The sequence below is a fragment of the Manis pentadactyla genome, chromosome 3 (genome assembly GCF_030020395.1).
Source record: "Manis pentadactyla isolate mManPen7 chromosome 3, mManPen7.hap1, whole genome shotgun sequence".
NCBI classification, from domain to species: Eukaryota; Metazoa; Chordata; class Mammalia; order Pholidota; family Manidae; genus Manis; species Manis pentadactyla.
Genome location: NC_080021.1, coordinates 71,236,245 through 71,462,885, shown reverse-complemented (window position 1 = coordinate 71,462,885; position 226,641 = coordinate 71,236,245). Strand labels below are relative to the sequence as shown.

Here is a 226,641-nt window from a genome sequence, read left to right as displayed (position 1 = left end):
TAACCAATTAGATAATAAATGAAAAGAATGATACAACATCACCATTTTGCAAGCCCTTAATGAGATCATGGATCTAAGCAATGATCAACAATAGTGTTAACATTATTACAAAAAAGAGAAACACATGTACATTATTTAGTTTCTGAAGGAAATGCACACCACCACCTATGATGTATTCTTGCCAAAAAAGTTGAACCTAAATCAGGGGAAGCCTTTATATCTACCAGTTTACAGAAAATAAAAGGAAACAGGAATTTGCGAAATGTCACCATAAGAATGCAATACATAGGAATGCAGCAAAATCCTGAGTGCAAGAAATTTCTACAGGACAAAAACTTGTTTCTGCACCAAAACAAAATGATAAAAAGGTGGATGTGGGGGTTGCTTATGTGGATTAAAATAGATTTCAGAGACAAACCTACCAAATGTAACATGTGGTTCTTTATAGATTTTTTTTTTGGTATCATTATTCTACAATTACATAAAGAACATTATTTTTACTAGGCGCCCCCCCTTCACCAAGTCCCCCCCACAAACCCCATTACAGTCACTATCCATCAGCATAGTAAGATGCTGCAGAATCCCTACTTGTCTTCTCTGTGTTGTACAGCACTCCCCGTGCACCCCCCCCACTACACGTGCTAATCATAATGCCCCCTTTCTTTTTCCCTGCCCTTATCCCTCCCTTCCCACACATCCTCCTCAGTCCCTTTCCCTTTGGTAACTGTTAGTCCATTCTTGGGTTCTGCGATTCTGCTGCTGTTTTGTTCCTTCAGTTTTTCTTTGTTCTTATACTTCACATAATGAGTGAAATCATTTGGTAATTGTCTCTCTCTGCCTGGCTTATTTCACTGAGCATAATACCCTCTAGCTCCATCCATGTTGTTGCAAATGGAAGGATTTGTTTTCTTCTTATGCCTGAATAATATTCCATTGTGTATATGTACCACATCTTTATCCATTCATCGACTGAAGAACACTTAGGTTGCTTCCATTTCTTGACTATTTTAAATAGTGCTGCAATAAACATAGGGGTGTATCTGTCTTTTTCAAACTGGGCTGCTGCATTCTTAGGGTAAATTCCTAGAAGTGGAATTCCTGGGTCAAATGGTATTTCTATTTTGAGCTTTTTGAGGAGCCTCCATACTGCTTTCCATAATGGTTGAACTAATTTACATTCCCACCAGCAGTGTAGGAGGGTTTCCCTTTCTCCACAACCTCGCCAACATTTGTTGTTGTTTCTTGTTTGGATGGTGGTGATCCTTACTGGTGTGAGGTGATATCTCATTGTGGTTTTAATTTACATTTCTCTGATGATTAGCGATGTGGAGCATCTTTTCATGTGTCTGTTGGCCATCTGAATTTCTTCTTTGGAGAACCATCTGTTCAGCAACTCTGCTCATTTTTTAATTGGATTATCTGCTTTTTATTTGTTGAGGTACGTGAGCTCTTTATATATTTTGGATGTCAACCCTTTATCGGATCTGTCATTTATGAATATATTCTCCCATACTGTAGGATACCTTTTTCTTCTATTGATGGTGTCCTTTGCTGTACAGAAGCTTTTCAGCTTGATATAGTCCCACTTGTTCATTTTTGCTTTTGTTTCCCTTGCCTGGGGAGACATGTTCATGAAGAAGTTGCTCATGTTTATGTCTAAGAGATTTTTGCCTATGTTTTTTTCTAAGAGTTTTATGGTTTCATGACTTACGTTCAGGTCTTTGATCCATTTCAAATTTATTTTTGTATATGGGGTTAGACAGTGATCCAGTTTCATTCTCTTACATGTAGCTGTCCAGTTTTGCCAGCACCATCTGTGGAAGAGACTGTCATTTCCCCATTGTATGTCTATGGCTCTTTATTGAATATTAATTGACCATATATGTTTGGGTTAATGTTTGGAGTCTCTAATCTGTTCCACTGGTCTGTGGCTCTGTTCTTGTGCCAGTACCAAATTGTCTTGATTACTGTGGCTTTGTAGTAGAGCTTGAAGTTGGGGAGCGAGATACCCCCCCACACTTTATTCTTCCTTCTCAGGATTGCTTTGGCTATTTGGGGTCTTTGGTGGTTCCATATGAATTTTTGAACTATTTGTTCCAGTTCCTTGAAAAATGCTGTTGGTAATTTGATAGGGATTGCATCAAATCTGTAGATTGCTTTGGGAAGGATGGCCATTATGATAATATTAATTCTTCCTCGCCAGGAGCATGGGATGAGTTTCCATTTGTTAGTGTCCTCTTTAATTTCTCTTAAAAGTGTCTTATAGTTTTCAGGGTGTAGGTCTTTCACTTCCTTGGTTAGGTTTATTCCTATGTATTTTATTCTTTTTGATGCAATTGTGAATGGAATTGTTTTCCTGATTTCTCTTTCTATTAGTTCATTGTTAGTGTATAGGAAAACCAAAGATTTCTGTGTGTTAATTTTGTATCCTGCAACTTTGCTGAATTCCGATATTAGTTCTAGTAGTTTTGGTGTGGAGTCTTTAGGGTTTTTTATGTACAATATCATGTCATCTGCAAATAGTGACAGTTTGAATTCTTCTTTACCAATCTGGATTCCTTGTATTTCTTTGTTTTGTGTAATTGCCATGGCTAGGACCTCCAGTACTATGTTGAATAACAGTGAGGAGAGTGGGCATCCCTGTCTTGTTCCCGATCTCAGAGGAAAACCTTTCAGCTTCTTGCTGTTAAGTATGATGTTGGCTGTGGTTTTATCATATATGGCCTTTATTATGCTGAGGTACTTGCCCTCTATACCCATTGTGTTGAGAGTTTTTATCATGAATGAATGTTGAATTTTGTCAGATGCTTTTTCAGCGTCTGTGGAGATGATCATGTGATTTTTGTCCTTTTTTTTTGTTTATATGGTGGATGATGTTTATGGATTTTCAAATGTTGTACCATCCTTGCATCCCTGGGATGATTCCCACTTGGTTGTGGTGTATGATCCTCTTGATGTATTTTTGGATTTGTTTTGCTAATATTTTGTTGAGTATTTTTGCATCTGCGTTCATCAGGGATATTGGTCTGTAGTTTTCTTTTTTTGTGTTGTCTTTGCCTGGTTTTGGTATTAGGGTGATGTTGGCATCATAGAATGAGTTTGGGAGTATTCCCTCCTCTTCTATTTTTTGGAAAACTTTAAGGAGAATGGGTATTGTCTTCTCTGTATGGCTGATAAAATTCCAAGGTAAATCCATCTGGCCCAGAGGTTTTGTTCTTGGGTAGTTTTTTGATTACCGCTTTAATTTTGTTGCTGGTAATTGGTTTGTTTTGATTTTCTGTTTCTTCCTTGGTCAGTCTTGGAAGGTTGTATTTTTCTAGGAAGTTGTCCATTTCTTCTAGGTTTTCCAGCTTGTTAGCATATAGGTTTTCATAGTGTTCTCTCATAATTCTTTGTATTTCTATGGGGTCCATCATGATTTTTTTTCCTTTCTCGTTTCTGATTCTGTTGATGTGTGTTGATTCTCTTTTTCTCTTAATAAGTCTGCCTAGGAGCTTATCTATTTTGTTTATTTTCTCAAAGAACCAGCTCTTGGTTTCATTGATTTTTTTCTATTGTTTTATTCTTCTCAATTTTATTTATTTCTTCTCTGATCTTTATTATGTCCCTCCTTCTGCTGATTTTAGGCCTCATTGGTTCTTCTTTTTCCAATTTTGATAATTGTGACATTAGACTATTCATTTGGGATTGTTCTTCCTTCTTATATATGCCTGGATTGCTATATACTTTCCTCTTAAGACTGCTTTCGCTGCGTCCCACAGAAATTGGGGCTTTGTGTTGTTGTCATTTGTTTCCATATATCGCTGGATCTCTATTTTAATTTGGTCATTGATCCATTGATTATTTAGGAGCATGTTGTTAAGCCTCCATGTGTTTATGAGCCTTTTTGCTTTCTTTGTACAATTTAATTTCTAGTTTTATACCTTTGTGGTATGAAAAGTTGGTTGGTAGGATTTCAGTCTTTTTGAATCTTTTGAGGTTCTTTTTGTGGCCTAGTATGTGGTCTATTCTGGGGAATGTTCCATGTGCACTTGAGAAGAATGTGTATCCTGTTGCTTTTGGATGTAGAGTTCTATAGATGTCTATTAGGTCCATCTGTTCTAGTGTGTTGTTCAGTGCCTCTGTGTTCTTACTTATTTTCTGTTTTGTGGATCTGTCCTTTGGAGTGAGTGGTGTGTTGAAGTCTCCTAAAATGAATGCATTGCATTCTATTTTCTCCTTTAATTCTGTTAGTATTTGTTTCACATATGCTGGTGCTCCTGTATTGGGTGCATATATGTTTATAATGGTTATATTCTCTTGTTGGACTGATCCCTTTATCATTATGTAATGTCCTTCTTTGTCTCTTGTTACTTTCTTTGTTTTGAAGTCTGTTTTGTCTGAAACTATTACTGCTACACCTGCTTTTTTCTCCCTGTTGTTTGTATGAGATATCTTTTTCCATCCCTTGACTTTTAGTCTGTGCATGTCTTTGGGTTTGAGGTGAGTCTCTTGTAAGCAGCATATAGATGGGTCTTGCTTTTTTATCCATTCTCTTACTCTGTGTCTTTTGATTGGTACATTCAGTCCATTTACACTTAGGGTGATTATTGAAAGATATGTAGTTATTGCCATTGCAGGCTTTAGGTTCATGGTTACCAAAGGTTCAAGGTTAGCTTCTTTATTATCTTACTGTCTAACTTAACTCACTTATTGAGCTATTATAAACACTGTCTGGTGATTCTTTATTTCTCTCCCTTCTTATCCCTCCTCCTCCATTCTTCATATGTTGGGTTTTTTGTTCTGTGCTCTTTTTTGTTTCCTTTGACTGCTTTTGTGGGTAGTTGATTTTATGTTTTGTCTTTGGTTAGTATTTGCTTGGTCTGCTTTCTTTGCTTTGATTTTATTTTCTCTGGTGACATCTATTTAGCCTTAGGAGTGCTTCCATCTAGAGCAGTCCCTCTAGAATACCCTGTGGAGGTGGTTTGTGGGAGGCAAGTTCCCTCAACTTTTGCTTGTCTGGGAATTGTTTAATCCCTCCTTCATATTTAAATGATAATTGTGCTGGATACAGTATTCTTTGTTCAAGGCCCTTGTGTTTCATTGCATTAAATATATCATGCCATTCACTTCTGGCCTGTAAGGTTTCTGTTGAGAAGTCTGATGATAGCCTGATGGGTTTTCCTTGGTAAGTGACCTTTTTTCTCTCTCTGGCTGCCTTTAGTACTCTGTCCTTGTCCTTGGTCTTTGCCATTTTAATTATTATGTGTCTTGGTGTTGTCCTCCTTGGGTCATTTCTGTTGGGAGTTCTGTGTACTTCGTGGTCTGAACGACTATTTCCTCCCCCAATTTGGGGATGTTTTCAGCAATTATTTCTTCAAATACACTTTCTATCCCTTTTTCTCCCTCTTCTTCTTCTGGTACCCCTATAATGCGGATATTGTTCCGTTTGGATTCGTCACACAATTCTCTTAATATTCTTTCTTTTGTGGAGAACCTTTTATCTCTCTCTGTATCAGCTCTGTGCATTCCTGTTCTCTGATTTCTATTCCATTAATGGCCTCTTGCACCTCATCCAGTCTGCTCTTAAGTCCTTCCAGAGATTGTTTCATTTCTGTAATCTCCCTGCAGACTTCATCCCTTAGCTCTTGCATATTTCTCTGATGATCCTTTAGCATGGTTATGACCTTTATTTTGAATTCTTTTTGGGGAGATTGGCTAGGTCTATCTCCCCAGCTCTCTCTCAGGGGTTGTCTGGACTATTTTGAACTGGACTAAGTTCTTCTGCCTTTTCATGGTGATAGAGGTAGCTGTAGGCCGGTAGCACGTGTGTCAGCTGGGAGAACAATGTGCTTTCCTGCTTGCTGATCGCTTTGCCCTTATCCGCTGACTTTGTCGATTACCCACACTCCTGGAGCAGCTTCTGGGTTAATTCCCTAAGCTGCTGTGGGTGGGGTCTCCGTCAGACTAGCGCCGAGCCCTGCAGGGAGTGGCAGGCGCACGGGGTGCGCTCTTCCGCAAAAGTGGCACCCCTGCCAGCAAGCTGTGTGCTGACAGTGGCCTTTGGGTCTGGCCCGGGCAGCTGTGCGCTGGGCTGAGCATCTGCTGGGGTGCAGCTGCTCCTTGCCTGCTCCTCCACTGTCGCCGCCGGCTCCCACGGGCCGCTCCCAGGCCCCTCTGGCGCCGCCGTGGGCTCACGCGGGCCTCTCCCGGGCCCCTCCAGCACCACCACTGCTGGCGCATGCAGGCCACTCCCAGGCTGCTCAGCGGCCACTGCCACAGGCACGCACAGGCCACTCCTGGTCCCCTCTGGTGCTGCCGCTGCAGCCTCACACGGGTCACTCCTGGCCCCTTGGCACCGCCACCGCCATTGCATGCAGGCTGCTCCTGTTCCGTTAGGTCGCCACTGCCGTGGACTCACACAAGCTGCTCCCGGCCCCCTCCAACGCCCCCACTGCGGGCTCATGCATACCGCTCTGTCACTGCCACTGCTGGCCCACACAGGCTGGTCCCGGGCCGTTCAGGTGCCGCCGCCACAAGCTCATGCAGGCCGCTCTATCGCCGCCGCCACTGCCAGCCCACATGGGCTGGCTCTGGGCCGCTCGGCCTCCACTGCTGTGGGTTCATGCAGGCAGCTCCTGAGCCCCTCTGGCACCGCCCCACCTGGCATGCACTGCCGCTCTCCCACTACGGGGTCGGTGTGTCGGGGTCGATGCCAGTTGGGGGAACAACTGGCAGGCTGCTTATCACCGTGAGGGGCTTCAGAGCTGCGCTGCTACCCAGGGGGTTAGGTCGCCTAGAGTTCCCCAGCTTCCCAGGTGCTGGGGTGTGTGTGTTGGGATGACTTGGTCCAGCTGTGAGGTCCCTGTCCCTTTAAGACTTGCAAAAAGCACTAACTTTTCTTTTGTCTCAGGGGTGCCGGTTGCAGTGACCTGCCCGCGGGTTTGCTTTTCTGTATCTCTAATAACTAGCATGCCATGCACCATGTGTCTGTGCTCCTGGTGTGGGTTTCTAGAGCTGTTTGTTTAGCAGTCCTGGGCTTTCACTCCCTCCCCGCTCCAACTCCTTTCTTCCCACCAGGGTCTGGGATAGGGAGGCATTCAGGTATTGCTGGGCCACGGCTCATATCTTACCCCCTTCGTGTGATGCTGAGTTCTCGCAGATGTAGATGTAGCCTGGCTGTTGTACTGTATCTACTGGTGTCTCTTAGGAATAGTTGTATCTGTGGTATTTTCAAAAATATATATGTTTTTGGGAGGACATTTCCACTGAACTACTCATGCCACCATCTTGGCTCCTCCCCCCCTTTAGATTTTGATGCAAAGAAACCAAATGTAAAAAAATAAATGAGACAACTTGGTAAATTTGAGCACTGAATTGATATAGAAACACTGTTTTAGGCCTGATAATTGTATTACAGTTATATTTTTAGAGTCTCCTTATCTTTTAGTGAAATATTTATGGTTGAAATGACACGCCTGGGATTACCTTCAAAAGAATATAAAAGTTTGCTTGTATGTGGCCCCAGGTTCATTCTTTCCTCAGCACCCCCACCCTCAAAAAAAAAAGAGGCCTGGCAAGTCTGTAGATGAAACCAGTACCTATAAGTTACTGATTGTTGAAACTGTATGATGGATGGATGCATGAAGATTCATTGTACTATGCCTTTTACTTCTGTGTATGTTTGGCATTTCAATAATTACAATTTTCAAAATAAAACATAAAAACATAACAGAGCTCTGCAGGTCAGGGTCTAAACTGAGGCTCATTAACAGGAAGAAATGCTACAATATCTGGAAGGCAGTGATCATTTGACCTATTTGGGTATACTTCAGACACTTTGTACACTGGTCTGAGAAAAATAAAATACAGTCAACCCTTGAACAACATGGGGACTAAGGGAGCCAATGAAGTCGAAAATTGGCACATAACTTTTGGTACCCCCAAAACCTAATTACTGATGGCCTACTGTTGACCTGAGCCTTACCAATAACATAAGCAATTAACACATATTTTGTATATATTATATACTGTATTTTAAAAGTAAACTAAAGTTTTTTTTCTAATTGTTGCAAATCTCCAAAAGTTTTTCCACTATAGTTAATGAAAATAATCTACATATAAATGGACCTAAGCAGTTCAAAACCCATGTTGTTCAAGAAGGGTCAACTGTTGTTTCAAGGCTCAAAACCACCAAATACTATACCCAGCAGTGTATGACATAAAGTCAAAACATTTCTTCATTGGACACCATTGTAAAAACATTCATTTGCACTGAGATTTACATGACTGAAACAGATTTAAACATTTTTCTCTCCCAACAATATTTGCCTTTAGTAATGATCAGAGCTTTGAAGCCAGTGGGCCTGAACTATTAGGCATTAACCTGCATCCTTGAACTTTCACCTCATGTTGCCTCCAGGCTGTCCTGTAGCTGAACCTCTTCCAGCCACATCCAGCCTCTCCTTGTATCAAAGCTCCCCTCACAGGAGCCCCTCACTGTCCTACCCAGTGGTCTTTTGCCAGCTTTGATTTCCTTGATTCTAACTCAGGACCTCTTGAGGCCCATTTCAGTGTGTTGTATTTTCTGTAGACAGGCAATCAGAGCTGGAGGAAAAAAAGCAGTACTAGAGATAAAGGGCCTCAGTTTCTAGAGAAGATATGTATAAGGCTTGGAGATTATTCAGCCTATCTCACCAAATGGTATTGTCATTAAACCTAGTATGACGGACACGTTTGAACATTGATTTTTTTCCCTAGTTTACTAACCACTTGCTCCCAACCACAAGAGCTGACTGTATGTTCTTCATGGCTATTATTTATCAGGCCCTTGTGATAAACCAGGCATTGCCCTTCACATTTTACAAATGTTACACAATCAGTCTTCAGGGCTACCCTTTGAGGTGGCTATTTTCCCCACTGTGCAAGTCAGACCCAGGGAGGCTGACTGGCTTGCCAGAGGCCACACAGCTGGCAAGTGGCAGAGGCATATTTTGAATGTGATCTCTCTGACTTGGAAGCCCATATTCTTTCTACAACAGGGTTTAGCCTAACTACCATATGAACAAATGGGAATCTGACCTTCGTTAAATCTCTACAAGGAAGCTGGCGCACAACTGGCCTTGGTCACCTTCTTATCGCTTAAAATATATGTAATAACAAGTAAACCTCTTTGCCTAAATAATGGTATTATAATCCTTTAATTTCCTGTTAAGAGTCTGGAGGCAGAGAAAAGTCAAGGGACTTTTTCTAGGCTGCACATTAAGTAAGAGAGACCTCTGATTCTTTCTTCTCTCTTCAATAAATACTCCAACTATCAGATTAAGTTTCAGTTATTCTGAATTCCACCAAGAAAGCTGAGCCATTAATTTGGGTAAAGAACTCTAGGATCAGATTCACTAAAAAGAAAAATATATTCTAAAATCCCCAAATGGATTGCCCTGTCACCTTCTACATTAATTTCCAAACTTAGCTATGCAGAACAATTACCCAAGATTCTGGGAAGGGGTCTGGGCATACATGTATTTTTAAACAAGCTGCAAAGTGAAATTTAAGAACTGTCAATCTTGTGGAGGAGAGAAATCATATGTTATCCATTGCTTCCTAACAAATCACTCCAAGACTTAGCATATTAACACAATAACCATTTCTCTCATCATTTTTGTGTGGCTTAGCTGGGTCTCTCTGGCTCAGGGTCTGCCACAAGGCTGCAATCAGGGAGTCAGCAAATTCAACACTCAATTGGGAAAGATGAGCAGAGAGAGGGCTTCAGTTCCTTGCTGGCTGTTGACAGATGCCTTGCTCAGTGTCCCGCTGCAGTGGCTTCTCCAGAGGGCACCTCACAATGTGGCAGATGGCTTTTCTCTCAGAGTGTGTGAAGGAGAGACCAAGAGAAAGCAAGCAAGATGGAAGCCACAATTTTTTTGTAACCTAATCTTGAAAATGAAATCCCATCATACTTGCTGTAATCTGTTCATTAGGATGAAGTCATTAAATCCAACCCACCATCAGGGAGAGGAGATTACACAAAGGTGTGACCATCAGGAGACAGGTGTCATTGGGAGCCATTTTAGAGGCAGCTTATCACTGAGATGTAAACAAAGAACTAAGAAAGTGGTAATATATTTTCTAGCTCTGTCCACTAAGAGAGGCTAGATTCAATGACACCCCAGTATCAACATGTACACCAGTGCCTAGATACTAGTTTCTAAATACCATTCCAGGACTCCCTGGGAAAATGGTTAACTCTGATTCTGGGGCAGGAAAAATACAGGATCAGCCTGCAGCCCCTTGAAATTCAAGAGAAAAGATGATCAAAAACCAATAGGGACATTGGAATCAACCTAAAAAGCTAAAGGGGAAACAATTTGAACAATAAAATAAAAATCCTAAAACATAAAACAAAGTGTAAAATAGGTATACATGACTATTTACAAGTGATTGAATATTAAATACATGGGTAGGGGACCAATCTTCCTTAGAGAAGAACTCTAAATAATTTATGTAGATATTCTGTTCCAGGCATTGAAGTTTAATCTCCTATTCCTCTTGAGGCTGGATGGGATTTAGTGACTTGCTTCCAAAGTAAAGAATATGGAAAGAAAGGGGAAAATTACAGCTCTGCAGTGGAGAAACTTGCAAACATTACCATGGGCCCTTCTGGAGTTTGGGAATAGTGTACCAATGTTGGCTCCTTAGGTTTATAAAAGTATCATAGTCATGTGAGGCGTTAGCATTAGGGGAAGTACAAAATACATGACCACATTCCTTAAAAACTATTATGGTCATGTCAAGGTTATGAGAAACAAGGAGAGACTAAGAAATTGTAAAAGACCATAGGAGTCTGAGGAGATATGATGACTAAATGCAAAGTGGCATCTGTGACTGGATCCTGGAACAAAAAGGACATTAGTAAAACCTAAATCAAGTCTAGAGTTTAGTAAATAGTAATGTACCAATGTTGGCTGCTTAGGTTTGCAAATGCACCATAGTAATGTTAAGATGTTTTATTTATCTATGTATTTTGTTAATTTTTTTTGTTAAGATGTTTTTATTGGAGGAAACGATGAGGATAACAGAAACTTCTTTACTATCTTTGCAACTTTTCTGTAAATCTAAAATTATTCCAATACAGAGACAGCCACCAATCACTTATCACAGAAGTGGCCCATGTTCAGCTCACTGTCTTCCCCTCACCCAACTCCCCCAAATGCCCAGGGCTACTCCAGGATACCTCATGCAGACAAGTGTGAAGGAAGGGAACTTGGAATGAAAGACAGGTCTTAACCAATCCCCATTTGAGGGGTGCTTTAAGACATTGTAGGGATCAAGGGCAGGCTGCCCCAAGGTGTGCCATTGTGACATGCAGAGTATTTTGAGCTGCTAACCATCAAGGCCCAAAAGACTCATAAAAAACTTTGACCTCCTACTCCCCAACTGCATAAAAAGACTTTAGATGGAGGAGCTACTCTAGGAGGAGAAGTATCACCCTAGATAACTATATTATAGTGTGAACTGGGTGTCGTAGACAGGGAAGGATGTGGCTAAGTCTGTTAAAATTCCTCTTTGTGCCCCCTCATTGCTTCTGTGTGGCCCAGCAAATATTTGTTTATCAAACATTTACTCTTTTCATATTCCTGTGAATTACTTGCCTTTTCCTTTTAAGTCTCAGACCACCTATCTCCTCGGTGGTTCACAATCAGATACATACCTCATTTTCCCTGTCTTTTGAACCCATGTCTATGGCTTCCCCATAAGTACATAATTAAACCTTGACTTTTACACCTGTTAATCTGTCTCATGTCAATTTCATTCTTAGACCAGCTAGAAGAACCTCGGGATAGAGGAAATTTCTTTCTCCCAATAACATCTTCCTTTAAAAGAGTAGAAAACAACAATGACCATATGAACTCAGTTCTAAGATCCCACCTTGGGTCTTGGAAGGGGCTGGTGCAAGTCATGGGGCCTAGGCACACGCTTCATCAGTTTCTCAATAAATTCACCCTACAAAGATCTCAGAAGAAACAAGTGCACTTTGGCCAGAAACGTTGCTACTCTCTCATCAATCCTCAGCCTAAGCACTCCCTCCTCCAGGATGTGTTGCCTGAGCCCCCCACCAGTTTAGGCAGGTCTCCCAGGATCCCTCCATGCCTCCATTATGACACTTGGCTACATACCTTAAGTTTTTGCGTTTCTACCTCCCTGTTAGCAGATAGGCTCACTGAGGGTGTGGTTCAAGGCATTAAAAAATCTTTGTACTGTCATAGTGGACACCCAAAAAGCCCTTGTTGAGTAAATGAATTAATGCACTTTCTTTAGGAAGGAAACGCTTGCCAGGCAGAAGCCTAGGCACCAGGGGTAAGAACACCAGAGTTCTGGTTCCTGTCCAGTGACCTCTGTTATCAATTACAGTGGGAGGGTAAAAAAACAGCCAATCAGCAACAACCTCTTCAGACGCCATACAGAAATACCGACAGGTTTTTACCTCTACATGTGAATCTTTTATGGGGGTCTGTGCACGTTACCATGCTGACTATATTGTTAGCTCTAAGTGTAAGGATGTAAAAATAATGACATGATTATTTGAAATCCAGAGTCTCCTAGCATATTCAACTATTAAAAAGCACGTGTCTCAATGAATCAGGCTAAACTGAAGCTGGAACTAAATATAGTAAAGTAAAATCCTCACCCATCAGGAACTTTTTACACCCCGCACCCTCACTCCCCCTACACAGAAACACGCCCCGGATATGAGATATGAACTCCGCTTAGGCAGATGTGCCAGGTGAACACAAGTCCCTACACGCGTGGGTTAAACGGCCAACTTAGGTTACCAAGGGCTTAAGACTCACAGCGTCTTTCAAGGTAACAGACACCAGGGGCTACATTAAAAATGTGGGTTTTCCTACACACCTAGAGCAGGTTTGCTAACAATGTACTTCCCAGGAGAGAACAGTGAACACACAAAGCGAATTTCACTCAACAATGCACGCCCCTCGGGGAACCCTGCGCATGCGCACACTGCGAAACAGAGCAGCCGGCTCGTGGAGCTATAGCTTTGCTTTCCGCTCCAGACGCTCAGTGCCCGCCTCCGGGCCGGAGGGAGCATATGATTGGTCAGTCTGGCCCCGGCTCGGAGATTTAGTGATTGACAGCAACGCCCAGAGACAGGCAAGCTGGAATCCTGAGTAGCGGCTGAAGTTATCTGCGGCCGCGCGGCCGAGGTAAGTAAGGGTAGAGCTTCGGGAAAGCGGTTGGCTTGGGGCTGAGGAGGCGACCCTTGGCCTGAAGGCGCTGGGAAGCTCTGATACCAGTCAGGGTGGGAGGCTGAAGGAGTCCCGTTCGGGCAAGTGGGACGCCGGTTGGGTGTCTGCGCCGCGGCTGAAGAGAGGCGGAGACGTTCTCGGGCAGCCGGGCTGCTGAGGGCCCTGCTGGGGCCGGGGCTGCGGCGGAGCAGAGGGCAGCCCTGAAAGCTGGGACTCACCCACCCAGCCACGCGTCTACCCCACGTCTCTCCCCACCTGCCCAATGGTTCTCCTCCCCAGCCGCAGTTCGTGCGTAGGCCGCTAGGCGGCGATTTCCTTGGGTGTCTAACGCTTCAGGACTGGGCGGGCCGGCCCCGCGGATCAGTCACCCGGAATCCGGAAGGAGGAGCACCCTGCCTGGGAGGTTTAACCAGCCTCTCGTAAGCTTTTGCCTTCCAGGACTTCCCAGTGTACCTTTCTCACCGTGACAAGGATTTGCTGTAAGCCCCAAAGAAAAGGTTGACAGTTCATTTAAAAATACATTTCATTACGGAAAACTTTATAAACTGCAAAGGTCGAAAGGATGGTATAAAGAACTCGGTGTACCCATTACCTGACTTCAACTAATCAACGTTTAGCCAGGCTCGCTCGCCTCTCCGAGTTATTTTGAAGTAAATCCCAGACATACCACTTCAACTCTTACATATTCCTACGGCTTTGTCATCATCAGTAATCATACTTACTTTCCAATCATTTGCTTTCTAGAGGGGTTGAGTAAAATAAGGCACACTTTGAGGTGTGGACAGTGCAAATTTAGTTTGCGATACAAGAATGTGGGAAGTTCTCCCACGGAGCAGTTTCACTACCCTGTGTTCAGCTTTTCAAAATTTCTGAAAACAAGGGTACCAAACAATCTAGTTTTGGCAGTAGTGACACTGCTTTTAAACAGTAATAATAGTATTGTTCATTTTTGTTTATAGAGTTCTTGGTATGTATAAAGCACCGTGAAATTGTTCCCATCTATTAGTTAATTTAATTTTACAACAGCCTTGTGGAGCAGGTAGACCATTTTACAGATGAGGCAAAAAGAGGTCTAGAGAGGTTAAGCAATTTGCCTGAGGTCATATTGATTCATGGGGTTGGGGGAGCCTGGGATTAGGGGTGCTAACCCTTGTCAGTTCAAAGTTCTTGCTCTTTTAACCATAATTGAATGTTCTAAGAATTGTAGAGTAAATATAATTGCTGTGACTTATTTCTATTAAGCTGAAAATCCATAATGGAAAAAACAGCTGGAAATTTATAGTGTAAAAGTAATAAAAATATTTTTGTTTCTTTGAAACAGTAGAAGGTTAACACAATTGAGTTTAAAGTTATGGCAAAATGTATGAAGATCATAAATACAAGTGCTGAAATTTTATTCTATAGTATATGGCCAGTTAAAGGGGAGAGGAAAATGCAAAAAAATACACATCAATGAATAGTCTCTACCTTCTTGAGCACTTAGCCTATACTGGCTATTTACACGGAAAACTTTAATCTGTATTTCCTCATCTTCCCAATCTTATGCTATTTCTAAAACAGCATCTTTATCCAAACAGTGTTAGAGGAGTAAGGAACTAGAGACAGACAGCTGGGCTTATTCAGAGGACAGCAAAGAAGACTTCTTGTTAAATTGGAGTTTAGGATCCCTGTTGTAGGAGTAATTCAGAAGTAAGGTTAGACTCATGTGAAGGAACTTGAGTGCCAGCTTGAGTTTGCACAAAGAAGTGATCCGATTATGGCCATCTCATAGGAGGATGTGAGGGGCTGCTTCACCTATGATGTGGAAAGATGAGTGGGTTGACCTGGTGAAGAATATAAAGGAAGTAGATGTAGGTAACTGAATTTATGGATGTAAGGAAAGGAATGAAGAGACAAATAGCATGAAAAAAGTGTGGTTTTGAACTGCTAGTAAACTTCAGGTTCACAGGTTTGTTTTCCTGTGGCAGCTTTATAAAAAAAAATTGATGAGTGAATAATTTCAATGAAGCATAGTTGGCATACAATATTAGTTTTGAGTGTACAACATAGTATCTACATTTATATACATTGCACAGTGATCATCACAATAAGTCTAGTTACCATCTGTTACCATACAAAGTTATTTTAATATTATTGGCTATATCTCTGTACTTTACATCCCTGTGACTTACTTATTTTATAACTGGAAGTTTGTACCTCTTAATCCCCTTTGCCTATTACACCCACTGTCTCCCCTCTGAGAGAGAACCTGGCAACCACTAGTTTGTTTTCTGTATCTGTGAGTCTGTTTCTATTTTGTTCTGTTTGTTTTGTATTTTAGATTCCACAGTATTTGTCTTTCTCAACCTGACTTACTTCACATAGCATAATGCCTTATAGGTCCATGCATGTCACAAATGGCAAGATTTCATTCTTTTTTATGGGTCAGTAATATTTCATTACAATATACCACATCTTTATGCATTTGCCTATTGATGGAGACTTAGGGGGCTTCTGTATCTTGGCTATTGTAAATAATGCTTCAATAAACATAGGGATGCACATCTTTTCAAATAGTGTTTTCATTTTCTTCAGATAAAAGTAATCCTGGATGTGTGGTATTTCTATTTTTAGTTTTTTGATGAACCTCCATACTGCATTCCATAGTGGCTACACCAATTAACATTCCCAACAGTCTTACACAAGAGTTCCCTTTTCTCAGCATCCTCTCTAAAACTTGTTATTTCTTTTTTTGTTGTTGTTACTAGCCATTCTGACAGGTGAGAGGTGATATTGTGGTTTTGATTTGCATTTCCATGATGTTTAGTGATGTTGAGCTAATCATGTATTGTTTGGCCATTTGTCTTTGGTAAAATGTCTATTCAGGTCCTTTGCCCACTTTTTAATTGGATTTTGTTGTTGTTGAATTGTATGAGTTCTTTATATATTTTGGGTATTAACTCCTATCAGATATGTTATTTGCCAATATTTTTGCCCATTCAGTAAGTTGCCTTTTTTGTTTTATTGATGGTTTCCTTCCCAGTGCAAAAACTTTTTAGTTTGATGTAATCTCACTTTATTATTTTTGCTTTTGTTGCCCTTTGCCTGAGAAGACACATCAAAAAAAGAAGAAAAAAAGTACTGCCAAGACTGATGTCCAAGAGTTTACTGCCTGTGTTTTCTTTTAGGAGTTTATGGTTTCAGGTCTTATATTTCGGTCTTCAATCCATTTTGAGTTTATTTTTGTATGTGATGTGTAAGAAAGTGGTCTGGTTTCATTCTTTTGCATGTAGATGTCCAGTTTTCCCAATACCATTTATTGAAGAGACATCTTTTCCACATTGTATATTCTTGCCTTCTTGTAGACTGATTTGACCATAGAAGTGTGGGTTCATTTCTGGTTCTCTATTTTGCTTTATTGATCAGTGTGTCTGTGTTTATGTCAGTGTCATATTTTTTTGGTTACTATAGCTTTGTAGCATAGTTTGAAATCAGGGCATGTAATACCTCCAGCTTTGTTCTTTCTCAAAGTTGCAAAAATTTTATTGACTCTTCAAGGTCTTTTGTGTTTCCATACAAATTTTAAGATTATTCTAGTTTTGTGGAAATGCCATTGGTATTTTGATAAGGATTGCATTGAATCTGTAGGTTGCTTTGAGTAGTATGGACATGTTAACAATGTTAATTCTTCTCTCAGTACAACATATTTTTCCATTGATTTGCTATCTTCAATTGCTTTTATCAGTGTTTTATAATTTTCAGAATATAGGTCTTTCACCTCCTCCATTAAATTTATTCTTAGGTATTTTATTCTTTTTGGTGCAATTGTAAATGGGATTATTTTCTTAATTTTCCTTTCTGATAGTCTGTTATTAGTGTATGGAAATGCAGCCCATTTCTGTATATTAGTTTTGTGCCCTGCAACTTCACTGAATTTTTTCATTAGTTTTAATAGTTTTTGGTGAAGTCTTTAGGTTTTTCTATATGTAGTATTATATCATCTGCAAATACAGGCATACCTTGTTTTTATTGCACTGTGCTTTGTTGTGTTTTGCAGATATTGCATTTTTTTTACAAATAGAATGTTTGTGAAATATATTTCACCACTGTTTCTATGCTTTATTGTTTTTAAAACAACCACATATATATGTTAGTTTGCGACTTTTTTCATTTAGCCATCCTTTCATGTATAACTTTTTGCTTTAATGACCATAACCTTGGAATGGGTGTGTTGAATTTAAGTGCTTTTCCAATTGATGTACATTTAGTGTGCCTCTAGATTTTCTCTTTAAGTCTAGTACTTAGTAAACACTTTTACCAGCTTTTAAAAACTAAACATCTTTGTTTACAAAAGTATAATTTACTGAGTTTTTCCACTAAAGCAGTTTTTATACACATAATATGCAGGAGATAGTAATTATTACAGTTTATCAAAATCACCTTTATGGTGAGTTTTCATCACTTTACTGGACCCAAGGATAGCACTTTTAGCAAAAAAGTATTGATTTCAAGTAATCAGTGTGTTCGTTTCTGCTCATGTTCAGGATAACTTATGATATTTGATCAATACTTTCAAAAGATTATTTTTAAATTGATGCCCAAACTTAATTTGTTTGGGATTAAGTACATGGGAATGCTTAAAATAAAAATAAGGAAATATATACTTATGTTATTCACTGTGGGGTTATATTTCAGAGATCCTCACATGAAAATGGTACACCTTTAGTTCAAATGGAAATGTAAAACTACCTTTAAACTCTCTTCTATCATACAGAGAGAATATCGATCTCTCAAAATACTACAGAAGACATCCTTCAGAAGTTTAGTAGACCCATTAACTTGAAATAATTTTCATCAAGTTTTAACAAGCTAATTAGACTTCTTAGACTTATTATTTAAAGTTTTTATATTTTGTGGAAATGTAGTATAGGTCATGAGATTTATTCATTTGTGGACTGAAAAAAAATGGCGCTTATTGTATGTCAGATTGCTAGGCATTGGGAATATAGCAGTGTACTTAATTTTGTGTGAAAGGTATAGAATATTCTAAATTATTGCTAGTAAATTATAACCCAGAAGTTGAACACTATCTCATTGTATAGAATACTAAAGAGTAACTTAAAGCTCGATTAGACTGATGTGCAGTATAGCGGTGGTCATAGACTTGAATTTGAAGTTGAATTTTCAGAAAGTAGGATGGTGCATTGACAAAGATTGTTGACAGCTTTTCATTGCGACTGGTAATGACATTTTTTAAGAAACAAAAGAACATCCGTCTACTGTACTGTATCTTAAAAGAAGGGGCGTTTTTATACCAAAAGGTAAGGACATACTCTCAAAATAAAGGGCAGTAACTTTCAATTGAATTAGTTTTTGTTTTTACACTTCATAGCCCTTATTATTTTTCTTTTACATCGTTTGACACTAAAATGTAGAAGAGTCATTTGGGATGCACTGATATGATTTAATACTACTCTAATCTCAGTATTCTGAGAACAAGAAACCTTTTTCTAATAATTTAGTCAATTGCATAACTAAAAATGTTCTAATATAGATCTTAGACTCCCCCAAGCCCTGCTTTAAAATGGTCATACTGCTCTCATATTGTAAAGATAATTAAATGGCCATTTCCCTGAATAGTTCCCAAAGCCTTATGAAATTAAGCCCCTCTGTACTGTTGTAGCTTTTTAAAGTTTTGGGCATTTTAAATTTAATGACAGTTTTGTTATTACTGCCAACAGGGTTATTGTGAAACTATTTACTGCTAATAACTTTTTTATTAGAACTATCTCAAAAACATATATACTGCATTTGGGTAAAAGCAATATTTTGTGTTATCTTTGATTTTGGTTGCTGTAAACTTAAATTGGTCTAACCATACACTATTAGAAAAGAAAGTCTGTTTTCAAAGTTTATCTATTTCTCATTTGGTCTTGGTTTTCTCTTCTGCTGCCCTGCCAACCACCCCTCCCCACAAAGAGTAATTTGTTATTTCTTATTATCTGTGTTAGATTAGACTAGACCGTATAAACCTATACATCAACATAAAACTCAAGAGTTACATATATTCAAACAGAACATAGGGATCAAAATGCAGCCTGATTCTTAACCATCTTTTTTAAAACCTTTTTTGTTTTGAAGTACAATGCAGAAAGTATAACTCAGAAAAATGCACAAACATAAATATACAGCTCAATAAATGATGACAAAGCAAACACCCATGTAATGACCACCCAGGTTAAGAAATAGAAAGTTGTCCGCACACTAGAAAGGTCCTTTATAGTCTCTTCCAACTATTTATTCATCTCCTTCCAGTGGTAACTAACCACCATTGTAACTTACATTGCAGCTTTGTTTTGCCCTTTATAATTTTCTTAATGCCTTGAGGATCTGTATGGATGACCTCTTTTTCATTCCTGTACTGTGTGCCCTCTCTTTCTCCCTAGGTGCCATTGTGATGAATAAGATAGTTTTTACTCTTAAGGTAATTAAAATGCTGTGGATGAGGTTAGCAGTTTAGGTATAGTTTAATGTGCTATGTAGGAGAATACATCACAGGGCTGCTATAATCCTGGTTGATCAAGAAAAACCACTAGAAAAAGGTGATAGCTAAACTCAAACAAAAGATTAGCTTGGCATCGGGGACCAGTATGGAGGTGGAATACCGAATAAATGAAAAGTCCAGAGACCATGTTGAATTATTAGAGTTACTTATAAGACTGGATCAAAGAGTAGAGTGTGAAAGATACAGAGGATAGGAAAGAACAGGGATCAGATCATAAAGGACCTTCTTTGGTATTGAGAATGGATAAATAGGGGAGTGTAAAACTGGGAGAGAGGGATGCAAATAGTCTAGTTCATAGATTTTTATAGTAGTACAGAACTGATTGTAGAAATTGAAAAAGAAGGAATAACTGACATCATGGGTGCCATATTCTGAGGTAGGGAACATGTGAGCAACAGATTTAGGAGGAAAGTTAAGTTCAATTTTGGATTTCTTTGGTTTGAAAGCAGATGGGAGATACCAGAAAATGGCGTGTGATTGAGTTAACAGGGGTGAGGAAAGAGAATTTATTTAGTAAGTGGTGGAGCTGATGCAATGACCTGTGAGTTGACGGGGTGTAAACCTGAGCACTTAGCTGAAAGGAGAGACAGGAGAACAGGAGACAGAATAGTTGTGGACACAGAAGGTGTGTGGCATGCGGAGTGGCAGGATGTAGAGGGATTTCCTGTGAGATGACTTTACTGCTTGAAGTAGGATGCTTGGTCATTTTCAGAGAAATGATGGAGGAAGAGTTGGAGAGATTTGGGTAACCTGAAGAATGCTTGAAATAGCTGCCCTGAAGAATGGAAGTGTGGGAAGAGTAAGCAAGTAAGATTTTCTTAGAATGCTGGGCAGCAGTGAGGGCCCAGTTGAGATAAGAGGTAGTACATTTGTAGCATTATCAAAATATGAGGTTTGGTAATTTTTCTGCAGCCCAGTTGTAGGAAATGTAGACTGGTGGATTCATTAAGTTCTAGCTTGTAGAATAAACAAAATAGTAAGACAATTAGTTGAAAATACTAAACAGCAGTAGTTCAAGTGATTTTTGGCTGCATGGAGTAGAAGGGAATGAAGATGGCAGGGATTGATTAGGTTGTTGAGAACTGCAAGGAAGGACACCGAAGGTCTCTGTGTGCTCGAAGAGTAGGTCAGAGGAGTACATGAGTGAAAGCTAAAAGGTGAGTTTTTTTTTTAACTTTTAGATTTTGTTCTTAGATCAAAAGTAAAATATGCTTTATTGCACTGGCTGAACGGTACAAACCATACAGAGGAAGCTTTACTTCTGCCCACTGTGGCCAGTTTTAATAGTTTGATGTCTGTCTTTCTATAAAAAGGCTAAGGGTTTTGTTTTTGTCTTACAGAAATGAAATCATGCTTAATATTATTCTTCCTGTATCATGTATATACTGTCAAGTCTTTACAGAGACTATTACTTGCTTTCAGGAGAAGCATATTTTGTAATATGAGCCTACTATAATTTAATGAAGTTGTTTATTGGTAAGCATTTAAAGTTGATCCCTGTTTTGTGAGTAGAAAAAGCACTGCAGAAAATATCTTTATACATGGGTCTTTATGTATAATGCTTTTATTTCTGTGAGAGAAATTCCTGAAAGTTTCATGACTTGGTCAATGGCTATGTGTGTTTTTAAACTTTTATTTGAAGCATACTGTACCTTAAGAAGAGTATGTAAGAGAACATCTTGATGAGTTTTCACAAAGTAAACATACCCATAGACATCTGTCTATGTCAAGAAATAGAATATTGCCGTCACCCTCAGAAATACCTCTCAGGCCTCCTACAGTCACTAATCTGTGCCTCCAATGATTTAAAAAAAACAAAAACAAAAAACTCCTATGATTAGCTTATTTTAGTTTTGTCTATCTTAGACATTTATAAAAATGGACTTAAACAGTACTCTGTTGCATGAATCATCTCTGTGAATATTAAAATCACCTTCACAGGCAAGAATATAAGGTACTGATTTACTAGTTATGATTTACTAGTGCTAATGAAGCCAAAGCACACAATTCTGTTTAGGTGGGGACTTGGAGTAGAGACGACTCAGCTAACATAGTGGAATGCTAGGGAATGTCCTAAGTGTCCTTAAGTCAATCCTGATGAGGGGCAGAGAGTGGTAAAGCAGTGCTCCCAAAGGAGAGCTCTCTTTTAGTGAAGGTATAATTTACGCACAGCAAAATTCACCACATTTCTCTTTGGATACAATCATGTAATTACCACCATAGTCAAGATGCAGGACAGTGCTATGTCCCCAAATTTCCCTTGTACTTCTTTGTAGTTAACCCTCCCTCCACTGCCTGCCCCTGGTGACCATTGATCTTTTAATTTGTCCCTTTACTTTTGCCTTTGAGTAAGAGTTTTTAAAAGAGTTTAGAGAAGTAATTGGTTGGAAACAGCCTAGATATGAGGTGTGTGAGAAGCAAGCAAGAACCCTTCGATAAGGCTCTGAAGCAGCGTTCCGAAGGGGAGAGCCAAGTTGCCGTTCAGGAAGGGAGGGCATGTTTAACTTCAAACCAGGTTCCAGAGAGTACAGTGAAGTTTGGGGGAAATGCTAGCTGTAGGAGGCAACCACTATGTGACCTGTCTTCTGTGTCTTTTTTAACAAGGACCATTCCCTTTCTTGAAGACCCCCGCCCTTTTATTTATTTATTTATTTATAGATTTTTTGTTGACACCTCTCTTATTTTCCTACTACCTACCTCTTTGATCATTTTTTCACAGTGGCTTTTAATTATCTCCACTTGTTTCTCAAGTATTTCTTGACTTTTGTATCCTGGCTTCTTCTCTTCTTCTCTGTGAGTTGGTTCATTGACTCCTTTTGCTCAGCCAGTGCTTCTTAATCTATGGGGACTTGGCCCAGACTTGCTGAACATCTCCTCTTGACAAAATAATTTAAAAATATTTTTTTTTAAAGTTCAAAAAGCAAGCAAAGGATACAAAATAATCAATCAAAATGCCCCCAAAACATATGAAGAACACACTAGAATTGCTAAAATTAAAAAGACAACAATATCAGATATTGACAAAGATTGTAGAACAACTGGAGCTCTCTTACTTATTGTGGGAGTATAATCGGAACAACAAACTTGGAAAAGGCTAGTTTCTATTCAAGTTGTAGCTATATGTCTATATTTATCTGTGCACATCTTCTTCAAATTACAATGGAGTACACCCCCATAAAACTCACTGTAAGTTGAAAATATCCTAAGTCAAAAATGCATTTAATACACGTGACCTACCAAACATCATAGCCCAGCTTACCTTAAATGTGTTGTGAACAATTGTTAACCTGCAGTTGGGCAAAGTCGTCTAACACAAAGCCCCTTTTTTAAGTAAAGTGTTGAGTATCTCATGTGATTTATTGATAATTTTCTGAAAGTGAAAAATAGAATGGCTGTATGGGTACAGAATGGTTGTAAGCTTGAAAGTGTATTAGTTATTTACCCTTGTGATTGCATGGCTGACTGGGAGCTGCAGCTTGTTGCAGCTGCTCAGCATCACAAGAGAGTATTGTTTGCAGTTCTCTAGCCCAGGAAAAGATGACAGTTCAAAATCTGAAGTACAGTTTCTACTGAATGTGTATCACTTTCACACCATCGTAAAGTTGAAAAAGTTTTAAGTTGAACCATCATAAGTTGGGGACTGTCTGTAATTATTTCTTATGATCTTATGATCTTACTCCTAGGTATACACTCAAATGAGTTCTTAATGTGTACCTTACTATACTCAGCAAGAATTATTTTCTCAATTGTATTTGTAATAGCTAAGAAATAGAAGGAACCCAAATGTTCATGAACAGTAAATTGAGTGACTAAATTGTGCTGTAGTGCCACAGTGAAATATCACACAGCACTGAAAAAGAACTGTGATTCTCACAAAAATGTGAATTAATCTCACAATATTAAGTGAAAGAAGTCAAACACAGAATACATACAGCAGGCAAAACTAATAAATGCTTGTAAAAGTTAGAATAATGGTTAGATAGGTGAGGCATAGATATTGACAGGGTAGAAGCCCAAGGGAGCTTTTGGGGTTCTGGAAATGTTTTATATCTTGATATGGATGGTGGTTACACAGGTTTATACATACATTAAAATTTGCAAGCCGGACACTTAAAATTTGTGTGCTTTTCTGTGTAAGATTTTCAAATCCTATGTAAAACCATCCTTTTTCTTTGACTAGATTTTTGGTCAGTTATTTCTCTCTCAGAATATTCAATCTTACAAGCAATAACAGACATTGGTAACATTAAAATGTATCTGTTTCACCAAAGTTCTGTTCTTGACCATTTCATAGTAATCAAAAAATTATATAATTCTGCCCATGTTAGAACTGTATTTCACACTTAATCTGTCAATAAGGCCTGGCTCCTTTCAGTTCCCATGTTTCATCCAGTATCTGGCATATTTGTGGCACCTTTATCCTCCCACCCACCATTCTCTGTAATTGTTCATAAAGTTCCTCTCAAAGTGTAGACTACAGACTTTGATGAGATGAGTTTACATCAGAATGTAAATAAAATATATCACTACACTGTTTTGTTTTTTGTTTTTTTCAAGCAAGACTGCCTTGATGAGGAAGCAGTGCATTCATTTATAGTCTGGTGCAAATTCCAAGTCTCTTTGGAGACCAGCATTTTCAGTGAACTGGTTTACACCATACAAGTTAATGTTTTAAATCTGTCAGATGTACTGTGTATTGATGGGGAGAGGGTGAGTGGCAGGCATTATCGTGCCAGTGTGTGTGAAAGGACTTTGGGTCTTTATTTTTTATCTTCTAGCATCTGAATGATTGTTCCATATTTCTGGAATTCCTTTTTGATTTTTGGTGGGAGGTAAAATCTGCTTGTAAGTATAGTCAGTCAGATTTGACCAAGCTACTCAGGAGCCAGTGAGAGAGGAAAGTGGAAACTGTTCTGTTGGGGGCAGCAGCTACGGTTGCAATGGTGTCTTACCAGGACCAATTCTGCTCCAGTTTTGGATGTCCTTCCTGGACAATCATAAGATTGTTATCTACTAGCTATCTTTTCATAGATGTATTTTCTGCTTAAATTAGCCAGAATAGGTTTTTGTTGCTTCCAACTAAGAACTCTGACTGGAAAAAAAATTACTAAAAAAAATGTGCTATTTTTTCAGATTTGATCACAAGCAAAATTTGTTTTCTCTTAAGTAAATTTATACACACAGTTTTAAAATGTTTTAGACTATATTTACTTTGTTAGACATTTTTTAGACAGTAAAGATTCTAAGTAATAATTTCATTTTAGTGTTTGCATTTAAATTTTTCAGGCTTTATGGACCATGTGCTGCTACGTATGCCTGAAGTACTTGAAATGCATGTTTGGAGAGACTTTGCCATCTAAATGCTTGGCTGGATTAAGCGCCTAATTAGGATGGTTTTTCAACAGGTTGGAGTAAGCATGCAATCGGTGAGCAATCAATCTCATTTTTAAAATCCAGATGTTTATATGTTTTAAGAATTTTTTCTGAGAAAGTGAAATGTATCTGTATATGATTAACATTTTGAATTCAGTATATTTATGTACTATTTAAATCATAGAATGAATCTTTACCTAGCATAACAAGTAAGGGAGTAACTTTCTGTTATACTGAAAACTTACCAATATTCATTTGACTGTTAAAAGTGCAATGTATTTGTTATAAAATGCTATAAAATTGCTATAAAAGCACAATCTCTATATATAGAGATAGAGATAGATATCATTAAATGACTAACACTTCACAACTCTGAATGTATTTGTTATAAAATGCTATAAAATTGCTGTAAAAGCACAATCTCTATAGAGAGAGATGGAGATAGATATCATTAAATGACTAACACTTCACAACTCTGAATGTTGTAGAACTATTATCATTGAATGCTGTTAATAGTGTGGTTTATCACACAACTCTTTAAGTCATATCTCCTAAAATACAACAACTACAGACAGGAAGAAAAATATTAGTAAAATATAGTTATTCAATGCCAAAAATGTCAGTTCTGATTTTGACATTTTTAAAAGTATTTTCTAATAATACATAATATTTTTCCAGATCCAATGTAAAGTTATTAATTGTGCCAAGCATATTTTGTGGAATATTTTTTTTAATTTTCAAATCAAATGTTTTGTTATTGGTGATGTGACATTAAATTTTATTTATTAAAAATATAGGCAGTTTACGTAATTTGAATATGGGTATAATTTTTAATGTACTATCTTTACTCTTGTTTTTATTTTGAGTGTATTCATATCTTGTTAAGACAAACTTCAACTTTGAATCCCCCACCCCTCCAAAGTAAAATCTGTTGTTTTTGGGATAAAAAGCAAAGGACCAAATAAAATTACCCTTTTCATAGCTGCAAAGTTTTGAGATTATTAGCTTGAGGATAAGCAACAGGAAAATGATTTGTGAAGTTAGTATAATAGTATTTTCGTCTTTTTCAGTTACATCTTCCTATGTTTTGGACTTACTATATTTTATCTACTTAAAAAGAAAAAGTGCAGGCTTTGAGATCAGGGTTTTAGTTTTGTCCCTAGAACAGCTGGCAATGATTAGCTTTTTATATTCTTCCTGTACACATCAGCACCACCTTAATAGCTACCACTGGTTGGTTTACTATGCCCAGGTCTTGTTCATATATTATATATGTTCACTAGAACCACAGTTTCTTTTTTACAATGAGGAACCTGAGATTCGGAGTGTTAGACTGACTTGACCAAAGCTTGAACTGTAATAGGAACCCAACTGTGATTCCAAAATCCTTCCTCTTTTTAATGTACTTTGCTATTTCTTGTAATAGAAAGAGAGGAAGGCTTAATATTTATTAAAGACATTTATATATAAATACTTTCACTCAGTTAACACTCAGGCTCATGAAGTAGATACTGTCCATATTTTACAGATGATGAAAGAGAAGCACAGAGATGAATAATTTGGCCAGTTTTATACAGGCAGTAAATGGTAGAGCCTCCCTTTAAAGCCAGGCCTACATGCTGCCATATTTTCTCTTCACTGCCGTCTGTTTTGCCTCAACATTTGTTTGAATTTAAAACTGCATACTCATATCTGTCCAAACTTTCTCCTGTTATTATATATATGTCTTTAAGCAAAAGTGTTTTCAAACTAGAGAAATTAAGAGTAATATGAAACTAATGTGATCCTGATTAAACTCAGTATTTTATGTTGAAGAAAGTTATAGCAAATATCTAATTTGTATTAGTATTGTATTTCCAATAATTCTTGAGAACTGTACCCTTGTTGGCCTTTTGTGCCTTGATGGAAGACTGCAAATGTCGATGGGAGTTCTGAGTAAGGAAGAAGAGAACTGACGGAAGCGTTTTCTTCAGTTGGGGGTTTGGGGGTTTATCTCTCTTTCTCTATCCCTTTCTCCCCAACACAGTTTTTATTTTCCACTGGCTTCCTTGGAATTAAGAATTTATACTTTGTTGGGAACTAGACTCCCTGAATTCTTGGTTAATGGTATGAACCTCCTTCCCAGAGAAATGTTGTGTATACATGCAATTTTGCATGTAATTTCAGGGATATGAAAATCCCAGAAGAATCTTTGCATTACTATTGCATAGCTTATCTTGAGAAAAATATACTTCTTTAGAATTGAATCTATACTTTTTCCTGCTAAATGGTGTCTCAGGTAGTAATATAGATGAAGCCAATCTGTAACAATGAATTACCTCATAGAGCTTGAGTGCAGACAGATGCCAGCTTCAGATGCCAGCCTCACATTCAGCACTTCTGCAGTAGCATTTCATAATGTTAAAAAAGAACAAATTTCTTTCCTGTTGTCATCCTCCTCCTTGCTGTCATCACTTTCAAACACTGTTGCTAAATGTTGTTGACTGTCATTACAAGACACAGACATGCAAACACACATACCACACACACAGACTAATTATTATATTATTTATCAGTAGTTCTTATAAATAAAGCAGAGTTTCTGTTTAATAATAATCTTTAGCATTATTACTTAATTATTTCTTAATGTAACTCAATTCTTATTTCTTAATGAAATCGAATTATCTAGTAATTGCAGTTTTCTCCTTGCCCTCTCTCTTACATCTGAAAAACTACTAATGACAGTTTATCTTTAAGAGTAGACTTCCCTTCTCCAAAAAGTGTACTGACAAGACACAGTTCAGCCACCAGTTTGGGTAGGAGGTGCACTTGGGCCACACAGCTTCCCAGTGCACAGATGGTGACTTTTCAGTACCATCTGTTCACTATTTCTTCACAGCCATTTACAATTTCTTCCCCTCCATGAGGGCTGCATAGAAAAAATGAAGTAAGACCTAGTTTTAGAGTTCCTGGAAGTTAGCTGCTCTTTCCCCTCACTTTTTTCTACAATCCATTAAAGGTTATGACTCTTATTCTTTCTAAATATTCCAGTCATTAGTTTACATAGACCCTTGCTTCGTATTTCTTGGTGCTAAGTGCTCCGCAGTTCATAAGTAACAGAAGAACGTTATGTTAGTCTACTGTGTATACTTGAAAAAAAAGGATATAAAGCAGTCTGTTCTTTGACTTCCTTTAACTTTGTATAAGAAACCTAAATAGTCTTCATTCCTTATAAGTAAAAGCTGAATCTTTGGCTGCCTTCTCTTGTAAAAGGCACCTGGTATTCTTTCCTTCTGATACTAAACAGATGGGAAGATAATAGTTGAAACTTAGCCTTGAAGCATGCATAGTGAGGAATGCAAAAGCTGGCACCAATGCTAGTTTCTGACCTTGACAAATCCTTTCTAAATTTTTCTTTCTGAGCTTTTTGTTTTATTTATCTACAGTTAAGATCTTTACTTACTGGAGATTCACTCTAGACTGTGTAGCTGTCACGTTGTGATGCATAGTGTTGCACTACTTCTACATCATAGGAGAGTTTTGACTTTGACTAAATACAAGACTCAAGAAGAGAATTGACTGAATGGTATAATTATTGTTGCCCTATGGATTTATTTTTAAAAGAGTAAGACCTATTAACATGTTTGAGGTAAAAAGTTTGCTTAAATACTGTTTTAGAATTACTTGCTCATTTTCTTGTTTTTCCCTGGTCTTCTTTGTTAAATTTGTAAAACTGTGATACTTCCCATTTTCCTCTAGGCAGATGTTTTTCCTTCTTTTAGTCCTCATATGTTATTAATACTATTTGTGTGATAATCCTTTGTATGATTATTGGTGTGAATGATTTGCATTCCTGAGCTACAGGTAATTCTCTTCTAAGCTTCACAGTAACTTTGCCTCTTAAATTATTTTGTTTAATATTCATATTTCAAATATTGTCTATCTATTGACCAGTTTTCCAATCTGTACTATCCTTTTTATTTGTATTTCCAAAACAAGAGCTAGAGTTTCTATTGGTTATAATAGTATAACCAACTATTATATGTTGGTTATAGTACTTCCTGTAACTCTGCCATTTAACAGTCAGTGAAACTTTGAACATATAGATAATGAAAATTATGTACAAGCTGAGGCAGATGCCAGAGGTATTAAACATACTCACATGATCCTCACTGACTCATATTGTTATTGCTAAATTGGGTTTGTTTGCTAACATCTAAGAAGTCAAATTGCTTCTTTGCTTATTTTACAAGTTGTGTGTGCTTTTAGAATGGTCTAAAGGTCTGGTTTGGGTTGTGTGTTGGAGCCACTGCTATTTACCATAACATATATTGCTTGGCTCTACTGTTTATGTTAGGGTAATTCCATTCTTTAAATTAGAATGGCCATAGAGTAAAAAGGGCCATTGCCTATTGCTCAGAATACGTACTAGCTGATTTAATATTATTTGTTTAGTTTTAGGATATAATTGAATTTTAATGTTTAATGATTTAAGTATAATAGTCATACCATTCTCATTCTTTTCTTTTAAAATTGCTTTTAATAGCATACCACCTCTCTTTGCCTCTTCTGTCTAGGCTTACAAGTGTAGCACTCATGGATAGTTTTTCTCTTTAAGGAAAAATCATATACTTGGGGAGAAGCTTCAAGGTACAATTTGCAATGATTTAACATCCTACATGTGTGTTTTTTTGTTTGCTTCTTTTTGCTTTAGAGGTTTGTGTTTGTTTTTGCTTTAAGTATAACATAATGTTCTGTGTGTTTTACTATTTCATCTGAGAAACTCTGTTCATTAGGGCCACCAGTAGCCCATTTTGTTAGTACATTTGTGTCAATTAGGAAAAGGCACCTTTCCTCTGAGGACAAGGCCTCACAACAAGGTGCAGTGCAATTGGACTTCAGCCTCCACTCACCAGTGGCCAGGTGTTCTTGTGTAGCAAACAAATTGCATCCCCTGCATGATACAAATTCAGATTCTGAATTTTGTACTGAGTTAGATTTGTTCTAAAAAGTCCATTTTAACAAAAGTAGTTCAGTTTTTAAAAATTTTATGTGTATATAAAGTTCTAAAACTAAAAATATAGCAGAGGAGGTAAAATGGTATTTCCTTTGCAGAAGAATATGAAAACCTAAAGGAAAAAGTTAGTTTTTATTCCAAATATAGTATTATTTTACAACTCGTAGTTTTTCTTCCATATTTCTCATATAGTGCCTTACATTAAGCTTTGTTGCATTAATAATAACCAGCTATGTATATTTTCATTTTTAATTGAGAAATATTAGCTAATTTCCCATAACTCTTAGAGCATTTTGATTCCATAATTAATATATCAGCATATCATGCAATTCATTGTTCAATGCTTTGTATTAATGATTCTTTAAATTTTGTAATTAAACCTTTGGTTTTCCCTACTTCCTCAGGTACTTTGGTCTGGGAAGCCCTATGGTTCATCTCGAAGTATTGTAAGGAAAATTGGTACTAATTTATCCTTGATCCAGTGTCGAAGAGTTCGATTTCAGGTACTAAATTTTATAAATTTCAAAATTTTATATTAATGTGTGCATTAGAAATATAAATAGGAGAGCTTTAAAAATATTTTGTAAACCTTTCTCCCCTATTGATGCCACTCACTATATATAAAATAAAAGAGGATAAAACCACAGTAAAGTCTTTCTAATTTTAGTTCCTCTGAAGTTATTATTCGAACTCTTTAAGACATTGATCCTCTTAAGATACATATTCAAAGATTTAGATGCATGTAACAAGCCAAGCAGTTGTTAATTCCCAGGTGACTTTGAACATAAGCCTTATAATACTTAAGGAGGCATCAAGTATCACAATTATTTTCTTTAGTTATTACACTTTCCTCTTTGGACAGTCACTCTGTTACCTATATTTTTAGATGTCTCTGTGGGTGCCATGTAAGTTGCTTTCTCCAACCTTGGTTTAAAGTTTAGTACTAATTACAGGAACCCTTTCCTTGGCAATGACTATGTCAAGACAAAGAGGTAATTGTGGTTCTCTGAATGAAGTGATAGTTAAACCCTGAATTAATTTTGAATGCTCAGGTCTTTGTATTCTCTTCTAGCACCAAATCAGGAGCAACTCTACTCTTCGCTTGGAGATAAATTGTTATTTTCTCAATTTGGGCTTTTGTTCCTTATAGCTGTTTAGTGTTAGACATGTATTAATCAGGTAGCTTTGTTCTTGTTTTCCAGTAATTCTCTACAGTAATATGACAAAACCTTTCAATTTATCACTTAAGATTATAAAATTCAGCAGGTACCTATACCAGTTTTAAAGAATACATAAGCATGTGAAATGTGAAGATGTATTTAACACATAATTCAAAATCTCAAAAGTACTCCTTGTGAGCTTATTTGTTATAATGTCTTACCCATAAAGCATTCCTTCTGATAGGTAGAGGTAAAAATCTGTTCCTGGTTACTGGTAGAAATTAGCATTTGTAATAAGGGTCATTGACTAATTAGGTGTGCTTATAATCCTGCTTGCAGATTGACTGGCAAAGCCTTTGTGCATCAATCTAGAATCACCAGATTGGAACTTTCCAACAAGTAATTTTTATCAAACTGTAGGCTTAAAACAATAATCAAAATGGAGAAATCTTTTATAGTAATTCTCTGAAGCACAATTTCTGAGAATTCAGGTCGTGTAAACACAAACAGCTGACTGCTTTATTTGTCAACGTCCTTCAGAAAGCTATTGGGTTAACTAAGGCTTAATAACTTCTTTCCTGATCGCTCAGTTCCATTAAAATTTTCTTTTTATCAATTTATCTACTTATCTATCCTAGTTGAAGGAGAACTTGCTTCAGTATTTGTGTTCATGCTAGAAACATGTAAAAGGACTTGGAGATAATCTAGCATTTCTGGTAGCAAACCAAATTTACCTTGATAGTCAGTCAGTGAGACAAAGTACTAGAGCCAAATACATTTCTTGGAAGGATTCTGTTTCTCAGTGTAATTAGACACTTAAAAGTATGAGCAGAGTAAGAATGTTAGATTTACTACAGGAACTATATTTGAAGAGAGAAGGATTACCATGAGGAGAGAAATAAGTTAAGAGAAATATTGGTGACCTACTTAATAATGTAGTGGAAGACAGAAAACATTTTGTTTATACTGAGATTTTTTACTTCCAGACAGTTTGACAGCATACTGAGGCTTTCCAAATAATACTAGAGTATTTTACATGCTACTATTACTTAGATATTTATTTTATTTTATTTTTTATTAAGGGATCACTGATATACACTCTTACGAACCACATGAAAAACACTGTCATTACTACATTCACGCCTATTATCAAGTCCCCCCATACCCCATTGAAGTCACTGTCCATCAGCATAGTAAGATACCACAGAGTCACTACTTGTCTTCTCAATGGTACACTGTCTTCCCAATGACCCCCCACATATAACACGTGTATCAATCATAATACCCTTCAATCCCCTTCTCCCTCCCTCCCCTTTGGTAACTGCTAGTCCCTTCTTGGAGTCTGTGAGTCTGCTGCTGTTTTGTTCCTTCAGTTTTGCTTTGTCATACTCAACAAATGAGGAAAACCATTTGGTGTGGAGGCCAGCTCCGCAATCCAGCTGAACTTGAACATGAGAGGGGTGAATGAGAGATTAAGAAAACATAGAAATAAATATAAAAAAGACATATAAATGAAAGTTGGGATCAGGACTGGCCGCTTGTGGCCCAACAGTGGCACAGTTTTATTTTTGAGCACAGTTTATATACAGGCTCATAATGATATCATTTTTGGGCTGATCTCATATCTGGTGATCTCAGTTCTGGTGACATCTCTTTTGGATCTGGTTATTTCACTTAGAGCCCTCCACAATTTGGTACTTGTCTTTCTCCACCTAGCTTATTTCACTGAGAGTAATACCCTCTAGCTCCTTCCATGCTGTTGCAAATGGTAGGATTTGTTTTCTTCTTATGGCTGAATAATATTCCATTGTATATATGTACCACATCTTCTTTATCCATTCATCTACTGATGGACACTTAGGTTGCTTCCATATCTTGGCTATTGTAAATAGTGCTGCAATAAACATAGGGGTGCATATGTCTTTTTGAATCTGAGCTCTTGTTTCCTTTGGGTAAATCCATAGGAATGGAATTCCCAGGTCAAATGGTATTTCTATTTTTAGTTTTTTGAGGAACCTCCATATTGCTTTCCACAATGGTTGAACTAATTTATATTCCCACCAACAGTATAGGAGGGCTCCCCTTTCTTCACATCCTAGCCAGCATTTTGTTGTTGTCTTTTTGATGCTGGCCATCCTAACTGGTGTGAGGTGATATCTCATTGTGGTTTTAATTTGTACTTCCCTGATAATTAGTGATGTGGAGCATCTTTTCATCTGCATATTGGCCATTTGAATTTCTTCTTTGGAGAATTGTCTGTTCATATCCTCTGCCCATTCTTTAATTGGGTTATTTACTGTTTGGGTGTTGAGGTGTGTGAGTTCTTTATATATATTGGATGTTAACCACTTGTCGGCTATGTCGTTTAAAAATATATTCTCCCATACTGTAGTATGTCTTTTTGTTCTGCTGGTGCTGTCCTTTGCTTTACAGAAGGTTTTTGGCTTGATGTAGTCCCATTTATTCATTTTTGCTTTTGTTTCCCTTGTCCGAGGAGATGCATTCAGGAAAAAGTTGCTCATGTTTATATTCAAAAGATTTTTGCCTCTGTTTTATTCTAAGAGTTTTATGCTTTCATGACTTACATGCAGGTCTTTGATTCATTGTGAGTTTACTTTTGTGTATGGGGTTAGACATTCTCTTACATGTAGCTGTCCAGTTTTGCTAACACCAGTTGTTGAAGAGGCTGTCAATTCCCCTTTGTGTATCCACAGCTCCTTTATTGTATATTAATGGACCATATATGCTTGGGTTTATATTTGGGCTCTATATTTTGTTCCATTGATCTATGGGTCTGTTCTTGTGCCTATAACACAATTGTCTTGATTACTTTGACTTTGTAGTAGAGCTTGAAGTCTGGGAGCATAATTCCCCCAGTTTTATTCTTCCTTCACAAAATTGCTTTGACTATTTGGGGTCTTTTGTGGTTCCATATTAATTTTAGAACAATTTACTCTAGTTCATTGAAGAATGCCAATGGGATTTTGATAGGGATTGCATTGAATCTGTAGATTGCTTTAGGCCAGGTGGCTATTTTGACATTAATTCTTCCTATCCATGAGCACGGGATGTATTTCCATTTATTGGTGTCATCTTTAATTTCTCTCATGAGTGTCTTGTAGTTTTCAGGGTATAGATCTTTCAACTCGTTGGTTAGTTTTATTCCTAAGTGTTTTATTCTTTTTGATGCAATTGTGAATAGAATTGTTTTCCTGATTTCTCTTTCTGCTACTTCATTGTTCGTGTATAGGCATGCAACACATTTCTGTGTATAAATTTTGTGTTCTGCAACTTTGATGAATTCAGTTATTAGTGTAGTAGTTTTGGAGTGGACTCTTTAGAGTTTTTATGTACAATATCATGTCATCTGCAAGCAGTGACAGTTTAATATTTTCCATACCAGTCTCTGGATGCCTTTTATTTCTTTTTTGTTGACTGATAGCCATGGCTAGGTTCTCGAGTACTACGTTGAATAAAAGTGGAGAGAGTGGGCATCCTTGTCTTCTTCCTGATCTTAAATGAAAAGCTTTCAGCTTCTTACTGTTCAGTATAATGTTGGCTGTGGGTTTTCATATATGGACTTTATTATGTTGAGGTACTTGTTGAGAGTTTTTATCATGAATAGATGTTGACTTTTGTCAAATGCTTTTTCAGCATCTATGGAGATGATCATGTGGTTTTTATCCTTTTTGTTAATGTGGTGGATGATGTTGATGGATTTTCGAATGGTGTACCATCGTTGCATCCCTGGAATAAATCCTGCTTGATCATGATGGATGATCTTTTTGATGTAGTTTTGAATTTGGTTTGCTGATATTTTGTTGAGTATTTTTGCATCTATGTTCATCAGGGATATTGGTCTGTAATTTTCTTTTTTTCTGGTGTCTTTCCTGGTTTTAGTATTAGAGTGATGTTGGCCTTATAGAATGAGTTTGGAAGTACTCCTTCCTCTTCTACTCTTTGGAAAACTTTAAGGAGGATGGGTATTAGGTCTTCACTAAATGTTTGATAAAATTCAGTGGTGAAGCAGTCTGGTCCAGGAGTTTTGTTCTTAGGTAGTTTTCTGATTACCAATTCAATTTTGTTGCTGGTAATTGGTTTTTCAGATTTTCTTTTTCTTCCTTGACCAGTCTAACAAGGTTGTATTTTTCTAGAAAGTTGTACATTTCTTCTAGGTTATTCAGTTTTTTAGTATATAATTTTTCATAGTATTCTCTCATAATTTTTGTATTTCTGTGGTGTCTGCAGTGATTTTTCTTTTCTTGTTTCTGATTCTGTTTGTGTTTGTAGACTCTCTTTTTTTCTTGATAAGTCTGGCTAGGGGTTTATCTTTTTTGTTTATTTTCTCAAAGAACCAACTCCTGCTGTCACCGATTCTTTCTTTCTATTGTTATATTATTCTCAATTTTATTTATTTCTGCACTAATCTTTATTATGTCCCTTCTTCTACTGACTTTGGGCCTTATTTGTTGTTCTTTTTTCTAGTTTCGTTAATTGTGAATTTAGACTATTCATATGGGATTGTTCTTCTTTCCTTGGGAAAGCCTTTATTGCAATATACTTTCCTCTTAGCTCAGCCATCACTGCGTCCCACAAATTTTGCGGTGTTGAGTTATTGTTGTCATTTGTCTCCATATATGGCTTGATCTCTCTTTTTATTTGGTCATTGATCCATTGATTATTTAGGAGCCTGTTGTTAAACCTCCATGTGTTTGTGGACTTTTTTGTTTTCTTTGCATAATTTATTTCTAGTTTCTACCTTTGTGGTCTGAGAATCTGGCTGGTACAATTTCATTTCTTTTGAATTTACTGAGGCTCCTTTTGTGGCCTAGTATATGATCTATTCTTGAAAATGTTCCATATGCACTTGAGAAGAATGTGTATCCTGCTGCCTTTGGGTGGACAGTTCTATAGATGTCTGTTAGGTCCATCTTTTCTAATGTGTTGTTCAGTGCTTCTGTCTCCCTACTTATTTTCTGTCTGGTTGATCTGTCCTTTGCAGTGAGTAGTGTGTTGAAGTCTCCTAAAATGAATGCATTGCATTCTATTTACTCCTTTAATTCTGTTAGAATTTGTTTCACATGTATAGGTGCTCCTGTGTTAGGTGCATTGGTATTTATAATGGTTATATCCTCTTGTTGGACTGATCCCTTTATTATTATGTAATGTCCTTCTTTGTCTTGTGTTACTTTCTTTGGTTTGAAATCTATTTTGTCTGATACAAGTACTCCAGCTCTTGCTTTTATCTCCCTATTAGTTGCATGAAATATCTTTTCCATCCCTTTACTTTTAGTCTGTGTATGTCTTTGGGTTTGAAGAGAGTCTCTTGTAGGCAGCATATAGACGGGTCTTGTTTTTTTATCCATTTAGTGACTCTGTGTCTTTTGATTGGTGCATTCAGTCCATTTACATTTAGGGTAATTATTGATAGGCTTGTAGTTATTTCCATTGCAGGCTTTAGATTTGTGGTTACCAAAGTTTCAAGGGTAGCTTCTTTACTATCTAGCAGCCTAAGTTAACTCACTTAGTATGCTGTTACAAACACAATCTAAAGGTTCTTTTTTTTTTTTCCCCTCCTTTTTCTTCCTCCTCCATTCTTTATATATTAGGTATTATACTCTGTGCTCTTTGTCTATCCCTTGACTTACTTTGGGGGTAGTTGATTTAATGTTGCATTTGCTTAGGAATTAATTGGTCTACTTTCTTTACTGTGGCTTCATTTTCTCTGGTGACAGCTATTTAGTCTTAGAAACACTTCCATCTATAGCAGTCCCTCCAAAATACACCTCCAAAAAAAAACCATAGAGACGGTTTGTGGGAGGTTAATTCTTTCAATTTTTGCTTATCTGGAAATTGTTTAATCCCTCCTTCAAATGTAAATGATAATCTTGCTGGATATAGTGTTCTTGGTTCAATGCCCTTCTGCTTCACTGCATTAAATATATCATGCCATTTCCTTCTGGCCTGTAAGGTTTCTGCTGAGAAGTCTCATGATAGCCTGATGGGTTTTCCTTTGTATGTAATATTTTTTTCTCTCTCTGGCTGCTTTTAATACGTGTTCTTATCCTTTATCTTTGCCATTTTAATTATTGTATGTCTTGGTGGAGTTTTTCTTGGATCCCTTGTGTTGGGAGATCTGTGTACCTCCATGGCCTGAGAGGCTATCTCCTTCCCCAGATTGGGGAAGTTTCAGCAATTACCTCCCCAAAGACACTTTCTATCCCCTTTTCTCTCTCTTCTTCTTCTGGTACCCCTTTAATGCAAATTTGCTCCGTTTGGTTTGGTCACACAGTTCTTTCAATGTTGTATCATTCCTAGAGATCCTTTTTCTCTCTGCCTCAGCCTCTTTGTATTCCTGTTCTCAAATTTCTGTTTCACTTACCATCTCCTCTACTTCATCTAATCTGTTTTTAAAACCTCCATTATTTTGGATTCTTTATTTTTCAAAATTTCTCACTCTTGAATTCCTCCCTGAGGTCTTGAATATGTTTCTGTAGCTCTGTGAGGATATTTATGATTTTTATTTTGAAATCTTTTTCAGGAAGATTGGTGAGTTCAGTTTCATTTGACCCTGTTTCTGGTGTTTGTGGGATTTTAGTTTGAACCAGGTTCCTTTGGTGATTTATATTTGTAGGTTGTACCCTCTAGTGCCCAGAAGCTCTGCTCTGGGAGCTGCTCAACCCATGGAGCAATGGAGGGGGGGTCTCAGGCATGCGGCACTGGTGCCTGCTGGGAGAAAAGAGCTCTTTCTGCCTCCTAGCTGCAGTCCCTGCCTTTACTGCCAGGGCCAGTGAGTCAAGCACACAGGGAGCATTCTCTGTACTTTGCACTTGTAGCTGCTGTAGGCTGGGCTGCCCTCTGGCTGGCCTGGCCCAATGGTGGGGGCAGCTAGTTTGCAAGCCAGTGCCGGCCTGGCAGAAGGAGCAGCAGGTGGGGTGCCTCGTAGTTGCATTTCCAGCCAGGGGAATGGAGTGCCTGAAACTCCTGAATGTTCCCAACCTGCTAGACTGAGTATGCTGGGAAAATTTTGTCCATCTGTCCTTTCTCCTGAGCAGGAAGCTCTGTGCAGTCCATGCCCCTTTAGCAGCTCTCTAGCTGTTTGGAAGTCTCTCAGCGTGCCTGCCTTTTTTTTGTTCTAGAGCAGCCTGTTGTTGGTGTCTGTTCCCCATAAGTTGCTGGAATCTCAGTCTGTCCAAGTAATTGCCTGTCTTAGCTTTCCAACCCCACTATTCTCCAGAGCACCATATAATGTAGGTTCATGCTCTCAGAGCAGATCTCCAGGGCTGGGTTTTCAGCAGTACTAGGCCTCCACCCCCTCTCTGCTCCATTTCTCTTCCTCCTGCTGGTGAGCTGTGATGGGACAAAGGCTTGTGTCCCTCTGGTTCCTGGCTTTGGTACTTTAACATTTTCTGTGAGGTCTGCCTTGTTCCCCAGATGTAGGCTGTCTGCCACAGTCTTCTTTCCTATAGCTCTTTCAGGATTAGGTCTATTTGCTATATTTTCATATTATATGTGATTTTAGGAAGAGGTCTCTGTCTCACCTCTCAGGCTACCATATTTAAGCCAAATCGCTACTTAGATATTTTTAATCTATTATTATTCCTCTGTATCCTCTTTTTTTTTTTACTACATGAGAAATATAAAAAAATGTGGTCATCAAAAAATATGAAGGATACGTTTTAGAGTAATAAAATTGAAAATGCAGTTTTTCTGTTTTCTGGCTCATTTGGTGCTTGATTGATATGGAATGTATTTGGATTGTTAGGAGTCCAGTGGGAGTTAATACTGCTATAGAAAGTCTGGAACTAGTGATCCAGAGGTGGACCTCGGGAGGGTAGACACCACTATAGGGCCATAGGCATGAGACAAACGTCAAAATGGATTAAACCTGTGACTGTGGCATTCATGAGTCAGTTCAGAAACAGGAGTTGGGTAGTCAGAATCAGTCCCTCCATTGTCCTGACTTCAGTGTCTTTGGAGAATCTGTCTAAAACTTAGTTTAGTATTTTCTTTATTTCCTCTGCTACTTTCACTTCTATTCCTTTTCTAGTATTCATGCTCATAGGCAACTCCTCAAGTCTGTCACCCCCAGTTTCACCTCTGAACTCTTAAGCCTCAGTATGTTCTTTCTAGATCACACCATCTTTTCACTGTTATCCACTGATCCATAAATCTTCAAACAGGTAAAACTCATATAAATGAAAGGCAAGACAGGCACATTACTTTGTGTTTTGAGGATTTTACCGAGTAATCCAAGTGAAGCCTGTGTATAATAGCTACTGCATAGTAAGTCAATAGTGACAGTGTACTAGTGGTGGTGATTATGTTATTATTGCTGCGTACAGTTGAATAGAAAATTAACTTACTTGGTATTCACGTAATCCAACTACGTGATTTTACAAGTTGGATTTCTGTATATTTTTAGGGCAACAAATCAGAATACTGATCAGTATTTATTTATACCTTCGCCTAGTTAATGGGTACAGTGAATGTTGAGTTGGAAATAAAGTGAGGTAAAAAATGTTTAAAAAGCACGTGAAAGCATTCAGTGTGTCTTTGCTGTGTCATTGGAAGACCTGCCTATAACCCCATAGGCTTTATTGGCTTTCCCTGTACTTCATTTCGAGAGTGCTAGAAATGAGTTGGATACTTGACCTTCAAAACAGGATCTGTAGACCCTTCCCTTCAGTTACTTTAATTGAAGAAAAATAAACTTTCCCTGGCACTTTAATATCTTTCAGATATGTAGATTTCAGCCTCGAGTCACATTTCTTATATTTGTCTATGGTGGCCGCCTTGGAGGTAGGAAGCCAGAATGAAGTCAAAGTGGATAAATAGGGTCTTCTTTTTCTCTTAGTTCTTATACTAGATTCATGAAACCAAAAGGAAATTCAGATTGTAGAGGAACTTGCAAAACCATTGAGCTCTGGGAGATTGGGAGGAACGGGGTGCTGAGTTTTTGATTTGCAGTGGATCTCAACCCTGGTTACATATTTAAATCACCAGGAACTTAAAAAAATATAATACCTGTACTCAGTCCCCACCCTCCAAGGTAGTTTTATATGTCCACCTTCCTTACAAAAATATTTTCAGTGCTTTTTAAGAATATAGGTCCATTCAAGGCTTACTAAATATGAATTTCATACATTTGTTTTTAAAAATCTCTTCAGGAGTTTCTTATGCAGCTGAGGTTGAGGACTTCAGGCACAGATTATGTTCTAGTATTTTGCTAACTAAAGTTTTTTTTAAAACATTAACAATTTATCTATTAATTGGAATGGTATAAGTTAAAGAAAAGCATGAATGTAAGAGCACCTTATTATGGTAAGAAATGCCAACTTGAAAAACTTAGGCAAAAAAGAAAAAAGATGCGGACTACTACAGCTACCAGACTGGGCGGATGAGGACCGGGTGGTGTGGTATAGCAGTTTGAACCCCAGCTCTGTAACTGACCTAGACTACCTTTTTCCCTGTGCAGCCCACCCCTGGCTTTTTTTCTTGGCTTGCTGGGAGTGATTGTTGGGATTGGTGGAGGAGGGAATGTTCAGTAACCAAACAAGTAACAAAGGAGATTCTCACTAAGGTTTACATAGTGTGACTAAATCTGGAAGTACAACAGCCACTTGTCACTGCCCATCTTTATATAGCAAATAAACTTAAAACCTATACATTACGCTAGGTGCTTTTGGTCAGTAGTGAACCAGATGTGATCTCTACCCTTACTGGAATGTGACTCAGTGGGAGAGATTTTACACAAATAAATATGCTAATAAACGTGCAATTACAACTGTACTAAATCCTTTAAAGGAAATCTAGTTTTTGGTTGTCTGTCTGGGAAGGCCTGTCTGGAGGGATGAGAATTAAGGATTAGAAAGAGCCAGCCTGTCAAGAGCTGAGAGCAGGATGGAGCAGGTGGTGTTGTAGGCATAGAGAACAGTACATGCAGAGGTCCAAGGTAATACACACGTTACTGTTGGGGGAACGAGGGCAAGGCCTGTGTGTCAGAACTAGTAGGAGGGAGATATAGTGTAGCAGGGTGGTCTGGTATCTGAGCCATCTGAAGATAAATACCTGGATTAATACAAAATAACCGATACACTCAACACTTTTCCAGTTACTATTTGATATTCCGGACTGTGCTACTATGTGATGTCATACCTTATGTGGTGTCCATTTCTTAGTATCTATAAAATGGTTGTTAAGTGTAAACAAATACAAATATTATGTCTTATAAATTCAGTAGTTTGGTATAGTTATTTTGAAGCCTCTAAATAACTCTTTGTGACACTTTATTCATTCCCAGTAATTGACTTCTTAAAGACTTGTTTCTCCATGGAGATACTTGCTCCTTAGCTCTGGGTCACACATTTCTCTCCCTCTTGTCTCTCTGGTCCCTTTCCTTCTCCCTGTTCCTCCTCACTCCCACTTCAACCTCTCCCCCATTCTAGGCATGTGGTGGATAGAAAGCTTTAGAAAATGGCCACATTACTCAAACAATATTTGACTTAGTGTTCTTTACACAGATACATTGCTTGACCTATTGGTGTCACTGTGTCATTATATTAAAATACAGAAATTCTGATTTCAGTTTTTCTTATTATGGAAGGAATTGGTAGAAAAAGAGAAAAATCTGTAAGTAAAAAAACTATAAGTAAAAATTAAAAATCTGTAAGTAAAAAAGATTATTATTTTACTGTGTTGCTTTTAAGAATACATGTTTGCATTTAGCTATAAACAAATGGTAGTAAAATAGACTTCAGTATATTTGCTCTTATATCCTTTTTGGTGAGAAACTGCCTAGTTCGTGGTACAAGTGTATTAATTTTATGAAGAGTCACAAGAGGACAGTGTTAGCTCTCCTAATATTTTATTCTGTTTCAACTTTTGTACAAGTTTTGTATGTTTCTTTGGTGCATTTTATTAAATGAATCAATTTCTGTGGTACAGTTTTACATTATCACAATATATTATATAAAGTTTAGCAAAGTTGTTGAAGTGTAGCTGAACTTTGAATAAATTGTGTCAAATGTTGAAGTGAAAGTCTTAAAGTCAATAAAAATAGAATACTACCACTGAATTTTTGCTTTGATTGAACTGCTTTTCATATTTTCTTAAAGGAATTTGCATGATTATAAACCAATAAGCACTAAATTAATTTTAAATTTTATAGTGCCCTTGATTTTGAAAAAAAAATTCTGTTCTCTTCATTGTTTTGTTCTTCCCTACTAAGAGTAGCTGTGGTAGGACAGGACCTTGCTGGACCCTTCAGTAAGTTTGGCCTTTTCTTTTTCAAACTTCCCATCAGTCATCCATGCATGTCACTAGTGGCATCTAAATCATACCTCTGAGAATTTCATACTGTCAGTCCCATTGCCTGCACTGACTTCACCTTAACTGGTACTTAACTAAGTGAATTTCCTTTCCTTTCCATGCTTATGTTACTTATTGCACATGTCAGCAACAATTGAGATGGTCTTTATAATGAAAGAAGACTACTGTTTTTTCAGTTTTACTTTGTCTTTTGAATGAGTTTGTTTTCTCCAAGGACTTTGTTAGGCTTTTTTACTGGCATAGATCACTGTTATCATGTAGATGATGTGACTTAAATATTAAAACTATTATATAGTATAATTAAAGATCAAGTAATATTTTTATTTGGGGCAGGATGTCATTTAGAAATGATAGCATCATCAATTCTGGAATAATTTTGATGGTATTATTAACATTTTTATCTCATTGAGTGCATATTATAGACATGGTATTTCAGTGATGAAATATAATTAGTTCTTAGTATGGTTGCAAACTGAGTCCATGGAAAAAAATTTTTTTAAGTTTGTGTAAAAAACATTTCATGCTTAGTATGTGAAGTATTACAGATGTAAAATTGAGAAATATTGTTTGATCTTTAATTATATTCTAAAATACTTGAAAAGCTTCCACAAAATGGGTTGACTTATATATATATATTTTTTAATTTTTTGACTTTTATATTTTTTACTATTTATTTTTAGAGAAGTATCATTTTGCTTCCTCTTATAAACAAAAGTATATAGGATGAAAACAGCAGTTATGGAACTTATGGGAAAGTAAGACATCTAGTCAAAGGTAGATTTTATTTGTCTTAAACATACTAACTTCCTACCAAGTAGTAACTGTATTTGGAACAAAATTTGTTTCTAAACAAAGAGTTTTAATCAGATTGATCTTCATGAACTAGCACTTTAGGAAGACACAATCAGATTTTACTTTTATGATCTCTCACTTATACAAACAGCCCATTAAGTACTATTCCTTCTAGGAGCTTCCGCAGGGCTCGGGGACCTTCCTCTTCAAGGATCTCCACACAACCTACCTAGAATCTCCCTATTACAATGTTAGGGCAAAATTAATATGCCATTCTTTCTTCAGTAATGGATAGAGACAGAGCATTACCAGATTTCTCAGGCTGTTGAGATTAGATGTGATGCCCAGTTCAGTCATGTTATTTAAGTTGTATAAGATACACATTTATACGCTCCCCATCTCTGGAGCAAGCCGGCATTTCCTCCTTGAGTGTGTACTTTGTTTAACTAAATTACTGTGCTGCTTACCTCTGGAGCATGTGTGCACTGCACCCTCCTTGAGTGTGTACTTTGCCTTATTAAAGTACTCTTTTGGCTTGTTAAAAAAAAAAAGATACCCATTTACTGAATATCCGATTATTCATTGACTTATTCTGAAACCTGTAAGGGAGAAGTACAAATAACTTCTTTATTATTTTTATTTTTTGATCATATTACTTGACAATGTACTTGCTGAAGCTTGTACCTTTTTTCTCTTCTGTCCTCAATTATTCCACTACATGCTTTAAAACATTGGTATTCCAAGAGCCTTTTTCATTTTAGTTCCCTTATTAGTTTTTATAACTTTTTTCTTTGCTTATAATTAGATTCTTAAATCTCTACTCTTTTAATACAACTTGTTTTCTTTCTTGCCTTTATTCCCATCCTTCCCAAAAGCCACAATTAAGGCATTTTAAATACTTGTTCTGAGTATATTATTATTAAAATGTAATTTTTCTAGTGCTTCTTTAAATTGATGTTAGATAATTTTGATATAAGAATGGATGCACTTACCAGCAGCTTATATGTTCAGTTAAAATTTTATTCATAACTGAAGATATTTAGAATTTTAAACTGTATTAGTATTAATGTGTTTACATGGTATATTTTCTTTTGAGGAAGAAGCATTATTTAAATATAGCTTACAAAAGCTTGAACTGACAGTGATAGTATTTAAAAAGTTCAAACAAAGCATGGGTTTTGTTATAATACGGTAGAACCTTTCTGATAAATATGTTGATAAGTAAATTTCTTTGGCCTTTTAACTCTTTTCTTCAATTAAAAAGTCTGCATTTTCTTTTTTATTTAAGCCTCTACCTTTAAGGAAGTATTATATTAATCTTTATTATAACTTCATAAATTATTACTCATTGGCTATCTGACCTTAGGCATTATATTTAAAACTTAAATTTAATTGAATTAAATTAACTTCACATTTTTTCAAGGTAAATTTCAGAACTTGCATGCTTTTTCTTTGCTGTGTTTATTTCAAAATATTCTTTTCCTTATCTAAGGTTAGCTAGAATGTTCTGTTTCGCTATTTGTATTTTTTCTTCTTTAATATGATTAGTACTTATTTTTAAAAATCAAGAGATTTAGGAATTTTTTAAAAATGCATTTTCAGCATTATAACAGCATATCTATATACTATCCATTTAAATATATACCCAAATTTAGCAAAATTGATCACTTGCTTGTTCTTGTTTCTATGTTTTTTTTAAACTAAATCTGTTCAGAAAAAATTGATTTCTAATGCTTAAAAACTTTTGTAATGTTTTAGGATAAATGGAGTGTTTTTTTTTATTCAATTTTAAAAATTGAATAAAGTTAAATTGTAATTCAGAGACTGTCATACACTATTCGGCAACAGTATGACAAAACTAATGGTTCCTTTCGTGAGAACCTTCAATGGAAATGTTACAAACTGCTCATGTGTCTGTAATACCAGAGTTGATTTTCCTTAGGTGATTAGAAAGTTTTATTCTAACATTTTTGTGCCAGATGAAGAACTTTCTCTATTTGTAACTTATAGATTACCAGTCCTACAACAGAATGGAGCCCCAGCCACCCAGGAGAGGATGCAGTGGCCTCTTTTGCTGATGTTGCGTGGGTAGTTAAAGAAAAAGGAGAGTGTTCAACAAGACGAAGGTGAGTCTGGAAGTCTGTCAGAGCTGAATTGCAATATTTATTATTTTAAATAATTAGCAATATTTCCTTCTAATAGCCTAATTTATTTAGTTTTATTTTTTTAATGGATATACAATCTTACATTAGTTTCAAGTATACAGCACAGTGGTTCAGTAGTTACTATATTATTAAATCCTCCCCCCACTAGTACAGCTACTATCTGTCAACATAGAAAGATGTTATAGAATCATTAGTTATATTCTCCATGCTGTACTATAATCCCCAAGATCAGGCTAAATTATGATTAAGAATTTTTGTGCCCCTTTATCCCCCTCAGACTCCCTACCTACCCACCCTAACCCTTCCCCCATGGTAACCACCAGTCCCTTCTCAGTGTCTGTGATTCTGCTGTTTGTTCATTCTGTTTTCCTTTGTATTTATATTCCAGAAGTAAGTGAAATCTTATGGCATTTGTCTTTCTCTCCCTGGCTTATTTCACTGAGCATAATACCCTCTAGATTCATCCATGTTGTTGCAAATATCAGGATTTCTTTCTTTCTTTTTATGGCTGAATAATATTCTCTTATGTATATGTACCACATCTTCTTTATCCATTCATCTGTTAGTGGACACTTAGGTTGCTTCCATTTCTTGGCTGTTGTAAATAGTGCTGTGATAAACACAGGGGTGCATATATCTTTCCAAATCAGGGATTTTGTGGGTTTTTTTGGGTAAATTTCTAGAAGTGAAATTACTGGGTCAAATGGTATTTATTTAATAGCTGAATTTGATCTCTAGTAACCCACTTGGTTGTTTTTCTGGCATAGTCTTCTTTTCTGCTAGTATTTATAAAGTTCCTAGAGTCATATAACTGACCTGATGAATTACAGAATTCCTTCCCCTCATGAGTTTACATTCTAACATGAGAGACCAGAAAGAAGTATCATAAATATGTTAGATAAGCAGAGTAATTAAATGGTTTTATTGGGGCAAAGGAATCAATGAGGGTCATATTACAAAATTAGTGTAATCATTGGAGAAATGTTTCCTAAAAATTGTGAGTCAGGATGAGTTTTGATTCAAAAGAAACAATGTGTAAGAGTTAGAGAGGCGCTTCCATTTATTTGAAAGAGCCTAAATAAATTATCGACTTCAATAATGCTTCTATCTAATAAGCAGTTATTCAGTATATTATTCAACTCTTCATTCTTAGTTTAGGTGTCAAGGTTATGGAGATAAAATAAAACACAGCCCCAACTTTCTAGGAATACTTAGTTTGCTAGAGGAGATTAAAAAAGGAAATCAATAATACTGACTCTGTAGGGTCTACTAAGTAAATAGACAAGTCCACTGTAGGATGAGAGGTTTAGCAAGGCTTCTCAGAGTAGGGGAAGCCAGAGGGGAGTGATAAGGGTCAAGAGGGGCTAATCAGATAGGAAGGCTGTACTTGAGGAAAAGTGAACAATATGTTTAAAGGTACTGAATAGGAGTTAACATGGCTTATTTAGGAAAGTCCAAAATGGCTCAGTGGAGTTAGAGAGTCACAGAGAATGGTAAGCTACAGGAGATGGATATGGAAAGAAAGTATGTCAAGGTTTAAAGGTAATGTATGTTAGGATAAGAAATTCAGACTTCTTCCTGAAAGCAATGTAGAGACATGGAAGAAATTTATTGTCATAATAATATTAATCAAATTTGTGTTTGAGTTAAGTTTCCCTGTAAACAGAATGAAGAATATAAGGGAGCTAGCCAGGAAATAGGCCAAATAAGAGGTGATAAGAGTGTGACTAAGGAAATCGACAGATTCATGGAAGAGAGGGACAAAGTCAGGAGATACTCAGTAGTATTGAAAAGACTTAGGAACTTTTTAGATATTGGAGTTGAGAAAGGAAGAGTCTAGGATAACTCTCAGGTTTCTGGCTGGGTTAATTACGAGAATAATGGAACATTTCATCGGAATATAGGAAAACTTTTTGTTTTGGTAGGTGGGAATTGGAGGAGGTAGTCCAATGTAGAATATGTTGTGTTTGAGTTTTCCTATGTGACAGTGACATTGCTCTTCAGTTTATGTAGCTAGATACTGATAAAGAATGCTTGTACTTCAGCATGTAGATAGAATGGCTAATAGATCCAGTGCTGAAGGAGTACATATAAGACATGAAGAGCATTTCTACCCTGGATAAAGCTAACATTTGGGAATGAATCAGGATAAAAAAGAAAGAGAAAGAGAGGAACTACCCTCACCCCTCCAAGGAGCAGCTCTAGAGGCAGGAGAACCGTCAGAGGCTGGAGAGTTTCATGAAAGAGGAGTGAACTAGTCATTAAGTGTTCAGTACTTAAGAGGCTGAGTAAACCAAGAACTAGCAATTTTTGTTTCACAGTTGGAAGATTATTATTGATTTTAGCAGGAATAATTTCATTTGAGTGGTATTAGCTGCATAAAATAAGAGTTATGTAATCCAAGATCAAATAAGACATTTGATTTAAATGACAAGTAGGATGGAGGACATAGCAGTAGGTGACCAAAAACCAGGTATTGCAGAACTAGCAGGTAAAGAGTGTTTCTTTGTTTTAAGATGTTTGTTTTATTTGTTTAATTAAACTTTTTATTTGAGATAATTGTGGATTCTTCACATATAGTTGTAAGAAATAATACAGAAACATTTCCAGTACTGTTTGCCCAGTTTTCTCTAATGCTAACATCCTGCTAAACCATGGTACAGTGTTAACATCCAGGATATTGACACTGGTAAAGTCAAGATGCAGAACATTTCTGTACCACAAGTATCCTTGTGCTGCCCTGTTGTGCCATCCCTACCACCCCTCACCCCACCCCACTTCCTTTCCAGCTCCAACCGCTCCCAATCAGTTTTCTCTTTTCACTATTTTGTCATTTCAAGAATGTCATATAAGTTGATTCATACATATACTTTTTGGGACTGGCTCTGTTTTCACTAAGCATAATTCTCTAGTGATTCATCCAGATTGTTATTTATATCAATGGTCTGTTTCTTTTTAGTACTGAGTGGTATTCCTTGGTATGGATGGACAACATTTTGTTTAACCAAGCACTAGTTGATGGAAATATGGATTGACTCCAGTTTTTGGCTCTTATGGATAAAGTTGCTATAAACCTCTGTGCATAGGATTTTGAGTGAATGTATGTTTTCATTTCTCTGGGATGAATGCCCAGGGAGTGTAATTGCTGGGTCATATGAGTCATAAGATAGTTGCATGCTTAGTTTTTAAAAAACTGACAAACGTTTTTCAGGAGTGGCTGCACCACTTTACATTCCCACCAGCAATGTGTGGATCATTGAGCCTTTCTACAGTTTCACCAACATTTGGTGTTGTCACTCTTTGTTTTTCCCTTTTTTTTTTTGCCATTCTAATAGCTGTGTAGTGATATTTCATTGTGGTTTTAATTTGTGTTTCTTTAGTAGCTAATGTTGAGCATTTTTTTTCATGTGCTTATTTTCCATCTTTATATCTTTTTTGGGTGAAATATCTCTTCATGTCTTTTTCCCATTTTCTAATTGGCTTTTTTTTCAAGTGTTCTTTATGTATTCTAGATAAGAGTCCTTGTCAGATAGGTGCAGAGTCACTAGAGAATTATGCTTAGTGAAAACAGAGCCAGTCCCAAAAAGTATATGTATGAATCAACTTATATGACATTCTTGAAATGACAAAATAGTGAAAAGAGAAAACTGATTGGGAGGAGTTGGAGCTGGAAAGGAAGTGGGGCGGGGTGGGGGGTGGTAGGGACGGCACAACAGGGCAGCACAAGGATACTTGTGGTACAGAAATGTTCTGCATCTTGACTTTATGTCCCCTCACATAAAATGGGACAGTTAAAGGCTTCTTTTTTCATTTATTATGGATCGTGCTTTTGTTGTCAGAGTAAAAATTCTGTAAAGTTAGAGCTGGAGCCTACAGGTCTCCTCTTTTTGTTTTTTGGGGTTTTTTTTTAATTTTATAGTTGTTTTACATTTGTGTAATCCTTTTTCTGGTTTGATGTCAGGGTAAAACTAACTTCATAAAATGAATTGGAAATTGTCCTTTTCTGTTTTCTGAAGAGATTGTGCAAAACTGGTGTTAACTATGAGTCCAGTTTGTTTAATAAAGTTATGGGACTGTTTTATTAATTTCATGTTAATCATTTGTGCTTTGCAAGGAATCAGTCCATTTCATCTAAGTGGTCAGATTTATGTATGTAGAACTGTTGTAGTTTTTCCTTACTGTCTTTTTGATGTCTACAAGATCTGTAGTGATATACCCTGTTTCATTGCTAACAATAGTGATTTCTGTCTTCTCCTTTTTTTTTTTAAAGATTTGTCAATTTTATTAGTCTTTTCAAAGAACCAGCACTTGCCTTGATTTTTCTCTTGTTTTTCTGTTTTTTCAGCTTACTGTTCTCCTATTTTTCTTCTTTCTGCTCTGTGTTTTGTTTTGCTGTTCTTTTTCTAGGATCTTGTATTACCAATTTGAGACTTTATCCTTTTTTCTAATATGGTAGTCTCCCCCTTATCCTTATCTCACATCATCACAAGAAGGGTGAGTACAGTACAGTAAAATATTTTGAGAGGAGACCACATTCACATAACTTTATTGCAATATAATTGTTATATTTTATTATTACTGTTCTTAATCTCATACTGTGTCTAATTTATAAATGAAACCTTATCATAGGTATGTGTGTATAGGAAAAAATATGGTATGTATAGGGTTCAGTATTATCAATATTCAGGCTTTCCCTTGTAACATATGTCCTGCAGATAAGGGGGGACTACTGTACAAGCATTTTGTGCTATAAATATCCCTTTAAAAACTGTTGTAGCTGCATCCCACAAGTTTTGGTATGTTGTATTGATTGATATATTTTGATCCCATTCATATATTTTTTAGTTTCCCTTGAGACATCTTTTTTGACCCAAGATGATTTAGAAGTTTGTTTTCAAATATTTAGAAATTTGCTATATTTTTCTGTTGTTGAGTTTTCGTTTAGGTCTGTTGTCAGAGAACACACTGTATATTCCCATTATTTTATATTTGTTGAGTTATTGTTTAATGGTCCAGGATATGTGCCACTTCACTTTATTTTCTGTGGGTACTTAAAAAAAGTGTATTCTGTTGTTGTAAGTGGAATGTCTATAAATGTCAAATAGATCCTGTTTGTTGGTGGTTTTGTTAAATTCTCCTTGAACTCTTCCTTATTTTCATTTTGTTCTAACAGTTCTTGAAAAATGTGTGTTCAGGTCTTCAAATGTATTTGTGAATTTGTGTATTCATTCTGTTCTATCAGTTTTTGCTTTACATATTTTGGAGGACTGCTGTTTGATGAATACACATTTAGAATCGCTATGTCTTTTATCGTTTTACTATTATATAATGTCCCTCTTAATCCCTGATCAGTTTCTTTCCTCTTAAGGATACTTTATTTAATATTAATATAGTCACGACTGTTTTCTTTTGTTGTATGTTTATATATCTTTTTTCTATTCTTTTACTTTCACCCTGCCTATATCATTACATTTATTTATTTATTTGTTTATTTATTTACTTATTAAATTTTTGGGGTCATCCATATTTGATGTCTGGTTTTGGTTTTTGTGCTTTTATATTTGTTTTTATTTCTTGAAATTTTCTTAATTCTACACAAAAATTCCAGAAACAGCATTTCTTTTAGTTTGGATAAATCCTGCCTCTCTATTCTAATTCTTAGTAGCCCTCTATTCTGAAGGATGGCCAAACAGATTGGTTCTGAGAATGAATTATTTGTTGACTGTCTTATAAAACACATCTGTGGGAAAAGGATTGTTTCTACTCTTAAAGGAAGGGATTTGTCAGAATTTTCATAAAATCTAAGCATTTTCCACACCCAGGAATATTACACAGCAGCTCTTTTGTTGCTGTGTTTTGTTCTCAAGCTTCTGTAAATGTCACCTCTCTCCATGTCTTTGAGAAGACATGATCATTTTGGAACTTTTTCTTCGTCTTCTAAAAATCCACATTTAAACTTCCACATTTCCCACAATTGCTTTGTTTGAGCCCATAGCCATCAACACTATTTCATATAGGGAAATGTAGAATCTGTATAATTAAAGTTATAAAAATACTACACACATAAAATACAGATGATCTGACACTGTTACTTAACATATTTTGCTAAAGGACCTAAACGTTTTTTCTTTTGCTGGTATGTTGGTTTTCAAGATTAATGAGTGCTTTGTACTTAATTTTTAGTAGCTGAAAAAAAGGTTAAAATTGATCTGTAGGAGTTAATGGGGAGATATAGAAGCTTAATTCTCTTTTTTAACATTGTAGTTGCTGTTGAATATTCATTTTCTCTTACAATTTACTTTGGATAGAAGATTTTTAAAGAAAGTAAGCTATTCAAACATGTAGTTGATTTCTTAATCAAATTTTCATATTTCAATTCTGAATGTTGAAGAGTAAAAAATGTTCATGGGATTTGAAGATTGGCGTAGGTGAATGGCAACATTTTTAAATTTGTAAGCACTTATTATTTTTGGATCTCATGATGTGTAGGAGAATTTTAGGGAGGATAAACTCTACTAAAGTGAGCCATAGTTGTTGAATAATAATCATTTTTTGTTTAATAGCCCTAGAGATTGTTAAATCCAAAATTTAACTTTATTTGCTGTTGTTACATACACTTCCTGAAATCTCTGCACTCATACATAGGATGAAAACAAACAATGATCCTCACTTCCACCCACAGACATGAATACAGAATATATTCATTCTTTTGGGTGTGTTTTGATGCACAAAGCAAAATTAATCTTTCATGAAAAATGGAAGGTGGTGGGAATAGAAATGAGTCTTCACTCGCAGGTTCTGTGTTTCTCCCTTCTACTCCCTTCCACTTCTGTCCCAGTGCCCCTCACCCCTGATGTCCATGGCAGTGGTGTCCATCCTTCATCCTCAGAACACTCGACTGCTGATCGCTGTCTGACTCTGAACTGTCTCCATTACTATTACTTTTCCTTCTTTCTCCGCTGTTTTAATTCTACATCTACTTGAGATTTATTTATTTTACCCAGTTCATGTTTTAAACACTAGAATTCTATCATTACCACTGTCCTGCCCTCCAGCAGTTTCCCAAGTTCTTTCAAGAAAGTTAAATAAAAAAAATCATTATTGTCTTCAGTTTTATTAAAAACATGAAATGTTATTAAAATTATAGCAGAGGAAGCATATTGGGAATATTGGACATTATCCTGATATTAAATACAATTACTCTATGCTAATATCCCTCCCCAAAACCTTAATTCAATAGATTGACTAATTTCTATCTACTTGTAACATAGTATATTCACTAAAGCATAGAGCTAGCTGTTTAACAGAATTACTTGACCTGCCCTATGACAGGTAGGTACCAGTCAGAATTTAGCCTGTTATATCAACAAAAAGCCACAGTGATTTTTTTCCCAAAATTTTAATGTCTCATTACAATTATTTTCTTCAATACAGGTTGAGTAGAGCACATGCCATCTAATCTGTAACTTACATAACATATAATTTTTCAAAGAACATATTATAAAATATCTAATAAAGCATTCATACTGTTCCTTATAGAAGTTTTTACCTCTGTTTAATTTTCAGTACTTTTATATAAATTTCATCACCTGTTTTTTCCCAGTGTGGGGCTAAGAAAGGGAATGGTAATTGGAGATTTCCAAGCCAAACATACTTCCCTGTTCCACAAACAATCCAAATCAAATAAAATTAATAAAGTTAGTATTATTAAAGTTGGTTGCTAGGTAAGCTAGGGTTAGGTAACAACAGAGATTTATCCTCCAGATATTTTTGTGTAATAATTTATTAAGCAAAATAGGTCAAAAACAATTTGCAGACACCCCCCATGTATAATAGTTTAATTAGCAGGGCATAACCAAAATTAGATATGAAGAAAAACACCTTGATTCAGTGAATACCAAAAGCTAAAGGTCCAAGAATTCTCCCATTCAAAACACAATATAGAATGAAGAATTACCACAGCTCTCAAGCAAAAATAAATAATACCAATATCCAGTTAGAGGAGAACTAAAATAGAATTTAATGTTGGTGAATATTATAACAGGACTAAGTTTGACATGTGACAGGGACATCCAAAATAATGGTGACTTGAACAGAGTGGAAGTTCATTTTTCCCTCAAGGTAGTTTATTTTTCTCTGAAATCAAAAACATCCAGAGTAGCTGGTGCTCTGCCATGCTTAGCATTGGTGTCCGTGCCCAGGTTAGCTGCTGGCCCTCTGTGCCTCTCAAAGCCAGTCATCACCTTGCAGTCAGGCTCTCAAGGAGGCAAAGGCAGTGGGGCTGAGGGGAAACACTTTCTGGAGGTGTCATCTGCCTTTAAGCAGCCTACCTCAGTTGCTTACTAACATTCTGCCTACATTTTATTAGCCAAAACTGTCTCATGACCACAGGAAACAGGGAAACTGGGATGTTAATTAACTTGATTGTGGTGATTATTTACAAAAGTAAGTGCATATCAAATAATCATGTATACCTTAAGTATATACAATACTTAATTGTCAGTTATATCTCAGAAAAGCTAGAAGAAAAGAAGAATAGCTTAGAGGCCAGGAGAACCTAATTGTAGAAAACAGGAAATGGGTAAGTATATAAATTAACAGTTGAAAAGAAATCTGGATTTTATTCTCAACCTCAAAAGAATTGTTTGCTGGTATGCAGCTGTACACATTTAAAAACTTTTTTGTTTTACACCCAAGTGAAAATGAGACATTGGTCTATCTAGTTTTCTCTTTTTCAGTTTCTGATGCTTGGTCCCTTACTGTTATAATGTCTTGCAATTTAATGTGTTCTATCATACACAGAAGGCACATTGAAATGCAGAAGCCGAGACCCTGGAGAAGGGCTAATGGATTACTGTTTTGATTTTGTTGTCAAATACAACCAGTAGTTAGTTTGCCATTTTTCAGAGCATTAAAAAGTTTCTTCACCTTAGCTCAAACAAACATGAACTAGCAAAAACATTGTTGGACTCTGTCATGTCTCCTGGCAGTGTTGACTTGTGCATGTCATATGCAGATTGAGTGCTGGCCTCAATAAACCCAGCATGGAAGGTAGCTACATCAGGTTGACAGGTGCTTTGTAGTTTGAGATTTACAGGAAGGGATTTATAAGGTCAGATGTGGTTCTCAGATGTTCTGTTCTGATTAATTGGCAACGATGATTTTACATACGCCATTACACAGCCCCTGACAGCCACCTTCTGTCTTAATTGCAGGACAGAGGTCAGGTCAAGGCAGCCCCTTCCGGATGACCTTCCTTTCTTCGAGAAGCTCCCAGGCAGGCAGTTTTCCTTACCAAACCTGAGTCCAGAAGAGCCTCAACTAAAGACTCCGACACTAGCCAATGAGGAAGCACTGCAGAAGATCTGTGCTCTTGAGAATGAACTTGCTGCTCTTAGAGCTCAGATTGCCAAAATCGTGACCCTGCAAGAACAGCAAAATCTCATTGCAGGTCTGTAAGTCCTACATTTGTTTTAACCATAAAACTAAGTTAGAGGAGAGCAGCACTTTTAACATTTGTTTGCAAGTAACAGCCATTGGGGTTGTCAGAAAATCCAGGGTCAGGACTCCTTGCAGCCCAGACAGGACCTACGTGTGTAAGTGGTGGTTTGTGCTGTCAGAGAAGATGAGTCAGTGTATTTGGAAAACACTGAAATTCATACAGTAAGTTGTGGCTCATGTGAGTCCCATGGGAAACTCAGTTGTATATGAGGATAACACCAATCACATCAGACACGAGGCAGTATCAAAACAGCCCTGCCAGGGTTGAGTGCTCTTTACTTGCATGCGTGTTCTGGATTTCTGCCTCCCTTTCATTTTCTAAAATGGGGACAATAGCACTTGTGTTATGGAGTTATTGTGGGAGTAAATGTGATTATTTAAAATGCTTTCAGCACATAGTAGCTACTTAATGGTCATTTTCTCTTCCCCAGAATAGAAACTGGATTCAGGTCTTCTGACTCCTGGTCTAATACTGTTGCTTTTATTAGTGTGGCATTGTCACCTGGGAGGAGAAACCACAGCCTTGAAATCCTAGCCCATTAATCTGCTGGCAAGTCATGGTTGTTTTTCCTAGTGTTGTTCCTGAGTCCTGGTTGGGCTAAAGGACGGGACGGTTACTCTGCCTCTGAACCACTTTACTTGTTCTTCTGGAGTTCACTGTAATCGTCCATGGAAACCTAATCCCACCTGGGTCTGGCCGAGCTGGACAGAGGGCACGTGCACTCCCAGTGCCCAGTGCCTGGAGTCGTCAGTGTTGAACTTCTTAAAAACCAAAAATCCTGCCCTTTTTCTTCTTTTAACTTTAAATTGCATTTCTGTTTTGCTTTACCTCCCTCTTCTGGCAGACTAAGAAAATGCTGTAAATAGTAATTTGGGGATTTATGTTAGATGTTCTCTCTTTACAGTCTCAGTCCCATGAGTAAACTCTTTTGCATGAAGTTCCCCCTAATCACTGTATTTCACCTAACGAACACCTCTCTAACCTCTATCTGGTGAATTTTTTTAGGTCGTTAATAGCTATTTTAACTTGTAGTTACTTCTTGTTTTGGCAGTTAAATATAATGCTTTTTTTCTTCCAGAAATTTGTTCAAGAATAAATGGAAAACTTTTCTTTCAAGTGCATCCTGGTCAGTACAGGCCTTTAATGTTTAATAAGTCCATTTTAGGCATATTTACATGGAGTTATTGTGGGAGTAAATGTGATTATTTAAAATGCCTTCAGCACATAAATATGCCTACCGCATAAACATGCCTAAAATGAACCATCAATTTATCAAGTTTTTTCAAATGGTTATTATAGTACTAAATTATCAAACTGTTATGTAGAGTGTTTATGCAATTCAGACTGCTTTATATTCCATCTAAAAGAACCTACAAACTGCAACAGTCAGACCTGAATATTTGATAACACAAAAACGCCACTGTTATTAAGTTAATGGAACCTCTCCATCTGGAGAGTTTGGGATTAAGTGATAAAAGTGAGTGAAATTCAGGCATTTAGATTCTAAGCAAGTAACTAAAACTTCCTTTCTGCTTACATAACTGAGATTCTTTTTAGGAATATTGTTTTCAGGGATATAAAAGTCCGTCACACAATTTTGCTTTTAAAAATATTTTATTTGCCTATTACCATTGGATTAAATTGATATTTCCTTATTTCTGTAGGTGATTTAGATTCTACAACTTCTGTTACCACAGCACCACCCCCTCCACCGCCCCCTCCGCCGCCCCTCCCTCTGCCAGGGCCCCACCCAAGTGTGTCTGCTATTGACCTGATTAGAGAGCGGAGAGAGAAAAAGGCCTGTGCTGGGAAGACTTTGGTGGAGAACAATCCAAAGAAACCTGATATGCCAAATATGCTAGACATACTTAAAGATATGAACAGTGTAAAACTTCGGTCAGTAAAAAGGTGAGGATATTTACTTTCCTTTTCACTTCCCATTTTTTTATGTCTTGTAAAACAAAATACTAAGCTTCTTGAGAACTTTGTTTTATAACATGACTACCATGAATAGTTCTAAGTTTCTAATTTAAAAAGATGGGCTCTAGTGGCTCCTAAGTTAACTAACATTAACTGCATTCAATGTTAAATGCAAAATAAACATTCCCAGTTTACTTTTTGCTTATCCCCATCACATTTAAAGCCCTTTCATTTAGTCCTGAGTAAAGCTGTCATGTGCTCTGTGGTACTCACCAGGCTTACAGAGGAGAAGAGAACTGTAATTGCCCTGAAGGAGAACATAATCAGTGCTGTTGATGTGAAGCGAGGGGCTGGTCATTGGGTACCTTTTATACTCTTAGAGCTTTTAATCCATCTCACTGCTATCAGTGTTTGTCAGTATCTTTATTGAGTATCTCTGATGCTAGAGAAGTGCTGTCAGGCATGGACAGGCACAGAAAGTACTTCCTTAAGGGATGCCAGCATATTGAAATGTCCCCTTGGTTCCTGTTTATTTCTCTAAGGACAGAACAAGATATAAAGCCCAAACCAGCAGATGCTACCGATCCTGCTGCCGTCATAGCAGAGGCTCTGAAAAAGAAATTTGCTTACCGGTATCGAAGTGATAGCCAAGGTGAAGTTGAAAAAGGAATTCCAAAGTCTGAGTCCGAGGCCACCTCAGAAACAGTGCCGGTGAGTGTTAGGTCACTCTGTACAGCATTGCTGAGCACCTGCATTTTACCAAACTTTGCAAGATGCGGAAGGACATGCTACAGAATTTAGTCCCTACCTGCAAGTAGATTACTTATACAAGAGCATAAAGAAGGAAGTGAAAGTTAATCCTTGGTTTTACTTCTTAGTATCTCTAATGTTAAATTTTCCATGATGTGTTTTATTTATATTTAAGCATAATGAAGTTCATGAAATTCATTATAATAAAACACTTACCTTAGGACAATATGTATGTTGTGATATAGACACTGAAAGAAGCATCATTTTCTCTTAGGGCCCCTGTGAAAGTTTTCTGAAAGGGGTGAGATTTGGCCTGAGTCTTGCAGGATGTGTGCCATGTCACAGGTGGGGATGGAGCAGATTCCACACAAGCTCTCAGATATTAACTATTCAGGTTACAAAGATGGGGGCTGTGTGCTTACCTAGTCTTAGAAAGGCAGTATCTTTAAAATCACTCTTTAGACATTGAAATTTTGTACTTCCTTCTTTTACTAAGAGAAGTAAATTGGACTAAGCCAGGGTTTTGCTTTGATGATTGTAGTTTTCTAGGAACTAATAGTTTCCTCTTTGCCTTTGGTTCTGTTGATATGTTGTGTTTATAACAATATGTTGATTCATCACGTTTTTAACATATTATCTAGATAGCTGCATGGTTTTTCATAGGACATACCCAGCCCTTTGATCTATGATTGGGAACAGGGCATATCAGTACTGTTAAGTTAACCAATATCTTTAATACTTTTTGTTTGTTTTTTCTTTTCTAGTTTGGGCCACACATGTTGAAGTCTACAGGAAAAATGAAGGCTTTAATTGAAAATGTTTCAACTTTCTAATAGATATTGGGTTAAGAAAGACTATGCTGGTCCAGCTGTTGGTTTGTTAGGGCTGTTTGGTCAGTAGAAATAAATACAATTTAATAAATACATGAATTTAATATTCAGTGGTCCCCTTTATCTGAGGATTAAGCAGTAACAAAAGCACTCTAAGTTTGTATTTGCATTTATAAGGAAGTCAGTTCTGTTCTGAAATTTTCCATAATATGTTTTCTGACATGTTTTTAATATGGTGCCAGGGTGTTTAGGCTTCCAGTCTCAAAAACAATTTTATAGATTGCAGAACAAGGACAGGACATTTGTAGATGTTTTTAAATCTTAACACTAATTTATCTGTACAAATGTTTTATATGCACGAATTTGGACCTAAAACAGTGTATGTAAAATTCAGCAGTGACAGCAGTGAGGGTACTGTTCCCATCATTTGTTTCAGTGACTGTTTACTGTTTGCTGCTGGGATGGCTGGCAGAACCCAGTTGTTGGAGTGAAGTATTTGATGGAATCTTTGCCTTGAATAGAACTTCGATCTTAAGATTTTCTCTCACATATTCTTGAGATGGTGTTTTGAGTGGGAGCCAGATGTTTCCTGCTCAAATTCCATAATACTTCCCTTTAAATGGAAGTCAAGGACCATGAAAGCTGCTTTTACTTCATTGCCAGTGAGAGGAAGTGAGGAAAAAACCAGTTTTCAAACAGTGAGGAGTCAGGTTATGGAACTAAATGTCTTTAAAGTAAAAACCAGAATGTGCCACCTTCCTTTCCTTTCAGTTTAATAAATGGCATAGTAAAGATGACTTGTGGCTAAGTTAATATTTCTGGAAATGTTAGCATAATGGAGTTAAAAAATTTTTAATATTGGTCAACTACAGTAGTAGCTTTATAATGAAACATTGGACAGGCAAAAGAATTTCCTCTACGTTGTTTTTCATTGTTCAGAATGCTGGTCTGTTGGATTATGTTATGTGACATAGTCCTTAGGTGTTACTAGAAAATGGAGAACTGCCTTTCTCGTCAGGGCTGAAGAAATTGTTTTAAGTGATTGTTTTTAAATGCTTGGTAAATTTTCATGATTTTATTTCTGTTAAATAACACTCAGCTATAGTTAATGCCAGAATTTCCTACCATGAGTATTTGGATTATTTAAATATAGCTAAAAAAAACCTTGTACTTTCAGGGAGGCTAGGAGATGAGATTAGACATTCACTTTTAAGTTATTGAAAATATGTGTGATGGTCTAAATATTAGAATATAGTAGCCAAGGTAGTTTATATGGTTTGGTTATTCAGCTTAAATTTGAATTGGCTTATTTCACATGTTAATGTACATTGTTCCTGATTTATATGGTTTAGAAATTCTGCCTTTAAAAGAAAGAAAATTCACCTTACATATTTTTGACCTCTTAAATTTGTTACCAGTATTGAATTTTGGCCAGTGCTCCAATATAAGGAAGCCACTGTTCTGAAATAAAGCAAACTTTTATTTTCCTTGGACCATAATGCCTATATATGTATGTGGTTTTTTTAACAATAGGTAATATTCTTTTATATTGTCCGTAACTTTAGGGTAATTTGCTTTCTGCATTTTGCTTAAATTATATCGCATCTTATTTACCTTTCTTTTTTATTTTAAAACTTAATATTGTTAGTATTACATGGGTGTTTTTTGAAAATCTATTTACCCTTTTGCATTCTGATAAAACCAGAAGCAGATCATGCATTTTTTTTTTTAACAACACAGTTCTCTTCTCTAAAGAGATTTCAACATTAAAAGAGAAGAAAGGCAGTCACTTGGGAGGAGTTTCTCCTCATGATTCTCACACCTATAATATTTTGCCTATATGATTTTGGCTATTCCAGGGACTCACTATATACCCTCAGTGAGTATGAGTCAGAGAGCACTGGACTTGGAGCTATACAAGATCTGAGTATGTGCTTCTGGTCAAGTCACACCTCTGTTTTTAAAATGAGAATAATGCTTGGTTAAAAAAAAATGTTTTTGGATTAAATGAAATACTGATTTTGAACAAATTCTATGAGTGTTTTAGACTGCTGAGTAAGTTTTTACTTACATCATTTTACATGAGATCACTGTAGTTTCCAGTAGACTGATTTCTTCTAGAACATGTGGTCCCCTGGCACTTGAAAAAGATATCATCCTTTGAATTTACTTTCATGGCCATGGGGTTGAATAGTAGGATTTACAGTCTTTAGTTCTAGTTGTCTGTTCAGTCACAGGCCCTTCTGTAAAAGAATGCTGTCCTCTTAATGTGAGGGAGGTCCATGATGGCACCACAGGAAGAACCTGAACTGAACCCCTCCCACATACAAACCAAATCTAAACCTACATACAGAGCAATTCCTCCTGACAAAGAACCAAGGGCTGAGTGAACAGCTTCTGCACAGTGCAACAGACCACAGAAAAAACAGCAGATGGAGAGATGGAGACAAAGTAATGGTGGGAACCCCACCCCCAGTATGGAGGGAGACATGCAGTAGACAGGGGTACCACTGAGGGACACACATGAAGATTCACTTCACCTGCACAGTGGAAAAAAGACCCTGTGGTTTAAAGGGCAACTAGACTCAGTGAACAGAGCCAGTTTACAAATTAGAGTACCTGCCAAATGGCAGGGGAGCTGCTGGAATTCTCTCTTGGATTGGAGGTGCTGGTGAGCAGCATTGTTACTTTTCCTTCTCTCCTCACCACACATTCTAGTTCAGATTGGAACAGGGTCTGGATGTACCAAGGCAGCCACTGCACCCATGCCCAAATGTGCCCACCTGGGATCTGGAGTCCTACCAGAGTGGCACCCTCACAGCACTCAACAGGACACCCCTACACCCATGCTCACCTGGCCTCCAGCCAACTAGAGCCACCAGGTGCGCATGGTCTATCCCGGGGCCATTGCTTCAACTGAGAGGGGTATCTCTTTCACCTAATTCATAGAAACAACACAAACAAAATGAGACAGAGGAATATGCCTCAAAGGAGAGAACAAAACTTCAGAAAAAAAAAGTGAAATGGAGTTAAGCAGTCTACCTGGTAAGAGTTCGAAGTAATGTTTATAAAGGTACTCACTGGACTTAAGAATGAATGAACTCAGGGAGAATATCAACAAAGAGAAAAAAAAAATCAGAATTAAAGTATTGAAGAATATAATGAATGAAATGGAAAAGACATTACAGGGGATCAACAGCAGATTAGAGGATATAGAAGATCAGCAATCTGTAAGAATAATGAAAAGTACTCAGGCTGAACAGCAAAAAAAAAGTAATAATAATAATAATAATAATGAAGAAATGAGAATAGGTTAAGGGGCCTCTAGGAAAACATCAAATACTAACATTTGCATTACAGGAGTCCAAGAAGGAGAGAGAAAGAAAGGGATGGAAAACTTATTTGAACAAATAAGATCTGTAAACTTCCTTAACCTGGAGAAAGAAACAAACATTTATGTTTAGGAGTCACAGAGAGCCTCAAACAAGATGAACCCAATGAGCTCCACACCAAGACATAGTAATAAAATGCCAAAGATTAAAGGTAATCTTAAACAACAGAAAAGCAACTAGTTATGTCCAAGGAAACCCAATAAGACTATTAGCTAATTTTTCAGCAGGAACAGGCCAGAAGGGAGTGGCATGATACATTAAAAGTGCTCAAATGAGAACCTACAACCAAAAATACTCTACCTAGTAAAGTTACTTAGAATTGAAGGAGAGTTTCACAGATAATCAAGTTAAAGGAGTTCACCACCATTAAACAGGCCTTATGAGACATTAAAGGGACTTCTTTAAGAGAAAAAGAAAAAGTCACAACTGGAGGAAAATTACGGAAGGAAAAATCTCACTGGCAAAAGCAAACATAGTAAAGGTAGTAGGATTAATCACTTAAAAGCTAGTATGAAGGTTAGAAGATAAAAATAGTAAAACATATCTAAAGAGAACACTCAATAAAAAGTAAATGTGACATATATAAGACATTTGAGGAAGGGGATTAAAAATGTAGTACTGTTAAGATTTGTTTGGACTTAAGTGACCATCAACTTAACATAGACTGTTATAAAAACAGGATGTCATATAAACTTCATAACCAAAAAAACCTTATAGATACATGAAAAGGTAAAGAGAAAGGAATCTAAATATAATACTAAAGTCATGCACAAGGGAAAAGAGCAAAAGATGAAAGGATCAGAGAAAAATGACAAAGCCACCAGAATTAACTAAATGGCAATAAATACTACTTATGAATAATTAAATGTAAATGGACTAAAAAAAATGCTCCAATCAAGATAGGGTGACTGAATCGATTAAAAAAAAAAGACCCATCTATATGCTGCCTACAAGAGACTCCAGACCTCATGACATGCTAAGGCTGAAGGTGAAGGGATGGAAAAATACTCCATGCAAATGGAAATGAAAAAGAGCTGGAGTAGCAGGATTTATATAAGACAAAACAGACTTTAAAACAAAGACTAATGAGACAGAGGAAATTACATAATGATAAAGGGTTCAGCCCAGCAATAAAACAAGTGTAAATATCTATGCCCCCCAACAGAGGAACATCTAAATATATAAAGCAACTACTGCCAGCATAAAGGGAAAAATTGATAGCAATACAATAATAGTAGGGGACTCTAACACCCCATTTATACCAATAGATAAATTAGACATAAAATCAGTAAGGCAACAGCTTTAAATGACACATTAGACCACATGGACTTGAGACACACACAAACATACAGCATTCCAACCAAAAAACAGCAGAATACACATTACAAGTTCAGATGAAACATTTTCCAGGATAAGTTACATGTTAGACAATAAAACAAGTCTCAGTAAATTTAAGAAGACTGAAATCATATCAAGCATTTTTTTCTGACCACAAGGGTATATAACTTGAAATCAGTTACAAGAAAAAAACTGGAAAAACCACAAAGTTGAGGCTAAACAATATCACTAACCAACTAATGGGTTAAGAAAGAAATCAAGAAATAAAAAAATAATGAGACAAATGAAAATAGAAGCATAACAGTTCAAAATCTTCAGGATACAGCTAATGCAGTTCTAAGAGGCTGATAGTGATTCAGGCCTACGTCAAACAAAAAATCTCATCTAATCTTATATCAAAAGGAATTAGAAAAAGAAAAAACAAAGCCCAGAGTTAATAAAAGGAAAGAAATAATAAAGATCAGATGGAAATAAATGAAATAGGAACTAACAACAATACAAAAGAATAAAGTAAGAGCTGAGTCTTTGAAAAAATAATTGACAAACCTTTAGCTAGGCTCATCAGGAAAAAAAAGACTCAAAAATCAGAAATGAAAGAGGATACAATTGATCCCATAGAAACACAATTATAAGAGATGACTGTAAATTACATGCCATTGGACAACATAGAAAAAAATAAATTCCTAGAAACATGCAATCTTCTAAGATTGAACCCAAAGAGAGAAAATCTGAACAGACCAATTACTAGTAACAAGAATTGGTAATAACAACAACCTCTCAAAACAAAATTCCAGAACCAGATGGATTCACAGGTTAATTCTGCCAAACATTTACAGAAGAGTAAATACGTATCCTTAAACTATTCCAGAAAGTTGAAGAGGAAGGGATGCTTCCAAATTCATTTTGTGAGGCCAGTACCATCCTGATACCAAACCCAGAAAAAGGCACTACAAAAAAAAAAAGTTACTAATAACCTGGTGAGTATGGATGCAAAAATCCTCAACAAAATATTAGTAAACTGGATTCAAAAATACATTAAAAGGATCATTCACCACAATCAAGGGGGATTTATTCCAGGAATGCAGGGATGGTTCGATATCTGCAGATCAATGTGATATACCACATTAACAAAAGGATGGATAAAATGTATGATTATCTCAGTAGACGCAGAAAGAACATTTGACAAAATTCAACATCCATTCATGCTAAAAACTCTCAACAAGTGGGCATAGAAGAAACATACCTTAACATAATAAAGGCCAATATGACAAATCCACAGCTAACATCATACTTGATGGTGAGAAGCTGAAAGCTTCAGTGTGATACCTAACAAAACACAAATAGCATTTTTTACAGAACTAGAGCTAATAGTCCTCAAATTTGTAATTTGTATGGAACCAAAAAAGATCCTGAATGGCCAGTGCAATCTTGAGATAAAAAAAAAAACAGAGCTGGAGGTTATCACGCGCCTGGATTTTGAAACTATACTACAAATCTATAGTAATTGAAATAATATGACACTGGCACAAAAATAGGTCAGTGGAACAGAGTAGAGAGCCCAGAAATAAACCCATACATATATTAATATATGACAAAGGAGGTGAGACTATACAATAGGGAAAAGAGTATCTTCAGTAGATGGTGCTGGGAAACTGAACAGCTTCATGCAAAGTAATGAAACTAGACCACTGTCTTATTCTTTACATACACACAAAAAAACCCTCAAAATGAACTGAAGACCTGAAACGATAAAACTCTAAAGAAAACAGGGAAGCAAACTCTTGAACACTGGCATTGGCAATTTTTTTCTAGATGTTTCTCCAGGCAAGGGAAGCAAAAGCAAAAATAAACAGGTGGGACTATATCAAACTAAAAAGCTGTGTGTAGCAAAGGAAACCATCAACAAAATGAAAAGACAACCTTCCAAATGGGAGAATATATTTGCAAATGATGTATCAGATAAGGGGTTAATATCCAAAGTATATAAAGAACTCATACAACTCAACACCAAAAAAACCCAATGATTAGAAAATGGGCAGAGGACCTGAACATTTTTCCAAAAAAGGCATACAGATGGCCAACAGACACATAAAAAGATGCTTAACATCACTAATCAGGGAAATAAAAATCCAAACAACAATGAGACATCACCTCACACCAGTCAGAATGGCTAGTATCCAAAAGATAAGGAATGATAGGTGTTGGTGAGAATGTGGAGAAAAAGGAACCAACCCATTGGTGAGAATGTAAGATGGTACAGCCACTATGGAAAACAGTATGGAAGTTCCTCAAAAAATTAAAATGGGAAATACCATACAACCCAATAAATCCATGTTGGGTATTTGCCTGAAGAAAACAAAATCACTAATTGAAAAGATATCTGCACTCCTATTTACTGCAGCACTATTTACAATAGCTAAGATGTGGAAGCAATTTTAAATGTCCACTGATAGATGAACAGATAAAGGATAAATACAATGAAGTATTAATCATAAAAAAAGAAATCTTACCATTTGTGACAAAATGGATGGACCTAGAGCGCTCAGTGAAGTAAAATACGTATGATACCACTTTTATGTGGAATCTAAAGTAAAACAAATGAACAAATAAAACATACTCAAATACAAACAACAAATTGGCGGTTGCCATAGGGGAGGATGGTGGGGGAATGGGCAGTGGGAGGATGGGTGAATAAGGGTGAGCTTCCTATTGTAGTCACAGGGACACAAAGTATAGGGAATATAGTCATTAACATTGTAATAACTTTGCATGGTGACAGATGGTAACTACACTTAACTGTGGTGAACATTTCATAATGTATGTAATTGTTAAATCACTATTGTACACCTGGAAATAATATTGTATATCAATAATAAATAATTCCCATGAGTCTGTGTCTCAGTGGTGAAGAAGACATAACATGAGGTAATAAATACTTTGGAAAAACCATCCTAATAACTTCTCCAAAATAGAAGTTCCTCTGTGGGTTAAAATCTGGCAGGAAGAAATTTAAACTTCTAGGAATTAGCCTAATAAAGTTAGCTCTGGGATCACCAGGTGTAATAAGACACTTGGTTTTAGGACAGAATATCATTAACAGGCCTGTTACTGTCACAATATTTCTCATGAGACTTCAGCCATTTCTGAGTCCTCTTTCCCCTTCACATCCAAGAGATTAACATTTCTTAAAGTTGTTTTTCCTTGTGGACCTTGTAAGCAGGCTAGCTCTTTACCGGTACTAGTGCAACCATTTGAGAATGGAGAGGATAATAAAAATAGCATAACCAAGTAAGGATCCAGAAATCTTGTATGATCCCCTTGGGATTGCTGTTTTAGTCCACTTCATATGGGCTAGAAGCCATATTCCTACAGCTGGAGCTTCACAAACTTTTCTCATCTGACAGATTCTCCAGCCTCTTCTAAGGGTCAGAGTACTCCTTCCCTAAAGTCAGATTAGAACCTGAGTGTAATTTCAATATTCCCAGGAAGGTAAATGAGATTACCCAAATAGTGTCCCCCATTCCACACCAAACAGCTATGGCTATTACAGGGCAGTCCCTCACAACTGCTTTCTTCTGAGCTGGAGAAGACTTAGTGTGGGGGTGAAAGGCCAAACTCTCCATAACCAGAGGTATGAAAAGCCTTCTGTTAATGTTGCCTAATCCATCCTTTTTGTTGTCCAGTCATGCTTTTTATCAAAAGTTTGATGAGAACTAAAGTGTAGTGGGGAGGTCATTCTGTAATACTAGTGTTAGCAACAAGGGTAGAGAAGTTACATCAACACAGATCTTGGAGATAACATACTCTTTAAGCAACTCTAAGGCAAATTGCCTAACATCTGAACTTCTGCCTTCCCTTCTGCAAGGGGGAACACCTGGTTATGTAGACTAGTCTGTGACCAAGGACAAAGCCTTGCTAGGTTGGCCCAATGAGATTCTCCTTCAGGAATCTGAACCTCAAGAGAGAGGGCATTTGATATCCAGAGCTCAAATAAGGATGTCATGAGGTACAAATGTATCTGTGAGCAGTTCATACAAAACAGATTCTAAGGAAACTACTTAGGCCATTGATTCAGCACTTAACTATGTGTCAATCCATTATTTTAATAGACATTTTGTAGCTTAGGCAGCCACTCAACAGATCAGGTAGCTTGCCCAAAGATCCAAACCCAGGTCTAGCCACGAGGACCATACTTTTAGAAACTATACATTATACTGCCTTGCTAAGCAGACACTGCCAGAGAAGAGACAGGGAAAGAAAGTGGAGCAGGAGTGTGGGAGAAAGCAGCAGATGCAGCAAGAAGCTACATCTCAGAATGTTCAGACCCCAGGGTCTGCTTCCTACAGCCTTCACGAGGATATGTCTCCACTATCATGAACATGAACCCCATGAAAAGCCCCCAGTTAACCTGAAGGAATTTGAATCTCTGTTTGCTATAATGGAAAAAGCTCACTCCTATTTCGTGATGATTCTTAGATGGAAATTCATAAGTTTTGTTCTCTGCAAATGTTCAACTAGGAACTTTAAACATGTTTTCTGGTACTTCCTTCAGAAAGTTTGGATATGTAACTTTTATAAATTTCAGCTAATACAAAGAAACAGGATTATTATGCAGCTTCGTGATTATAGGTCACAGCTCAACAGTAAAGAAACTCTTAAAACTTACACACAAAAAAAACTCAAATAAATGCATAGCTTAAAGATAAATGTAATACATGATGAAATTTCTTAACAAAGACTATTGATGGGACTAGTGGAAAGTTGCAGGAGACCAGTAAGTCACTGTGCTTCTGTTTTAAATTATGGCCAGAAAGAAGTCTAATATTAAAAATGGGTTGTTTCTCCTTTTCTCACTATTCTATCAGACTTCAAGATAGGTTTTGGGATGACTTAGAAAATATAGGTGTAAAAGTAAAAGTTGTGATTTAGAAAAGTTGTATTTTACTATAAAAGTATATTGAACATCTAAAGACTATATTTTAGAATCAAATTTGAAGGCTAAATGATTTTACCAGTCATGGATATTAACAATAAAATTCGATAATTACTAGACATGGTGTCCTTTTTTCATCATTAACCAAACCAAACCATTCATTCTCCTAAACAGTTCAACACTTCGCTGTCATTCTGTGTAATAGAGAAACCTGCTGGGTTAAATGAGAAACACTTTTCATACATCCTTTTGTGACCCAAACATTTTGAGAACAGAGACCATGTTTTATAATCTTTGATACTTTTATTTATTTATTTTTTTTTATTTTTTATTTTTTTTTTTAGATAATTATTTTTTATTGAAGGGTAGTTGACACACAGTATTACATTACATTAGTTTCAGGTGTACAACACAGTGATTCAACATTTATATACATGATAATTCTAAGTACCAGCTATCACCATACCAAGTTGTTACAATATTTTGACTATATTCCTTATGCTATACATTACATCCCGGTTGCTTATTTATTTTACAATTGGAAGTGTGTACTTTTTCTTGGTTGTTGTTGTTAGGGCATCTCTCATATTTATTGATCAAATGGTTGTTAACAACAATAAAATTCTGTATAGGGGAGTCAATGCTCAATGCACAATCATTAATCCACCCCAAGCCTAATTTTCGTCAGTCTCCAATCTTCTGAAGCATAACGAACAAGTTCTTACATGGAGAACAAATTCTTACATAGTGAATAAGTTACATGGTGAACAGTACAAGGGCAGCCATCACAGAAACTTTTGGTTTTGCTCATGCATTATGAACTATAAACAGTTCAAATATGAATACACATTTGATTTTTATACTTGATTTATATGTGGATACCACATTTCTCTCTTTATTATTTTTAATAAGATGCTGAAGTGGTAGGTAGATACAACATAAAGGTAGAAAACATAGTTTAGTGTTGTAAGAGAGCAAATGTAGATGATCAGGTGTGTGCCTGTAGACTATGTGTTAATCCAAGCTAGACAAGGGCAATAAAACATCCACATATGCAGAAGATTTCTCTCAGAACAGGGGGGGTGAGGTTCTAAGCCTCACCTCTGTTGATCCCCAATTTCTCACCTGATGACCCCCCTGCGACTGTGCCTGTCTTAGGTTGTTCCTCCCTTGAGGAATCTTACCCGTCTCTGGCTAACCAGTCATCTTCCGGGGCCATACAGGGAAATGTTAAGTTGGTAAGTGAGAGAGAAGCCTTATTGTTTGAAATGGTTAGCTTTTTATTTCTTTGCATATTTATGCCCTGTGGCTTCTATGCCCAGCATTTGTCTTGAGGTATCTTTACCACTTGGAGGAGTTACGATACTCGGTAAATTTGATATGAGGCACGAATTCTATTTAAGAATTCATTGTAATTAGGAAGAAAGAAGAAAAGCTATAGAAGTAGCAGGCGGGAGAAAACATGGGAAGATTGATTATTTCTTTGACATATCTTCTTGTAGAGTAACTTCAGCATGTATAGATTTTAAGCTACTACTTAAATTGTGCACACACATTAACATAATAGGAGTATAGTTACATAACCAAAGCATACCTGTAATTACCAGCCATCTCCAGTGAAACCAAGAAAACCAGTTAGGCACCCTAGGCATTTGTGAAAACTTATCAATGATATGATGGTTATTATCTAACTGAATTTGAGTAGTTTGAGAAAAATCAGACAAATTAAAACAACCCATTCCTGGGCACTGTTCACATCCCATATGTTCTTTTAACAGTAAATAGTCTGTAGTTGTAAGATTTTGGAGCGCTACAATTTGCACTTCTCCTAATTCTTGGTTGAGTTCCAACAGTATAGATCCAGTCAAATTTGTTGTTTTACTGTATGCACAGGCCAGCTTAGATATCTCCTTCATTCCCATGGCAAGTCCAGGAGCTGGTGGGATGAGTGCATCTACAGCTGTAGCAGTGCGTGGATCTTTGTTGGGGTTTTTTGATGATCATCTTCTGGCATGAGTCTTCCCGAGAGTGCTGATGTTGGAAGTTCTCTTTCATATCGTTTCTTAGTTCATTTTCGGGGTAGCCAAATTAGGCTTTGATCCTCTGTATAAACACAAACAGACCCTTTGCCTACACTTTTATATGTCCTTTATATCATTGTGTAGAACTCATTAGAGGTCACCACATAGGAACTGCATTTTTTTTTTTAATCATTAATCTACACTTACATGACGAATACTTTGTTTACTAGGCTCTCCCCTATACCAGGTCCCCCCTATATACCCCTTTACAGTCACTGTCCATCAGCGTAGCAACCTGTTGTAGAATCACTACTTGTCTTCTCTGTGTTGTACAGCCCTCCCCTTTCTCCCACCCCGCTATGGATGCTAATCTTAATACCCCCCTACTTCTCCCCCCTTATCCCTCCCTACCCACCCATCCTCCCCAGTCCCTTTCCCTTTGGTACCTGTTAGTCCATTCTTGAGTTCTGTGATTCTGCTGCTGTTTTGTTCCTTCAGTTTTTCCTTTGTTCTTATATTCCACAGATGAGTGAAATCATTTGGTATTTCTCTTTCTCTGCTTGGCTTGTTTCACTGAGCAAAATACCCTCCAGCTCCATCCATGTTGCTGCAAATGGTTGGATTTGCCCTTTTCTTATGGCTGAGTAGTATTCCATTGTGTATATGTACCACATCTTCTTTATCCATTCATCTATCGATGGACATTTAGGTTGCTTCCAATTCTTGGCTATTGTAAATAGTGCTGCGATAAACATAGGGGTGCACTGATCTTTCTCATACTTGATTGCTGCATTCTTAGGGTAAATTCCTAGGAGTGCAATTCCTGGGTCAAATGGTAAGTCTGTTTTGAGCATTTTGATGTACCTCCATACTGCTTTCCACAATGGTTGAACAAGTTTACATTCCCACCAGCAGTGTAGGAGGGTTCCCCTTTCTCCACAGCCTCGCCAACATTTGTTGTTGTTTGTCTTTTGGATGGCAGCCATCCTTACTGGTGTGAGGTGATACCTCATTGTAGTTTTAATTTGCATTTCTCTGATAATTAGCGATGTGGAGCATCTTTTCATGTGTCTGTTGGCCATCTGTATTTCTTTTTTGGAGAACCGTCTGTTCAGTTCCTTTGCCCATTTTTTAATTGGGTTATTTGTTTTTTGTTTGTTGAGGCGTGTGAGCTCTTTATATATTCTGGACGTCAAGCCTTTATCGGATGTGTCATTTTCAAAGATATTCTCCCATACTGTAGGGTTTCTTTTTGTTCTATTGATGGTGTCTTTTGCTGTACAGAAGCTTTTCAGCTTAATATAGTCCCACTTGTTCATTTTTGCTGTTGTTTTCCTTGCCCGGGGAGATATGTTCAAGAAGAGGTCACTCATGTTTATGTCTAAGAGGTTTGTGCCTATGTTTTCTTCCAAGAGTTTAATGGTTTCATGACTTACATTCAGGTCTTTGATCCATTTTGAGTTTACTTTTGTATATGGGGTTAGACGATGGTCCAGTTTCATTCTCCTACATGTAGCTGTCCAGTTTTGCCAGCACCATCTGTTGAAGAGACTGTCATTTCGCCATTGTATGTCCATGGCTCCTTTATCAAATATTAATTGACCATATATGTCTGAGTTAATGTCTGGATTCTCTAGTCTGTTCCATTGGTCTGTGGCTCTGTTCTTGTGCCAGTACCAAATTGTCTTGATTACTATGGCTTTATAATAGAGCTTGAAGTTGGGGAGTGAGATCCCCCCTACTTTATTCTTCTTTCTCAGGATTGCTTTGGCTATTCGGGGTCTTTGGTGTTTCCATATGAATTTTTGAATTATTTGATCCAGTTCATTGAAGAATGTTGCTGGTAGTTTCATAGGGATTGCATCAAATCTGTATATTGCTTTGGGCAGGATGGCCATTTTGACGATATTAATTCTTCCTAGCCATGAGCATGGGATGCGTTTCCATCTGTTAGTGTCCCCTTTAATTTCTTTTAAGAGTGACTTGTAGTTTTCAGAATATAAGTCTTTCACTTCTTTGGTTAGGTTTATTCCTAGGTATTTTATTTTTTTTGATGCAATTGTGAATGGAGTTGTTTTCCTGATTTCTCTTTCTGTTGGTTCATTGTTGGTATATAGGAAAGCCACAGATTTCTGTGTGTTGATTTTGTATCCTGCAACTTTGCTGTATTCCGATATCAGTTCTAGTAGTTCTGGGGTGGAGTCTTTAGGGTTTTTTATGTACAGTATCATGTCATCTGCAAATAGTGACAGTTTGACTTCTTCTTTGCCAATCTGGATTCCTTGTATTTTTTTGTTTTGTCTGATTGCCGTGGCTAGGACCTCTAGTACAATGTTAAATAACAGTGGGGAGAGTGGGCATCCCTGTCTAGCTCCCGATCTCAGCGGAAATGCTTTCAGCTTCTCGCTATTCAATATAATGTTGGCTGTGGGTTTTTCATAGATGGCCTTTATTATGTTGAGGTACTTGCCCTCTATTCCCATTTTGCTGAGAGTTTTTATCATGAATGGATGTTGAACTTTGTCAAATGCTTTTTCAGCATCTATGGAGATGATCATGTGGTTTTTGTCTTTCTTTTTGTTGATGTGGTGGATGATATTGATGGACTTTCGAATGTTGTGCCATCCTTGCATCCCTGGGATGAATCCCACTTGGTCATGGTGTACGATGGTTTTGATGTATTTTTGAATTCGGTTTGCTAAAATTTTGTTGAGTATTTTTGCGTCTACGTTCATCAGGGATATTGGTCTATAGTTTTCTTTTTTGGTGGTGTCTTTGCCTGGTTTTGGTATTAGGGTGATGTTAGCTTCATAGAATGAGTTTGGGAGTATCCCCTCCTCTTCTATTTCTTGGAAAACTTTAAGGAGAATGGGTATTATGTCTTCCCTGTATGTCTGATAAAATTCCGAGGTAAATCCATCTGGCCCGGGGGTTTTGTTCTTTGGTAGTTTTTTGATTACCGCTTCAATTTCGTTGCTGGTAATTGGTCTGTTTAGATTTTCTGTTTCTTTTTGGGTCAGTCTTGGAAGGTTGTATTTTTCTAGGAAGTTGTCCATTTCTCCTAGGTTTCCCAGCTTGTTAGCATATAGGTTTTCATAGTAGTCTCTAATAATTCTTTGTATTTCTGCGGGATCTGTTGTGATTTTTCCTTTCTCGTTTCTGATACTGTTGATTTGTGTTGACTCTCTTTTCCTCTTAATAAGTCTGGCTAGAGGCTTATCTATTTTGTTTATTTTCTCGAAGAACCAGCTCTTGGTTTCATTGATTTTTGCTATTGTTTTATTCTTCTCAATTTTATTTATTTCTTCTCTGATCTTTATTATGTCCCTCCTTCTGCTGACCTTAGGTCTCATTTGTTCTTCTTTTTCCAATTTTGATAGTTGTGACATTAGACCGTTCATTTGGGATTGCTCTTCCTTTTTTAAATATGCTTGGAGTGCTATATACTTTCCTCTTAAGACTGCTTTTGCTGCGTCCCACAGAAGTTGGGGCTTAGTGTTGTTGTTGTCATTTGTTTCCATATATTGCTGGATCTCCATTTTGATTTGGTCATTGATCCATTGATTATTTAGGAGCGTGTTGTTTAGCCTCCATGTGTTTGTGAGCCTTTTTGCTTTCTTTGAACAGTTTATTTCTAGTTTAATGCCTTTGTGGTCTGAAAAGTTGGTTGGTAGGATTTCAATCTTTTGGAATTTACTGAGGCTCTTTTTGTGTCCTAGTATGTGGTCTATTCTGGGGAATGTTCCATGTGCACTTGAGAAGAACGTGTATCCTGTTGCTTTTGGATGTAGAGTTCTGTAGATGTCTATTAGGTCCATCTGTTCTAGTGTGTTGTTCAGTGCCTCTGTGTCCTTACTTATTTTCTGTCTGGTGGATCTGTCCTTTGGAGTGAGTGGTGTGTTGAAGTCTCCTAGAATGAATGCGTTGCATTCTATTTCCTCCTTTAGTTCTGTTTATATTTGTTTCAGGTATGTTGGTGCTCCTGTATTGGGTGCATATATATTTATAATGGTTATATCCTCTTGATGGACTGAGCCCTTTATCATTATGTAATGTCCTTCTTTGTCTTTTGTTACTTTCTTTATTTTGAAGTCTGTTTTGTCTGATACCAGAATTGCAACACCTGCTTTCTTCTCTCTGTTGTTTGCTTGAAATATCTTTTTCCATCCCTTGACTTTAAGTCTGTGCGCGTCTTTGGGTTTGAGGTGAGTCTCTTGTAAGCAGCATATGGATGGATCTTGCTTTTTTATCCATTCTATTACTCTGTGTCTTTTGATTGGTGCATTCAGTCCATTTACATTTAGGGTGATTATTGAAAGGTATGAATTTATTGCCATTGCAGGCTTTAAGTTTGTGGTTACCAAAGGTTTAGGGTTAGCTTCTTTACTGTCTTACTGTCTAACTTAACTCGCTTGTTGAGCTATTATAAACACAATCTGATGATTCTTTATTTCTCTCCCTTCTTATTCCTCCTCCTCCCTTCTTCATATGTTGGGTGTTTTGTTGTGTGCTCTTTTTAGGAGTGCTCCCATCTAGAGCAGTCCCTGTAGGATGCCCTGTAGAGGTGGTTTGTGGGAGGCAAATTCCCTCAACTTTTGCTTGTCTGGGAATTGTTTAATCCCTCCTTCATATTTAAATGATATTCGTGCTGGATACAGTAGTCTCGGTTCGAGGCCCTTCTGTTTCATTGCATTAAGTATATCATGCCATTCTCTTCTGGCCTGTAGGGTTTCTGTTGAGAAGTCTGATGATAGCCTGATGGGTTTTCCTTTGTAGGTAACCTTTTTTTTCTCTCTGGCTGCTTGTAATACTTTGTCCTTGTCTTTGATCTTTGCCATTTTAATTATTATGTGTCTTGGTGTTGCCCTCCTTGGATCCCTTGTCATGGGAGTTCTGTGTACCTCTGTGGTCTGAGAGGCCATTTCTTCCCCTAGTTTGGGGAAATTTTCAGCAATTATTTCTTCAAAGACATTTTCTATCCCCTTTTCTCTCTCTACTTCTTCTGGAATGCCTATGATTCTTATATTATTTCTTTTATATTGATCACTCAGCTCTCTTAAAATTCTTTCATTCCTGGAGATCCTTTTATCTCTCTCTGCATCAGCTTCTCTGCGTTCCTGTTCTCTGTTTTCTAGTCCATTAATGGTCTCTTGCATCTCGTCCATTCTGTTTTGAAGTCCTTCCAGAGCTTGTTTTATTTCTGAATTCTCCTTCCTTAGTTCTTGCATATTTCTCTGCAAGTCCATCAGCATGGTTATGACTTTTGTTTTGAATTCTTTTTCAGGTAGACTGGCTAAATCTATCTCCCCAGATTCCTTCTCAGGGGAAGATGTAGCAGATGCCGAAGCTGTCTGGGTTAGTCTTGTCTGAATCATATTTTTTTGCCTTTTCATGTTGACAGGTGCTATTGACTGTCAGCTGGGAGGGCCAAAATTTTCACTTACTACTGGCCTTTCTTTACTGGGGCAACTGCGACCCCTAGTGGCTTGTGTTGGGTAATTGCGTGTAGAGTGGGTCTTTGTGTCTTGCCTGGCCGGAAGGGAGAAATTTCCCTTTCTGTGGGCGGAATTTGTCTCAGGCTGCTTCTCTGCTTTCGCAGCGCCCGGTGGGGTGATGGATGGGGGGGCTGCTTGACTGTTTGCCTCCGTGAGGGGTCTCAGAGCTGTTGCCCAGGGGGTTAGTGCACCCGGTTTTCCCTGTAATTTCCAGCTGCTGTACTGTGACCTGGGTTTTTTCCGTCAAGCTGTTAAGTCCCTGTCCCTTTAAGACTTTCAAAAAGCCCCCGCTTTTCTTTGTCACAGGGGCATCAGCTTCAGCACCCGCTCTGAGGTCTTACCCCCTGTTCTCCCAGTATCCAGGGCCCCCTGGGCATATACTGTGTCTGCGCTCTGGCCCGGATGGCTGGGGCTGGGTGTTCGGCAGTCCTGGGCTCCGTCTCCCTCCCGCTCTGCCTATTGTTCTCCCGCCGGGAGCTGGGGGGAGGGGCGCTCGGGTCCCGCAGGGCCGGGGCTTGTATCTTACCCCTTTCACCAGTCGCTGGGTTCTCGCTGGTGTAGCTGCAGTCTGGCCACTGTCCTGCGTCTTCTGGTCTCTCTTTTAGGGCTAGTTGTGTTTGTTGTATTTTCAAAAGTATATATGTTTTTGGGAGGAGATTCCCACTGTCCTACTCACGCCGCCATGTTGGCTCCGCCTCTCAAAGCCACAGATTTCTGTGTGTTGATTTTGTATTCTGCAGCTTTGCTGTATTCCGATATCAGTTCTAGTAGTTCTGGGGTGGAGTCTTTAGGGTTTTTTATGTACAGTATCATGTCATCTGCAAATAGTGACAGTTTGACTTCTTCTTTGCCAATCTGGATTCCTTGTATTTTTTTGTTTTGTCTGATTGCCGTGGCTAGGACCTCTAGTACAATGTTAAATAACAGTGGGGAGAGTGGGCATCCCTGTCTAGCTCCCGATCTCAGCGGAAATGCTTTCAGCTTCTCGCTATTCAATATAATGTTGGCTGTGGGTTTTTCATAGATGGCCTTTATTATGTTGAGGTACTTGCCCTCTATTCCCATTTTGCTGAGAGTTTTTATCATGAATGGATGTTGAACTTTGTCAAATGCTTTTTCAGCATCTATGGAGATGATCATGTGGTTTTTGTCTTTCTTTTTGTTGATGTGGTGGATGATATTGATGGACTTTCGAATGTTGTGCCATCCTTGCATCCCTGGGATGAATCCCACTTGGTCATGGTGTACGATGGTTTTGATGTATTTTTGAATTCGGTTTGCTAAAATTTTGTTGAGTATTTTTGCGTCTACGTTCATCAGGGATATTGGTCTATAGTTTTCTTTTTTGGTGGTGTCTTTGCCTGGTTTTGGTATTAGGGTGATGTTAGCTTCATAGAATGAGTTTGGGAGTATCCCCTCCTCTTCTATTTCTTGGAAAACTTTAAGGAGAATGGGTATTATGTCTTCCCTGTATGTCTGATAAAATTCCGAGGTAAATCCATCTGGCCCGGGGGTTTTGTTCTTTGGTAGTTTTTTGATTACCGCTTCAATTTCGTTGCTGGTAATTGGTCTGTTTAGATTTTCTGTTTCTTTTTGGGTCAGTCTTGGAAGGTTGTATTTTTCTAGGAAGTTGTCCATTTCTCCTAGGTTTCCCAGCTTGTTAGCATATAGGTTTTCATAGTAGTCTCTAATAATTCTTTGTATTTCTGCGGGATCTGTTGTGATTTTTCCTTTCTCGTTTCTGATACTGTTGATTTGTGTTGACTCTCTTTTCCTCTTAATAAGTCTGGCTAGAGGCTTATCTATTTTGTTTATTTTCTCGAAGAACCAGCTCTTGGTTTCATTGATTTTTGCTATTGTTTTATTCTTCTCAATTTTATTTATTTCTTCTCTGATCTTTATTATGTCCCTCCTTCTGCTGACCTTAGGTCTCATTTGTTCTTCTTTTTCCAATTTTGATAGTTGTGACATTAGACCGTTCATTTGGGATTGCTCTTCCTTTTTTAAATATGCTTGGAGTGCTATATACTTTCCTCTTAAGACTGCTTTTGCTGCGTCCCACAGAAGTTGGGGCTTAGTGTTGTTGTTGTCATTTGTTTCCATATATTGCTGGATCTCCATTTTGATTTGGTCATTGATCCATTGATTATTTAGGAGCGTGTTGTTTAGCCTCCATGTGTTTGTGAGCCTTTTTGCTTTCTTTGAACAGTTTATTTCTAGTTTAATGCCTTTGTGGTCTGAAAAGTTGGTTGGTAGGATTTCAATCTTTTGGAATTTACTGAGGCTCTTTTTGTGTCCTAGTATGTGGTCTATTCTGGAGAATGTTCCATGTGCACTTGAGAAGAACGTGTATCCTGTTGCTTTTGGATGTAGAGTTCTGTAGATGTCTATTAGGTCCATCTGTTCTAGTGTGTTGTTCAGTGCCTCTGTGTCCTTACTTATTTTCTGTCTGGTGGATCTGTCCTTTGGAGTGAGTGGTGTGTTGAAGTCTCCTAGAATGAATGCGTTGCATTCTATTTCCTCCTTTAGTTCTGTTTATATTTGTTTCAGGTATGTTGGTGCTCCTGTATTGGGTGCATATATATTTATAATGGTTATATCCTCTTGATGGACTGAGCCCTTTATCATTATGTAATGTCCTTCTTTGTCTTTTGTTACTTTCTTTATTTTGAAGTCTGTTTTGTCTGATACCAGAATTGCAACACCTGCTTTCTTCTCTCTGTTGTTTGCTTGAAATATCTTTTTCCATCCCTTGACTTTAAGTCTGTGCGCGTCTTTGGGTTTGAGGTGAGTCTCTTGTAAGCAGCATATGGATGGATCTTGCTTTTTTATCCATTCTATTACTCTGTGTCTTTTGATTGGTGCATTCAGTCCATTTACATTTAGGGTGATTATTGAAAGGTATGAATTTATTGCCATTGCAGGCTTTAAGTTTGTGGTTACCAAAGGTTTAGGGTTAGCTTCTTTACTGTCTTACTGTCTAACTTAACTCGCTTGTTGAGCTATTATAAACACAATCTGATGATTCTTTATTTCTCTCCCTTCTTATTCCTCCTCCTCCCTTCTTCATATGTTGGGTGTTTTGTTGTGTGCTCTTTTTAGGAGTGCTCCCATCTAGAGCAGTCCCTGTAGGATGCCCTGTAGAGGTGGTTTGTGGGAGGCAAATTCCCTCAACTTTTGCTTGTCTGGGAATTGTTTAATCCCTCCTTCATATTTAAATGATATTCGTGCTGGATACAGTAGTCTCGGTTCGAGGCCCTTCTGTTTCATTGCATTAAGTATATCATGCCATTCTCTTCTGGCCTGTAGGGTTTCTGTTGAGAAGTCTGATGATAGCCTGATGGGTTTTCCTTTGTAGGTAACCTTTTTTTTCTCTCTGGCTGCTTGTAATACTTTGTCCTTGTCTTTGATCTTTGCCATTTTAATTATTATGTGTCTTGGTGTTGCCCTCCTTGGATCCCTTGTCATGGGAGTTCTGTGTACCTCTGTGGTCTGAGAGGCCATTTCTTCCCCTAGTTTGGGGAAATTTTCAGCAATTATTTCTTCAAAGACATTTTCTATCCCCTTTTCTCTCTCTACTTCTTCTGGAATGCCTATGATTCTTATATTATTTCTTTTATATTGATCACTCAGCTCTCTTAAAATTCTTTCATTCCTGGAGATCCTTTTATCTCTCTCTGCATCAGCTTCTCTGCGTTCCTGTTCTCTGTTTTCTAGTCCATTAATGGTCTCTTGCATCTTGTCCATTCTGTTTTGAAGTCCTTCCAGAGCTTGTTTTATTTCTGAATTCTCCTTCCTTAGTTCTTGCATATTTCTCTGCAAGTCCATCAGCATGGTTATGACTTTTGTTTTGAATTCTTTTTCAGGTAGACTGGCTAAATCTATCTCCCCAGATTCCTTCTCAGGGGAAGATGTAGCAGATGCCGAAGCTGTCTGGGTTAGTCTTGTCTGAATCATATTTTTTTGCCTTTTCATGTTGACAGGTGCTATTGACTGTCAGCTGGGAGGGCCAAAATTTTCACTTACTACTGGCCTTTCTTTACTGGGGCAACTGCGACCCCTAGTGGCTTGTGTTGGGTAATTGCGTGTAGAGTGGGTCTTTGTGTCTTGCCTGGCCGGAAGGGAGAAATTTCCCTTTCTGTGGGCGGAATTTGTCTCAGGCTGCTTCTCTGCTTTCGCAGCGCCCGGTGGGGTGATGGATGGGGGGGCTGCTTGACTGTTTGCCTCCGTGAGGGGTCTCAGAGCTGTTGCCCAGGGGGTTAGTGCACCCGGTTTTCCCTGTAATTTCCAGCTGCTGTACTGTGACCTGGGTTTTTTCCGTCAAGCTGTTAAGTCCCTGTCCCTTTAAGACTTTCAAAAAGCCCCCGCTTTTCTTTGTCACAGGGGCATCAGCTTCAGCACCCGCTCTGAGGTCTTACCCCCTGTTCTCCCAGTATCCAGGGCCCCCTGGGCATATACTGTGTCTGCGCTCTGGCCCGGATGGCTGGGGCTGGGTGTTCGGCAGTCCTGGGCTCCGTCTCCCTCCCGCTCTGCCTATTGTTCTCCCGCCGGGAGCTGGGGGGAGGGGCGCTCGGGTCCCGCAGGGCCGGGGCTTGTATCTTACCCCTTTCACCAGTCGCTGGGTTCTCGCTGGTGTAGCTGCAGTCTGGCCACTGTCCTGCGTCTTCTGGTCTCTCTTTTAGGGCTAGTTGTGTTTGTTGTATTTTCAAAAGTATGTATGTTTTTGGGAGGAGATTCCCACTGTCCTACTCACGCCGCCATGTTGGCTCCGCCTCTCAAAGCCACAGATTTCTGTGTGTTGATTTTGTATTCTGCAGCTTTGCTGTATTCCGATATCAGTTCTAGTAGTTCTGGGGTGGAGTCTTTAGGGTTTTTTATGTACAGTATCATGTCATCTGCAAATAGTGACAGTTTGACTTCTTCTTTGCCAATCTGGATTCCTTGTATTTTTTTGTTTTGTCTGATTGCCGTGGCTAGGACCTCTAGTACAATGTTAAATAACAGTGGGGAGAGTGGGCATCCCTGTCTAGCTCCCGATCTCAGCGGAAATGCTTTCAGCTTCTCGCTATTCAATATAATGTTGGCTGTGGGTTTTTCATAGATGGCCTTTATTATGTTGAGGTACTTGCCCTCTATTCCCATTTTGCTGAGAGTTTTTATCATGAATGGATGTTGAACTTTGTCAAATGCTTTTTCAGCATCTATGGAGATGATCATGTGGTTTTTGTCTTTCTTTTTGTTGATGTGGTGGATGATATTGATGGACTTTCGAATGTTGTGCCATCCTTGCATCCCTGGGATGAATCCCACTTGGTCATGGTGTACGATGGTTTTGATGTATTTTTGAATTCGGTTTGCTAAAATTTTGTTGAGTATTTTTGCGTCTACGTTCATCAGGGATATTGGTCTATAGTTTTCTTTTTTGGTGGTGTCTTTGCCTGGTTTTGGTATTAGGGTGATGTTAGCTTCATAGAATGAGTTTGGGAGTATCCCCTCCTCTTCTATTTCTTGGAAAACTTTAAGGAGAATGGGTATTATGTCTTCCCTGTATGTCTGATAAAATTCCGAGGTAAATCCATCTGGCCCGGGGGTTTTGTTCTTTGGTAGTTTTTTGATTACCGCTTCAATTTCGTTGCTGGTAATTGGTCTGTTTAGATTTTCTGTTTCTTTTTGGGTCAGTCTTGGAAGGTTGTATTTTTCTAGGAAGTTGTCCATTTCTCCTAGGTTTCCCAGCTTGTTAGCATATAGGTTTTCATAGTAGTCTCTAATAATTCTTTGTATTTCTGCGGGATCTGTTGTGATTTTTCCTTTCTCGTTTCTGATACTGTTGATTTGTGTTGACTCTCTTTTCCTCTTAATAAGTCTGGCTAGAGGCTTATCTATTTTGTTTATTTTCTCGAAGAACCAGCTCTTGGTTTCATTGATTTTTGCTATTGTTTTATTCTTCTCAATTTTATTTATTTCTTCTCTGATCTTTATTATGTCCCTCCTTCTGCTGACCTTAGGTCTCATTTGTTCTTCTTTTTCCAATTTTGATAGTTGTGACATTAGACCGTTCATTTGGGATTGCTCTTCCTTTTTTAAATATGCTTGGAGTGCTATATACTTTCCTCTTAAGACTGCTTTTGCTGCGTCCCACAGAAGTTGGGGCTTAGTGTTGTTGTTGTCATTTGTTTCCATATATTGCTGGATCTCCATTTTGATTTGGTCATTGATCCATTGATTATTTAGGAGCGTGTTGTTTAGCCTCCATGTGTTTGTGAGCCTTTTTGCTTTCTTTGAACAGTTTATTTCTAGTTTAATGCCTTTGTGGTCTGAAAAGTTGGTTGGTAGGATTTCAATCTTTTGGAATTTACTGAGGCTCTTTTTGTGTCCTAGTATGTGGTCTATTCTGGAGAATGTTCCATGTGCACTTGAGAAGAACGTGTATCCTGTTGCTTTTGGATGTAGAGTTCTGTAGATGTCTATTAGGTCCATCTGTTCTAGTGTGTTGTTCAGTGCCTCTGTGTCCTTACTTATTTTCTGTCTGGTGGATCTGTCCTTTGGAGTGAGTGGTGTGTTGAAGTCTCCTAGAATGAATGCGTTGCATTCTATTTCCTCCTTTAGTTCTGTTTATATTTGTTTCAGGTATGTTGGTGCTCCTGTATTGGGTGCATATATATTTATAATGGTTATATCCTCTTGATGGACTGAGCCCTTTATCATTATGTAATGTCCTTCTTTGTCTTTTGTTACTTTCTTTATTTTGAAGTCTGTTTTGTCTGATACCAGAATTGCAACACCTGCTTTCTTCTCTCTGTTGTTTGCTTGAAATATCTTTTTCCATCCCTTGACTTTAAGTCTGTGCGCGTCTTTGGGTTTGAGGTGAGTCTCTTGTAAGCAGCATATGGATGGATCTTGCTTTTTTATCCATTCTATTACTCTGTGTCTTTTGATTGGTGCATTCAGTCCATTTACATTTAGGGTGATTATTGAAAGGTATGAATTTATTGCCATTGCAGGCTTTAAGTTTGTGGTTACCAAAGGTTTAGGGTTAGCTTCTTTACTGTCTTACTGTCTAACTTAACTCGCTTGTTGAGCTATTATAAACACAATCTGATGATTCTTTATTTCTCTCCCTTCTTATTCCTCCTCCTCCCTTCTTCATATGTTGGGTGTTTTGTTGTGTGCTCTTTTTAGGAGTGCTCCCATCTAGAGCAGTCCCTGTAGGATGCCCTGTAGAGGTGGTTTGTGGGAGGCAAATTCCCTCAACTTTTGCTTGTCTGGGAATTGTTTAATCCCTCCTTCATATTTAAATGATATTCGTGCTGGATACAGTAGTCTCGGTTCGAGGCCCTTCTGTTTCATTGCATTAAGTATATCATGCCATTCTCTTCTGGCCTGTAGGGTTTCTGTTGAGAAGTCTGATGATAGCCTGATGGGTTTTCCTTTGTAGGTAACCTTTTTTTTCTCTCTGGCTGCTTGTAATACTTTGTCCTTGTCTTTGATCTTTGCCATTTTAATTATTATGTGTCTTGGTGTTGCCCTCCTTGGATCCCTTGTCATGGGAGTTCTGTGTACCTCTGTGGTCTGAGAGGCCATTTCTTCCCCTAGTTTGGGGAAATTTTCAGCAATTATTTCTTCAAAGACATTTTCTATCCCCTTTTCTCTCTCTACTTCTTCTGGAATGCCTATGATTCTTATATTATTTCTTTTATATTGATCACTCAGCTCTCTTAAAATTCTTTCATTCCTGGAGATCCTTTTATCTCTCTCTGCATCAGCTTCTCTGCGTTCCTGTTCTCTGTTTTCTAGTCCATTAATGGTCTCTTGCATCTCGTCCATTCTGTTTTGAAGTCCTTCCAGAGCTTGTTTTATTTCTGAATTCTCCTTCCTTAGTTCTTGCATATTTCTCTGCAAGTCCATCAGCATGGTTATGACTTTTGTTTTGAATTCTTTTTCAGGTAGACTGGCTAAATCTATCTCCCCAGATTCCTTCTCAGGGGAAGATGTAGCAGATGCCGAAGCTGTCTGGGTTAGTCTTGTCTGAATCATATTTTTTTGCCTTTTCATGTTGACAGGTGCTATTGACTGTCAGCTGGGAGGGCCAAAATTTTCACTTACTACTGGCCTTTCTTTACTGGGGCAACTGCGACCCCTAGTGGCTTGTGTTGGGTAATTGCGTGTAGAGTGGGTCTTTGTGTCTTGCCTGGCCGGAAGGGAGAAATTTCCCTTTCTGTGGGCGGAATTTGTCTCAGGCTGCTTCTCTGCTTTCGCAGCGCCCGGTGGGGTGATGGATGGGGGGGCTGCTTGACTGTTTGCCTCCGTGAGGGGTCTCAGAGCTGTTGCCCAGGGGGTTAGTGCACCCGGTTTTCCCTGTAATTTCCAGCTGCTGTACTGTGACCTGGGTTTTTTCCGTCAAGCTGTTAAGTCCCTGTCCCTTTAAGACTTTCAAAAAGCCCCCGCTTTTCTTTGTCACAGGGGCATCAGCTTCAGCACCCGCTCTGAGGTCTTACCCCCTGTTCTCCCAGTATCCAGGGCCCCCTGGGCATATACTGTGTCTGCGCTCTGGCCCGGATGGCTGGGGCTGGGTGTTCGGCAGTCCTGGGCTCCGTCTCCCTCCCGCTCTGCCTATTGTTCTCCCGCCGGGAGCTGGGGGGAGGGGCGCTCGGGTCCCGCAGGGCCGGGGCTTGTATCTTACCCCTTTCACCAGTCGCTGGGTTCTCGCTGGTGTAGCTGCAGTCTGGCCACTGTCCTGCGTCTTCTGGTCTCTCTTTTAGGGCTAGTTGTGTTTGTTGTATTTTCAAAAGTATATATGTTTTTGGGAGGAGATTCCCACTGTCCTACTCACGCCGCCATGTTGGCTCCGCCTCTCAAAGCCACAGATTTCTGTGTGTTGATTTTGTATTCTGCAGCTTTGCTGTATTCCGATATCAGTTCTAGTAGTTCTGGGGTGGAGTCTTTAGGGTTTTTTATGTACAGTATCATGTCATCTGCAAATAGTGACAGTTTGACTTCTTCTTTGCCAATCTGGATTCCTTGTATTTTTTTGTTTTGTCTGATTGCCGTGGCTAGGACCTCTAGTACAATGTTAAATAACAGTGGGGAGAGTGGGCATCCCTGTCTAGCTCCCGATCTCAGCGGAAATGCTTTCAGCTTCTCGCTATTCAATATAATGTTGGCTGTGGGTTTTTCATAGATGGCCTTTATTATGTTGAGGTACTTGCCCTCTATTCCCATTTTGCTGAGAGTTTTTATCATGAATGGATGTTGAACTTTGTCAAATGCTTTTTCAGCATCTATGGAGATGATCATGTGGTTTTTGTCTTTCTTTTTGTTGATGTGGTGGATGATATTGATGGACTTTCGAATGTTGTGCCATCCTTGCATCCCTGGGATGAATCCCACTTGGTCATGGTGTACGATGGTTTTGATGTATTTTTGAATTCGGTTTGCTAAAATTTTGTTGAGTATTTTTGCGTCTACGTTCATCAGGGATATTGGTCTATAGTTTTCTTTTTTGGTGGTGTCTTTGCCTGGTTTTGGTATTAGGGTGATGTTAGCTTCATAGAATGAGTTTGGGAGTATCCCCTCCTCTTCTATTTCTTGGAAAACTTTAAGGAGAATGGGTATTATGTCTTCCCTGTATGTCTGATAAAATTCCAAGGTAAATCCATCTGGCCCGGGGGTTTTGTTCTTTGGTAGTTTTTTGATTACCGCTTCAATTTCGTTGCTGGTAATTGGTCTGTTTAGATTTTCTGTTTCTTTTTGGGTCAGTCTTGGAAGGTTGTATTTTTCTAGGAAGTTGTCCATTTCTCCTAGGTTTCCCAGCTTGTTAGCATATAGGTTTTCATAGTAGTCTCTAATAATTCTTTGTATTTCTGCGGGATCTGTTGTGATTTTTCCTTTCTCGTTTCTGATACTGTTGATTTGTGTTGACTCTCTTTTCCTCTTAATAAGTCTGGCTAGAGGCTTATCTATTTTGTTTATTTTCTCGAAGAACCAGCTCTTGGTTTCATTGATTTTTGCTATTGTTTTATTCTTCTCAATTTTATTTATTTCTTCTCTGATCTTTATTATGTCCCTCCTTCTGCTGACCTTAGGCCTCATTTGTTCTTCTTTTTCCAATTTTGATAGTTGTGACATTAGACCATTCATTTGGGATTGCTCTTCCTTTTTTAAATATGCTTGGAGTGCTATATACTTTCCTCTTAAGACTGCTTTTGCTGCGTCCCACAGAAGTTGGGGCTTAGTGTTGTTGTTGTCATTTGTTTCCATATATTGCTGGATCTCCATTTTGATTTGGTCATTGATCCATTGATTATTTAGGAGCGTGTTGTTTAGCCTCCATGTGTTTGTGAGCCTTTTTGCTTTCTTTGAACAGTTTATTTCTAGTTTAATGCCTTTGTGGTCTGAAAAGTTGGTTGGTAGGATTTCAATCTTTTGGAATTTACTGAGGCTCTTTTTGTGTCCTAGTATGTGGTCTATTCTGGAGAATGTTCCATGAGCACTTGAGAAGAACGTGTATCCTGTTGCTTTTGGATGTAGAGTTCTGTAGATGTCTATTAGGTCCATCTGTTCTAGTGTGTTGTTCAGTGCCTCTGTGTCCTTACTTATTTTCTGTCTGGTGGATCTGTCCTTTGGAGTGAGTGGTGTGTTGAAGTCTCCTAGAATGAATGCATTGCATTCTATTTCCTCCTTTAGTTCTGTTAATATTTGTTTCAGGTATGTTGGTGCTCCTGTATTGGGTGCATATATATTTATAATGGTTATATCCTCTTGATGGACTGAGCCCTTTATCATTATGTAATGTCCTTCTTTGTCTTTTGTTACTTTCTTTATTTTGAAGTCTGTTTTGTCTGATACCAGAATTGCAACACCTGCTTTCTTCTCTCTGTTGTTTGCTTGAAATATCTTTTTCCATCCCTTGACTTTAAGTCTGTGCGCGTCTTTGGGTTTGAGGTGAGTCTCTTGTAAGCAGCATATGGATGGATCTTGCTTTTTTATCCATTCTATTACTCTGTGTCTTTTGATTGGTGCATTCAGTCCATTTACATTTAGGGTGATTATTGAAAGGTATGAATTTATTGCCATTGCAGGCTTTAAGTTTGTGGTTACCAAAGGTTTAGGGTTAGCTTCTTTACTGTCTTACTGTCTAACTTAACTCGCTTGTTGAGCTATTATAAACACAATCTGATGATTCTTTATTTCTCTCCCTTCTTATTCCTCCTCCTCCCTTCTTCATATGTTGGGTGTTTTGTTGTGTGCTCTTTTTAGGAGTGCTCCCATCTAGAGCAGTCCCTGTAGGATGCCCTGTAGAGGTGGTTTGTGGGAGGCAAATTCCCTCAACTTTTGCTTGTCTGGGAATTGTTTAATCCCTCCTTCATATTTAAATGATATTCGTGCTAGATACAGTAGTCTCGGTTCGAGGCCCTTCTGTTTCATTGCATTAAGTATATCATGCCATTCTCTTCTGGCCTGTAGGGTTTCTGTTGAGAAGTCTGATGATAGCCTGATGGGTTTTCCTTTGTAGGTAACCTTTTTTTTCTCTCTGGCTGCTTGTAATACTTTGTCCTTGTCTTTGATCTTTGCCATTTTAATTATTATGTGTCTTGGTGTTGCCCTCTTTGGATCCCTTGTCATGGGAGTTCTGTGTACCTCTGTGGTCTGAGAGGCCATTTCTTCCCCTAGTTTGGGGAAATTTTCAGCAATTATTTCTTCAAAGACATTTTCTATCCCCTTTTCTCTCTCTACTTCTTCTGGAATGCCTATGATTCTTATATTATTTCTTTTATATTGATCACTCAGCTCTCTTAAAATTCTTTCATTCCTGGAGATCCTTTTATCTCTCTCTGCATCAGCTTCTCTGCGTTCCTGTTCTCTGTTTTCTAGTCCATTAATGGTCTCTTGCATCTCGTCCATTCTGTTTTGAAGTCCTTCCAGAGCTTGTTTTATTTCTGAATTCTCCTTCCTTAGTTCTTGCATATTTCTCTGCAAGTCCATCAGCATGGTTATGACTTTTGTTTTGAATTCTTTTTCAGGTAGACTGGCTAAATCTATCTCCCCAGATTCCTTCTCAGGGGAAGATGTAGCAGATGCTGAAGCTGTCTGGGTTAGTCTTGTCTGGATCATATTTTTTTGCCTTTTCATGTTGACAGGTTCTATTGACTGTCAGCTGGGAGGGCCAAAATTTTCACTTGCTACTGGCCTTTCTTTACTGGGGCAACTGCGACCCCTAGTGGCTTGTGTTGGGTAATTGCGTGTAGAGTGGGTCTTTGTGTCTTGCCTGGCCGGGAGGGAGAAATTTCCCTTTCTGTGGGCGGAATTTGTCTCAGGCTGCTTCTCTGCTTTCGCAGCGCCCGGTGGGGTGATGGATGGGGGGGCTGCTTGACTGTTTGCCTCCGTGAGGGGTCTCAGAGCTGTTGCCCAGGGGGTTAGTGCACCCGGTTTTCCCTGTAATTTCCAGCTGCTGTACTGTGACCTGGGTTTTTTCCGTCAAGCTGTTAAGTCCCTGTCCCTTTAAGACTTTCAAAAAGCCCCCGCTTTTCTTTGTCACAGGGGCATCAGCTTCAGCACCCGCTCAGAGGTCTTACTCCCTGTTCTCCCAGTATCCAGGGCCCCCTGGGCATGCACTGTGTCTGCGCTCTGGCCCGGATGGCTGGGGCTGGGTGTTCGGCAGTCCTGGGCTCCGTCTCCCTCCCGCTCTGCCTATTGTTCTCCCGCCGGGAGCTGGGGGGAGGGGCGCTCGGGTCCCGCCGGGCCGGGGCTTGTATCTTACCCCTTTCACCAGTCGCTGGGTTCTCGCTGGTGTAGCTGCAGTCTGGCCACTGTCCTGCGTCTTCTGGTCTCTCTTTTAGGGCTAGTTGTGTTTGTTGTATTTTCAAAAGTATATATGTTTTTGGGAGGAGATTCCCACTGTCCTACTCACGCCGCCATGTTGGCTCCGCCTCTCAAAGCCACAGATTTCTGTGTGTTGATTTTGTATTCTGCAGCTTTGCTGTATTCCGATATCAGTTCTAGTAGTTCTGGGGTGGAGTCTTTAGGGTTTTTTATGTACAGTATCATGTCATCTGCAAATAGTGACAGTTTGACTTCTTCTTTGCCAATCTGGATTCCTTGTATTTTTTTGTTTTGTCTGATTGCCGTGGCTAGGACCTCTAGTACAATGTTAAATAACAGTGGGGAGAGTGGGCATCCCTGTCTAGCTCCCGATCTCAGCGGAAATGCTTTCAGCTTCTCGCTATTCAATATAATGTTGGCTGTGGGTTTTTCATAGATGGCCTTTATTATGTTGAGGTACTTGCCCTCTATTCCCATTTTGCTGAGAGTTTTTATCATGAATGGATGTTGAACTTTGTCAAATGCTTTTTCAGCATCTATGGAGATGATCATGTGGTTTTTGTCTTTCTTTTTGTTGATGTGGTGGATGATATTGATGGACTTTCGAATGTTGTGCCATCCTTGCATCCCTGGGATGAATCCCACTTGGTCATGGTGTACGATGGTTTTGATGTATTTTTGAATTCGGTTTGCTAAAATTTTGTTGAGTATTTTTGCGTCTACGTTCATCAGGGATATTGGTCTATAGTTTTCTTTTTTGGTGGTGTCTTTGCCTGGTTTTGGTATTAGGGTGATGTTAGCTTCATAGAATGAGTTTGGGAGTATCCCCTCCTCTTCTATTTCTTGGAAAACTTTAAGGAGAATGGGTATTATGTCTTCCCTGTATGTCTGATAAAATTCCGAGGTAAATCCATCTGGCCCGGGGGTTTTGTTCTTTGGTAGTTTTTTGATTACCGCTTCAATTTCGTTGCTGGTAATTGGTCTGTTTAGATTTTCTGTTTCTTTTTGGGTCAGTCTTGGAAGGTTGTATTTTTCTAGGAAGTTGTCCATTTCTCCTAGGTTTCCCAGCTTGTTAGCATATAGGTTTTCATAGTAGTCTCTAATAATTCTTTGTATTTCTGCGGGATCTGTTGTGATTTTTCCTTTCTCGTTTCTGATACTGTTGATTTGTGTTGACTCTCTTTTCCTCTTAATAAGTCTGGCTAGAGGCTTATCTATTTTGTTTATTTTCTCGAAGAACCAGCTCTTGGTTTCATTGATTTTTGCTATTGTTTTATTCTTCTCAATTTTATTTATTTCTTCTCTGATCTTTATTATGTCCCTCCTTCTGCTGACCTTAGGCCTCATTTGTTCTTCTTTTTCCAATTTTGATAGTTGTGACATTAGACCATTCATTTGGGATTGCTCTTCCTTTTTTAAATATGCTTGGAGTGCTATATACTTTCCTCTTAAGACTGCTTTTGCTGCGTCCCACAGAAGTTGGGGCTTAGTGTTGTTGTTGTCATTTGTTTCCATATATTGCTGGATCTCCATTTTGATTTGGTCATTGATCCATTGATTATTTAGGAGCGTGTTGTTTAGCCTCCATGTGTTTGTGAGCCTTTTTGCTTTCTTTGAACAGTTTATTTCTAGTTTAATGCCTTTGTGGTCTGAAAAGTTGGTTGGTAGGATTTCAATCTTTTGGAATTTACTGAGGCTCTTTTTGTGTCCTAGTATGTGGTCTATTCTGGAGAATGTTCCATGAGCACTTGAGAAGAATGTGTATCCTGTTGCTTTTGGATGTAGAGTTCTGTAGATGTCTATTAGGTCCATCTGTTCTAGTGTGTTGTTCAGTGCCTCTGTGTCCTTACTTATTTTCTGTCTGGTGGATCTGTCCTTTGGAGTGAGTGGTGTGTTGAAGTCTCCTAGAATGAATGCATTGCATTCTATTTCCTCCTTTAGTTCTGTTAATATTTGTTTCAGGTATGTTGGTGCTCCTGTATTGGGTGCATATATATTTATAATGGTTATATCCTCTTGATGGACTGAGCCCTTTATCATTATGTAATGTCCTTCTTTGTCTTTTGTTACTTTCTTTATTTTGAAGTCTGTTTTGTCTGATACCAGAATTGCAACACCTGCTTTCTTCTCTCTGTTGTTTGCTTGAAATATCTTTTTCCATCCCTTGACTTTAAGTCTGTGCGCGTCTTTGGGTTTGAGGTGAGTCTCTTGTAAGCAGCATATGGATGGATCTTGCTTTTTTATCCATTCTATTACTCTGTGTCTTTTGATTGGTGCATTCAGTCCATTTACATTTAGGGTGATTATTGAAAGGTATGAATTTATTGCCATTGCAGGCTTTAAGTTTGTGGTTACCAAAGGTTTAGGGTTAGCTTCTTTACTGTCTTACTGTCTAACTTAACTCGCTTGTTGAGCTATTATAAACACAATCTGATGATTCTTTATTTCTCTCCCTTCTTATTCCTCCTCCTCCCTTCTTCATATGTTGGGTGTTTTGTTGTGTGCTCTTTTTAGGAGTGCTCCCATCTAGAGCAGTCCCTGTAGGATGCCCTGTAGAGGTGGTTTGTGGGAGGCAAATTCCCTCAACTTTTGCTTGTCTGGGAATTGTTTAATCCCTCCTTCATATTTAAATGATATTCGTGCTGGATACAGTAGTCTCGGTTCGAGGCCCTTCTGTTTCATTGCATTAAGTATATCATGCCATTCTCTTCTGGCCTGTAGGGTTTCTGTTGAGAAGTCTGATGATAGCCTGATGGGTTTTCCTTTGTAGGTAACCTTTTTTTTCTCTCTGGCTGCTTGTAATACTTTGTCCTTGTCTTTGATCTTTGCCATTTTAATTATTATGTGTCTTGGTGTTGCCCTCCTTGGATCCCTTGTCATGGGAGTTCTGTGTACCTCTGTGGTCTGAGAGGCCATTTCTTCCCCTAGTTTGGGGAAATTTTCAGCAATTATTTCTTCAAAGACATTTTCTATCCCCTTTTCTCTCTCTACTTCTTCTGGAATGCCTATGATTCTTATATTATTTCTTTTATATTGATCACTCAGCTCTCTTAAAATTCTTTCATTCCTGGAGATCCTTTTATCTCTCTCTGCATCAGCTTCTCTGCGTTCCTGTTCTCTGTTTTCTAGTCCATTAATGGTCTCTTGCATCTCGTCCATTCTGTTTTGAAGTCCTTCCAGAGCTTGTTTTATTTCTGAATTCTCCTTCCTTAGTTCTTGCATATTTCTCTGCAAGTCCATCAGCATGGTTATGACTTTTGTTTTGAATTCTTTTTCAGGTAGACTGGCTAAATCTATCTCCCCAGATTCCTTCTCAGGGGAAGATGTAGCAGATGCTGAAGCTGTCTGGGTTAGTCTTGTCTGGATCATATTTTTTTGCCTTTTCATGTTGACAGGTGCTATTGACTGTCAGCTGGGAGGGCCAAAATTTTCACTTGCTACTGGCCTTTCTTTACTGGGGCAACTGCGACCCCTAGTGGCTTGTGTTGGGTAATTGCGTGTAGAGTGGGTCTTTGTGTCTTGCCTGGCCGGAAGGGAGAAATTTCCCTTTCTGTGGGCGGAATTTGTCTCAGGCTGCTTCTCTGCTTTCGCAGCGCCCGGTGGGGTGATGGATGGGGGGGCTGCTTGACTGTTTGCCTCCGTGAGGGGTCTCAGAGCTGTTGCCCAGGGGGTTAGTGCACCCGGTTTTCCCTGTAATTTCCAGCTGCTGTACTGTGACCTGGGTTTTTTCCGTCAAGCTGTTAAGTCCCTGTCCCTTTAAGACTTTCAAAAAGCCCCCGCTTTTCTTTGTCACAGGGGCATCAGCTTCAGCACCCGCTCAGAGGTCTTACTCCCTGTTCTCCCAGTATCCAGGGCCCCCTGGGCATGCACTGTGTCTGCGCTCTGGCCCGGATGGCTGGGGCTGGGTGTTCGGCAGTCCTGGGCTCCGTCTCCCTCCCGCTCTGCCTATTGTTCTCCCGCCGGGAGCTGGGGGGAGGGGCGCTCGGGTCCCGCCGGGCCGGGGCTTGTATCTTACCCCTTTCACCAGTCGCTGGGTTCTCGCTGGTGTAGCTGCAGTCTGGCCACTGTCCTGCGTCTTCTGGTCTCTCTTTTAGGGCTAGTTGTGTTTGTTGTATTTTCAAAAGTATATATGTTTTTGGGAGGAGATTCCCACTGTCCTACTCACGCCGCCATGTTGGCTCCGCCTCCTCTTTGATACTTTTATTACATCCAGTGCAATGCTCTACACATAGAGGAACTTGGATATTGCTTACCACATGACTTCAGCACAGACTACTTTCAATATAATTTAATGAGACTGATAGCTAAAAAGGAAACACATAAATACCAAATTAATTTGTTCAACAAACATTTATTGATGGCCCAATTTATGTTAGCCACATGATAAGCACAAGAGACAAGAAGATGGAGGAGACCTACTATGTGCCCCTCAGCTCACCCCCAAATAGTGGTCATTCCACCCATGGACTACAGACCCTTGCGGGCCTTCCAGAAGACAGAGGTTGTCTACAGATCCTTAGCAAACAAGGAATGATTCAGCTAAGTTCTGCACATGTCTATACAACTATGTATTTCAAGTATCTGCTGATTGCCATAGTGATTAATATGCACATTTAAAAACATTACTGAATTTATATTCCCTATTGATCACTGTATACTTTCCTAAGCAGGAGATACTGACTGGCAGGGAACTTAAACAAAATATTTATACATTAATAAAGTACACATGGAAACAGTAAACCTTTGATGTGAAAACCTTTTTAAAGTTTTAAGAAAATTGAAAGCTTTAAGAGTCAAGAAAGCATTTTGGAAAAATGAGACTGTTGTAGGAATCTTCAAAGAATTACTAGCACCTCTTACCTGTACCTTAGGTACAAATGTATTTCCCAGGTTTACAAAGGACATAAAATATGTACTACTTTTATACAAAGAGGATCATTATAAACCATTACCTTTACACAGTACAAATATTGACCAGGAACCAGATTTGTCTTTTCCATTAAGCTAAGGCTTGCCAAAATTTTCTCACCTAGGACCTTTACCCAAGAGCAGAGGAGGGGCCCCCACTACTGGAGCATTGGGAAGCTACATGCACAACAATTCTTTTAAGTCTTCTGTTTTATCTTAAAAATTCATGTGAGCTTTGCATTCTGTTCCATATTTAATTACTTATTTTCAATGTGATCTTCTAAATTATTAAACTGTTTCCTCAAATTTTTCTAGAAACCAATGTTAAGCAGCAGGGCTATAGATGATGATTCCCACATATATGTAACAAACACAGCTTTTCAATGGGTTTATTTTATGTGTGGGCAGGAAATGGGAGCAACACTCATGTATCTCCCCCAAGAATGGAAATAAGAAGATAACCCTTTGAATATCAAACAATAAGAAACATACCACGGATCAGAACAGAAGTAAGCAGTCATACACAGGCAGATGGCACCAGGCAGGCTCAAGTGCGACAGGGCTGGAGGTATTGATAAATCTACTGGATGTGCCCATAAGAAGCTGAAGTGGAGAAGCAACTACTGGCAGAGAATCTCTAGCACTGTCCAGGGGAAGAGAGTACCCTGGTCCACAAACAAATATGAGCAGGTCTATCCCCTCAGGGAGAAGGATGCATGAGGCAACTTGTTTCCCTGGCTCAGAATCCATGCTCACCAAGTAACTGGCTGGTCATAATCTGACTTCCCAAGAAGATTTGCCTAAAGGAAGAGAATGATTGATTGTTATATTTCTCATTGTAAATTAAAATACTAACACTTTTTAAAAAACACCAGTTACTGTGGGGTTGGTTAATGTGAGTTTGCTGTGAGATAGTTCTTTCCATGTGATGACACACTAGATCTGTGAGCTTGTAAAGATCCTTGTAACATCAGGCTCTGGATATATCAAACTTGCCAAGGTGATGCCTCCTCATGTAAGTGGCCAGATGATCTTCTCCAGGTAACACTCAGCCACACCATCAAACTTCTGTACTTACATTGTCCTATATAGTAGCCACTAGCCACATATGGATATTCAGACCTGAAATGTGGCACCAAATAGAGATGTGCTGCTACATGCAAAATATGTACCAGATTCCAAAGATTTTGTACCAACCAAATAATGTAAAATATCTCAGTAACTGCTTTTTATAATGACTGCATATTGAAATGATAAGATATATTAGAAATATTGGAATAAATGTTATTAAAATGAATTCCATATGGTTCTTTTTTCTTTTTTGAATGTGGCTAATAAAAAAACTGAAAATCACTTATGTGGCTGGCATTTTATTTCTACTGGACATCATCCTTCTAAGCAAATGACTATGTTTGGTTTTAAACTTTGCACTCTACCCCTTCTAATGAATTTGACTTGGGAAGATACAGGAGAGGTCCAGTGGTATCTTTCTTACATTGATATCAATCAAGTAGAATTAAATGGCCATTTCTTATTACTTCACTTTAAAAAAGCCAGTACAACTAGGACTTCAGTACTTGCAAGAGGCCATGTCTTAGGCGGTTCCCAACTGTGGAGTCACGGAGCCTGGGCTCACAGCTGATCTCTGCTGTGTCTAAGTCAGGACTCTGAGCAAACTGCATAACCAGGGCCTCAGCCTGCTCACTCGTGAGGTGCAGGAATAGCAGCTACCAGCCCACAGGACTGTGCCTGAACCCAGCTCTGCCTGAATAAATATCTGATGAGTGAATGTCACAACCAAGAAGCTAAATCTCTGATTTTCTAGTAATTCAGCATTATGAGTTCCAAAGGTTTGAGTTTTAAGGTAAATATCAAAGATAAAAATGTGAAAAGATAAGTTTTTATTCATCAAAATTAACAGCAACAGGCACATATTAAAATGAGTATGGCAAAGCCTTGTACAAATGGCTTTACACTCAAGCTTTCTCCCAAGAAAATGGCTGTTGCAACGAACTGTAAACATAATTAATAAACAGTCTTTTACAGTAACAAGGGAAATACAATTGAACTAAAAGAAAGCACCGGTTTCTCTTAAAACTAGATTACAGTTGTGCTTACTATACATAAAACAATTTAAAACAAATTACAAAAGTGGAATGTTTTAAGTTTAAAATTAGTCCTTAGAATTTGTCTTAGAAAACATCTATTCACATCAAAAGGTCCCCATTAAAGGGTAACGTTTCATCAAAGGGAGGGACAAGAAAACAATGCACTTTTTTCAAATTAAAACAAGAAGTTTGGTCACTTAGCTTTGTGCATAGTTTAAGGCAACTGGAGCAATCTGTTACAGCTTACCTCCCTTCCCAAGTGTGGCTGCTCATTATATCATATTCTAAAATAATAAATAAAAGCTTACATTTCAGATGCTTTCTCAAATGGATAAATATAACACATGCACAGTCATACATGCACAAACATGCACGCAAACACACACCCATACGTTCACACACAACATACCTCTCACTCACTGCAGTGAAATGGACTTTAGTACCCTTGCTCTGAAGGACACACTTCCCCATCCCACTTTATTTCAAATTGGCAAGTACCCTGAGCTGATTATGGTGTTCTAAACATTCCACCTTTTTCTTGCATGTGCAGGTCAAGTGTACAGTAGTGAAAACAACATGCAATGTCTTCACTGCAGAATCATAATACAGCTAGGACACTGGCATTCTTCCCCTCCCATCCCAAATCAAAACTACCAAGAGTTAAAAAAAAGTTGCATTGCCGAACAGCACTGGAGTGAAAGCCTGGTGGTACGCTATGAGAAATGCTCAGTTTTCAGGGCAGGACATACAACTACAGCAAATGGGAGGCTTTGGTGGCATCCAAAGAAGAAAAAAGGCAAACCAGGGACAAGAGCTGCAGTTTAAGGTTTGATCTGTTAAATTCCTAGTGGTTCCTTCACAATCATGCCTCAAGGCAAATGGAGAACCAGTATTTCAGAGCTGATTTGTAAACATCAAGTCTTGCAGGAGGCAGCAGAGGCTGGGCACTTCACATTTCCATTTTCTCAGAGAGAACTTAGTGGGAGGTACAGATACACACTGTCGCATCAGACTGGTTAAATTCCGAGAGATTTCTGTTGAAAGACTCAGTTCAATTTTCAGGGTTTGAAGAACAAATGTTTTGAAAAACACGTGGCACACCCCAAAACTTCCTTTGTTACTCCTTTAAGGATTCGCTCCCGCTGGGCTTTGCATATTCAAGGTTTCGCAGGACAGCCAGGTGCATATTGCTTTATGTTCAGGTCTCATAATTAAAAAGTGGGTTCCAATGATCCAACAGAGGAAATCTTGGAAATAAATAATGCTGGCATCATTCACTTGGAAACCTTGGCAGTTAAGACCCCATTTCACAGTTCTAAAAAACCTCCAGGAGGCAGTTTGTCTCACTGATTCTGGGGGTTATGATAACCGATTTTCCTGAGGTAATAATTGGGCGTTCAACTGCTCAAATGCAGCATCCGTGTCCTCACCACGGGACTGCTCTCTTTGCAGCCCCTTCCAACTGGCTTTATTCAGCCCCATGTGTCCTAGCATTGTTTGGGACAGCCTGGTATTGGAAAACCTGGCCCATTCTGTGAATAAAGGCTCCACTAGGTAAGTCATAAAACCTTGAGAAAATAAGAGAAAAAAGGCATTAATGCACATTCTGAAACTTTATCTTGAAAACATTTACACAGTGCTGCTTACTCTCAAGTCTATTCCAGTTACTACCAAAACCACCTTACTTTTCAAAAGAGCCGTGTGTGTGTGTGTGTGTGTGTGTGTGTGTGTGTGTGTGTGTGTGTGTGTGTGTGTGTGTGTGTGTGTGTGTAATGTATCTTTACTGAAGAATCTATTAAGCAATTCAATGGAACTTCAGGGAAAGGTGAACTGACGAACATCTCAAGTCCTTTCTGATGATTCCTCTCATTCCATATCCTCCTGTTCATGCAAACACAGCAGCCCTGCCAGCCCCCAGGAGAGCAGGCATGACACAATCCCGGGGACAGCTGCCATGAGACAGCGGAGGCCATGAGGCACATCCTCCAGGTCGGTGGGGGTCCAGGATGACTGTGGGGGTGGGGGGTGCTGCTGGGGGTTCGCAGGGCTATCCCCTCGGGGTTAGGAATCTGAACACCCAGTCACTGTATGAGGGCCATTATGTTTACTTATTTGTTTTAGTGATGGCCATTTCACTTAACTCAAAATTTAGAAAGCCAAAACTCCTAACAAAAGTTATGAGTCTAAAAAGCACAGAGAAGGAGATTAAACAAAGTGAACAGTAAAGTGCACCCAGGGTCCTACTTTATGAATAGCTCATATGATTGATTCCCCCTTAATTCACACTCAGAAGGGAAACTGAGGAGTTTTGGGGTTATCGCCATCTACGGGCTCTGTAACTCAAATGTGCACATTGTGTCTGATTTAATACTACACAGAGATGAAAAGGTGCCTCCTGGAAAAATACCTTCTCTATCAAATCACATGTATCAGGAGAAACAAATAACATTCTCTTCCTCAACTTCTGATCCGATAAGGACAGGGAGAATGTACATTCAAATTCTATCATTGCTTGTGAAACAGTGCTTTAATTTTCTTCATCTCTGAAAATTTCTTTTCAGCAAACACCATGTGGACTACAAACAACATAGGTTCCTTTTAGCCAAGAACAAAAAAGTCTCACCAGAATTAAAGCAATTAGAACCCACTACTTTTAATTAGAAAAGTCATATATGGTCTGGTGGTTGAATTTTTTTAAGTGTACAAATCACAACATCTGAAATAGTAGTTATGACACTGGAAATAAGGATGTCTCATTTCTCCCATTCCCTCCACACACAGTAACTGAGAACCTACTATGTGCCAGGCACTGTTCTAGAGTGGTCAGGGTTACAGCAGGAAAGAGACACATGTCTGTTCTGGTGAGGAGAAAGGCAGCAAACTAGAGCAACGTCATTACTGCGATGAGAACACAGCAGCTTCCTGGCAGCCATCCTGACGCCACTGCACCACCAGCCACCCAGAGCCCTATCTCTTTTAGACCACAGCTAAGTCAGGGGCAGGTGGAACTCTGTACCCAAATGCAGAACCCTATTCCTGGAGGTTTTACATGAGCCATCGTATTTGATTCTCCCATTGTTCCAACTGGTTTGGAACTTTTGGATGCTGCTTCTAACGTCCAACAAATGAGCTGTCACTTCTGGCCCTGTATTAACCTAAATTTCCTTTAGGTCTTACGTACCTAAGAAGAATGGACACCATGGACATAACCTTGTTTATGCCCTCTCTGAGGGCAGGACCCTGTTTATCAGTCACCTGTGAATCTACTTGGCTATACTAGCCCACAGTCCCCTATCTTATCCCCACAGATGCCCCAGGACACCTGTCACATGTCTTACTCTTACCCAGTAAATGGTATTTTCTTGTTCGACAAAACTAGGATTCCTAGCAAAGAAGGAAACTGTATTAAACGTGACTTCTACTTACTGACCTGGCTTCAAGTAATCATTACTTAGCATAGTATTTATTCTAACAGTCACATCATTTACCCCAGAAATAGAATCTGTCCAAGCTCCACTTTACCTGGGATTTAACGTCAGAAAGATGAATGTCTGCTAAGCGTATAGACTGGACAAACTATCTGGAGAAGAGGGTACCGGCAGTACTTGTCTCATAGGGTGGCTGTGAGAGACCAGCAGATGTCAACCACCATCACCACTTACCTTGTCCTCTGAAAACCAATCTAGAACTGTCCACCCTGACAGATCTATAGACAGAGATGAACAGTTTAAGGGCTCTAGCTTCTTTCCCCTTTTAAAAATCACAATTTGGAGGTTCCCTCATCAATCCAGGGGGCAATTCACTCAGCAAACAGTTATGGTAGCTACGGTGAGGTTACTACCCATTCGCCTATCTCTGATTCAATTCCCTTTGCCCCTGTGTCAGCTATTCATTTGCATTTGGAGATTGTTTTACGTAACTGTCTTCTCATCACCCCAAAGGAAAGACATCCTTGGTCTCACCTCCCCAGAACCCCTGGCCAGCCTGCACACCTCTGCCGCCCGGCACCCCCGCCTGGGCCTCACTCCTCTTCTCCACCTTCACCTCTGCAGTCAAATAGTTACTAGTCACTGGCTTCCACATGGGGATCCTTTGCAATGTCAGATTTACATTTCTGAATTTCTGACCTTACAGCACAGTGCTCTATTCAGAATCTTATGCCACAGTATTATGCTATCTTCAGAATTTCTAGAAGCTTTATCTTTCTAAAGTTTGTGCACACATTTCACTGTTCAACTTAATCTGTAAAGTTCCTCCTTGATACCAACTACCAAATCACGTTCTTCCTTCAATCCCTTGCTGAGTTGCCTCCCTGCCTCATCCTAGTTCATGCTCAACAAACCCCCAGTGCTAGGCAATCATGCTCTGTTCTTCTGCCCAAGCTGCATCTACTTCAGCCATGGCACATTTCTCTATGCTCTCTACCATGTCTCCGGCTCACTCAGCAAATAGTTCTCAAGTGCAGAGCTAGGCCCCGAGACACACCACCAAAGGCAGGATGAGGACCTGGGGGCTGTGAGAGATACAACTCTAGGGCTTTGGAAGCCGGGAACAGGAGTGATGGACCTGCTGGAGCAGGGGACAGTTCAGCTGGACCTTTAGGAAAAAGGAATTTATTAGGTAGACGGGGAGGACTGGCAGAGCAGAGAGGGCAGGGGCATCGTGGCTTGGGGACACACTGTAGAGTCCCAAGATGTGGGAGGTAAATGAGGGGAAAGGTCTGGGGGAGAAGAGTGAGGGACACCTCCAGGGCAGATTACAACAGGCCTGAACAGGTGTCCAAACCATGAGGCAGCGATAAAAGAGAAAAGTAAGCAGTAGTGAAGATTGGTCTTCACTTTATCATCCAACTCCATGGTCACCTTCTTCACTTTAACATGGCAGTCCAAGAATTATGCCAAAGGAGCTACTACAGGGCAAATAACGTATTCTTCCAGTTTAGAACAGAAACAAAATTATTGCTACCTACTCTGCAAACATTATGCTTTTTACAACATAAGATCAAATGACAGTAAATTATAAGGCCCCAAAAATGGAAAAGCAAGGGGTAAAGTTTCCTAAATTATTTAAAAAATAGAAATGGGCACACTTTTAATATTTTACACTTCAAAATGTATATCCTCTTTTTGATAAAATTAAAAGCAGAGGCATTTTTCTAACCAGCTATATCTAAGTATGTATAGTTACCAATCTGGATGTTGGCAATAGATTCAGTCTGACGATCACAAAGTGGACTCACAACCAAATGATACTTTTTTTCTATATCTCCTAGAAATTAAAAAATGAGACAGAATTATTAATATGGAACATACCTATTAGTTACATATATAATTAAAGCCTTTATTAGACCTGTAAAAAACATAACATACTTAATCCTCATGAGATGGCTTCTAAATCAGTTTAAAATTTTTTAAATAATTCACACACATAAGGGCTGCCCAGCTAATAATCCTATTTTAAATGCTGGAGGTGGAAAACTTTTATTAGATGTTACCCCAAGACTGTAATTCTGTCAGCATTATTATAAAAGGAAGGTGCATGAAATAAAGATCTTTAGTTCCTAGCTTTAAATCACAAAAAGTGTCTTACATATTCATGTGGCCATACCCTCTACATGTGATATGGATGGTGCAAGGTCAGAGAAATCTTTCTGTAAAGCAAAATTTCCAACCTGATCTATGTCTATAAATCTAGAAAAGAGAACTATTAATTTTCAAAGCAGGTGTTCAATTTTATGTTAATGATTATAAAGATCAAGCATCTACTTCTAGACTCTTGGGAACATCTGGGTTATTTTACATACATGATGTTTAAAAATGAGCTGAACAGATTAATTATCACTCAATACTGTAACTTGCCTTGATGGAAGAATTCCTCTGTTACTTTTTCACTCCACTGTTTGCTTAATTTCCAGGTCCGACATGGGTTACAAATATCAGCACATTTCAAAGCCATCTAGTAAACGGAATATTACAATTGTTTAAGAAAAAAAAGAACTCTCCATTTTACTTAATTTAAATATACTCTAAATAGTTAAGAAAAGACCACCTTAAAAAAAGACAAAATTATAACAGAAAATTATCTTTTATATTAATTCTATGATGCTACTAGATCTACCAATCATTTTTGCAGAAATGCTATAAGACTGCTAACCTAATTACACATGCTTGATAATAAATACTGCAGAGCCAAGCATAAGGACTGGATTAACCAAAAAGCTACAAATACAGCATCCAATTCTCTCTTACTTTTTAGAGGTGAGAACTTTTTAAAATAAAATGCTGTTTCTTGATTGGTACCCTAATCTTGCAAAAATTGTTCTTGTTAGGAATTTCAAGTATGAAAAATACAAAAATAGTGGTGCTTTCCTAGGGAGCAGATTCGCCTTCTGGAAAGTGTTGTACTAATGGAAGGAAATTCTACTCTTCCTCAAGATTTAACCACTCTGAAAACTACACTATTACAGTTCATTTTTTTATTCTAATATTCATGTAATCCACCATAGAAATAGAACCTTTCCAAGTCCATTTTACCTGTAAAACCAAATGCCTATTTCTGGTGTCTTCCAGGTGTAAGTCACCTCTATCCAAATGGGACCTAAACAACGACAGATATTCATTTTGGCGACTGATGTCTGTGGCTAATATCAAAGCACCTATCTGAGTCTCCATTTGTTGCCTGGAAGTAGAGAAATATAAAGAGAAAATAGAAGACTTTCAATTAAATAGTTACTTCTTGATTTTTTTTCCTTAAACTTTACTCAGAAAGCTTTGCAGAGCTCTAAGATACTCTAATTGCCATTCAAGGTTTACCGTATTGCAAAAAATGAATTTTAAAGAATGCATCAAAAAAACTATTAAATAATCAAAACTAAACCAATAGGGTTTCAGGAAAATACCAATATGCAAACATTCCAAAAAGAGTGCTTTTATTTTGCCTGCCAAGGTGCAAGTATTCGCCTAAAAAACAAAAAATCTGTCAAGATTGGTATATTCAAGATAATTCTTTCTTAGGATGTGCTGAGGGTAAATAACTTTGGTTTCTTTTTTGGTGACTGATTTCTGAAAGGCAGAGAAAAGGTTCAAGAGGAGGAAGAACAGCCCATTCAGCAGCTGACTCCTGTACACATCTTGACTGAACTGCCTGATTAAATACTAATGAAATTCCACCAAACAATTTCATAAAGTTCAGATTCAACTGTGTTTTCAGGATCAAATTTGAGAATCAGTTATCTGTATGAATATCCAAATTTTCTGGAAGGGAAAAGGTAACATGTTAATACAAATAACGGATACAGTATATGACTTTAAAACCTCTTAAGTCAAGTAACAAGAGAAACTTGAAAAAAGTTCCTGACTTTTGTTCCAATGGGCTATTGCAAACATTACATAATGATCAGTAAATAGTTGTCCACAGATTAAAGGGCTCACAATACTGAATATTAAAATAAACTCTAAGTGGAGAAAAAAAAGAATGCTATTACGTAGTGTTCCTTATTTCCAGTTTTTATTTGTATTAAGTCTAAGAAGTCAACAGGTTCAAATGCAAAACATGATTAAAAGGGGAAAAATAAAGCAAACATTTTTAACCTGCCTTAATCAAGAAAAAGATAATTTATAATATATATACAAACACTGTATAATTTAAGCAATTTTTATATTTGTACTACAGCAAGAAACAATTTTACTTACTTACCAGAAGTATTGTCATAACTCCAAATGGTATCCATGAATAAAGATTAAAAAAAATAAATAATAAAGTCCAGCTTTTTTCTTATGGTCATTATACAGAACACTTAACTTTTTTATAAGGATGTTTAAAATTATGAAAGAGAAAAAGGAAAGAACAATGCTAGCAACTTAAATTTTAATACCCAAACATATTTTTATGCCTCACTTTTTTTCTAGGATTAGATGGTTGTTAATAGCCACTTACATGGTTTTTTTTAAGTGCAGCCTCTCAGTGAGGCACCAATGAAAGCTTCTCCTTGTGGACCCGTGAAATGAGATTTTGTTAACTGCCATTATATTGGGCTCATTTACATTAACACTTTTTATTAGCTTTCAAATGGCCTAATTAACAGTAAATGATCTCTTCTAAGAAATTAGTATTTTGTTTTTCCATCATCTTTTTATCCTATAGCTCCAGAAGTGACTCCAGAACTGTGTGACTGAGGATATGAAGAATTCTTTCACTCCTTATCAGCTTAGAAAACTTCCTGAAACAAATTTTAATAAATCTACTTATTATATAGATGTTTACTTTCTGTCCCATTTACCTTTACACCTAGAGCTTAAGGTTTTATTCAAATGAGCATAAAATGGAAATATGTGATACTAGTTATATAAGTTAGCAGTAAACTAGGGCTGAGCTGTTATATATTTGAAGTAAATTTATAGTACTCAAATCTATGGAATAATCTCTCATAAAAACTCACTAAAAACTACTACTGACTATACTGTAGGGTAGGTTTAAATTACTAAAACTTTGATACAAATCCATAAAATAATTTACCCTCTATGACAAAAACTGAAAACTGTGGAAAGCCTGAATGTAACAACAGAATTAAAACTTACAAAATTGGCTTGTCAACTTAATTTTCATAGCTCTTAAAATTAAAATTGTTTTACTCCAACCTACCTGCTTTCTAATGGCAAATGTGAGAATAAATCGGACTCTCTCAATAATCCCACTGCAGATCTCCAATGGTGATTTTCCAGTACTGAGGTATTCTATGACAAAGGGCATATCTGAGTTACTTATTAAGTCTCTTTCCGAAATAAAGACTTATCTGTAAGCGATATTAATCTTGGAAAAATGCTAACATTCATTGAAAATTCATGTACTACTTTCACTTCTTTAAAACGTGAAACATTTTCTAAAATGCAAGAGAATTAAATTTCAATGATAAAATTGCACTAACCTTGTATAAAGTTGCCAAGTAATGGTTAGTTTTAATAAGGAAAGGTTGGTTAACACCTGGATGATCCAGATCATGAGTGGCAGCTGCAATTAAGCTCAGCAAGACATCCCAAGGAGTTACAGAATTGGCAAGCTAAAGTGCGACAGAAGAAGAACTAATTGCAGACATATTGGAAAACAATTTTGTACCATTACAAGATTTTTGAATTAGCCCCTTCATGATTTTCAAGTAGTTCGTTAAGGTCACCAAGCACCTGCCAGTTGGTGGTCTCCTCATGGCTCTGGGGGCAGGTGTGAGAACAGTGCCCCTGCCCACATGGGTTTCACAAAGCTCATCCTGATGCTGTTTCATTTTAAACAGACTTAATTAAGATGTCAGCTAAAGTATAAAGTGTCTTTTTAAGAAATAATGTTTTAAAACAACAAACACAGGTTTGTATATTTTTATTACTGTAGCCACTATGAGGAAAGACCTATGAGGTTTTAAAAAAATTTTTACCACAGTAAAAACACTTCATATGAGATTTACCCTCTTAACAGATTTTTAAGTGTACAGTACAGAAGATCTGTAGCTGAGGGTGTTTATGTACCAACAAATTGTTTACTGGATTTCAATTAAGAATTAAAATGCAAAGTTATTTCCGAAGTCCTAATGTTTAAGGAAGCTGTTGAGAAATCATGAGACACAGCCTATCCCAAGTCTGTAATAAAATCCACTCCTAACAGATGGAGATATTCAGAACAATATATACAATGAGTTCGGGTCAGAAAAAGCAATCACATAAACAATTAAAAATTTATTCTCAATAATAATTATTAATCTTGATACAATAATCACAATAAATCAGTTTATTACCTGACTGAAACTTTCAATGATAAAGCATGATCACCTTGCGTATATCACCTACTTTTCATGAACCACCTCTCACTTCCTGGCCAACTCCTGTTCATCTTCTCAGGCCCAACACCACTAACTGCCAGCCTCCCCACCTGTTCTCTGCCTCCAGCACCTTCCCCAGCAAAGGGCTGATTTGGGTTCCTACAGCACTTCCATGTCCTGCCATAATAACAGCAGGCAGAGCTCACTTTTACTGAGGTTTACATCAGGGTGATGCTCTCTGAACATGTATGATCCTGTGCCCAGTAGTAGAAAATTTTGAGCCTCTACCACCAGTGTAAGTGTACTAACTCTTAGGTTATGATACTGAATTTACATCACACATGTGAAGCAAAAATGAAAATTGAAAAATACAGGATAAAAAATAAATTTAGATTCAAATTCTAGTATTTCCTTTCTATGCCACAATAAATCTTTTTCTATTCCCACTGTCAAGTTCATGTTAGTCTGAAAAAAATTCACTCTCCAAAGGTTTCAATCCCCTGGAGAGCTGGAAGATGTGTGAAGGCCGAAAATGTTTGTTATATATTATTTACTTCCATGTTATCTGTAATTGGTATATAGAGAAGTTCAATGAATGAAGACTAGGTGGTGAAGAAAATGATTTCCTCATGAGGATGGATATGCAAATACATTTTTAAAAAGACAGATTTTTAAAGCACTGCTTACTAATCAAGATGAACAGAGGACATGCTATATGGGTCATCCCAGAGGACATATAAATGTGTGGACATGGCTGTAGATATGTTATGAATGAGTAATTAATTAAGCAATATGCAAAGGTGTTACATTCTTATGATAACTGAAACAGAAGTGGCAGAAGCATAGCCATGTACCATTCTGGGAGGATACAATAATTAGATTTAGTAAAAACAAGTAATGGCTGACCACACATGACATCAAACAATCTGAGGTAGATTAAAGAGTTAACCATTAAACACAGAAATGTGAAAAGAAGCACCTGAATTTTTTTAAAGTTCTGTGAAGTGAAAGCAAGTTCTAAGTTTGAAAGCAAATTACACATGCAAAATGATTCAATAAAAATGTAACATTTCTGCTTGTAAAAAATCTTTGGTCAGAAAGAAAACTTTATGAGCTTTATAAAAAAGAAATGAGCTCTTAAATATATCATAAGATATAAAAATTGAAAGCAGATTTTCTTGCTAAATACTATACTTAAGCCTTTCTTTTTATGATTCCCTCTGCACCCGGATTTTTTTATGGCTGACTCCTCTAATACTCACTTTCTGTTATGTGGTTATTCCTGGCCACTCTATGTAAGGTTGTAAACTCTTGCCATCCACCCAGCCACTCTCCAGCACATTACTCTATTCACTTCGTAGCAGTAATTAGCACAGTGTATGTCAAAATTCTATTTATCTAGATTGCATATTCAAGATGGCGGCATGAGAGGTGAGACAGAGAACTCCTCCCAAAACCACATATAATACAAAAATATAGTTAATACAACTAATCCTAAAAGAGAAACAGGAAAGAAGGCTGCACCAGACTGCATACACCTGGAGAACAGAGCAGACCTCATTGAACAGGGTAATGTACTAAAGCCATGATCCGGCAGGACCCAAGCCCTTCACCCACCCCAGCTCACCAGCGAGAGGAAGAGAAACAGAGCAGGGAGCAGGTGGAAGCCTAGGATGGCTGAACACCCAGCTCTGGAAATCTGCTTTGGGAGCACAAACCTACATTGCATGGTACTCTGGAGATTAGTGGAGTTGGAAAGCTGAGACAGGTGGAATACTTTGAGAGACTGAGATTCCAGCCTTTTGTGGAGGACAGGGATCCACATCTGGCCACTCTGGGACAAAGGAAAGATGGGCAGTCTGAGAGCCTTCCTAGCAGCTAGAGGGCTGCTGAAGGGGTGGGGTTTGCACAGAGCTTGCTGCGAGGGAGAAGAGATAGGTGGACAAGGTTGTCTGGGCATGCCCTGCCCAGCAGGTTGTGAACTTTGAAGAGCTTCAGGCACACCATCCCTCCGGCTGGCTACTCAGCTCCAAGGCACCCCCTGTGATACACAGCCTGCTGCGCCTTCCTCCTGGCCTCCTGGCACAGACTTGCAAACCGGCAGTCCCTGCCCTGGCATCAGGCTAGCCAGAAGGAGGCCCCACCTATGGCAGCTACAGACTCAAAGCGAACAGGCTTACACATGTTTCCTAGGTCCACTGGTTCTGACAGTGGAGACAGGCACTGCAGCTAGGAAGCAGGAAATAGCTCTTTCCTCCCAGGCACCAGTGCTGCTCCCCTGCAATCCCTGACATCACTCCAGGGGCTAAGGAGCTCCAGAGACTAGAGCTTCTGGGTACTGGAGGGCACCACATACAAATATGAAACATCAAAGGAGTCTGGTTCAAACAAAAATCTCAGAAACACCATAAAAAGGGCCAAATGAAACTGAACTCACCAATCTTCCTGAAAGAGAGTTCAAAATAAAAATCATAAATATGCTCATGGAGGAACAGAAAAATATTCAAGAACTCAGGGACGAATTTAGGACTGAGATTCAATCACTAAGAAATTCCATATCTGAAATGAAACATACAATGGAGGGATTTAAAAGTACATTAGATGTATAGAAGAGATGGTAAATGTAATAGAAATTAGAGAAGAGGAATACAAAGAAGCTGAGACACAGAGAGAAAAAGGATTTTTAAGAATGAAAGAATATTGAGAGAACTGTGTGACCAATCCAAACGGAACAGTATTCACATTATAGGGATACCAGAATAAGAAGAGAGACGAAAAGGGATAGAAAGTGTCACTGAGGAGGTAATTGCTGAAAACTTCCCCAGTCTGGGGAAGGAGATAATCCCTCAGGCCATGGAGGTGCACAGATCTCCCAACACAAGGGACCCAAGGAAGACAAAACCAAGATTAATTAATATAATAATTAAAACGGCAAAGATCAAGGATAAGGACATACTTTTAAAAGCAGCTAGAGAATGAAAAAAGATCATGTACAAAGGAAAACCCATCAGGCTATCATCAGACTTCTCAACAATCTTACAGGCCAGAAGAGAGTGGCATGATATACTTAATGCAATGAAGCAGAAGGGCCTTGAACCAAGAATACTCTACCCAGCAAGATTATCATTTAAATTTGAAGGAGGGATTAAACAATTTTCAGATAAGCAAAAGCTGAGAGAATTTACCTCCCACAAACCAACTCTACAGTGCATTTTGGAGGGACTGCTATAGATGGAAGTATACCTAAGGCTAAATAGCTGTCACCAGGGGAAATAAAGCCACAGAAAAGAAAGTAGAACAATTAATTACTAAGCAGATGCAAAATCAAATCAACTACCCTCAAAGTCAATGAAGGGATAGACAAACAGTACAGACTAATACATAAAGAATGGAGGAGGAAGAAAAAGAAAAAAAACAACCTTAAGGTTGTGTTTATAATAGCATACTGAGTTAAATTAGACTGTTAGATAGACTTACCCTTGAACCTTTGGTAACCACGAGTCTAAAGCCTGCCTATCTATAATCACCCTAAATGTAAATGGTCTGAATGCACCAATCAATAGACACAGAGTCACTGAATGGATAAAAAAATAAGATCCGTCAATATGCTGCCTACAAGATACTCACTTTAAACCCCAAGACATACACATACTGAAAGTAAAGGGATGGAAAAAGATATTTCATGCAACAAATAGGGAGAAAAAAGCAGGAGTTGCAGTACTTGTATCAGACAAAATAGATTTCAAAACAAAGAAAGTTAACAAGAGACAAAGAAGGACATTACATAAAGATCAAGGGGTCAGTCCAACAAGAGGATATAACTATTATAAATATCTATATACCCAACACAGGATCACCTACATATGTGAAACAAATACTAAAGAATTAAAGGGGAAAACAGAATGCAATGCATTCATTTTAGGAAACTTCAACACACCACTCACTCCAAAGGACAGATCAACCAGACAGAAAATAAGTAAGGAGACATAGGCACTGAACAACATTTTAGAACAGATGGGCCTAATGGAGATCTACAGAACACTTTCTTCAAAAGCAACGGAATACACATTCTTCTCAAGTGCACATGGAACATTTTCAAGAATAGATCATATACTAGGCCACAAAAAGAACCTCAGTAAATTCAAAAAGATTGAATTTGGTCAATCTTCTCAGACCACAAAGGTATAAAACTAGAAACAAAATAACACCAAGAAAACGAAAAAGCCCCAAAACACATGGAGGCTTAATAACATGCTCCTACTCAATCAGTGGATCAATGACCAAATAAAAACAAAGACCAAGCAATATATGGAGATAACTGACAAAACAATTCAACACTGCAAAATCTGTGGATAGCAGCGAAGGTGGTGCTAAGAAGGAAGTACATTGCAATACAGGCCTACAGCAGGAAAGAAGAACAATCCCATATGAACAGTCTAAACTCACAATTAATGAAACTAGAAAAAGAAGAACAAATGAGGCCCAAAGTTGGTAGAAGGAGGGACATACTAAAGATTAGAGGTTAAATAAATAAAATCAAGAAGAATAAAATAGGAAGAATCAATGAAAGCAAGAGCTGGTTCTTCCAGAAAATAAACAAAATAGATAAACCCCTAGCCAGACTTATCAAGAAAAAAGGAGAGTCTACACACATAAACAGAATCAGAAATGAGAAAGGAAAAATCACTACAGACACCACAGAAATACAAAGAATTATTAGAGAATACTATGAAAAATTACATGCTAACTGGATAACCTAGAAGAAATGCACAACTTTCTAGAAAAATACAACCTTCCAAGGCTGACCCAGAAAGAAACAGAAAATCTGAACAGACCAATTTCCAGCAATTAAACTGAATTGGTAATCAAAAAATTACCTAAGGACAAAACTCCTGGACCAGATGGTTTCACTGATGAATTTTATCAAACATTTAGTGAAGACCTAATACCCATCCTCCTTAAAGTTTCCAAAAAGTAGAAGAGGAAGAAATACTTCTAAACTCATTCTATAAGGCCAACATCACTCTAATACCAAAACCAGGAAAGGCACTAGAAAAAAGAAAATCAGAGACCAATATCCTTGATGAACATAGATGCAAAAATACTCAACAAAATATTAGCAAATCGAGTTCAAAAATACAACAAAAAGATCATCCATTATGGTCAAGTATTATTTATTCCAGGGATGCAGAGATGATACAACATTCAAAAACCCATCAACTTCATCTACCACATCAACAAAAAGGACAAAAATCACATGATCATCACATATGTTGAAAAAGCATTCGACAAAATTCAACATCCATTCATGATAAAAACTCTCCACAAAATGGGTATACAGGGGAAGTACCTCAACATAATAAAGGCCATATACGACAAACCCACAGTTAACATCATACTTAACAGCAAGAAGCTGAAAACTTTTCCTTTAAGATTGGGAACAAGACAAGGATGCCCACTCTCCTGCTTTTATTCAACATAGTTCTGGAGGTCATAGCCATGGCAATCAGACAACACAAAGAAATAAAAGGCATCCAGATTGGCAAGGTAGAAGTTAAACTGTCCCTATTTGTAGATGACATGATATTGTACAAAAAAACCCTAAAGAATCTACTCCTAAACTACTAGATCTAGTATCTGAATTCAGCAAATTTGTAGGACATAAAATTAATACACAGAAATCTGTGGCATTCCTATACACTAACGATGAACTAGCAGAAAGAGAAATCAAGAAAACAATTCCATTCAATTGCATCAAAAAGAATAAAATACCTAGGAATAAACCTGACCAAGGAAGTGAAGACCTTTACTCTGAAAACTACAAGACACTCATGAGAGAAATTAAAGAAGATACCAATAAATGGAAACACATCCCGTGCTCATGGATTTGAAGAATTAATATTGTCAAAATGGCCATCCTGCCTAAAGCAATCTACAGATTCAATGTAATCGCTATCAATACCAACAGCATTCTTCAATGAACTAGAGCAAATACTTTTAAACTTCATATGGAACCACAATAGACCCCAAATAGCCAAAGCAATCCTGAGAAGGAAGAATAAAGCTGGGGGGATTATACTCCCTGACTTTAAGCTCTACTACAAAGCCATAGTAATCAAAACAATTTGGTATTGGCATAAGAACAGACCCACAGACCAATGGAACAGACTAGAGAGCCCAGATATAAACCCAAGCATATACGGTCAATTAATATATGATAAAGGAGCTATAGATATACAATGGGGAAATGACAGCCTCTTTAATAACTGATGTTGGCAAAACTGGACAGCTACATGCAAGAGAATGAAACTGGATTATTGTCTAACCCCATACACAAAAGTAAACTTGAAATGGATCAAAGACCTGAATGTAAGTCATGAAACCATAAAACTCTCAGAAGAAAGCATAGGCAAAAATCTCTTAAATATAAACATAAGCAACTTCTTCCTGAAGGCATCTCCTCAGGCATGGGAAACAAAATGAAAAATGAACAAATTGAACTACATCATGCTAAAATGCTTCTGTACAGCAAACGACACCATCAGCAGAACAAAAAGGCATCCTACAGTATGGGAGAATGTATTTGTAAATAACATATATGACAGAGAGTTAACATCCAAAATATATAAAGAACTCACACACCTCAACACCCAAAAAGCAAATAACCCAATTAAAAAATGGGCAGAGGATATTAACAGACATTTCTCCATAGAAGAAATTCAGATGGCCAACAGGCACATGAAAAGATGCTCCACACAGCTAATTATCAGGGAAATGCAAATTAAAACCACAATGAAATATCATCTCACACCAGTTAGGATGGCCAACACAGAAAAGACTAGGAGCAACAAATGCTGGCAAGGATGTGGAGAAAGGGGAACCCTCCTACACTGCTGTGCAAATGTAAACTAGTTCAACCATTGTGGAAAGCAGTATGGAGGTTCCTCAAAAAACTCAAAATAGAAATACCATTTGATCCAGGAATTCCACTTCTAGGTATTTACCTAAGAATGTAGGATCCCAGTTTCAAAAAGACATATGCATCCTTACGTTTATCACAGCATTATTTACAATAACCAAGAAATGGAAGCAACCTAAGTGAACAGTAGATGAGTGGATAAAGAAGATGTGGTACATATACACAATGGAATATTATTTAGCCATAAGAAGAAAACAAATCCTGTCACTTGCAACAACATGGATGGAGCTAGAGGGTCTTATGCTCAGTGAAATAAGCCAGGCGGAGAAAGACAAGTACCAAATGATTTCACTCATCTGTGGAGTATAAGAACAAAGCAAAAACTGAAGGAACAAAACAGCAGCAGACTCACAGAACCCAAGAATGGACTAACAGTTACCAAAGGGAAAGGGACTGGGGAGGGTGGATAGGATGGGAGGGAGAAGGGGATTAAGGGCCAATATGACTAATACATGTAAGGTAGCGGGAGGCACGAGGAAAGCAGTATAGCACAGAGAAGAAAAGTAGTGAGTCTAGAGCATCTTATTACATTGATGGACAGTGACTCTAATGGGGTATGTGGTGGGGACCTGATAATAGGGGGAATCTAGTAACCACAATGTTGCCCAGGTGATTTTATATTATTTTGATACCCCCCAAAAAATTCTATTTATCTGTTCATTTAATGATTGTCCCTCCACAGGGATGTAAACCTTTTGAAGGCTGGGACATTTCCTGTCTGGTTTCCTAGCATCAGGAAAATGAACTGAATTAATGAATGAAAACACTTGAAAATATGATTGCATGCCAAGGCCTAGGAAATAAAAGAGATATAATCAACATTTTTTTTTTTAGAATTCACTTTTAAAACTTTGAGTGACTCTATTTTAAATGTAAACTATGTCAGGAAGAAGGGAATTGTTGCACTTTAGGGCACAGTGATCTTATCTATATACTTAACTGAAGATTTGACTAAGAGTTTTCAAGTAAGAATTATCAGAGCTGCACAGGCAAAAAACATTTAAAATAAGAAGTATCAGAGTTATGTAGGCAGAGACTTTAACATTAGTATTGCCAGAACTACATGGGGAGACCACGTTTGTATTTGTTTTCAACCACGGCGCTCCTCGCTCTGTCCTCTCTGCCCTGATCTTCTGGCCCTGCCTAGTGGCCCCAACATACCCCAGCTTCCTGGCCCCCGGCTTCTGGCTGGGTGTGGCCATGGGAGATGGGAGGGGAGGAGCCTTCATAGATGTGTGGACTAGATTAACCTCCTCTGCATTCCACAGAATATGGCATTGTGTCCGTCATCCAATTTACTTGGCTGTATGATGATTACTTATCAATTATTTCCCAAAGATTCTCAAACAGAGGCTTCAGGCTTGGCCCAGAGTTTTTTAACGCTTAACTTAAAAATTGGGCCACTTGGGAGTATGCATTTGTCAAAACTGTACACATAAAATGTATGCATTTTATTATTGCGTATGTGATACCACAATAAAGTGGTTTTTTAAAAACAAGTTTTGATATATATATATATTTACTTGACTTTAAAAAGTTTTTATATATCTATATATATTAATTGGAGTATTTTCACATATTCCACAATCTCTTGACAAATGAGAAGACTGGCAACTACAGGGCTTTATTCTCAAAGTTGGCATCGACTAGCACAAACTGGGTGAGTCAGCCTCCTTTCCCTCCTAACATTTAGCTGGCACTCAGATCCCAGGGGAGAAGAGTTTATAAGTGGGCTAAGAGCAGGCAGATGTAATTTTAGAACCTCCCAGGGTAGGAAACATCTGGGGGCAAACATGGTTTTCATTATCACCTACTGCTGATGATGTATGTCCAGCCCTGTTTCTCCCCTATACTTCAGACCTTAACCAACTCTGACACCTCCGTTTGCATATTGCACAAATGCATGTCACTCCACACAGCCAAGATGGAACTCATCGACTTGACCAGACCTACCCAAATACGTGCTCCTTTTTTCTACACTTCCTCTCAGCTGCCCACGGCTGTCTGCATCAGGGCCTCTCCTGGTTTCAATCCCCCAAGAGCATTCAGACACTACAGCCTAGTCACTCTTCCTGGGAGACCTTACAAACCGTCCCCCTCTCTCCTTCCCCGAGGCTGTCGCCCAGCTAGGCCACACACTCTTCCATGGAGCACCAACACAGCTCCCGACAAGCACTCACGGTGCTGGTCTCATCTGACTTCTTTCACTGGTATAGCTTTCTCAGGTCTTCTGCTTCCCTCCCGCGGCTTCCTATCCGTCACTGAACAGACTAGCACTGCCCCTGCCCCGCAGAGCTCAGGAGCAGCTCAGGGGAGTGAACATGGCCCTGGAGGCCTCACATGATCTGGGCCCTGCCCAGACCCCTGCAGCCTGCCTCCACCATCACCTGGGTCCAGTGCTGCCCAAGTACAGCCACAGTTGGGAACCTGATCCAGCTGGATCTCATTTTCGTGAAGGATTCTTCTGATTTTTGAGTCAAATCACTAACTTAAAGTACTTCAAAGTTCATCAAAGGAATTTTCTTAGGATTTTCACCTACTGTAAACATCCACATCTTACCTTAGGTTCCTTTAGGTAACAGTGCATGGCCTGAGTAACATCTGCAGCGTGGACTGCATTGTGGTAAGGGTTTTGACTATGGTAATCTTCTTGAATCATAACTGCATCAAAGAAAAAAGACCCTAAATTTAATTGTAGAACCTCTAGGAGTGGGAAGCATGTAGAAATACAAAAACTGTGATAATTATCAGTTCTCCACTTACTTTTTCATGTGGTTACCATCTAATTGTTAAGATTCAGAATGATGACAATCACCTTTAGCTCACATGTACCACTTTGTCTCCTGGCTTGTTTGAAACTTTTTAAATAAGGTGTTCATGTTAAAATTACAGTTGTTCTCTTTTTCTGTTTCATTGTGCCAAACTCCTCTGACTCATAAATTTAAAAACAGTTTCTCTTTTTTAACAAAAACAGTACAATTCATTCAACAAATGTTTATTGTGCCAGATACTCTTCTAGGTACTAGAAATTCATCAGTAAGCAAAAATCTCTACGAAGCTCCAAGATACTATGATGTTGGGTGTATGATAGTGACCTCAGGAGTGCGTCACCAGTGGGGTCAGTTTCAGATCTGGATTTAGTTCTTCAGTGGTAGGGATGGGTCTTCTGTTAATCCTGACTTCTTTGCTCAGTGTCTGTTACGCTATCATGAACAGCAGATTAGGACTCAGGGGAAGCCTGCTGCCCTCAACCTGCACTGCAGACCCTACAGCCTAACACTCTAGTCCAGTGGCCTCCAAGTGAAGTGTGCCTCTAGTGGCCTCCCAGTGAAGTGCACCAGCCCCACCAAGAGGTGAGCTACAACTTGCTGGTCAGAGGGAAACATCATTCAAATTCTGTATTTATCTTGATTGCATCCTTTAAATTAAATGCTCTTGTTAATATCTATTTTTGTGTTTTATAATTTATATATTAGTACAGTGTTACAATCATGTAATTTATAAATAAATATGCATTAAAAGTTTCTCATAAGTCCTAAGTAATAAATTTATCTTAGTCTGGTACTTGAGAGGAAAGAAAATATCTTCTTCCTTAAAAAAATAACAAAGAATCTCCATAGTGCTGGGTTTTTTTCTTTACATATTTCCTTATTTAGTGAACAACTTCACCTTCCTTTCCTAGCAGAGGAGTATTAATACAGGATGCTGTACATTTAAATATATTCAAAATAATCTTTAAAGTTTACTGTCAAGAGATTTCTGGGATTGGAAAAAGAGGAGATGGGACCTAACTGCAATGTACCAGATCTTCTTAAGTTTTAGCCTACAAAAATTTAGGAAAGTTCAGAAACTGGGGCATCTTTGTCAGAAAGCTGTGGCTGATGAAGAGACTGACTGTGACACTGTCCCCATTTCTTTATCAGGCCATCAACAGCTTTGAGTCTTCTGGCTTCCAGCCAAGAGGTGCATGGCTGTGGCAGAGGTGAAGGTGGGCCAGTGCTGAGCCCGGGCTCCAGGGTTCTGGGCAAGGCAGCTCTCCCCAGGAAGCTGCTTGCCACTCTTAGAACAAGTTCAGGTTGTTGTAAAATAAATACATACTTTTCTTTTTTATTTTTAATGTGAATCTATTAAGGTGACAAATTCCTTTGCTTCCTTTTAATTTAATAGGAGACCATGTAGAGCTGAGCCAGGTCATGCCCAGTGTCCAAGCTGAGTCCCCAGCCAACACCCACAGAGCCACCATGCATCTCATCTACTGTCATCTTCAGGTGCCTAAGTGAGCTCAGCCAGACCAGAAGCAGCATTCAACATCCCCAAAGACTCAGGAGCTAAGTAAATGCATGTCATTTAAGATACGAGATTTGGGATGGTTTGTTTTAGAGAAACAGCTCACTGATATAACTGATACAAATTGAAACAAGTTCTTGTATAAATTTTATTACTGTTAAATGGGTTAGGTAAATCACTTACCTAAAAATCTACGAAGTTTCATCATATCTAAATGGAAGTACTCAATTAATCCATGAAGACTAAATAAATGAAAGGTTAAACTTACTAGACTATTTCCTAAAATGAAAGAAGAAGAAGATATCAGTAGGAAATACAGGTTAATGTAATTGATTGTGCTTCTAAATATGGCTTTTGAATAGAAAACATGGAGAGTACTAATTCTTACTTTTTGTTTATCTAAAATTTACATCTTATTTTACCAGTTATGAACTTTAAATATTCCATGTTTTCCATTCTAAGGAAAAATGCTTTTGCTTCATTTTCCCACAAGCAGGTAATAGAAGATAAACATTTTGAATAGATTAATTTTAAAAAATCAAAATAATTAGAATTGTTAGAAAACTTTGGGAATTGTCCCACACTGAGTAAGTTTAATTCAGTTTCCCAAAGCATCTGAAACATGGCTACCCATGGCTTCCTCCTATCCCATCTTGCTTTTAACTGAATGGGATGTCCCACAGCAAACTGCTTTGGCTGCAGCCTTGCTAGGAGAAGGCTGCATTTATTGTTAGACACAGAGCTAGGAGGAGCAATCAATGACCTCATCAAGATAAAAACCTAGGCTCAACCTCTGGCCTCTCCCATACTTGCAGCAGAAAATCTATGAGTTGGGGATGTGGGGAAGTCACAAAACTAGATAGAATCCTATGACTATAAATTTGTGGAAAAACACTATCCAGCAATCTTATTACTGTTTTTCTAGTGAAATAGTTTTCACCTTTTAAAATGCCTATGTTCAAGCCTTCTCTTCTCAAACTTTTGAGGTAATTCTTATCCATCCCCTCACTCTCAGGATTCATACTTTCAGAAAAAACACAGCCCTCAAGTTACCCTTTCTTTCAAAAGCCAATCCCTTCACCCAACACAGCTTTTCAGGGACCTTCCTTGGGCCATCAGATGCGTTTACCAATGTCCTTCCCCTCCATCCCACTGAATCACAATATCCCTCCTTCACTCCCTATATTGTCCCAACAAGTCTCAGCACTCAGATGTGTTCTAGGATTCCTTATCTTTGAAACAAGACAGAATCTCCGACTCTCTTGGCCCCCTCTGGTTGTCACCCTCTCTGTTCCCCTACATGCCTGAGTTTTCTGAAAGAGCCACTACATGCACTGAACTTTCATTCCTTTGTCACTGACAAGTGTTGTCACACCAAGTATAGAAATTTAATTTGGATACAGCACCACTTTTATAACATTTAGTTTTTCCTTCCAAGATAGAACTCTGTTTTTTTGTGCCTTCTATTTTATGATATTTCTCAGTTTTGTAGATTTCCTCTGTAGGACACTTATGTCACATTATTTTAACAATTAAGTATATGTTTTAAAGGAGTATAAGCTAATAAATTACTGCCTGTACTTGGATAATAACATAAATATGATTCTAGTGATCTCTAAAGAAATCTATGATTTTTACAAAATGTATAAAAGATCTCATTAGTTCCACACTGAAAATTTATTGTAATAGTATTTATGAAGTATTATAAAGGACTATTAGTCTAAACACATTATCTAAAACTGCCTAAAAAAATGTCAACAAGAGCCCATGACTGAAGAAAAAAATACATAGGAACATTTGCATGAGCAACACTGGAGAAGATGTGGCAGGCCAAAAAAGATTACAAAAAGTACCTGACAGATCACCTTTGGGGAATGAAAAAAATTTCAGATCTTTTTCTTTTTAAAAGAAATTTAATGTTAAAATTCATTCAAATTCTGATAATATTTTATAGGTACAAACATAAACCCACACAGTCTGGAACCATTTATGATGAAGTGAACTCTGTTTCTGTTATTACTGCTGTAATGATCAACTTTTCATTAGGTACACAAATTGGTATTTCAGAATGTATATTCAAACAAACAATCCAATTTTTATAAACGGACAGAGGACCTGAATAGACTTTTTTCCAAAGAAGAAAATAGATGTTCAACAGGCACATGAAAAGATGCTCAGCATCACTAATCATCAGGAGATGCAAATCACAACCACAATGAGACATCACCTCACACCTTTTAGAATAGAAATAACAAGTGATGGAGAGAATGTGGAGAAAAGGGAACCCTCGTATTCTGTTGGTAGGAATGCAAATTGGCATAGCCACTATGGAAAACAGTATGGAGGTTCCTTAAGAAACTAAAAATAGAAATATCCTATGACCCAGCAATTCCATTTCTGGGTATATATCCAAAGAAAACAAAAACAACAAATCAAAACATAAATGCATCCTCAGGTTTATTACAGCATTACTTACAATAGCCAAGATATGGAAGCAAGTTAAGTGACCATCAATGGATAAAGAAGATGTGGTATTCATATACAATGAATATTACTCAGCCATTAAAAAAAAAGAAATCTGGCCATTTGTGACATGGATAGACCTAGAAGGTATTGTGCTAAGTGAAATAAGTCAGGGAAAGGCAAATACTGCATGATTTCACTTTTATGTGGAATCTAAAAACAAAACAAATGAACAAACAAAACAAAACACACTCATAAATACAGAGAACAAAGAGGTGGCTGCCAGAGGGAGGGGGGTTGAAGGGATGGGAGAAACATGATAAGGTCATTAAGAGGTACAAACTTGCAGTTACAAAATAAATCATGGGGATATGAAGTACAGCATAGGGAATACAGTCAATAAAATTTTAATAACTTTGTGGGGTGACGGAATAGACTTATGGTGATGATTTTGTAATGTATATAAATGTTGAAGCATTATGTTGTACACCTGAAAAAAATACAATATGTCAACTGTATATGTATTTCAGTCTGCATATTTAGTTTACATAGAGTTCTCCCAAGATTGTTTTCTAATCCTAATGAAACAAATCACCAATTTCTTGGTTTATAAGTTTTAAGAAAGCTGCAATCTAATGGTTAAGCATCCTCTTCTGGAATTCAGGCAAACTGCAGCAAGAAACACATGTATTGTCCTCCACCAAGAACTTTAAAGGATCTGACAAGAAAGGAATCTATCAAAGTGCACTCTCCATATCAAATTGAAAAACTGCATGTAAAATCTTTTCTCATTTTTAGTTCATAATATACCAACTATTTTTAAACCAGTATATAAGAATACAAGTCAATGAAAGATTTTAAAAGAAGTGATACTTAGTTGATACATTAAATAAGAATAGGCACAGAAGAACTTATTTTTATGAAAATGGAAACAAACACTTTCCTGGAAAAGAAAATTGTATCCACAGAAAAGCTACCCTCATAAAAACAATTAAAAATAGTCCTGCCAAATGTGCAGTGGCCCTTGACAATTTTTAGAATGTGATTTTAGATGGGAGCTAGCAGGATTAGGCTGCTGCTGGAACTCAGGCCTGGCACTGAGGGCCCTCCCATGCCAGGCAGCTCCCAGGGCGACAAGCCACATCTTGCTATCTCATATAACCTAAGTCTCATTCCTGGAAAAGGATTATCAAATATATCCCACCAGATAAGAACTACTCTCTTTCATGCAGTGAACAAGGTAGGGAACATTTGATTTGATGGGATTACTGAGTTTGGCCTCCTCCCTCCCCTCCCCACAGTAGCAACTGGGAAAATACCAGTGTAAGAAATAAAGAAAACACTGGATCAATAAGCAAAAAGGGAAAACTATACACGTGGCTACCATGTACATGCACCACCCAGAATACATTTCAGACTACAGTTTTGAAAGGAAAGCAGTTCTAATTAAATAGTGCTCATTAAAGGAATTTTCTTCGCCCATTTGATTCCTGATAATATCTCTTCGTATATAGAATTCCTGTAACTTTTGGGTGGCTGCAGTTAACAGAATACATCTCTCACTATCTATAAAGCCATAGGTGGATAGTTAATTGTGTGTGGCCTCTACTAACCCCTAAGCCTTCACCCCTAAGAAATGACCTCAGTCATGTTCTCTACAAAAAAGAACGAGGTGATTCAAGGGAAACAAAAGTGCTAATAAAGTAACTAATGTAGACCAGTGGTTACTTCTGTCCATCCTCCACACCGTTAACCACCAAGCTTCCTGAGTAGGCAGGATACGTACTTTTTAAAAAACAAAATTCAAAGAATTATCAACTACATCAATGAGTGACAAGTGCCCAGGGTAGACTAAAACAGGCTAGGAGCTGTTAAGTTTATACAAAGCTAATTAAAAGTTGAAGGTGTGAAGGGTGGCCTTGTTTTATCTATATTTAACTAAACAACTAAAATAGTACTTGAGTTATGAAAGGAGAGTTTCCCAGATCTAGAAGAAGGTGAGCCACCTGATATTTCACTACCCATATTTTCAAAAGGGGGAGGCTGAAGGGAAGAACAACTGTGTAAATGATACTGGAGCCTTTGCTCTGTGGACAGGCCAAAGGGGGACAACACTTAATCACCAAAGGGCAAAGGGGAGGGAAGAGAAACAGGAAAGGGGAAAAACACAAAGGCAGGGAAGTGGGAGGGATGCTTTGCTGACATGGGAAACTTCACCATCTTTACAATTCTGCCTCAAACTGGATCAGGCCAGGTAACCTTCTGTCAACAGTGGGTGGACAAAGAGAAGGTGGTTACAAAGGTATTTTTACTATGCATAGCCTATAGCTTAGGGGAAATAACATGATACTAAAAAGTAAGACACACATTGATTCTCAAGATTCTCAAGTTGTATTTGCTTGTCCATTTTTCCTATTTGGCTTTCTTACAAAAGGAGCTTCATACCAAAGTAAAATAAGGGGGGGAAAAGTGATTTAATATTACAGCGCTGAACCAAATATTTATTTCACTCTAAACAATCACAACTGACAACCTTTCAGAGTACTTTCCACTCTGCCTCACTTACTAAAAAGATATTTAGACAAAAACAAAAGAGGCAAAGTCTAGTTGAACTACATGTACCACTAATTTTAATTTTACCCTAAATAAAAACTCCCATATAATACTGAATATCAACTGTATTTCAATTGAAGAAAAGTTTAAATAAATAAATTTTTAAAAACTGATGCCCAAAGAGAATCCTGTTCTTTCCCCCAAAGCAAGTAAGGAAACGTGGAAACCTCCCCCCACCAAGCAAAACAGAACTCAGGAGGGAGTAAACAGATTAGAATTACCTTTTTTTCAAATCATTCTATGCTCTGTAGATTATGATAAGCCCCTGAAAAAGCTACAAGCTTCCCCCAGGCCCAGCTCGGAGAAGCAGTGCCAGAGGAAACCACTGTTGCTGGTCCTAATGTGCCGTGCTCCCCAGGGTGCAGGGAAAGAAATGCCAGAGAACCACAAAGCTGGAAGGAAGGGTGTCTCTCAAAAGGTTATTTATCTACCACCTATCTGTGGCTATCAAAGCTGGAACACAATAGCAGAAGATGTCACTGTAAATGGCCACAATCCAAGAGAAACCAAAAAAAAAAAAAAAAAAATCTAGAACATAATGAGATAATAATGTTCACATTGGGTTATTAATAATAATAAGATCATTAATGAGGGATGGCCAAGCGATGATTATGATCACTTCTGTTTACTGTTAAGAGGAACGATCAAAAAACAAAATTATGAGGCTGATTCTCTAGACTTAGCCAGCAGAGGGCTCATCACCTAATGACTGACAGCAACAATGCAGCAGTGTCTGTACCATTAATGCAGGAATCTAGAGAACACATTAATTTGAGGAAGTCAAAGTCTTCACTTACCATTTGTTAGTCTATCAAATAGAAAGATATCAAAATTCCAATTTCCAACTTTTTCCAGCATACACTGAAATGAAAACCAAATATTCCTATAGTCATTTAATTTCAGTAATATTCTCTGTCTTTTATATAGTCCATAGAGAAGTTAATGAAAATGGAAAGTGATTGATTTTCTTTATGAATGTTAAGTATCATTCTCCTTTTAATCATGACCTTTCCTTGGCTCCAAAAAAAATGTCCAACTCCATTTGAAATACCAAATATCATTTTGTTTTACAATTAATGAATGTACAGGTTAAGGTTAGGGTTTCTTTAAACTAATTATATATGCCCACGAACTTTCAAGAATTCTAAAATAATTTTAACACTAAGTAAGTGTGACATAAACATTTCATGGTCTAGAAATGAGATGTTAAAAATCTAGTGAAAATAAGTTATAATAGGTGAGTACTTACTATACTCACTATTCACATCAGTGCTACTAAGTTGGCATTGTTTTCAATTCTCATTTACAGATGGTGAAATAGACAAGAAGTAATAACTTGCTTAGCTAGAAAGTAATAGAGCTGGGGTTTTAAATTAGGTGGTCTGATTCAGGAATCCATGTACCTAACATCTATACTATACTATGCTTAATTTATTTGTTGCTCATTTTCTTAAAAAACACCCCCAACTTATGGTTATTTATTTATATTTGTTAGATATCTTTATAAAATAATAAATAGTATTTACTACATTCATTTTTAGGTTGGTATTTCAACCAACCAAATAATCACGACTCTGGAAACCAAGCAGATTACATTTTTACACCATATGTTCATAACCTGAAAATGTTGTGGACTTAATTTTTAAGAAAAAAATTTTTATTTTGTATTCAAAAGTTCACTGTTGTATATAATTATGAATAAATCAACATAAGCAATACTAATGTATTAATAGTATATTATGCCTGTGACTATCATATCTGTAATTATAGTAGAGATTAATTATGATAGTACTGACAGCCAATCATACACAGATCAATATGCTCATTCTAAATAACAGAACTTGTGAAGTTTTTAAAATTTAAAGAAAGCATGAACACTTTCATTAATTTATCAAACAGGAAAGCAATTTTTACTTTAACATAACTATAAAAAAGTTAACCAGAAATGTAACCATAAAGCTCTATTTATACTAACTTACAAAATGTTGCCTGTAAATATGAAGTCAAAGAATAATTTTTAAAATGTCAGAAACATAAGATAATTAAAAATACTCATTTGGCCAAAAACAAGCTCACCTAAACCTCACCTTCATTAAGACATTTCTTTTGACCTTATATAAAAAATAATGCTCACAATCACCACATTTAACTTAAAAATGTTGAAATCCTCAAAATATCTTACTAATGCAAGAAATTATGAAAAATCATTTGACTGAAAGTCATGAGACCTAACTTCCTGTTCTGGGTTTACTGATAACCAGTTGGGTGAGCTCAAACAAGTCCCTTATACTCTTTAGGCCATAGTTTCCTTATCCACAGAAGACAGAAATGAGATCAGACAATCCACAATATTCTTCCCAGCATTAAGATTCTGTGTGACCTTATAGTTTAATGTTCTGCTGATCTAGTGGTTATTTAATGTAAATAACAAATGAAAACATCTTTATTGTTTTAGTTACTTCAGAAATTTCCCTTGCTCTGTAATACCTAATCACAAAGTGGATGGCTGCTCTAAAGGAAAAACCTGAAAAATCAACTGATTTTTTGCATACCAAAAAAAAAACCAGATTCTATAAATCTGTACCATATAGGGAAAAAAGGCTTCATTAAACTTAAAAAAAATTAATGTTTTCTTGAAAAAGCTATACACACCTTGGCTTGTCCATTATAATCATCATCTAAAATGTTTAGAGAATTTGAAACAGTAGTACCACGAAAAAAGCGTGAAGATCTAAGATACCGCTGGAAACTTAGCAACCTTCTGATATTCCTTGCAGACACTGAAACTTCAATTTCAGATTGAGCTGAAATAAAAGAAGTAAAAGGTAAGTATAGCAAGTCAAAACTGTGCACATACTATCTTTGCAATACCCCTTCTAGTTGTATACAAATATTTTTAAAAATTAAAGAAACCACATTTCCAAGAGAGAAATTATTTGTATTTTCAATTTAAAAAACTAAGAATCAAAGGGTAAATGGCCAATTTTGACAGCATCTACAAAGCTAATGAGGAGTGTGGCTGGAGTAATAATAGTCAGTGTCTTTTAACTCTCAAGAATTATCAGCTCACTCTATTGATTCAATACACTACATAAACATTAAGGAGCAGAGAAAACAAAATATAGTTTCAAACTACCCTTCATATTGAGAAACCAGGTCCCAACTGAGCATATGAGACTAACAATTACACAAATAAAACATTTCAAATCCTAATGAGATATTACTTCAAATATTTCCTTAAGACAGTTTTATTCAGAGGAAAAGGAGATGGAGTGGATAAAGTAGTTCATGTTCTCTAAGAATTCTAAATGATAGGGGACAAAAATTCTAGAAAAGCTGTGGTTCCACGCTGAAGGACATGTTCTCTTTCATTAAGTCTAACAGCCACTCCCCGACCCTGTGGTGTTATATTCTAACTGAAGTTTCCTTAAGCACCAAATGAAATAGTAGACTTGAGTTAAAAGCTATCTTGGGAAAATACATATCTTTAAATTCTAGAATTGAACTAAATTCAGCGAAATCTTCACAATATAAAACACATGAAAATGAAGACTTAGGATCAACAAATCATCACTCAGCCTAACTTCAACTAACTTAAAATCACCAGATAGCAGGTAATCAAACATATTCTCTGCTGCAGGTCCAGTCACAAATTTCTCTATGAACCTCTATTACCCTGTATTTTCTTATCTATAAAACAATGGCAATAATATCTAATTTAAAGGGGGCTAAATTAAATGAGATAATGTTTAGATGAGTCAGACATAGAGTAGGTATTAAATAAATGGTTGCAATGTGGGTAATAAAATTGATGTTAATGCCACTGCTTGGAGGTATGCTTCTAGGTAATCATCCTAAGTTCCAAATCTGTTCATGTTGCTCAAATAAAAGTACTCATTGGTTCCCCATCATCTTAAAATGAACTCCATCTCCTTAGCCTGGAAGAAAAGGCTTTATGTTCTAGGTTTTGGCTCTCTCTGGGCTTGACTCAGGTGTCAGCTTTCCTGGGAGGCAGACACACACTCCCCATCTAGGAGAGACAGGGTGCGGCACCTCCTTTGGGTTCTCAAAGCTCCTTGTGAAGACATCTATCAGACGACTTCTAATACTGTATTATAATTGTTTATTTATCTTTCTCCTTCGACGACAAATGATGGCCTCCAATATAAGTACCAACGATTTTTTTCATTTCATTTCTGTGTAACAAAGCCTAATGATAGTTCCAGGTAGGTATGTGTAAAACATGTAGAATAAATGGTGAAAAATATCTTGAATAAATGCATACTTTTTTGAAATAGATGATACATTTTTTTTTGAGAGGGCATCTCTCATATTTATTGATCAAATGGTTGTTAACAACAATAAAATTCTGTATAGGGGACTCAATGCACAATCATTAATAAACCCCAAGCCTAATTCTCAACAGTCTCCAATCTTCTGAAGCATAACGAACAAGTTCTTACATGGTGAACAAGTTCTTACATAGTGAATAAGTTCTTACATGGTGAACAGTGCAAGGGCAGTCATATCACAGAAACTTTTGGTTTTGATCACGCAGAAATAGATGATTCATTTTGAGGTCCCCATATACTCACATAAAGCAGAAATAAAATAATGCACACTGCTATGTGTTCTCCTTCCCTCAATTTTCATTCAAGGGGGTCTAAGATAGAAACAACTGTGGAGGTAAATTTCTGATCTCGATCAATGTAACTTACATTACAAAGAATTGAAACCAAAATGGTAAAACTATCATCAAGTGATTATGTTTAAACCAGAATTAGTTATGCTTGAGAAAATCAGGGTGGACTGACTTCTGTGAAAGCAATGTTCCAAGTGCTTTGCAAAAAGTATTTCATTTAACCTTCAACAATCTCAAAAGATAAATATTATCCTCCACTTTACACGTGAAAACACTGAATCTACAAGAGATGAAACTGCCCAAGTTCAGTAAAGCCTGACAACTGGGTTTTAAAATACAGATGTGTTTACAAAGGCCGTGTCCACACTATTATTCATAAAATTTTTTATTATCTTTATATTGTTTATTATAAAAACTATGTAAACATTATTCAAAATTGTCTTTACTTAATGAAAGTATATACAAAAAAGAAACAGTTGGAAAAAGCTTATATATACTAATATAAGTACTGTAAACCTTCTAGTCTATTTCTAGAAAGAGTGGATCTGGACAGAATGGAATGGAATGAATATATATTTAATTAATACAATACTAGCACTACCACCTCTGCATTTATATGGCACTTTACAGTTTTACAAAGGCACATTCACATCAGCTACCCTATTTAGTAATCACAACGATCCAGTGAAGATGGCAAGATTATCATCCCTATTTTATAAACGTAACCTTAGGAACCAAAGTAGATATGCAGTACAATTAGTGCATTAGAGCCAAGGCACTTGGCAATGGTGCAATATACATGTATTCTATTCATTATGGAAAAGTAACCTAAAAGAATGCCTTCATGAGCATTCCCTTCATATTACATCACACACAAAAGGTAATGATTTTATCACTGGCAAATGCATTGCATAGTGTGTGTGCACACATGTATACACCAATAGTAGGATCACTGCTTTCAGATTATGTGTGCAAACTAATGCATCCTTGAGATAAAGTTGAAAATTTCTTTGACAGGATAAATATATAAGGTCCAAAAACTGAATAACCTTCATTTGAGGGGAAACCCCAACAACTCAATCTACCATGCTAAGTCCCTATATCAACACAGCAAGATTCACAAGGCCAGTGGTTAAGAGCCGGCACTGTCTGGGAGCCAGAGCCTCATCCACGAGATCATGCTTGTGCTTCCTTCCTGCATTACTCCTATTTTCTGGGTGACTTCTGACAAGTCACATTCTCTCAGTGTCTCATTTTCCTTAACTGAAAAGAACTAAACATAATTCATGTCTTCTTCCTGTTTCACAGAGCCTTCAAGTTGGGACTCATTATCAAGAGTTTCACTTTGACCATATTAAACTGAGAATGAGTATTAGACACTGACTCAAGGGGAAAAGCTCACTCATCATAGAAGCTCAATGCCTTCCAGCAAGCCTAGTCCCATAAATATCCTACACAACAGGTAGGAAACAGACCTTTACTTAATGACAGGACCAGCCTTCACTGATCACTGATTATTTCAGACAACCTAAGAAAGGAGAGAGGACCTGTCTAGATGAAACAGCAAATCATTCAGATAAAAATGTTTTCTTCACCTAAAAGTCCTGAGAAAGATATATATAAGAAGATTATATTCTGAAAGGGACTGAAAAATCCCATGAGGGATCAAATATTTTTTCTGCCTCTTTGTTCTTTCTCCTTCTGGGACTCTTATGATTCACATTCTGGTATTCATGATGACCCCCACCAGTCTCTCCAGCTCTGTCCATTTTCTTCCTTCTTTTTTCATTCTGCTGATCAGTCTGGATAATTTCAATATTCTTACATTCAAGTTCGGTGATCCTTTCTTCTGCCTGCCCACATTTGCTACTGAATCCCTCCAGTGAAAATTTCATTTCAGTTAATGTACTTTTCAACTTCAGAATTTGTCTGGTTCAATTTATAATTTCTATCTACTGAGATTCTGATTTTGTTCACACACTTCCCTGGTTTCCTTTAATACTTTATCCATGGTTTCCTTTAGCTCTTTGAGCATTTAAGACAGTTGATTTAACATCTGCAACGAGCAATTCCAATGTCTGGGGTTCCTCTGGGACGGTTTCTGCTAAGTTTTTTTTTTTATTTTCTTGGTATTTACAGGCCATACTTAATCTTTGTTTTTTGTATGTTTTATAGATTTTTTTTTAATTGAGAATTGATGTTCACAGTATTGCACTGGGGTAAAAATCTAATCTCTCACTTCTCCAAGACTATTTATTTTTGCGTATTGTAGGCTGGAGCCATCTCTTTGTGACTTTTCCAAACTATTTTTGACTTTGCATGTCTATTTGCCTTAGTTTATTCCTGTTGTGTGTGGTCACTGAAGTTCCTGTTCCATTATCTCTATAAGGCTGCCAGCCACCTAACCTAGATTTCCATAAAGTCTGGTTCCAAAGGTGTGGGGTTGGGGGAGGAAAGGTACAGAGTCTTTAAATCTCCTGGTAGATGCTTGTTGTGTGAAACCTCAACAGACAAAAGGGCTGGAACCAAGGCAAATGTCTGTGCCCTTCCCTCAGGGATATGCTAGGCTGGCTTCAATGTGCAACTCTAAACTTTTGGGGGACAGGGTTCCTACTGCTCACCCTAGCTTCAGCAAGCCGTCCAGGAACATGGGCCAGTATCCCCAGAGGCAGAAGAGCTGAGGAACAGGGATGATCACCGGTTCTCACATGCTGCCCAAGTGCGGAAGACCCGCAGCTTCTCCCTCCCTCAAATACCCCCTGGCTGTTGTTAGTCAGAGCCCAAGAGTCCTAAAATAGTTGATTCTGGTCTTTGATTTTCCAGTTTAGTGGTTGTTATGATAGAGAGACCAACCACCTAGAGCTTCCTACGGTGGTATTTTGAGTGATATCTACCCCTTTTCTTTAGAGGTGTGTTTTTCCTGGTCCTTTCTGGGAATAGCTGCCTTAAACCTTCTCTTCTGTTCAACCTAGATTTGAGAATGGGGAGGAATTACATGGGAGGGCTTACCTATCTAGAAACGCCCACTGTTAACAGCTTGACACTCTATTCTGTCACGAATTATTTTCTATATGCATATGTATATATATAGTTTTTTTTTAAGTTCAAGACAGTTCACAGTATTTTTTCTTTTTTTTAACTTAGAAATTCACAAACATCTTTTCAAGTCAATAAATACACTCATAGGTGCCATTGTTTTTACTAGCCATGTATCATTCTCAGGTATGAGATTATTGTAATTTACTTAATCTTTTTGCTGTTGGGCTGTTTTTCTTACAAACAATTTTGTGATAAACATTCTCACAACTAAATCTTTGCTTGCATCCTAACTGATTCCCTTAGGATATGCCCTCAGATGTAGAACAAGCACACAGGAGCACATTTCAATGGCTTGTGAAACACACTGCCAAACAAACTGGAGAATAAATTTTATAAAAGAAAATTAGAGAGATTTCCAAAACTGTCCTAGAATAGCTTCCAAAATATGATCTAAGAAAAGGGATCAGTAACTGTAAATCAAAGATGAAGCATGATGAGACCACTTTAAGATGGCAATTTTTAGTTTCTTCAGGTTTGCTGGTCTCCCAATCCTTGCCCCCTCCCCCTGATACATACACACTGATTTCCTTATAATGATTAAAAGTAAAAATTTTATAATGAAACAAGCAAGTAGAGGCCACTATAGAGAAGAAAGGATATCAAGGTGACATGGTAGTATCATTTAGGAATATATAAAAGAGGGTACACAGGGAACTGGGAACAGTAAAGAGTAACTATGAGAACTAGTACTTTCATTCAAACAGTTACTAAAAAAGCTCACTTTCTGACCATATTATATAAAATCTGACCCTATTATCAATGTTCCCATGAGCTCATTCTGTAACAAGAGGCACGCCATTATTTATTTCATAGTATAATATATAATAGGTTAAAACTGACTGTATTAAAGCCCAATCCACCAAGCTATTTATTTTAAGTCCCAGACTTGTTGTAGTTTACATGGTTACCTACATTCCAATCCAGCTTAGAAAGTCAACAGGCTCAGTGAATTAATCAAGTCACTATTAAAGAGCTGTTGGCTCTGCTGGTGCTCTTCTAAAATATCACATTACCTCCCCATGTGACCATGAGCACACTCACCAGCGTCCACCAAAATGAAACGGCACTGTTACTTAATGATGATGGGAATTAATTAGCTTCTCTGCACCAAAGAATGAGACATGGGATAGCAGGCAAATTTTGAGGCAATGTTTTTTCTCTTGTTTTTCCCTAATAATAGGAAGTAGATAGGCAATAGGTTAAGGAAACAAAAGGGCTGGAGAGTCAACATATCTTGAGCGTAGTACTCCCAGCTCTCCACAGTCTCTTCTCTGCCAACCAAATGGTATGGGAAAAGATGCCACTGATATTTAGTTATTAGACAGAAGAGGTTTTTAACAGAAAAGTCTTTTGGATCTTTAGACTTGACAACTGCTTGCTTTAATGATCCACAAGAGGGAGCCCTAAAGTCACTAGATCTGCCACCTTAAAACTATAAAAACCATTTAGATGCATATAATCTCCTTAGAGATTTTTTTGTTGTTGTTGTTTTTATAAAGTTTTAACCCTAGTGTAGGACAAGGTCATGCTGGATGATAACTGAATAAAAAATGTGAAGACATTCTGTATTGTAACTTCACCTTTCTTTAATTTTCCTCAAAAAACAAAAACAAAAAATCACCACCAACAACAAACAGGAGCTATGTCCAAAAACCTACTGCTAATAATGAATGATGACTTTTATCCACATCCATAGAATAAGTTTTCTTGGAAAATTTGTACATTTAGCATGCATAGATGAACGGAGGAAAAATCAAGTATTTAGAGCACTGGTCTTTAGTAAAGAAGCATGTGCTGGTATGGAGAGCAGAGGGGATAAAGACATGAGCTTTGGAGTTACCACACCTGAGTGTGAACCCCAGCTCTGCCACTTTTACTAGTTTTGTCACATTCGAAAGTTATTCAAAGTCTCTAAACCTCAGTTTCCTCACTGTAAAACAGGCCTCATAAGACTGTTACAAAAATTAAATGAGATAATATGTGTAGTATGTCTTTTGAGGCAAAGAACAGACACTTAATGGGTATAGATATTATAGATGGTAATTTTTTTAAAAGTTGAAGTATAATTGACATAACATATTAGTTTCAGGTTCAAATATTTTTAAACACATGACTTCACACTATTTTAATAAAACTAGATTTATTCTTTATGACATCTTGAAGATCAAACTTTTATGTACTGTAGAAATAAATGTATGCATTCAAAATATTTTAAAATACTACATACAATCTCACTACTTTAAAATGAATATAGTCCAAGCTTTATTACAAATCAAAGAAATAAATGAACTACTCATAATGTAAAATGAGATCAACGTTAACATGAGAATAAACTGTATAACCAAAACTCTTTCCCTTAAGCAATTCTTATAATCATAGTTTGCAGAATTCAATGTTCACTTTGACAGAATTTGATAAAATAGTCAATACAAAACCCTCTTAAAAGCTTACTCTTACTATTGCTATGGATTAGGCATTTCCACCCTTCGAAGATGGGATGTGTGCCTTGTTGGATCCCTCTTATGCTAAACTCAGGACTTGAGCATAGCTCCTATTCACACAACCTTACTTCCCTTGTTACTGAGTTGAGAAAAAAGGAAAAGAAAATACACAAATCCCTATGTGTAACATACAAAATCAGGCCGGAAGTTAAATCTCCAATTTCCACAATTCTCCAAAGCACAAGTTGAATTAAACTATCATTAAACTGTATTAACATTAAGGTCCATCCATATCAGTTTCCTAATTTATGCTATGAAGTTAGAGAGGATTTTTAGGAGACAGAAAATTCGATTCTTTCAATTTGGGACAAAGAAGAAACAAAAATCAGTGGTTTTTAAACATAGGCATTTTATAATCACTGGAAACTAGGTAAGTTTTTAAAAAGACACACATAAGGGACAGAATGCTGTTTCTTAAATCAGTTCAATACAGCAGTGCTCACCTCTGCAATGCAGGGGGATTGCTATAAAAACACGGTAGGAGCACTTGCGATGAACAAGCCAGGGGAAAGGGACATGAGACTGGGGCTCCCTGTGACAGCTCCATGAGCTACTGCAGAAGCATTTTTTTTTTAAACAACCAGATATGATTTCAAGACAAACGAATGATTGGAAACTAAAATTTAATAGAAACTCCAGACAAAATATGATCTTAGTCTACAATACCACAGCTATAAGCAGAGGTCAGCATGCTCACATCTGAATGAAAGACTAAATTACAAGTGATGGATAGTCACTTTGGCAGATCAAACAATGGCTGAAAAAAATATGCTTGTAAATGGTAAAGTGATGACTAGGCATAGTACAGTATGAAAGATAATACAAAAAACACTATGACAAAGAAAAAGTCATGGCTAAGGGAAATGTCAAGTAACAACTTTTATGCTTAAAGTGAAGAAGTGGTAAAATCTTCCAAAAATAATACAAGCTACCCTTGTCAGTGGGAGTTACTATATATAAAAGATGGAGATACTCTATGACAATAAAGCCAGTATGATACAGACTTTTAAGCTCAAAATACACATAGAAACAGATATTCTTTCTGATCATATAACTAAGTATGAAACAAGTGTCCAAGTCTAATGGCCCTGGTGAGAAGACAGGAAACAACCTCAAATCAAATGCAAATAATATCTAAGGGAAATTTGGGGGAGTTTTGTATGTTGTCACAGTGGGTCATTATAATGAAGACAACATTAAATGTCTGATTCAACAGGAAGGTGGCAATCAGCCTGAGTCTGGTTAACAGTTAATAAAGATTATAACTTAAAAACTACAAATGGGACCTATAAAATTTAACTCATAGAAGATATACAGTTTTAGCCAATTTGATGTGACATGACTATACAGCTGACCCTGGAACAATGTGGGGATTAAGGGTGTTGCCCCCACTCCCCACACAGTCGAAAATCCAAGTATAACTGACTCACCCCACATTTAACTATTAACAGCCTAACACTGACCAGAAGACTTGCCAATAACATAGTCAATTGGCACATATTTTCTATGTTATATGTATTATATACTGTATTCTTATAGTAAAGTAAGCTAGAGAAAATTATTTCAAATTGTTTCAAATTTCTAAAAACTTTTCTAATACATTTATTGAAAAAAAAATCTACGTGTAAGTGGATCTGGGCAGTCACACCCATGTGGTTCAATGGTCAACTGTATTCAATCTTTATTAGGAGCCAGAGGGTGCCCAAAGACCAGGAACAAAAAGATCAGTAAGATTAAAAGCCCAAATTAACTCCCCAGGCAAGGGAAACAAAAGCAAAAATGAACAAGTGGGACTATATCAAACTAAAAAGCTTCTTCAGCAAAGGATACCATCAGTAGAACAAAAAGACATCCTACATGTTTTGTTGCCCTTGTCTAGCTTGGATTAATACTTAGTCTACAGGCACACACCTGATCATCTACATTTGCCCTCTTACAGCACTAAACTATGTTTTCTACCTTTATCTTGCATCTACCTACCACTAGCATTTTATTAAAAATAATAATAATAATAACAGTAATAATAAGGGAGAAATGTGGGATTCACATATAAATCAAGTATAAAAATCAAACGAATACTCATATTTGACCTGATTGTTCATAGTTCATAATGTGTGATCAAAACCGAAAGTTTCTGTGATGACTGCCCTTGCACTGTTCACCATGTAAAAACTTACTCACTATGTAAGAATTTGTTCACCATGTAAGAACTTGTTCGTTATGCTTCAGAAGATTGGAGACTGTTGAGAATTAGGCTTGGGGTTGATTAATGATTATGCATTGAGACCCCTATACAGAATTTTATTGTTGTTAACAACCATTTGATCAATAAATGAGAGATGCCCTCTCAAAAAAAAAAAAAAACGCTTAGTCCTAAATTATTTTCTCTAGGCACAGAACTTTATCCAGAGGCATTTCACTTCAGCCCAGTTAAAGTACTTTCACCAAATATAAATTTTACATCTAGAAAAATATAAAGGAAGATAAAATGCTGAAAAACGTAATGCAACCCAAATCTAGTAACTTGGACTATCTGCTTTTTTTTTTACTACCATAATCAATACTTAATTGTCCTTTTAATGCTTAATTTACACTAGTGGCGCTATGCGACAAAAACTGTCAATTGTACACATACGTGAGCCATTATTACAGCTATAAATACCTTTTAAAGATATACTCATTCCCATTCAAACTTCAGCTTAATACTTAATGTACTCAGTTTATACTAATTGTTTTACATATGTTCTGAATGTAGCCACCTAACTGGTTCGTCTTGGGTGTCCCAGTTTGTCTTTTGTAATCTACTCTTTTAAAACCTATAATGTAGTTGTTATTTAACTTCTGGTGTCATACACCCCTCAGAGGAGTTAATAAAAATGTTGAACTCTTTAAAAAAAAAAAAACATCCTACAGTATGGAACAATATATTCATAAATGACAGATCCGATAAAGGGTTGACATCCAAAATATATAAAGAGCTCACACACCTCAACAAACAAAAAGCAAATAATTCAATAAAAAAATGGGCACAGGATCTGAACAGACACTTCTCCAAAGAAGAAATTCAGATGGCCAACAGACACATGAAAAGATGCTCCACATTGCTAATTATCAGGGAAATACAAATTAAAACCACAATGAGATATCTCCTCACAACATCCAAAAGACAAACAACAACAAATGTTGGCGAGGATGTGGAGAAAGGGGAACCCTCCTACACTGCTGGTGGGAATGTAAACTAGTTCAACCATTGTGGAAAGCAGTATGGAGGTTCCTCAAAATGCTCAAAATAGAAATACCATTTGACCCAGGAATTCCACTCTTAGGAATTTACCCTAAGAATGCAGCAGCCCAGTTTGAAAAAGACAGATGCACCCCTATGTTTATCACAGCACTATTTACAATAGCCAAGAAATGGAAGCAACGTAAGTGTCCATCAGTAGATGAATGGATAAAGAAGATGTGGTACATATACACAATGGAATATTATTCAGTCAAGAAGAAAACAAATCCTACCATTTGCAACAACATGGATGGAGCTAGAGGGTATTATGGTCAGTGAAATAAGCCAGGCGGAGAAAGACAAGTATCAAATGATTTCACTCATCTGTAGAGTATAACAACAAAGAAAAAACTGAAGTAACAAAATAGCAGCAGACTCACAGAACCCAAGAATGGACTAACAGTTAACAAAGGGAAAGGGACTAGGGAGGATGGGTGGGAAGGGAGGGATAAGGGAGAAAACAGGGCATTATGATTAGCACATGTAATGTACGGGGTTGGGGACATGGGGAAGGCAGTATATACAGAGAAGACAAGTAATTATTCTATAGCATCTTACTAAGCTGATGGACAGTGACTGTAATGGGGTATGTGGGGGGCACTTGATAACAGCGGGAGTCTAGTAACCATAATGTTGTTCAAGTAATTGTACATTAACGATATCAAAACAAAAAAGCCCAAGTTAAGAGTTTGTAACTACAATGTAAAATATCCTGAAAGGTTTAGTATGGGGCAAAATGAATTAAAAGCTCAAGATAATGGGTAAAATACATTTACATGGAACAGAATATTACCATGTGCCAGGAGTAAAAAGGAAAAAACTGCATATGTGTGGACATAGAAAAAAAAACTGTAGAGAAACATATCCCTCATATTACATCTTGTCTGACGCTGGCAGAGAGAACATACCTCCCAGTCTGGACAACATAAATCAGCTTTGGTGAAAAGAAGTAACTGTCCCTCTGGCAGCATCCATTACTATTTAATAATCATGCCAGAAGCTTTCAAAAGAACACATCAGATTTTTCCAAGTGCACACAGAAGTAGAATTATAATCCTTTTATGCTTAAAGATTTTATTTGTTATTAAGAAGCTAAAAATAATGTGTAACTAAAAATGATTTATTAAATTTAGAAATGTGCAATTTAGAACGAGATGAATTTTGACAAAAAAGTTAATATGGAATTAATCTCATCAAACCCAATTAATTTAAGACTCAAAATATTGTATTTGGAGACCAGGTATGTGACCAATTGAACACAGAAAAATATCTGTAGGAATATTTGGGACTTTTAACCCAGCCTACTGAAAGTAAGCTGACTTAACTCAAAAGGAGGCAACTGTAACCAGGGAGTCTCCTCATTGTCTCCACTGAGTTGAAAGAAAGCAGAAACGAGACAGCCTGCTGAGAAGCTGTCACTTTAAGGAATGATGCTCAGGAGCAAAGGCACCCACGTACAAGTTCTGGGGCACCTTTCAGTTTAAACCACTCTACTGTCAGTCTAATAACTCTGTCAGTCTCTTTTCCTAATCAAGCAACTTCTCTCTCCCCACGATCTTTCCTTCTCGATTTGTTAGTGCTATATACTGCTCATCATCATTAGATGCCTCAAACTTAGAACTTTCATACCGTAAGGTTAAGACACTAAATAGGTTAAAATTACTTGAACAAAGGCCATCAAGAATAAGTTTATTAAATGCTAGAGGACCAGAAATTTGTACCTTAGTGGGATTAATTCCCAGATAGGGCAGGTCTGAGGATTAGGGATCTCTTAAGAACAGGATGAAAGCTGAAATTTCTCGATGGGTCTCACAGAAGTGTTAATGCCACATTTCAGTTGTAATATTTGTCAGAAATTAATCATTTGCCTATATAAAAACTGGACCATTAAGTTTGACCAAACCCTTAAAAAAAGGTATATAAAATGATTATACACTTAGAAGAGCTAGCTACTTGATCTGCTGGTAATCCTATAGCCCTCACCATTACAGGATTTCATGAACAGCTTTGGGGCACAGACAAGGGGCAAAGAGGTTAAGTAAGAAGCATCAATCTTAGCTTCTTGTTGCCTATGATTAGCATACTGTGAATATTTATGGATTACTTCTAACATTTTTTCAAATACATGACCAGAAACTGTGCTTCCTGTTCAATATGCAATCATCACATGACTTCTTCGGGTTGAATAAAAATTTCTGACTAATATAAGTGCCTGATATTTTAGCAGTATCTTTAATGAGCTACAAGATCTTCCAAATTTCTTAATAAACAAAGCCACTCATACAGTTTCTGCTGATATGTTCTACTTAAACTGCAAAATGAAGCACATCCAGAGAAGAAATATTAGTTTGAAACAATACTCAACTCAAAGAAATGTTTCTGGTCATCCTAAAATAATGTAACAATAACTTTCTTAGGTGAAAAATCCTTTTCTCAAACTTATATGCTATGTAAATATCTTTGCTATATATTACCTTTTGTGCTATAATATCAAAAATAGTTAAGAAGAAACAAAAGTAAAAGAACAAATAAATGCTTCAGACAGTCTCTTTGGTGAGAGATGATACCTGGGAACATTTTTTTATTTCTTCTCCCAGAGAACCAAGATAACACCTGATAAATTCACAAAGAAATCAGCATGAACAGTTCACTAAAAGCATCCGAGGGGGAAAAAAAGTAGCTGGTTGGAATGAAAGCTTCTGCATGATCTATCCATTTCAGGAAAGATTTAACTTAAAAATTAGAGTAGGATTTATTGACTAAAGACAAATCACTGTAACAAAGTTGTCAGACTAATCCTGACTACAGATTTATATCAGATCTGGGAAATGCTTCTTGGCAAAGAGTATTCAAGATTATCAAAATCTTGCCACCCTCTAGAACCATGAATACAGTTAAGTTCAAACATCTTCTCAAAGTTTGAACTCTCTCAGTTCTTACTTAATAAACAACCACAGAAATGGCATAATACATTAATTAATTATGTATTACATAAATTAACAAATGTGTAATCTGAAATACAAACCTATGATATTTACTAAATGCATAGTTTAACTACCATACTTTCAAAACTTCCTGTTTGGAGATCGTTTCAAAATACAAATATAAAATACAAAAAGTTGCAAAACTAAAAATAGTGCAAAGAATAAATACCATTTATCACATACCCTCTACTCTATTTGCCATTGTTAACATTTATTCTATTTGCTTTGTCGTTTGCATACGATGTATATTTATCTGATTCTTTTTCTGAACATTTGATGGTAGGTTATAAACATTCTGGTCTTTTGCCCCTAAATACTTCAGTGAATAACACCACAATTTAACATACTTTCTTATTATAAACAAGACCAAAGTGAGCTTTTTTGTACATACTTAACATTTACATATGATAATTCCCTTTGCATACCTTTCTACTGGTGAAATCAAAAAGAAAAAAATTGCTTAAAACTCTTGGTGACCCCTGCCCAACTGCCCCCTAGAACGTTTGTAACAATGTGAACTTTGGTCATCAGCACCTTGGCTGACAGCATAACTTCTAAAATTTGATAGGAATTCATTTGTTTAATAGTGAGGGTGAACACTTCTGTATTGAATGTATTTCTGTGCTCAAATGGCTTTCTTATTTTGCCACTTCACACCTTTTTAGAAACTGAAGACTCAAAAGGGAGATCTTCCTGCATGATAAGGCCTATAGTAAATCCTACTGTGAAGATAAGTTTATAGGTATTAAAAGAATAAGGATTTATAATACAATCAAAATGACAAAAGACTCAAAGCAGAAAAACTTGTGGAATTTATATTAATAAAATTATTGTTAAGTCCTGTCTTTTAACTTTGGAGACTGGGATTATTTCTTCACTGGCTCACTATCTTGAGGAGAATGCATCTTGATATTGTAAACCCAAACACAGTTTTATAATAAACTGTATAACATAAAAATCTTAAAAGCTCAGTATTTCCATGAGATATCTAACTTTCAGGTAAATTTAGTAAAGATAATTATGTGCAATGTGGAGAAAAATCATAATCCTGAAATTAGTTACAACTATTCCAGCACCTAAATAAACATCACTAGCACCTCACAATTACAACACATAGAAGAAATATAAAATTATTGAAAAATAAGTTCTAAAAAATATACTAATGGTATACTCCAAGTCTTTATGTTGATAATGCATTTTCCCCTATATTTTAAACTTCCCCACTCTTTAGAAAGACCCAGCCTTGAGTACAGAGTAGAGAAGAGACTGCAGGAAAGAAATCCTAAAAGCAAAGACAACTGTTGAGAGAACACCAGACTGACCCCAGACAACGGAGGCAAAGGCATGAATTAAGCCAGATAAGAGATATGGGGGGTAGTGAGGAGAGAAGTATGACAGCTAATTTTGGTATAATGCAGACTGGATTTAATCAATAAAAGAGCAGAAAGATAAAAGAATTTTACAACAGGAAAATTAATAGTCAGTGAAGGTAACACCAAAGTGACGCGCAGACAAGGAGGGCTGAGGAGCTGCAGGCAGACAGAATTCCAGCTTAGATGGATTCCGTGTCCCTACTGAGAACTGTGCCATCAGAACATCTAGAAACTATTTTAACTTCAGCACGCAAGGTTTAATGTCACTGTGGGAAAAACATCTTATTTTTAATTACATACAAGGGAGACGGGGCACAGCACCAGTGCTCAAGTGCTCAGTCCCCCAGAAGGTTTAGCCCATCATGCAGAGCTGCTTCAGCACAGGTGCCTCTGAGAGTGTGAGGAAGGGAAGGCCTGCAGACGGCTCACAGGAGGCTTTGATCTCAGCGGGGGCCTGTGCTCTCTCTGATTACATTACACTTCACAAAACATGCGAGATTGAAATTTCTTCTTTTGAGGATTCTGAACAGTGTGATAAACAGAACTTAACTATGCCAGTAAGAATGAATGATTAACTTTATTCCCTATTTTAAAAAAGTTCTCCAAATTATATTTGGTTTACAGAGATATCCCTGTTTTGTAGTAACTAAAGGACAAGTTATACAATGACAGCCAAATTCCAACTATATCCTACAGTCTTGGACATTTGTGATCTTTGATAAACAATCCTCACGATCGGGTCCAAAGGAGACTCTTCCATTCCTAAAGCGGAGCTGCCTGCACTGCTCCAAGAAGGCATACTGTGTATGTGCCACACCGGCAGACCAGGACGAAAGGGTACGCTCAAACCCGATCTGACATCCTCAAGCCTGGGACTGCTTCATGTTCTTTTGACCACTCTTTGTCATGAAGTTAAAATTTTTTTACCCAACCTGAGCATCTTCATCTCTTAGAAGGAATATTTCATCCATTTACCTTTATTATTATCATCAATAACTTTGGTTTTACTTCACTCATTTTGTCCTTTAGATTTTGTATTATTTGCTCCGGGTTTCATAACTACTTAGAAGGTATCAATTCTAATTCCATTAGAGATTACTTCCAACAATTTAACCATTTCCAACTGCCCCCCTTCCAACAAAAAAGTCACACTACATCCCCTATTTAAAACTCCAGCACCTTATATCAATTATATTTTTCAAATCCTATGTTTCATTAAATTCAGTAAATGACAAGGGGTATATTAGAAACTCCTAATACAACTGAGTTTTTCTTTATAATAATGTCAATATTTATTAGAACTTTTACTGATATTCTTAGTCATGGCCAATCTTATATACTACAATATTTACATACAACTTTATTTAAAATTTTCAGTGAGTAATAATTTACATGAATCAAAATTCAAAAGGGTCAACAAGAGAAGTTTCTCCCTCATGTCCTCAAAACACCCAGTGTCCCTCCTGGATACAATCAATGTTACCAATTTCTAATGCCCATTACAGAAAAAAGACTACATATTGAAAAATCCTTGATTCCCCTGAAACAAACCAACTAAGGCTGGAATATTATTCTTTTATGCTGTTGGATTTATTTTTGCTACTACTTTTTTCAAAGATTTTTTTGCAGACATTTACAGAAGGAGTATAATACTTGTTTCTTAAAAGTTATATTTGAACCCATCAGCAGAACAAAAAGGCATCCTACAGTATGGGAGAATATATTTGTAAACGACATATATGACAAAGGGCTAATATCTAAAATATATTAAGAACTCACATGCCTCAACAACTAAAAAGCAAATAACCCAATTAAAAAATGGGCAGAGGTAGGGTGCCTAACTGGTTTTCTTGGTTTCACTGGAGATGGCTGGTAATTATAGGTCTGCTTTGGTTATGTAGCTGTATTCCTATTATGTTAATGTGTGTATGCAATTTAATTAGTAGTTTAAAACCTATACATGCTTATGTTACTCTACAAGAAGATAGGTCAAAGAAATAATCAATCTTCCCATGTTTTCTTCCATCTACTTCTATAGCTTTTCTTCTTCCTTCCTAATTACAACCCTTAAGTAGAATTCGTGCCTCATAACGAAATTACCGAGTATCATAATTCTTCCAAGTGGTAAAGATATCTCAAGACAAATGCTGGGCATAAAAGCCACAGGGCATAAATCTGCAAAGAAGTAAAAAGCTAACCTTTTCAAACAATATTGCTTCTCTCTCACTTACCAACTTTACATTTCCCTGTATGGCCCAGAAGATGACTGGTCAGCCAGAGAAGGGTAAGATTCCTCAAGGGAGGAACAACCTAAGACAAGCACAGTCCATGCAGGGAGGCCATCAGGTGAGAAATTGGGGATCAACAGAGGTGAGGCTTAGAACCTCAACCCCTCTATTTTGAGAGAAATCTGCATCCGTGGATGTTTTGTTGCCCTTGTCTAGCTTGGATTAATACTTAGTCTATAGGCACACACCTGATCATCTACATTTGCCCTCTTACAGCACTAAACTATGTTTTCTACCTTTATCTTGCATCTACCTACCACTTCAGCATTTTATTAAAAAAAAAATAATAATAATAATAATAATAATAAGGGAGAAATGTGGGATTCACATACAAATCAAGTATAAAAATCAAATTAATAATCATATTTGACGATTGTTTATAGTGAATGATGCGTGATCAAAACCGAAAGTTTCTGTGATATGACTGCCCTTGCACTATTTACCATGTAAGAACTTATTCACTATCTAAGAACTTGTCACCATGTAAGAACTTGTTCGTTATGCTTCAGAAGATTGGAGACTGTTGAGAAATAGGCTTGGGGTTGATTAATGACTGTGCATTGAGTCCCCTATACAGAATTTTATTGTTTTTAACAACCATTTGATCAATAAATATGAGAGATGCCCTCTCAAAAAAAAAAAAAAAATGGGCAGAGGATATGAACAGACACTTCTCCAAAGAAGAAATTCAGATGGCCAATATGCACATGAACAGATGATGCTCCACATCGCTAATCATTAGAGAAATGCAAATTAAAACCACAATGAGGTATCACCTCATACCAGTTAGGATGGTCAGCTTCGAAAAGGCTAAGAACAACAAATGCTGCTGAGGATGTGGAAAAGGGGAACCCTCCTACACTGCTGGTGGGAATGTAAACTAGTTCAACCACTGTGGAAAGCAGTATGGAGGCTCCTCAAAAAACTAAAAATAGATATACCATTTGACCCAGGAATTCCACTCCTAGGAATTTACCCAAAGAATACAACTTCTCAGATTCAAAAAGACATACGCACCCCTATGTTTACTGCAGCACTATTTACAATAGCCAAGATATGGAAGCAACCTAAGTGTCCATCAGTAAATGAATGGATAAAGAAGATGGGGTACATATACACAATAGAATATTATTCAGCTATAAGAATGAAACAAATTCTACTATTTGCAACAACATAGATGGAGCTAGAGGGTATTTTGCTCAGTGAAATGACAAACACAAGTACCAAATGATTTCTCTCATTTGTGAAGTATAATAATGAAGCAAAACTGAAGGAACAAAACAGCAACAGACTCACAGACTCCAAGAAGGGACTAGCGGTTACCGAAGGGGAGGGAGGGGGAAAGTGTGTAGGGAGGGAGGGAAATGGGGATTGAGGGGTATTATGATTAGTACACATGGTGTGGGGGGAATCATGGGGAAGACAGTGTAGCACAGAGAAGACAAGTCGTGACTGCGGCATCTTACTACACTGATGGAGTGACTGCAGTGGGGTAAGGCGGGGACTCGATAATATGGGTGAATGTAGTAACCATATTGTTTTTCATGTGAAACCTTTATAAGAGTATATATCAATAATATCTTAATAAAACATTGTATAAAAAAGTTATATTTTCACTAAAATAACTTTGAATGATTCCATTTTGTAATCTGAAAGAATTTAAAGAGCTTTGAAACTAATTTTCAGTCTTTTCAAGAGCCTAAAGAATTTGCCCCTAAAATCTGCAGACCTCACACTTTTAGAGGTAAACCTTGTACAACTTTCTCTAACATGCTGATTCTTGGAACTCCTTTACACTCTTAAAATTATTGACTGCACCAAAGAACTTTATCTTATGTGAGCTGTAGCTATTGATATTGACCATAACAGAAATTAAAACAAACTTTTCACATACTTACTTATTATTTCACTTAAAAATAATATAATAGGACTTCCAGTTTTTAGACCAGCATAGGAACTTGGAAGCCACCACTCTGTCCTAACTATTAACAAAAAGCTGAACAGACTGAAAAATTAACAACTCTTCTAGGATGCATATGAGAGATGAGGACACGGCAAACCACTGTCCTCAAGACTGGAGAGACCAATAGGTGAACAGGAAGAACTGACTGGACTAGAGACTCACAAATGAAAACCTCATGGGGAAGTAGAGCCAGGCTAGGCCAACCTGGACTATAATTGATGAATTTCTGGAGGATTTGTGTGCACAACTCTGAGAGTTAAAGGATTCAGGGAAACCCAGTTTTGGGGGTGCCCAAAAATTTTATGAGGTTTACTTCCAGGAGCTGCACCAGGTTCCCAAAGCAAATGTCTGCTAAAACTCACACAAGAAGAAAAAGACAATCTGAGTAAGCGTGTAGCTACTAAAGAAATTGAATCAATACTTAATAACCTTCTAAAACAGAAAACATCAGGCTCAAATGGGTTCACTGGTGAGTTCTACCTAACATTTAAGGAAGAAATACTAATACTCTACAATCTCTTTGAGAGGATAGAAGCAGAGGGAGTATTTCCTGATTCACTCTATAACGTTGGCATTACTCTAATACCAAAACCAGGCACAGATATTATAAGACAACTACAGACCAGTATCTCTAACGCACACTGATGCAAAAATCCTCAACAAAATATTAGCACATCAAATCCAAAAAGGTATAAAAAGAATTGTGTACTATGTATGACCAAGTGGGATTTATCCCACTTATTTTATGCAAGGCTGGTTCAACATTTAAAAATCAATTAATGTAATCCTTCACATCAACAGACTAAAAAACATCACATAATCATATCAATAGATGCAGAAAAAGCATTTGACAAATTCCTTTCATGATAAAAACTCAGTAAACTAGGAATACAGGGATCTCTCTCAACTTTAATAAAGAATATCTAAAAAATCCCCACAGCTGCCATACTTCATGGGTGAGAAATCTGAAACTTTCCCACTAAGATTAGGTACAAGCCAAGGATGTCCCCTCTCACCACTCCTTTCAACATCAGACTGGAAGCCCTCATGAATGCAATAAGACAAGAAGGCAAATAAAAGGTAGACAGATTGGGAAGAAAGAAATAGAACTTTCTTTGTTCACAGATAACATGGTAATCAACATAGAAAACAATAAACAAACGAAAAGAATAAACAAACTCCTGGAATTAATAAGGAGTTATACCAAGGTTGCAGGAAACAGGTTAATATAGAGAAGTCCATTGCTTTCCTATATATCAGTGATATAAAATGGAATGTGAAATTAAAAACACAGTACCATTTACATAACCACATCCAAAAATGAAATATACTTAAGTACAATTCTAATAAAATATGTACAAAATCTATGATGAAAACTATAAAACTCAGGTGAAAGAAACACAGAAAGAAGAACTAAATAAATGAGGAGATATTCCATGTTTGTGGTAGGAAGATTCAGTATTGTCAAAATGTCAGTTCTTCCCAAATTCACTATAATTTCAATGCAATTCCAATCAAAACTCCAGTAAATTATGGATGCCAACAAACTGACTTTAACATTTATATGGAGAGGCAGAAGACCCATAATAGCCAAGACAATATTGTAGGAGAACAAGTTGGAGGACTGACACTACCTAGCTTCAAAACTTATTATAATCAGAAATCAAGGAATCAAGGAATAATATAGGAATCAAGACAATGTAATATTGGCAAAAGAATTGACACAAAGAGGTCAACAGAACAAATTAGCCCAGAAATAAATCTACATAAATACAGCCAACAGATCCTTACAGTGTTTTTAATTTAGGTATGATTAACTAAAGGTGTCCATCTCCCCTCCTAGACACCAGGCTCAGTGAGGACAGATAAACTAGCTTACTTGTTTTTCCCTTGAACATAATCTGTATTTAATCACTATTTGCTGAAATAGTGATACACATAAAATAGATGAGGAAATGAAGACCCAAAAAGGTAAAGTGATCTGCCTTTTGTGTGTAGTAATTTCTCTCTCTCGAGCTGTATCAACCATAAAAGATAACTAGGGTCCCAGTCAGCCATAGCCAAACATTTCCGCCAAACACTTTATAGCCAGCTCACCTTTGACAAAGGAGCAAAGGCAATAGTCTCTTCAACAAATGATGCTGAAACCACTGGACATCCACATGTAAATATTACACTGTTCTACAAAAATAACTCAAAATGGATCATAGACCTAAATATAAAATACGAAACTATAAAACTCCTAGAAGATAGCACCTAAGAAAATCTAGATAACCTTGGGTATAGAGATGCCTTTCTAGAAATAACACTGAAAACATGATCCATGAAAGAAATTGGTAATGTGGACTTCATTAAAATAAAAAAATTTCTGCTCTACAAAAGACAATGTCAAGAGAATGAGAACACAAGCCACAGAATGAGAGAAAATATTTGAAAAAGACACATCTGATAAAGGACTCTTATTCAAAGTGCATGAAGAACTCTTAAAATTCAACAGTATGGAACAAACAACTCAATTAAAAAATGGGCTAAAAATTGTCTATTAAAAAAACACAAACTTCAACAGAAGATAGATAGATGGCAACTAAGCATATGAAAAGATGCTCCATGGGAAAATGCAAATTAAAACTACAATGAGATACCACTGCACACTTAATAGAATGGCTAAAATCCAAAACACAGACATCATCAAATGATGATGAGAATGTAGAGCAACAGGAATTCTCATTAATTGCTGGCAAGATTAAAAAATGGTACAGATACTTTGGAAGACAGTTTGGCAGTTTCTTACAAAACTAAACATACTTTTACCATATGACTCAGCAACTGTGCTCCTTGGTATTTACCCAAAGGAGCTGAAAACAACATTCACACAAAAACATTCACATGGATGTTTGTAGCAACTTAATCATAAGTGCCAAAACATGGAAGCAACCAAGATGTCCTTCAGTAGATAAACAGATAAACTATGGTACATCCAGACAATGGAATATAATTCAGTTCTAAAAGAAGTGAGCTATCAAGTCATGAAAAGACAAGGAGTAACTTGAAGTGCATATTACTTGGTGAATGAATCCAATCTGAAAAGGCTATGTACTATATGAGTCCAACTATATGACATTCTGGAAAAGGCAAAGCTGTGAAGAGATTAAAAATACCAGTACTTGCCTGAAGTTGGTGGGCAAAGGGATGAACAGGTGGAGCACAAAGGATTTTTAGAGCAATTAAAATACTCAAATGGTGTATAGACCATTATAATAATGGATATGTCATTATATATTGGTCCAAACCCCCAGAACGTACACCAAGGGTAAATCCTAATATAAACTATGGACGTTAGATAATTAAGATGTGTCAGTGTAGGTTCATCAATTGTAACAACTGTACCACATTGGTTAGTCATGACAGTAGAGGAGGCTCCACATGTGTGATACAGTGGGTGTGTGGGAACTCTCTGTACCCTCCTTTTAATTTTGCTCTGAACCTGAAACTCCTCTAAAAAAACAGTCTTTAAAACATAGCACAACAGGGGTGGAGCCAGGATGGTGGTATGAGTAGAACAGTGGGAATCTCCTCCCAAAAACATATGTATTTTTGAAAATACAACAAATACAACCATCCCTAAAAGAGAGACCGAAGATACAGGACAACAGCCAGACTACATCCACACCCGCGAGAACCCAGTGCCTCACAAAGGGGGTAAGATACAAGCCTCGGCCTGGCGGGACCTGAGCGCCCCCTCACCCCAGCTCCCGGCGGGAGGAGAGGAATCGGAGCGGGGACAGAGAGGGAGCCCAGGGCTGCTAAATAACCAGCCCTAGCCATCCGCAACAGAGCGCAAACACAGGGCGTGCTTGGGGTGCTGGAAACTAGGGAAACAGCACAGTAAGACCTGTGAGTGGGTCCCGCAGTAAGCCCCGCTGGGACAAAGAAAAGTGAGTGCTTTTTCAAAGTCTTAAAGGGACAGAGACCCCACCGCTGGATGAAAGCGTCCCGGGACACTTAGCCCAGCAGCTGGGAATCCCGGGGAACTCCGGGCACCCTAAACCCCAGGGCAGTAGCTCTGAGATCCCTCACGGTGATAAACAGCCCCCGGACCATTACCCCTCCGGGGCCCGCCGTAGCAGAGCAGCAGCCTGAGGCTGGTCACGCCCACAGCAAGGGAGCTTCCTCCATAGCGGCCACGCAAGAGACAGAGACCCAGACTATGTGGAACTGCCCAACACAAGCTGCTAGGGGTCGCCGTTGTCCCAGTAAAGAAAGGCCAGGAGCAAGTGGAAAGGATCTTGGCTCTCCCAGCTGACAGACGAGTCAACAGCATACCACTGCATCTATCAACATGAAAAGGCAAAAAAATTTTGATCCAGACCAGGCTAACCCAGACATCTTCCACATCCTCTCCTGAGAAGGAATCTGGGGAGGTAGATTTAACCAATCTTCCTGGAAAAGAATTCAAAACAAAAGTCATAACCATGCTGATGGACTTGCAGAGAAATATGCAAGAAGGAAGGAGGGAGAATACAGAAATAAAACAATCTCTAGGAGGACTTCAAAGCAGAATGGACGAGATGCAAGAGACCATTAATGGACTAGAAATCAGAGAAAAGGAACGCAAAGAAGTTGATGCAGAGAAAGATAAAAGGATCACCAGGAATGAAAGAATATTAAGAGAACTGTGTGACCAATCTAAATGGAACAATATTCACATCATAGGTGTACCAGCAGGAGAGAGAAAAAGGGATAGAAAGTGTCTTTGAAGAAATAATTCCTGAAAACGTCCCAAAACTAGGGGAGGAAATGGCCTCTCAGACCACACAAGCACACAGAACTCCCATGACAAGGGACCCAAGGAGGGCAACACCAAGACACATAATAATTAAAATAGCAAAGATCAAAGACAAGGACAGAGTATTAAAGGCAGCCAGAGAGAAAAAATAGGGCACCTACGAAGGAAAACCCATCAGGCTATCATCAGACTTCTCAACAGAAACCTTACAGGCCAGAAGATATATTTAATGCAATGAAACGGAAGAGCCTTGAACCAAGAATACTGTATCCAGCACAATTATCATTTAAATATGAAGGAGGGATTAAACAATTCCCAGACAGCAAAAGTTGAGGGAATTTACCTCCCACAAACCACCTCTACAGGGTATCTTAGAGGGACTGCTCTAGATGGGAACACTCCTAAAAAGCGCACAGAACAAAACACCCAACATATTAAGAATGGAGGAGGAGGAATAAGAAGGGAGAGAAATAAAGAATCATCAGACCGTGTTTACAATAGGTCAATAAGCGAGTTAAGTTAGACAGTAAGATAGTAAAGAAGCTAACCTTGAACCTTTGGTAACAACAAACTTAAAGCCTTTAATGGCAATAAGTACATATCTTTCAATAAATACCCTAAATGCAAATGGACTGAATGCACCAATCAAGAGACACAGGGTAATAGAATGCATAAAAAAGCAAGACCCATCTATACGCTGCTTACAGGAGACTCACCTGAAACCCAAAGACATGCACAGATTAAAAGTCAAGGGATGGAAAAAGATATTTCATGCAAACAACAGGGAGAAAAACACATGTGTTGCAGTACTAGTATCAGACAAAATAGACTTCAAAACAAAGAAAGTAACAAGAGATAAAGAAGGACATTACACAATGATAAAGGGCTCAGTCCAACAAGAGGATATAACCATTATAAATATATATGCACCCAATACAGGAGCATCAACATATGTGAAACACATACTAACAGAATTAAAGGAGGAAATAGAATGCAATGCATTCATTTTGAGAGACTTTAACACACCACTCACTCCAAAAGACAGATCCACCAGACAGAAAATAAGTAAGGACACAGAGTCACTGAACAACACACTAGAACAGAGGGACCTAACAGACATCTGTAGAACTCTACATCCAAAAGCAACAGGATATACATTCTTCTCAAGTGCACATGGAACATTCTCGAGAATAGACCACATACTAGCCCACAAAGAGAGCCTCAGTAAATTCAAAAAGACTTAAATTCTACCAACCAACTTTTCATACCACAAAGGTATAAAACTAGAAATAAATTGTACAGAGAAAGCAAAAAGGCTCACAAACACATGGAGGCTTAACAACATGCTCCTAAATAATCAATGGATCAATGACCAAATTAAAATGGAGATCCAGCAATATATGGAAACAAATGACAACAACAACACAAAGCCCCAATTTCTGTGGAACGCAGCAAAAGCAGTCTTAAGAGGAAAGTATACAGCAATCCAGGCATATTTAAAGAAGGAAGAACAATCCCAAATGAATAGTCTAATGTCACAATTATCAAAATTAGAAAAAGAAGAACTAAGGTCAGCAGAAGGAGGAACATAATAAAGATCAGAGAGGAAATGAGTAAAATTGAGAAGAATAAAACAATAGAAAAAAATCAATGAAACCAAGAGCTGGCTCTTCGAGAGAATAAACAAAATAGATTAAGCCTCTAGCCAGACTTATTAAGAGAAAAAGAGAATCAACACACATCAACAGAATCAGAAATGAGAAAGGAAACATCATGACGGACCCCACAGAAATACAAAGAATTATTAGAGACTACTATGAAAACCTATATGCTAACAAGCTCGGAAACCTAGGAGAAATGGACAACTTCGTAGAAAAATACAACCTTCCAAGACTGACCCAGAAAGAAACAGAAATCTAAACAGACCTATTACCAGCAATGAAACTGAAGTGGTAATCAAAAAACTACCCAAGAACAAAACCCCTGGGCGAGATGCACTTTCCTTGGAATTTTATCAGAAATACAGGGAAGACATAATACCCATTCTCAGTAAAGTTTTCCAAAAAATAGAAGAGGAGGGAATACTCCCAAACTCATTCTATGTAGCCAACATCACCCTAACACCAAAACCAGGCAAAGACCCCACCAAAAAAGAAAATTACAGACCAATATCCCTGATGAATGTAGATCCAAAAATCCTCAATAAAATATTAGCAAACCGAATTCAAAAATATATCAGAAGGATCATACACCATGACCAAGTGGGATTCATCCCAGGGATGCAAGGATGGTACAACATTCAAAGGTCTATCAACATCATCCACCACATCAACAAAAAGAAAGACAAAAACCACATGATCATCTCCATAGATGCTGAAAAAGCATTTGACAAAATTCAACATCCATTCATGATAAAAACTCTCAGCAAAATGGGTATAGAGGGCAAGTACCTCAACATAATAAAGGCCATATATGATAAACCCACAGCCAACATCATACTGAACAGCGAGAAGCTGAAAGCTTTTCCTCTGAGATTGGGAACAAGACAGGGAGGCCCACTCTCCCCACTGTTATTTAACATAGTACTGGAGGTCCTAGCCATGGAAATCAGACAAAACAAAGAAATACAAGGAATCCAGATTCGTAAAGAAGAAGTTAAACTGTCACTACTTGCAGATGACATGATATTGTACATAAAAAACCCTAAAGACTCCACTCCAAAACAACTAAAACTGTTATCGGAATACAGCAAAGTTGCAGGATACAAAATTAACACACAGAAATCTGTGGCTTTCCTATATACTAACAATGAACAATAGAAAGAGAAATCAGGAAAACAATTCCATTCACAATTGCATCAAAAAGAATAAAACACCTAGGAATAAACCTAACCAAAGAAGTGAAAGACCTATACCCTGAAAACTACAAGTCACTCTTAAGAGAAATTAAAGGGGACACTAATAAATGGAAACTCACCCCATGCTCATGGCTAGGAAGAATTAAATTCGTCAAAATGGCCATCCTGCCCAACGCAATATACAGATTTGATGCAATCCACATCAAATTACCAGCAACATTCTTCAACGAACTGGAACAAATAATTCAGAAAATTCATATGGAAACACCAAAGACCCCAAATAGCCAAAGCAATCCTGAGAAAGAAGAATAAAGTAGGGGGGATCTCACTCCTCAAATTCAGGCTCTACTACAAAGCCATAGTAATCAAGACAATTTGGTACTGGTACAAGTACAGAGCCACAGACCAGTGGAACAGATTAGAGACTCCAGACATTAACCCAGACATATATGGTCAATTAATATTTGATAAAGGAGCCATGGACATACAATGGCAAAATGACAGTCTCTTCAACAGGTGGTGCTGGCAAAACTGGACAGCTACATGTAGGAGAATGAAACTGGACCATTGTCTAACCCCATATATAAAAGTAAACTCAAAATGGATCAAAGACCTGAATGTAAGCCATGAAACCATTAAACTCTTGGAAGAAAACAGGCAAAAACCTCTTAGACATAAACATGAGTGACCTCTTCTTGAACATATCTCCCCGGGCAAGGAAAACAACAGCAAAAATGAACAAGTGGGACTATATTAAACTGAAAAGCTTCTGTACAGCAAAAGACACCATCAATAGAACAAAAAGGAACCCTACAGTATGGGAGAATATATTTGTAAATGACAGATCCGATAAAGGCTTGACGTCCAGAATATATAAAGAGCTCACACACCTCAACAAACAAAAAACAAATAATCCAATTAAAAAATGGGCAGAGGAACTGAACAGACAGTTCTCCAAAAAAGAAATTCAGATGGCCAACAGACACATGTAAAGATGCTCCACATCGGTAATCATCAGAGAAATGCAAATTAAAACCACAATGAGGTATCACCTCACACCAGTAAGGATGGCTGCCATCCAAAAGACAAACAACATCAAATGTTGGCGAGGTTGTGGAGAAAGGGGAACCCTCCTACACTGCTGGTGGGAATGTAAATTAGTTACAACCATTGTGGAAAGCAGTATGGAGGTTCCTCAAAATGCTCAAAATTGACTTACCATTTGACCCAGGAATACCACTCCTAGGAATTTACCCTAGGAACGCAGCACTCAAGTTTGAAAAAGACAGATGTACCCCTATGTTTTTTGCAGCACTATTTACAATAGCCAAGAGTTGGAAGCAACCTAAGTGTCCATCAGTAGATGATTGGATAAAGAAGATGTGGTACATATACACAATGGAGTATTACTCAGGCATAAGAAGAAAACAAATCCTACCATTTGCAACAACATGGATGGAGCTAGAGGGTATTATGCTCAGTCAAATAAGCCAAGCGGAGAAAGAGAAATGCCAAATGATTTCACTCATCTGTGGAGTATAAGAACAAAGGAAAAACTGAAGGAACAAAACAGCAGCAGAATCACAGAACCCAAGAATGGACTAACAGGTACCAAAGGGAAAGGGACTGGGGAGGATGGGTGGGTAGGGAGGGATAAGGGGGGGAAGAAGAAAGGGGGTATTATGATTAGCATGCATTATGGGGGGGGGGGAGAAAGGGGAGGGCTGTTCAACACAGAGAAGACAAGTAGTGATTCTATAACATTTTGCTATGCTGAAGGACAGTGACTGTAAAGGGGTTTGTGGGGGGGACCCGGTATAGGGGAGAGCGTAGTAAACTTAATATTCTTCATGTAATTGTAGATTAATGATAAAAAAAAAAAAAGTAAAGAAAAGGGGGATTACTCCCTGATAGGATAAAACTAACTGTATATCAACGATTAAAGCATGCTTTAAATATCCTTAATTTTGATCATTTAAAGGGTGTCAGATGATCAGCTATGAAAGTACATTTTTCTGATAATATTCCTTTCTCTTAAAAAAAAAAAAAAAGCAGTTCCTGTGTGGTGATCTCCAAAAAGTTCTTCACAATGATATAAAGGGCATATCAAAGTGTGGGCAAAGGGTCTGTTTGTGTTTATACAGAGGATCAAAGCCTAATTTGGCTACCCAGAAAACGAATTAAGATACAATATGAAGAAGAACTTCCAACATCAACATTCTCTGGAAGAGTCATTCCAGAAGATGAACATCAAAAAACTTCAACAAAGATCCTGGCGCTGTTGCAGTTGTAGCTGCATTCATCCCACCGGTTCCTGGACTTGCCATGGGAATGAGGAAGGAGATATCTAAGCTGGCCTGTGCATACAGTAAAACAACAAATTTGACTGGATCTATACTGTTGGAACTCAACCAAGAATTAGGAGAAGTGCAAGTTGCAGCGCTCCAAAATCTTGCGACTACAGACTATCTACTGCTCAAAGAACATATGGGATGTGAACAGTTCCCAGGAATGTCTTATTTTGATTTGCCTGATTTTTCTCAAACTATTCAAATTCAGTTAGACAATATCCATCATATCATTGATAAGTTTTCACAAATGCCTAGGGTGCCTAACTGGTTTTTTTAGTTTCACTGGAGATGGCTGGTAATTGTAGGTCTGCTTTGGTTATGTAGCTGTATTCCTATTATGTTAATGTGTGTATGCAATTTAATTAGTAGTTTAAAACCTATACATGCTTATGTTACTCTACAAGAAGATATGTCAAAGAAATAATCAATCTTCCCATGTTTTCTTCCGTCTGCTACTTCTATAGCTTTTCTTCTTCCTTCCTAATTACAACCCTTAAGTAGAATTCGTGCCTCATAACGAAATTACCGAGTATCATAATTCTTCCAAGTGGTAAAGATATCTCAAGACAAATGCTGGGCATAAAAGCCACAGGGCATAAATCTGCAAAGAAGTAAAAAGCTAACCTTTTCAAACAATATTGCTTCTCTCTCACTTACCAACTTTACATTTCCCTGTATGGCCCCAGAAGATGACTGGTTAGCCAGAGATGGGTAAGATTCCTCAAGGGAGGAACAACCTAAGACAGGCACAGTCCATGCAGGGGGGCCATCAGGTGAGAAATTGGGGATCAACAGAGGTGAGGCTTAGAACCTCACCCCCCCGTTTTGAGAGAAATCTTCTGCATCTGTGGATGTTTTGTTTCCCTTGTCTAGCTTGGATTAATACTTAGTCTATAGGCACACACCTGATCATCTACATTTGCCCTCTTACAGCACTAAACTATGTTTTCTACCTTTATCTTGCATCTACCTACCACTTCAGCATTTTATTTAAAAAAATAATAATAATAATAACAATAATAATAAGGGAGAAATGTGGGATTCACATATAAATCAAGTATAAAAATCAAATGAATATTCATATTTGACCTGATTGTTCATAGTTCATAATGTGTGATCAAAATTGAAAGTTTCTGTGATGACTGCCCTTGCACTGTTCACCATGTAAGAACTTATTCACTATATAAGAATTTGTTCACCATGTAAGAACTTGTTCGTTATGCTTCAGAAGATTGGAGACTGTTGAGAACTAGGCTTGGGGTTGATTAATGATTGTGCACTGAGTCCCCTATACAGAATTTTATTGTTGTTAACAACCATTTCATCAATAAATATGAAAGAGGCCCTCCCCCCCCCAAAAAAAATAGGTAAAATGTATTAAAAAAACAATCCACTGTCCTAAACAAAAAATAAAAGTAATGAGAAGAATGTACTGTTTTACATTTTACAAATTTCTTTAATTTCAGGAGATATAATTTGTCTATATTATAGCCTCTGAAGAACACTATACCTATGTGAGAGAATGAGAGTGAAAAAGGTAAATGATGTCTTAATATTATAATGGAAATAGTTTTAACTTCATGGACCTCCAAACAGGTTTTGAGGAACACAGACAACACTTTGAATGTTGCTAGTTTAGTTTATCTATCTTTTCTGTATTGGGTTTTGATAAGTCGTAATTTTCAAGAAAACCATCTGGATCAAACAACTGGTTCAAATATATTTTGGAGTCAGGCAAAGTAGTCTATTTTTATTCTTTAATTTCCTTCATATCCGTGAGGTTCCCCCATTATCTTTTCAGTATTCATCTTTGCTCAATTTAATCCACAGCAGTTATTGTAAAGAACTAGCTCTTAGATTATTTTTTATTTAGTTATTTGTATCTTAGTTTTCTAACTCATTAGTTTCTGTTTCTTATTTTTACTAATTGATATCCACTTTTTCTTCAGTGTACTTGGTTATTCTTTTTCTAACTTCTTGAGTTTGACCACTTACTTCATTTATTTCATTCTTTCCCATTTATTAATATAAGTATTTTGAATGCTATGAATTTTCCTATAAGCACTGCCTTAACTGCATTTCACAGGTTTTTATATATGGTCTTTAATTACTTTTTTTCTTTTTTTGTCCACAAAATCAGTTTCCATTTCCTCTTGGACCCAATAAGAATTTCAGATTAAAAAACTTCTAAGAACTTATTTCAGATTAAAAAAAAATTCTAAGTGCCAGGTCTTTTTATTTTCTAGCTTTGCTATTAATTTCTAACTTTAATGATTTTACTTCCCCTGTTAGCTACCTCTTTATTTGCAGCAAAAGTTTCTAAAGGAGTTGTCCATATTTGCTACATCTAATTCCTCTCTTCCTATTTTCTCTTAAATTCACCGAAATCATCAGGTTTCCCCTACCACCATTTCTACATTGCCAAATCAGATTCCATTCCTTGTCTTCTCTGACTTTTCAGCATAACTTGGAAAACTTAATACACCATAATTTAATTTTTTCAAATTTTGGGAGGAGTAATTGCTAGAATATAGTTCTACTTTTTCCTGAGTGTCTTGAGTACTTTAGGTTTTTCAATTTTTATTATGTTTTAGAATCAGCTTGTTGATTCTACCAAGGAGGAAAAAACCTGCTGGGATTTTTTTTATTATGATTTCACTAAAGCTATGGGTCAATTTGAGAAAAACTGACATTTTTAAAACACTGAATCTTCCAATCCATGAATATCCTTCCATTTATTTAGGTCACCTTTAATTTTTCCCTGCGATGTCTTGTTATTTTCTATGTAGAGTCATTCACATCTTCTGTTAAATTTGTCTCCATATATTTGATCTTTTGTTGATGTAAACTTAAATTATGTATTTCAATTTTTATCTATGTTCTTTATAGAAATACAGTTAAATATTGACTCTGTACAGCAAACTTGCTAAACTCAGTAATCCTGTTAATTTTCTAAGTATACAATCATGTCAATCCATAAATACTTCTTTTTCCAATCCTTTTATCTTTTTTTTTCTTTTCCTTGATTTACTGTCCTGGCAAGGATCTCCAAAACAGTACTATAGAAAAGATGGCAAGTGACATTCTTGATTTCTCATCTCAGAAAGTTTTAATACTGCAACATTAAATGTGATGTTTGGTTGGTAGAAACTCTTTTTCAGATCATGCAAATTTTTCTATATTCCTCGATTGCTCAGAGTTTTGACAAAGAATGAATGTTGAATTTTATCTAATGCTTTTTTGGTGTTTATTGGTCTTTCCATGACTTTTCTTTGTTATACTATTAATGTGGTAAATTACATAACTGGTTTTTGAATATTAAACCAACCTTACATTTCTGAAAGAATATACATTGGATCAAAATATTTTATTCTTTCTATAAATTGCAGATTTAACTTGATAATGTGTTATTTGGGATGTTTCATTTGTATTTGTAAGTGATATTGGCTGTAACATTCTGTTCTTGTCATATTCTTGTCAAGTTTTAGTATTAAGATTATGCCAGCCTTACACAGTAAGTTGTGAAGTATATCCTTTTTTCTCATACTCTCTAGAAGAGTTTGTGGAAACAATTTTAGTTTGACAGTTATTTTTTTCCCATTACTTCAGACCTATCTTTCCTTTGTCTCCTAGCCTCTTAGTTTCTGTTGAAAATGAAACAATTTGTTTCTTTCAATCTCATAGTTATTCCTTTGAAGTAATATTTTGTTTTTCTCTCATACCTTTTAAATATTTTCTTTTTGATTTTGGTCTTCAGTTATATTATGCTACGCCTAGGTATGTTTTTCTTTTAATGTTACTGTACTTGAGATTCATAAATGCTTCTTGAATCTGTACCTTCATGTCTTTTATCAAGCTTTAGAGATTTCTCAGTCATCTTTTCAGAGATTACTTCTGCTACACTCTCTCTCTCCTGAGACCCTAATCATCTTTTCAAAAACTTTTGTGCCAGGGTAAAGATAAAAGATTAAAACTTTTTTAAAACTTTGTTTTCTTTTGACAAGTGGGGTCTATGTCCTCTGTGCATGAGTGTGAGCAAGCCATGTGACATAGCTGATCAACAGAATAAGAAAATAGGATTTACCAGTGTCCAGGCCCACACATCAGACACCAGAAGCTTCCTCTCTCTTCGAATGCGTGCTCTAGGGGAAGGCAGCTGTCATGTAAGAAATCCAGCTACCCTGAAATGGCCATTTATGAAGAGAGAGAAATACAAGCCAGCCCCAGAAATCCCAGCCATCCCAGTCCTGGACCAGATAAAAAGAGTACAGAAGTCATCTCGGATGTTTAAGCCCTAGGATATGACATGTGGAGAAGAACCAAGGTCTCAGACATATGGACCTAGTGGAGCTATCCCAGGCATTGTTAGCTGTTTGAACCAACCCAGCTGGAGATGAAGACATGTGGAGCACAAATTGAACCTCATACACCCCTAAGTGAATTCCTAACCCTAAGAATTATGAGTATAAAAAAAGGTTGTTGTTTTATTTTAGTAAGTTTGGGGGTCATTTGTTCCTATTGGGAGAGAGAATCCTCCACACAGGCCCCAAATATCCCTGTGCATTCTCGCTCAGTGTGCCAAGAATTCCAAGCCCTAACCAATTTTTTACCTGGGCCATTTCTCAGGGTTGTATTTGCAGCTAGCAATTCTGAGGCATAAGTAACATCTTTCTCTGGGACAAAGAATAGTCTTTCTGTGAGGGATGTTAGGTAAATTCTCCAAGTCCATTTATTCTCCTGAAGTGATGCAAACACACTTGTGTGCATAGTACCCACAGAAACTCCTCCATGTTGCTATTGTGGGATGGTGGGGAGGAGTAGGTGCAGTTTAGAAGAAATGACACAGTATGATATCCATGTTGCTTTGCTGTACCATGAGTAATAAAGTCCTTTTTCTGATCTAGGAGTCATGTCAACTGATTGCATCCAGGAAGCAGTAACAGACTACCTTATTAGCTTACAGGGTAAAATCCTAGGTCCTTCACAATTCTTGACAGGTACAGAGCAACAGATAGCTGGAACATATCCCATATGCCTTTCCTGTGTTTTCTACGTTTACCTCATTGTGTGTCAGTCTAAATATTTTCTTCTAACCTATATTCCAATTCACCAATTCTCTCTTTATTTTGGTCTTATTTGCTGTATTCAATAAATGAGTTCTTATTTAAGGTATGGTATTTTTTAGTCTTAGAACTTCCATTTGGTTCCTTTTTAAAATTTTCGGTTCTCTACCAAAATTCTGAATTCTTTCTCTTTTGATTTTTCTATTAACTTAATTATGTTTAGTTATTTTAAAGCCCATATACAATTCTATTATCAGGATCCCCTATAGATATTTCTACTGTCTGTTGTTTCCTCTTCCTACTTGCTTACATTGTCTTGTCTCCTTATGCCTTTTTATTTTTAATTCAGTGCTTAATATTGCATATGAAAAAAAAGTTTAGATATAATTTGAGACTTAGGGTAATGTCACCTTCCTCCAAAGAGAATTAAATTTACTTCTAGTAGGTGACTAGAGACACTGAGTCACACATACCTTAATCTAATCACTGATTGACCTATCTCAAAGCTGGAATTTACTTCTAAGGTATATAGCCCTTTGGGGTTCCAAGCTAAGCACAGAGGGTTTACTTGGACCAATCTTGTAGAACTATAAACAAAGGTTTGTGTCTCTCTAGCCTTAAGTGTTCATCAAAAACTCTGCTCAGCTTCTCATCCACCTTTCACAGAATCAGCAGATGCTAATAATGGGAAAAGCAGTCTGAAATGTCAGGCTCATTACTCTGCCTTAATAGCATTCTGATACACTCAAATACAGGTCCTTTATATTTTGTCTCTTTTTGCTAATTTTTTTAATTGGAGTGTTAATCCAAATAACTTATTCAATATTACCAAAAGTGGAAAACTCCTCCCAAGACAGATTTAATGTGCTTAATATGTAAGGATTTTAGAAGTTCTTTTTTTCCCCTTTTTTTCCATTATGGGCCAGACCCACACAAGGTTTGTTTTCAAAATATTCATTGCACAGACATCTTTAAAGATGATGTGTATTTTCAAATAAACCAAAAGGATAACACGTTGTTAACTATGATACCTTTATAGAACATCATTTACACAAAAATATTTTACCTGGAGTAGTGAAGAAAAAACATTTGGAGTAAAACTTTTTTTAAAAAAATAGAAAGACTTTTAAAGAAGAAAAAAATGTACCGAAGTAATTTCACACTTAAATTAGAAAGAAGAAAAACTGTATCAGCTTTCATATTTTAATACTTTCCAATTCTAATCACCTCTAAACGTTTATTAAGATTATCTAGTAATAAAATGCCATTTATCATGACTCTGCTCCATTCCAAACATTCCAAACATAATATAGTGTTTTTCTTGTATTATTTTTCCCTTGGAAAATTACATTACCTTATGAAGATCTGAAGTCTACTGAAAGGCTGACAGAAATATTATATATGCCCACTTACCATGAAAAATACGAAAATCAATATACGGATGTGAACCTCTTCTTTCCGATTCAAATCCTGCCCGACTCCTTACGCGTACATCTCCTAACAAAATCAAGAACAGAACATTAACCTAAAGGTTGCCGTTTGGGAAGAAGCTCCCAAATGCAACAAAGGCCCAGTGTCATCATACTCTTAAATAATGGCCTACTAATAATATATACGGAATAAGTAGTTAAGAGATGATTTATTTGAATGGGTTTATAAATTTTCAGTACTGAGTTGTAAGGCTAGATGAGGAGCTTTGTTTTTCTTTAAATCTATTCCTACAATAATAATTATTATAATCCGTATTTTATAGTTAGCCTTCTGAAAGATGACTCAGGTATATGATAATCCAACCTAATATCTTATTACTGACACACAGTTAAAAAAAAAATCTTAAGCACAAAACTTTAAAAAGCCATGGTGAGAAACAAGTATTAATTGTTTACTCTGTGCCTAACACTATATTACAGACTATAAGGGATATGAAGAAATAGAAAAGAAATGACCCATTCTTTAGTAGCTTGCTATTTTATAAATGTACAGAAAAGTAATGTTAAAGATTTGCCTTGAATGTTTAATTTAATCAGCTTTCTCTTCTCTCATCAAGAGTGGGTATACCCAAGGCCTTTACTTGGGTATTAAACTTTGGTCTTTGTAAGCTCAGTGTTTTTTCTATATGTATCCATATGACTCATGGATCTACTTCTCCACACAGACCTTAATAATCACTGCAACCATGTACCAGGCACTCCCCTTGCGCCTTACAGGCACTATTTTATTTAATTCTCTAACCAACTCTGAGAGGTAGGAATTTTATTCACACTTTACAGATGAAGAAACCAAGACTTCAAGAAATTAAGCAGCATGCCCATGTCACACAGCTAGTGTCAATGGTGAGCTAGCTGTTTAACCTAGCTTTGTGGGCTGCTAGGACAGGACTTTTCCCTCTATGCTTCCCCAGCCTCCGAGTTCATCACCTTTAGTTTTCAGTCCCTTTGCCTGTTCTTTTGCAATCTTAACTCATTTAGAAGTCTTCCCCGCTTTCTCTGTTTCTCTAATAAGACGAGCATTTCCTCCAAGGCTCATGTCACCTACTGTGGGTCCACCTCACAATAATTAATCACCTCTCTCATGTGGTGACTCTTTTATTCCACAAAAAATGTTTACAGAGTACCCATTACATGTCAGGCACTGGAAATACAGCCAAAGTCCCTGTTTTCATGAAGCTTATCCTTGCAAGGAGTGAGACAAATAACAAAACAAATAAGTAATTTCATTCTACAAAAGATGGTAGGTAATAAGTCACATGGAGAAAACTAAAGCCGGGAGGGACTGGGGAGGAGTGACTCACTAGCGCGGTCAGAGGCTGCCTCACCAAATGAGGAGGCAGGCGCGGAGGCCTGAAGCAAACGAGGCAGGGAGCCACGCGCCCGGCCGTCGGGAGGCAGAGGTTTCCAGGCATTACCACACACAATTCCTCGGAGATGTGGGCATTCCTGGCATGTGCAAGGCCAAGCCAAGAGGCCAGCCTGGCTGGAGTGAGGTGAGTGGGGGTGGTGATGGGAGGTGAGGTCACAGAGGTAGTAGGGCCAGATCATGTTGGACCTTCGTGGGCCATTATAACAGCTTTGGCTGTTACTCTACAATAGAAAATACCATTGGAGGATTCTGAACAGAGGCATAAGATTGATTTAACTTAATGTTTGAAAAGGCTCACCCTGGCTGTGTTGACAACAATTGAGTAGAGGAATATAGGCAGATGCAGGAAGACAAGTGCTATGAACGAGTCCGTAACTAAAGCTCAGGGCAGGAGAATATGAGGGGATGTGGTCAAGGGCAACAAATTTCAGTTATGCAAAGTAAGTCCTAGAGATAATGTACAACCATGTGATTATAGTTAATAATAAAAAGTTAATAACTAGGTCTTAGATTGGGAGGGTAACAGCACTGGGATAGTGAAATTCTGGATGTATTTTGAAGATACTGGCCAAGAGGACATGCTAATTAAGTACACATGGAGTGTATAAGAAATAAAAGCTAAGAATCGCTCCAAGGTTTCTGACCTAACAGCTAAAACATAGGAGATACATTTTCTGAGATGGCAAAAGGCTGCAAAATGAACCGACCTGGGAACACAAATCTTGTTTACTAGATATGTTAAATGTGAGCTGCCCATAATACACTCATGCACAGATGTTTTACAGAGTTAAAAAAAATATAGGAGCCTAAAGTAAAGCTCTGTTTTAAGGAGAACAGAATCCTAAACATATTTGTTGAGAGAGAAGGACACAGTAAAGAGGGAAAGCTGAACATGCATAGGGAAAAATATGTACCCAAGTAGAATGAAACTGAGGCAGGTAAGACACACAAGGTAAATTAAAAGGGAAAAAAAGGAAAAAGAGCAAAAACGGGACACTGGAGAATACTTAGGCTTAAGAGTATGCAAAGGAATTAGTGAAATATACAAAACACCCGACCAGTAGTAAGAACAAAGATGGCTCAGGATAATGGAAGTTGAGGGAGGAATTCTTAGCCTATGATGGGGAGTCATGGAAAATTCCTCTAGGAAAAAAGGAGAAAATGTGCCTGTTGGAAATCCTAATAGCACATTTTTAATAGTGTGAGCTAAGGTACAAGTGGTGAAAGAGTGCATGGATGAACAGATAAATCTGGTAGAGAGAGAGAGAAAGAAAATTATATATACATATGCACATCTAAATGCATTTTACTTTGCGGACTTCAGCTATACATTAAAAATTTAACAATGGAGACTAGAACACAATAAATGGTCTTCCTTGATAGCCAGCTGAGAACAAAATAGATCCAGTGACAGGATCAAGTATTTCATGGTCTCATCTTTTGTCCACATTAGCATGGAGATCTACTTTAGTATTTGGCAACTCTACAGATCTAAGACTCTTTGTATGAATACTCAGGATGCAATTTAAAATTGTGTACTAATGACAGATTCCCAGTTATTAAGCCAAGTTTTCTCAATTAACCTGCAACTCTAAAATGACTCTCTTAAGACTAAGAACAACAAATGATGGCAAGGATGAGGAGAAAGGGGAACCCTCCTACACTGCTGGTGGGAATGTAAGCTAGTTCAACCATTGTAGAAAGCAATATAGAGGTTCCTCAAAAAACTAAAAATAGAAATACCATTTGACCCGGGAATCCCACTCTTTGGAATTTACCCAAAGAATACAACTTCTCAGACTTAAAAAGACATATGCACCCCTATGTTTTTTGCAGTACTATTTACAATAGCCAAGATATGGAAGCAACCTAAGTGTCCATCAGTAAATGAATGGATAAAAAAGACGTGGTACATATATACAATGGAATACTATTCAGCCATAAGAAAGAAACAAATCCTACCATTTGCAACAACATGGATGGAGCTGGAGGATATTATGCTCAGGGAAATAAGTCAGGAGGAGAAAGACAAGTGCCAAATGAATCCCCTCATTTGTGGAGTATAACAAAGAAGCAAAACTGAAGGAACAAAACAGCAGCAGACTCACAGACTCCAAGAAGGGACTTAGTGGTTACCAAAGAGGAGGGGTGGGGAGGGTGGGTGGGGAGGCAGGGAGATGGGGATTGAGGGGTATTATGTTTAGTACACATGGTGTGGGAGTCATGGGGAAAACAGTGTAGCACAGAGAAGGCAAACAGTGAATCTGTGATATCTTTCTACACTGGGGACAGTGCCTGCATTGGGGTATGGGTGGGGACTTGATAATATGGGTAAATGTAGTAACCACATTGTTTTTTCATGCGAAACCTTCATAAGAGTGTATATCAATAATACCTTAATAAAAAATAAAAAATAAAAAACTTATCCAGGGAACAAAGTTCAAGTCACCAGTAAGGAACCAACTGATGGCTGGTGCTTCCTGATCAAATGTACTGTGGATTCTGTTGAATTTCTGCCCAAAGTACCTAATCTGAATATAACTGTAAGGAAACACCAGGCAAACCAAACTGAAGGACACAACAAAATAAATGACTGGGACTCTTCAAAAACATTAATGTCATGAAAGACAAAAAGAAAAAAGGAACTCTTCCCTATTATGAACTCTTTTTGACACAATAAAAGGTATTTCAAAGAAAAAAACTTAAAAAAAGAAATAAGATGACTCTTTATTCATATCATTCAATATTGGTTTTCAGACTTTAGACTTCAAAGTAAAAGATTATTTTTGCTACAAACAATGATGAAAAGCTATATAATGAAAGATATCCCAATCTCAACTGTAGATATCAAAATAACTAATACTGGTACAGAATAAAAAAATGCTTACCTAGCATACGAATGTACAATGCCGTCTGATCAGAACTGTCATAGGATATAGCTCCACGCCTCTAGAAAAAAAGACATGCATTTTTAATGTGTGACAATTAAATGTGATATAATGTACAATTCAACAAATATATACTTATTATCTGTGAAGCACCGAGCAAGAGAAGTTGACATACAAAATTAAGTTAGATATGGCATCTACCCTTGAAATCTCTAGTTGTGAAGAAGACAGATAATTATGATACAATATTGTTAAGTACTGCTACAAAAAAGTGGATAAAGAATGAAGAACATGCAGTAGATGGAAATTTAATGTCAGGATAAGCCCACGTGGGAAGAGAACTCCTACAGAGTAGAAGTAAAGAAGAGACATGGCCTAAGTACTTTATTATTCTCTTCATTTAAACATAAGTGAATAAACAAAGAGAATCATCAGACATCTGAAGAAACCTACTTGCTAAAAATACACAAAACAAAATGACAACCAAATGTCCCAGAGGCTAGCAAGAAATACGGTAATTTTTAAAATGTAATTTGTGTACTCAAAAATTTGAGAAAACATTTAACCTATAAAACAAAACACAGAGTGCCACTGAAGACTTTAAAATATATCTGTGTTTAAAAATAAACATATAAAAAATATCTTCCAAAATTATTCATAATAGCCCCAAACTGGAAACAACTCAAATGTCTACTAACTAACTAATAGATAAATAAAAGGTGGTAGATCCATACAATGTTGTATTATTCAGACACAAAAGGAATGAAGTACTGATACATGCTACACCATGGACGGACCTTGACAACAACAGTGTGTTGAGTGAAAAGGGCCAGTCAGTCACAAAGGACCACAGCATGCATGGTTCCATTTATAGGAAATATCCAAAATAGGCAAACCCATAGTGGCAGAAAGTAGATTGGGGGTTGCCTAGAGTTGGGGGGAAATAGGGAGAAAATGCTAATGAGTATATAGGGTTTCAATGTACACTGATGAAAATGTTCTTGAATTAATCATGGTAAAGTCTGCACAAGTCTGTGAATATACTAAAAATAACTGAACTGTACACATTTTAATGGGTGAATTGTATGGTATGTGAATATTTCAATAAAACTAGTATAAAAGATAACAGATACTGCAAAGTTAAAATATACTTACAAAACAAAAAAAAATATGAGCTGAAACACCCCTAGCAAGTTCTGCCAACTCAACTGTCACACTCATCTCCCTTCCTCTATTTGCACTTCCACATTCTGCCTCAGGCTCCTTAAATGGGATGCTGACCAGTTTTCCCACTGCACCGCTTGATCCCCAGTCCACTCTTCACAGACATAAGAGTGAACATTTCAGCTACTGCTCAAAATCCTCCAATGGAATAAAGCCGAAACACCAAGCTCTGATTTCTAAAGGCTCCATGATCTGACAACCCTTGGTCCTCTTGTCCTCCCCTACCCTCTCTTCATCACCACAATCAGCCACACTGTCCTCCTTGTTTTCCTCAACCAGGTCAAATGTACAGTCTTTATACTTGTTCCTCTGCCCAGGACTGCTCCAACACTGTTCCCTGCCTACCTCTGAGCTTCTAGATGACATGTCATCACTTCAGAGAGACATTCCCTGACTACCAAATCCAAAGCCATCTGAGAGTTACCCTCTTCCACAGTTCCCTACTTTCAGGCTTGGTAGAGCTCTTAGCTCAAGTTAATTTGTTTCTTCTAAAATAAAAGCCACAAGAGCGGAAACTGTGTCTGTCCTATTTACCACTGTAAACCTGGTCCCTGAAACAATAGCTTTTAGTAGATACTAAAATAAATATTTGATAAATAAATGATTGAATGCATTATCGCAAATAAAAAAACATTTGTTGCAAAAAAGAATAATATGTGTAAGTTGATGAATATGTTAATGAAAAATGGAATTGATATAAAGACAGACTCAAAAAGCTAGAAGATAAATCTGACTAAACCTATTAGAATCTAAGCTCTGTGGAGGTAGGGATTTCACTCACTGTTGTGTCCCCAGATCTAGAATAAATCCCAATGTTTAGAATAGTGCCTAACACACTGTCAGTGATCTAATACTTGAACAGGTAAGAAAGTCTTAAAAAATAGTAATAAATAAAACTAGTGCTATGAACTATTAATAAAGTAGTGTGACACTACAAAGAAATAGACAAAATAGTCTATAGGTAATTTAGAATCTAATCTAATATATAAGAATTTGGTATATGATATAAATTAAAAGATGTATGGGGAAAACATTTAATTTAAAAATACTAAACGGTTCCTATCTGGAAGAACATAAGGCTATGTTTCTACCTGCCTACTCCAAAATAAATTACACTTGGAACAAAAATTTGAATGTAAAAAATTAAGGCATGAAAATATTAGAAAACAGGATTGCATTAAAAAAATCTTAAAGTAGAAAAGGCCTTTCAAACTGTTCTATAAAATCCATTAGTCATGAAAACTGTATCACTTGGCCACTTAAAAATTAAATTATGTATGGTAAAATAAATCATAAACAAAGGCAAAAGACAAATCTTAAACCAAGAAAAACGAGTTCAAATAGGACAAAGGGCTAGTTTTCTCTACTATAACTAAAAAGGACAAGGAAAAGGAAAAATAAGACGTGCCTTACAAATCAATTAGAAAATGATGGTAATATAGAAAAACAAGTAGGATGTAAATATAGTATTTATAGGAAAGAAATAAACCAATAAGCACAAAAAAATGATGTTTGACTTCATTAACAAAAGAAGTACACTTACACATTAATGCAACAAGGTAGGATTTTTACATGTCAGATTAATGATGTTCACTTATAAAACTCTGACATGAGATTTGTAACTCCTCAACATATACCTAGAAATCTCAAGGAAAATCATGCTTTTCACTATTATTAAAAAAAATTTACTTAATAGCCCTCATTTGGCTTTACTATGCAAAACCAACTCCCCAAATCATTAAGCTATTATCTACACAATAGTTAGCATTTAAGGAAAATTATCAAACTCTTATGCAAATTTATGTATCCTTAAAAAAACAGGAACTAAGAGTTCATGAAATGTAAAAGGAACAATAATTCAAACAAAAATAAAATTCTAATTTTCAACATTGGTTGCCTCTAAGATGGTAGAGCAGAGGTAGGAGGGCTTTTCAATGTATAGCTTTTGAACTTTGTAGCATGTGTAGCTATTACATAGTCACAAAATAAATCAAATTAAAATTAAATAACAATCAACTACAAAGAAACCTATGAAGAAAAGCATAATTTCAATCCCACGAGACTATATCATGCAGAACACACCCCTGGTGGCAGCATGCTTCCAGTGTCTTCCACCAACAGAGTATCCTAAGGAAGCCTACTGCAGTGTTTCACAGTAAACTATTTATTTGGAGCAAACAGCCACTGTAATCACTTGGGATTAAGAGGCACCACTCATGCCTGCTGTTTCAAACTCCACACATTCATTAGATATTTACTTTATTAGATTACAGGCTCCCCTTAATATTGCCATATTAGAGGAAAACCTACTAGCCTGGAGAGTGCAGACATGGAAATAGATATTTCTATCAGCGAACCATATTAATGAAACTACAGGTATCATCATTGTGTAATAGCTTGTCAGGGCCAATACTTATCCAACCTGATAGTGTCCAGTAACAACTGGGATAAATAGCTTGTTAAATTTAACTTGTTATCTCTAACAGCCCTTGTTAAGACAGTGGTTGGCATTATTAATTTTTTAATGTAGGAAGGCTATTTACTAAAACAGCCACTGATTAGGAAGGCAAAATTTCATTTATCACTTCACATATTAAGGATTGAGAAAGAATGACTAATACCTGCTCTCTGTTAAATAAAATAGTGTAAGTCTAAAACTGGGTAATGAACATAATCTAGATTATAACTATGGCATACTAAATTTGTTTATGGTAATCACTTCAAACTTATTTGTGGAGGCATTAATTTCAATATGAAAATGGTAGGGTCTGTATTAATCATAATAAAACCTTGGTGAATAGAATTTAATTTTAAATATATATGAACAAATTACTTAGGGATGTGCAAATTATTCAAGTTAATCTATTCATTACTAATTTAGATTAAGTCTGGTCCACAGATATTTGGCTTAAATGCCATACTAAATCACAAGACATAAATCTTACAAAATAAATCCAAACAAGACAAAATTTTTTTTTTACATAATGGACTTTAAAAAATATATTTCTGAACCCATCAATGAATGATCCTGAATGACCCTCCATTCATTTATCTCCTCATGGACCAAGATTAAAATGAATGTTACTAAAATCTCTCATTAAGCAATCTAGGTAGAATAAAATAACTCATTTTGGAAAAATACACTAAAAATTATTTGTAACAATGAAATTTTTATTTACAGTAAAATTCAATTAGAACTATAAAAATCTGGTTTCCATATTAGAATCAATTATTTTAAACAATTATATGTGCTTTATACACCAATACTCCAGTACAGACTTAACATATATTGTTTAAAGATGCTCATTTAAAAGCTATATATTAATAAAATTTTATTTTTAATAAAACAATTTTAATAAGATCTTGTGCCACACTATCAGTCATAAAACACTCTGGGCTATCATCCACAGTCCAACCTCACCTCACCAGTCAATGGAAATAACTGAGAAGCTTCTACTCGTGACTTTTCTAATTTAGCCATCCTGGGAACAGCTTGTAAAGCAAACTAGTATAGGTCAAAACGTGGGTGAGGCTGAGCTAATCAGAAACTGACAGGCACAGCATAAACAAGTTAAATTGTAAGGCTCTGAAGGATCTACTGCCATGCTAGGAGGAGGCCTGAGTGCCCTCCGAAGATACTCGCTTACCTTGAATCAGCGTGAATCACTATTCCAAAAAAGAATAGACTTACAAAGTAAATGACAAAAGGCATAAAAGTTGTTCCAGTATTAGTTAACACATAACTTTTAAAGACACACATTTTTAAAAACTGAATAAAGTGCCACTGTTTTTATCTTCTTCAAGTTTTCCACTAAAATGATCTATTGAGCAAAAGCATGTGTATTTCCCTTACATGGTAAAAGTAGTGATATATTAACTAACACTTGCTGAGCTCCCACTCTGTGCCTGAAAATGTTCCAGGTGCTTTGTTTCAGACATGTCTTCTATGAGAGTAGGTTTTATTGGCCCGGTTTTGTGCATTTGTGAACTAAATTTTTTGGTAAAATTACCAAAAAAAAGAGGAACATACTATAAAAGAGGAGCCCAGTCAAAGGTCTGAAAGCAGGGTTTTTTTCTGATACAGTAAAATGAGCTTTTTCAGGGTATATCATATTCATTTTACATGTTAGAAAACATTCTGATATTTGAGTTCCTACTAAAACACTGCACTGATGGTCTCCCCGCTATTCTTCCCAATGCAAACCACAATTTTTTTGAAAAGTCACAAAATTAAAATATTAACATTCTTTCTATTTAAACCTTGTTGGTGGTTATAAAAAAAAGTAAGTCGCTGAAAAACATCCACAATTCAACTAACGCATGATTAATATTAACCTGACCTTCATTCAGTAACCTGGCAGCTAATCCTTTAAAAATGAGTAAATAGCTGTCAGTGCAACAAAATTAATTCTTAACTTAGAAAACACAGGATTTTAAAAACTTGAGTATATTGTTTTTTAAGAGATATCTTCAACCATTTTCACCAAGAAAACAGGACTACTTAAAGAGACAATTATGCTTAAAACAAGCACATACTTGAGAAATCATGTATCAGGGATTAAAACTTGACTTAAAAAAGAAAGTTGACTTTACAGAAGCTTTGTGTTGTTCAGCAAATAGTGATGGCCTTATAAATTTTAAGTTAATACTCTTCTATTTCTAAATACAGGAAGAAAAAGCTGTATGTGGGATGAAAGATATAATCATTTTACACAAGCATAGAAAAATTTCCAATAGCATAATTTTAAACATTTTCTACTTTAGTTTTAGGCTCTTGTCCGATGGCAAATGGCTAGCATTCTATCAAGCATTTCTCAAGCCTGATGTTTAGAATTAGACTTCAAAAAACAACAAATATATAATAATCTTACATTGTTTCAATATATTGTACAAGTGAGGCATACATTTTAATAGCAGCAAGACATTATGAGAGAACATGACAGAGAATGGTATTTAGTTTTTTAAAAATTTATAATTGTTTAGAAATCCTCAACAATTATACTTTAAATATACAAGCATTAATAAATACTTGATCTCCAAAAAAGAGTATTTAAAATATGTACACCAAAAGTCTTAAGTTGTTAAAATATTTTATAACCTTAAAAGGTGAATTTCTTTAATTATAAAGAACTTTAAGGGAATATTACTGAGGAAACCTACTTTGATACCAAGAAATCATAACACAAAAAGCCCTTTAGGAGGCATGAGATGGGAGAATAAAAATTTCACACAGTAATTTTAAGCTTTTCAGCTGACAGGTAAAACTCATAGCTCTTTTAATCAAAGAAATAAAAACTGAGGCAAAAGAAGAAACTCAACTAGCAATTTCATTTCTACCAAATACACAAACAAATGATGAGTGTCACCACCCTAAAAGTAAAGACGGCCTACCTTAGAGGCAACCCACTTGATAAGAACCAAAGCCAGACACCAGATCAGTGTAATTCCCATTGGATCAATCAAAAGCCCGCTGCATAGTCTCCCTCGCCTCCCAGCAGGCAATGAGTTAGGAGTTTGATGATAACCAGCTGTCCTGAGGCAGAAGCGAGTGGACACTGACTGCCGTGAACCTCAAGCAGCTGCCGTCAAACAACGATCACCTGACCCCTTTGAGCCTGCGCTGCCAGCCAGCCTTCTTCCCCAGCGCGTGCTTCATGTCACAACCCAGGGCTGGGGTAGAGCACTGTCAGTAATGTTGGAAGAGGAAAAGAAGAAACCTTAGTGATGGCTGATCTAACGGTCTCAGAAAATGTAGCCGAAAGAGGTTTCAGGCTAGCCCCAAACACTTCCACAGTCTTGATACTAACATAGTGCTTTGAAAATACTTTCAAAAATGTTTGGCAGTACAAAAAATTTCCTCATTTCTTTTACACAGACGAGCTTCCCAGATATAATGTCCTGGCACTTCCAAATAGTAATGCTTTTTAGTCTATCTTTTCAACTTTTAACTCTGAGTTTTTTCCTTTAGACACAGGCTACATTATGAATGTCAGAGCCTTTAGTAAGTATTGTCTGTGCTATTTAACATTACAATTAACTCATTTTGGATTTTGACTGACAAAGGTCAGTCTAAAGGTGTATTTTTAGACAATTTAGAGTATATTAGTACCAAGCATCAAATACAGTCTAGCTTAAATTACAGTATTTTTGGTAGATGTCTCCTTCTTTTGGCTGTGTGTTTCTAATAGCCTGTGCCTATATACTCCTCCAGCTTCATGATCTTGTAACAGCCACCAGTTGCAGGTAGTACCTCTGAGAAAAAAACCTTTTATAAATCTTTCATTCAAGTGTTCAGCAAATACTTATTAAGATGAAACTATGCACCAGGCCCTATGCTAGATGCCAGGGGTGTAATCACTGAGTAAAAACAGATATGGCTCCTGCCCTTGTGAAGCTTACAGTTTCATCAGCCTACATTAATCAAAATTTGCCAAAAAATATAAAATTGCAACTCTAACAAGTGCCATTAAGTGAAGATATAGGACCTGCCAACAAAGTCTGGGTCTGAGCTAATAGAGAGGTAAGGGGACTTTTCCCCAGAGCCCCTGAAATGTCCCTAAGCTGAAATGAAGGGGCAAGAACACGAAGAGAATGGGAAGACTGATCTGTGAAGACTGACACATGACAGCTGAGTGACAGACAAAACCAAGCACAGTAAGTAGGAGAGATGGGGAGACTGGAATGCGAGCCAGACTGGAGGCCCCCATAAAGGTGTTCTGTCTTTGTCCTAAAAGTCCCTTTCAACCAGATGACGAATTTTAGGCTTTGGTCAAGAATAGTTTGTTGGGGGAGGGTTTGGGCGGGTGATAAGGAGACCACTGCAGCAGTCCAGGAGAGATGTAAGGATAGCCTGGACCGGGTGATGGAGTTGCAGAGAAGAGGACTGGCTGGGAAGTACTCAGACTGACAAAACTGTGTCTGGATTGCAGTCCATGACAATGAATCAACTATACACAAAGGATGGTACTAAAATATTTGAAAATAGTCCCAATAGTTCAAATACTAATGCTATTTTCACTATTCAATCCTCAGTACAAAGAGTTTATTTAAAAGAAAAGTCAATTCTAGACCTGCCAAAATGAAGCATAAATTAAATTCAGAGGTCTAACTCAAAATCTTCCTAAATTGAAACTACTTCTAACATAAATTTCTCACTATACATTATACATTATGTACCTCTCTTCCTGCTCATGAAGTAGCAAGCTGTAGTGCAATCCTTGAACAAATTGAGAAAATTTTATTTTGTCATGAAATTTAGGTGTGACATGAGATTGTACAGGTCTTTGATCATTCTTTTATTCCCATAAGGTTCCAGTTATCAAACCTGAAGGATGCCCAGGTGTAGGGCAGAGCAGCAAATGTGTATTAGCCCAATTCTCAGGAGAAAGGCTGGTAGGCTGGTGATCATGAGTAAGAGGCCATGTAGCCTGGGTCACGAGCTAAAACAGACTTGAGGTCATTACCTGCTCCTCTAACTTGTGCTGTACACTCCAAATTAGCCCACCACACCATGCAGCTTAGCTCAGGGATACTTTCCATCTTCACACTTCCCTTCCAATCAGCTGCTTAAAGAGTCATGTTTTGAGAAGCAAATTCAAGGCTGTTATTTTTGTTTTACTTTAATATTTTTATAAATGTCTTTTTGATTAATGGTGAGCTCAATAATCTTTTAGTTGAATAGATTAGGACTGAAAAGGAGATAAGCAAAAGAATCAGAACTGAGACACAAAACAAAAAAAAAAGTAAGAAAGGCCATCCTAAAAGTTCTCTAGTTTAAATGAATTTCTGTGGAGAATACTTCTACCATCTCAAAGCTGTACTGGGTTTGGAGACAAGAGCCTGGGTTGATTTTCCAGCTTTACTGCCAAGAGCTCAGTAACCCTGGTCAAGTTACCACCTCTCTGGGCCTTATTTTCCTACCCTCCACAGGAGTCAAGTAACATCTATAAAAGAATACCTAGCTCACAGTACGCTCTGAATGAATCTTAGCTAAATCAGAATTAAAATTTAAGACCTAAGGACGCTAATGACCTAACCACTCTACTCCACCCCAACTTTAGGCTTAACAATGGTCCATGAAAGGAGCTTGGTGCTGGGCTTGCCCAGTGCCCTCAGATGCCTAGTAGTGCTGGAGTCCTGACTTCCATTTTCCACACTAAGGAACACGCTGACTCCCTAAAACAGCTCCCCAGCATCCTCTTCTAAAAATTTCTACTATCTGACACTGAAATGACAAGATGATCAAGAAATCCCTTCAATCAGAAAATTTCCTATTGAAGAGAAATAGCCACTGAGGTTTATAAATCCTCCATTGCTTTACATCTGTACATCACTCAAATCTTAAAAAAATCTCAGGCAATACAGATTTTTCTTAAAACAAGTACACTTAACTTTCTTAATGGTATGAACCTAATGACTTCAAAACTTTTTCTTATTTTGAGAGAACTATTTACTACTAATTTACCTTGGTAAGTTACAAGGTTTCTCTTAACAAAAAAATTTCAGTAAGGTGAAATTAAAAACGCTTAAAAAATTAGTATAAACACTCTTTAACAACATAGCTTCTTAGATAATTCTCCCAAAAGTTAATCTTTCCAGATCAAATTATGTAATTTATTATCCATAAAGAAATAGCTGCCGATTTTACACTAATAACAAATGTATTCTTTTACATTAACTTTTAAAATCTTTTTTAAAGTCTTAACTGAATCGTGGCAGTGTGACAAAAAAAATCACTTTACCAGAAAAATTAATGTGTAGGACACAGGTGAACTTTTAAAATAGAATTTTATACCATAAGAAGAAAGTATAAAATGTTTTACCTTTCAGAGGCTTAAAAAACTAGTACCTGAAAAATGAAGGTATTACAAGCAGACATCACTATTTTAGGAGTGTGATCAATAGGAAGAAAAGGTATGACTTTGATCATTGTGCCTTAGAGAAGTAACCCAAGTGTAAATTTTATGGGGCTCTCTGCCACCCACAGGACACCTGTCAATCCTGGCACTAACCTTTAGCTGTCCATATAGAGACTCAGCATGTCCCTCTCTTGACCAAATTTGGCTAACCTCATCTGCATTGACATCAGTGCCTGTAATTTTGGAATCTCATGGACAGAAATAGCCTATCCCAGAGTTCTTTACACAAATGTTGGGTCTGTATAAAACAATAACCAAATTTATAACAGAAAAATGTGAACACTGTAGCAAAAACACTACAGTTGTGCTCCTATCATTTTGAATTCCAGCTAATTTTAATAACAATAAATCAAGGCATGTTTTTGTTTCTTTTACTAAAAACCACATTTCAGATTTTATTATTCTTCAAATGATATGAATTTCGAGAGATAAGAAACTAATGAAAAATTAAGCTCTGATAACTAAGAATCATTATTTAAAAACTATGGAAACATGAGAGTTTTACCAGTCAATTTAAGACCTTTGTGTCATACTTTAATTTAGAGTTCTGAATTAGCTTTTTTCTTACACAGTATCCCAGTATTTGATGGCAATGGGCATGTGATTAGTCCTAGTATGAAGGAAGTAATAAAAACACCTTGGCATTTTATAAATATTCAAGTCTTCCAATACAGAAAACTACATCTTATAATTTAATAGAACTTAGAGATCTGCTTATCAAACCATTGTTCATAATGTAATAAAAATTATGAAGAAGTGGAAATTTCCAGAAGAAAAAAATGATAGTGTAGATCTGTAAAGTTTGGGATTAGAAAAGGAGTATTCAATGTGAATACTGTAAATGTAGGTCTACTAACACAACAGACCAAGAGAATGTCAGACATGGGACACCTTAATTTCAGCAAGGCTGTACACAATCTCTGGTGGCATCTTTAACAACAAAACAGAGCAATGTGAGCCTCATATCACAGTTAGGCAGACTCCTAGCTAACTAAACAAATGTGCCCAGAGTTTTGAGTACTTGATATCAAAGCAGTGGAGTAATGCTAGAGGTTACTAACAGAACTGTGCATTTGACCCTGTTTTGTTCCACAGTTTATTTCTGGGGTGCAGATCAGTCAAATGCATATCAAATCTGCATACGAAACACAAGGGTAAGCCTGCATGCTTAATTACAACATAACTTAAAAAATGAATAAAGCCTGCATTTTGATATAAAATAAATTTCATGTGTATAGAACAATACTGGAAATGGATTTAAAAACTGTTTCCTTAAAAAAAAAGGTCAGAATGTTTAAGCTCTAAGTTAATAAGACAGTAAGTTACAGGCAATCAATCTTAGGAGGCACGAGCATTAGATAAGCATCCCGTGGTGAAGGACGCTCCACTATTCTCACTCAATACAGGCCACATTTATAAGACTTAGTTCTGAGTATCACACTGGAAATGTGCATATGCATGACATTTTTAAATGCACTTAAGGATAATACATAAGGAAAAATAGTACTATGAAGTGAGATGCTTTAGGCAAAGAAATAAAAAAGGAGGCAATGTGTTAAACAGCTGTAAGATAAAATAACCTTAGGAGCTTAGCTTTATTCTGTGAAACCACAGAAGGAGGAAGTGGGAGCAATGGGCAGGAAGTTTGTGGAGAACACAATTCGACTCAATATCACTTTCTAAGAACTTTCTACAATTAGAACCATGTAAATTGAAAGGAGATGCTTCAAACTAGCCTCTGTCAAGGAGGCTGTGGGGCAGGCTACAACAAACGACCTTAAAGGTCTCTACCAATTAACTCTAAGACTCTCCAGTGTTATAACTGACTCAGAGACTGGCGTTCCAAGAGGCTGAGGCACTTGGAATGTGTAGGCCTCAGTACAAAAGAGAAAGAGCTGTGAAGAAAATTGGGTTCCCGAAGTCCAAAAGAGGGCCCTTCCTTGAGATTTTCGCTGAATACTAAGCTGGCATAAGTAAGATGAAATTCCTTGAGGCCAGGGGAAAAAAAAAAAAAACAATTACCAGGGGAAAAAACTATTACAGGGGAGTTGGGAGACAAAATTTGAGTCCCACCAGCCACTGTGAAGAGCTCCCACAGAGTACCTGGGACATTCCAGAGACCCCAGAAATGTCATAACTTAGGAGAAGGGCATACAAGGGCATACCTTAGGGCATTAATACAGAAAGTTGTATTGAACAGCACTTCTCTAGACCCACACACTAACAAAGCTTATAATATGCTGAAAAGGAGTAACTAAATTGCCAGATCACAATTCAGCACTCTTTTAAGGATGACAAAATTACAAATTAAGTTAATAAACAAGAAAATGTGATCCAAACCGGAGGGGGAAACAGTCAATAAAAACAAACACAGAAATGATCAAGACAATGGAATTAGCAAACAGGGACTTAAAAAAACATCTTATTATAAATATATTCAAAGATCTAAGGAAAACAGGCACACATTGATAAAAGAAATTGAAACTCTAAAAAAAATGGATCACTTGTAGCTGACAAATAAAATATCTAAAATAAAACACACACAGTTGGCCTTAACTATTGAAGAGAAGATCAATAGAAATTACCTAAACATTTTCCAAATTTAAAGATAACTCTCAATCCAGATGGGGTTTGTCAAAGAAGTTCCATGAAACCCAAGTGGGAAAAAGGCAAAGAAAATCACACCAAGATACACACAATAAAATTGCTAAAAACCAGCTGATACCACAACCACACAAAGATCTTACAAGAAAAGGAAACCAAAGACCAAATCCCTTATAAACATATAAACAAGAGTCTTCAAGAAAATATTAGTAAGCCAAATACAACAATATATAGAAAGGAAATACATTATGACTAAATAGTTCCCCCAAAAATCCAAAATTGGTTTAATGTTAAAAAAAGATACATGTAATTCAGTTTATTAATAGAATAAAAAGAAAAAAATCATATAGTAATTTCAACTGATAAAGTATTCAGCAAAATTCAATACCCATTTATGATAAACACAAATTGGAAAAGAAGGAAACTTTCTCACCTGATAAAGGACATCTAGGAAAAACCTACAGCCACCATCATACTTAGCAATAAAAAACTAAAAGCTTTGCCCTATAACAATGAACAAGGTAAGGACATCTGTTCTACCATTTCAACACAGTATTTATGGTCAGAGCCAAAAAGAAACATAAGGCATTCAAACTATAAAGGAAAAATAAAAACCGTCTTTATTTGTAGACAGTATGATTGCCTAGGTAGAAAACCCTGGAGACTCTACAAAAGAACTGCTATAACTAGTTTGCCAGGGTGTAAACTGAAGTTGGGAGAGGTGAGGGGATGGGACTAGAAAAGTGACAAGGACTCTGTTAACTGTATTGAGGATTCTGAGCTACATACAAAGAACAATGGAAAACCACCAAAAGGTTTTGTTTAGTAGAGTGATAACACAAATTGTATTTTGGAAAAAACACTTTGGGCCCCAGTGTATGGAATGGCTTAACACCGTGGAACACTTCAGTCTTCTAGAGATCTGTAAAAAGGCTATTATTGCCTTGATCCAGAATGAGATGATGGCCTAGATTAGGGTAGTATTCATGGGACTAAAGAACGGTGATGGTATTCAAGAGACTGATTGCTTTGATGGTTCAGGAAAGGCTTAACTGCCCCAGGAACAACTAAATTGAAGTGTTCATTCAGTATCTGGGTTTGCTGGTCTCAAGTCCTTGGAAGAGAGGTGGGCTGGATAGAGGGATTTGGGAGTAATCCTGTACTAATCAAGACCACATGGGGAGTAAGATTACCCAAGGAGAGAAGAGAAGATGGCAAAACCAAATCTTTAGGCTCACAAATGGGAGAGACAGGAGGGCAAAGGCCAAAACTCACAAGTGGTTTAACATTCAAACTAAACAGCACACCCCATGCTGTATTCTCTCTCACACATATATATACAAATAACATTACTCTCTCTTACATTTCAGTAATGTATTAAAGCCAGGAAGAGACGTTTTGAATACAATACAAAAAGCAAGTGATAAGAAGGCCACTGCTATATCAAGCTGTAAAGCTTCTGTACAGCAAAGGATACCATCAATAGAACAAAAAGGTACCCTACAGTATGGGAGAATATATTCATAAATGACAGACCCAATAAAGGGTTGACATCCAAAATATATAAAGAACTCACGCACCTCAACAAACAAAAAAGCAAATAATCCAATTAAAAAATGGGCAGAGGAGCTGAACAGATGGTTCTCCAAAGAAGAAATTCAGATGGCCAACAGAAACATCAAAAGATGCTCCACATTGCTAGTCATCAGAGAAATGCAAATTAAAACCACAGTGAGGTATTACCTCACACCAGTAAGGATCGCCACCATCCAAAAGACAAACAACAACAAATGTTGGCGAGGTTGTGGAGAAAGGGGAACCCTCCTACACTGCTGGGGGGAATGTAAATTAGTTCAACCATTAGGGAAAGCAGTATGGAGGTTCCTCAAAAAGCTCAAAGTAGACATACCATTTGACCCAGGAATTCCACTTCTGGGAATTTACCCTAAGAATGCAGCAGCCCCGTTTGAAAAAGACAGATGCACCCCTATGTTCATCACAGCACTATTTACAATAGACAAGAAATGGAGGCAACCTAAGTGTCCTAGATGAATGGATAAAGAAGATGTGGTACATATACACAATGGGATATTATTCAGCCATAAAAAGAAAACAAATCCTACCATTTGCAACAACATGGATGGAGCTAGAGGGTATTATGCTCAGTGAAATAAGCCAGGCGGAGAAAGACAAGTACCAAATGATTTCACTCATATGTGGAGTATAAAAACAAAGAAAAACTGAAGGAACAAAACAGCAGCAGAATCACGGAATCCAAGAATGGACTAACAGGTACCAAAGGGAAAGGGACTGGGGAGGATGAGCGGGGAGGGAGGGATAAGGGCGGGGAAAAAGAAAGGGGCCATTACGATTAGCATGTGTAATGTGGGGGGGCAGGGCATGGGGAGGGCTTGTGCAACCCAGAGAAGACAAGTAGTGATTCTACATCATTTTACTACCCTGATGGACAGTGACTGTAGTGGGGTGTGTTGGGGGGACTTGGTGAAGGGGGGAGCCTAGTAAACATAATGTTCTTCATGTAATTGTAGATTAATGATAACAAAATTAATTAATTGATTGATTAATTTAAAAAAAAAAGGCCACTGCTCGAAAATTCTCAAACTGAATCCCCTTTTAGGGCTTAGAGTTTCTTCTAGACCTTGGTTAAAAAAAGAACTTTTGGTTCAGCTTCTCCCTCCCGTCAAAGCTCCTTTAGTTCCTTAGAGGTTGAGAGCAAGATACAACAAAGACACTGATTTGGAAGGAGATGCTGTGGGTAAAATTGAAACATTTCCAGAATATCTTGCCTGGCTTTAGTATATCTGCATATCAATAGGCGTTCAGAGGGGAAAGAAGTATGGCTTTAGTGCATTTGCATCTTTCCTCAGGGGTGGAGAAGTTCATCTCCATATCAGTGGGTAATTACCTGGGCAACAGACCGCTTATCTGTACCTGAGAGGTGACGGGGAGAGCCGGTGTTGTTGCTGCTTGAGCAGGGGAGAGAGATGGGGGGGACGGCAGTTTTGTAAGACCCTTTCACCCCAAAGAGCATTTTGTGGTCAATTTCTTTGGTCACACTGAATCCACAGCGAACTTGCCCGGGCTGAAACCCATTGGCAAGACAGATGCTGAGAGTAATTTATAGCTAACCAAAACAAAACCTGTGTTCCTATTCCTACTATGATTAATTAGGTGGTGTGAATGATTCTGTTCAGCAAAGTCTCTAAGATCACTTCCATTTCTAACTGAACTAGTTCAGAGAACTGACCCTACCACTGAAAACAAATGCAAATGCTGGAAAATATAGAAAATATCTACTGAAATGAATCCATGAGCTGTAAGAAAATAATGACCACTCAGGCAAAAACTAAGTAAAGCCAGGAAGGTACAAAGGTAAGCAAAATACTGAAGCTGGCTTTCACTTTAAGGTCAAAGTAAAGTGGGTGAATCTGAGCTTTGGGTTTTTCACAACCTCATGGGCATATGCAACCAAAAAAGACTAAAGCCCAGGTTCTGCCCAAAGTGTAGAGCACCTCTCAGTAACTACTACTAATCGAATATAATAAGCAATAATAATGATATTTTATGTCCATTAAAAAAAATAGCTTGAATCAAATCATGTGCAATTTGACAACCATCGGTTAAGAGAAAATGATATACATTTATGCAGGCTGGAGAAAAGACTGTCATCTTTCAGATTTGCTACCATTTTGATGAATTTAATTGCAGTCAATTAAGACTAATGTTATCCCTAAGAAGCTCTAACTAGAACAGTGTAACAAAAACAGTTTAGTGAGATTCAGAAAAAAAGTTTCTTCTCTTAACAGCATTTATGTTTAATAAAATGAAGAGAACACAAAGGCTTCTGTACTTACCATATATAATCATAATGCTTTATATAAAATAGAACAAAGAATTAAAAAGGCAAAAATAGTTTGCATTGAAGCATTGTATTTGTTCAAAAGAAATGCATTTATAATCAACATTCTAGAAAGAAATCTAACTTATATCACCTAACATTAACAAAACTCTCTCACTAAAAAACATTTTCTTAATAGAGACAGAAAGTAGATTAGAGTTTACTAGGAGCTGAGGAAAGAAGGGAATATAGCAAGATACCATTTAATGGATATGTAGTTTCTGTATGACACAATGAAAAAATTCAGGAAATGGATGGTAGTGATGGTTGTACAACATTGTGATTACATTTAATGCCACTAAATTGTACATTTAAAAATGGTTAAAATGGTAAATTTTGTTAGGTATATTTTAGGACAATAAAAAAATACATAGGAAAAAATATTCTTATCTGATTTTCCTTGAAGTTTGGCATTCTCAAGTCTGAAATTCATGCACACAAATATCTTCTTAAAATTGGACCAGGGGAACATAGGTTTGGGGTTGTGCGATCATGGATTCAAATCCAAGGTCTAGCCTTCCTAGCCATTGGGTCTGGATACAAGTTACACTCTAAAAGCTTTAGTTTCCTCTACCTGGATAATAGGAAAGCACTTGAACACAAAATTGTAGTAAAGATTACAATTATGGTATTCATAAAGATAATCCAGAAACTTCACCAAGGTGTTCTGATGAGATTCTCTGAAATAGTCCAAATAAAGAGTTATTAAAAAGAGTTTAGAGAACTTTAAAAATGACTTAACAGCCTTTAACCAGTGCTTTGATAACAAATTCAGGCATATCAAACATGATTCTAATTATTCAAAATGACTTTTCCTTCTCTACAGAGCAGACATAAATCAACCTAGCTCTTATTTAAATTGCCAGTTTCTCTAAGATACAAGTTATTGAATTAAAAAAAAAGACTCATCATTATGTAAAAGACACTTGACCATAATACTCCCCTTTTCAAAATTTTTGTCAGTTATTACCAATAGCAAATAGTCAATTTTCAGTCACCTGCATCAATAATACGCATGCATTTAACAAAATTAAACCAGTCAGATGTGGCTCAGAGTCTAAATCACAATTTTCCTCTTTTAGAAAAATTAGACATTGCTGGCTTGGGTGGGTGTTTAATCTCCTTAACTGTCAAATAATTTGCAGAGCCCCATGTGATACAAGTTAATTTGATATCTGTGTGTGTGTATGTGTGTATTTTTAACCCATATATTATGATATTTTGACATTTAAAAAATATCTTTCCGGCTGGGGAGAAACTGCCATTCCCAGAGCTAGCCCGTTTAGCCCATTCTCAAAGACTGCAAAGGGCCCAGGGCCCAGCCAGGAACATACCTTTGCAAACTGACCAATCCTGAGCCAGACCTCGTGCACAAGACCCTTGTACCCCAAGAAGCCTTCATCACCAAGGCCTGGGTACCAGGCAACTAGGGACAACAGCCCAAATTATTCAAATTTGCCACATCCAACCTATTCCTTCCACCCAGGCTTGGCCTCTGCCTTTTTCTCAGAAACCCCAACAAAGGCTAGGGCCTCATGCTCTCCCGCTGTTCCTGTCTCTGCCTCCTGACCACCCTAGTGTTTTCTTTCCCGCAGGGTCCTGTGTGGTGTGCCACGCTTCCTGTCTCCAGCACCTGTGAGTATCATACACTGTGGTTTTTCCTGAGCTTTTCCTGTATCTCCTCTTACAGCCACAACTAACTGAACCTCTCAGAAAAGAATACACTGATTGAGTACTCTCTGATTCACTGACTAATACAATAAAACCTTCAGTGGTTATGTTTAAATGAATTTTATTTAATTAATCACAACAGTATCTACTTATATTTGGAAAATATTGGTACATATACATATAAATTTTTTTTAAGTTCACTGTTTAAAATAGATGTGGATTCACAGATCCCCTGACAATCCCAGATTCTCCTGGGTTTTACCATTTTAAGTTGGGAACCAGTGGCCAAAGGATGATAAGGCAAGGTGTGTATGTATCCACACCCCTTCCCCTGCCCCCTCTTTTGCACCTGTGACACACTTCTGGAAGAGATATGTCTCATTCAGCACACCATTATATCTCTTTAAAAAAAGCTGATAAAACTGGGGCAGGAGTTGGAGGGTAGGAAGGGGAGCTGATATATGATCAAGGACACAGAAAAGAACAAAATATTTAACCCTTTCATAAAATTGCATACATAGCACCTTATCAAACATCCTTCCCTATCTTACAGTTATTTCTTATTACCAGTAAGTTATGGAAAACCACTTAATATTTGTCTTTTATGGCACAAATTTATAACCCTGTTACCTTATTTTCACCCTATGCATACCCTAATTCCAACCAAATAATTATCCAGGATTTCCTGAACATAGCCTGGACATTACTGTCACACTTGTACCCAACTCATTTCCTCAATCTGGAATGAATTTCTTTCCTCTCAGAAAAGTCATGTCAGCTTAACACCTCCAACATATTTGTATAAAGAGAAAAATAAAATTCAGTCATTAGGGTCACCAGAATTCCTTATTTCAAGAATTACTGGTGAAGCTTAAAAAAAAACAACAACTAAAATACGTAACTCGTTAGAGTTGAAAGTTTTAATTCATTCTATGGACAATTAAGAATCAGATACAGTATAGGAGTTTACAACAAATGAATAAAACATTTAAAGAGTCTCTTGTTTAGAAACTGGAATACAAACTAGTACCATAGTAGCTTTGCTAATTTGAAGTACAATTTCCAGTATAATTGATTTTAAAATTATGACTCCTGTTCACTGAAAAGTTTCTAAATTGTCTAGTGGAAAGCAATTTTCAAATTAGTCAAGTAAACATTTAATTGGGAGGCAGATCACCCTACACATACAATTATATGACTCTTATATTACTGGTTGACTATAAATTGATACAAGCTTTCTGGAAAGGACTTTGTCGGTGTTTATCAAGTCTTAAAACTACACCTAACACTTAACATACCACAATTAATCTTAAGGAAATTATCATGGATAAGCATGAAGATTTAGCCACAAATATTTCATCACAGCATTGTTCATAGTAGAGAAAGACTGTAAAGTATCTAACAAGAGATTGATTTAGTTGATTGGTTACAAAGACAGAAATATAGAATATCTACAGTCATTTAAAGTGAATGCTAAAAAATAAATGTTCAAACTGTTTTCAAACTCATTATAATTTAATTCTTGGGTACTTCAAACTATTTAGCACCCTGACCATATAAATCCTTAGAGGCAGAAAGTAGATGACTAGCTGCCAAGGGCTAGGGAAGGGGAGAGGGGAGAGTGACTGCTAATGGGTAGTTTCATTTTATGTGATGAAAGTACTCTGAAATTACGTAGTAGGGAAGGTGTGCAATATTGCACAGCATTGTGAATATACTAAAAACCACATTACAGATTTCTTAAGGGTAAATTTTATATGGTATGTAAATTATTTCTCAAAACATGAACATATCCAAATATTTTTAAACTTTTAACTCTTTAGGGAATCCTACCACAATTAATTTATAATGCCAGGTTTACAGGTTTTTACACAAACCTTAAATTAGGCCATCCCTTGGCATCTCTGCAATTATCTGACTGTTTTGTGCATGTGCTGTTAATTAGCAAGGATTGGGCTCTGAATGGATCTTCATTCTTCATTTAGGCCTGTGCATGAATCCCCAGGTAAAACTGTGCTCCACTAAAGCAACTGAACTCCATAAATAAATGCAAGGCAAAGCTCAGATACATCTGTACAGCACATATTTTCATTATAACAAAGTTTTATACTCACAATATGAAAAAATGCATTAGGGTTTCATATTATAATACTTATTTTAACTTTGGCATACTTTTCAAACTTTTACATTTTGAAAAACAAAATGGATTAGCATTTTAGATGTTATTACCAACTATCCACTGAAAATAATTTCCAACTATTTTTCCTTCAAACTTCTGGATCATAATTAAAAGTATTCTCAACTGTAAGGGAAGCTTTAAATACTGATATTCTTAAAACAGTTTTCTTGAGATATAGTTCAGAAACTATATAATGCATCCACTTAAATGCATAACACAATGGTTTTCAGTATATTTACAGATATGTGCAATCATGACCACCTTAAATTTCAGAATATTTTTATTACCCCAAAGGAAACCCATACCTATAAGCAGTTATTCCCCATTCTCCTGTCCCCTCTGCCCCTGGCAATCATCAGTCTCCTTTTTGTGTTTATGGAAATACATTTTCTGGATATTTCATATAAATGGAATTATACACAATGTGACCTTTTGTCTCTGGCTTATTTCACTTGGCACATTTTATAGGTTCATCCAAATTGTAGCATGTATCAAAAATTCATTCCTTTTTTTCACTCAATAATATTCCCTTGTATGAATATACTACTTTATCAGTTGGACATTTAGGTTGTTTTACTTCTTGGCTATTTGAATAACGCTACTATAAACACTCATGTAGAAGTTTTTGTGTGGACCTATGTTTTCATTTCCCTTAGGTACATACCTAAAGGAGAAACTGCTGGGCCATCTGGCAACTCTCTGCTTAGCATTTTGAGAAACTGCCAAACGGTTTTCCAAAGTAGCTGCACCATTTTACATTCCAAATGGCAGTGTATGAGGGTTCTGATTTCTCCACATTCTTGCCAACACTTACTATGCAACATTTTTACTGTAACCATCTCATTGTGGTTTTGATTTGTATTTCTCTGGTAGAAAAGATGTAAAGATGTTGAAGCATCTTTGCATGTACTTATTGGCCACCTGTGTATCTTCTTTAGAGAAATACATATTCAGATGCTTGTCCATATTTTAAACTGAGTTGTCTTTTTTTATCATTGAGTTGTGTGAGTTCCTTGTATACTGTAAGTACAAGCCCCTTAGTACATACATGTTTGTCATTATTTTCTCCCACTTTGTGGGGTTTCTTTTCACTTTCTTGATAATGTCCTTTGAAGCACAAAGATTTTAATTTTGATGAGGTCTAATGCATCTATATACTTTTTCTGTTGCTCATGCTTTTAGTGTCATGTCTAAAAATCCTTTGCCGAATCCAAGGTCACAAAGACTCACCCTCTATTTTCTTCTAAGAGTTTTATAGTATTAGTTCTTACAATTAGGCATTTGATCCATTTTAACTTTTAAGGACCAACTTCATCTTTTTGCATGTGGCTATCCAGTTGCACAATTATTGAAAGAGCTATTCTTTCCCCATTGGTCTTGGCAATTGTCTCAAAAATCAGTTGACCACAGACACATGGGTTTATTTCCCAACTTTCAGTTACAGTCCACTGATCTATGCATCTATGATGAAAGTACTTAAGTACAATAAGCATACGTGTCAGTACCATATGGTCTTGCAGTAAGTTATGAAATCAGAAGTCTGAGTCCTCCTACTTTGTTCTTTAAGATTGTGTTTTGCTATTCTGGGTCCCTCAAGATTCCATATAAAATTCTAAATCAGCTTGTCAATTTCTACAAAGAAGTTAGCTGAGATTCTGAGAGGAACTGTGCTGAATATGCAATTTACTGATACTATAATTTACTGATTTATAGTATCAAACATGATACTATATATAGAAAGCCCTGAAGACTCTACCAAAAAAAACTATTAGAACTAGTAAGTGGATTCAGCAAAGTTCCAGGATTCAAAATCAATATACAGAAATCTGTTGCAGTCCTATATTCTAACAAACTAGCAGAAAGAGAAATCAGGAAAATAATTCCATTTGCAATTGCACCAAAAAGAATAAAACAACTAGGAATAAACCTAACCAAGGAGGTGAAAGACCTGTACTCTGAAAACTGTAAGGCACAAGTAAATAGAAATCTATCCCATGCTCATGGATAGAAAGAATTAATATTGTCAAAATGGCCATCCTGACCAAAGCAATTTACAGATTCAATGTGATCCCAATCAAAATGCCAATGACACTTTTCAATGAACTAGAGTAAATAATCCTAAAACTTACATGGAGCACAAAAGACCCTGAATAGCAAAAGCAATCTTGACAAAGAACAACAAAGCTGGGCATATTACATTCCTGACTTCAATCTATACTACAAAGCTATAGTATCAGAACAGTATGGTACTGGCCAAAGAACAGATCTATATAGATCAATGGAACAGAGAGCCCAGATATAAACCCACACACATATGGTCAATTAATACATGATAAAGAAGCCATAAGTATACAATGGACAACAGTCTCTTCAATAAGTGGTGTTGGGAAAACTAGACAGCTACATGCAAGAGAATGAAACTGGATTACTGTCTAACTCCATACACAAATGTAAAGTCGAAATGGATTAAAGACCTAAATGTAAGACATGAAACCATAAAATTCTTAGAAGAAAACATAGGCAAAAAAAATCTCTTGAACATAAGCATGAGCAATTTTTTTCTGGACACATCTCCCCATGCAAGGGAAACAAAGCAAAAATAAACAAGTGAGACAGCAAACTAAAAAGCTTCTGTACAGAAAAGGACATCATCAACAGAACAAAAAGGCAGTCTGCAGTATGGGAGAATATATTCATAAATGATTTGTCTGATAAGGAGTTAACATTGAAAACATATAAAGAATTAATATGCCTCAAAACCAAAAAAACAAATATCCCAATTAAAACATGGGCTGAGGAACTAACCAGACATTTTGCCAAAGAATAAATACAGATGGTCAACAGAAACATGAAAAGATGCTCAGCATCACTAATAATCAGGGAAATGCAAATAAAAACCACAATGAGGTATCACACTACACCAATCAGATCAGCCACTATCTAAAAGATAAGAAATAAAAAGTGTCGGTGATGACGTGGAGAAAAGGGAACCCTCCTACGCTGTTGGTGGGAATAAAAACTGGTGCAGCCATTATGGAAAGCAGCAGTGAGGTTCTTCAAAATCTAAAAGGAGAAAAATCAGGTGACCCAGTAACTCTTCTAGGAGTTTACTCAAAGAAAACAAAATCACTTACTTGAAAAGATACATGCACCCCTATTTTTATTGCCACATTATTTACAATAGCCAAAATATGGTAGCAACCAAAGTGTCCATCAGTAAATGAATGGATAGAGTGTATCCACACACAATGGAATATTACTCAGCCATAAAAAAGAAATCCTGCCATTTGTGACATGAATAGACCTAGACAGTAATATGCTAAGTAAATTAAACCAGGTAGAGAAATACAAATATCATATGATTTCTTTTACCTGTGGAATCTAAAAACAAAACAAAACAAAATGAACAAAACAGTAGTAGACTCAAAGACACAGAGAAAGGACTGGTGGTTCCCACAGGAGAGGGGTGAGGTGGGTGGGTAAAACAGGCAAAGGGGACATAGAGGCACAAAATCTCAATCATAATATAAATTAGTCACAGGGGTGAAAGTACAGTATAGAAAATATCATCAATAATTTTGTAACATCTTTCTATGTCGACAGTAAGTACCCTAGTTGGGGTGAGGATTTAATAATGTATAATTCTGTTGAATTATTGTGTTGTATAACTGAAACCAGTATAATATTGCATATGAACTACACTTCAATAAAGAAAAAAGACTGTCTTAACAACAGGAAGTGATTAAATTTAAAAAAAAGATGACCTGCAAATAGGCTTTTACTTCTTCCTTTCTGATCTGGATGGCTTACCTTTTCTTTTTACTAATTAACCTACCTAGAACCTCTAGGACAATACTAAATAGTAGTAGTATGAGTGGGTATACTTGTCTTGTTCCAGATCTTATGGAGAAAGCATCCAGTCTTTCACATCAAGTGTGATGTTAGCTATGGGTTTTTCATAGATGCCCTTTATCAGGTTGAGGAAGTTCCCTTCTATTACTAGGTTTCCAGGTATTTTTGTCATGAAAGGGTGTTAGATTTTGTCAAATACTTTTCTTGCACTGATTGACATGATCATGTTGCTTTTATTTTTCTACTGACATGATGTATTATATTAACTGATTTTTGGATCTTAAGCCAATCTGGTGCTCCTGAGATAAATCCCACTTGGTCATGGTGTATAATTCTTTTTACATGTTGCTGTATTTGTGCTGTTAGTATTCTGTATAGGATTTGTGTGCCCATATTCATAAGAGATATTGGTCTGTAGCCTCCTTTTCTTGTGCTGTCTTTGTTGGGTTTTCGTATCAAGGTAATATTGGCCTCATAGGATGAGTTGGCAAGAATATAGTTAACATTTGCAATTTTCAGGATGAATGAAAAATTTTACCACACAAAATAAATATTAAAGCTGATAATATGACTGAAAGTGTCATCCACAACCACTGTCCACTCCTCAATCAACATCCACCCTCCCTTCTGTCCTTCCTGAAAGAAGCAAAATTTTGTTCAGATGTCTAAGCAGCGTGTGCTTCAGGGGAGTGTGGCCACAGCCTCAGACCTGAGAGTGGCCCCTGAACTTGTCCTAAACAATCACAATGGTTCTATCTCATTTGTCACAGACTAATTAAGAAGTGTAAGAGTAATGAGCACACTACAGAAACTGGCAAACACCACACCACATCTACTTTACTTCAGAGATCCAGTTGCTATAAGCATTAAGCAGCACACTACTGGATACAACCCTATTTCAAGTTTTTCTTTTCATCAAACCAACCTTCCTATTCCCATAATAAAATTTTAAGTTAGTAATATAAAAATTTTACCAATACTGGCATATATTTGAATTTCTAATAATACTTTATTTGAGAAAAGGCTCCAGTATACAAAATATTGCTAAAAATATTTCATAATATGAAAAATAACTTAAAATGTATTGTAAATCATAAAAAACTGGTAACAAAACATTATGCACAGTAAGAGAGAGAAAGAATATACTTAGGTGGCTAGATACTAGGATTGTTGAGCTAAATACCAGTATGTTTACATTATCTCTAGGAAGGAGGATTATATATAAATCTTCTATTTTTGCCTGCTTTTCCCCTAGATTTTCCATCATGAACGTGTATTACCTTGGTAAAAAACACAATCCATGCCTTTAAAAGGAAAAAATTTCATAATTTTTGTTCATGAGCACAAGAAGGCAATTATTTCTTCTTCCATTTGTATCCAGGAAGAGCCCACACAAATGTTTACAAGTTGGAAAGTAGCTCCAGTTTTTAAATTGGGTGATTCTGTGCTACTGTCTATAGTACCAACTTACATATTTGTTCTTGACTACGAAGATGTCATTGGCATACACTGAATGACATGACTGATATGTATTATAAGAGTGCAGAATTCTTCACAATTCATCACTTTGAAAATAAAATCTGAGCAAAGGTCTCTCCTATTTTGAAATAAGCATGTGGTTTCATTTGTGAAAGTGCACTAACTCTACTCCAAAAGATAATGAAGTAAAGGAGCATTGACCATGTGTCAGATTTGTTTTCAAGGTCTGGAGGTAAACCTAATTAGGTATATGACCTCTGGCAAGCAGCCCTCTCTCTAGACCTAAACCTTCTCGTTGGTTAAATGAAGTTAATACCTACCCATTTCTCTTCACAGGATGAAATAAAGCAGATGAAAGAAATGTCAAGTGAAAGATGGTATTACATGCTACCACTTCACTACATATGTATCTTAAATCTGGTAACAATTGTACTTTGTTCAACTTTAATACAAAAGACAGCCTTATAACCAGACACATCAGATGTCAGTTTCCCTGGTAACAAGTTAACTCCCTCACTGCTTTAAAAATCTTGGTATTAAAAAAAAAAATCTCTCTTTGTTGCTTTACTTTTAAGCTTGCTTTGAAAAATACAAACTCTTTGCTCCTTACATTACAATACATCCCAGATTGAGCAAAGAGCAAAAGATGAGGAACAAACTGTAGAAATAGAATTATCAAAAGAATAATGTAAAAGACTGTAGAACAATACAACACATATATTAAAGGTGGCATTTCAAACACATGAGAAAAGGACACAATACTTGCATCTTATAAATGACGCAATAAATGACAGGAGAAACTAGACTGTTGGTAGAAGTATGACATAGACCCAGAAGCCTTTATTAAAAGGGGAAAAAGAGATGTATTTTCACTAAATAAAATATAAAACTGCTATGCATAAAAAATCATCACAAAAAAGCCATGACAAGTGATTATATAAAATATTAGTAATATTGTAATAAGACTTTGGAACATTACTCTTGTAATGCAATAGGAAGATAATTGGAAGGTGCATATTTTTAAAAATATAAATGCTATTAAAATATACATGTTGTAATTAAAGAGAAGTTATAAAAAAATCCTATTGTGACACCTTTTTGTTTTAACCTTTCACACTGGCAAGGATTAAAAAGATTGATAAAAGCTCAGCACCAGTGAGGGGATGGAGATGATATAAAAAAGAAACAACAGGTATCCTGTGTTACTCAAACTCCTACTATCCCAACTCAGGAACCAAATAGATTAGGATAAATTTTCAGAGGAACATCTCATTATCTGATTGTCCCTATTCTGCCTATCCAAATCTCAGGGACTACAAACTTGTGTAATGCTGCATTTCTCACTATTTGAACTCACTGTACAAACTCTTACTGTACCAATTCAATAAAAAGACTTGGACAATAAGAAATGTATCAAAATGGTAAATGCACATAGTTTTTGAGTCAAGTTCTTCCCCTGCCAGAAATGTGGACCTACCTACATGGGAATGTAAAGATATATATACAGGTTCACTACAGTACCGTTTGTCAGAGCCACCAAAAAAAACACTGTTAGCCTAACTATCCTGATTAGTACAGTACATCAGTTCCTGGTTTTCCAAAGATTGATACTGCTAAAAGATCACTTAAGTAAATTATCTTAAACTAAGGACCAAAATTAATTGTAAATATTGAAAATGTAAATTTTCAAGATTTTTACTTGAAAAATAAAAATATAAAACAAGTTTAAGTTATATGTAACAGTACTTAAGTTACAATTTCACCTACCGACAAACTCTTAGAATTAAAAGAATCAAGTGCTGACTTCTTTAGTGTAAACTTTCCAACAAAATTATATGATAACACAGTATAAAACATCATGTTTTTCTCTTTGGGACAATCACAAAGAAGATCTTGTTTTCAAGTATATTGAATAGCTACATACATTTTTCCTAAGTGCTTTTCTTTAATCATTTGCACCAAAAGCCACTAATCAAATCAGCTTCCCTTAAAAGCATCTAGTATTTCATCACCCTTGATAATTTTCTTTTCTTCAATTGTCAGTCTGTAAATAACTTGAGGTTCTTTAATCTCACACCCATGTATTTCATAAATACCTGAATACTGTGCAGGACCTGCAATTCCAGTTTGCAACTGACTTTATTGAACTTGGCCAATAAAAATGTTAAATGATCAGGAGCAATATTTAAGTGGGAACTACCTTTAAAAGTGCTGCTTTTGTTACTAAAATTTTTTCTTTCAAGAACCAATCTAGTAACACAGACAATAGCATTTTAAAAGAATGACGTATCTTCTATGTTGATACTAATATGTTCAAGATTTATATTACAGAATAATATATGTATTTCATTTGCTTAGCAAAAGTTTTTGTATGTATACATATACAAATAACAACATATCAAGATATCTATATGTGAACAAATTTTCAGGAAAAGCATTCAAGAAACCATAGAAATTAGTAAGGCGATGTTTCCTTTAATTGCACTTTCTATTCCTGAATTATTTCATTTTACCACGAGGTATTACTTCTACAATAATAATAGTAATGATGATGATGATGCTATAACAAGGTTTTAAATTAAATACACAGTAATGATAGATAATCTGTGACTGCATCTTCCAGGGGTTTGAACTAAACTCTAATTTATAGAAGGCATTAAATTTAGAAATCTCAAATGCTAATTAAAAGCCACTTCAAAAGACATTCCTATGCAACACTGAATTACCTGAAGTTTCTTTTCCAAATATAATTATTTCAGACAGAAAACTTTTATTGCCTTATCCTTTAGAGATAAAGAGGAATAATGGATTTTAATGTTAAAGGAACATTACATTATTTAATGTAACAAATCAAAAATTCATTGATATGTTTCAGATTCCACACTGCAATTAACCTTTATGAAACTACCACTTCTTGTGTTTTGACATATTCACAATTAAAGAAAAGGCTACTAAAATACTCCTCTCTCTCCCAACTACATCTCAGTGGGGCCAGATATTATTCATACACTTTAGCCAAAGCAACATATTGCAATAATTCAATGCAGAAGCCTATATGAAAATACAGTCTTCTCTTAAGCCAGAAACGAATGAGATTTGAAAAGTGTAAATGAAAGTCATACTAACTTTTTTACTTTGGAAAATATTTGTTTTTTTTCATTAAAAGACATTATTTAACATGTGATTGGTATTGTTTTTAAAATGAATAAATAGTATGTGAATTTTCCTCAATTTCCTAATACAAAAAATAAATAAATACATAAAACCTATATAAGCAAAAACTCTTTGGAGTCTACAATAATTTTTTAGAGTGAAGAGTCCTGAAACCAAAAGTTCTGAGATCCTACTCACCAAAAGACAAACAGCTGGGAACAATTTGTTTAAAACTAGGATGAATGAACTATAACATTGTGGGGGTGGAGGGAAATGAAATGTTACAGATACTAAATTTGTTTTTAGATAGAATTCAACTTTTTTTTAAAGAAATGAGAAAGCAATGTTCTTAAAGTTTTTATATTAACCTACATATTTACATTTCCAGTGTCTTCATTTCTTCCTGTGGATTTGAGTTACCATCTGGTATCATTTCCCGACAACCTTAAGAACTACTTTTAGTATTTCTTGGAAGGCAGGACTACTTGCTACAAATTCCGTCAGTCTTTGCACAGGAATGTATTTATTTCACCTTCATTTTTGAAGGTGAGTTTTGCCAAATACAGAATTATTCATAGGCAGTTTTTTTCATTCAGCACTTTGGATTATGTCATTGTACTGCCTTCCGGCCCCCAGTGTCTGCTGAGAAGGCAGTCAGTCATTAATCATACTGGTGCTCCCTGTACATAATGAGTTATTTCTCTCTTGAATGCTTTCAAGATTTTCTCTCTTGTCTTTCAACAGATTGACTATGCTTTTTCTAGGCGTGGTTCTTTTTCTATTTACCCTACTGAAGTTCACTGAGCTTCTGGATGTGTAAAATTTTTTTTTTTATCAGATTTGGAAAGTTTTCCAAAATGCTATTTTCTGCACTTTTCTCTCTCTCTCCTTTTGGGGCTCCAATTATGCATATGTTGTATGCTTTATATTTTCCACAGATCTCTCGGCTTTGCTCATTTTTCTTCATTTTTTCTGTTTTGCAGATTGATTCCTATTTATTAGTCTGTCTTTAAATTCACTGATTCTTTTTACTGGCATCTTAAAACTGCTGTTCTCTCAAAATTGCTGTTGAGGCCCCTTCTCAGTGAATTTTTCATTTCAGGTAGTGTATTTTTCAAGTCTAGAACTTCCATTTAATTTTTTTTAACTTTTTACTTTGGAGTAAGTTTACATTTACTTACAGAAAAGTTGCAAAGATAATACAGAGTTCATGTATATGCTTCACCCAGCTTCTCCCAATATTAGTATCTTACATAATCACGGTACATTTGTCAAAAGAAATTGACACTGATACAAAAATATACAGACTTAGTCAGATTTTGCCAGTTTTTCCACTAATGTCCTTTTTCTATTCCAGGATCCAATGCAGGATACCACTTTGTATTAGCCATCATGTCTCCTTGGTCTCCTGTGATCTGAACTAATTTCTGTTTTCATGACCTTAACAGTTCTGGTTGGGTGCTTCTGTGGAAGGACCCTGAGTTTCACTTTGTTCTTTTCTCATGACCAGGACTCTGGCTGTAAGTCTTGGAAAGAACACTACAGAGATGAAGTACCCTCCCAGGACATATCAAAGGGTAGTTATTTTACTTTGGTTGTTATTGTTTTTAATAATTTCTATACCCTTACTAAGAATCTCCATTTGCTGAGTATTAATATCCTGTCTGGGCTACATATGTGAAATTTGTCTCCTTGTGGTAAGCAGTCACTGACATCTCTGCTCAGTTTTAAATATATTCTTGTTTTTATTTTTCAGCCTGGCATCCTTAGGTGTTTCCCCTTTGCATAACTTAGTGGTCAACTTGTGACTGGACAGAGGTTATGCTCAAACACCTTGAGCCTGTGAGGTTTCCACCTCTGCTGATGGATGTGTGTGTGGGTAAGGGGAAATCATTTGAAGCTGTCTGTTTTCAAGTTTGCCCCAAGTTTGTCTTCCCACAGGGCCCTTTGAAGCCTCTAAGGTGCATATATATGACTTCAGAGTCAATCAAATGTATGTGAATACACTGGGCCTTCTCAGGTCTTTCCTATGCTTATATACTGCTTCATCCAGAAATGTTTGTCTCAAACAGTACTAAAACCTCAGGCTATTTGAGCTGAGCCACTGGCCCTCCCTTGCACTTTTGAAAATTCACATCTGCAGCATCACTGGGCATCAACACCACTCCAAAGAGCTGAGCCCTCTCCCAACTGAGGTCCCTTCAAACCAAGTTCTTTATGACCTGCTTCTTGCTGGCAGAACCTCCATACCAACCACGCTGGGACAGAGTGAGGTGGAACGTGAGTAGCACCAAACTAGAATGCCACAGATTCCTATTCTTCTTACTCCCAGTTCAACAGCATAACACTTTTAAAAGTTTTCTACAATTGGCCTTTGGTCAGTCTCCAGAGTACTGAAATGGTTGCTTTAGAAAAGTAACACAGAAATAAAAATTCTATTGCAATGTTAATTCTGTTTGGACAAGTAATCCCACTTTTATTAAAATCATCCTAAGGAATAACTTAAATTATGGAGAAAGCTGTGTACAGTACATTCCTACAATGTTATTTCTCCCTTAGAACTTCCCTTGCAGCTAGGTGGAGCCCTGTGACCAGAAATTACTGAGAACTTCAGTGCAATGAGACCAGGCAAGATACCACAACTTCCTGCTCACCTCCTCCACAGTAAACTGCCCTGAACTTTCTCTCTTTCCCCTTCCCATAGGCTTAAGTATGGATTGGTACCAACTCACAGACAAGCATGACAAGTGGATTCCTGTATTACTTAATGCAATGAAATCACTTCATGAGCCTGTACCTATTTCCAGGCTATTACATGCCAAAAAAAGAAAACGTTATCTTATTACTAACATTAAAAATACGTATTTTAATAAATAATACATTCCAGAAGGCAACAAAATTATATGTGTCCACTCATCACAACTATCTTAACATGTATATGAATATGACTAACACAAAAAGATAATTTTATGATGGTGGGACTGTGAATAATTACTCATTTTCAAGCTTTCAGTAATATTGTTTAAATTAGTTGGATAGTTTTAAAAGCCGAAATTGTTGAATTAAATTAAATCTTTTAGAAATGGTTTCAAAAAATATGTAAGGAATTTTTACCCTATTCACTTTCATACTGGTATAAAACGTGGATCCTCTTGGCCAGTGTTCAAATCCAAGGTGCCTAGTCTGCATTCCAGCCATTGTGTTCTTTCTTTAATAACTGAAGAACTATCTACTCATGTTCCTCAAGGGCACCAGCTAGCAGCTTTATCCAAATAAGACTGGTTTCATGTAACTAAATAAACTTTTTCTTCCTTTTAAAAAAACCTGTTGGCTTCATCTTTTATATTTGTATTTCTTAGGGAAAACGATGCAAGGAGACACCCTGGAACCTGACCCAACAAGCTTTAAGCCTTTTCTCATCCAGCAGTTCCTCTCAACCTAAAAATCTGTCTGAAGAAGGGTGAAAGCTGGCCCCACTTTCCTACCCCTCAAAAATCAAGGCACTAAAATGACTCAGCCAAAAAAACAAAACAGCTAAAAACTTTATTGTCCTCTCATATTTGAAATTATACAGGGCATAAATATGCAAAGAAGTAAAAAGCTAACCTTTTCAAACAATAAGGCTGCTCTCTCACTTACCAACTTAACATTTCCCTGTATGGCCCCGGAAGATGACTGGTTAGCCAGAGACGGGTAAGATTCCTCAAGGGAGGAACAACCTAAGACAGGCACAGTCACAGGGGGCCATGTGGTGAGAAAATGGGGAGCAGCAGAGGTGAGGCTTAGAACCTCCCCCCTCATGTTCTGAGAGAAATCTTCTGCATACATGGATGTTTATTGCCCTCGTCTAGCTCGGATTAACACATAGTCTACAGGCACACACCTGATCATCTACATTTGCTCTCTTACAACACTAAACTCTGTTTTCTACCTTTATCTCGTATCTACCTACTACTTCAGCATTTTATTAAAAATAATAATAATAGAGAAATGTGGTATCCACATATAAATCAAGTTTAAAAATCAAATGAATATTCATATTTGAACTGTGTATAGTTCATAATGCATGAACAAAACCGAAAGCTTCTGTGATGACTGCCCTTGCACTGTTCACCATGTAACTTATTCACTATGTAAGAATTTGTACTCCATGTAAGAATTTGTTCGTTATGCATCAGAAGATTGGAGACTGACGAAAATTAGGCTTGGGGTGGATTAATGATTGTGCATTGAGTATTGACCCCCCTATACAGAAATTTATTGTGGTTAACAACTATTTGATCAATAAATATGAGAGATGCCCTCACAAAATATATATATATATATATATATAAACACACTTCCAATTGTAAAATAAATAAGTAACCGGGATGTAATGTATAGCATAAGGAATATAGTCAAAATATTGTAACAACTTGGTATGGTGATAGCTGGTACCTAGAATTATCATGTATATAAATGTTGAATCACTGTGTTGTACACCTGAAACTAATGTAATGTAATACTGTTGTCAACTACCCTTCAATAAAAAAAATAATAAAAAAATAAAAATAAATAAATAAATAAATAAATTATACAACCTCTCTGAAGATGCAGCTAATTGATACACTATCTTATTTCTAAGCCCCCTAATAATTAAAGGTTTTGAAAATGTACAGACTCCATAAAATATAAGTACAAATTTGTCTAATTATAGGGGGGAAAAAGGGGTGGCCCTAACTCCAACAAGACATACCATATCATTATTTCTAGAGCTATGCTGTCCAATGGATCATTAACCACTTGTCACTACAGAGTACTTGAAATGGTGCTGGTCAGAACTGAGATGTGCTCACCAAAAATACATAAAATATGTCAACACCTCTTTAATACTGATTACGTCTTAAATCAATATTTTGAATATAGTTGGTTAAATATTTCAAAGTACTTTCACTTGTTGTATTTTACTGTTTAAATTGTGGCTACAAGAAAATTCTAAATTATATATGTGACTCACACTATATTCTATTGGATATCACTGGTGTTATACCTCAACAAACTGGTCCAGTTTCTAATAATCAAAATTTTATAACCGTTTGTTTTGGTTTAGTACTCTCTAGTTCCATACTTTCATGCTAAAAACAGAGAGCATGTGTTGACCTAGGGTCATGTCCCACAGAGTATTTAAGATAAGAACTGCCTATAATCATCTGGTTACTCAACAACAGGAGTCTAACCGATTACAACAAAGCCGTAGGAGAAACCTACAGACCTTTTATAAAGTCCTTACAGGCTGGAAATCTGTCCTTCATTCTGACCATGTCATGGACCAGCTTTATATGAGTGTCTGAATACCGATAGCACTTTAAGAGGCTCTCTAGAAATCCTTCAGTCGTGAAAGGATAGTGGCCATCTTGAAATGGAATAAGATCGTTTAAGACAAAAATAACTGGATGGCACAGCAGGGAATTAGGTGGCATTGTGGGAAGGGGGAAATACAAAGGAGTGTGCACAGAGCATAAAGTTGGACTCAGTAGGACTGAGTCACGGACAGGACTTCACAAAGGTCAGATGCACTTTTTACATTTGCTGAATGATCTATTTTGTGTGAAACACCGGACTGAACAGAGCTACATAAACAGTGTTGACTCTTAAAGAGCTCATAGTTAAACTGTAGTCAGGACAGATCAGTGTACAAGGTCAGCTGTTCTAACAGTTAATCCCGGAGGTAACCTTAAGAACTGAAGTCAGAGTGGTTAATAAAGTCAAATAAATCAGTAGACAAAAAGCTGCAGCTAAGTGGACTCAGGAGGCAAGGAAGGTTATAGTTAAATGGGAATCCAGATATTCTAGAGGTATGATGAATGGAGTCCCAAAAACCCTTTCAAGTGCTGTATGTTTCTGCACAGCCTTTATGTGTGCATGCATGTGAAACAATTCACAGCAACAGATTCTCTGAGGTAGTTTTTTCCAAACTTGTAATGCATTTATTTTTTATGAATTGTATAGATACTTTTATGTAGTCTATGCAACGTAAAATCAGGATCTAAAACAGTAAGGTTAAAAATTATAACATTCTAAAATTTTGTATTTTCACTGGCTTTTCTTGCATAGGCCACTTGAATTCTGCTCTAAGGGATGTTAAAAAACACCACTGATAGGGAAATAAAAGTGGAAAGCCTTGACAAAGTAATTAAAATTACACCTCAAATGTGGTGGCTGAGGCCAACCACAAAAATCTTTTAAGTCACTTCCAGGAAGTTTTTCCCTAAAAATAAATTTGGAGTATTTTCACTGTGAAACAAAAATAAAAATGCTGATTCTACACATTTCAGGTAATCTACATTTTGTTTTTATCTTCACATTGTCCTCTTTTTTATTAACATTATAAGCCACTAAAAATTGCTTTTAAAGCTAATATATAAATTCTCTTTAAAAAGTGAAAGATTTTAGGAAAGATATCTAAAATGGGTCCTACTTTCCATCTATCTTACTATAAAATTGGAGGTATTATCACAAAATTAAGAACATTTTGCTTGAGGGGCAGCGACTGCATGCCGACCGCTTTAATAATGAGCATGCTTCAACAGCACATTCAGAATTTCTCAGGCCTTCCATTCTCAACATACTTTTCCAAGCATAAAAGTGTTTCTCCCTGATTCTACATTCTGGCTCTAGAAAAATATTTATACTGTCACCTTCTTCTTCCCATATGTTAAAAATAGAGATGATTAGCAATAATTTATTGACAATTACTCCACACAACTTTAGATTAAAAGATCTTTATCGAATTAGTATGCTGAGAACAAAAAGTTTACATTCGAAAGAATTTAAATACTGAAAAGTTTTATTAATAATAAATTTATTGTCATGATTACATCAAGGAGATTTAAGATTTACTAAAAGTTAGCACTATAAGCAGAACATTTTATTAAAAATAAGGCAAAAATGGAAGCTTGCCACAAGTATGACAAAATGCTCATTAATATAAAACAACTCAAAAACTGATTTAAAATATACTAGGTTGCCAACAGAAAAAGGCAATGGTAGAATAGTAATTAATAATAAATATATATTTCAAGTTTAATATGAACAAAAATCCAAGAAATGCAAACTAAAAATATTGGCATGGCAAGGTATAAAAAGGCTCTCACATGCTGCTTGTGGAAAAATGAATCTGTATCACCTCTCTGGACCGATATTTGAGAATATTCTTTGACCTAGTAAATTACATTAGGAAATAACCTCAAAATTTAAAGTAAGATTTGTGTGTGAAAATGACATAACAATATTTTATTTCTGCACAGAATCATATTAGATGTAAATGTTCTAAAATGTTAACAGTGGTTCTCTGGGTGGTAGGACTAATGATGGTATTTGCTTTCTTCTTTATGTTTTGTATATTCCATGTATTTTATTGCAAGAACATATTGAGTCCAAAAACGTGTTCTAGTTACTTTTCAGAATTCCTTTTAACAAATATTACCCAGTTCTTTTTATAGAAACAAATAAGTGTTTGCTATTTCTATTTCAAATGGATAGGGCTCCTAATCTAATTCTAGATTTTTACCTCCCACTCAACCTAAAATATCAGCCCCCAACACCAGCAGTGCAGAGAGGAGCTCTAGTCAGAGAGAGATCTAAATTCAAATCCTAGAAAAACATCATTTCCAGCTGTGTTACTTTGGGCAACTTTTATAAACCTCAGTGAATTCTTAAATAAGACTACATAAATTTAGAGGTTAAAATAGCTCCAATACCACAGAGGGCAGCTCAGAAAGAGTATAAAGATGATGGTGGAATTTGGGGAGAGGGAGTATATGGAATTATAAAATGAAATAATAATATAATTTGAGATTATGACTTGACATGGTAAGCATGAGACTAAAAGAGTAGTCTTTTTTTCTTTCTTCTGTACTGAACACTTCCCATGTGTTGTACACTAGGGACACAACATTGAATAAGGTGAACAAGATCCCTCTTCCCCAATCACACATTCTACGATGCCAGGCCTGGGGACTAAGGTGGGGGTGGAAGCCAGGCAGAGACAGACAAATAAAGGTTAGTGGCATGTCATAAGTAAAACAAAACAAGGTCAGAGCACAGATGGAGGAGGGGTGCTATTTTAAACAGGGTGGTCAAGGGAGGCTCCTCTGCAAAGAGTAGGCTGAGACTCGAAGGACAAGGAGCCTGGGGAAGGTCGTGAATCTGAGGAAAGGGAAAGTACAAAGTCAAAGATGGGAGGGAACAAACTTGGCACATTCACAGAGAGCAAGACCACTGGTCAAGGAGATGAGATTGACAAGTTCACAGGGACCAGATCATATGGGGCTGGATCGTGACAAGGAGTTCAGATTTTATTTTCACTGTGATAGCAACCCTTTGATATTTTCAGTAGAGTAGCATGATCTAACTGTATTTTTAAAATTACTTGGATGTTTCTGTGGATGGAGGATTCTAGCAGCAGGATGCTACTGCAGCAGGCCAAACATACCTTGAGCTAGGGAGGCCTGAGAGCACAAGTGGTGGCAGACTCACGCAGAACTCCCACAGGGGTTGATGTCGGCTCTATCTTTCAAACCAAGAACAAAAGTGCCTCTGTAGAAGTCTCTCTGGGTTCTCCCAACCCCACTGTGCCACCACTGAACTTCATACACCACCCTAATGAGAACATATCAAGTGTATTGCAATTACATATTTACATAGCTGTCTTTTCTATTGGACCAAGCACCAAGAACTAACCCAGGAAATGTCCTATTTATCTCTGATATACCTAGCAGACTGCCTGGCACATAAAAAGTGCTCAGTAAACATCTACTGATTGAAAGAATAAACAAGTATATTTAAAACAATCAAGGCCGTTCGTATTTGTTTCCTAGGGCTGCTAAGAGACCACAGACTGGGTGGCTTAAAAACAGAAATTTATTCTCAGTTCTGGAGTCTAGAAGTCCAAAATCAAGGTGTCAGGAGGTCCATGCTCCCTCTGAAGGCTTTGGGGAGAATCCTTCCTTACCTCTTAGTTTTCGGTGCATCCTGGCAAATCCCTGTGCTCCTGGCTTGAAGCTGCATCACGTCAGTCTCTGTTCCATCTTACACAGCCTTCTTCCACGTGTGTGTCCGAGACTCTGTGGGTTCGCTCCTCTTCTTATAAACCATGTCACTGGATTTAAGGCCTGCCCTAATCCCATATGACCTTATCCAGGTTACACCTGCTAAGATCCTTCTTGCAAATAAAGTCCATTTTGGGACTCCAAGTAAACATGGATTTTTGAAGGACACTACTCAACCCAGTATACCATCACCACAATGGACTGCCTTATAATAAAGTGGTAATATTCTTTTTTTTTAAATTTTTTATTAAGGTATGATTGATATACACTCTTATGAAGGTTTCACATGGAATAACAATGTGGTTACTACACTTACCTGTATTATCAAGTCCACACCCATGCCCCAATGCAGTCACTGTCCATCAGTGTACTAAGATGTCACAGGTTCACTGTTTGCCTTCTCTGTGCTACATACACTGTTTTCCCTGTGACCCCCCACACACCATGTGTACTAAACATAATACCCTTCAAACCCCTTCTCCCTCCCTCCCACCCATCCTGCACTCCCACACCAGTCCCCTTTGGGAACCACTAGTCGCTTCTTGGAGTCTGTGGGTCTGCTGCTACTTTGTTCCTTCAGTTTTGATTTGTTATTATACTCCACAAGTGAGGGAAATCATTTGACACTTGTCTTTCTCCACCTGGCTTATTTCACTAAGCATAATATCTTCCAGCTCCATCCATGTTGTTGCAGATGGTAGGATTTGTTTCTTTCTTATGGCTGAATAGTATTCCGTATATGTACAACCTCTTCTTTATCCATTCATCTACTGATGGACACTTAGGTTGCTTCCATATCTTGGCTATTGTAAATAGTGCTACAATAAACATAGGGGTGCATATGTCTTTTTGAGTCTGAGGAGTTGTATTCTTTGGGTAAATTCCAAGGAGTGGTATTCCCGGGTCAAATGGGATTTCTATATTTAGTTTTTTGAGGAACCTCCATATTGCTTTTCACAATGGTTGAACTGGCTTACATTCTCACCAGCAGTGTAGGAGGGTTCCCCTTTCTCCGCATCCTCACCAGCATTTGTTGTTCTTAGTCTTTTTGATGCTGGCCACCCTTACTGGTGTGAGGTGATATCTCATTGTGGTTTTAATTTGCATCTCCCTGATGATTAGTGATGTGGAGCATCTTTTCATGTGTCTGTTGGTCATCCAAATTTCTTCTTTGGAGAACTGTCTCTTCATATCCTCTGCTCATTTTTTAATCGGGTTATTTGCTTTTTATGTGTTGATGTGTGTGAGTTCTTTACATATTTTGAATGTTAACCCATTGTCGGATATGTCATTTACAAATATATTCTCCCATATTGTAGGATGCCTTTTTGTTCTGTTGATGGAGTCCTTTGCCGTACAGAACTTTTTAGTTTGATGTAGTCCCATGAGTTCATTTTTGCTTTTGTTTCCCTTGCTCGAGGAGATGAGTTCAGGAAGAAGTTGCTCATGCTTATATTCAGGAGATTTTTGCCTATGCTTTTTTCTAAGAGTTTTATGGTTTCATGACTTACATACAGGTCTTTAATCCATTTCGAGTTTACTTTTGTGTATGGGGTTAAACAATAATCCAGTTTCATTCTCTCGCATGTAGCTGTCCAGTTTTGCCAACACCAGCTGTTGAAGAGGTGGGCATTTCTCCATTGTATGTCCATGGCTCCTTTATCATATATTAATTGACAATATGTGGTTGGGTTTATATCAGAGCTCTCTAGTCTGTTCCATTGGTCTATGGGTCTGTTCTTGTGACAGTACCAAATTGTCTTGATTACTGTGACTTTGTAGTAGAGCTTGAAGTTGGGGAGCATAATCCCCCAGCTTTATTCTTCCTTCTCAAGATTGCTTTGGCTATTCGGAGTCTTTTGTGGTTCCATATGAATTTTAAATGATTTGCTCTAGTTCATTGGAGAATACTGTTGGTATTTTAAGAGGAATTGCATTGAATCTGTAGATTACTTTAGGCAGGATGGCCATTTTGACAATATTAATTCTTCCTATCCATGAGCACAGGATGTGTTTCCATTTATTAGTATCTTTAATTTCTCTCATGAGTGTGTCTTGTAGTTTTCAGAGTATAGGTCTTTCACTTCCCTGGTTAGGTTTATTCCTAGGTATTTTATTCTTTTTGATTCAACTATGAATGGAATTGGTTTCCTGATTTCTCTTTCTGCTAGTTCATCATTAGTATATAGGAATGCCACAGATTTCTGTGTATTAATTTTGTATCCTGCAACTTGCTGAATTCAGATATTAGTTCCAATACTTTTGGAGTATGTTCTTTAGGGATTTTTACGTACAATACCATGTCGTCTACAAACAGAGTGAGTTTAACTTCTTCCTTGCCAATCTGGATGCCTTTTATTTCTTTGTGTTGTAAGCTTGCTGTGGCTAGGACCTCCAGTACTATGTTGAATAGAAGTGAGGAGAGTGGGCATCCTTGTCTTGTTCCCGAAAGGAAAAGCTTTCAGCTTCTCGCTGTTAACTATAATGTTGGCTGTGGGTTTGCCATATATGACCTTTATTATGTTGAGGTACTTGCCCTCTATACCCATTTTGCTGAGAGTTTTTATCATGAATGATGGATGTTGAATTTTGTCAAATGCTTTTTCAGCATCTATGGAGATGATCATGTGGTTTTTGTCCTTCTTTTTGTTGATGTGGTGGATGATGTTGATGGATTTTCGAGTGTTGTACCATCCTTGCATCCCTGGAATAAATCCTACTTGATTGTGATGGATGATCTTTTTGATGTATTTTTTAATTCGGTTTGCTAATATTTTGTTGAGTATTTTTGCATCTATGTCCATCAGGAATATTGGTCTGTAATTTTTTGTGTGTGTGGTATCTTTGCCTGGTTTTGGTATTAGAGTGATGCTGGCCTCATAGAATGAGTTTGGAAGTATTCTTCCTTCTTCTACTCTTTGGAAAACTTTAAGGAGGATGGGTATTAGGCCTACACTAGATGTTTGACAAAATTCAGCAGAGAAGCCATCTGGTCCAGGAGTTTTGTTCTTAGGTAGTTTTTTGATTATGAGTTCAATTTCGTTGCTGGTAATTGGTGTGTTCAGATTTTCTGTTTCTTTTTGGGTCAGCCTTGGAAGGTTGTATTTTTCTAGAAAGTTGTCCATTATTTCTAGGTCATCCAGTTTGTTAGCATATAATTTTTCATTGTATTCTCTAATAATTCTTTGTATTTCTGTGGTGTCTGTAGTGATTTTTTCCTTTCTCATTTCTAATTCTGTTTATGTGTATAGACTCTCTTTTTTTCTTGATAAGTCTGGCTAGGGGTTTATCTATTGTTCATTTTCTTGAAGAACCAGCTCTTGCTTTCATTGATTCTTTGTTTTATTGTTCTCGATTTTATTTATTTATGCTCTTATCTTTAGTATATCTTCTCCTTCTACCGACTTTGGGTCTCATTTGTTCTTCTTTTTCTAGTTTCATTAATTGTGAATTTAGAGTGTTCATATGGGATTGTTCTTTCCTGAGGTAGCCTTGTACTGCAATATACTTCCCTCTTAGCATGGCCTTTGCTGCATCCCACAAATTTTGCAGTGTTGAATTATTGTTGTCATTTGTCTCCATATATTGCTTGATCTCTCTTTTTATTTGGTCACTGATCCATTGGTTATTTAGGAGCATGTTGTGAAGCCTCCATGTGTTTGTGGCATTTTTTATTTTCTTTGCGTTATTTATTTCTAGTTTCATACCTTTGTGGTCTGAGAAACTGGTTGGTACAATTTCAATCTTTTTGAATTCACTGAGACTCTTTTTGTGGCCTATTATATGATCTATTCTTGAAAATGTTCCATGTGCACTTGAGAAGAATGTGTATTTTGCAGCTTTTGGGTGTTGAGTTCTGCAGATGTGTTAGGTCCATCTGTGGTAATGTGTTGTTCAGTGCCTCTGTCTCCTTACTTATTTTCTGTCTGGTTGATCTGTCCTTCAGAGTGAGTGGAGTGTTGAAGTTTTCTAGAATGAATGCATTGCATTCTATTTCCCCTTTTAATTATTTTAGTATTTGTTTTACATATGTAGGTGCTCCTGTGTTGGGAGCACAGATATTTATAATGGTTATATCTTCTTGTTGGATTGACCCTTTTATCATTATGCAATGTCCTTGTCTCTTGTGAATTTCTTTGTTTTGACATCTGGTTTGTCTGATACAAGTACTGCAACTCCTGCTTTTTTCTCCCTATTAGTTGAATGAAATATCTTTTTCCATCCCTTCACTTTTAGTCTGTGTATGTCTTTGGGTTTAAAGTATGAGTCTCTTGTAGGCAGCATATAGATTGGTCTTGTTTTTTTAATCCATTCAGTGACTCTATGTCTTTTGATTGGTGCATTCAGTCCATTTACATTTAGGGTGATTATCGATAGGTATGTACTTATTGCCATTGCATGCTTTAGATTTGTGGTTACCAAAGGTTCAAGGTTAACTTCCTTAGTATCTAAGAGTCTAACTTAACTCACTTAAAACACTGTTACAAACACAATCTAAAGGTTTTTGTTTTTCTCCTCCTTTTTCTTCCTCCTCCATTCTTTATATATTAGGTATCATATTCTGTACTCTGTCTATCCCTTGATTGACTTCAAGTTAATTTGGGATAAATTAAAACTAAAGGGATAGTTAATTTGATTTTGCATTTGCTTAGTAATTAGCTCTTCTACTTTCTTTACTGTGGTTTTATGACCTCTGGTGACAGCTATTAAACCTTAGGAACACTTCCAACTATAGCAGTCCCTCCAAAATACACTGTAGAGATGGTTTATGGGAGGTAAATTCTCTCATCTTTTGCTTATCTGGATATTGTTTAATCCCTCCTTCAAATGTAAACAATAATCTTACCAGAAAAAGTATTCTTGGTTCCAGGCCCTTCTGCTTCATTGCATTAAATACATCATGCCACTCCCTTCTGCCTGTAAGGTTTCTGCTGAGAAGTCTGATGATAGCCTGATGGGCTTTCCTTTGTATGTGATCTTATTTCTCTCTCTGGCTGCTTTTAAGAGTCTGTCCTTATCCTTGATCTTTGCCATTTTAATTACTATATGTCTTGGTGTTGTTCTACTTGGGTCCCTTGTGTTGGGAGATCTGTGTATCTCCATGGCCTGAGAGACTATCTCCTTCCCCAGATTGGCGACGTTTTCAGCAATTACCCCCTCAAAAACACTTTCTATCCCTTTTCTCTCTCTTCTTCTTCTGGTACCCCTAATAATGCGAATATTGCTCCTTTTGGATTGGTCACACAGTTCTCTCAATATTCTTTCATTTTTAGAGATCCTTTTTTCTCTCTGTACTTCAGGATCTTTGTTTTCCTTTTCTCTAATTTCTATTTCATTTATCGCCTCCTCCACCATATCTAATCTGCTTTTAATACCCTCTGTTGTGCTCTTCAATGACTGGATCTCCAATCAGAATTCATTACTGAGTTCCTGAATATTTTTCTGTGCCTCCATGAGCATGTTAATGATTTTTCTTTTGAAATCCCTTTCAGGAAGATTCATAAAGTCGATTTCATTTGAATCTTTCTCAGCTGTTTCATAATTTTACTTTGAACCAGGTTTCTTTGGCATTTCATATTTGTATGTCACCCTCTAGTGCCCAGAAGCAATGTTGGGGGTCATAGGAGAGTGGTATTGGTGCCTGGGGGGAGGAAAAAGCTGTTTCCTGCTTCCCGGCTGCTATGCCTGTCTCCACTGCCTGAACCAGTGGGCCGAGCACAGAGGTATAGGCCTCTATGCTTTGTGTTTGTAGTTGACGTAGACAGTGCTTCCCCTCTGGCTGGCCTTGACGCCAGGGTAGGGTTTGCTGGTTTGCGAGACAGGTGGGGCTGGCCGGGAGAAAGGCGCAGTAGGCTGCCTATCACGGAGGGGGTCCTTGGAGCTGTGTAGCTAGCCAGGGAGCTGGAGCGCCTGAAGATCGTGAAAGTTCCCAACCTGCTGGGCAGAGTGCACCTGGACAATTTTGTCTACCTGTCCTTTCTCCTGAGCCGTAAGCTCTATACAATCCTTGCCCCTTTAGCAGCCCTCTGGCTGTTAGGAAGTCTCTCAGACTGCCCACCTTTCTTTTGTCCCAGAGCAGCCACATATGGATCCCTGCTTTCCACAAGCAGCTGGAATCTCAGTCTTCAGGTATTCTGCCTGTCTTAGCTTTCCAACCCCCTAATCACAAGAGTATCATGAAAGCACCATGAAATGTACATTTGTGCTCCCACAGCAGATCTCCAGAGTTAGGTATTCAGCAGTCCCAGGTCTCCACTCCCTTCCCACTCTATTTCTCTTCCTCCCGCCGGTGAGCTGGGGTTGGGGAAGGGCTTGGGTCCCACTGGGCCACAGCTTTTGTATGTTACTCTGTTCCATGAGGTTTATTCTTTTCTCCAGGTGTATGCAGTTTGGCACAGTCCTCTTTCCTGCTGCTCTTTCAGGATTAGTTGTATTAATTATATTTTCGTATTACATGCAGTTTTAGGAGGAAGCCTCTGTCTCACCTCTTATACCGCCATCTTTCAAAGTGGTATCTTTTTATCCCAAAAACGCTAAAGCAAAAACTGAGAAGCCAAAATCAGGATGTTCAACACAGATTTCTGTGCCACCTCTGTGTGTCTTTTAAGCTTTCGATTTCAGTTTACTCATACTTATGTTGAGAGGACTGTTATCAAGTCTCTTCTCACACTAATGTTCTATGACTCTGGATCACAAAACTTCTTAAAGATTTCTGACAGCTTATTAATGTTATACTGATAAAGAGATCCTCAAATATTTGAGTAAATTATAGTAGAAATCTTACCTTCTCAGCTCTGAAATAAAGCAAAATATTTTTTGTAAACTACCATTAAAATCACTTCATTTTTCCATTAAAAATGCAGTGTATTCTTCCAAACATCAAACCACTATACTTCCTTTTTAATAAACCACTTTGAATATCTACCATGTGCCAGTGAATAACCCACTTCTGACTATCTACATATTATACTTATTAAATTAGCTAGCTAGGCCACAGTGCCATCGTAATTTTATTTCTACATAAATGACATTCTACCTAAGACATGTTATTTTTTAATGGCAATTATTTTTAAAATATCTTTATTAATTTCTTACTACAAAAAAGCATTTTTTTGTTTAAAAAAGAAATCACAAAAGTACAAAGGTAGTAAATATTACCAGAAATCCCACTCTTCAAAGATAGCCACTGTTAACATTTTGCTGAGCAACCTTCTAGACTTGTATGTATTCATATGTTGGTGTATACATCTTCCACGTTTGTATTCGCAAAAATCAGATATAGAAAATCAGATGTAGAAAATTTCATTAACAAGGCTAATATACAAGCCATTCTGCAGCTAGTATTTTTTGCAATTATGAGGTACCTCTTTCCAAGACAAATAGGGATATATGGCATCATATTATTGGATTTAGTTTTATGCTGAATTAAAACACTGTATTTTAACCAATCCCCAACTGATGAGCACTGAAATAATCCAAATACCCATCCATCATTACCAATGTTGCAAATTGTTATAATATAAATGTATGTGCAAATTTATGCACATAATTTAGCCAAGTTTTGCAAATGTCCCTTTGGACAAAGGCCAGGACTGCAGAAAAGGTAGTATTCACATTTAAAATTTTGATTTGTAAAGTAAAGACCTATTCTCCTCCCAAAAAGTTGAATCAAGTTACCACTAACAGCTCCATATATAGGAATACCCATTTTCTCACACCGTGCTCACACTGGGTTTTGTCAGTCTTTGCCAATATGAAAATGTTTCCCCCCTTCTGAAAAACTTTTTATTTTCATTTCCTTTATTGCAAGCAAAACTGAACATGTTTTCCAACATTTTGTATTTCCTCCTGAAGCGCTGCATGAGTCTTCTGCCATTTTCAACTAAGCAGTCTTATTTTTTCCTACAAATTTTCTTTCTGTTGCCCCATGAAAAGCAAGAAAAATCTTTCAAGAATAATGCAAGGATGTCCCTTTCACCACTCCTTTTCAACATCATATTGGAAATCCTAGGTAATGTAATAAGACAAAAAAAGGAAACAAAATGGATATATATTGGGAAGGAAGATATAAAAGTGTTGTTCACAGACAACATGATTGTCTATTTTAGAAAATCTGAAAGCATCTGCAAAAAACTGGAACTAATGAGCGATTATAGCAGGGTTGCAGGATATAAGGTTAATATACAAAGTCAACTGCTTTCCTATATACCAACAATAAACAAGTATAATTTAAAATTAAAAACACAATACATTTACATTAGCACTCCCCAAAATGAAATACTTAGGTATAAATTTGACAAAATATATACAAGACCTGTATGAGAAAAACTACAAAACTCAAGATGAATAAAATCAAAGAAGAACTAAACAAATGGAAAGACATATCATTTTCATGATAGACTCAATATTGTCAAAATGTTAGTTCTTCCCAACTTCATCTAGAGATTCAATGCAATACCAATCAAAATCTCAGCAAGCTGCCTTAGGGTTATCAACAAACTGATTCTCAAATTTATATTGAGAGGCAAAAGACCCAGAATAGCCAAATAATACTGAAGACTAAAGGACTGACATTATCTGACTTACATAAGATGTAAGAAGACATAAGATGTGTCTTTTGCAAAAGGATTTACTATGAAGCTAGAGGAATCAAGACAGTGTGCTTTCAGCAAAAAAAGAGACAAACAGATCAATGGAACAGGATAAAGAGCCCAGAAACAGACCCAAAGAAATATAACTAAGTGATTTTTGACAAAGTCTGTCTAACAAATGGTGCTGGGACACTGAACATCCATATGCAAAAATGAATCTAGACACAGACCTTACACCATTCACAAAAATTAACTCAAAAAGGATCACAGACCTAAATATAGAATACAAAACTCCTAGAATAAAACAAGAAAAAACCTAGAGACCTTGGGTATGGCAATGACTTTTAAAATATAACACTATAAGCATGGTCCATGAAAAAAAATAACTGAGAAGCTGGACTTCCATTAATTTTCTGTGTTGTCAAACACAAAGTCAAGAGAATGAGAAGATGAGGCACAGACTGGGAGAAAATATTTGCAAAAGACACATCTTATAAAGTACTGTTATATAAAATATACAAAGAATTCTTAAAATTCCACAATATGAAAACAAACAACTTGATTAAAAAATGGGCCAAAGACCTTAACAGATCTCACTAAAGATGATATATAAATGACAAATAAGCACATGAAAGGATGCTCCACATCAGATGTCATCAGGGAAATTAAAACAATGACATACCACTATACACCATTAGAATGGCTAAAATCCAGAACAGACAATACCAAATATTGCTGAAGATGCAGAGCAACAGGAATTCTCATTCATTGCTAGTGGGAATGCAAAATGGTATGGCCACTTTGGAAGATACTTTGTCAGTTTCTTATAAAACTAAACATACTTTTACCTAATGATCCCTCATAGGATCCCAAAATAGTTGAAAACTTATGTCTACACAAAAATCTGCATGTAGATGTTTATGGCAGCTTTATTCATAACTGACAAAACTTGGAAGCAACCAAGATGTTCTACAGTAAGTAAATGGATACAAACTGTGGTATATCTACACAAGGGAATATTATTCAGTGTTAAAAAGAAATGAACTATCAGGCCATGAAAAAACACAGAGAAATTTTAAATGCATATTACTAAGAAGCCAATCTCAAGAATGGGGACTGTGTGACTCCAACTATATGACATTCTGGAGAAGGAAAAACTATGGAGACAATAAAAGAAAACAGTTGCTAAGAGTTGAGGGGAAGGGTAATTAGGTAGAAGATAGAGGATTGTTTGGGCAGTGAAAATACTCTGATACTATAATGATAAATACATGTCATTATGTATGTGTTCAAACTTATAGAATGTACAACACCAAGAGTAAACTCTAATGTATAGCAAGGATTTTGCATGATTATTACATACCAGCATATGCTCATCAATTGTAACAAACATACCATCCTGGTGGGGGATGTTAATGGGGAAGGCTATTATGTGTTGGAGCAGGCGGTATATGGAAAATCTCTGTATATATATATTTTTTGCTGTGAATTTTTAATTTTGCTGTGAACCCAGAACTCCTCTAAAAAAAGTCTTTTAAAAAAATCTTGCTTTTCAGAATCAATGTAATTGCTTTCCTTAAAAATATGTGTTCACTATGAAGAATTCAAGCAAAAAGTAAAATGAAGATCAAAAATTACCAAAAAATTCCATCACCCACCATTTCATACATAGTAAAAACATGAAAGGCTAGAAAGTGAGCTCTTTGTATATGAAACATGTCTTTCATTACAAAAGATTATTCCTGTTAAATTGCACATAAATCATATTTCAACAAAACAAATGGTACCATCCCAAATGGCCCATTATACTTTCAGTAATGGTTTTGCTTTATCTCTGATTATATTTTAAGTAGAAGTAACTCAAACATTTAAAAAATCTTTGCACTGTAAGTTGTTCAAATAATTGCTGGTCTACAAAAAAATGCTTAAATGTGTTAAGACCTAGTACTCAAAGGAATAGTGTTCAGTAAAGAAAGACCGTTACTTAAGGAAATCCTACAGTTCAATCCTTTTCTAAGGAAGCAGGAGACACAGAAATGCAACAGAAAGAAAGGTGGATGAATAAGGTTTAAAGTTCTAACTTCTCCACTATCTGTGAGCTTAGAGAAATCAATCTTTCCAAGTCTCAAAGATAATATAAAATCTTTAAAATGTTGAGATAAATAAAATTATTTAAAAGGTCTCTTTCAAGTATTAATTACTCTGATTCCATCCCAGATTAATCCCAGTGTGATTAAATATGGAGACCCAAGATTAGGAGCAATCAAGGACCAGAAAAAAAATTAATGTATAAGATATTATCTGATGTACTGATTAGCTGATGTACAAGGTACCTCTACAGAGAATGGTAAAATACAGCAACAAGCTGACAAGGTGGAATATAGTAAACCAGTGTCTACAAAGTGGGTCATGCATACAATACCCTTGGAAATACATGAACATGGAATTTCAAGGAAACTGATTTCTAAGTTCTCAATTTCCATATGTACACTTATCCTAGAACCATTCTTGATACAACATGTCAGTTTTCATTTACCTCCTTTCCCCTGTCATCTCTCCCACTCTGCCATTTCATTAAAGAAAACCATAACTCTCAACATTTCCTGAAACTTACTGTGGAGCTGGGTTCTAAAAACAGCTGAGGAGACAAATGGGAGAGTTCAAAATATTCATGTTGAGAAACTTAGTTACCCACAGACTGGGTATCAAAATTTTTTTCAAGTCAAGAGGTCACCAATTCTTACTTCCATGAAAATGGATGGAGAACGAAATGCAGCTGCTACCTGATAAAGCATTAAAAATAATTTCGACAACAGGTCACACTTTATTGTCAACTCAGTAGAATGCATCAAGTAAAGCACTTTTTATTACCATCTAAATTTGTGAATGAGATTTCTCAATACTTTCACTATTAAAATAAAAAAGAGAATCAATGCAGAACACCATCTTTTCTAAAGTAGTTATAAATGTATACAATATTTATAAAATGAATTTCCAATAAAATTTTACTGTTCTATTTAATAAATTTTATAATTGTATAATCCCCGTATTTTTTGTCTACTATCACTGTATTGACAATTCTGTCCACAATAAATGTGACACTGACTTATGGATGAAAGAAATTTTAAGTGTATTTAATTTTAACTGTTTTTGCATAGAACTTAAAAGAACTGGGTGGCATAACTAAATTAAAATAAAGCACTTTTTATTCCCATATACTAGATTCATGAATGGATTTACTTCTGTTATAGAAAAGTATGATAGAATAACTAATAAAATACTTTCAAGTATAAAAGAATACATTAAGATAATAATATGCAGAGACAGTAAACAGAAATAGTTCAAAGAGAAAAATAAGGAATGCAAAAGTTCTGACTGTTAAAATTAGGAGCCTATTTACATATTTGTTTTAAATGGATGACAGGGACTATCAAATTGCTAAAATTTTCCTGGCTATATTAAAAATAATAATTTAAGTAATACACCAAAAATTAAATCATTTATGAATATTGAAACTTAGAGAAAAAAATTCTAGATGTGTGAGAGAGTATACAGTTTATTTGTTTTTCAAGGTCTTTGAAGGGATCTATAAGCAAAAATGTTTGAAAACCTTGTAGAAGTCCTAACCTTCTTTAGATGCTATTGCCTACTTCAACATCCCTGCCTGGATGCTCCCCAGACACCTGAACTCAATATATTCAAAGTATCTACACTTCACCCCTCCTCCACACATACACAGAACAAAAAAAAAAAAGAAGAAAACCTGCCTCTTCTTCCTATTTATATTTTTGTCACTAGCTTCATGATTTATCTGATCTAAAAACTGGGAAGTTTTTTTTTTTTTTTTTTACCTCCCAAATCCAATCAGTTCCTAGGAACTAACTCCTAACTGTTTATCTCTGTTGCTCCCACTGCTACCAGTGTTCAAGATCTCTTAACCCGCCATCAACAAACAGCTCATCTTCAGAACTTACTACCTTCCCAACATCTCCCAGGAAGAGTGAAACTACTTTATAATTTCTGGAGCTCCATAAAAATACCTCTCATGCATATAATTGAGTTACCCAAAGAAATACAGAATCACAATATTGGAAGGAACCAAAAGAGTCAATTCCCTTGACAATATCCTTATCCAAGTATCTTTCAAGCTGTTGTTTCAACCACCGCAGATCAGGAATTTATCATTTCATGAGGCAGCCTACACCCTCTCTCTGGACATCTCTATCAGAAATCTGAGTCCAAATTTAACTTGCTGGATCACTGGTTAATAAGGAGATTCATGTCAAAAGAAGATTGGTAAAATAACACAAAATACTAAGCAAAAAGTTTTAAAAATTACTTACAATTTCACCATCCACAGAAAGCTTCAGTTAGCATTTTGGGATACATCTGGCTTTTCCCATTTTTCTTTTTGCAAGCATGCATGGTGTGTGTGCAATAAACTATTGCACAGTTTATTTTTAAATAAAATTGGAATATTCTGTAAATATCCTTTTTTTCACTTAATTATGTCATAAACAATTCCCCATGTAATTAAATATTCTTCAAAATTTTCAAAGCATTTTAGTGGGTACATAATATAAAAATAGTAAATACTAAAAGTGATTTAGCCATTTGTAAATTGTTATTATATAGCCTTTAAATTCTTCAAAGCAGTTTAGTGGTTACATAACACAAAAGTAACAAATGCTGTATACTCACCATAACAAATATTAAAATTCATTTAACCATTTGTAAATTATTTCTTGTATCTGGCTTTTCAGTGATAAATACGTGATGAATACTCTTGAGGATTCATCTTTATCTACATTTGTATTTACTGCTCAGGATAGAGTTCCAAAAGGAAATTATCAGGCAAAAGTATTAATTTTCCAAGTATTAATTTTTATTCAATTGCCAAATCATTTTCCAGAAATCTTACAATTTATAACCCTACTATAATGACTGTCAAGCTATACACTTACTTTTTTTAAAAATGTCAGTCTGAAAGCAAAACCCAGTATCATTCTTTCAGTGTATTTCTATGTGGTTAAACACAAGATCTGCTGTTCTATTTCTCTGGTGTTTCTATCTACTGGACCTTATTCTACCTGCTGAGGTAACATCTTTATCTTATATGATAAAAGGAAGCAGAAGAGAATACATGGGCTATAGGGTGAGAATGACCTCAAGTTTAGTGCATTTCCACTGCCAGGCTGTGTTACCATGGACAAGTGACAACCTGAAGCTCCTTATCTTTCACCTGTATGTTAGCAACTGCCCTCACAGAGTAAGCACTGGGTTGGCAATCAAGAACACACAACCTATCAAAATTTAAACTAATCCTCTTCTTCCGCTCATTCACCTGGTGGTTTTTCAGACACTGGAAGATGGCAGTGCTCTATCATCTGTCACAACCACCCCAACCTCCATTCCACACGCCTGGCCTGAATCCTGAGTCTTCTTTGCTCCAATCACCTATCAAACAATGTGGTTTCAAATCACCTCACCATCCTGGTCACTCTCTTCAGAGTATGATTCAGCTTAGTCATGTCCTCCTAGAATGTGGTATCTAGAAGAAAAATACTCCAAATATGATTTGAAAGACCAGAGTGAAGCTTATCGCTTCACATAATCACTTCAAATCTTCACATTTGTTTTCCTTACCCAGTTCCATGAACCAAGAATTTCTATAATCTATATATCTAGAAGTCTAACTATACTCCACTCCTCTTTACTGATGTGGTAGGCCAGGTTAAAAGGGAGGGTGTGGAACACAGTGGGACCTTTTTGAAATTCTGGTATGTCTTGGGCAAGTGATTTAATGTTTCAAAGCTCAGTTTACTCTGGTAAAAATGCAAGTAATATCATTTATCTCAAAGAGACTTATAAAGATTAAAAACATCAATTAGAGTATCTGGCATGTAGGAGGTACTCAATAAATGGGAACAAATAATTACAATTATTAGTGAAGCAAGACTACTGCCTTTATTAAGCAACATTTGCCAAGTACTTTACATGGTCCTGGGCTAGATCTTGGTCTACTCAAAACCCCAAGGAAGAGAGTAGGCTTTGCTGAAACTTAGGTATCCGACTAAGAACTTATTTCTTTCCCAAATTCTGTCTTCCTTCATCCCTCTCCTCCCTCCACTAGCCATCATCTTCAGAAAATGAAGAGCCATTCCTACCAGCAGGTAGACACACAGAGCAGTATTCAAAACTCCTACTCAAACTTAGAGGTGAGAAACACTTCTGATGTCAACCACAGGATGAGTGGCACAGATTCCTTAGGAAGAGTACCTGCCAGCAGCCAAAATCAAGCTCTGCAAGCTCAGAAGGCTCATATTCAAGTGTAGCTTTTGTTCCTTTCCTCATATACTGATCATATGAACAGAAACACCTGAATACAAATACACAAAAGTATCTTTTGCTTGTGAATAGATATATTTGGTAACAATATAAAAATCAACAGTCTATGTTACTTTTAGGCAACAACAGGCTATTTAAATGTGGAAGAGAAAAACATTCGATTTTCTCTCACTTCAAATTACTCATAAAATATGAGCAATTTGTAGCCAGAATAAAAAACATTTGAGTTGTTTTTAAATTGCCAGATTAAAAACTGTTTAGGTTTTCTGGAGTGGCCAAAGGTAATGTAAGAATGTTCAGATCTTTAGTTGACTAACAAAGTTAGAAACAGATTTTATGTGAACACAAGCAAATGTGATATACACAGTCTTTAGTACAGAAAAAAAACCAAACTAAATTACTTAATTTTTTGAAGGACCTGCAGGCAATGAGGGTTCTTTTTATCACCTAAGTTTCCTAGTTGTCTTAGTCCAACTAAATGACTATTAATGATCCTAGACAAAAATCTGATTTAAGCTAAGCTTTTTCCACTTTCCCTTTTTTCAGCTCTTCTCTTCCCAAATTTGGGGGTGTGTGGTAGGGGGAGGAAATGGAAAAAGGTAAGAAAGAGCTGAAAGTATTAGTAGAAGTTTCATCAAACAGCCTCAAGGAGAATGGATGGTACCTCTCCCTCTTTCCACCCAAAGTGAGCTCCCTCAACTTTCTAACTCTTGTAAAGAGCTTAATATTTTACCTCTTGCAGCACATTTGTAATTAAACAAGAGTTCGTGAATAGACAGTCTGTACAACTGATAGCACTCAAGGCATAGCAACAAAGCAACAAACTCCAATCATGTCACGTCCCCCAAAGAAACAGTGGCCCTCATGGGAACTTAAAAACTAGCAAGTTCAACACTCTTCTCTTCAATCAGAACTACACTCCAAATACACCATAACTTGACACTAATACTGTGTTGGAGCATGTATTTGTAGTGTAAATACATGAATTATATATTAGTTCAGAAGTAAAAGCCAAAATGTTAGTATTAAATTTAAATCAAAGTATGCAGCATTTATGAAAACAGAAAAATGAAGCCAAGGTCCCAGTAAAACAAGTGTTCTGGGAATGGGCAGGGAAGGTGGTTTTAGGAACAGAACCATTCCCCTGGGCACAACCAAGACTGTTCACACTATCTCCGTATGGGCTTCTATATATGTAGGTTTGTGTAGAGGCAACTGCTGTAGTAACAGTAATTTGGAATAATGCACATTTACAAACTGATATTACATATATAAGGACCCTTATAAATGAGCACAGGATATGTAAATGAAATTTCACAAGAGAGAAAATGAAAATGCACAAAAATCCCTTCAGAAAGTGTACATTCTTGCTTATTGCAAATTAAAACTCAGTGTACCACAGTGCAGCTATTATATAAAACATTTATATAAATGTTTTTAATAAAATATTTATAGAATGTTCATTCAACAATCATGTAGTATCATAATCTGATAACGTGACGGAGTTGAAAAAGATAGGATCATTTATCTTGGTACTATAAAAGGACACTGCATTCTAGAAACCCAAAAAATATTCTTACCTCTTGACCCAACCTACTGATTCCATTCTAAAGACTTTATCAAACATGCATGAAGTTATTAAATGAAGTTCTGCATTACAATAGCAAGAACCTGACAGTAACTCTAATGTTCAACATTCGGCAAATGTGTTACTGGTAGATTAATGTGATGTCACTAATGATCATTAAGTAAGACTATACATCTGCTCTGCCAATACAGTAGTCATTAGCCATTATGTAGCTATTTAATTAAATTGAATTTAAAATTCAGTTCTGTGACAAATACATGTTTTCATTTACATGTAAAAAAAAAAAAAAGAACAAACAGAACAGAAACAGACTCATAAATACAGAGACCAAACTCATGGATGCCAAAGGAGAGAGGGTAGGAAGGCCTATGAAATCGGAAAAGGTGATAAAGAGATACAAACTTCTAATTATAAAATAAGTAAGACGTGAGGATGAAAAGTACTGCACTAGGGATATAGTCAATAACGTTGTGGTATCTCTTTATGGTAACAGAAGGTAACTACTCTTTTCCTGGTGACCATTCTGTAATGCATATAACTCTCTTGTATACCTGAAACCAATATAATATTGCATATCAACTATACTCCAATTTAAAAAAACTCAGTTTCTCACACTAGCCACATTTCAAGTGTTCACCTAGCTATATACATGGCCAGTGACCATTATATTGGATATTGTAGAGATAACGCCCATCATCACAAAAACTTCTGTTGCACAGTGCTGATTGTACGTAACTACCTGTGCCATCTTCTCTCCTCCTCCCCCTACTGCACCCTTTATCTAGAAACACCTACTTAACCTTCAGGCTTTGGCTTAAGCCTCATCTTAGCCTTATTATGTGAGGCTTCCCTGATGCACACAGGAAATTTAGGTATACCTTCCTGTGGTCTCATTAGACCTTGATAACTCCAATACAAAAATGACATCACATACACTCATATCATTTTCCTCATCACAATCCTATAAGCTTTTGAAGGAAAAGCCAATTTTTATCCAAGAGACTTTGAACTATTTGGCACATAATTTGTCATATACTAAGAACATCGCTAAAGACAACAGGGATGTACACTATGGCTAGAGGTGAAAGTGTTTATGTTCAAAGAAAAACTTGGTTAGGCAGGCTGGCAAGTTCACAGTGATTTTTTTTTTAACCAATTCTTTGCTTTCTATCAGTACCTATCACAAGGAGCCTCATTCACAGAAGGTGTTCAGTAAATATTTGTGCAACAGTTTTGTATTCTCACACACACACACCAAAAAAAACCAAGGGTGAACCCTAAGTAAACTATGGACTCTGGGTGATAATGATGTGTCAATGTAGGTTCAGTGATTATAACAAATGTACCACTCTGGTGGGGGATATTAATACTGGGGAGGCTGTGCATGTGTGGGGTCAGAGAGTATATGGGATATCTCTGTACCTTCCACTTAATGGTGCTGTACACTTAAAACTGCTCTAAAAATATATAATCTATTGAAAAACAAAAAGACATAAATAGTAAGTTAGAGATCAAATTTAGCTTGTTACAGTATTAAAAGCATGTTTACATGTTAGATCCAAGTATTTTATTCATTAATAAAACATCACAGATTTATAATAAAATTCCAAAATTAAGTTCAAATCTCTAACCCAAATAACCTTTGCTTCCAGGGAACAGAAATTCCAACTGATATATGCCCAGGTGCAGGGCTTTGGCGGACCATCAATACAGTAACTTCCACACTTACTAAGCACCAACCTTATGCAAAGCACTGTGGACACAGTGATCAACAAGACAATTTCTGCTCTCACAGTATTTTTTTCCAAATAACTTTATTCTGCAAGATAAATCTTTAAACTCAGCTATCAACAATGGTATTCCCAAATGGCAAAAACAAGTTTATTATTCTTATTTTTCAAATAATTTTTAAAACTCATATTAATCATTTGAGAAAGTAATACATGACCTGGTTTAAAACAAAAAGTCAATGCCTCATTTACTTGGCATCCCTGGGAAGAGTTGGTGTTTGACACAAATTAATTTCCCAGACCACTCACGCTTGTCCATTTAAGCACGAACACTTAAATTGCTGGCAAGATCTTGAAAAACAAAAACAAACATACAAATCTTTCACCTTTTAAATATAGGCTCTATTAAACATTATTTTGACAAATAATTACGGTGTTGTACAACACTCAAGCCCTAAATTTTACGTCCCCAGGGTGCCTTTTTGAAAGTTGATGGATTAGAAGAGCTTTTCTTCTGATCCCTGGTTTTTTGGTGTGTCAGATGTCAACTTTTGCTGCTATCAGTGTAGACCTGACTAGCAGCTTCCAATATCCCTTCAAATTTGCTGCTACTTGGAAAATAAGTTTGCCAGAACATAGCCTAAAACGTACAGGCTTTGAGAGTATCTCCAAATCTATTTTGGTAGCTCAGTTATTTTTATTAGTTTTTCTACTTGTTTATTTCCTGAATCTGTTAAAGTCTGCAGCTACAAGTTCCAAACCAAGTTTTGGATGAGTTATTGCTATACCTTGAAAGTCCTTACATTGTTTTCATACTTAAGATTTCATTACTTATTCATTAATTCTACTAATATTTATTGACTGCCTACTCTGAGCTGGGCTCCAATATTATGGTAAAAATAAAGAACTGAAAAAATTCTAGTGTTGAACATATTTTAAAGTAGAAAAACTAATAAAAATAACTGCTCTTCTTAGTGCCTAAAAAAAGTAAAATTGTTAAGTTCTTTTAAATGAAATTACAAAACCACCTGAACTTTTTATAATTTCTGAAGCTTTAGACTTGGAACTGAAAACTCAAAGGTAAAGAAAGCTTTTGATTTAGCTAGATATTTATTATACAGGGCTCTGAATAAGATTCCAAAATTTTCTACGTCTTATTTTCCACTGCATTTTCCCATCTAGTCCTAAAGAAATCACTATCAATATATGTTTTAGTATTAAATGATATCCAAAAGTGTTCATAATGATAAATAAACACATTTCAGCATTGGGGTAAGCTTGCCATCATTTCAGTGTTAAGCAACACCGATTAGAAAGAAGCATTAAGTCAGGAAAACTTCTGTCCAAATTTTCAGAAGTTCCTATACACTTCACTTTGTGGTATAAATTTTTTTTTTAAGTTTTAAGAGTCAGTAAAATGTGATGTGACTCTGCAATATTTGCTTTATCTGCCACAATCGCATTTTTAAAATTCCATTACCCTTTTAAGTCTTAGTCTAGGAAATGATTCAAGGAGTTGGGCTTAAAACTGGTCTCTCTGGATTAATTAAGGCATCAGGTAAAACCCCTGGCATCCCCTGGCATCAGTCTTACTTGTTTTAATTCCCTTGCTATCTCCTTTCTCATTCTTTTTCTCCTCAGGGAGCACAAGTAACTTTACTTGTTATAATTTTATAAATGATTAGTGATTGCTTTTATTATTTAGACTGAAGTGGAAATGGGTATGAGTCATGTGCTTGTGGGTCTGAGAAAGTAAAATATTTAGAAGTGAAAAAAGTTACTGCCATTAAAAACCTTTTTCAGCAGTGCATTATCTCTTCAACTTTTAATTCTGGAATCTAAAAAATGGTTTAAGCAGTACTATAAACGCAGATCATGCACCTAACTTTCAAAATAACAATATAGTATTATTTAAAATACTGTAGTAATTTTTACATGTTGGTTCTGATCTCACTACCATAGCACCCTCTCCAGTGAAAGAAGTCTGATTTTAAATAAAAACAATTCAGAAAGAAACCCAAATATAGGCTCTTGCTCTCTACAAATAATTTAGGGATAAGAGCAAATCACAAAACATTTACTGGACACACCTATTAACAAAATCTCTACCATGTGCTGCTATCCACACTACCTGCTTTAAAAAAAAAAAAAAACCCAGACCCGGCTCAAGATATTTACAATTTAATTGAAGACAGAAATATACTCCCATAAAGGATACTAATATTAACCAACAGGGAAAAAAAAGGCACTTGAATTAAAAAGTTATCATGCACATGTAATATGCTGGCAGCAGAAATGGAGAGCACTCAGTTCAAATGTAAACAAAATTCTTTTTCTCCCTATTTCAAATCTGACAATAAAAATCAGCCAGAACTAAGGAATTGGGCCAACAGCATCATCACAGAAAAAATAAAAGTTCTCAGGAGCAACTACTACTAGACCATTCGAAACAAAGTCTTTCCTGTGAGCGCTCATCAATAGTTTCTCTCCTAAAATCCCATCAAATTAAAACCAAACTGGCTCCTGGCTATCAACTTTGTGGAAACCTAAGATTCAGGGAAGTACTCTGGATACTTGTTTCTCTGAAATCACTTAAATTCCATCCACAGAATCGTAGGAGTCTGGGAACAGGGACAGGGAATTATCGGCCTATTGTTCGCAGAACCGCAGGACCATCCCAGCACCGCGAGATGCGCGGGAGCTGCGGGAAGCGAGGCGTGAACTCTGCACAGGTGTGCGTGGGGTGGAGGAGATGGGGACAGGTGTGCCGGGGGCCACAGCTAAGAAAGAGGCCCACCAACTTCAGACCGAGACGTCCAGAAAGGAGGACAAAGTCACCTGGGGCTTAAACCGCTGAGCGCGGAGGGGGAGGGTCTGAAGGGCTCACACTGCTCACCGGGGGTAGGGGTCTGCAAAAGCCGGGGGACTGAGGGTGAACAGCCCCGAGGATCGAAGAAAAGACTCGAATCCAGAGGTCAGCCTAGAAATCCCCAAACAATGGGCAATGCTGGGTCTAGGGTGAACGGCGAAGACTGGGGGTGTCGCGGAGGTGAAGCCGGCTGGGAAGAGAGACAAAAGAGAGAACCCCCAGGCGACGGAGCTGATTACCTGTGAGAGCTGCCGGGGGTTGGGGCAGCCAAAGAGCGCCGAGCTGGAGCTGAAGCTGATGGCTCCTCGGCGGCTGAGGACGTGCTGGGGAACCGGCCTGTCCAGGGGCAGCACCGGCAGCTGGTAACATACTTCCATTGCATACGCCCGCCCTGCCCCCGCGCGGCACCCGCCTTGCCGCGGCCGCCGGCCCCTGCTCTGGGAAGGGGCCGCGGCTCGGGGGCGCCGGGCCGAGGCGGGGGCAGGGCGGGAGGGCTCCGAGCCCGGGCCGGGAAGCCGCGCTCACGCCTCCCCACCCCAGCACTCCGCCGGGGCCGCTGGCGGGAAGGCGCTGCGGCGGCTGCGGCGACAGTTACAGGACCGACGCGCGCCCAGCTCCGGGGTGCAAGCGTCCGCAGCACAAGCAAAGTCGGAGGAGGAAGCCGGCCGCCCCAGGCTCCTGCGCCGGGAGGAGCAGGTCCGGAGACAGCCGAACAGGAGCAGAGCAAAGACAGAGCAAAGCGGTGCAAGAAAAGACGGCTGGAGCCTGCGGCGAGACCCAGGGCGCACGGGGACCGGGAGCAGCCAGCAGCTCTGGCCGCCGCCGCCGTCCTGCCCCTCCCCTCCCCCGGAGCCTGACTTCACTCCGCCGCCGGCGCGAGCCGGGCGTAATTCACACTTTGCAGCCGCGGACCCTGCGCCAACCACGGCCGCCGCCACCGTGACGTCACGACGCCGCGCCACAGGCCCGGCGCCTCGCGCCTCCGCAGCGCCCTGGGAGATGCGCTAGCGGCCGAGGGCGTGAGCCGCCTTGCCCGTGTTCCGCGCCGTGGAGCTCTGTCGCCAACCCCTCCCTCCACACACCTTCCTTCTCCCCAACGAACCTCATCTCGCACCCCTCCAACCCAGCTCTCCCCTAGCCTCCCCCACGCAACGCGCGTGCGCAGGAGGCCCCACCGTTTGGGGGCATTCCCCTAATCGCTAAACTTGCGCTGGAACGCGCTGAGGGTGTGGGATGGGCTCGACGTGCGCCAGCTGCGTGATTCAGGCCTTCCAACCCCGGAAACCCAAAACACGGCGGCGCCCTCGCAGAGCTAGGCCTTGATGCGGGGTCACCGCTGTGTTTCCCTCATAGAATTCCCTTTCTTAGGCTTCTCTCGGTACCGCTGCGGCAGTGACGTCAGCGGGCATAGTCTTCCCCACTACGTCACTGCCAGTTCCCTGGCGGGGCCGGCCTCTGGCGCTCCCCAGGCAGGTGAGGCCCCGGGGCTGTCCCTGACAAAGGGGCAAAGAGGGAAGCCGAGAAGGCGGGAGTGAGGGGGTGGAAGGAAAACACCGAGACTGAGAAAGAAGAAGTGAGAGTATGCACTGGGAAAAATAAAAAAGGTTAATGTTGAGAAGACAAAGGAAAAAAGGAGACTGCACCCCCTTTTACCAAAAGTGTTTTTGTTTGTTGGCTTTGATTTTCATTCATCTTTTCAATCATCTTTTCAGGCTAGATATTTCAAGGTAATAGATAACATAATATGACCAGTGAATTCTATGAACATGAACACATTACTGCCTTTATTTTCTGTAAAATGATTTCTTGGTTAAAAGTAATACTAAATCATTATTAGTATACAGAAATGCAAGAGAATTCTGTATGTTAATTTGGTATTCTGTAACTTTACTGAATTCATTTACTAGTTCTAATAGTTTTGGGGTGGATTCTTTAGGATTTCTGTATATAGTATCATATCATCTGCAAATAGTGACAGTTTTATTTCTTCTTCATCAGTTTGGATATCTGCTATTTCTTTTTCTGTGTCTGATTGTGGTGGTTAGGACTTCCAATACTATATTGAATAAAAGTGGCAAGAGTGGACATTCTTGCCTTGTTCCTAACCTTAGAGGAAGAGCTTCCATCTTTACAAGATTAAGTATGGTGTTATCTGTGGGTTTGTCATATATGGCCTTTATTATGTTGAGGTATGTTCCCTCTATCTATTTTGTTAAGTTTTTATCATAAATGGACATTGAATTTTCTCTAATGCTTTTTCTGCATCTATTAAGATGATCACATGAGTTATCCTTCTTTTCAATATATATGTGGTATATCATGTTGATTGATTTGTGGATATTGAACCATCCTTGCATTCTTGGGATAAACTCTGATCATGCTGTATGATGCTATTAATGTATTGTTGAATTCAGCTTGCTAATATTTTTTGAGGATTTGTGCACCAATGTTCATCAGGGATATTGGCCTGTGATTTTTGTGTGTGTGTGTGATGTCTTTGTCTGCTTTTGCTATCATGGTAATGCTGACCTTGTAGAATGAGCTTGGAAGTGTTCCTTTTTCAATTTGGGGGGATGGTTTGATAAGTATAGGTATTAACTCTTCTTTAAATGTTTGGTAGAATTTACCTGTGAAGTTGTCTGGTACTGGACTTGTGTTTGTTGGGATTTTTTTATTACTGATTCAATCACATTATTAGTATCAGTCTGTTCAAATTTTCAATTTC

General features: G+C 37.2%; 2 protein-coding genes across 5 annotated transcripts; one reads left to right on the top strand and one right to left on the bottom strand.

Annotated features, from left to right (window-relative positions):
* Positions 1-13,042: 13,042 nt before the first annotated feature.
* MTFR1 (mitochondrial fission regulator 1) lies at positions 13,043-60,100 on the top strand. Of its 2 annotated transcripts, XM_036907499.2 has the most exons (8): positions 13,044-13,202; positions 25,075-25,214; positions 30,562-30,660; positions 45,451-45,566; positions 54,821-55,056; positions 56,772-57,015; positions 57,570-57,738; positions 58,542-60,100. In XM_036907499.2, the coding sequence occupies exons 2-8, from the start codon at positions 25,149-25,151 to the stop codon at positions 58,608-58,610; spliced, it is 999 nt and encodes a 332-aa protein (XP_036763394.2). In that variant the 5' UTR covers positions 13,044-13,202; positions 25,075-25,148; the 3' UTR covers positions 58,611-60,100. The 2 variants fall into 2 exon arrangements, with proteins under 2 accessions (XP_057354012.1, XP_036763394.2); XM_057498029.1 differs by lacking the exon at positions 30,562-30,660 and having other exon boundaries at positions 13,043-13,202.
* A 32,836-nt stretch (positions 60,101-92,936) lies between these two features.
* On the bottom strand, positions 92,937-224,296 carry PDE7A (phosphodiesterase 7A). Of its 3 annotated transcripts, none has more exons than XM_036907494.2 (13): positions 224,156-224,296; positions 164,703-164,763; positions 160,369-160,452; positions 124,418-124,569; positions 122,563-122,626; positions 116,873-116,968; positions 114,963-115,063; positions 104,545-104,676; positions 104,262-104,353; positions 102,155-102,299; positions 101,480-101,576; positions 100,809-100,889; positions 92,937-97,189 (listed from the first exon to the last, which is right to left on the bottom strand). In XM_036907494.2, exons 1-13 carry the CDS (start codon positions 224,291-224,293, stop codon positions 96,981-96,983), a joined length of 1,452 nt encoding a protein of 483 aa, XP_036763389.1. In that variant the 5' UTR covers positions 224,294-224,296; the 3' UTR covers positions 92,937-96,980. The 3 variants fall into 3 exon arrangements, with proteins under 3 accessions (XP_036763389.1, XP_036763393.1, XP_036763390.1); XM_036907498.2 differs by having other exon boundaries at positions 92,937-94,313; XM_036907495.2 differs by lacking the exon at positions 224,156-224,296 and adding an exon at positions 171,318-171,377.
* Between the last annotated feature and the right edge of the window lie 2,345 nt (positions 224,297-226,641).

Coding starts and splice junctions, on each gene's coding strand:
- MTFR1 (XM_036907499.2), top strand. CDS start 25,149: ATGCTTGGCTGGATTAAGCGCCTAATTAGGATGGTTTTTCAACAGGTT. Junction 25,215..30,561: donor TTGGAGTAAGCATGCAATCG/GTGAGCAATCAA, acceptor CTACTTCCTCAG/GTACTTTGGTCTGGGAAGCC. Junction 30,661..45,450: donor GTCGAAGAGTTCGATTTCAG/GTACTAAATTTT, acceptor TGTAACTTATAG/ATTACCAGTCCTACAACAGA.
- PDE7A (XM_036907494.2), bottom strand. CDS start 224,293: ATGGAAGTATGTTACCAGCTGCCGGTGCTGCCCCTGGACAGGCCGGTT. Junction 115,064..116,872: donor GAAACTTCGTAGATTTTTAG/GTAAGTGATTTA, acceptor TCTTTGATGCAG/TTATGATTCAAGAAGATTAC. Junction 104,354..104,544: donor ACTTGGCAACTTTATACAAG/GTTAGTGCAATT, acceptor CCTTTGTCATAG/AATACCTCAGTACTGGAAAA.